Source organism: Balaenoptera acutorostrata, chromosome 11 (assembly GCF_949987535.1).
Source record: "Balaenoptera acutorostrata chromosome 11, mBalAcu1.1, whole genome shotgun sequence".
In the NCBI taxonomy this organism is placed as follows: Eukaryota; Metazoa; Chordata; class Mammalia; order Artiodactyla; family Balaenopteridae; genus Balaenoptera; species Balaenoptera acutorostrata.
Genome location: NC_080074.1, coordinates 60,227,234 through 60,450,044, shown reverse-complemented (window position 1 = coordinate 60,450,044; position 222,811 = coordinate 60,227,234). Strand labels below are relative to the sequence as shown.

Below are 222,811 nucleotides of genomic sequence, written 5' to 3'. Positions count from 1 at the left end.
AGTACTCCAGAAGTCACTGAGAAACCCACTGCCAGCCTGCCTGGTCTACCTGCTGGTGAGCCACAGCAAACTGGAAAGTGGAGAACTCCATGCCCTGGCCCTGGCCTATGTAACTCCTCTTGCTCATCTGGAAGGGACCAGAGATGCTAAGACCAGGGGTGGAGGACACATACATCCCTCCCACTGGCCCACAGCTCCCACCATCTATCCACAAAGGCAGCTCTGAGCCGAATCTGCAGCAAGTCACCCAAATTCCTGAGTTGCTGAGCCTAACTCATTGGCCTATTGCATCGTATTGAAAGCGGCTTAATGAGAAGATACACAGAGCAGGGCTGCCCCTTCTTTTGTTCATTCCGTAAAGTCCTAGCCATCCACCCTCCTTAACTACCTAATGTCGTCCTACTCAGGGAGAGGGGCTGCTGCTTACCTGAGAGACCAGCTAGGCTGCAGTCACCCATGGCAGTGCCAGGTAGAGGAGGACTGAGGCCAGGATGGCTGCTGTGTCTGGGCCAGAACATAGGATACCCGCTGGAAAAGGTCAAGCCATTGGGCCCAGAACAGTGCCAGAGGCAGGGCCGGATTTGTCTGGGCCCCACTGACCTCATCAAAAACCTGTGCCAGGCTCGCCACCACCAGCCCTCCAGGCAGGCGGTGAGGGACTGTGTCTGACACGGAGCTCCCACTGGGGGCATGATGCCCTAAGGACAAACCCCATAAAGATCAGGGTATCCAGGCCTTCAGCCAATATCTCTCTCCAAAACCACCGGCTCTGTAGGTCTTGGGGGAGAGGAAGGAGAAGGGAAGGCAGCAAGATCATGCTGTCTTCTCCCCACTGTTCTCCCACCCCTCTCCTCCTTAACCTCTCTCTGTCCCCATCCCCTTTAACAAACTCTCCCAACCAGGCCTCAGCCTCTTCATTCTGTACCTACTGACCCCCAAGCACCTGATGTGAAAGGAAGGAAGAAGGACTAAGAGACAGAATAAGGAAGTGATCAGAGAATAAGGCCCCCCTTGGTTGAACTGGGATTTATTTTATTTTACTATTTTTTAAAAATCTGAGGCAAAATATTTTTATTTTTATTTTTATTTTTTTTTATACTTTATTTATTTTATTTATTTATTTATTTATGACTGTGTTGGGTCTCTTAGTTTTCGTGTGTGGGCTTTCTCTAGTTGCGGCAAGTGGGGGCCACTCTTCATCGCGGTGCGGGGGCCGCTCTTCATCGCGGTGCGCGGGCCTTTTCACTATCGCGGCCCCTCCCGTTGCGGGGCACAGGCTCCAGACGCGCAGGCTCAGTAATTGTGGCTCACGGGCCCAGTTGCTCCGCGGCATGTGGGATCTTCCCAGACCAGGGCTCGAACCCGTGTCCCCTGCATTGGCAGGCAGATTCTCAGCCACTGCGCCACCAGGGAAGCCCGATATTTTTATTTTTATTTATTTTATTTCCTTTATTTTCTTGGCTGCATTGGGTCTTAGTTGCGGCATGTGGGATCTTCATTGCAGCATGCGGGATCTTTTGTTGTGGCACGCGGGCTTCTCTCTAGTTGTGGCATGCGGGCTCCAGGGTGCGTGGGCTCTGTAGTTTGCGGCACGTGGGCTCTCTCGCTGAGGCTTGCGAGCTCAGTAGTTGTGGTGCGGGCTTAGTTGCCCTGCAGCATGTGGGATCTTAGTTTCCCGACCAGGGATTGAACAAGCGTCCCCTGCGCTGGAAGGCGGATTCTTTACCACTGGACCACCAGGGAAGTCCCTGGACTGGAATTTAATGGCGGAGAAGAGGAAATGTCTTGGCTTCAATGGGAGAAGGATGGAGTCTATAGAAAAAGATGCTGGTTTCTCCTCTCTCCAGGAATCTGACCTCCCAGGTCACCATTTTGCCAGCCTGGTCTGGAGTCTCTGTTGGGTGTCCTGCTCCAGTTTGGAGACTGCTATTCTAGGTCTAGGTGGGTGGAGCTGGGAGATGAGGAGGAATTGTTTCAGGTGCTGGAGAAAGAGGCAGCCAGAGAGATGAGAGCTCCACTCCTGTGTCAGAGAACATCCCTCATCTCCTTCCTTCAGCCAATACAGAGGAGCCTCATCCCTCAACCTGCCACCCCTAACCCCAGTCCGTGCCCTTCCCAAGGCAGCCTTCGACATTTGTACTCACACATTCTCACACCTAGGCATCCACTCTCTCCAGCCTTGGCGCTTCTCTCTCCTACCAAGCTTTTCTTCCTCTTTAGCCCTTCGACCCCAGCTGCACTGAGTGAGGGGCAGGAGCTTATAATGGCTTCAGTCAACCAGAGGTACTCACAGTGAAAGGAGAGACTCATTCTTTCACTCCCTAATCATCTCTATGAACCTGGGTTTCAGGAGCCAGAGAGGTAAAGAGGAAAGCTAATGTGTGGATCTGGAAGACAATGAAAAGAATTCCGGGGAAGGGGAAGTAAGGCCATTCCCATCCCTCACCAGAAACAGAGTCAACCAGTGAGAAGGTACCAATGCTGCATGAGCACTTGGGCCACTGGAATGGGCAACGGAAAGCACCTGTGAGGAATTGCCTGGGAGTGCAGGGGATTCTTGGGGTCAGCACTTGGGAACACCCAGGACACACCTTAGTTCATCTTTGGCTTCTTTTCTGGCTAGTTTGTTCACTTTTTTGCTATCACTCTACTCTATTCATGTATTTGGGGCTCTTTTCAAGGATTGCCAACAAAGTTTACTTCTAGATTCTCCACCTTTCTCTCTTCTGGCCTTAAGTAAACATACAAACATTTTTGAAGTTTCTTCCACTAGGAACTGCAGAAATGGATAAAAGGGATTTGTAAAGTAAGAAACTTGGGGTAGTTACAGAGTTATTTTAAGTCTTACTGGCTTGTGGTAGTAATCATCCTGGAGTCTCATCTAGCTCTACAGTTGATTGAGTTATCTCTTGGTTACTAACCATGAGCCTTTCAACCTGTTTATATTCCTGTAGCTAGTGATCCTAAGTTTACTCCCCTCTTCAATAAAGAAGGCCCCATTTCTGTCCCATAGAGGTGCCATAGGAAGCATAATCCATACCGCTAGGGAGCAAGTGAGTCCATAAAGCTTAGGGACTCTTCAGGCAGAGCTATTGGCCTTCCTTCATTCCTCCACAGTGGGTCCCATGTGATTACTCACTACCGTTCTGAAGCTACTCCCTAGCCAGCCCGTATCACCAGGACCTAAAGAATAACCCAAGTTTGAGTTCCATAAAAATATCTACTTTGCTGACCATACAGGATTGTACGAGGATCAGATGAGATATGCCCAAGCAATATATACAAGTTGGCTGCCTTAAAGTAGAAATGAACTGATTCATGAATTAATCAGATATTAACATGCTTTATGATTATTTAGTATAGACCACCCTAACAATTACAATGTGGTTGAACAGCGATATGGTCCTGAGGGGCTGGGTGACCATCCATCTCTGCTTCCACCATGTGGAATCTCTATCCCAGCCCCATATTTAGAGTGCCAGGTCAGCATGTAACCCAGCTCCATTGTGTGGACAGTTTCAGTAGGACAAAGGCCCCAGCATAGCACAAGCTAGCCTAGCAGCCCCTTTGGCTAGCTCCTGATGGCCCCCCTTCTCTCTCTTTCTCTGGTTATGCTTTGCTGACTGCTGACTCCTGGCAAAGTCCAGAGCAATCACCAAGCTCTGAGTGCATCATCCCTCTCCCACTCATAGTTAAGGGCTCCAATTAGCACTTGGAAAAGACCAGGGCCCCCACATGTTAGAAATGGGGTAATCCAAGAAATAAAGAGTAAATACACTGGCCTATCCTGTCCTTTCCTCCTTCACTACTTTCTTTCCTGTGGAGTCAGATACAACTCCAAGCCAGGCAGACCAATGCTCACTATGGGTCAGGTCCTGTTCCAAGCACTTTATATGTGTTATCTCAGATACTGGTATTGCCTTGGATTGCACCTTCAGTTTATTCCCTAATTATTCTAGTTTACATTCTCCCCTTGGATGACTTCATCTAAGTCATCTCCTCCCTTGAAATTTATATCCATTTATCTACGGAACGGTTTACCTATTTGGGTGTCCCACTGACCACAAATTCAGCCTGTCCAAAACTGAACTAATCATTTTCCCCCATCCAAACATGTTTTTCCTTCTGTATCCCCTCATTAAGTCAGAAACCTATGAATCAATTTTCCTTCCCCCATCCTCTCACTCCCATCTAACAGTCACCAAAGTTCTATCAGTTCTACCTCTTGGATAGCTGAGCCCACACCATGTCCCACCTAACTCTAGTGGCCTTGGACCCTGCTTAACAGTTTCTAGTCTCATTCCCTCCAATTCATGTTGCTGTCAGCTTGACGTTGTAAAAGTACCGGTAATTTGTCATTTCCCTGTGTTCCCTTCAACAGCTCCTGAATGCCTGAAAGACATTCTTATCAGGGCATACATGACTCTTCATCATCCAGCCTCAACTTTTCTAACTGCTCTCCTTATCTCCCTAGCATGAAACTCTGGCAATACTGTGCTCCTTGTTGTTCCTCAAACACCCACTCTGCTTCATAACCCAGTGCTTTAGTCTAAGCTGTTCCCTGTACCTTGAATGTCTCTTCCTCTTTCTTCTGTCAAGTAAAATTCTAACACTTCCTAATTATTATGCATGGAAATGTTAAAGAGTTAATTACTTGTTCATTAGCAACGAGGCAGGTAAATCATCAGAATGAGGGTGAGTTTATCAAATGGATAATCAGTCTGTAAAAGTGAAATAATGCAAGCGATGACAGGTAAGACACTATATCCTGAGCAGGGAATAAAGTAATAGAGTTGTGTCTAAGTGACAGTGTGAGGAACGTGCAGTGATTGCTTCAGCTCTCAGGACCAAGTGGAACCGAGGGAGAAATCCTACAGAAGCACAGTCCTGTAACTCTTCTCTCATTACTACCAAAATGCAAAGTATTGACAGAGCAGGACTTTACTGAAGGAAATGTTACCTTCACGCCTTTCCTTCTAGGCTTGAAAGAACAGAAACCTCTCTTCTCACATACTAAGTAGGATGAAAAGGCTGGGCCAGGCTGACCCCTGGTGGAAGGAATGAGCTATTGCATGCAAGAATCAGCACAAAACTCCCTTTTTAAAATTTTTAAATTATTTTAAAAATATTTATTTATTTATTTACTTGGCTGCATTGGGTCTTAGCTGCGGCATGCAGGATCTTAGTTGCGGCCTGCGGGATCTTTCGTTGCGGCGCGTGGGCTCTCTAGTTGTGGCACACGGGCTTAGTTGCCCCATGGCATGTGGGATCTTAGTTCCTTGACCAAGGATTACTCCCGTGTCCCCTGCATTGGAAGGCGGATTCTTAACCACTGGACCACCAGGGAAGTCCCAAAACTGCCTTTTCACTCATTCATTTATTCATTCAAAAATAGTGAACACTTACTCTGTACTAAGGGGAATACTGACACCCTGGAGCACAGATTAACACGGGACTTAAACCCCATTCTTAAGATTTCACGGACTTCCCTGGTGGCGCAGTGGTTAAGAATACACTTGCCAATGCAGGGGACACGGGTTCGAGCCCTGGTCCGGGAAGATCCCACATGACCGTGTGCCACAACTACTGAAGCCTGCGCGCCTAAAGCCCGTGCTCCACAACAAGAGAAGTCACCGCAAAGAGAAGCCCGCGCTCCGCAACGAAGAGTAGCCCCCACTCACCACAACTAGAGAAAGCCCACGCGTCCAGCAACGAAGACCCAACGCAGCCAAAAATAAACAAATAATATAAATAAATTTATTAAAAAGGAAAAAAAAAATCACAACCTAATGGTAGGTAGCTACCTGTTTAAACGTTCCCTCAGCAGCACTGGAGAGAAGGTAAGGCCAGTTAGAAAGCCAGTGCAGCAGTCCAGGGGAAAAATAATGTAATAGGAATTTAATAACAATCAGATATGTGAAGTGAGGGAAACAAAGAAGTGAAGGACTTCCAAGTTTCTGGCCTGGGCAAAGGTCTGGTTGTGGGTTGCAGTTCACCAGTCTGTGTAGGAAAACGAAATTAGCTTTAGACATGTTAAATTTGAGGTGACTGGGGGACACTCAGGTAGAAATGTCCAACAGGCTGTTGGATATACAGATCTGGAACTCAGAAGAGAAATATGGAGTAGAGATTTTGAGAGTTCTCCAATAGGTGATAGTGGATTCTGCCTTCGCGGAAAAGGCATTAGCTGAAATCTTGAGCAAACTCGGGTTCCCCCACCTGAGAAAACCAAATATTGAGTTAAACCTTCCATTGCCAGTCCTGAAAACACAAAACCAACACTTATTTAATATTTATTAGAACAACTGCCACTTACCCAGTGATTGCTATTTGTCAAGATGTATCCTAGGTAATTCTCTCGTTTAATTTTTACTACGGTCTGACGGCTAGACATTTTTGTTTTACATATAAGAACATTAAGGCTCACAGAAGTTAAGTGCTTCGCCCAAAGACACACAGAGGAGCCGGGTTCGAATAATACAATTATTGTTTAATTCTGAAATCTATACCTTTAACCATCTTGTTACACCATCTTTCTAAACGTCCTATTTAGTTAAAATGTGAACAGCATTCCTCTCCACGGAAAAATTGAATAAACTGTTCCGGATACAACCAGAACAGAATTCACTAAAATGGCGGCTCCCTGCGGGGCGCTGGCTACCTTACGTCATCACACTGCGCTGCTGCCTCTCGCGCACAAAGCGCCAGGGGAGCAGGCGGGCAGATGGAGGGGGCCTCAGCCAGTGCGGAGCGGGGCGGGGCGGGGCGGGGCGGGGCGGGGCGGGGGGTGTGCCCTGTTCACCCGTGGCGCAAGATGGCGCTGCCCTTTGGTCGTTCGTTGTGCCTGTGCCGCTGGGGAGCCAAACGATTGGGGGTTGCCGCCGTAGATGCCCGCAGAGGTAGGATTATATCCTTTTACTTCCAAAATAGTTTCCGTCTGTTATTCCTGGAGCCCGCTCGGAGAAACAACTCCAGGCCCTTCGACTCATTCCCCCTCCCCCACCGCGTTGGTCTTGAGATTCCAAACCTGGGACACTCTCTGGTTTCTTTAAATTCCAGGGCTTCCCCAGTCCGAGTTTTTCGGCTCCTTGGGCTGCCCATACTAAAGCGCCCCGACTCTCTTACCCGCTTGACGTTCCGACTCTTCCGTGTTTCCTCATGATCTCTTGACTGCCTGTTTCAGATCGGAACGTGTACGTCACTGGTTCTAGAGTTCTAGCGCACGTCATTATCCACTCTCTTTGCTCTGCCCGCAGGCGTCAGTTTCAAACTGGAAGAAAAGACCGCTCACAGCAGCCTGGCACTCTTCAAAGGTGACACAGGTGTCAAATACGGCATGGTGGGATTGGAACCCACAAAATTGGCCCTGAATGTGGAGCGCTTCCGGGAGTGGGCAGTGGTGCTGGCAGACACAGCGATTACCAGTGGCAGGCACTACTGGGAGGTGACAGTGAAGCGCTCCCAGCAATTCCGGATAGGAGTGACAGACGTGGATATTTCCCGGGATAGCTGCATCGGTGTTGACGATCGTTCCTGGGTGTTCATCTATGCTCAGCGCAAGTGGCACACCATGTTGGCCAACGAGAAAGCCCCTATTGAGGGCATTGGGCAGCCAGAGAAGGTGGGGCTGCTGCTGGAGTATGAGGCCCAGAAGCTGAGTCTGGTGGATGTGAGCCGGGTTGCTGTGGTCCACACACTACAGACAGATTTCCGGGGTCCCGTGGTGCCTGCTTTTGCCCTCTGGGATGGAGAGCTGCTGACCCATTCGGGGCTTGAGGTGCCTGAAGGCCTCTAGTATGTCCGTCACTGGAGTCCCTAATCACGCTCTTGGCCAGCCTCCTGATCCAAGTGTCTGAAACCTTTTAACTGTGCCCCAAGCAACTGCTAGCTCCCACAATTCAGTGATGGGTCCTCTGTGCAATATCTGTCATCTTCCTCTCCCCTACCTTGTGAAAGCTAGGCATACAGCTACCCTCTCCCCTCCCCCAGACTATTGCCAATTTCCTAGGCTACCATGAATGTACTTTCTCTGACTTGCTTCCTTCAGTCTCTCTGCCTCCCTGTGCCCAGGACTTTCTCAGACTGTATTCAGTCCTAGGGTCTTACTTTTCAGCTTTGTTTGAGTTTATTCATCAGAATTTATTCATCACTGTGCTACTTCTCCTTCCCTTTGCCCACATGTAACCTGTTTGTTTTGGGGGCTCTACCGAATCTCTCCAGAGTAAATCCTTTCTACCTCTGGCTGGAGGAGTGGTGCAGTGAATGACTTTGCCCTTTCTGTACAGCACATACAGAGTCTGGGCTCTGGCTCCCTCAGGTAGTGCTTTACTGACTGTGTCAGAATGAGAACAGAGCCCTCCTTGCCTAATACCTCAGTGTTACGGACTCTCAGCCCCAGACAGCTGCAGCTCCCTGAGTCCATCTGCCTTAATTTGCACACCTCTGACACCTGGTCAATCTGTTGCAATCATTGGACCAGTTACAACCATGACCAAAGGAGAAGAGACATGTGGGGCATATTGAGGGGATTAGTACTAGAAACTTTATTCTTGAGAAGTTCCATCTTCATTTCTGCTACAGTTGTAACTTCCAGAGGGAGGAGGGAGGCCTGAAGTCTTGGCACAATCCATTTTGGGGCCTGTTCAGACCCAAGCACTTGTCCCCACTTGGAGCAGAATACAGTTAACCTAAAGCAGTATTTGGGATTGAAGATAACCTAGTGGGGTGAGTATGTATGTGAAATATGTATTCTTTGGGCTCTGTGTGACCCTGTGGTCCCATCTTACTCTACCTTTATGATGGTGATGCAGCTGGATGGCCCTAGGGGACAAAGAGAAGGACTGGGTCTAGCAAAAATAATAATTTGTGTAATTAAAGTTTATTTGAGCACAAAATACTTTCTCTGTCTATAAAATTGCTGTTAGCAGTAGCAGCACTTCCTGGCCAAGGGGGGGCAGATCTCTCCAGACTACTAAAGCCCGGTGCATAGCTCCTCTCTTTCTCTGTGGATATATACCTGTGCGTGGTGGCTAGAGCCCCTTACCAGAGTATCTCTCTCTCTCATAATGGCTTCTTCAGAGAGAGGAAGAGGGGACCTGCGTGAAGACCTGGGATGATTTGGAGCGGGCTAAGCCATTAGGCTGTCCCTTAAGCCCACAATCTTCATGGATAGCTCTACTGCAGGAGTCCACAAAGGCACTTCTCTATACTCTGTCTGCCAAGGGAATGGGGTATTTTGACTCTCACTGAAAGCACTGCCCCCCCCCCCCGCCTCACTGAAGCAGTGCGGCCCTCTGTAGCACGTCTGGTGGTTATATGTTAAGTGTGTGGCCAGCTCGTGCTTTTTCTTGTGCAGGGACTGTGCATGCCCCATGCTCACACCATGCTCTCTAAGTTCTCTTTGGACAGGGCCTCAGCTGCTGCTTCAGCCTGAGTCTCAGATGGTGTGTATGAGTCCTGGTAATCTTGGAGCAGTTTAACCACCTCCAGGTGGTTGAACTGCACAGCATCATCCAGGGGGATGTTGCCCCACCTGAGAGGAGGAACAAAGACCATGATCAGGCAAAGAAGACATCAAGAGTGCCCTGGTTATATACATAACTGTGGTGGCTGGAGGGCCGTGGTGGAGAAGCTGCTGCCCACCTCCCTTCCCCCCACTTCTTTCAGCTTAATCTTACTCACCTGTCCTTGACAAAAGGATTCACTTTGCAAGCCTCAATCAGGAATTTAACAACTTCAGTGTGTCCTAGGAATATGGGAAGAAGGAAAATGAGAGGGTATATAGATCCTGACCCTTTTGGTGTTAACATTAGTACAGACCCTTGGCAGCTGGAGTCTGAACTAAAAGGGGAAAGGGGAAAGGCCTCTTCCCATTTTCGCTCCCTGCAGCACCCAATAAGAGCCTGCAAACTGAAGTGCATCTGAACAAAACTAGTTGCTGCCCTTGTAACCTTGAGGGCACATACAATGGGGGGTACTCTTGGTAGAAAAGAAAGGTCTTAGGATCTGCTTCCTCTCTTAACCTTCAGATACCTTCAGCTGCAGCAACATGCAGGGCTGTGCGGGAGTCATAGTCTTTCTGTTCCATGTCCATGGCTGACAAGGCAAACCTAAGAGGAGCGGAAAGTAGCTGCAGTTACCCAGATCAGCCTAGAATTACTGGTATCTTTTCTGAAGTGGGGTCAGACTGGATGAGTTCCAGAAAAAGCAAAACAGAGCTTATGCCAAGATCTGTAGACCGTGTCCAGTCTGTGTTCTCTATCCAGATGAGACTGTTAGTCCCACGTCAGAGCGATGGGAGTGTGATGGTCCCAGAAACATCACTGCCTACCTGTAGTAGGTGCCCATTACATATTTGTTGATGTTGGTAACCCATTTGAGGCAGGGTCCTTACCAGCCTCCTAGGACTCTGCTTTTAACACCCAGGTTAATCATAACAGTGGCTACTATTAATTAAGTTCTTATCACATGGCAGTCACTGTACTTTTTAAAAAAAACTCATTTAAATGTAGTCTCTGACCATTCAGTCTGACTCTAAGGTTGAAGCACTTAACTATATTGCTGTGTTGACGGCTAATGAGATCTCTGACCAGGAGTATTTTATTGTGTTTATTTGGTCAGAGTAGAAGTACCTTCGAAGAGCTGAGACATCTCCACTATAGGCAGCAAATAACAGGTTCACCACAGTCTTGTTCTGGAAAACAAATCATACCCACCTGAAATTAACTGTGACTTTGAACCCACCCATGCCCAGCTCTACCCTGTCACCCTCCCCCATGGATGCTTAGCCAAGGGTTTTACTGAAGTGTTACGGAATGTTCTCTTCTGAAATAGTCTTACAAGGCACCTGGGGTTTTCCTTACCCGAACTTCTCCCCCTTCACGCCGTGGGTCTAATTTCCGAGCGCAGTGCCTCAGATTGTCATAGTTGTGGAAATTGAAAAGAGATACCAACTTCTAGAATTGTAAGGCAAAAAGATTGTTTACTTCCTCCCTGCACTTAGTAGGAGCTCAAAATTGCTTTATTTTCTCATTCAAAAATATTAAGTACTATATGCAAAGTAACTTACTTGGCAGAAGCTGACACCCCTATAGCTGTTGCCCAGCTTGTCCAGGGGAGGTGATAGACACATCATTCCCATGATATTGGGCACCACCAGGAGGATGGCTCCTGACACAGCTGACTTGGCTGGCAGGCCCACCTTGGGGACAAAGTTGGAACTGCGGATGAGCAAGAGGTGCCCCAAGCCTGTGTTAACAAGTTCGTCTATCTCAAATGACTTCATGGGCAGGGCCACACCCATCTCAACCTTTTGGCTTGTTAATTAGCTTTTCTTACTCCTGTCCTCCCCTGCCCCCTCTTAAATTTATGGCTTCAGTAAGGAAATATTTACTGAGTATCTACTCTGTGCCTGATGATGTGCTAGGACTAGGACAAGGTCTCTCAGTTAACTTACATTCTGGTGGTAGGAGATAGACAATAAATAGGTAAACAAACAAATAGACAAAAATAATCACAACTTATGATAACACGTTAGAAAAAAAGGAGGGTGCTGTGATAGAGAACGATGTGGGAGGGAGAGCCCAGTGGAGAGAGGGTAGTCAGAAAAGCCTCTCTTTGGAAGTGACATCCTGTATGAGACCTGGAAGAGAATCACCAGCCTGTGAGGGGCGGCAGAGGAGTGGTTCTGAAGTTGCACTGTCATGTGTTTATGTGTTTGAGGGGCTTACTGTGTCTGACAAACTCCCCTAAGGATTCTTGGCCTAATTGCCCGGCGGGAAGTTAGTGAGTGAGAGGCAGGAACAAGTGTCCACCTCTCCACCTTCAGAGACTCGGTGTCCCCTTTTCTTGGCTCTGGGCTCATGGCAAATGGATGGCAGGGCCAGAAGCACTCACATGGAAAGCAAACTGGCCCGAGAAGTCATACATGCCGCAGGAGTGCATGAGGCTGAGGGTGTTGCGCACTGCTTCAGCGCTCAGCACGCTCTCGCCTGTGATGGGGCAGATCCCGCCATTGGCCAGGGTGGCTGCCATGACACTGCCTGATTCACAGGTCACCTCCACGGAGCACAGCTGCGGAGACGAGGCAGAGGTGAGGGCCCGGTGTGGACCTGAATGCTGTGCTCTGAGGTGTAGAGCAATGTTCTTGACATCCTGATCCTTCAGTAAGTTCCCCTGGTGTTTCTGAAGGATGCCAGAACCACTGGAGGAGAGCATCCCTCTTGTGGGTCAGAGCAAGGAAGGCAGTGTGTCCCGTTCCCCTGGCGCTGGGCTGAATGGCGGCATCTGCTTACCTGGAAGTAGAGATCCAGGGCAGCCATCATGTCCACCCCTTTAGGAAAGCACTGCAAGGAAGAAGAGGGGAGAGCGTTTCTCTCAGGCCATCAGCGGTCCCTGTCACACTGCCAGGACCTCAGCCGAAGTCCCCAGCCCCCATTGCCCTTCCACCAGCCGCAGAATTCCCAGGGACTTTCTACCGGCCTCTCCCAGTTACCTTCTTTTCCTTTAGATAATAGCCGATGGCATAATTCCGATCCCCTGTTTCCTTCTCTGACTGGAATCTGAAGCAAACACCCAATTTAGTACTTGACATTTGAGGGATGGGTGTGAGGAGAAGGGGGAAAAAATACCTTCCCTGAGAGAGACAGAACTAGATCACACATGTCAAACTAAATCAGCCCCTCTATTAATTCTCACAGTAATACTGGAGAAAACTTCTGAACCTGAGAAAGCACTGGGTCCAGCTTTATTGTAAAGTGTGAAAAACAAAACCAAACCCAAAATGGTCTAGTCATCTAGTCTAGGAAAATGAGGTTTTTGGCTTTGAGAGGCTTGGCAAGAAAGGGCCCAGGTGCAAACTCTCACACTGTCTTTCTCATTAAGTACCAAATAGAAATGGAACAAATCCTTTTACAAAGCAAACAAATGTCGATGAAGGCGCTCAGAGGAAGCTGAAAGGCCAAGGTTCCCCTGGGATTTCTTCTTCCTAAGATTCTCTCTATCCTCCTCCTCCATTCCCCGCCCCCCACATACGTATGCACACACACACACACACACACACACACACACACTCAAACACACCCCCCCACACACATTCAGCCAATCCTGTGAACAGGGCCTTACGTGGCATTGCTGAAACCCATGTATTCATTCCCAGCCATTTTATTCAGATACTGCAAGACCTGGAAGAGAAAAAGGGGCATGGGAGGCACCCCATGTGTAAGGACCCCTACTAAACACACAGGCCGACTAACCCTTCTGCACTCCTCAGTCCTTATCCCAGCAGGGACTTCAGGAGGCTTTCGTCCCTCACGCCAGCAGATTCCTATACCTCTGGAAATAAGGCTTCTAGTATGGGCTGGTGCACCATCAAAGTGGGGTTAGAGCCAGGCACTGGGGCAGCTGGAATGGACAACATGCCATGGAGAAAAGCAGCCAGGGGCTGAGCAGTGAGGGAACTTACAAAATCAAACTTCTCTGCTTTGTTACAGTCCATCTGCAAGGAGACACAAAGAGATATCAGTATTCTAAGCCTAGGAGGATGACAGGGAGGGTCAGAAGGATGTAGTGGAGATAAAGTGTTAGATTGGTTTTGCTACTGGGTGTGTGTTGCATTTTACAATTTTTTTTTTTTTAACAACTGAGACTTTTTTATATCCATGCATACCTAGTGATCTTAAAAACCAAATCATTTAGATTTTATTATCAGGTAATGAGTACAGATAAGCTCACCCCAGCTATGAGTCTCACCCATCCCTGAGTCTCACTCATTTCCATTCTCAATGCCAACCCTCATCTCTGACTCCCACTTTCATTTTCCTGATTCCAATCCTGTTCCCAAGCCCCACCCCTATTCCTGGTCCCCATCCTCATTCCTTACACCCCAGGCTGGAGGCTTACTCTATCCTACCCCTGACTCCCATGGCCATTTCCAAGACTGGAGTGAGTGATGGGAATGGGAGGACGGTGTGTGTTGCATACATTATAATATTCAATTATATCAATTATATTGATAACTGAAATAAAGCTAAAGATTTTAGCTGAGAGTCAAGGCAGTAGGGCCTGTTTAGATGGGAATGGGATGAGGCAGGTCCCAGATAACAGGGCTGTAGATAGAGCTATCCCGGAGCAAGGGGAGAGCCTGAGCCTGGTCCATCCCCCCCACCAATTGCTTCCTGTATTCTTCAGCTATAGTGTCAACACCACAGGGACTCTGACACTTGAGTCCCTGGGGGGAGGGTTCCTAACACCACCTTCCCCAGGAAGGGCTGTGATTGGCTCTGGGTTGTTGCTGCCCACACTGCTCTCAGGTTCTTGCTCAAGCCCTGGGAGACCTACAGCTGACAGGCTGGCCAGACACCCTTGCTCAAGGCCAACTCACAGCTCCAGGTGACGTGAATAGCTGCCCTGTTCTGGCCATTCACCCTTCTTTCCATGTGTCCCTCACCCAGAAGTGGCCAATCAGTACCTAACAGAGCTGTCCTCCCCCTGTGTGTGGCATTTGGTCCTTGGTCCTAGGCTGGGGTCAGGACCTGCTCACTTCCCTCAGAGCCAGGAAGCCCTGGGCTCCAGACTCATGGGTAGGAGCCGGGATACAGTTCCTTTTACTAGCATCCTCAGCATAATTTGTGAGTCCCTGCTGTGTCTTCACTGCCCCCTGGGCACCCTCAAAGGAATCAAGTCCCCACCAATCTCCCTGGAGAGACAGGCAGATACGAGGGATATAGGAACAAGGGGGTTTAGAGAACAGTACCTTCCAGAAGGCTAGGGTGGCACTGACCTTGATCAGGGAGCTCACAACAATGGCACCAGCATTGACCATGGGGTTATGGGGGATTCCTGGGGAAATACAAACCACCCAGAGTCTTAGCAGCCACTGAGCAAAACCTTTACCTCCTGCCCACTCTGTAGGGTAAATGGGAAAGATCTCTTTGCTGGGGAGGATGGAGTGACAGAGCTGATCAGGAAGGGCAGAGAAACACACACCCTTGGGAGGAAGGTAGGGTAAGAAGGGGGCATCTATGAGTCTGGTCTGAGCCCAGGGAGTGCTCACCTTCCTCATTGAGGGAGAGCTTGTTGTAGCGCAGGCCACTGGGCTCCTTGCCCACGAACTTGTGCACGTAGTCAGTGCCTAGGGTGCTTATGGAGATGGCATAGGTGAGGGGCTTCACACAGGACTGCAGGCAGAAGGGGATCTTTGTGTGGCCCACGGAGTGCCTGGAGGCAAGCAGGTACCATGAAAGGGGTCAGACTATGCTCTGCCCATGTGCCCTGCCTCCCCTTCCTCACCCAGCATCTCACCGCTGACCATCCACAGTGCACAGGGAGACGCCCCACAGATCTGGATTTGACTTGGCCAGCTGAGGGATGTAGGCCGCCACCTGGGTATGAGTGGGTAGAGAAAACAGAGACAGGATGAAGACATGGATGTGGAGAGGGGGAACAGAGCTGAGGTTCAGGTCAGGAGAATCTTTTAGATAAAAGCTAAAATTCTGTCTTCTGCAAGACAACAGGGTTCCCTCCTGCTTGTTGTTCCTAGAGACACCCAAGCCTTAAGTCCTAGAAGGCCTTATATTTCTGCAGCCCCACTCCTATAGAGACGGCAGTAAAGCCCATGGAAGGTACAAAGAGAATTCTGGGGTCAGCTTCCCTTTCCTGTTCTTAGGCTTAATTACCCTGTAGGTCTCTTTCAAAGTTCTATTGAATCCTTATGTCAGCTGTGTCCATAAAAACTTCAGATTCCCTCACCTGCTCTAGAAATCACAGGTAAAATACATAAAGTCTTTGTCCCCATTTTTAGAGGTTCTGCTTCTCATCACTCATCCACCGGATTCCCAGCCCCAGGAAATCTCTGAGAAGCAAGGTATATCTGGTCCAGAGCCCTTGCCCATCCCTCAGCCCCCTGGCCCTCACTTTGCCTCCAGTGAGCTCCTTGGCATCCTCAAAGATGCGGTCCACATGGCTCGTGAACTCCTCAAAATCAGGAATGACGAACTTCTTTCGGAATGCCTGGGTCAGGAGCACAATGTTCCTGCTCACACACCTGCATCCCAGACACGATTGGGTTAGGGGGCTGGAGAGATGCAGCTGTGACTCACTCTGGAGCCATGGAAGTTGGGAACAAAGAAAGTGTGAGTGGTCATCGGGTTTGGGACCAACAGCTGTGTAACCTTTGGCATATCACTTGATCTTTCTGGGTCTTAAGTTTCTATGCCTCTAAAATGAGGGGTTGTAATGATATGGAAAGATATTCCAAGACACAGTGTCTTGGGATAGGAGAAAAAATAAATACCTGAATAATATGTATGGTAGGTCATCTTTATATTTTAAATCTTAAATTATACAAGTATGTTTACATATATTCCTATATATATATGTAAATGCTTAGGACATTATCGAAAAGATATCTACTAATCTGTTAACAACGTTTACTTCTGGGAAGAGGGACAGGGATAGGGGAGAGAGGGAAAGGAGAACATGTATTTCTCTGTTGCTTGAACTTTTATAATAAGTATAGGCATATATATGTGTTACTTGTGTAATAAGTAATAAAGTTGAGGGGTTGAATTATCCAATCCCCAGGATCCCTTCTTGCTGTTAAAGTCTGTGTCCAAAGAACTGCTTTGAGAGCAGTGCCCTTGTTTCTGGGCCCCTCACTTTCGGAAGAGATCTCGGTCCAAGAGGCCACCACTGCTTGTCTCTCGAACCATGCGGCGCATCTGGCTCATGCAGTCCCGGAGCCGGGGATCTGATGTCTGCAGTCCAGTGGCCTTCAGTGCCTTCAGGGGAAAGAAGCCTGGTAAGGTCAGCTACAAGGACAATAATCCAATCCTAATCATTTTTCCCAATGGATAAAAATTAACTGAACCCCAACTACTACAACAGGTGGAAGATATGGGTTTGCAGACCAAGAAAGGATGGAATATAACAGTTTTGAAGGCTAATAGGGGTTTCCTGCCCTTTTTCATCAAGGCAGCTGGTTTCTGAACCCCTTGGGTCAAAGTCCCGAACCAAAAAGATAGGCTGAGTCAGAGGGTTGAATCATCCCACCTGGGGCAGGGATGGGATTGCCTCATCAGCCTAGGCATCTGCTATCATCAGCTATTCTTCATCCTCATGAAGCAACCCATTAGCTGCCCTGTACTTGTCCTACCTTCCTTTCCCCAGTTTCCAGAGATCCTAAGGGATCAGTGTTCTGAGCAGGTAGAGAGGAACTTACAGTAGTGAACTTGTGGATAGGGATTCGTTCCTGACCCTCAGCAATAGTGTAGAAGAGCAGATCACCCAGACGGGACAGCATGCCACTCTCTGACGAATCACTGTTTGGGGGCAGAGACAGGGGAGGAGGACAGGAACCTGAGAACTCCTCCCTGCTCCTCCTCCTAGAACAAGGGCTTATCAGTAGGTAGGTGTCCTCAGTCTACACCTTCTCCCTGAACCATCTGATCTATCCCTATAATTCCAACCTTCACATCTGTCCTGAGAAGTCTTAAATCCTATTCTCTAACTTTCTTTTGTTCCTAAACTTCCGACATTTACTTCTAGTTGCCTTCTAAATACTTCCATTTCTAGATGTCCCATAGGGACTGCAGACTCAACATGTCCAAGCCTGAGATCATCTTGCCTCCCTCCCTCTGCTCCTCCTCTTGTGATTCCCATTTGGATTAATAGCGTTACCACTTACCCGGGGGCGGGGACCAAGCCGGAAATGTGGAATCATTTGGATAATTCCCATACCTTACGTTCATAACCAACATTGGATGAATCTACTTCCATAATGTCTCTCAAATCCACCCTCTTTTCTTCTCTTCCCCTGTGCAAGCATGGTGTTGTAGAAAGAACCAAAGTTTGCCTTTAATAGCTGTGATCTTAATATGGATAGTAAGTCAGGTTATTTAATAAAGCTGAACCTGTTTCCTCATCCCTAAAATGAGGGTTTAACATCTGCTTCACATGGGTGATGTGAGGTTTAATTTAAATGCCATTCCATGAAAAACCATCTTTCACAAAGTAGATGCTCAGTAGCTCCTTGTTGTCTGTTACCTATCTGCTACTACACTCTCTTGACTTGCAACCCATCTTCCACAATGTGCCAGTTATCTTTCTAAAACTCAAATATCATTTCTCTACTCAAAAACCTTTGATAGCTCCCCAGTGCCTACAAAATAAGTTCTTATTTCTTGGTATGGCATTCAAGGCTCTTTAAAACCTGCCAACATTCCTTTCCTATTCTCCACCATGCCCCCATACTCCAGTTATGCCAGGTAATAAATAGGTGGCTCCCCAAATGGCCTAGGCACTGTCAGGCTTCCTGGCCCTTGTTGTTTACACTGAAACTTCTGCATGGAAAGACCTTTTCCTCCTTCACCTGCACAGTCCTGCTCATCCTTCAAGGGCCAGATCAAATGTTACTAACTCTGTAAAGCCTTCCCCAAACTTCTTGATTTTGCTTATGCTGCTGGTATGACACAACATACCATCTTATTGACAGAAGACAATCTCCCTTGCTTCACTGTTATGTCTTCGTGTTTTATACATCTTTGTCTTCCTAGAATTGAGCAAAGTCCCTAGCACACTGTGGATCTTCAATAAAGAATCACCAAGTTACATTTCTAGGAATATCCCTGTTCCCTAAAGTATCTCTCTCACTGGCTTATAGCACCTAAAAATACAGGTACTGAAGATTTTTGATCTTCAAGATTTCTTCTATTAATATGTTAACAGATTTAGAGGAATTATTTTATCAGCTCATTCCAAATATGACAACTATTTGAGATTAGACCCTTCAAAACCCTTAGACCCAACAATTTGACTTCCAGGTATTTACCATATAAGTGTATTCTCGTACCTACAAGGTAACATATTCACAGTCATTCATTGCATTGTTAGTAATAGTAACACTGGAAACAACCTAAATGTGCATCAACAGGGAACTGGTTAGGTAAATTAGGGTATATTCATATGATGGAATATTATGCAATGTAGAAAAAAGAAATGAGGGCGTGCTTTAAGTATTGATATGGAATGATCTTTAAGATATAATATTAACTAAAAGAAGTAAGCTGTAGAACAGCGTTTATAGTATGGTACTATTTATGCTTAAAAGGGAACATATATATGTATGCTTTTTCAGGCACAAAATATTTCTGGAAGGATATATAAGAAGCTGGTAAGACTGATTTAGCTCCCTCTAGGGAGATGAAGCAGGTGCTGGGCAAAAGAAGCAAGAGGGATACTTCCCACTTATATATCTTTTTATATATTTTGAATTTTGAATCATACAAATATGTACATTTTACCTAATCGATATGATATATTGATATATGATTATGAATATATTATCTATTGAAACAGTGCATTAAAAAATAAAAAGCCCCTCAAGGAACTTGGCATAGACTAGGCATGTATGTGTTTTGGGCCAGGAGGAATAACAGGAGAGGGGGCATTTCTTCTGTTTCTGAAGAAATCCAGTTGTTATAATGAGGCTGGTGCCTATAGGGAGGAAAGGATCCATGTGGTGGCAGAGGAAGGGAGGAAAAAGCTATCTGAGGAATAACTCAAGAAGGAAAGTATGTAGGAATATTTTGAGGCCAGGTCTCCTTGCCTGGAAAATGAAGGAAGACAGGAAACAATGCCACACGGCTGAATGTATCACAAGCATTTAAAAAAAAATTGCATACCCTTTGACCAAGATATGGATTGATCTGCAATATAATGTTGGGGGTGGGGTAAGGTGCAGAATAATATGTATAGTATGATACCATTTGTATAAAGTGGAAATAATATCAACATATATTTGCTGATATATGCATAAAATATCTCTAGAAGGTTATACAAAATATCAATGACAGATGTCTCTGGGGAGCAAAATTTCCTAGGAATTTGAGAAATAATTGAACAAGTGCATAAGAATATGTAGTAACCAAATTGAAGATTGGTTAAATAAACTGTGATACCTCACACAATGGAATCTTAAAATGGCAAAATGGCAGCCATTAAAATGACATCATGCATGCCCACATTAAATCATATTAACAGCTGTTCATAAGTGGGAAATATAGGCTACCAAAGAATAGGAATACTATGATCCTATTTTTGTTCAATTTTATATATACATATAGAGTATATATATGGGTTTAAATCATGGATATATATTAAATATGGATATATGGTTCCCTATAAAATTGGGATCTTGATTTTCTTCTTGATACTCTATTTACCTGGTTTTTCTTTAATAATTAGAAATAAAGATAAATATTAAAGAAACAAAACAGTAACCTAAATAACAGGGCATTTTCTCTTTGCTGCCCTCCTTATCCACCAAGAACACTTCCCCTCATGGTGTCACACTCCCAGAACCCATCCCCCTCCATGCCCTCAACTCCTTCTGCCCAAAGGAGCATTGGTCCAAGGCCTTTACCAAGAAGTCCCTGGGAGCACAGGCAGCAATAGGCAGGAGGATTAAGGTTCCTAAAAACACTTCCAATTGTAAATCAACTATATGCCAATTAAAACAACAACAGCAACAACAAAACAAACCACTTCCATCACCTGACACCACAGAGTAAGGAAGGGTGTGCGTGGAGGAACCAGGGATGCTTCTTGCTCCCCATCCCACAGAAGGTGTGAGGGTGAGGGAGGTTAAGCCTTTTCGCTAACCCACCACCATTTCTCCCAAGGTGATTATTTGGGAAAAGTCAGGATGGAGAGTAGACCAGGAGAGAGAGGGTTTATTCTTTAAAGTTTAAACATTTTGTGTCTCCTTGAGAAGAGGCTGATAGAAAAGTACAGCATAATAACAATTCTCATTAATAATAAATAGATAATACCTGATTGGATGTTACCTGTCCAGGACAGGGACTCCAATGGTGGTGAGGTAGAGGACAGAGTAGTCTGTCTGGCTACTTTAATTATGGTGTGCATGTCTTTCTGAATGTCATCAGTAGATATCAATGACAAGGGAGATGGTCCATTTCCTGTTCCTGCTCTAAAAAAGCAGGGGCTACTTGGATAGTGTCTATGTTGGCTTCTGGGGAGGACAAAATTTCCTGCTCAGCTTCTCTGCATCTCGAAGAAGGTCAGCCACCAAGTGTTCCAGGGTGGTGGGGGAGAGAGGTGCAGCCTCTCGGGCAGAGTTAGAACCCAAGGGAAGAGAACCCCTTAAATCAGGGAGCCGCCTGAGCAGCACATAAAACGGCTCTGACTGGCTCTGGTTTGGGAGATCTGCGTCTTATGATTCTTCCCCCCATTATAAAGATTTTCCTCCTTCAAAAACCAATCGGAGAACCACCCTTATTCTACAGATTAGGGAGCCCTGATAACGCACACACCCAGCACATACGCAAGTATCTGCGCACCAGTAACACACGAGCATCACACACGCCGAAACACAGATAGACCACACACAGACCCAAGAACACTGGGACTCGAGGCAGGCTGTTCCATACCCACGCATCCCCTAATATACACACGAGGACAGGGGAGAGAAGGAGGGTTAGGATGGGCGGTGCGCACACGGCCCTGCACTCAGACACGCGCACCAAGCAACACTCCGCACCCACCTGCGTTCCCAATTAAGTACGCACCTTGGACAGGCACCATCCCGAGGACCGACCTGCCCAAACGCCCTGCCGGGCGGACGGCACGTTACCGCCCGAGCGCGGCGGGCCCAAAGCCCCAAATCTAAAGGAAAAGGCATCGCAGGCCAGTAAGCGAGAAGGGAGATGCGATGCTCTCCTTGGGGAAGGGGACTCGGAAGCTAGTGGGAACGACAGTGAGAGTGCCTGTCCTCTGCCCCTGTCCCGCGAGCCTTACTGATCCTGGTGCTGCGGCTGGTGGCTGTGTGGCGTCTCCCTGCCCTGCGCCGCGGCCTCACTGAGGTGGTGCCGGACGCCCCCGCCAAGGAGGGGGCTCCGGCTCAGGTGACCCCAGCCTCCCCGCCGGCAGTAACTGCCGGCCCGGCTCAGCGAATTCTGCAGAGCCTTGATGGAGCGCATCCCCCCAGCGCGCCGCCCGCTCGGCCAGAGCTCCCAGGGCTTCTGAGCGGTGGTTGGAGGGAGGGGCGGAGGAAACGCGGACCAGGTGGGGCGAGCTAAGCAACGGAGTGCGGGACCTGCGGGGTGGAGAGGAGAGGCCCGGTGGGTGGGGTTGGAGCAGGAGGAGGCGCCGGTCCCTACAAGGCTCGGTACACTGCCAGGTGCACCCAATCCCCGCCTAGACAAGGCATCGGTGTGTAGTGCACGAGATAGGGAACACAGAGCGCAGGGTGCCTAGTGGCTGGTGAGAAGTGGGCGGTTCCTGAGAGTTGGGATGGACAATGCCCAGGTCCAATCATTGAGAAAGTAAAAATCTTGGGGGCGGAGATAAGACGAGGCTACCCAATGAAAGCAAGGCGGTGGGCCGCCCACAAAATCCGGCGGATTCCTCCGCGTTCCGGCCCGCTGCGGTCCGCCGTGCGTGCAAGCGCTGAGGGCGGGAAAGCTGAGGTGGGGCAGTTGTGAAGGCGGAGGACGCGGTGGCGTCAGAACGATGGAAATCTCGGAAAGAGGGGAAAGCGGTACCTCTCTACACTCGGATAAGAGTGAGCCCTGCTCAAGAGGCCTCTTAGTGACCTCCGATATTCGAAGGCCAAAACCGGCCTTCAGTACCCGGCCTCGTAGCGCGGCGTGGAGGCCCAACGAATGCCTCGTTTCCAGCACGCGGTGTTGGTGAGTGAGGAGTCATATGGCAGGAAATTACCCCGACCAGAAACAGCGCCCGGGCACTTCAGTGAGATCATGAGGCGGGGGAAAGGTCATCCTGGGCTGCTAGGGTGCCTGGGTTCTCGTTTTACCTCTGCCAGTTATTTGGTGTTTGTTTAAGACTTAGGTGTCCTTAACTCTGAGCCCTTAAACATTTTATAAGCCGTTAGGTGCCCCCTAAATTTTAGCTAATTTAATTGCTTGCCTCTGTATTCCTCGCAGGCAGAAAAGATGTACAAAAAGAATTTTGGAAACTAAGCATATTCGGGAATTTTATCATTTGCAACTAGGAGAGCATTCACCTATATCTTCACAGCATCTGTATTTAGTAGGAGCTCATGGAAATAATAGCTATTATGGTTTGTCAACCACTTTGTATAGTCTGTCTCTCCCTCTTACCAGAGACCTAAAGAATAGTTATTACTAGTCCCATTTTGAAGATGAGGAAACTAAGACTCAGAAATTAACACTTTTTATTTATTTATTGGATGCATCAGGTCTTAGTTGCAGCATGTGGGATCTTTTGTTAAAGTGCGCGGGCTTCTCTCTAGTTGTGGCGCAGGGGCTCAGTTGTCCCCCGGCATGTGGGATCTTAGTTTCGCCACCAGGGATCCAACCAGCATCCTCTGCACTGCAAGATGGATTCTTAACCAGGGGACGACCAGGGAAGTCCCAAGACTTTTTTGAATAAGATAACCCATCTAATAAGTACCAGAGTCAGGAATCAGACCCAAGTCTCTGACTACAAGGCTCTCTCCATCATGCAGCTCATCCCAAAAGTAACCACTGAATTATTCCAGTTGTTCCTAAAGGAAGCATTTATGTCGAAGCAGTATAATACGGTACTGAGAATTGGCTAGAGGCCGGCTGTATCACAAAATGTCACTTGCTTTTCTTTTTGTTTTTGGGTTAAAATGAGCATCAAGGGTAACTGTGGGAAAAGAAATATCAAAACGATACTCTGGTGTGTTCTGTGGAAAGGCAGTTATCCTTTGGCTTGGTTAAGGTCAGAGGGTTTATTAGTTTGAAACCAGGTAGAGTGACCTTCCTTTTGTTTTTGTTTGTTTGTTTTTCCCTTCTGTAGTTATTCCTTATCTGCCCTATCCATTCTCCTATAGGTAGGACTCTAATTCGGGGACTCCAGCTTACCCTGGCTGCCTTATTAATGGCTTTGCCCATTACTTCTTTAAGAAAGTTCTGGGTCTTAATACTTAGTATAAATGCGAACCAGCATTAATTTTTCCAAATGTAGTAGGCTAATCTTATCCTTGTTTCATAAGAATGTTATATCTCTGAAGTTTTTTGAGCTGTCATGAGAAAGATAACGTGTTAGGGATTTCTAAACATTACCCAGAAGGTGTTTGCTTCCTTTTATTTCCTACCCCTGCTTTTTTGAATTAGCTTTAATTATAATCAGTAACAAGTTCCTCACTCTTTTTCTTCCCAGTTCTCTCTGATAGTAGGAACGGGTTGGGCAGTGAAGAAAGTCTGCCTGTAGAAGGGGAGGTTCTTTGCATAGAGATCTAGCACTTTGACCTTTGGACTGATTCTTCTTCCACTATAACATTGCTACTTTTGCATGAGGATGGAGGGTGAACCGGTGACTTGGGAGGCCCACAGCATTGTGTGAAGTATAAGATATTTAAGAACAAGTTTGTCATCCCAGGTGGTTAGAGTTTGGCAATGTCAAGTTCTTTTTTTATTTCTGATTTGAGAAGGTCCTATCCAGTTAAATCTTTGCAAAAGTACTAGCCAGCTGTGACATGGCCAGCTAGACCCAAAGCTTTTCATAAGCTTTCAGGTATCTCTAATAGTAGGTTTTTAGGCCAGTCCCTTGTTGTGCTAGAGTTTTGTGGTGTATGGGGAAGGATTTTTTTTTTTTTTTTTTTTTTTTTTTTTTTTTTTAAAGGATTTTCTTATTTATTTATTTATTTATTTATTTATTTATTTATTTATTTTTGGCTGTGTTGGGTCTTCGGTTCGTGCGAGGGCTTTCTCCAGTTGCGGCAAGCGGGGGCCACTCTTCATCGCGGTGCGGGGACCGCTCTTCATCGCGGTGCGCGGGCCTATCTCTATCGCGGCCCCTCCCGTCGCGGGGCACAGGCTCCAGACGCGCAGGCTCAGCAATTGTGGCTCACGGGCCCAGCTGCTCCGTGGCATGTGGGATCTTCCCAGACCAGGGCTCGAACCCGTGTCCCCTGCATTAGCAGGCAGATTCTCAACCACTGCGCCACCAGGGAAGCCCATGGGGAAGGATTTTGAATTTTTAAATCAGAAAAGCTATATCCTCTGTGGTACAAAATTGGAAACTTGATGCTTATGTTTGGAGGATGTATATTTGTTATGATTTACAGACTATCATTTGTTCTACTCTTTAGACTGTAGTTAGAATCTTAATTAGTCAGAGTGAAAGATTATTTCACCTAAGTTATTTTTTTCATTAGCGTTTGTTCTGCAAAAGTTACTATTGGTGCACATTCCTTCCTGCCTTAGTTTCTCCATTTGTAAAAGATAATCTTGTCTTTTACTGGGTAAAATATAAGTACTGGGAACTCTGACATAATCATCTTCAATTCATTCAATGAGTATTTATTCATTGGCCTATAGTGTGCCAGGCCCAGTGCTAGGAAATCCAGAAATTAAAAACAAAAAACCAGTTTCTGATTATTGGAAGAAATGAGAAAGCCAGTGTTTAAAATTCCTAATGAAAAAATGCTGAGGTGAAGAGATATGGAAAAGGAAGTAGAAAGAAGGGACATCTAACTAGGCTCGGGGTGAAGGGTAGCTAAGATAAAGGGGGAGGGACATCAAAGGGAGGTTGGGGGATTGGAGCCAACTCTTTCTTTTTCTTTTTCCCATTCATGGATGGGTTTTTTAAACCCCCTTTTTTTAAAATATTTATTTATTTATTTTTGGCTGCATTGGGTCTTCGTTGCTGCACGCGGGCTTTCTCTAGCTGCGGTGAGCGGGGTCTACTCTTCGTTGTGGTGCGCGGGCTTCTCATTGCGGTGGCTTCTCTTGTTGTGGAGCACGGGCTCTAGGCACGCAGGCTTCAGTAGTTGTGGCTCACAGGCTCTAGAGCGCAGGCTCAGTAGTTGTGGTGCACAGGCTTAGTTGCTCCGTGGCATGTAGTATCTTACCGCACCAGGGTTCGAACCCGTGTCCCCTGCATTGGCAGGTGGATTCTTAACCACTGCGCCACCAGGGAAGCCCTAAACCCATTGTTACTCATTAATTGTAAGTAGTACAGATATGCCAAAAATATAAACAGACACTTAATGGCGTCCTACATTTCAAGTGCTTTTTTTTTTTTAATTTTTATTTATTATTTATTTTTATTTTTGTCTGCCTTGGGTCTTTGTTGCTGTGCGTGGGCTTCTCACTGCAGTGGCTTCTCTTGTTGCGGAGCACGGGCTCTAGGCGCGCGAGCTTCAGTAGTTGTGGCACGCGGGCTCAGTAGTTGTGGCCCACGAGCTCTCGAGCGCAAGCTCAGTAGTTGTGGCGCACGGGCTTAGTTGCTCCACGGCATGTGGGATCTTCCCCAGGCCAGGGCTCAAACCCGTGCCCCTGCATTGGCAGGCGGATTCGTAACCGCTGCGCCACCAGGGAAGCCCCTGACGTTCTTGAATACAACAAGTTTATCAAACCATGAACCTGTAAGCAAGGTAGTCAGAACCCCACAGCCCAGTCACAGGGGGAAGCAGATCTCCCCCACCCTCCAAACGGTATCTTGAAGAGGGTTACGTGGCACAACATGGACCATGTAAAATCTGAGATACTACAAGCAAAGAAGCTCACGGGGCGCAAAGAGGAGGGTCTGCTCCAGGGGCAAGCCCCACAGCAGTAAAGGAATGGGGCAGGGGGCCAGACTCCTGCCTTCCCTCCCCTGCTTGAGTGCAAGTATTTACCAGTATTAAAATAAAAGGACGAAACTAAAACCCCATTTTACCAAAAAGGCGACTGAGGGACAGTAGTGGCAAGTAACCGACTGAAGACCTGAAGGGGAAAACAGGCTTATTTCCGCAGACATTTCACCTGTCTGGGACATGGGATAGAGGACAGCCTTACAGGGGAGGTTGCCTTACTGAATGAGGCCACGTGAACAGAGTAGGGGTAGCAAAATAGAACGGAATCCATTTCCCAGGGAATGACTGCCTTTAGACTTCCCATGCTTTTAGCACAGAGACGTTTCTGGGCCACTGTTAACAGAGGTGAATTTATAAAATGGTCAAACTCTTTGGGAGGCAGGAGGGAATTAAACAGAAGGTCCCAGGTTAACTGAAGGCAAATTTACTCAACCTCGCTACAGTAAGGGACCCATGAACCTACAGAGCGTCCCCTCTACAATGTGCAGAGTGGAAACTCTTACCTGACCCTTTGCAAACCGGTCCTGTGTCCAAAGCTCCCCCTATGAGAGGGACACGAACATCAGGCTTTTGATTTAGAAGCCCAATCAGAGAGACACACTGTGTCCCTGAAGAGGCACCTTAAAGAACTGAACCTGGCAGGTGGGCAGATTCCTGGCATGGCGTGAACTGGGGTCGACCGGGCCTGGTGGCCTATTGCTTCCCGAAGACCAGCCTCAAACGGGAAGGGCTGGTAGGAAACCCCGGAACAGATCCTGGGGTGAACTGGCTCCCTCTCAATCTTGCCCTCCTCCAAAACTGAGTCTGGCCTGATTCCTCTAAGGAGCAAGTCTTGCCCCTAACACACTGTGAAACCGGAGACCAGAAGGTGCATAATGACTCCAGGCTGGCTCTGGTCCACACCGATGGACCCTGCTTAGACTTATTTGGCTGAGCTGCCTCTCCAGGGAAGGGAGGAGAGGGTGAGCGGGGGTGTGGCATTTCCAGTGAGGAACTGCATGGGGGCAGGGCAGGGTTCTGGGGAGAACGAGGCCGATGGAGCCGGGCTTCATGCAGAAGCAGCGGGGACACTCCCACCAAGCCATCCTGGGCTCTAGTCACGAGTCCCTTGGAACACTTGGACAAGCCGGATAGGAAAGAGGGTGGCACCAGCTCTTCCTTCACCTGGAGGCAGGGAGACCCAAAGCAGGGCAGAAAGGGTCCTTGGAACTGGATCAGCTTAGAGCCTCTTATTGCTTATTTAGTCAGAAAAGCATAGCTGGACCCCATGGCAGATTTGGCCCAAGGGCTAACCCTTAGGATGGGGCTTGGGAGAGAGGCCCCTCCTGCAATATTAGGATAGAGGCCTAGGCCAGGGCCTTAGAATCAGAAGCTCCCATTTTCCTTCAGGAGGTGTCGTTCCTGGCCGGCCCTGGAGCCCTCTTCCCCTACCTGCATGAAGCAGGATCCCACAGGCACCAGGGAATGATGCCTGGGAAATGATCACATGGGCTTTGGGGACCCTGTTCTACTCATGTGACACCAAAGGGAAAGACAAAGCCTCACAACCTTGGGACAAGGAGGGGAGGTGGCATCACAATGCTAGAGAAGGATGCTAGGCGGTCAGAACGCCAAGCTGCTGCTCCACCACCTGGTCCCGGCTAGCTCCTCAGACTGGCCTAGTGTGTGGCCAGTCTGGAAAGGATAATGGGGGTAAGTCCTGAGTGGGCGGTGTTCTTGCACCTGAAGCAACTTACAAATGCTTTGTGACATCTGCCTCCAGGGAAAACAGAGAGGGGGGATAGGCCATGGTTAAGGCAGTGATGCTGAAGTGGGGCTCCCTCTGGGGAACCCCTTGTGTGGAGCCAACTCTTAAAGGTTGAGAGATGTTTTCAGGGACATAAGGAGAAAGGTGTTCCAGACAGAGGGCTCTGCAAGAACAGACATCATGAGAGGAACAGTTGAGGGACTCTAGATGAGTTTGGTTGGAGTGAGTTTGGTTGGGAGTGAGAATGTGTGGACCAGTGAAGCTGAGGATATACTGGGGACTGCATTATGAAAAGTTTTGAATACTATGGTAAGAATATTCAGCCACAGCCTACAGGCAACTCCATAGTAAACCTTCTTTTAAAGCTCCTCTTTCATTTAAACTTACCATCCCATTGCTTCATAAAGAAGCCCTCAATTTCCTACCATTACACTCATAACCAACATCTATCTCTTCAGATACTATTTAAGAGGAATCCTTCCTCCACTCTCAGGTTAATCTCTCTACTTACTTTGCTCTATTTTTCAACTTCTTCTGATGACTCCATCATTCAGCATTTAAATATGCTCAGGACTCTGCCATCTTAAGAAACAGCCACTATATTTTGCCTCTTTTTGTGTGTGATTAAATTAAAATATATTTCAGTTAAGTAGCTCTATGCAATTCAGATTTTCCATCAATATTGCTTTTTTTTCTTTTTTTAAAATTTGAGATATAATTGATATATTTTTACTCTTATCTGTATTCCTTCCATCACCAAGTTTTTTGAAAAAGTTGTTACACTTACCACTTCTTTATGCTCAGTTATTATTTATTATGGTGAAACTAAGCTGATGCTGCCATTGTGTTGCTTTGGGCTCATAGGCTTTAAGGGATTCATTGGAGTTGAAAGTTTAAATAATAATTCATCAAGGTCAGGAAATAGATTAATATGTTTAAAAACTCCTAAGACATCATTAGTTAAGCACGTGTATTGGAATCGGATTTTTTTTTTAATTAAAAAAATTTTTTTTTAATTAAAAAAAAATTTTTTTTAATTTGGCTGCACTGTGCGGCATGTGGGATCTTAGTTCTCCGGCCAGGAATCGAACCTGGGCCCCGGCAGTGAAAGCGCTGAGTCCTAACCACCGGACCGCTGAGAATTCCCCTTGAATAGGGTTTAGATTCTGACTAGAGCACTATGGTGCTGGTGCACATATTTTAACTTGATGTTAGACCTTCATGGAGTAAATGAAATTTCCTCTAAGTTCACATGTATCTATGATGTATTCCAGTATGCTTTCCTAATTCCTCTTTGGTTTAGCAGTTACACACAAATTTTATAGGACTGAAAAATATAAACATGAGCATGTCAAAAACAAGTCACAATATTATCATCACACTGGTGAGATTTATGATGCCCAATACATGTTTTCTTTATTTTGCCAAATAATGTCTCCTGTAATTTGGCTTCTCTGATGTCCATAAGAATAGATTATAGCAAGTCCATATTATTATAAGATGCTAAGAGAATGTTGATTTTGCTAAAGTCTCTAAAAAAGATTTTAAAAAGCTCTTCGTAGACTAAAGCTAATTTGAAAGAATTTGAACAGCAAAAAGAAAAATACTTAAGTGATTGGTAGCATTTTCATACCTTTCTTAAACTTTTTTTTAACCTAAAGAATATGAAAGATGTTTTCAGAATCTTATATTGCCATATAGTGACCAAAAACATTCTCTAAAAGACTAGGTAAAATTAATTTTTAACTACACTTATCTAGTTGAACACTCCATAAGCCGTAATTTCTCAAGATGTTATGTAATTTGAAATGTTTTACATCATCCACATTTACCTGTCAATTTGCTAAAAGCTGTTGTTACAGCTCTCTGATCTTTGGGAAATTTTTAGGTAAAAACATTTTAGATTATCAGGTAATTTATGTAGTAACTACTACTTAGGTAAGAGATTTTCAGAGCTAAGTATTTACTTACTGATTTGCATTTATTATTCCAGTCCAGTTCAATTAGGTGAAAAATTACAATAAAAAGTACAGAGGTGCCAAATAAATTTATGATATATGAAATGGTTACTAATATAATATAATTGCCATTTTGTGAGAATTATTAAATGCAGAAATGGAAAAAAGTAATAAGTACATATAAATTTTCTGTGATAGTTACTGGCAATACTGGTACTTGATTTCAAATTTTTATGAAATATTATCTTAGTTTTGATTTGCATAATTTTCATTCCTGTATTTATAACAGAGTTAAAATGATTTAAAAACTATTTAAGGAACTCTATAGGATTACAAGGTTTAACAGAATTTTTTTTCCTTTTTAAAAAATTTTTTTTTTAACTTTTAAATTTATATTGGAGTATAGCCGACTATCAATGTAGTGATAGTTTCAACAGAATTTTTATTATTCAGCATATAAGCCCAAACAGGGAAAAAATATAGGTCATAAAACTTATCAATTAGCCAACTCATTAATAGGACTATTTTCTTTTAAAATTTTAGTTATTCATCTGGTTCAAAATTCAAAAGGTACAAATGGGCATATGGTGAAGTCACCCTCCTGTTTCTGTTTCCTAGCTACCCACTTCCCCTTTCCAGTGGCAAACGTTGTTATCGGTTTTCTATATCTCCTTCCAGATATATTTTATTCATGTCTAAGCAATTATATTTTTTCCTGTTTTACACAAATGGTAACATAATATAAGCACTGTTTTATATTTTTCCTTAAATTTTTTTTTTTTTTACTATACGTCTTGGAGAACCTTCCAAATCAGTGTATAATGTGCTTCCTTTTATGGCATTTAGTATTCCATTGTCTGGATGTATCATTATTATTTTAAAAGTCCCCTATTGGTGAATATTTGTATTGTTTTCCATCTTTTGTTATTATTAGAATGACTTCATTTCCTGGTTTGTTTGGGACAGTCTCAGCTATGCCAATTGTCCCAGCTTAAATTTTTTTTTTTCTTTATTGGAGTATAATTGCTTTACAATGGTGTGTTAGTTTCTGCTTTGTAACATAGTGAATCAGCTATACATATACATATATCCCCATATCTCCTCCCTCTTGCGTCTCCCTCCCACCCTCCCTATCCCACCCCTCTAGGTGGTCACAAAGCACCGAGCTGATCTCCCTGTGTTATGCTGCTGCTTCCCACTAGCTATCTATTTTACATTTGGTAGTGTATATATGTCCAGCTTAAATATTAATAGTGTCCCCTTTCTCTTATAAAAGTGTCCCGATTTGGACAAAACAAAACAATATATTTTATGGTTACCTTAGCTAATACAGTGCTGCAGTGAATAAGATTATATATCCTTTTATTTTGCAAGTTTGCAAATATAACTAAGTTAAATCCTAGAAGTAGAATTGCTGAGTCAAAGAGCCCGCATGCAACAACGAAGACCCAACGCAGCCATAAATAAATAAATAAATAAATAAATAAATTTTAAAAAAAGAAAGGTATATACATTTGTAATTTTGATAGATGTTGCCATATTGCCTTCCATATTGTTCATACCATTTTCTAGTCTCACCAGCAATCAGAAGAGTACTTGCTTTTCCACCCTTACCTCAGTTCATTATCACTTTATTTTTTAATTTTTATTTATTTATATTTATTTTTGGCTGTGTTGGGTCTTCGCTTCTGTGCGAGGGCCTTCTCTAGTTGCGGCAAGCGGGGGCCACTCTTCATCGCGGTGCGCGGGCCTCTCACCATCGTGGCCTCTCTTGTTGCGGAGCACAAGCTCCAGACGCGCAGGCTCAGTAGTTGTGGCTCACGGGCCTAGTTGCTCTGCGGCATGTGGGATCTTCCCAGACCAGGGCTCGAACCCGTGTCCCCTGCATTGGCAGGCAGATTCTCAACCACTGCGCCACCAAGGAAGCCCTCACTTTATTTTTTAATGTTTGTTTTTCCAATAGGTATAAAATGGTATCAGTGTTTTTTTTAATTTTTCAATGTTGTTTTTATTTTACTTTTTAAAAATTACCAATGAGGTTGAGCATCTTTTTATATGTTTAAGAACCATTTGTGTTTCCGTTTTTATGAATTATTCATGTATTTTCCCATGTTTTTGTTGGATATTAACCTTTTTTGAAATGAGTTGCATACATTCCTCCTCCTCCCAGTTTATCATTTGACTTTTGGTTTTCCTTTTACAGTTTTGCCATGTAGGAATTTTTTATCTTTACGTAGTCAGATTTCTTCATCTGTATTTTCTATTCAATGAATATCAAAATCCATTATTCAGCTGGAATCATGTGTAATCTTTGATTTCCTTATCCTTCAGACCCTATAATAGGTCTCAGATCCATCTACTTCTCCCCATTCTTACTCTTCTAGTTAAGCTTCTTAATTTAGTTCTCCCTCCCATCAATTTCACTCACTTCTATTCTTAACAGCATAGCCACAAGTGATCTTTCAGAAATGAAAATCTGGTTATGTTGTGTTTTTATGGAACCCATCGATGATTTCCCAAATCTAACATAACTTAAAATATAGAGGAAAATGAATGGGGAAAAAAACAAATGAGAGATGAGGACACTTAGCAAATGTAGATTACTCTTTTTTTTTTTTTAAGATTTATTTATTTATTCATTTTATAATTTTTTATTTTTGCTGTGTTGGATCTTTGTTGCTGTGCGCGGGCTTTCTCTAGTTGTGGTGAGCGGGGGCTACTCTTCACTGCAGTGCGCGGGCCTCTCATTGCAGTGGCTTCTCTTGTTGTGGAGCACGGGCGCATGGGCTTTAGTAGTTGTGGCACACAGGCTCAGTAGTTGTGGCTTGTGGGCTCTAGAGTGCAGGCTCAGTAGTTGTGGTGCACGGGCTTAGTTGCTCCGCAGCATGTGGGATCTTCCCGGACCAGGGCTCGAACCCGTGTCCCCTGCATTGGCAGGTGGATTCTTAACCACTGTGCCACCAGGGAAGTCCAGATTTCTCTTGACTATGGGGAAAATTAAAAGACCAAGAATAGCTAGAGAAGAACCTATAGTTCAGGGAAGGGAATTTTGTTTGTTTTGCATGTTTGTTTTTGTTTTGTCTTTTTAAGAAAATCATCATCGGGCTTCCCTGATGGCGCAGTGGTTGAGAATCTGCCTGCTAATGCAGGGGACACGGGTTCGAGCCCTGGTCTGGGAAGATCCCACATGCCACGGAGCAGCTGGGCCCGTGAGCCACAACTACTGAGCCTGCGCGTCTGGAGCCTGTGCCCCGCAACGGGAGGGGCCGCGATAGTGAAAGGCCCGCGCACCGCGATGAAGAGCGGTGCCCGCACCGCGATGAAGAGTGGCCCCCACTTGCCGTAACCAGAGAAAGCCCTCGCACGAACCGAAGACCCAACACAGCCAAAAATAAATAAATAAATAAATAAAGTAGCTATAAAAAAAAAAAAAAAAAAAAAAAAAAAAAGAAAATCATCATCTCAGTATGCTGAGGAGGAAAGCCAGTAGAGATGAAAAGGTTGAAAATAGCAGGTGGATATTATATGCTAAGATTATAGGGAGAAAAAGTGAGGTAGAAAGCTTGAGAATGGTAAATATTTAGAATAGCTTTTGTAAAACTAAGAGAAGGCACTAACTAGAATCTTGTAGGAGTGTTGGGAAATATCTAAGAGCCTGTTTGAGATGAGAAGTTTGTAGTTTAAACATTTACGCAGAAAAAAAAATACAGATAGTTTTATGTGGGAGTGCTGTGAAACTTTCAATGGACAGATAATCCCAATCTTATGCACTTTGTTCCATGAAATAGAAAAAGAAGAAAAACTTTACAACTTGTTTTGTTAAATTACTGTATACTTTAAAACCAAAACCAGACAAGGACAATTTAGGAAAGATAATTATAAAGACATAGGTGCAAAAATCATAAAACATACATTTTATGATCAAGGAATTTTTATCTCAAGGTTGCTAGAATGGTTTAACATTAGAAAATGTGCATAATTACCAAATCAACAGACTGAGAGAAAATCTATTTGATCCTCCTGGTCATTGCAGAAGAAGTATTTGATAAAATTAAATACCTATTCGTCTTCAAAGTTCTTAGCAAACTAGACAAGGAAAGGAATATCCTGATAAACCTGACAAAGGGTTTATCAGGTAACAGGCCTGGTATCACAACTTCTGTTAAATATTTTATTGGAGGTCTTATTATTGTCCAGTAAGACAAGAAAAATAAATAAAAGGTATAAAGGTTACAAGAAAAGATACAAAATTGTATTATTCACAAGTGATATTTATGAGGAAAATCCAAGTGACAGGTAAATTGTTGGGGCTAATAAGAGAGTTAAACAAGGTTGCTAGATAAAAGATCAGTATCCAGAATACAATAGCATTCCTATATTGAAGTAATAATTATACCTATTTTTTATGGCATTACAAACTGAGAAGTGCACATGAATAAACCTATTATAGGATGCATAAGAATTTTAGGGAGAAATTAGTTAATGGAAAGGTATACCATATATTGCAAATTCTAAGCTGGCTCCCATGATCCCTGCCTCCTGATATTCATGCCTTGTGTAAACCCTTCCTCTTGAGTATGAATGGGAACTGTGATTTGCTTTTAAGAAATAAAATCTGGCAAAGGTTACTCTCCCTTGTTGGCATTCAAGAAGCAAGCTGCCATTTTGTGAGCTGTCCTAAGGAGAAGGCCACATGATAAGGAACTGAAGGCAGCCCCTAGCCAACACGCAGCAAGAAATTGAGGCCCGCATCCAGCAGCCTGCAAGGAACTGAATGCTGCCAAAAATCATGTGACAGAAGTGGGTCCTTCCCAACTTGAGCCTCAGATGAGAACTCAGCCCTGGCCAACACTGACTGTAGCCTAGCTAAGCCATGCCCAGACAACTGACCCATAGAAACTGTGAGATAATAAATATGTGTTGTTATATACTACTAAGTTTACAATAATATTTTATGCAGCAATAGACAACTAATATACTGTGTTAAATGGAGGGAAACAATCAAAAATATGGAGGCTCTCCCCAAAGTAACTTATAAACTTAACACAATTCCAATTAAAATCTCAACAGGGTTTTGCACAGAATTTTCATGAATCCTAGAATTTTATTGATAGCAGAAGACAAAACAGAAGCCAAGATAATTTTGTAAAAGAGTGAAGAAGCGTCTGGACTTCTCTACAGGATATCAAAACTTTATAAAGCTATGTGGTAAAGATGTGATTAACTTTTTAAGAAACTGCCAGTTTTCCAAAGTGGCTTACCATTTTACATTCCCACCAGCAATGTATGAGAGTTTTGGTTTCTCTACATCCTCATCAACACTTACTATTGTCTGCCTTTTTTATTATAGCCATTCTAATGGGCATATAGTAGTATCTCATTGTGGTTTTGATTTGCATTTCCCTAAAACCCAGTGATTCTGAACAGCTTTTTATGTGCTTATTAGTCATTTGGGTGTCTTTGGTGAAGTGTCTATTCAAGTCTTTTGCACATTTTTAAATTGGGTTATTGTCTTATTTTGAGTTATAAGAGTTCTTTGTATATTCTAGATACAAGTCTTTTATCAGGTATGTGATTTGCAATATTTTCTTCCAGCCAGTGGCTTGTTTTTTCATTTTATTAATGGTATCTCTTAAAAGTCAAAAGTTTTAAATTTTTTGAAGTCCAATTTATCATATTTTTCTTTTATGCCTCATGCTTTTGGTGTTGTCTCTTAAGAATTCTGCTAGCCCAGAGTCATGAAGATTTTCTCCTGTTTTCTTCTAGAAGACTATAGTTTTAAGCTTTTTCATTTAATTCTGTGATCCATTTTGAATTAATTTTTTTGTATGGTATGAGATAAGGGTCTAAGTTTTTCTTTTTTGCATGTGGATATCCAATTATTCCAGCACTATTTGTGGAAAAATTCTTTCCTCATTGAATTGTCTTGACACCTTTGTTGAAAATCAGTTGACCATTAATATAAGGGTTTCCTTCTGGTCTCTCAATTCTGTTCCATTGATCTACATTGCTATCTTTATAATAATACCACATTCTCTTGAGTACTTTAGCTTTCTCGTAAGCTTTGAAATCAATTACAGTTAGTGTAAATCTTTCAGTTGTTCTTTTTCAAAATTGTTTTGGTTCTCCTAGGTCTTTTGCGCTTTCATCAGCTTATCAACTTCTACAGAGAAGCCTACTAGGATTTTGAGAGGAATTGCATTGAAACTATATATCAGTTTGGGGGAAATTACCATCTTAACAATTACTTCTTTAATTTTTCTCAGCAATGTTTTATACTTTTTGGCGTATAAATTTTACATTTGTTTTGTTAAATTTATTCCTATTTAATTCCTTTTGATATTATTATGAATAGAATTGTTTTCTTAATTTCATTTCAGTCTGTTTACTGCCAGTGTATAGAAATATAGTTGATTTTTGTATATTGATCTTGTATCCTGTGACCTCCCTGGACTCATTTACTAATTCTAGTAGTTTTATTGTGGGTTCCTTAGGATTTTCTACATAGACAATCATGTTTTGAATAAGGACAGTTTTATTTCTTCCTTTCCAATCTGGATTCCTCGAAGCTATTTGGTTCTGTTTTTGTTGTTTGTTTGCTTTTTCTTAGGACATTGTCTAGAACTTCCAGCATAATGTTGAATAGAAATGGTGAGAGCAGACACCTTTGCCTTGTTCCTGATTTTACAGGGAGTGCATTCAGTCTTTTAGCATTAGGTATGAAGTTAGCTGTAGGGTTTTTATAACTTTTTTATCTATCAAAATGAGGAAATTTCCTCCTATTATTAGCTAGGAGATTTTATCATGAATGAGTATCAGATTTTGTCAAATGCTAGTTCTGCATTTAGTGAGACGATCATGGGGATTTTGCCTTTATTCTTTTAATATGACAAATTACATTACTTGATTATTGAACATTTAACCAGCCTTGGGTTCCTGGCACTGACTGCAGTTGGTCATGGTGTTTACACCTTTTTTATATGTTCCTGAATTCAGTTTGCTAATATTTTTTAAAATAAATTTATTTATTTAATCTATTTATTTTGGGCCCTATTGGGTCTTCATTGCTGCACGCAGGCTTTCTCTAGTTGCGGCGAGTGGGCTTATCATTGCTGTGGCTTCTCTTGTTGTAGAGCACGGGCTCTAGGCGCTCGGGCTTCAGTAGTTGTAGCATGTGGGCTCGGTAGTTGTGGCTTGTGGGCTCTAGAGCACAGTCTCAGTAGTTGAGGCACAAGGGCTTAGTTGTTCCGCGGCATGTGGGATCTTCCTGGACCAGGGCTCAAACCCGTGTCCCCTACATTGGCAGGCGGATTCTTAACCACTGCACCACCAGGGAAGCCCCCCTAATGATTTTTAATAACCTTTGATAATCATTGCCCATATGAACTGTTTCACTAGGGGTTGAAAAGTGGTGCTATTCTATCATTCCTTATTTATTATTTTAAATTCTTCTATAAATAAGGACTTTGCTTCTTCAACTATTTGGTCATTCAGGGATACAGTTCATATAGAAAAGGTAGGCTGTGTATTTGATTTGTTTCGCTTTACTTGCTAAGTTATAGAATAATAAGTTGGTTCTGTAATATCCTCCAAAGGTGATCAGAGTTTTAAAAATTATTATGATTTTGAACAACTATGATATGTTTACATTCTTTGCAGTTGTTATTCTTTTTGATGCTCAAATGTCCCATCTCTGGACAGTGGGAGTCCCCTCAAGTTGACTCTTGAATTCTTTGACACAACCCCAAATAGATTTGTTTTGGTTTTTTTGGTGGTTGACAGATCTTTTATTAACAGTCGGAAGACTTCACACTTGTTACAATAGGAGAATAAGTGTTTCTTTAATGAATAATTAAATGAAAACTACCTAGGACCTTATAGGATTTTTAATGTGTACTAGGTTTGATACATATCTTAGAAGATAGGACTAGCTTGCTGGAATCATGAGGGTATGACCGAAAATTAGAAACAGTAATTTATAAAACATTCACCTAGATCCACCAGAGGGCAGACAGCAGAAGCAAGAAGAACTACAGTCCTGCAGCCTGTGGATCAAAAACCACATTCACAGAAAGATAGACAAGATGAAAAGGCAGAGGGCTATGTACCAGATGAAGGAACAAGATAAACCCCCAGAAAAACAACTAAATGAAGTGGAGATAGGCAACCTTCCAGAAAAAGAATTCAGAATGATAGTGAAGATGATCCAGGACCTTGGAAAAAGGATGGAGGCAAAGATGGAGAAGATGCAAGAAATGTTTAACAAAGACCTAGAAGAATTAAAGAATGAACAATACAATAACTGAAACGAAAACTACACTAGAAGGAATCAATAGCAGAATAACTGAGGCAGAAGAACGGATAAGTGACCTGGAAGACAGAATGGTGGAATTCACTGCTGCGGAACAGACTAAAGAAAAAAGAATGAAAAGAAATGAAGACAGCCTAAGAGACCTCTGGGACAACATTTAATGCAACAACATTCGCATTATAGGGGTCCCAGAAGAGGAAGAGAGAGAGAAAGGACCCAAGAAAATATTTGAAGAGATTATAGTCAAAAACTTCCCTAACATGGGAAAGGAAATAGCCACCCAAGTCCAGGAAGCACAGCGAATCCCATACAGGATAAACCCAAGGAGAAACACGCCGAGACACATAGTAATCAAATTGGCAGAAATTAAAGACAAAGAAAAATTATTGAAAGCAGCAAGGGAAAAATGACAAATAACATACACGGGAACTCCCATAAGGTTAACAGCTGATTTCTCAGCAGAAGCTCTACAAGCCAGAAGGGAGTGGCATGATATACTTCAAGTGATGAAAGGGAAGAACCTACAACCAAGATTACTCTACCTGGCAAGGATCTCATTCAGATTCGATGGAGAAATCAAAAGCTTTACAGACAAGCAAAAGCTTAGAGAATTCAGCACCACCAAACCAGCTCTACAACAAATACTAAAAGAACTTCTCTAACTGGGAAACACAAGAGAAGAAAAGGACCTACAAAAACAAACCCAAAACAATTAAGAAAATGGTAATAGGAACATACATATCGATAATTACCTTAAACGTGAATGGATTAAATGCTCCAACCAAAAGACACAGGCTTGCTGAATGGATACAAAAACAAGACCCATATATATGCTGTCTACAGGAGATCCACTTCAGACCTAGGGACACATACAGACTGAAAGTGAGGAGATGGAAAAAGATATTCTATGCAAATGGAAATCAAAAGAAAGCTGGAGTAGCAATACTCATATCAGATAAAATGACTTTAAAGTAAAGAATGTTACAAGAGACAGGGAAGGACACTACATGATGATCAAGGGATCAATCTAAGAAGAAGATATAACAATTATAAATATATATGCACCCAACATAGGAGCACCTCGATACATAAGGCAACTACTAACAGCTATAAAAGAGGAAATCGACAGTAACACAATAATAGTGGGGGACTTTAACACCTCACTTACACCAATGAACAGATCATCCAAAATGAAAATAAATAAGGAAACAGAAGCTTTAAATGACACAATAGACCAGATAGATTTAATTGATATTTATAGGACATTCCATCCAAAAACAGCAGGTTACACTTTCTTCTCAAGTGCGCATGGAACATTCTCCAGGATAGATCACATCTTGGGTCACAAATCAAGCCTCAGTAAATTTAAGAAAATTGAAATCATATCAGGCATCTTTTCTGACCACAACGCTATGAGATTAGAAATAAGTTACAGGAGAAAAAACATAAAAAACACAAACACATGGAGTCTAAACAATACGTTACTAAATAACCAAGAGATCACTGAAGAAACCAAAGAGGAAATCAAAAAATACCTAGAGACAAATGACAATGAAAACACAATGATCCAAAACCTATGGGATGCAGCAAAAGCAGTTCTAAGAGGGAAGTTTATAGCTATACAAGCCTACCTCAAGAAACAAGAAAAATCTCAAATAAACAATCTAACCTTACACCTAAAGGAACTAGAGAAAGAAGAACAAACAAAACCCAAAGTTAGCAGAAAGAAAGAAATCATAAAGATCAGAGCAGAAATAAATGAAATAGAAACAAAACAATAGCAAAGATCAATAAAACTAAAAGCTGGTTCTTTGAGAAGATAAACAAAATTGATAAACCATTAGCCAGACTCATCAAGAAAAAGAGGGAGAGGACTCAAATCAATAAAATTAGAAATGAAAAAGGAGAAGTTACAACAGATACCTCAGAAATACAAAGCATCCTAAGAGACTACTACAAGCAACTCTATGCCAATAAAATGGACAACCTGGAAGAAATGGACAAATTCTTAGAAAGGTATAACCTTCCAAGACTGAACCAGGAAGAAATAGAAAATATGAACTGACCAATCACAAGTAATGAAATTGAAACTCTGATTAAAAATTTTCCAACAGGGGCTTCCCTAGTGGTGCAGTGGTTGAGAATCTGCCTGCCAGTGCAGGGGACATGGGTTTCGAGCCCTGGTCTGGGAAGATCCCCCATGCCGCGGAGCAGCTAGGCCCATGAGCCACAACTACTGAGCCTGCGCGTCTGGAGCCTGTGCTCCACAACAAGAGAGGCCGCGACAGTGAAAGGCCCGTGCACCACGATGAAGAGTAGCCCCCGCTTGCCACAACTAGAGAAAGCCCTCGCACAGAAACAAAGACCCAACACAGCCAAAAATAAATAAATAAATAAATAAAATAAATGTTAAAAAAAAAAATCTTCCAACAAACAAAAGTCCAGGACCAGATGGCTTCACAGGTGAATTCTATCAAACATTTAGAGAAGAGCTAACACCCATGCTTCTCAAACTCTTCCAAAAACTTGCAGAGGAAGGAACACTCCCAAACTCATTCTGTGAGGCCACCATCACCCTGATACCAAAACCAGACAAAGATACTACAAGAAAGAAAATTACAGACCAATATCACTGATGAATATAGATACAAAAATCCTCAACAAAATACTAGCAAACAGAATCCAACAACACATTAAAAAGATCATACACCATGATCAAGTGGGATTTATCCCAGGGATGCAAGGATTCTTCAATATACGCAAATCAATCAATGTGATACACCATATTAACAAGTTGAAGAATAAAAACCATATGATCACCTCAATAGATGCAGAAAAAGCTTTTGACAAAATTCAACACCCATTTATGATAAAAACTCTCCAGAAAGTGGGCATAGAGGGAACCTACCTCAACCCACAGCAAACATCATTCTCAATGGTGAAAAACTGAAAGCATCTCCTCTAAGATCAGGAACAAGACAAGGATGTCCACTCTCACCACTATTATTCAACATAGTTTTGGAAGTCCTAGCCACGGCAATCAGAGAAGAAAAAGATATAAGAAGAATACAAATTGGAAAAGAAGAAGTAAAACTGTCACTGTTTGCAGATGACATGATACTATACATAGAGAATCCTAAAAATGCCACCAGAAAACTACTAGAGCTAATCAATGGATTTGGTAAAGTTGCAGGATACAAAATTAATGCACAGAAATCTCTTGCATTCCTATACACTAATGATGAAAAATCTGAAAGAGAAATTAAGGAAACACTCCCATTTACCATTGCAACAAAAATAATAAAATACCTAGGAATAAACCTACCTAGGGAGACAAAAGACCTGTATGCAGAAAACTGTAAGACACTGATGAAAGAAATTAAAGATGATACCAACAGATGGAGAGATATACCATGTTCTTGGATTGGAAGAATCAATATTGTGAAAATGACTCTACTGCCCAAAGCAATCTACAGATTCAATGCAATCCCTATCAAATTACCAATGGCATTTTTTATGGAACTGGAACAAAAAATCTTAAAATTTGTATGGAGACACAAAAGACCCCGAATAGCCAAAGCAGTCTTGAGGGAAAAAAATGGAGCTGGAGGAATCAGACTCCCTGACTTCAGACTATACTACAAAGCTACAGTAATCAAGACAATATGGTACTGGCACAAAAACAGAAACATAGATCAATGGAACAAGGTAGAAAGCCCAGAGATAAACCCACGCACCTATGGTCAACTAATCTATGACAAAGGAGGCAAGGATATACAATGGAGAAAAGACAGTGTCTTCGATAAGTGGTGCTGGGAAAACTGGACAGCTACATGTAAAAGAATGAAATTAGAATACTCCCTAACACCATACACAAAAATAAACTCAAAATGGATTCGAGACCTAAATGTAAGACTGGACACTATAAAACTCTTAGAGGAAAACATAGGAAGAACACTCTTCGACATAAATCATAGCAAGATCTTTTTTGATCCACCTCCTAGAGTAATGGAAATAAAAACAAAAATAAACAAATGGGACCTAATGAAACTTCAGAGCTTTTGCACAGCAAAGGAAACCATAAACAAGACGAAAAGATAACCCTCAGAATGGGAGAAAATATTTGCAAACGAATCAACGGACAAAGGATTAATCTCCAAAATATACAAACAGCTCATGCAGCTCAATATTAAAGAAACAAACAACCCAATCCAAAAGTGGGCAGAAGAGCTAAATAGACATTTCTCCAAAGAAGACATACAGATGGCCAAGAAGCACTTGAAAAGCTGCTCAACAGCACTGATTATTAGAGAAATGCAAATCAAAACTACAATGAGGTATTACCTCACACCAGTTAGAATGGGCATCATCAGAAAATCTACAAACAACAAATGCTGGAGAGGGTGTGGAGAAAAGGGAACTCTCTTGCACTGTTGGTGAGAATGTAAATTGATACAGCCACTGTGGAGACCAGTATGGAGGTTCCTTAAAAAACTAAAAATAGAATTACCAATATGATCCAGCAATCCCACTACTGGGCATATACCCAGAGAAAATCTTAATTCAGAAAGGCACGTGCACCCCAGTGTTCATTGCAGCACTGTTTACAATAGCCAGGTCATGGAAGCAACCTAAATGCCCATCGACAGACGCATGGATAAAGAAGATGTGGTACATATATACAATGGAATATTACTCAGCCATAAAAAGGAACGAAATTGGGTCATTTGTTGAGACGTGGATGGATCTAGAGACTGTCCTACAGAGTGAAGTAAGTCAGAAAGAGAAAAACAAATATCGTATATTAACGCTTGTATGTGGAACCTAGAAAAATGGTACAGATGAACCGGTTTGCAGGGCAGAAGTTGAGACACAGATGTAGAGAACAAATGTATGGACACCAAAGGGGGAAAGCCGCAGGGGGGTGGGGATGGTGGTGTGATGAATCGGGCGATTGGAATTGACATGTATACACTGATGTGTATAAAATTGATGACTAATAAGAACCTGCTGTATAAAAAAATATAAATAAATAAATAAATAAACATTCACCTAATAGCTTTCCTAAACATTAGTTCCCCTGAAATTAAATCAGGAAGTAAAATTTCTGTTTAAACCCAGTTTTAGATATGATTCATAACAGATGTTAATTTTATGATTTTGATGCTACCTTTTTAAAGGTACTCAATAAAAATTCAAATCTCATTTTAAGAGTACAAATTTAAAGTGTGCAGTAAAACAACCCCAGTATTCTTTGATAGCTTCCTTGCTTACTGGTCTGAATATGCCTTGTACATATTGTTGTTTCTTATTTTTGCCATTGTATCTTTGGAATATATTCCTGGAAGTAGAACTGTTAGGTTGAAGGGTGCATATGTAATTTTGCTAAATAGTGCAAAAGGAGTTATGCTATTTTCTATTTCCACAAACAATATATGACAGCCTTTTTACCACAGTCTCTCCAACGTGGTTGACAACTCAGCTTGTTGTGAAGCTTTTGGATTTTTGCCAGTCTGGTAGGTGAGAAATGGTATCTCCAAGTAGTTTTTTTTTTTTAAAGGAATTCCTGTATTTTTATTATCATTATTTATTTATTTATTTTATTTTATTTTTGGCTGTGTTGAGTCTTCGTTTCTGTGCAAGGGCTTTCTCTAGTTGCGGCAAGCGGGGACCACTCTTCATCGCGGTGCGCGGGCCTCTCACGATTGCGGCCTCTCTTGTTGCGGAGCACAGGCTCCAGACGCGCAGGCTCAGTAGCTGTGGCTCACGGGCCTAGTTGCTCCGCGGCATGTGGGATCTTCCCAGACCGGGGCTCGAACCCGTGTCCCCTGCATTGGCAGGCAGATTCTCAACAACTGCGCCACCAGGGAAGCCAAGTCGTTTTAATTTTAACATATATTTTTATGTTCAACAACACATTTCAATAAGTTAATGATAGTGAGTCCACATTAACATATAAAGAAAGAAATTTGCCATTAGGCATCTAAAATTTTATGAGTTGGCTCTGATTCTCAAACTGAAGGTTATTTACTGAGATTTGCGGTAAGGAATAAGATGGATTTGTTTAGACAACTATTATGTTAATAAAATATTCAATTAAAAAAAAAGATGGATTTGTTATACTCGACATGGCGTAGTAAATATCAACTGTGGTCTCACACTTGGAAAATGCTTTGTAATCAATAAAGTACTTTTACAGTCATTATCTAATTTGACTGTCATGATTGTCCCTGAGAAATAGAACAGATACTATGCCCATTTTGTAGAAGGGGAAAATGATGTTTTAAAAAATTGAGATTTTCCAATTTAACACAGCAAATGATAGAGCTGGGTTTAAATTTCAAACTTCTGAGTTACCTATATACAAATTCTGTGCTTTCTCTTCCTGGTATTTGCTAAAGGGTGCATGACCTATATTATCCAGTTGGTGGCAGTGTTCTCTTAATGTTCATTGAGATTCACTTTCCCATTGGAGATACTTAAAAGAAATTGAAAATTGTATTCTTACAGCTAACATTCTTGAGCATAAATTATGTTTAGGTGTTAAAGATAAAAAGATGAATAAAGTTGCTGCCTGCTTCCTAGGAACTCACCGTCTGGGTACAAGAGGGAGGGCAGTAAGTAGAGTTAAAAGCCTGCAAAAATTTTGTACAAAATGCTATGGGAATACAAATTTATAATGGGCCTTTTGAGGTGGTATCTTTTTATGTGATGATGGGGGTATAGTTTTATCTAGTACACAGATGAGAGACACAAGTAAATTCAAGCTTTCTGACTACCTAATGACAAAAAAATAAGCCACAGAAGGAAAATAATATGTATTGTAAATATAAAGGAAAAAGCTCCTAGATGTCCTAATGTGCCATTCCATCACTGTCAACACTATTTTCAGTGTTTTTTTTTTTTAACATCTTTATTGGAGTATAATTGCTTTACAATGATGTGTTAGTTTCTGCTTTATATTAGTGTTTTTTAAGAAGTAATATCTTTTCAGATGTAAATTTAGTGTTCAAGATTATTCCACTCGTTCATTGACCAAATATTAAAAAAAAAATTGTGTTTGTGTGTGTATCCAAAATGTGTTTGTTGGAATGGTTTCCCATTCATCCTGATTCAGGGTGCTTTTAGTGCTGCTTCTGTCTGAAGGAGCATCTTTCTGTAAGCTTTGCTTTTTCTCCTGTAGGCTGCCAGAGGACAGTAGAGCAGCCAACACACAAACCTAGTATTCGTGCATGACTAAAGAGAGTGATGATTTTATAGCATCCTGGGCATTTCACATCCATGAAGTAGGAATTGGGTCTCTGCACTAGGCAGAGTTTCCTCTCTCCTCTTCTCTTCTTCTAGATAGGGATGAAGGAGATCCTTTTCAAGAAGCAAGTTCTCATGGGGAGGTTGTCACTGCTGACAAATATTTTTAAATTTTAAATTAGCCAGGTACTGTTAAATGCTAGGGATACAATGGGGTACACGAAATAGTCACAGTCCCCGTCCTCATCAAGCTTATGCTTCTGGTAAACCCTGCCAGTGACTAGTGACCTTATAAATAATGTATATTGATGTTTTAGAAACCACTTCTTATATTCAAATCTTATGTTTCATCTGAGAGTTTCAGAGTATGGTACAAATTATCCCCAGAAGGAAAGCAGAATTCAAGCAAATTACCTTCTAAATACATAATGAATTAAACCTCAGGTAGAATCTAGAATACTTAATTAGCAGCACTTCCCAACAACTGTAGTTTTCTACAAATCTTCTTCTTGTTTGCATTATAAGTTTATCCCTAGAAATAGTATCCATTGTGTAATTTAAGAATAGGCCAAAATATTAGGTATCACTGCTTTATCACTTGAGATAAAAAGCTGATTTGAGGAAAACAGTTGAACTTTCACCTCTGAAATCCTAGGATTATTTCTTTATTTTTTCTGACCCCAAAAGATATATATATATATATCAGAATTCTAAATTTTACAGTCAAATGAGATTGGTATGGGAACAATGTTGAATTGAGACAGAAAGTCTGGATTCTGGTGTCAGATATTTGACCCCTATGACCTTATGCAAGTGAGTTTACCTTTCTGGGTTTTTTTTTTTTTTCAATCTGAAAATGAGGGAGGACAAAGGAAAGGAACTATCCAGTTCATCAGTATTCTGACTCATTATCATCTCCACAGTCTCACACTTTTTGCAGTGTTAGATTTAACCATATGAAATTACCAGTATTTGACTATTTGAAAAGATTTATATTTAACCTACATAAGCAGCCATTTCATTTGGTTCTAATTGTTCAATTTAGTTGTGGACCCTTATGGGGATCATCTGAGCTATTTATTTTAGGGATAGCTGAAGCCAAACAAAATTAATGTCTCAAGTGTAAAGGAAACATACATTTGGAGACTATAATATTACCCATCAATACAGTCCATTCTGGGTATGCATAGAATCCAGTCTAGTCTTTTCTTTCTACATTATACTAACTTTCTGGTCCAGTGATTCTAGATGATTTGATTCCTGTATTTCTTTAGTGTCTGGCAAAGGAAAAGTCTACTTGAAAATTTTGTTAGGATAGTCTCTGTAGTAAGTTTTGGCCAGAAATATCTGTTGTTATAGAAGAGGAGAATATACTATTAGCACTGATATCCAGGGTATGAGATAAATAATTCTTCAGAGTTGCCTGTCTTTTCCCCTGTTTTCCAATGAGTTAAGTCAAGGAGTTGAGAGGCCAAACTTTCCCCATTTCTAGTTTTAGACCAATTTTGTCATTCCATCCTACATTCGAAGGGGACAGGGCTAAGCTTTTCTAGTTGTTTGATTCAGATCCTTAAATTTTCCTACTTAAGGAAGCTGATGTGTTAAACTTTTTTTTTTTTCACTTCTTCTTAAGGCATTACCTCATCTCTTTACCGTTAAATAAATTGAACTTTTTGGTCTTTTTTCATGACCTAGACTTTTGGGCACAAAAGTTAATCAGTGGGAGGAAAGATAATCCACAGAGAATACATATGTATGTATGTGTATATATATATATATATATATATATATATATATATATATATAGTACATATATTTATATTTATATAAATATAAATTTATATTTATATTATATATTTATTTTTAAAAATATATGTATATGTATTTTTTTGGCCGCGATCTTAGTTCCCTGACCAGGGATCAAACCCGCACGCCCTGCAGTGGAGGTACGGAGTCTTAACCACTGGACTGCCAGGGAAATCCCCACAGAAAATATGAATAGCTGGGGAAAAAAAAAACCCTTGGCCCTAATATACTTGTTCAGGTCTCTGAACCATATTCAGAGGTCCACTAACAAACTTGGCCCTGTCTCACTGCTGGCAGACACATGTGCTACATCAGCCTGGCTCTAGCCCTACAACTAGGGTCTGGCATATCTGCAGGTAATAAGTTCCTTGAGTTCTCCACCCTGATGTGGAGGGGCCAATAGTTGCATGCAGTCATCTTTCAACATACAAGTCAGGGTTGATCTGACCCCAACTGCTCTCTACCTGAGACACATACTTAAAAGTGTTGTTTTGTTACTGAGTCCAAGCTCGTGCTGCTTGCCGAAGGACAGGCCAGTAAACTGAGAGACAAGCTGTTGGGGCAAGGAATAGTGACTTTATTCAGAAAGCCAGCAGACCAAGAAGTGGTGGACTAGTGTCCTAAAGAACCATCTTACCCAAGTTAGAATTTAGGCTTCTTTTTTACTAAAAGGGGAGGGGGTGTGATTGGTTGCTGCAAACTTCTTCATGTCAGAATCCTTTGTTCTTGCATCTGTCCACGTAGGTCAGGTCATGTTGTTCCTGTAAACCTCCAACATGACAAATGTTATTCTCTGTTCTACAACTTTTTACCTCTGTACGAATGGAAAAGTTTTATATCTTTAAAGGTCAGAGCCTTGAGAATGGGCTATCCTGTATATTTCAGGCTATAGGCAACATTCTTAACTTATAGCAAAAGCAATAGAATACAAAGGTTAAAGTAAAAGAAACAGGTCCAATATGGAGTCAGATTTGTTCTTCCCTGTTACAGTTTTTCTGAAGAAATCACAAACCAGTCTATATTGAATCCGAGGTATAAATGTCTCCTTCCAAGAGATGTTCCAAATAACTTATTTTACTTTTTCCACTCAAAACAACTTTTGGGTGCTGGGCTCAAGAGAACCAAGAATTTGAGAGGCATTGACTAAATCTGGAATAATGTAAGCAATATAATGCGCAAAGCAGATGGGGGCGGTGATCAAAGTAAACACACTGGAAGAAATAGGATTCTTCCTCTTCTCATATACTTCCTGAATATAACCACAGAACTCCATTACCTTCTCTGTCACTTCCACAAGATTCCATAGCCTCCTTTAAAAATATACTTACCAGAGTAAAGGATGTAGTTTCCAGTCCTGTTGGTGCTCTTTGACATAATTGACCTTTGTCATCAGTTCACCAAATCTGGGTCATTTTACTTTTATGGCCCTAAACTTATAATCAGAGTATAAACATACAGGTTTTTGTATTAGTAAATACATATGGAATTTATATAGAATTTACAAAATAGAATTTATTTAATTGGATCCTTCTTTATCTCCCTTCTGATACTTTCTACTTTTAGAATGGCAAAATGGTGTTAAATTTCAGGATACATGAAGATCCTCCTTTTTTCTAGATCTATTTCAGTTTCTTAGAGTAGTAGGACTCTAGAGAAATGGGAGCTGGGATGTCTTGTCTAGTGTACTTTGATTCTGTACTGTTTTGTTTCCTTTTTTTCCTAGAGATGAGACGGTCCACCAATTTCCAAGAGATAGGGAGTTATGAAAAGAATTTCCAAATAATTGGATTATTTGCTTATAGAAGGCAGAGAAATGAAATTGGACTGGGTGATTCCTGAAATTTCTTATTCAGTATTTCCACTTATATAGTTTAGCCTGCCTAGTCCTAGTATGATCTTTTGAATGTAACTAAGATACTAGTTTTTGGAAATGTTCACTTCAGATCATAAAATCTGGGTTATACAATACCCAGAGGGATACACTGGGAGACAGTAGGGTAATTAATCAAAATGCAGCTAACATCTGTTGAGTGTGTACCAAGTGCCAGATACCTGCCTAAGGGCTTTATATACATTGCCTTATTTCATTTCACTACAATTTTAGGAAGCAGAGACTATTTATTTACTGTATTTTACAGATGAGAGAAGTAAGGTTCAGATGTGAGGGAATTCTCCCAGTGTCACTCAGCTTGTGAGTGACAGGACCGAACCAGAACTTAGATTTGATTCCAAAGGCTAATGAAGTAGGTATTATCTCCATTTTGGAAATGAGTAAATTAGAGATGTTAAGTAACTTGGCCTAAAGTTAAATAAACAGTAACTAACAGTGGTGTCAGGATTTGAACTCATGTCTGCTGCTCTCTAAAACTTACGGTTTTAACTATTTTAAGTTCTAAGATATCATTGAGCGTTAAGGAGTGCAGTAAGAGAACACAACACGTTGAGAATATGAGAAGTTTTAAAAAATTAAATTAGGTTGACTGCTATTATAAATCCCATTATAAATCAGGCCTTAAAGATTAAGGTTTTGTACCACATTGTTAGGCTAAGGGAGAAGACATCAACCAAGGACCTAAATGGCAATGATAACTTGGCATATCATGAATGAGAATCTCTGAGGGCAGAAAAGGGACTTTAAAAAAATATGGTATCACTGAGAGATGCCTTTATTGATTTATTGACTGCATTTGGCTGCTGTGCTTCCAATCTCAGTTGCAATTCCCACATTGAGGCTGTTCCCACCCTTCCTGTGTCCCTTGAGCTGAGCAGGAACTTCCTGTCCTATTGGAAATGAAAGTCAGAGATTGGGGGTATGGTATGTGTGTATTTACTCTGCAGACTGTTGGTACTGTCTGTCCCATTATTATAGCAAAAAGGTGACAGGAAAACTAGAATAGAGACTGGGACTTCATTTAAGGGACGGTTTCGTCTTAATGTTTTTTGTGGCAAAGCAGACAGGGTTAATTTATTACTTAGAATATCCACTATGGCTGTGAGGGGGCCTTAAGAAGTGATTTGAAGGCTTTCATTCTATATCCCTGTTCTACTTGGACTGGATTGGTAAATTACTGGGTATCATTCTTAAATTTTTGTTTTCCAACAAGTTTCTTTTATTGTTAAGTTGCCTTCTACAGGACATTCCTTTGAAAGTATTAGAGGTGAGTGTTTCAACTGTGTTCATTTCTTGACTCTAATGTTCTTCTTTCCTAAGAACTTTGTATTTTTCTTCTCTGTGAAGCATATGTTTTTAAAATATTTATTTATTTTTTTCTGCAGCTCACAGCTTGAAGCAGACATCCCAACTCTGAACTTCAGCTTGGGCATAAATTTCAGGTTGGGTGAGTAACTAATTGTTCAGCTTCATAGACCTTGAAGACTAGGAAATAGTGGGATAAAGATTCAAATAAGATAGCTTACAATTGAAGAAATCACTAGGCAATTATATCTCAATAAAGCTGGGGGAAAGAAAAAAGAAAGCACTAGGCACCAAGTTTCATGACATAGTCCAGTTTGAAAATTCCTTCTTAAGTGTTAAGGCATACCTGGGAGAATCTGAAAAAGATTAAGAGGCATCAGCCCATCAGCATAACCCAAGAGGAGTAAAACTATCCAAGGATCTGAAACTAGTTATTTCCCATCCTCTGTTTTGCTTGTCTCTGCTCTTTGGTGAGCTCTTCTGTTTGTTCTTTCTTTGTGTGTTAAGATCGCTATCAGTATAAAGTGGGGGGTAAGTCCTGAGCTCACCTCACATATTCTTTCTCAGTACTGTGATTTTCTTCACACGTTCTCCAAAGCAGTGTCCCAGTGGCCCCTTTAAAATCAAGATTGGAATCTTCTTATAGCTGAGATCTAAGGAGAAAATATCCTCATTTTTTCGTGGGAATCTGAACTTGTTCATATAGGAAAGGTGATGGAGTTGAAAGCGGTAGACCTAAGAACTTTTCTTTTGCTTTAACTGCTAAGCCTGTGGGGGAAAACAGAAAAACAAAAAACCAAAAAAACATCTTGGGCATTAGGACCCAGTGGAAGAGCCTCACTCAGACTCGGGGTTAAGTTCTATCAGTGACGTAAACAAGCAGCCCTAGCTCATTCTTTACTCCCCCCCTCCTTCTCTCCCCCTTTCTCCTCCCCCTCCTTTCTCCCTCTCCCTTCTCTTCCTCCCTCCCTCCTTCCCTCCCTCTCCCTCTCCCTCTCTCTCTTTCCTCTCCCTTTCCCTCTCCTTCTTCCCCTCTTCTGTCTCTTAGCTTCCTAACATTAAAGAGAAAATGCTGCTATCAGTGACTTCAAGGCCTGGGATTTCGACTTTTGGCTATAACAAGAACAACAAGAAGGTAGGGAAAAGTGCTTTTTTGGAATCCAGCTACTTCCTTTTCTGGGGATCGGGAGTGTCCTTGGCTTTAACATTCTCCTTAAGAGGGGAACGGGATTCCTCTACTCTCAGCGCCTCTCTTTTTCCATCACTTTTTTTGGCATCTTTTCTCACCTGGTTCTGAAGTTTCAGGAATTTATAGTCCCTTATGTGAGGCCTGAAGGCAGTGGAATTAAAAACAAATTAAGCTTTGCAAGTTTGTGTCTTTGTGAAACGAAGTTAGTTTGACTTCCTGCTGATGTATCCAATTTTCACAGGGAAAATATGTCACCTCAGACCCTGGCCCCCAGCCTACCACCTCCAAGGTTATTTTGTCATTTTGATTAACTGTTTGCATTCTCCCCCCAGCCCACCTTCCTTCCTACCATTCCTCCAGCATTATCAGGTAGCTGAATACAGTCAGTGAAATCACAACAGCTTCATCTGAGGACTGAGTCTACTCTTCTAGCTTAGATAGAGACCCTACCCCACCCAGCCTGTAGGGAAGGAGTTTTAAGAGAAGACATACCTTGGGAATTAAGGCAGAGAGTTCTGTGATTCTTTGGGGTCTGCTGCTGAGCTGGGCCTTCCTGCTCTGCAGATAGCCAGGCTCAGCAGAGATCTCTGGAGTCTATGCTTGGGCACAGGGGCAGTCTGGGGAGAGGTGTACAGTCATCTCCACAATTGCTAGGGAATATCTTGGGCAGTTTCTTGGCATTTCAGTGCACACCGTGCTGATTAGGAGGAACTGTATGCTGTAGCAGAAAGACCATTTACCCCGTCTCTTGATTTTATATAGCTGTTCTTTGAAGAAAAAAGGTGCCTTAGACATTTAAGGGTCTTTTGCTCATTTGATGGATTGTCGGGCAGTGGGTAAGAATTCCTGATGCTTTCTTATACACATAGGGAGACTGTTATAGGTGAACAAAGTATCTGATCAAGGTATTGGTAAATGTTTAGACCCAGAACACCTAGTGTTAGTTTATGTGGTATTCATTGTGTTACATCCTTAAGAAATATGGGTTCATATTTGTTATCAATTTTAAATGTGTATATATATATATATATACACACACACACACACACATAAATCAATATGATTTTGATAGAGAGATATCTAATCTGTCTTTATTCTTTTCATATCTTGTATAGTACTGTATGAAATCTCCTTCCTAATTTTTTCCCTCCAAGTCTCTCAGGTTACCCATTAAAATACAGTAAAATGAATTCCAGAAATTGGTTTTTTCCCTATTAGCGGCTTCATGTATTTGATGCTATCTAAAATATTCTCTTTTCTTAGCTCTCCACTCCCTTTCCCCCTTGTTGTATAGGAAACATTTAACCAGCTTCTAAATCTAGGATAGTGTAGGGGACAAGAGGTATGATTGCAGACTGGGATTCAAATCTCATATCTCTTTCTGGTAACTTGTAAGGTTTGGGAAACACATTAGGAAACCTGGGGTAGGGGTAGATACATACTTACTAGTGTATTTGTCAAGTATTTTTTGGGTTCTTACAGGTCACTGTTATGATGACATCACTTTGTGACTGTATCGATGACTCCTTGTGTGTATATATAGGTTTGTGGGTGTTGAGTATATTTAAACTAAATGATTACTACATTGCTGTCTTTTTGTTTATATGTATGGCTTAATGTGTTCATTTTTTGGGAAGAATGTTTTGAGTGAATCTGCTCATGTAATTTGTCCATTTTTATACTGAAGGTTAAATTTTTAAAATAACTTATTAGTTTTTAGTAATAAATGTAAGACATGTCTATTTTTAAAATTTAAGCATAAAGAGGTATATAAAATAAAAAGTCAAGTCTTCCCTTTATGTCCTGAGGTTCCTTACCTAAATCCCACTCCTTAAGGGAAATAACTAGTAGCAGTTTGCTCTATCTATTCTACCAGACTTTTTTCTATGACAAGTAAAGTTTTAATTTTGACATTGGCTTATTTGCTCAGTTTCTCAAATAGGACAAGTCTATGTAAAAAGGTTCTTGAACCTGTCTGAAACATTTAAAAAACTGAAATAAAGAACAAAATTCTAAACTTCTGAAAAAGTACATATAAATATGTGCTTTTATTGTCCATCATTTTGTTATACCAAAATCTGGAAATAATAGATTTGCAGAGATCTGCCTTCTTTAAGGAGCATTTTTACATCATAATTTACTGTAGTCATCACTTCTGGTTGGTGGAATAAAAATAATTTCCAGTGAGCTCAGTTTGAAAAGCTATTTGTACATTACTGTTCTGACTTCATTAGTTTTATTTACTTGTCTTTATTATTTATTTATTTATTTATTTATTTATTTATTTTTGTCTGCATTGGGTCTTTGTTGCGTGTGGGCTTTCTAGTTGAGGTGAGCGGGGGCTACTCTTCCTTGTGGTGCATGGGCTTCTCATTGCGGTGGCTTCTCTTGTTGTGGAGCATGGGCTGTAGGCCCGCGGGCTTAAATAGTTGTGGCACGTGGGCTCAGTAGTTGTGGCACACGGGTTTAGTTGCTCCGTGGCATGTGGGATCTTCCTGGACCAGGGCTTGAACCCGTGTCCCCTGCATTGACAGGCAGATTCTTAACCACTGCGCCACCAGGGAAGTCCTATTTGTCTTTAAAAAGTAAGATTGTCTGGGGACTTCCCTGGCAGTCCAGTGGTTAGGACTCGGCGCTTTCACTGCCATGGCCAGGGGTTCAATCCCTGGTCAGGGAACTAAGATCCTGCAAGCCCTGCGATGTGGCAAGAAAGAAAAGTAGGATTGTTTTATTTTGAAACATATTTGTATACTTTATCAGGGAAGTTGTTTCCTGAGGAGCCCAGGACAATTACAGTTTTCTTATTCTTTTTTGGCTGTTGTAAATATAGGCATACAATCAGCAAATATATAATGCCTGATAAAGGCACATTCTTTCTCAGGATGTAGTGTTGAATATCCTTTCCTTTCTTTGGAATTAAAATAGTCACAGAAGGGGGAAAATGTGGATTTCAAAGAGAGATTCTGCAAAATTATGGTACATTAAAAAAAAAACACATCTATTTTAATGGCCTTCAATTATTCTTCGTTCTTAAAAAAAAAAAAAGATCAGAGTTCTAGGGTCTCAACACTTCCTTCAACTTTTGAAAGAGTTGCCTCAGTAGAGAGATTTGAGTATAGGTGAGATTGAAAGAGGAAGTGTTTGGGACTAAAGGAATTCCAGACTTGTAAAGAACCTAACCACGCCTTCCCTGACATCATCTTCCTGGCATGTGTTATTATAAGTTAACTCCTCAGAGCATCAGCAGCCATTCCCTTTGGAAAAAAAGAAAAGGGACTGTGTTTAACTTGGGATAATGTGCCTTCCCCAACGTAATTTGCATAAATTTCTGTTTCTTCTTGAATTTAACATATTGAAGACCATATTGGGGCTGGGAGTTGGGGGGAGTGGAGGCAATGATGAGAGTAGAACTGACTGGTAGGCACTGCCAGACTTTCACTCTTTAAGAAGTTTGAGTTACCTGAGATTTTTGGAAGAGTTTACTCAGGAGAGAAGAAAGTAGGAAGCAATACTAGAATTGTTTATACTTCTAACAGGGAGAGAGAATTTTTCTGTGATTACTACATTTTCATCTAGTTTCCATCAAATCAAATTTAGTAGAACTTTTAAAGTCTAATGTCTCTTGACTGGGGGCAGCTAATAGTTCTGTTATCAGTAATAAAGTTAACTCACTTGGTTAAAGTTTAGTAGTAATGTCTTTCCATTGATTCCTCCTTTTTTTTTTTTTTTTTAGCTCTATTACACTAACTTATGCCCTCATTACCACAGCAATAAACATCCCGCATGATCTCCTTGTCTCCTATTTCTCCACTCCCTACCCCTTGACCCCAAGTAATTTTATACCTGCTACCAGAATAATCTTCCAACATTCCAGCAGTTTAGTGCTGAGCATTTCTTATATACAAACCTTTAATGGCTGTGTATTACCTGCTAAACAAAGTCCGAATCCTTAGCCCAACACCCACTATTTATCCAGCCTTTCCTTATCTTCCCCACCTCCCCTGCATGATTTCATCACATTGACTCTGCTCTAGCCAGTTGTGTTACCTGCAGTTCTCTGGATATAACCTTTGGTTGTTGGTTTACATTTCTCAACCCATAAGAAAATATGCTGTATAATAAAACAAAAATATAGAAAAGAAACAGGACAAAAGAAAATATAGATTAGAATAGGAAGTCAGGGACTTCCCTGGTGGTCCAGTGGTTAAGACTCTGTGCTTCCAATGCAGGGGACGTGGGTTCGATCCCTGATCGGGGAACTAAGATCCCACGTTCCACGCGGTGCGGCCAAAAAAAAAAAAGTCAGCTGGAATTAAAATGCAGATGTGCAAACCATAGAGTTAATCCTGGAAGATGAAGACTGATGAATAGTCATTGATTTTGTCAGTGTAGAGGTGGTTGGTGACTTTGACATGCAATTTCAGAGCGGGGGAGCAAAAGCAGGGTTGGAGTGGGTTGTTGAGTGAAAGAAGGTAAGGGAGTATAAATGGTATATATAGACTAATCTTTTAAGAACTTTGATTAAGATGAAGAGCAGAACCCAATTTAAAAAATGGGCAAAAGGTCTGAATAGATATTTCTCCAGAGGAGATCTACAAATAGCCATGAAAAGATGTTCAGCATCATTAGCCATCAAGGAATCAAAACCACAGTGAGATACCACTTCACACCCACAAGGATGACTGTAATCAAAAACACAGATAATAATGTGTGGTGTAATTGGACCCTTATACACTGCTGATGGGAATATAAAATGGTGCAGCTGCTTTGAAAAACAGTTTGGCAGTTCCTTAAAAGGTTAAACACACTCCTAGGTATATACCCAAGAGAAATTAAAACACGTCCACACAAAAACCTGTATATGATTGTTCATAGCAGCATTATACATAATAGCCCAAAGGTGGAAACAACCCAAATATCCATCAACTGATGAAAGGATAAATAAAATATTATATATACCCATACAATGGAATTTTGGAATTTTATTCAGTGATAAAGTAATAGAGGGACTTCCCTGGTGGCACAGTGGTTAAGAATCCGCCTGCCAATGCAGGGGACACAGGTTCGAGAAGATCCCACATGCTGCAGAGCAGCTAAGCCCGTGCGCCACAACTACTGAGCCTGCACTCTAGAGCCCGTGAGCCACAACTACTGAGCCCACGTGCCACAACTACTGAAGCCTGTGTGCCTAGAGCCCGTGCTGTGCAACAGGAGAAGCCACTGCAATGAGAAGCCTGTGCACAGCAACGAAGAGTAGCCCCTGCTTGCCACAACTAGAGAAAGCTCGCGCAGCAACGAAGACACAACACAGCCAAAAAAAAAAAAAAAAGTAATAGAGTACTGATACATTCTACAAAATGGATGAACCTTGAAAACATTATGTTAGTGAAAGAAGCCACTCACAAAAGAACGCATACATTTGACCCTTGAACAATGCGGGGCTTGGGAAAATCTATGTGTAAGCTATAGTTGATCGTCCATATATACGTGACTCCTCTATATCCATGGTTCTGCATCCTAGGATTCAACCAACAGCAGGTCGTGCTGTACTGTAGTATTTACTATTGAAGAAAATCCACATATAAGTGGGCCTGTGCAGTGCAAACCTGTGTTGGTCAAGGGTCAACTGTATCTGATGCTTCCATTTATATGAAATATCCAGAATAGGCAAATCCAGAGAGACAGAAAGCAGATTAGTAGTTGCCTAGGGATGGAGTAGGAGATGGTTGGAGGGGAAAAGAGGAGTGACTGATAATGGGTATTGGGTTTCTTTCTGGGGTAATGAAAATGTTCTAAAATTGACTGTGATCCAAATACCATTGAGATTATACTTTAAATGGGTTAATTACATGGTATATAAATTATATCTCATAACATTGTTATTTTAAAAGGATGGGGAGCAGAGAAATGAGATAAAGCCTGGAAGAGGATGGTGGTAGTGTTGAGAGAATTTTCTTAAAGATGGGAGATATAGGAGCGAAAATGTAAAAAGAATCATGATGAGTAATTTGATACTTACTTTCCAAATATATATGTTCCTATTCATATCCCTCCTACTTTCTGATTCTTTTGTCATTGTGCCTCATGTAGTATTCAGCCTCTGATCCTTTTGTTGTTGTTGTTGTTGCTTCCTTTTGGAATGGCCTTTCTGTTCATTTGTTCACTCTACCCACATTCGTTAAATAGCTCCAGAATGCTAGGACCTGGGGTTAAGGCATGATGGTGGCCATTCAAGAGCTCACAGTCAAAACTGTCTTTCAAAACCCTAACTACGCTTTAGAAGTTCAGCTGAAATATTACCTCTTCTATACAGCTTCTCCTGATCCCTCTACCTCCTAACCCCAAAGGGGACTTTTTTTCTTAGCCTCCATGATATTTTGTACTTCATATGTGGTATTTATATAATTTTGCATTGTATTGGAATCATTTAGGTGATTGGCTTATCTTCATTGCCGTAGTGTAAACTCTGTAAAGGTAAAGACAGTGTTGTTCAGTTTATTATCCTCTGAAACACCTGATACAGCATCTTAAGCCTATCTAGTAGATACTTAAAATATATATCCTAATAAATGTAATTAATTTTAGGCATTAAATTAAGATTAAGAAAAGGAAAGCAGCATTGTGTTCTATACAGATTGTGAAATTTCGAAGGGGGTGGGGGGGAGGGATAAATTGGAAGATTGGGATTGACATATATACACCACTGTATATAAAATAGATTACTAATAAGGACCTACTGTATAGCACAGGGAACTCTACTCGATACTGTGTAATGGCCTGTATGGGAAAAGAATCTAAAAAAGAGTGGATATATGTATATGTATAACTGATTCACTTTGCTGTACACCTGAAACTAACACAACATTGTAAATCAACTAGACTCCAATAAAAATTTTAAAATAAAATAAAGTTGTGAAATTTGGAGTTAGATCTGAATTTAAATATGGCTTTTGTCACTTGTTAGATGTGTGACCCAGTTCCAAGTTTCTTAGGCTCTCTGACCTTGAGTTCTTCATCTTAAAGTACTGATATACTTTATTGGGTTATTTTTGAGGATTGGTAATATTTGTTAATATTTATAATCATATATCAGTATGTAAATAGACTTATTTCTTTTATCAAAAAAACCCCCTTTTTCTTGATGCCATTTCTTCCTCCACCTGCTGCCCCATTTCTCTTCTTCCCTTTATATAAACTATCTGAAAGTGTTGTTTATTCAAGAGTTATATACTAGCTGTCTCCAGTTTATTTCCTTCCATCACTTTTTCTTTTATTATCTTTAATATATTATTTGATAATACAAAAGGTTACATGTAACTCTAAAGCATAATAATAAGAGGAACACCTGTAAGCCCATCTTCCAACTCAAGAACTAGAATCATTGCCTGTAAATTGCATATACTTATGAGTTTCTCCCCATCCCATCCCCTCCCTCCCTCCCTTCTAGAGGTAACCACTCTTTTAAATTTTATATTTATTATTCTATTGCTTTTTTAAAACATAGTTTAAAGTCATGTTTAATTTGCTTGTTTACATTGTTCTAAGTACTTTATGTGTAATTATATATATTATATCATTTAATCCTTATGACAATTTCATTATTATTTTCCCTGTTTCACAGATGAGAAAAAATGAACTACAGAGAGTTTAATAATCACGTTGCTAGTGAATGGCCCAGCTGGGATTTGAACCCAGATAGTTTGGCTCCTAGTCTATGCTCTCAGCCACTACTATATTGTCTTATTGCAATACAGTCTTCTGTTTGTTTCCATTCAGTGTTACATCTTCATGATTAATTCATGTTGTATATAGCTGTTTTATTCATTTTTTCATGTTGTATAATATTTCATTTTGTGAATAAACCATAATTTATCCATTCTCCTGCCAGTGAGCTTTTGGATTAATCCAGGCTTGTTTGTTTTTGCTATTCCTAACATTGATGCTCAGAATATTATCATTTATGTGGTACATTTGTGTAAGAATTTCTTTTGGGTTTATACCTAGGTGTGGGACTGTGCAGTATAGGTATGTGAATGTTCACCTTTAAGAGATAATGCTAGGGAATTCCCTGGCGGACCGGTGGTTAGGACTCTGCACTTCCACTTTAGGGGGCACGGGTTGGATCCCTGGTTGGGAACTGAGATCCTGCATGCTGCACAGCATGGCCAAAAAAATTAATTAATTAAAAAAGAGATAATGCTAAATTGCTTTCTAAGTATACCACATTTGTTTCCATCAACAGTGTAAAATTTACTGTAGACTCACATCCTCTCTACTTGTTGATAGTGTCACACCTCTCATTTTCTCCTAAGCCTAATCCAGTTAGGCTTTTACTCCCACCACTCCACCAAAACTGCTCTTAGGAAGGTCTGCAATGACTTTCATGTTCTTCAGTGGTCAGTTCGTAGCCCTCATCTTACTGTTAATCTATTGTCAACACTTGACACGTTTGATCACACAATTCCTTGGAATACTTTCTTCATTTGGTTTGCAGACCACCATACCCTCCTGTTCCTCTAGTATCTGTGGCCTTTCCTCTTCAGGCTCCTTTGCTGTTTCCTCCCAATTTTCCTGATCTCTAAACCTTGGAGATCCCCAGGACTCAGTCCTTGTTTCTTTTCTATCTACACTTCTTCCTTCATAATTTTATCTAGTCTTGTAGCTTTAAATATCACCCCTATCTAATGGAAAATAGAAACCCTGCTTGATCCCATGTCTCCTGCCAGTTACTGTCCCATTTTTCTGATCCCTTTTATAATCCACCTTCTTGAAAAAGTAGTTCCTACCTATAGAATCTCTACTTCATTACATCCTACTCTCTTTTCCTTAGTATTTGTTTTTTTTTTTAAAATAAATTTATTTATTTTATTTATTTATTTTTGGCTGCTTTGGGTCTTCGTTGCTGCGCGTGGGCTTCCTCTAGTTGCAGTGAGCGGGGGCTACTCTTCTTTGCGGTGCGCGGCCTTCTCATTGCGATGGCTTCTCTTGTTGCAGAGCACGGGCTCTAGGCACGCGGGCTTCAGTAGTTGCGGCATGCAGGCTCAGTAGTTGTGGCTCCCGGGCTCTAGAGCGCAGGCTCTGTAGTTGTGGTGCATGGGCTTAGTTGCTCTGCCTCATGTGGGATCTTCCCGGACCGGGGATTGAACCCATGTCCCCTGCATTGGCAGGCAGATTCTTAACCACTGCGCCACCAGGGAAGCCCGTTAGTATTTGTTTTTTATTTTTAATTGTAAAATATACGTAACATAAAATTTACCATCTTATCCATTTTTAAGTATACAGTGTAATAGTGTTAAGAACGTTTACATTGTGCAACCAATCTCTAGTAGAACTCTTTTCATCTTGTGAAACTGAAAATCTACAGCATTAAACAACTTCCCATTCTCCCCTCCCCACAGCTTTTGGCAACCACTATTCTATGTTCTGTTTTTATGAATTCTCTAAGTACCTCATATAAGTGTAATCATACAGTATTTGTCTTTTTGTGATTGGCTTATATCACTTAGCATAATGTCCTCAAGGTTCATCCATGTTGTAACGTATGTCAGAATTTCCTTGCTTTTTTCTTCTTTAATTATTATTTTATTTTTTTATTTTTGGCTACATTGGATCTTCGTTGCTGTGCATGGGCTTTCTCTAGTTGCGGCGAGCGGAGGCTACTCTTTCTTGTGGTGCAGGGGCTTCTCATTGCGGTGGCTTCTCTTGTTGTGGAGCATGGGCTCTAGGCTTGTGGGCTTCAGTAGTTGTGGCACATGGGCTCAGTAGTTGTGGCTTGCGGGCTCTAGAGCGCAGGCTCAGTTGTTGTGGCGCACAGGCTCTGCAGCATGTGGGATCTTCCCGGACCAGGGCTCAAACCCGTGTTCCCTGCATTGGCAGGCGGATTCTTAACCACTGCGCCACCAGGGAAGCCCCAGAATTTCCTTGGCTTTTTAAGGCTGAATAATATTACGCTGAATGTATTTACTTTTTTTTTTTTTTTTGGCCACACCGCATGTCTTATGGGATCTTAGTTCCCCAACCAGAGATTGAACCCGGGTCCACAGCAGTGAAAGCCCGAGTCTTAACCACTGGACTGCCAGGGAATTCCCACATTGAATGTATATACCACATTTTGTTTATCCATTCATCTGTGAGAGATACTTGAGTTGCTTCCATCTTTTGGCTGTTGTGAATAATGTTGCTATGAACATGGATGTATAAATATCTCTTCAGACTCTGCTTTCAGTTCTTTTGGGTATATTCCCAGAAGTGGAATTGCTGGATCATATGGTAATGCTATTTTTAATTTTTTGAGGAATTACCACATTGTTTTCCTTAACGGCTGTACCATTTTACATTCCCACCAACAGTGCACAAGTTCCGATTTCTCCAAATCCTTGCCAACACTTATTTTCTGTTTTTTTTTTTTGATGGTAGCCATCCTAATGGGTGTGAGAGGGTATTTCATTATGGTTTTGATTTGCATTTGTCTAATGATTAGTGATGTTGAGCGTCTTTTCATGTGCTTATTGGCCATTTGTATATTTTCTTTGGAAAAAATTTAAGTCCTTTGCCCATTTTTTAAAATGGGATTGTTTGTTTTTTGTTACTGAGTTGTAGAGTTCTTTATATATTTTGGCTATTAACTCCTTATCAGGTATACAATTTGCAAGTATTTCTTTTTTTTTCAAGGAATGAATTTTTTTTAATCTCTTTTAAAATTATTTATTTATTTATTTATTTATTTTTGGCTGCTTTGCGTCTTCGTTGCTGCGCGTGGGCTTTCTCTAGTTGTGGCGAGCGGAGGCTACTCTTGGTTGTGGTGTGCGGGCTTCTCATTGAGGTGGCTTGTCTTATTGCAGAGCACAGGCTCTAGGCACGCAGGCTTCAGTAGTTGTGTCACGTGAGCTCAGTAGTTGTGGCTCGCAGGCTCTAGAGTGCAGGCTCAGTTGTTGTGGTGCACGGGCTTAGTTGCTCTGCAGCATGTGGGATCTTCCTGGACCAGGGCTTGAACCCTGCATTGGCAGGCAGATTCTTAACTACTGTGCCACCAGGGAAGTCCCTAGGAATGAATTTTTATAAACAAGTTCTACAATGAAAAGGAAACAGCATCTGTTTTTTTAAATTAACTATTTAATTAATTTTTATATTTGGCTGCGTTGGATCTTCGTTGTTGCACGCCGGCTTCCTCTAGTTGCGGTGAGTGGGGGCTACTCTTCGTTGTGGTGCGCAGGCTTCTGATTGCAGTGGCTTCTCTTGTTGTGGAGCATGGGCTCTAGGCGTGTGGGCTTCAGTAGTTGTGGCACACGGGCTTAGTAGTTATGGCTCGCGGGCTGTAGAGCACAGGCTCAGTAGTTGTGGCAGACGGGCTTCGTTGCTCTGCGGCATGTGGGATCTTCCCAGACCAGGGCTCAAACCCGTGTTCCCTGCATTGGCAGGTGGATTCTTAATCACTGTCACACCAGGGAAGTCCCGGAAACAGTATCTTGATACATAAAAGTTTTGTTAAACAAGGTTTTAAAATTTTTAAATCAGAAAGTGTTTAAGACTAAATTCTCAAATGTTCAAATAAAAACAAAAAGCAACGTATACAATTTCAACAATAAAATGTGTCCTTGTGCACTTGTCTTGGGCACTTTGAAAATGTTAAAATTTTAGAAGTTTGAGTGATAGAGACAGCACTTAAAGGTTTTGTGAACCATTTTTTTCCCAAAAAAGTATACTTTCAGTAAAATATTTTACCATTTTATCTGACCATGCATTTACATTTTTTTCTTCCTGGATAAGGGGATTTACATTAACACTGTATTTTTACTGTAAAAAAAAAATTTAGAGATATTTAACTTCCTAAGTGGCGTCAGTCATACATCAAACATGATTTAATGAGCAAATTCTAAAATTTTATAATGAAATAGCACATGTAGATGTATACTTGTATGCTCAGTTATGGTAACATTCCAGATTATGTCACAGAACTTACACTTAAGTTCTCTAAGAAGTTAAATAATATGATTTATCCCGAAACTTTACCAAAAAGCTTTCTGAAATGTTAGTAAAATGAATCACTGAAGTTACATTTTCTCATTTATTAACAAAATACTGAGTCATTTAAGACTATCAACTTGAATGTTTTCTATTATATACACCAAAAATCTGATTCACTAACAAGAAACTTCTTGCAGTACAAAAAGATAACAGATAATTAAAATATTTGCTCCATAATACAACTAATCCATATAATACATCCCTTCCTCAACTGTCTAAAGTGATTAGGAATTGTGGCACCTTCGTTTGCATAAAACCCTTTCCTCCTCTTAAAACCCTGAGGTGAAAGGTTATTAATGTAATAAAACTAGAACCACAATTCTTCTCATTTCTGTATTGGACTGCTGTTAGGTTTTAAAAATTTTATAAAGAAATGTGGCGACTTGTAAAGCTGTTCTATACAGTTTTTTAAGAAAACAGTCCCAGACAAACGTAACAAAAAGGGCCTAGAGTGACCCTATGAAAACATCCTTTTATCACTTGTTAGTGTCGAGATGAGCACCATTTTCCTTCTCTACCACTCTTCTGTTATCATAGTCATGGCTCCAGCCATCGTGATTCCTGTCTTAATAGAAGAAATCATCTCTGTTTTCTCTGTAATGATGGTCAGACCCATGATCAGTGGTGTAACACTGTTTACGGCTATAATGTCTATCTGCCATGTAGGAATGAGAATTCTGTCTGACTTTTCTCAGTGATAATGGTGTATCTTGGCACCACTGGGAGCTTGAAGACTGGTTAAAAGTATGATTATGTGGGGGACTTCCCTGGTGGCACAGTGGTTAAGAATCAACCTGCCAGTACAGGGGACACGGGTTCGATCCCTGGTCCGGGAAGATCCCACATGCCACAGAGCAACTAAGCTCGTCTGCCACAACTACTGAGCCCTCGTGCCACAACTACTAAAGCCCGTGTGCCTAGAGCCTGTGCTCTGCAACAAGAGAAGCCACTGCAATGAGAAGCACGTGCACCACAAGGAAGAGTAGCCCCCACTCGCCACAACTAGAGAAAGCCCGCGCGTAGCAATGAAGACCCAACGCAGACAAAAATAAATTAAAAAATTTTTTAAAAAGTGTGATTATATGACTGAACTGATGGGGAAAATCCTGATTGATCCAGATATGGAGAACCAAATTTCCCTCCATGTGACATCTGCCTAAAAACACTGTTCATCACTGCTTGTCTCTGAAAATTATCTGAAGAAGAGAAAGATCTTTGAATTATCTGTGCTGATGGAGTCATTTTAGCTCCTTTTTTACCTATTAGGAGATGTGGAAGTAGGGCTTGAATTTCCAACACAATGCTGGGGATATGACAAACTGACTTCCTGTGAGGCATGGTTACTTCCTGATCTAATCTGAATTTTGATGGGCCTTCCAAAAAGCTTGATTCGTAAAGTAGATTCATGGCATAAGGAACAGATACTTTACGTTTGAAATTCACAAACGCAAACTGCTTTGGTTTACCATCCGTATCTTTTGGAATTTTCACTTTTATTACTGGCCCAGCCTGGTGAAAAAGCTCAAAAAGGAGCTCCTCTGTGACTTTTGTTTCAAGGTTACCCACAAAGAGAGTGTGATTTGCTTTGGCTTGCAAATATTTTCTTACATTCTGTAGGCTGCCTTTTTACTCTGTTGATTGTGTCCTTTGAAGCATGGAAGTTTTAAATATGGATATAGTCCAATTTATCCATTTTTTTCTTTTGTTACCTGTGCTTTTGGTGTCATATCCAAGAAATTGCCAAATCCAATCTCATGAAGCTTTTCTCCTATGTTTTCTTCCAAGATGTTTAGGTCTTTGATCCATTTTGAGTTAATTTTTGTATAAGGGTAATTTTTTACCCTTACAGTGTAAGATAAGGGTCCAATTTCATTCTTTTGCAGGTAGATACCCAGTTTTTCCAATACCATTTGTTGGAAAGACTGTTCTTTTCTCATTGAGTGGTCTTGGCACCCTTGTCAAATCATTTGACCATATGTGCAAGGGTTTATTTCTGGCTCTCTACTGTGTCCCATTGGTTAGTATGTCTGTCTTTATACCAGTACCACACTGTTTTGATTACTATAGCTTTGTAATAATTTTTGAAATGAGAAAGTTTGAGACTTCCAGCTTTGTTCTTCTTGTTCAAGATTTGGCTATTCAGGGTACATTGAGATTCCAAATGAGTTTTAGGATGGAACTTTTTATTTCTGTAAAAAAACCCACAACATTGTTTTTCATTTATTTGTGCCTCCTTCCATTTCTTTCAGCAGTGTTTTGTGGTTTTCAATGTACAGATCTATCACCTCCTTGTTTACTTTATTCCTAAGTATTTTATTATTTTTGATGCTATTTTAAATGGATTTTCTTTATTTCTCTTTCAGATAGTTTGTGTATAGAAATAAAACTGATTTCATTGTTGGTGTATAGAAATGGAACTGACTTTTGTATGTTCGATTTTGTATCCTGAAACTTTTTTAAAAAATTAATTAATTAATTTTTGGCTGCATTGGGTGTTCGTTGCTGCACGTGGGCTTTCTCTAGTGTGGCGAGCAGGGACTACTCTTCGTTGAGGTGCACAGGCTTCTCATTGCAGTGGCTTCTCTTGTTGCAGAGCACAGGCTCTAGGTGCACGGGCTTCAGTTGTTGTGGCTCATGGGCTCTAGAGCACAGGCTCAGTAGTTGTGGCACACGGGCTTAGTTGCTCTGTGGCATGTGCAATCTTTCTGGACCAGGGCTTGAACCTGTGTCCCCTGCATTGGCAGGCAGATTCTTAACCACTGTGCCACCAAGGAAGTCCCTGTATCCTGAAACTTTATGGAACTTGTTTATTAGGCCTCACACTTTTTTGATGGAGTCTTTAGAATTTTCTGTATACAAAATCATGTCATCAGCAAACAGACAGTTTTACTTCTTCCTTTCCAATTTGGATGCCTTTATTTCTTTTTCTTGCCTAATTGCTCTGGCTAGGACTTCTAGTATTATGTTGAATAGGAGTGGTCAGAATGTTCACCCTTTTCTTGTTCTTGATCTTAAAGGAAAAGCTTTCAGACTTTCACTGTTGAATATGATATAAGCTGTGGGCGTGTCATATATGGCCTTTATTATGTTGAGGTATGTTCCTTCTGTACCCAATTTATTGAGTATTTTTATCATGAAACAATGTTGAATTTTGTCAATTGTTTTTTCTGCATCTATTAGGATTATCATGATTTTTGTTGTTTTGTTAATGTGCTATATCACATTTATTGATTTGTGTATACTGAACCATCCTTGCATCTCAGGGATAAGTCTCACTTGATCATGGTGTATGATCCTTTTAATGTGCTGTTGAATTTGTTTTGCTAGTATTTTTTTGAGAATTTTTGCACTTATATTCGTCATGGATGTTGGTCTGTTGGTCTGTTGGTTTATTTTAATGTCATCATCTGGCTTTGGTACCAGGGTAATGCTGGTTTCATTAAATGAGTTTGGAAGTGTTCCCTCTTCTTCATTTTTTTGGAAGAGTTTGAGAAGAATTGATGTTAATTCTTCTTTAAATGTTTGGTAGAATTCACTTGTGAAGCCATCTAGTCCTGGAGATTTATCAATCTCCTTACTTACTAGTCTGTTCAGATTTTCTGTATTTTTATTATTAAGACTTGGTAGATTGTATGTTTCTAAGAATTTATTCATTTCTTTTTTTTTTTTTCCTTTTTTTTTTTCCTTTTTTTTCTTTTTTTTTCCTTTTTTTTTCTTTTTTTTTCTTTTCTTTTTTTTTTTTTTCATTTCTTCTAGGTTGTCCAATTTGATGGCATATGATTGTCCATAGCAGTGTCTTATGATCCTTTGTGTTTCTGTGGTATCAGTTGTAATGTCTCCTCTTTCATTTTTAGTGTTATTTCTTTGAGTCCTGTCTCTTTTTTTCTTGGTAAATCTAGCTAAAGGTTTGTCAATTTAATCTTTTAAAAAAAACTAACAGTTTTCCATTGTTTTTCTATTCCTGATCTCATTTATTTCTGCTCTGATCTTTGTTATCTCCTTCTTTCTGCTAACTTTGGGCTTAATTTGTCCTTTTTCCAGTTCCTTTGGGTTGTTTATGTGAGATCTTTTTTTTTTTTTCTTCTTCTTAATGTAGGCAGTTATCACTCTAAACTTCCCTCTGTGCTCTATTTTTGCTGCATCCCATAAGTTTTGGTATGTTGTGTGTCCATTTTTGTTTGTTTCAAGATATTTTTTGATTTTATCTTTGACCCATTGGTTGTTCAGGAATGTGTTGTTTAATTTCCACATATTCGTGAATTTTCCAGTTTTCCTTCTGTTATTGATTTCTGGTTTATACCATTTTGGTCAGAAAAGATACTTGGTATGATTACAGTATTTTTAAATTTACTGAGACTTGTTTTGTGACCTGATGTGCTCTATCCTGGAGAATGTTCCAGGTGCACTTGAGAAGAAGGTGTGTTATGTTGTTTTTAGATGGAAGGTTCTGTATATGTCTGTTAGGTCCATTTGATCTAAAGTATAGTTTGAGTCCATTGTTTCTGTATTGATTTTCTGTCTGGGTGATCCATTCATTATTATTATTATTATTTTTTTATATTTTTTCTTTTTGTCTGTCTTTGTTTTTATCTTTTCTTATTTTTACAAACCCTTGTGTCGAGGGCTGACTTTCAATCCATTCATTATTGAAAGTGGGGTATTGAAATCCTCTGCTATTACTGGATTGTCTGTTTCTCCCATCAGATCTGTTAATATTTGCTCAGTATTTTAGGTGCTCTGATGTTGTGTATATACACATTTACAACTGTTACATTCCCTTGATGCATTGACCCTTTCTTATCATTATGTAATGACTTTCTTTGTCTCTTGTTACAGTTTTTGACTTAAAGTTCTTTTTTCTGATATAAGTATAGTTATCCTTGCTTTCTTTTGGTTTCCATTTGTGTGGAATATCTTTATCCAACCCGTCACTTTGTTCTTATGTGTGTCCTTGTAGTAAATGAGTCTTCTGCAAACAGCATAAACGTTAGACCTTGTTTTTTATCCATTCAGCCACTCTGTGCCTTTTGATTGGAGAATTTAATCCATTTACATTTAAAGTAAATATAACTAGGTAAGGAATTATTATTACCCTCTTGTTAATTGTTTTGTGGCTGTCTTGTAGTTCCTCTCTTCCTTTCTTCCTCTCTTACTGTCTTGCTTTATGAATTGATGATTTCTGATAGTAGTATACTTTGATTCCCTTCTCTTTATCTTATGTATATCTGTTATAGGTTTTTGTTTTGTGGTTACCCTCAGACTTACTTGAAACATCTTATAGATGTAACAGTCTATTTTAAGCTGATAACAGCTTAACTTTGATTGCATACGAAATCTACCCTTTTATCCCACCCCCATTTTATGTTTTTCATGTCACAATTTACATTTTATATTGTGTATCCATTAACAAATTATTGTAGCTATAGCTATTTTAATACTTTTGTTCTTTAACCTTTATACTAGAGTTAAGTGGTTAATACCACCACATTACAGTACCAGACTATTCTGAATCTGACTGTATGTTTACCTTTACCAGTGTGTTGTATATTTTCATATGTTTTCGTGTTACTAGTTAACATCCTTTCTTTTCAGATTGAAGAACTCTTCAGCATTTCTTGTTAAGGCAGGTCAAGTGGTGGTGAACTCTCTCAGCTTTTGTTAGGGAAAGTCTTTATCTTACCTTCACTTCTGAAGGACAACTTTGCTGGGTAAAGTATTCTTGTTTTGCTTTTTTTTTTCTTTCAGCATTTTGAATATATCATCCCATTCTCTGCTGGCCTGCAGGATTTCTGCTGAGAAATCTGCTCATAGCCTTATGGAGGCTCTGTTGTATGAGAGACATTTTTTTTTTTTCTAACTGACTTTTTAAAAAATTTTATTTATTTACTTATTTATTTATGGCTGTGTTGGGTCTTCGTTTCTGTGCAAGGGCTTTCTCTAGTTGCGGCAAGTGGGGGCCACTCTTCATCGCGGTGCGCGGGCCTCTCACTATCGCGGCCTCTCTTGTTGCGGAGCACAGGCTCCAGACGCGCAGGCTCAGCAATTGTGGCTCACGGGCCTAGTCGCTCCGCGGCATGTGGGACCTTCCCAGACCAGGGCTCGAACCCGTGTCCCCTGCATTGGCAGGCAGATTCTCAACCACTGTGCCACCAGGGAAGCCCCTCCAACTGACTTTTAAATTCTCTCTTTGTCTTTGATTTTAGATGGTTTTACTATAATGCATCTTGGAGAAGGTCATTTTGGATTGAAACTTTGGAGTGAGCTATTAGCTTAATGAACTTGGATGTCCACATCTCTCCCCACATTTGGGAAGTTTTCAGCCGTTATTTCTTTGAATAAGCTTTCTACCCCTTTCTCTCTCTCTTCTTCTGCAACTCCAGTAGTATGTAGATTGTTTCTGTTGTTATGCCCCATAAGTCCCATAGGCTTTCTTCATTGCCTTTCATTCTGGTTTTTGTTTGTTTGTTTGTTTTCCTTCTGGCTGGATAAATTCAAATGATCTCTCTTCAGGCTCCCTGATTCTTTCTTCTGCTTGGTCTAGTCCATAGTACTTTTAAGTTGCCTAATCCAACTAGTGTTTTGTTTGTTTGTTTTGTAGTTTTTATCTTACATAACCTCTTAGTGGCATTGCTGGAGTTGACTATTTCCCATTTCTTTTTTTTGCCCCCATTTCTTGAAACTGTCTTTTGTTGCCTCAGGTAACACAACCTTCTTGGGTCTTGCCCTTTTGCCCTCCTCTTTTGACCTCCTTGTCAGTTACTCTACTCAATTTCTGAGTGTTTATATTTCTTCAGGCTTTCTTGCCTTCTTTCTAAATATACTTTATTCCTAGATTTCACTTATTACTATGCTAACAGATTTACAGATAATTGCTAGACCAGACTTCTCCTCTGTGTATCCAACTGCTTAATTGATATTTTTTTCCTAGAAATCTCACAGGTTATTAAAATTAACATATTCAAAATGTAATGATTGCTTTGCAGTCCTCAAATTGGCTCTCCCCTCCATCTCTACAGCATTAGTGAATGATACCATCATCCATCCAGTTAACTCAAGCTAGACACTATACTTTCCTGCATCTAATTTATAAACAAGTCCTTTGATTCTACCTATAAACTACACCTCAGATCTTTCCATTTCTCTCCATCTTTACAGCCATCTCTCCAATTATAGACTATATTGTCTCTTGTTTGGACTATTACAGTGGCCTCCTAATTGAGCTTGCCATTTCACCCCCTGCCTCGCTCTTATTTATTCTTCCCATAGTAGCCAGAATCATATTTTCAAAACATAGATCAGATCTTATAACTTCTCTCTTGCATAAAATTATTCACTGACTGTCTATTGTGTTGAATGAAAGCCAAGTACTTTAACACAGCCTGGAAGGTTCTGCCTACCCCTTCATCCTTCATTACACTCCAGCTTCACTGGCCTTCTGTTTCTTTCAGATTCAGTTGAAAATCTCACTTTGTGTCTTTTGCCCATTTCTCTTTCTGGAATGATCTTTTATTTCATTCCCTGAATGGCTAGTTTCTGCTCATCCTTGAAGTCTCACTTACATGTCACCTTTCTGACTATACTAACTAAAGTAGGTCACAGCCTTCTGTTCTTTTTTTTTTCCTAGCCCATTTATCACACTGGGTAATTATACAATTACTTTGTGATTATTTGATTAATGGCTATATCTCTACTAAACACTGAATTCTGTTAGGACCAAGACCATTTCTAGTCTTTGTCTTAGACCATCTTTAGCTTGGCATTTTGTCCTTGCTATCAGACATAGTGCCTGGTACTCTAAATCGGGCATTAAGTATTTATTGATTGAATGGATGCGAGCTCCTTTTATATTTCAGGCACTATAAGAGCTTTATATGTATTTATTTTAATCCCCACACTAATCCTATTACATAGATGCTGTTACCGTCTGCATTTTGCAGGTAAGGTTAAGCAACTTACGCAAAGTCACAGGCTAGTACGTGGCACCACTAGAATTAAACTATAGTCTTTGATTTTTGAGCCCTTGTGTTTTGACCCCTTTCTGCTAGTTAATGGGATCTATAGTCAAGAAATATACTTTTGAAAAAACATTTAGTAAACATTGATTCATTGCCTACTCAGTTGCTAAATGAATAGTGAATAACTGAGTGCTTATATCAAAACTGAATCTGATTTTTCCTCATTTGTGAAATAAAGGTCTTACATTATAAATGAAAATGATTTTCTTTGTTGTCCCAAGTTGAATTATTACTAAATCATTATTTTACAATTATACAATTTGTAAACTGGTAGGGCCAGGCACACTAACATTTTACCCTGGCCTCCATTTCAACTACCAAAGGAAATACTTGCCTAGCCCTTAAAGACTGCTGGGGTTTGTGGGTTTCAGTTTGAAGCACCCTTCTTCCTCCACTCCAGTTGAGAAATAAGAAGAAAGTTTGACAAATGGAAATAAAAACAACAATTTTATTACTGATAACACTAATATTCAAGAAGGTAGCTTGTATCTGTGGGCCAGTGGATTTTCTAATACTGCCAGAATTAGACAGATTTCCCCACCTAGGTACAAGCAGTGATCAAAACCAAACCAAACAGAAACTACAGACTTCCCCTGTGGGGCAACCCCTGTGAAACCTCACCAGTGTGTAAGGTAGCAAAGCTGAGTGTGTGCTCCCTTCAGGCAGCTGAACCCCCAGAGCGAAAGAGGACAGAGCTGTGCTGCTGCTTCTAGAGCTGCCTGCACAGCAGGAGCGATATGCTGATGTCTGTCCCTCTACACTGAAGGGAGCAGTGGAGTGGGCAGTGTTTTCCCCAGGGAAAATGATGAACAGATTCCTCAGTTTAGTTCCATTTTCGCATATCAGACCAGTGCTTAAATCTAGTAGATTTTTTGATGACTGAGGTAAAATGATAAGCTGAGTTTCTTTACCTGTTTTTTTTTTTTCTTCTTTACACACTGAGTGTCCTGTGGGATCTTAGTTCCCTGACCAGGGATGGAACTCACGCCCCCTGCAGTGGAAGCGCAGAATCTTAACCACTGGACCACCAGGGAAGTCCCTCTTTACCTGTTTTCTGGTGTCATTTTAGACTGTTGATTTGAACACGTTTTAGAAATTGATCTCTTAAAAAAATAATTGGAGCTAATTGTTGACCTTGCTTATAGTTCGTGAAAGCCATTGCTGTTCCTGTGTTTAGAGAAACAGCAATGGAAAGAATGCGGACTTGGGAACCAGATGATCCTCAGTCAAAAATAAGATTCTACTACTTATTAATTATATAAACTTGGGAAAGAAAGAACTCCTCTGAACCTTAGTTTCCATATCAATAAAAATGAAAATGGAGGGAATTCCCTGGCGGTCAGTCCAGTGGTTAGGACTCAGTGGCACTTTCACTGCCATTGGCCTGAGTTTGATCCCTGGTCGGGGAACCAAGATCCCGCAAGCCGGGCAGCATGGACAAAAAAAAAGAGAAAAGAAAATAAAATGGAAATTATACCTATCTTATTATCTTTTTTTTTTTTAAACCTCCACCTTCCTACTTTCTAAATTTCTCTTCTACTGTCTCTTTTATTTATTTATTTATTTATTTTAATTTTTTTATTTTTGGCTGCATTGGGTCTTCGTTGCTGCGTGCGGGCTTTCTCTAGTTGCGGCAAGTGGGGGCTACTCTTCGTTGTGGTGCGTGGGCTTCTCATTGCGGTGGCTGCCCTTGTTGTGGAGCACGGGCTCTAGGCGCGTGGGCTCAGTAGTTGTGACTCACCGGCTCTAGAGTGCAGGCTCAGTAGTTGTGGCACACGGGCTCAGTTGCTCCGCGGCATGTGGGATCTTCCCGGACCAGGGCTTGAACCCATGTCCCCTGCATTGGCAGGTGGATTCTTAACCACTGTGCCACCAGGGAAGCCCTCATTATCTTCTTTGTAAATATTATATTAGATAACAAAATCCTATGGGGCCTGGACTATGGTAAGTAGCCAACATTTGTTATTTTCCCTTCCCTTTGCCTGAGAAAAAGATAATAAAATAAAAGGTCAATTGACTATTGAGATTAACATCAGTAGTCACTAGAGAAGCTACATTGTTACTAGGAAGTTTTGTTTTGATTTTATGTTTTTATGTCATTGTTCTGTTTTTGCATTCCATCTTGTGCCTTTTGAAGGCCAGCCTTTTCTCCCATTTTGCATTTCTTCATAGCGTCTCCACACGCTACATATTAGATACAATAAATAATTGTTCAGTTATAGATTCTTTTTTCTATTCTCCAAATAGTACCTACTTAATAAATTTTTTTTCAAAAACAAACAACTTTTTATTGACATATAGTTGACTTGTAATGTTGTGTTAGTTTCAGGTATACAGCACAGTGATTCAGTTATACATATATATGTATTCTTTTTCAGATTCTTTTCCATTATAGGTTATTACATGATACTGAATATAGTTCCCTGTGCTATACAGTAGGTCCTTGTTGTATTATTTTATATATAGTAGTGTGATTTATTTTATATATAGTAGCATGTATCTGTTAATCACAGACTCCTAATTTATCCCTCCCCCACCCCCTTTCCCCTTTGATAACCATAGGTTTGTTTTCTATGTCTCTGAGTCCATTTCTGATTTGTAAATAAGTTCATTTGTATCATTTTTTAGATTCCACATATCAGTGATATCATATGATATTAGTCTTTCTATGTCTGGCTTACTTCACTTAGTATGATAATCTCCAGGTCCATCCAGATGGTTGCAAATGGCATTGTTTCATTCTGTTTTATGGCTGAATAATATTCCATTGTACGTATATATACTGAATCTTCTTTATCCATTCATGTGTTGATGGACATTTAGGTTGCTTCCATGTCTTGGCTATTGTAAATACTGCTGCTGTGAACATTGGGGTGCATATATCTTTTTTTTTTTGGCCACGCTGCGTCGCATGCATGATCTTAGTTCCCCAACCAGTGATCAAACCTGTGCCCCTTGCATTGGGAGCATGGAGTCTGAACCACTGGACTGCCAGGGAAGCCCCCTATATCTTTTTTTTAAAATAAAATTTGCCATCTAAACCATTGTTTAAAAATTTTATTTATTTATTTTTGGCTGTGTTGGGTTTTCGTTGCTGCGTGCGGGCTTTCTCTAGTTGCAGTGAGTGGGGGCTACTCTTCATTGCAGTGCATGGGCTTCTCATTGTGGTGGCTTCTTTTGTTGAGGAGCACAGGCTCTAGGAGTGCGGGCTTCAGTAGTTGTGGTGCATGGGCTTAGTTGCTCTGCGGCATGTGGGATCTTCCTGGACCGGGGCTCGAACCCGTGTCCCCTGCATTGGCAGGCAGATTCTTAACCAGTGTGCCACCAGGGAAGCCCCCCCACCCCATATCGTTTTGAATTAGTTTTCTCTGGATATATGCCCAGGAGTGGGATTGCTGGATCATATGGTAACTCTAATTAAATGGTTTTTGAATGGGTTAATTTTTATGCTGGTACAAACATAAGAATTTCCCTGACAAATAAATTGCAAGAAATAGGGGACTTCCCTCGTGGTCCAGTGGTTAAGACTCCGCGCTCCCAATGCAGGGGGCCTGGGTTCAATCCCTGGTTGGGGAACTGAGATCCCACATACCACAACTAAGCCCGTGCACCGCAACTACTGAGCCCATGAGCTCTAGAGCCCGCGCGCCATAGCTAGAGAGCCTGCGCGCCGCAAGGAAGACCCAGGACAGCCTAAATAAATAAATAAATTTAAAAAATTCTTTAAAAAAAACTGCAAGAAATAGGAATGCATAGGGAACCTGTCGATTAAAAGATGTGTCAGACATAGCAACCAGTGACAGTATATGGACCTTACTTGGATCCTATTTCAAACAAATAAACTGGCGAATTCCCTGGAGGTCCAGTGGTTAGCACTCCATGCTTTCACTGCCAAGGGCCTGGGTTCAATCCCTGGTCAGGGAACTAAGATCCCACAAGCCGCATGGTGTGGCCAAAAAAAAAAAAATCAAATAAACCGTAAAACAAAACAAAACAATTCTGACATACATAAGACAATTGGAAATTTTAACTCTATTTTATAAAATTAAGGAATTATTAATTTTTAGATGATATAGAGTTGTTTGGGTTTATATTTTTTTTTTTTTAAGTTTTTACTTGATTTTATTTATTTATTTATTTATTTATTTATTTTTGGCTGTGTTGGGTCTTCGGTTCGTGCGAGGGCTTTCTCCAGTTGCGGCAAGCGGGGGCCACTCTTCATCGCGGTGCGGGGACCGCTCTTCATCGCGGTGCGCAGGCCTTTCTCTATCGCGGCCCCTCCCGTCGCGGGGCACAGGCTCCAGACGCGCAGGCTCAGCAATTGTGGCTCACGGGCCCAGCTGCTCCGTGGCATGTGGGATCTTCCCAGACCAGGGCTCGAACCCGTGTCCCCTGCATTAGCAGGCAGATTCTCAACCACTGCGCCACCAGGGAAGCCCGGGTTTATATTTTTTTAAAAGAGATTTTTCAGAGCTACATGCTGAAATATTTTGTAATGAAATTATATATTTGGTATTTGCTTTGAAATAATATGGGAGGTAAGGAAATAGGTGGAGTTACAAATGAAGCAAGTTTGTCCATGAATAATTGTTAAAGCTAAGTGATAAATGTGTAGGGATTCATTATACTTTTCTTTTGCCTTTGTATGTTTTCCATAATTAAAAGTAAAAAAAGTTATTCTTATTAAACTTTGCTTCCCATCCTCTGAACCAGGACTCTCTTTTTTTTTTTTTAATAGGTTAAGATATGAGCAACGTTAATACCACAGCCAGGCTAATTATTACTTAAGGATATCATTGAATGCAACTGTCAGGAGTAAGCCTAAGCAAAGATAGAGAAGAAGGAAAAAAATGGAGGAAGAATGGAAAAGAGTAAGAGAGAGGATGGAGACTAGAGAAAGGGAAAGAAGTGAGGGGTATTAGAGGGTTGCCTCTAAGCTATAAGTCTCTTATTCTCATTCTAAATTTTCTTCCAATTTCACCTCCAAAGGATACCAGAGGTAAGTAGGAACCTGAGATTCTGCTCTGTAAGTTCTGTCAAAACTGTTTTGTAATAAGGAGAAAGAAAAATCGCTGTTTTGTTTTAATATATCAGCCTAAAAGAACAGGGATTTCCCCCTTTTCTATATTCTTTATGGATTAAATATACTGTAGCTATTATGTAAATAGTATATCTTTATGTGGCTATGGGTACTGGACCTTGCGAAAATTCTTACATAACCTTCCACATTACTATCCAGGAATTAGATAGAACTTATAAAACTTTCTCTTCCTCTTTTGGAGACCTTATCACTTTGTTTATAGTTTGGTATTCAGTTCTTACTTTGGCAGTCAATCCTCACCTCCACCCCTTACCTCTGACTTCTGCCCCATTCCCAATTGTAGTTTAAGACCATGAGTTTGATAAACTAGGTTAACACTTTCCCAAGGACTAGTTCTGTTCAAATCACTGTCTTTTTTGAGATTCAGAGTATGTTAGGAACTATGAGAGCATGGGTCCAGGAGTCAGGCTGTATGGACTCAAGTGTTTTAACATTCTATCCTAGTTTTAAAAAATTAGTATGTCAGACCTTGAAACTTTTTCTTTTGTTTTTAAATAGATAATAGATGTATGGACTTGGTATAAAATATAAAAGGTTCAAAAAGTCTGTTTTCACCCCGTATTTCATATACCTAGTTCGTCTTTTTAGCGGCCAACATTATTAACCGTTTCTTGTGAATCTTTCTAGACGTATTTCTATGTATATTATATCAGACTTTGAAAAATTATATCCGCAGTTCTTTGTGACTTGTAAAAAGCAGACTAGAGGGACTTCCCTGGCGGTCCAGTGGTTAAAACTCCACGCTTCCAATGGAGGGGATGCGGGTTCAATCCCTGCTTGGGGAACTAAGATCCCACATGCCCTGTGGCGTGGCCAAAAAAAAGGCAGGCTAGAATAAGGATTACACTTTACATACCTAACGTAATGCTAGGTGGTTGCATATATACATTTTATTTTGATCTGAAAATAGACTAGGCATGTATACCTTCCATATTCTTTGGTTAGGTTACTTTCTTCAGGTGTGTAGTATTGCCAGTGTTTATTGTTTGGTGAATCAAAAATATTTCTATAATGATCACAGGAGCAGAATCTTTTCATTACTTTGAGATTTTAGGCCTTGATAAAACCAGATCCCTAATCTACCAATCTGGGAATTCTTTGTATAGGTAGTATAAGGGTGAGGAAGAGGAGTGCTGGTGTTTCCTGACTTCCTATGGGTTTGTGATCTCTGTATTTCCGACCACAATACAATTGTGTCAGATAATGAAAATAGGGTAAATGACAAGATAGGGTAAAATAAACTATAGGCAGGCATTATCTTTTCCTATATATTTTCTCTGAGGCAACTTTATTGTGGAAGAGAGGCACATACACTTCTCTGCAAGCTCTGAAGCTCCAATGATGCCGTTATTCTTTTTCACTTTGCAACTCCTTCTCAGGCCATACGATGATCCACCAGTTAGGCTGAGTAGTGGAGGGGTTGTGTAATGCAGAGTAGCACTCCATGGGCGCTCAGTTGTATCCTACCCATGTTCTCCCCAAGCAGTTGGTTGTCATGTTCAGACTTAAGCTACTTAACCTTCAAAGATCCTTTTTATGTCCTGAGAATTAAACTTTTTGCTCTATGGTTCCTGGTACATATGAGATATTGCCACACTGACATGTACCCACAAACTGGTGGCATAGTTGGTTATTCCTTGGGATAGAGGCATGGGCTTGTGCTGCCTAAAAACACTGTGCCTAAAAGGGCTATGCCCTCCAATAGAATTGCCCATATATTTCAATTGAGGGCTCTTGCTCTAGTAAGTCTATGTAAGCACCAGTCTTATGTAGATTTTCCTCTAATTTATTTGGTTCACAATTCAAATGCCTTTGTTCCTTAAATGTTCTACTTTGACTAGACCTTACCTATTGCCAGGGAACTTAGAACTGTTTTCTTTCCAGAAGGGAGAGAAGGATGTAGGGTCATGTAAAGGACTGCTTTACATGTTTACTCAGCTGGTTGCCTTGGTTTGGATACTGTCAGTATTAGGGTTTCCATTACTTGGTTCTGCTTAACAAAAAGTGAAGCGACATAACAGAGGGAATGTTGAAATAAAACTGAACCTCAGTTTCTAAGTTTTAGAAGGGAAATAACACATCACCTGCTCTACTTCACAAAGTTGTCTGGAAGATGAGATGAAATCATAAAGTTAAATCAACAGTTTAACTTAAGATACTGTTAAATTGTTAGACGAAAAGAATTCTGCATCAAACTGTGCCTTGAGGATTTTTGCCCAGTGAGGATGTTCTTTATCCAATCTTAAAGAAAGCAGAGTTTCTCAAGAGTTTCTGGTACATATCCTCTTGCACCTGAATCTTTAAGGTAGAATGGTTTGTTCATCGTTTAGGGTCTTAAAAGGAAACAGATGGCATACCCAAACGGAGTAATTTGAGAAAGATGTAATAAAGGGACTATTTACAAAGGGACTTAGGGAAACCAGTGAGAGGGAGTAGAGTACCCTATGGCCAGCAATTACAGAGCCTACGTACTCTATACCTAAAAGGGCAAAGACCTGAGAGAGATTACCAGAATCTAAGAGCAGCCGTATGGAGGGAACTATGGGCTTCAGTAGAGGTATTCAGCCAAATCACGGTATTCTGGCAGGGAAAGGAGCTAGGAAAAGAAATACTCTGGTCTCATTCTCCTCCTGCCCTTTGATAACCTACTGGTATATATCTGGTTAGCCAAACCCAACTGGAAGCCAGAGGGCAAGGGAGCCTCTTCATACGCTCTATATGGTCAGCTTCCAAGGCATAAAGCAAGGTGGACAAGAGTGGCAAGTGGATCTGGAAGGGTGAATGGATTCCTGAGCAATGTGTTTGGCTGTATGCTTAACTGAGGATTCTTTACTTATTTTGACTTAGGGTTTAAAAACGTCAATTTTATACTTGAGAACTAGTTTGAGTATCACCTGGTATGAATGTAAGAACTCCCTCTGGTATTAAAGGGATGTAGAAAACAGATTGCTACTGTAGTGGTAAGAGCCATGAAAGAGAAGCGGGGAGGAGATGAGGAGCTGGAGATGGTGTCAAGTTTACTTGAGCTAAGAGGAAGTAGTAGAAGTGCTGAGAGTCAGCTTTTAAAACCAGGTATGGGGGCTTCCCTGGTGGTCCAGGGGTTAAGACCCTGAGCTCCCACTGCAGGGGGCCCCCGTTCGATCCTGGTCAGGGAACTAAGATCCTGCATACCACACCGTGTGGCCTAAATAAATAATAAATAAATAAATAAAATAAAACCAGGTGTGGTGGGCAGATCCGTGGTGTGGGTTCCCTGGCTCAGGCGCTGCGTGTTCCAGAGATACCTTTCTGTTTTTGTTTTGTTTTTAATGTTTTTTTTTTCATGGAGGGGGATTACAGAAAATATTCCTTTCTTGCTCTGATATGATTTAATGTCTAATTCATATTTCCACTTGAATTTCAATAAAATATATTAATCTTAGGAATTTTCTATCTGGAAATGAAGTAGGGTGATGCCAACCTAGGCTGAATCCTGTGCTAGGTCATACTAGCCTGTGATAGCCTAACATCTCAAGAAGTTTTCAATGGTTGGAATGTCCTCTTCTCTCTACCCATCTCTATCAAATTTTTATAACAGCTTTATGGAGATATAATTCACATACTGTACAATTCACCCATTTAAAGTGTACAGTTCAGTGGCTTTTGTATATTCACAGAGTCCTGCATCCATTACCATACTTTTAGGACATTTTCGTTACCCAACCCCCAAAGAAACTCCGCCCACTTAGCCATCACTTCCTAGTTCTTTCATTATCCCCCTCTCCCAGCCATAGGTAATCACTAATCTACTTCCTGTTTCTAAAGACTTGCCTATTATACACATTTCATATAAATGGAATCATGTAATCGGTGATCCTTTGTAATTGCCTTCTTTCACTTAGCATATTTTCAAGGTTCATATTATAGCATGTATCTGTACTTCTTTCCTTCTTATGACTGAATAATAGGCTCATGTATGGATATACCACATTTTATGTATCCACTTATCAGTCAATAGACATTTATGTTGTTTCCACTTTGGGCTATTATAATGCTGCTGTGAAATTCGTGCACAGGTTTTGTGCGGACGTATGTTTTCAGTTCTCTTGGGTACATACCTAGGGGTGGAATTGCTGAGTCATGTGATAACTCTGTGTTTAACCATTTTAGGAACTGCCAAACTGTCTTCCAAAGCAGCTGCATCATTTTACATTCCCACCAGTAGTGTACAAGGGTTCCAATTTCTTCACAGCCTCACCAGCACTTGTTATTTTTTATTATAGCCATCAAAGTTACTTTTTTTTTTTTAAATGTTTTTGATAAAGTCAGTATTTTATTTATTTATTTATTTATTTATTTATGGCTGTGTTGGGTCTTCGTTTCTGTGCGAGGGCTTTCTCTAGTTGTGGCAAGCGGGGGCCACTCTTCATTGCGGTGCGCGGGCCTCTCACTATCGCAGCCTCTCTTGTTGCGGAGCACAGGCTCCAGACGCGCAGGCTCAGTAGTTGTGGCTCACGGGCCTAGTCGCTCCGCGGCATGTGGGATCTTCCCAGACCAGGGCTCGAACCCGTGTCCCCTGCATTGGCAGGCAGATTCTCAACCACTGCGCCACCAGGGAAGCCCCAAAGTTACTTTTGATTAAAGTCATAATCTTTTTATTACAGCCATCCTAGTGGATATGAAGTATCTCATTATGATTTTTTAAAATTTATTTATTTTATTTATTTATTTTTGGCTACATTGGGTCTTCCTTGCTGTGCACGGGCTTTCTCTAGTTGCAGTGAGCGGGGGCTACTCTTCCTTGAGGTGCGCATGCTTCTCATTGCGGTGGCTTCTCTTTGTTGAGGAGCATGGGCTCTGGTCTTGTGGGCTTCAGTAGTTGTGGCACGCAGACTCAGTAGTTGTGGCTCGCCGGCTCTAGAGTGCAGGCTCAGTAGTTATGGCGCACGGGCTTAGTTGCTCCGCAGCATATGGGATCTTCACGGACCAGGGATCGAATCCGTGTCCCCTGCATTGGCAGACGGATTCTTAACCACTGCACAACTAGGGAAGTCCCTCTCCTTATGATTTTGATTTGCATTTACCTATGGCTCCCTATTAAAGGTTTAATATCCTACTCATTCTTCAAGGTACAACCCAAACATCTTATTTGAGAAACTTTTCCCTCAGGAATTGTTTCTTCTTTCATGTTCTTATACCATTTCGCTTGGATCCCCATTAGCACACGTATTTTGTTCTGCTAGTTATCTAGATTGTACGCTCTGGTTTGTGAATTACTTAATGGCTTCTTGTGAGTGTGTGTTTAAATTTATTATGACATATTTCACTTATACTCTTACTCATCTGTGAGTCCCCACTGCATCAAGCAGGGCTTGGACATATTTGCATTCAGATATTTATTGAATGATTCAAATAATGCAAAGGGTCTCATGAGTGACTATTAGGAGGTCTGTTACTTTGCAGGGAAAGTGGACTTTCTCTTATTAGGAGACATTATGACAGAACTCAGAAAATAATGTATTTTTAGACAAAAATGTTCAGAGGTGTTATATGTCCCAGAGACCACTGGCTTTAGGAACTTGTCTTGTGGATCATCAATATCCAGGTTGTAATAGGAATTTTGATGTCAGGCCACTGGATTGTGTATCTGTGAGACTTTCTTAGGCGTTTATTAAGATGATACACAATTAGCAAATCCCCTAAGTTTATTTTACTCCTTTTAGCAAATATCCATGCTTATACTCTATGCCAGGAACTTCACTGGGCACTAGACATGGGATGAAGTTTTCTCCTGCTCTGGTGACAATAAGAGTTAAGGGCTCAGGATGGGGATAACTTTGATAGCAAATGAATGGATACAGCGTTTGTGAATTTTATTAAACCAGGCAAAATGAACACTTGATCAGAGAACCTTATTTTCAGAATAAAGACAGTGTTTCAGTTACATTAGTTTTTAATTAGCAAGTAGCTCATCTGACTGGATCATTCTTTTAAAGATCTGATGAAAACTTAGTGATTGGGAAGTAGGCCTTGTATCACTTCTACCATTATGATCTCTTGCAAGAGAGCAAAAGGAAGAACGCTCTCTTGTCTCCTAGTTTCCTGTAACTCAGCAAGACAGGAAACATAAAGTTCCTTGCTACAGGAAGAGGGGAGTTTGATTTTTCTTTTTCTGGATGAAGATGAAGGAGTTATATATTTCTCTATCCCCATACTATAAGCCCTTCCCCAGATTATTATCCCAGAGATTCTTATGGGATATTTTATAGCACAGTTCTCTAACCATCCTTCAAATACCACCCCACCAATCTTTAGGAAATTAAAATCTCTTCAATATTTTATCTTAAAGGCCTCAGCCCTAGACAGTAAAAGAACAAAACATAAGGAATTGTTTTATAATCTAGACATAAGTAACTTTCTGAGGAGGTCAGAGAGAGGTAGTTCTGAAGATGGTCAGGGCCTGCTTACTGAGTAGTTATCTCACTGCCTGCCTCATAGGCTCAAATCTCTTCATGTGCTTTCCATAAAAACATCTCTCCAAAGTTTTCCTGGATTCTTAAGAACTGCTGGGGGTGGGGGGGACTTCCCTGGTGGCGCAGTGGTTAAGAACCCGCCTGCCAGTGTAGGGAACACGGGTTTGAGCCCTGGTCCGGGAAGATCCCGCATGCTGTGGAGCAGCTAAGCCCGTGTGCCGCAATTACTGAGCCTGCGCTCTAGAGCCTGCAAGCCGCAACTACTGAGCCCACATGCCACAGCTACTGAAGCCCACACACCTAGAGCCCATGCTCTGCAACAAGAGAAGCCACCACAATGAGAAGCCTGCACCGCAATGAAGAGTAGCCCCCGCTCGCTGCAACTAGAGAAAGCCCACATGCAGCAACGAAGACCCAATGCAGCCAATAAATAAATAAATAAATATTAAAAAAAAAAAAAAAAAAAGAACTGCTGGGGAAGCATCAAGTCTCTGCAGACAAATAACAGCTCAACTTGGGTGAGTTATCCATATTCTGCAAAGGAAGGAGAATTTTGTCCTTTAATTACAGAAGAACTCCATTTTTTAAAAGACTCCAAATTTTAAAATAATAACTGTTACTGACAGCTTATACTTGCTGTATGCCAAACACCATGTTAAGTACTTTATGTCCATTAACTCATTTGTCCTACCTTTCTTTGCCTTCTTTCAGCTTTTATGTATGCCTGTTTACTATGCAAGGGGAGTGGCCCTTCTAGGAAACAGCCAAGTCCTCCCCATGCTGGTGTTCTCACACACCTTTTACTGATAGATTCTAGTCTCCAACCAACCTCAAATTTGGTGTTCCCTAGCGTTTGCATTCAATCAATTCGTCTTTGCAATCCAGTGTTCCCTGTTCTGCCTTGGTAACGCATTGCCCATAGGCATCTGGGTTTCACTGGAAGATCCAAAGCCAAAAAGTCCTCGCCCTGAGATTGCTTCCCACCTTCAGGGATCATAACTGAATTTACTCCATTTCCCAAAGAATTAGTGCAATACTAGAACTTTCTAAAAGCATTAATACCTCCTTTATAAGCCTATATTTCTAAGGTGGTGTGTTAACTTTTAGCTAAGAAATCAAACTTCCAGGCTCTTCCACACTAACTACCAGGCTTTTCACGCCTTCCCTGCATAGTATTTTAAAGGTATTTAAGTGTTTACTAAATGAATAAATTAACCAGTATTTATTGTAAAAGCATTCAGCATATATCCATCAAGCAGATAACTTCAAATTCTGCAAGTCTGAATTTAACTTCTATACTTTTTCCTGACCTCCCTTCATGTCTGATATCTCCTAACTAGTCTTACCACCTCTGGTCTCCTACCCCTCTGAACCAGCTGGGATAATGCACCTAGTGTTAGCTTTCTCAAGTATATGTTATCATGTCATTTCTCAGCTTATAAACCTGTTAATGTTTCCCAGTCACTTCCAGAATTAAATCTTCATGAGAAGACTCATACCTAGGGACTTCCCTAGTGGTCCAGTGGTTAAGAATCCACCTTCCAATGCAGGGGACGCAGGTTTGATCCCAGTCAGGGAGCTAAGATCCCACATGCCGCGGGGCAGCTAAGCCCCCATGCTGCAACTGCTGAGCCCTTGAGCTCTGGAACCCGCCCACCTAACTAGAGAGAAGCCCACGCACCACTATTAGAGAAGCCCGAGTGCCGCAAGGAAGAGCCTGCGTGCTGTAACTAAGACCCGACGCAGCCAAATAAATAAATAAATATTAAAAAAAAAAGAAGACTCATACCTACCTTTTCTACTGGATAACTTTACATATTTCTTTGCTACATGATAATATACTACCATCCTTTATTTCTAAAGGCAAATTTAATACCATCCCAGGTGTCTAAGATTCTAGGCCAAATATGAGGGCCTTGTTTTAAGGAGTTCAAATCTTGCTCTTCATTTTCTAGCTTAGGCTCTGACAGAGAACCAGTGGCCTCAGAGAACCATTACAGACCAATAGGAGTCAAGAGAGACAATACTGCCCCACCCTTCTCTCGCCCAGTAAGAATATCTCAATCCTCTGGACTCTCGTATATACTACCCTTTTCTCTTTTACATACATAGGTAAACAAGGATCATTAGTTTACATTAGTTATTATTGTCTCTCCAAATAGTTTCTTTCAGGAAGCCAGATAAGCTTTACTTAGAGGCTTTCTTGACCTTTTTTCTTGAATTCTCTTGAAAAGAGAATATTTTTCTATTTTTTCTCTTTGGAGACTATATAGTAGTTTCAGAAGCTGTTTGGGAATAGCAAAACAAAAGTTTTGGGGTTTTTTTTTTCTGAACTATATCTTCTAGGAATTTTTCTGGCCCTGCAGCAAGTTTATCATTGACTAAGTCATATTTTTAGATTATAGTTAAGACATTAGTGTTTAAAACCAAGGTTATAACCATGGTAGTAAACCAAAAGCTTCTTTTCCATTTCTTTCTTTCCTCAATAACCCGTGTGTTCTTATTTGGACAGTCGTAGCATCATTGATACTTCCTCTTAGGAATATTCTCTCACACTGGGATAGATGAACTCTAGCTGAGGCAGGTGATCTCATCTGCCAGTGCTTGGCACATGATATGATGCTGCTAGAGTTGCTTCTGCTATCATTGTTACTGGTGGCATCATCATCACCCCCAGGCCTAGGATCTCTTATTTATTTATTTATTCATTTATTTAGGGGCGGGTGAGGGTGTGGCACACCATGCGGCTCGCAGTATCTTAGTTCCCAAAACCAGGGATTGAACCCAGGCCCCAGCAGTGGAAGTGCCGAGTCCTAACCACTGGACCACCAGGGAATTCCCTAGACTCTCATATTAGAAGAAGCTTGGCTTTCTCAGCTAAGGATCAATAATGGCAATTCCTTAGAGATGAGGAAAGGCATGTTTTAGTGAATGATCTCCAGTAGTGATCTTCTTATTCTGCACTCAGGAACAGCCATGATTAGAATATAGTTGATAATCTTCTTGGCCTCTACTTTATTATTATTTTTTAAAATATTTATTTATTTATTTGGCTGCTCCCAGTCTTAGTTGTGGCATGTGGGATCTTTGTTGCTGCACGCGGGATCTTCGTTGCGGCGTGTGGGATCTTTTTAGTTGCAGCATGCGGGATCTTTAGTTGTGACGTGTGAACTCTTAGTTGTGGGATGTGGGATCTAGTTCCCTGACCGGGGATTGAACCCGGGCCCCCTGCATTGGGAGCGCAGAGTCCTAACCACTGGACCACAAGGGAAGTCCCTTCTTGCCTCCACTTTAAATCAGATGATGCACTTAAAACAGTAGTGATAATGGAGGGGGCCTAGACCACTAGTATTTGATTATTACATATCTACTAATTCAGTGGAGATTTCAACATCATTCTTAAAGTATGTACTGCCATTTCTAGCACTGGATGTATGACTTTTAGATTTATTTGCCCTGTTTTTGTCTTGTTGTCTGAAAGTTGCTGAAAAACATGCATGTGCCCTGCCCTGCACTTGTCGACTATCACTACCACTACAGAGGAATAATTCATATTCTTCTGGTACATGGATTGTTCTATATGGAAGATCCTAGTATAAGTGCTGGCAAAGAGAGGGGGACCTGGATAGGAAATATAAAGGGTGTATCAAGAGCTACAGTAGGTCATGAGGCTTTGGGCCATTCCAGAATGTGGTATTGGGTTTCTTCTTTGCTGCAGTATAGAGCTGAGGAATGAACTGTGTATTTGCAAGTGGGTACACATTTGTGATTGTGTATAGTGACAAAAATAGGTAAAGACTTTCTTCAACATATTTAGCTTGAGCAAAGATTTTTATTTTAAAGTTTGCTGAAGGTCAGAGGCATGAAATATAAGAGGCACATTTCACATTAAGATTCTTTGGGGGGAAGATTTCCCCTCTTTGATATTCATGTTTCCCTTTTTCTTCTGTTACCACTCTAATCCCTTACCACTACCACCAAAGAAGAGAGAGAGGGGGAAAACCTGGAGATGCAGCTAGTATTTTATAGGGAAGTAATTCCAAATAGATTTATACTATACAGTGCTTTAAGCCAAGGGAGAACTGGAATATGAGTATGATATAGTAAAATGCACTATATTATAGGTAATTATGCAAATTTAGAGGATTTTGAACCATATATATATATATATATATACACATACACACACACACACTAGAAGCCTGATTAGCGCATAAGGGTATAAAATATGTCATGAAAGAATTGGATACATGTTCCAGTCAACCTGGTAATTTTTCTCTAACAGAAGTACCCCCCCAAAATGTAGCAGAGTCTGGTTGCCTGTCCTGGTATCAGTAGTGAAAAATTAGAGATGTTTCACCCCAAATGCTGGATTTCCTTAACCATGCTTTACCTTTATTCATTCATATTTAAACTTCTAAAAACTTGTAAATAACTTACGACTAAACCCCTATCAGCATAGTAACAAATTTCATTTTTTACTACCTGGCATGGTAATTAGTATTTCATTTTGTTTGTCTAATCTTATAATAATTTTCAAGCTCCTGCAGGTATTTTGCAGTCTCGTATTCCACAGTTTTATGAATAATCTGTGTTCAACTTTTCTATACCTTCATCATTTAATAAATTTTTATTAGTTCCTCTGTGATTTTTGAATGGAACCTAGATTTTATTAGTCTTGTCTCATTAAACAGTTTACTTAAGAGGCATACATTAATTGTGTCTCCAGCATCTGTATGATAAAAACATTCCTCTATAACAAAGTACCTTTTTTCAAAACCTTTAACAAGCTTATTTTGGCCTCTCATTTTCCCTGAAAGTTAGGTAGGACAGTTAAATATTTTCTTATTTTATGGCAGAGAGGAGTTCCTTTAGGTTTCTTTTTTAACTGTCTCTTAAAAAAATAATCGATTAATTAATTAATCGATCGATTAATTAAGGGCTGCATTGGGTCTTGGTTGCTGCGCGCGGGCTTTTCTCTAGTTGCAGTGAGCGGGGGCTACTCTTCATTGCAGTGCGCAGCCTTCTCATTGCGGTGGCTTCGCTTGTTGCAGAGCACGGGCTATAGGCGCATGGGCTTCGGTAGTTGTGGCACGCGGGCTCAGTAGTTGTGGCTCGCGGGCTCCAGAGCTCAGGCTCAGTAGTTGTGGTGCACAGGCTTAGTTGCTCCTCAGCATGTGGGATCTTCCCAGACCAGGGCTCGAACCTGTGTCTCCTACATTGGCAGGCGGATTCTTAACCACTGCGCCACCAGGGAAGCCCTTTTAACTCTTTTGATGACTTCATTGCTGTTAAAGTTTGGAATCATTCTTTCCAAGGGGCCAAGATCTTCCTCACTTTTCAGCATCTAAAGGTATAATTCTTCTGACCTTTTGTTCTTCGTGTCTCCCTGCAGACATATGTGTCATTGTCTCAGCCCATGGCACCACCTAGTCCAAGCAACAGTACCCCTAACAGCAGCAGTGGGAGCACTGTAAGTGACCAGCTGAGTAAAACCAACCTCTACATCCGGGGATTGCAGCCAAGCACTACCGACCAGGACCTAGTCAAGTTGTGTCAGTCGTAAGTTGGGGTACATAGGGGTAGGTTTCTAGGGACAGTACAGATTTGGTGATACTGGCTTCTTACCAGATGCTCTTATCCTGAAATGCAATATTATCAATATTTTGCTTCTACCCCTATAGTTGCAAGGTTTCTCAGCAGCCCCTCTTAGAGAAATTCTACCTACTACCAATATATAAAACTTTTATGTGTTTCTCTGAGGAAAGCTGGATAGGGCTGACCTTTGAAGCCTAGTTAGTATATGACTTTGTTTCCAGCATGTACCCAGAACTGATGGTCTTAGTGGAAAGATTCCTATCCTTACACCTTGAATAGAAATGCTCAGTATCTCTAAAGATATTGATTAGAAGATAGTGAGAACCAGCAGTAGGGATAGAAGAAAGTGGGACTAGCCAATTGAATTATACACTTAGGAGAGTTTCTGCTGCTAGAGTTATTCTCAGTGACCCAGAGGAGCCCACAAATTAGTGGATAAAGAAGAAGATGGAGAAAGAGTTGTCACTTGGCATCTACCCCCTAAAGATCTTTGGGGTTTCTTCAGCATAGATTTGAGTCATGAGGTGGAGACAACTACCGTGGAATTAGCCCAATTAGGAAAGCTGGAAAAATTGCAGGAATGCAGAGATGCCAGCTCAGTTCCATTTGGCAGAAATATATGTGTTTCAAATCATTTATATGGGGGACTGATTAGAGGCAGAAGTCCGGTGGGATGGGAGTATTAATGGGGAAGGGGAAATTGAGTTTAGAAAGAAATAAAAATAGGAACCTTGGTCTGTGTAAATTTACCATCTTTTAAAACTTAATTGAAGTATAACAAGCATACAGAAAAGTGCACAAATCAGAAGTGTTTATAGAACAGTGAATTTTCACAAGGTGAACACATCCTTGTAACCAGATCAAGAAATAGAACATTACCAGCTCTTCAGAAGCCCACCTCCCAGTGACAGTCTCTCCTCCACCCCCAAAGGTATCTACTGTTTGGCTTCTAAACGATTGATGTGGCTTGTTTGAACTTCATATAAATATAATGATATCGCACATACCGTTTTACGTCTGGTTTCTTTTGTTCAATGTTGTTTGTGAGATTCATCAACATCGTTGCATATAGCAAAAATTTGTTCATTCTTATTGCTTTATAGAATTCCATCATAGGAATATACCACAGTTTATTTACCTGTTCTACTGTTGCTGGACATTTGAGTTGTTTCCAGTATGTGACTATTATGGGTACGGATAGTGCTGCTGTGAACTTGTACATGTCTTTTGGTGCATGTGTATAAGTATATACATTTATGTTGGGTACATACCTAGGAGTAAAATTGCTAAATCATAGGATATACATTTGTTCAGCTTTTGTAGATACTAGTAAACAGTTTTCTAAAGTGGTCAAACTAACTCAGACTCCCATAACAGTATAAGTATGTGGCAGCTGTTCCAAATCCTGAAGAGGCAAATGTTCTCCCCTCAAAATGTCATTGTATGAGGCTCAGAGGTACTCTATAAATCCCTTACTCTACTGAGGTAGTGGTTTTTGGAAGTTTGCTAGCACCAGGCTGCACAAAATCACTTTCTAAAGGCTAGATGTGTGTATAAAACCTGAATCTGTTACCTCGGCTTACCTTGCTAGAAGGGTATTTAAATGGAACTTAGGGAACTTAGTCTAGGACTAGTAATTTTTTTGAGGGAATGGGAAATGGCAAAAATGTTGGTTTATGAGGGAAAAGAGTATCATATCAATCTAGTTCCTTGATTTCTGCACCCTGTATTTCTTGTACTAAATATAATGTGCTGCAAAAATCAATCCTCTCACTCCACAAGACAGAGAAAAAACTCAATTCTACTTCACTATACTTTTAGACTTTCATTTTGCCCTTCCCAATAGTTGCCTTACCTTCTGCTGTGTCTGAAGGGATGAGAATAGTCACGGTCAGCATGTACAGTAAGATGGAAGTAAGGAGCCCAGTAGGGGACCATAGAGAAGTGGGAATGAGGAAGGGAAAGAATAGGTGCTAGATGAGTTATGATGAAAGGGAAGCTGTGAAGAGCTGGTGGGTGGAATCCTCATGGGTGTGTGAGCTGGGAGGGACACCTTTCTGTGAAGGGTGTTTCCCATGCATAGGACTTCCTGCCTTTGTCCCAGTTATCTCTCTAGGTTGTACGGGAAGTAAATGTTGTTGGATCCTAAGCCCTGGTGGACAGGAAGGAGAGGCGTGGAGTCTGGAACTGAAACTCCGGGTTCTCTTGGAGGGGCTCCTTCGGAGGAGGAAGCTGCACGATCCAGCTGTTGCCAGCTGAAGTGGAAATTCTGAGCTCAAAGTCTCAGGCTGCTCAGACCACAGCAGGCTCCACCCTGGGGCCTCGATAGGGATAGCAGCGTGTGTGTCCTCAGGCTTACAGTCTCTTGCATCCCTTCCCTTCCTAAATTTGGGAAAGAATCCAAGTATGTAGCCCTGAAGGGTTAGGTTCACCACATCCATTCTAGCCTCCAGGGCATCGCTTGGCTTATTCTGTCTAATCCAGTGGGTCACAGAGCTCCACTAAAACAGTCGGTGAGAGGCTGCCAAGGAGCAAAACAAATACATCAATCATCGTATGTTCTTTAGGGATGGGATGAGAGGAAAAGTAGAAAAAAATGCTTGTTTCAGGTATTCATCTCAAATTCAGTCCCTGCCAACTGTTTTCAGTTAAATTTTATACTTCTGACTTTGTTAGTGATTTCTGTTCTGTCTCTCTAATATTCTCACCCTCCTCGAGTAGAATGTAGAGACTTCTTTCTAGTAGAACACTTCTAACATAATCCCTGACCTGTGATAGATACTCCACTGCTCAAGCTTGGGGAACTCCACATGACTCTGCTGCCAAAGTATAATTTTCAGAAAGTTGAAAAACATAACTCTCTACAGATATAGGTGAACGCATGCCAAATATTTATTTTACTCATTAGTGAGGGAACTAGCAGGATGGTAAAATGGGTTCAAAGAGCATTTGAGGGACTGAGTATTGATAGGTATTGAAGAAAGAATGTTGGAATAAGATTACTAGGTTATAGAGAAAACTGGTTCATACCCTATAGGACAGTAAAACAGTAACCTTTGGGATCATCTTTTCTAATGGACATAAGTTATTTGTATTTCTACTAGATAAAAATCTACAAATTAATATGTATCTTCACAAAATCTGGGCGCACATCAGTAATAAATAGTAACTGAAACAAAAAAAATCCCCCTAGATAACAGAATGTACCTTGAATGGGCCTTGTAGACAGTGTTCCAGAATGACATTGAAAGAATGCGCAATCCTCATTTTGCCTTATCGTCAAGTTTTGGATAATTTTCTTAACACAGCTGTTGCATTTGCTTTTATGCCCACTCCCCTCCCTAATACACTGAAATCTTGACAATAAGAAATAGAAGTCAGGGAATTCCTTGGCAGTCCAGTGGTCAGGACTCGGTGCTCTCACTGCTGGGGCCCTGGGTTTGATCCCTGGTTGGGGAACTAAAATCTCATAAGCTGTGAGGTGCAGCCAAAAAACAAAAGAAAAAGAAATAGAAGTCTTAGAGATTAAAGCAGGAAAGAGCCATTTGGTTAAATGTTGAGGTCCCATGAATATAATAATAATATAATATAATATATAATAATAATAACAGTTAAGAGTGTTCAGGTGTTTACCATTTGATAGACATTAGTGCTTTATATTCATGAACTCATTTCATATTTCCAACAATCCTATCTCCATTTTACAGATGGTGAGACTGAGGCACAGAAAGGTTAAATGACTTGTCCAAGATCACACGTAGCTATAAAGTGGCAGAACCAGGATTTGAACAAAAGCAGTTTGGCTCAAGTTGACCTTCAGTCAGGGGGCCAGTAGAAGGGTGAAGAGTGGGGTGTCAGAGAAGAGAAACAGTTTTTCATAGGAGGAATGGTGTTTGTTCAAAGGAAGATAAATAACATCAAGGATTATTTTTAGTCCTCAAGGAATTCTAGCCAGAGCTCTGGCCTTACACACTGCTATGTGGACGCCACCAAGCTTCTTTCCCAAAAAAAGACAGTAGTCTTTTTCTAACTAGTATCTGAGTCTTATTTGGGGAGGAAGAGAGAAATGTGTTGATAGTGTAGGGACTGCAGTTACCTTATTTCTTGTAGGTACCTTTGGGGAATAGGTTTATATGATAAGTGTGACGTTTTAAATTCATTTCTTCTTTATTCTAAGGTTTGAGTAGGGACAGTTTTCCTAGTGGGAGTGAAGACGGCATGGATTCATCTAGATGTCTCAATCTCTGTCCTAGTCTAAATCCCTGTCCCCAGATTATCACTTTACATTTTCTTCTCCCTTAGATATGGCAAGATTGTCTCCACTAAGGCCATACTGGACAAGACCACAAACAAATGCAAAGGTAAGGGAACAGCTGTTCTTGGTGGTGGAGAACAGCTGTTCTTGGTGGTGGAGAACAGCTGTAAGTGAGGCCATCCCTTGCCTTTGCCCTTTATTGCTGCAAGTCCCTGGTTTCTAGTGTCAGGAAGGAGTCTTCAGGGTTTTCAGGCTTAAAAGACTAGTAGGTATTTAGATTCTTTGTGACCAGATAGCTAGAGCTGAAAATGCTGTTTTGAGGACCCAAAGCTAGAAGCCTGCACAGAGTGCCTTTGAGTCCCCTGGGCCTACTTTGGGTGTCATGTTTCCCTGGATTGGATGGTAGATATTCGTAGGTGAGTTTATTTCTGCTTAGCAAAGCATTGTAAATGCCTTTTGTTTGTGGAGGTGGGTTGGGTTTGTTGGGGTTTTGAGCAATTCTAGGTGGGGATGGAAGAGTGGAAGGAGGGGAAAGGGCTGTACATTGGGGTGAGGAGGGGCTTCTTCCAGTAGGTGGCTGATTATCTGCTGTGGAGAGGCTGTATTTCCTACATGCCTAGCATTTCTGGGGGTGTGCCTAGAAAAGAGAAGGGGGTTCTTTTGGAAATAGAGGGGGGCTGTGAATTATTAGAGGAGCCTAATTCTTGAAACCTAGGATTTCTTAGGGGAGAGGGAGGAAGGCAAGGATACCATAAAGACCTCGTTGCCCTTGGCATTCTCAGCTATAAAGTAGACCAAATCTCACAGGGTTTGAGGAGCACGTGGATAACCACCTGAAACCTCTTCATTTCTCTTCCTCCCTACCACTTCTGTTGCGTGGATCGTAACTCCTCCTCTGTTTCCTGAAAAGCCTGGGCCTCCTACCTCCCTCACACCCCCCACCTCCCAGTGATGCTGTTTCCCTGTTCCAGGCTATGGCTTTGTGGACTTTGACAGTCCTTCAGCAGCACAGAAAGCTGTAACAGCACTGAAAGCCAGTGGTGTGCAAGCACAGATGGCAAAGGTAAGGGTACTACCCCGTGTCTATTCCTCTGAGGGGTTGTAGTTAGCACCAAAGGCTTCCAGAGGTTTAAGAGCCATGCGGTTGATGGGCAAGGGCTATCTGCAGTGCTTTTTTTTGTTTTGTTTTGTTTTATTTATTTATTTATTTATGGCTGCGTTGGGTCTTCATTGCTGCGCGGGCTTTCTCTAGTTGTGTTGAGCGGGGGCTACTGTTTGTTGCGGTGCATGAGCTACTCATTTCAGTGGCTTCTCTTGTTGCGGAGCACGGGCTCTAGGCGCGCGGGCTTCAGTAGTTGTGGCTTGCGGGCCCTAGAGCACAGGTTCAGTAGTTGTGGCACATGGGCTTAGTTGCTCTGTGGCATGTGGGATCTTCCCGCACCAGGGCTGGAACCCGTGTCCCCTGCATTGGCAGGTGGATTCTTAACCACTGCGCCACCAGGGAGGCCCTCTCCCACCTCTTCTTTCTAGAGAAAAGCCCTCTGACATTAGAGTGACTTTAGACTTCCTATGAGACTAGAACTTTCAGGGCTCCATGGTGACCCAGTGAGCTATACATCTGGCTCTTAGTGCAACCCCCAGCACACTGGCTTCCCTTTTCCCTTCTCTCCTCCTGCTTTCCCTCCATCAGGGAGTGTACAGGCATTCCTACTAAGAGGAGTCTGCTGTGGCTGGAAGAGCGGAGTGGGGGGATTACCCAGAACAATCCAGCCCGGGAAGCAAAGGCAGTCCAAGAGAATCCAGCCTCTGGGACAGGCTGTTGGGCTGTTGGATAGGAGAGAAGAGCGCTGCTCTGCCTAGTTCTTAAAGAGACAGCCAAAAACTTCATTGATGGCTTGTATTGTGGGCTTGTACAGTACTAGAAATATTAAATCTGTGGGGTTTTTTGGCCCGGACTCAATATATAACCCATGACCCATGATAGTGGGACTAGGTGTTACAAATCGTTAAGATTCGCTTTGTTTATGTGCATGCCTTCCTGCTCTCTCTTTTCTGAGATGTCATTTTGTGGCTGCCCACTGAGGGTGGGAGAGGGTTAAGAGATATGAAATACATTTTTTCACTTTTATTTCCATAGCAACAGGAGCAGGACCCCACAAATTTATACATCTCAAACCTCCCACTGTCAATGGATGAGCAAGAACTGGAGGGAATGCTGAAGCCCTTTGGCCAGGTTATTTCCACTAGAATCCTTCGAGACACCAGTGGGACCAGCAGAGGGGTTGGCTTTGCAAGGTGAGGAATGCCAAGAATGGGAAATGATGAGGTTAATAAGGAATGTCGCTTAGAAGATCACCAAAAAGTCTGTGCCCTGCTCCCCCCAGGACCAAACTATCAGTCGAAAGTACTTGCAGTAAATCAAAAGTTCATTTAATTTTAGGTCACAGTACTCACAAACCTATTTTCTCCCAAATCTTTATCCTTTCCCCATTACTTTCTGCTATTCTAGCCTTTGTTCCTTTGATTCAGACCTAACCAGAATAAAATAATTCCATATCTTCTTATAGTTTACTGAGTATTTCTCATCCTATTATCTCTTAATCTGTGAAATAAATATTAATTCTCCATTTTATAGAAAAGGAAACCAAAATTCCCAATATGAACTGATTTGCCCAAGGTCTCACAGGAGCAGAGCCCTTATCCTTCTGGCTTCAGGATCAGCAGGATGAAATGGAAGATGTGGTCTACCTTTTCAGATCTGTTGAGAGTCTTAGATTCTAGAACCAGCTCTGCGACTAACTGCCCATGTGATATCAGATCTTTATGAGCCTTGGTTTACTCTGAACTAGAGATTTAGATGAGTGATTTTCTTAAGGTGTTCCCTAGAGCTGCAGAGTTTTTCAGGGTACCTTCTTCTGAGCTTAGGGTCACTATTGTAGGGCTTCAGCCTCTTCTAGCCCACTTAGGAAATGGTTCTGCTTTTATTTAAGATTTTGCTTGAAAGGACATTCTGTTGCCTTTCTAAAAAGTTTGAAAAGTATTGGAGTAAGTGATCTAAAAGTCCCTTTTTCTTTTATAATATCTTCTCTGGTCCAAGAACATTCCTTTACTCTATAGAGTGTTTTAGACCTTGAGAACAAGGAATAGGACCTTTTCCCTAGCCAACTCAGTCTTGGTGGCACCACCTGCTGGCAATCCCAAGTATAACTAAAGGGGAGTTTCTAAGGTTTGTGATCGTCAAACTTTTTTGCTCCATACTCTCTTAAAGCAAAAGCTCCAGTTCATGGCACCTTAGTTGTCGCGATAATTTTTTAGCCCTAGACAAAAGAAATACTTAACAATTCAATTTATTAAGTAATTAAATGGTCTAGACAATTCAAAAAGTGTTTAATAAATATCTTAACAACTTTGTAGTTATTTGAAAAATACATTGAAAGAGAAAATATTTTTATTTCATTCTTAAATAACTATACTTTCTAGTGAATGTGTGCCTGTTGGACACTACACAACTTCTCAAACCTTGGAATCAGATTGGACAGTTACACCCTCATTTCCTGTTACACATTAGTTTTCTTATGGTACTTGCTTTTGTCATAGCAACCACTGAAAAACCAGCTTTGCAAAAATATGTTATCTAAAGGATTGTAGGATGATCTAATGTTGAAATGATGAACTGTTTAGAGTTAGTCATCTTTACAGTAGATATCCAATAGGTATTGCTGTATTTTCTTCAGAAAGTTAAAATATCCCTTGTTGTGCCTCTGTGAGCTCATCACAATGGCCCAGGGTGCTTCAAAGCCCAGTTTGGGAAATATGGCTTTGAAAACTTAAAAAACTATGAAATCTCTTGCGTGTTTCTACATTAATACCTACAGATTTTCTTCATACATTTAGATTCTTGCAAAGTATAATTTCCAGCAATTTATAAATACTGACATTTTAAATAAAACTATCATATCATTTAAAAATGTATCTAAATGAGATCTAAATGTCATAGCAATTTGATACACAAAATCATTTTAAAAATACCTAGGGCATTTTTTTTAAAGTCATAACTCTTACATCATTCTTATAGTGTTCTTTTTTTCTTCTTGATCTTGTATTTCCATTGTATTTCCCTACAGAATTGTATTCTAGTGTAAAATACTTTTATAGTTGAAAGTCTTTGTATGGATCATTCTGTTTTACTTCTCTGCAATGAAAATATGTATATAAATTTTTTTTCCTGTGACCCTGAGTCTATATGCATTAATCCATAAGAAAATTATCTTTATAATTAGTTCACAGTTGCCCCAAACAACATAAATATATTAAAATGTTGATACAAAATTATTTCATATAAAGTAAATTTTATTGGAAATGCTCCTTTTAGATTTATATAATTAGATCATGTAGCCATCAGTGAATATTGTTTATTGCTGTAACAAGACAGGGTTTAGTACCAGTTCTGTTCCTGTGTTTTGTTTGCATGGTGAGGAACCTTGTTCACATAAATAAGTAAATGGGAATGGAAAGAGTTTTGCTAAAATAGGAATTCTTTGAATTCCTTCTGAATTATATGCCAAGACCAGGGTGATCTATCATCCAAAATGACTTTTTTAGGTGTCAGTTGACAACTTGTTGAGTCCTCTAGCTTGTGGGAAGGAAGAATTGGAAACATCTGACTTAACAAAAAGATATGTAACTTAGTCCTCCATGCCTTGTGTTGAGCTTTGGGATGAGTTCGAAGTGTATTGAGAAGAGTGGTTGTAAGAGGGGACTTTAGCCTTGATCATTAGTGATCACAAGCTCTCCCTCAGGCACATCAGTTTTAGGAAAGAGTTTATGAGGAAGTTGAGGTCCTGAAAGTGATTCTCTTAAAACCCTCCATGCCTGCTCACCCTTTTGAAAGACTAAGGAGTAGGAGTAACCCAACTCAACACTTCTTGCTCTAGGACACCTAAGGTTCTTTTCTCTAAAAGTTTCCATTTGCAGCCTTTTTTTAGTAACTGCCTTCATAGGAATGGTTCATATCTTTAGTGGTTATTGGCATAGAAAATATACTGAGACTTACTTTAAATATGGAAAGAGGGGAAGATACTGTACCCTGTGTTATATAGATCTTTATCATTTTAGAACACATTTATATGCATTATCTCATTTGATCTATACAGCCCTGTGTAATAAGGTAGATGGAGATTTGAAGCAGAAATGAGGAATGAGTCCGAAGGGTTTTCGTGCATTTTCTAACTCACAGAGCCTTTGAGCGGTGAACGGGTGCCGGAATCTAGATTTTCTGATTTCTTACTCAGTCCTCTTTCCCCCAAAAGACACTTTAACTCAGTAGTTCCTAACATTGTTTTTTCTATCACTCTGGACCATAAACCCTGTCTTAATACTCTTTCCTTCCACAGACTCATGAAATCTTTTTTTTCTCCCATTTTTAAAAAAAAATTGAAGTATAGCTGAATTACAATATTGTGTTAGTTTCTGGTATACAGCAAAGTGATTTATATATATATCCTTTTTCATATATATGTATACATATGTGTTTATATGTATATATAGATAATATATGTATACGTATACATATATATTTATTCTTTTTCATATTCTTTTCCATTATGATTTATTACAGGATATTGAATATAGTTCCCTGTGCTATACAGTAGGACATTGTTGTTTATCTGTATTATATATATTAGTTTGTATCTGCTTACCCCAAACTCCTAATTTATCCCTCCCCGCCCCGACTCATGAAATCTTAATGATGATATCAGTAGCTATTTAGACCTTGATAATTATAACCAGAAGCAAAAAATAAATATTGACAAATTCTTAGCTTGCACAGTTTTATCAAAGTGAGGGAAGAGGGGAACCCCTGGTGGTCCAGTGGTTAGGACTCGGCACTTTCACTGCTGTGGTCTGGGTTCAGTCCCTGGTTGGGGAAGTAAGATTCCACAAGCTGCACAGCGTGGCAAAAAAAAAAAAAAAAAAAAAGTGAGGGAACAATTTCCATTAGGAATTTTGTAATAAAAAATAATGGTAACAGCCATTGTATTCTTATTTAGGGACCCAGACACAATATTAGGCCCATCTATCAGTGTCTTCTTTGGAATATTCATGGTTTGAAGACCTCCATTATTCCTTTCAGGACCCCTACAGGAGCCAGTTGAGAAAACCTTCATTAGAAGCTGGGGTTGCCTCTTTAAGATACCTTGACTTTGTGTGGAGGAAACTCTGTATTTCTGTAGTGACAACTTTTGGAGCATTTGTGGGGCTGGGAACTTAGAGCTTTCTCTTCGAATATAAGGAGAGTACAGATCCTGGAGAAGGTAGACCCTAACTCCTCTTGTGCTCCTTAGGATGGAGTCCACAGAGAAGTGTGAAGCCATCATCACCCACTTTAATGGAAAATATATTAAGACACCCCCTGGAGTACCAGGTGAGGCATCTGGGAATCAGGCTGAGAGGGCCACAGGTTATGACTTCCTGTGAAGATTCTGGAGGATTTTTGCATGTGTGAGTGGACTAAGTGAGGTGGGACTCAGCTGCCTGTCTGCTTTCTCTCTTGGCAGCCCCATCTGATCCCTTGCTTTGCAAGTTTGCTGATGGGGGTCCAAAGAAACGACAGAACCAAGGAAAATTTGTGCAAAATGGACGGGCCTGGCCAAGGAATGGAGACATGGTAAGAGGCCCTCTAGGAGACAGGAATACTAAGGACATTAAAATGTAATGGATAGGGCTTCCCTGGTGGTCCAGTGGTTGGGACTCCATGCTTCCACTGCAGGGGGCACGGGTTCTATCCCTGGTTGGGGAACTAAGATCCTGCATGCCGAGCAAAGCGGCCAAAAAAAAAAAAAGTGGAATGGAAATTTCCATGGCCTGATTTCTGTGGTAAACTTGAGAGCTACAGTATGTAACAGAGATGCTGGCTGCTTAACATGCTCTTCAGTGTGGATCTTGAATGGAATTTTGCATCCTGCACAACCAGAAAAACCCTGGAACAGTTGTAGTGGGATTAGTTCAGACTTCGTTTTTAATCAGTTGAACCAAATAGATCCTCAGCCTTGAAATTCTGAGCTTGTTCCTGTTCTCACCTAAGGGCTCACAATGTGCATGCTGTGTTCTTTCTTTATAGGGTGGTATGGCCTTGACCTATGACCCCACCACAGCTCTTCAGAATGGGTAAGGGTGTTTTCTATAAACAGGCCACCTGAAAATGACAACGGCCTGTGTCCAGGCACTCGGATGTTTCATCTTGATATTTAAAGAGTAGTCAGTGGTGGGACTTCCCTGGTGGCGCAGTGGTTAAGAATCCGCCTGCCAATTCAGGGGACACAGGTTCGATCCCTGGTCCGGGAAGACCCCATATGCTGCGGAGCAACTAAGCCCATGCGCCACAACTACTGAGCCTGCGCTCTACAGCCCGCGAGCCACAACTGCTGAGTCTGCGTGCCACAACTACTGAAGCGCACACGACCAGACCCATGCTCCACAACAAAGAGAAGCCACCGCAATGAGAAGCCCATGCACCACAACAAAGAGTAGCCCCTGCTCGCAGCAACTAGAGCCCGCACGCAGCAGCGAAGACCCAACGCAGCCAAAAATTAAATAAATAAATTTATTTTTTAAAAAAAAGAGTAGTTAGTGGGAAGTGGCTGTGTCTATCAGTGGGGGCCCTTGCCTTGTAGTTTCCTGTGACTCCTTACTGATGATGTCCCTTCCTACAGGTTTTACCCAGCTCCTTATAACATCACCCCCAACAGGATGCTTGCTCAGTCTGCACTGTCCCCGTATCTTCCATCTCCTGTGTCTTCATATCAGGTATGTTGTCTTCATATCAGGTATGTTCATGCCCAGAAAAGGGTGTGGTGTTTTTCCCTACCATTGTGTTTTAGGCTGGGAACTACTTGTTGTTCTTTTGTTTTTTCCTTTATACATACTATACACAAATAGTGTTACATAAAAGCATAACACGTGATCGCACTACATGTATATAGACTGTTGTAGAAGCATCCTTTTACTCTCTGTCCACCACTCCCACAAGCAAACCCATGTTAATTTCCTACTAGTTTCCATATTTTTTGTTATCTGCATATACACATAAGTATAGGGTTTTGGAAGTCATTGTTTATGTTACAAAAATTTGCCATATTAAATATATTTTTTACACTTTACTCTTCTCATTTAAACCAGTGATTCTCAAAGTGTGGTCCCTGGACCAGCAGTATCAGCACTACCTGGGGATTTTTAGAAACAAGTTCTTGGACTCCACCCTAGATTCGCGGGAACTCTGGGGATGGGTCCTACCAATCTGAGTTTTAACAAGCCCTCCAGGTAGTTCTTATGCAGCTCTGTTCTAATTATTTCCTTTTTAATAGTAACATATTTTATGCTGCACATATACCAGAATTCTTCCACTATACCCCAGTGAAAGGCATTCTTTGGATTTCAGTTTTTATTTGGTGCAAATAATGTTCTAGTAAACATCCTTTTGCCTATATCCTCACATATGAGTGCTTTTGTTTCTGGGGGCTAGAGTCTGAGGGGTGAGGTTGTTAGGTTGAGTAATACACGGACTTTCAGTTTTATAGATGTTTCCAGATTGCTTTCCACAAAGACTGTGCCAATTCACATTCCACTGGCAACATATGAGAGTACCCATTTCCCTCCAGCCAGAGGTGACATTGCTCTTTTAAAATTTTTTCTATCTTGATAGATGTAAAGTACATTGTTACTTTAATTTGCACTTCCCTGACTGCAGTTGAGTTTAAGCATTTTTTTGGTCATGTTTTTATTTGCTCTTCATCTGCTTGGCCCATTTTCCTGTTTGATTATTTGTTCTTTTCCCATCAACTTATAAAAACTATCAATATTATTGGGACTTCCCTGGTGGTCCAGTGGTTAAGATGCTGCGCTCCCAAAGCAGGGGGCATGGGTTTGTTCCCGGGTAGGGGAACTAAGATCCCACATGCCACATGGGGCAGCCAAAAAAAAACAAAAAACAAAAAACCTGTCAATATTACGAGTACTAATCTTCTGAATGTTATCTTTGTTACAAGTTTTTTTTTTCCAAATTTAATTGTTTTCCGTTGACTTTATGGTCCTCAAACTTCAGCTGTGCATCAGAATCACTTATTAAACCTAGGTTACTGGGCACCACAGCAAGAATTTCTGATTCAGCAAGTCTAGGGTGAGAGGCAAGAACGTGTGTTTCTAACAAGTTCCCAGATGCTGCTCCTGCTGCTGCTGCTGATGCAGGGACCGCACACTGGGAATCGCTAGTTTTTGCCATACAGAAGTTTAAAATTTGTGTATAGTTAAATATGTCTGCTTTTTTACACAGCTTTTGAATTTCTTGTCTTAATTTAAAAGGTCTTCCCAGTCCCTATATTGTACATATGGTCCCCAAGATGTATTTCATTGTTTTACATTTAAATGTATAATAACCAGGAATTTATTTTTGTATATGACATAAGATAGGGGTTCTATTGTATTTCTTTCAAAATGTTCACCAGTTATCCTAGCACCAAATTATTAAATAATCCATCCTTTTCCCACTAAATTGAAATGCCACCTTTGTCATATAGTAAACACTGGAATCTTTTTCTGTATCCTTTATTCTCTTCCAGTGATCATTGTGTCTGTTCCTATTTCAATAATGTATTGATTTGATTACAGTGGCTTTCATAGTATGTTCTAATATTTGATAAGACAAAACCTTCTCCACTCTCATACTTTTCTTTGCTGTGTTTTGGCATTTATTCTTCTGTATAAGTTTATGATCATTTTATCTAATTTTTAAAAATCTGTGAGGGAGGATTTTAATTGGAATTACATTAGATCTATATATTAAAGAGAATTGACTTCTTAAAAAGTACTAAGTCTTTTCACCTAAAATATGGTATTTCTTTTCATGTTCTCAAATTTTTTTTTTTTTAATTTATTTATTTTATTTTTGGCTGTGTTGGGTCTTCGTTTCTGTGCGAGGGCCTTCTCGAGTTGCGGCGAGCGGGGGCCACTCTTCATCGCAGTGCGCGGGCCTCTCACTATTGCGGCCTCTCTTGTTGCGGAGCACAGGCTGCAGACGCGCAGGCTCAGTAGTTGTGGCTCACGGGCCCAGTTGCTCCGTGGCATGTGGGATCTTCCCAGACCAGGGCTCGAACCCGTGTCCCCTGCATTGGCAGGCAGATTCTCAACCGCTGCACCACCAGGGAAGCCCATTCTCAAATTTTTATATCCTTCAATAAGATCTTAGTTTTATTTATGTAGGTCTTATGTTTTTCTTGTTAAATATACTTCTAAGTGTTCTGTAATTTTTATAAGCATTTCTAGATGCTTACTGATACACTGAGAAGTTACTGATTTATGTTTGTCTATCTTGTATACCGCTCACTTACCAAATCCTCTTATTACTACTAGTTTTTTTTTTTTTTACTTAAATCTCTTAGGTTTTCTAGGTATACAGTTATATCATTGATGCAAAATAATAGTTCTCTCCTCCTTTTCAATTTTATGCCAACTGTGTTCTTATCTAATTGTATTTATTTGACCCCACTACCTAATTAATAGGTTACTATAATTGCAATGGTTTTAATATGTCTCTGTTTGGGTTAAGGTTTGCAGATAGTTTTTGGTAATAGCCTTTAATATATGTAAGTAGTTTCTTTCTAGTCTCTATTTTACTTTGTGGTATTTTTAAAAATTTATTTTCTGGTCACACCTCAGGGCTTGTGTGATCTTAGCTCCCCGATCAGGGATTGAACCCGGGCCGCGGCAGTGAAAGCGCTGAGTCATAACCACTGGACCACCAGGGAATTCCCTATTTTGTAATTTTTTTAAAAAGTAAATGGCTGCTGAATTTTCTAAAATGTCTTTTCAGCATCTAATATTACACTATGGCTTTCTTTCTTCAATTTTGACTTATGTTTGTAGAGCTTCTGATCTTGAACAATCCTTATATTTGTGGAATAAACCTACTTGTTTATCAAGATGCATTTCTAGCTTCTTGTTGCTTTTTTTAATTTTAAAATTCAGATATAATTTACAGACGATAAAATTCATCCTCTTAAAGTGTACAAGTCAGTATTTTTTAGTATATTTATAGAATTATGCAACTGTCCCCACTATCTAATTCCAGAACACTTTCATCACCTCAGAAAGAAACTGTGTACCCATTAGTAGTTATTCCCCATTTGCCCTTACCCCTAGACCGTGGCAATGACCAATATACTTTCTACGTCTATAGATTTGCCTATTCTGAACATTGCATATAAATGGAAGCATACAGTATATGTCTTTTGTGTCTGCCTTCTTTCACTTAGCATGTTTTCAAAGTTTATTCATGTGTAGCATGTATCAGTACTTCATTCTTTTTTATGACTGAATCACATTCCATTGTATGGATATGCCACATTTTGTTATCCAGTTATCAGTTGATGGCCATTTGAGTTGTTTCCACCTTTTGGCTATTATGAATAATGCTGCTCTGAACTATTGTGCACAATTTTTGTGTGGACATGTGTTTTCATTTCTCTAGGGTATATACCTAGGAGTGAAATTGCTGAGTGACATAGTAACTCTGTGTTTAACTTTTTGAGGAACTACTAAACTGTTTTCCAAAGCCCCTGTACCATTTTACATCCCCACCTGCAGTGTATAACATTTGTTATTGTGTCCTTTTTTAATTATAGCCATGCTGGTGGGTATGAAGTGGTATCTCACTGTGGCTTTGATTTGCATTTCCCTAGTGACTAATGTTGTTGAACCTGTTTCATGTGCATGTTGGCCATTTGTGTACCTTCTTAGAGAAATATCTATTCAAATTTGTAGCCCAGTTTAAAATTGGATTACTTGAAGTGTAAGAGTTGTTAATATTTTTTAAACAGTTTATTCTTAATATTTACAGTTTCTGAGGGGGGGCACACTCCAACCTTATGTGGGTTTTGCTGAACATTATCAGATCATTGGACAAAATAATAGTCTCTAGGCAATTAACATTGTTGTTTGTTTATTTTCACTTGCATTAGAGAGTAACTCAGACATCTCCTCTACAAGTACCTAACCTGTCTTGGATGCACCACCAGTCATACCTCATGCAGCCTTCAGTGAGTGTTCAGAAGTGGGCAAAAGCCAAAGAGGCAATTTGATGTAAAGAAAAACAGTGGGATTTGATGAAAGGAGATAAGGGTGTGAGTTCTGGCTCAGTCTCTTGTGTAACCCAGGTGTTTGACCTTAAATTCTGTGAGTTTGCTATTCTTAGACAAGGATCCCTCCAGACTGATGGGCAGAGTGCCTGTTCCTGCTGCATAGCTGGGTCGTTGCTCACCTATCATTTCCCAGGATTTTTAAATGTCTGTCTTCAGTGGTTCTGGTAGCCATGAATCACCGCTTCAGGCAGCCTCACAGGATGCTGCCAGCTAACCCTGTCCTTTGTTGCTGCTCCTAGGGTTCAGTTCTGACACCAGGAATGGATCATCCTATTTCTCTCCAGCCTGCCTCCATGATGGGACCTCTTACCCAGCAACTGGGCCACCTCTCGCTCAGCAGCACGGGCACAGTAAAGCAGGATATTTTTTTATTATAAACTCCTACCAAGCAAAGAATACCTATGTAATACTCTTAGGTTTAAATACTCTTGAATAAGGATGGGAATCACTTCAGCGTCATCGAGGGCACACTCAGAAAAGGCGATAAACTAAAAAGATAATAATCCGTGAGCTAGGAATACAGCCATTCTGCTCTTTAGCTCATTCATTTTAACTGATTCCTACTCATGCAACTAAATAAATGGTGTTTTTACCTACGTATTAGTTTATCTAGTTCATACACTTTCCTAGAAGTCTTTATCAAAGTAGTAACAGGAAGAATGGGTGAAGCTCATTAGTCTTCTTGTAGGTCGGATGCATTCTGATTTGTTCAGGAGGGCTTAAAGCAGAGAAGGCAGTGCGTTGAGAAAAAGCAGAAGACAGGAAAGAGGAGGAAAAGGTAGTCATGTACTTAGAAACCTCTCTAAGCCAGTGTACTTTAGAGTCACCTGAAGTGCTTTTAAAAAGCACAATTAAATTAGGACAATTAAATTAGAATCTCTGGGGACGGAACAATAGGCACTTGTATTTTTTACAGCTCCCCAGGTGCTTTAAATGTAGCCAAGAATCACTGCTCTAAGCCTATTGATGTATCTCATTCCAGTATATGCCAACAGCTGCAGCTATGCAAGGAGCGTACATCTCCCAGTACACCCCTGTGCCTTCTTCCAGTGTTTCAGTTGAGGTAAGAGCTTTATAATCTCTTTGGATTGAAGATTGGAAAATGAACAGAGGCACATTCTCCCCTGATCAAAATCTTCCTCTCACAGTGATGCTGATTCTGTGTTCACAAATAGCTGGTAGGGATGTGAAGAATGTAGGAAGGAAAGACTTAGTTTGTATCTTTGAATGAGGCCCTTCCTCTCATTTGGCAGATGGTAGTTAATCCCAGGATGCTGGCTTGTATTGACTAGTGTGTCCTGGGAAGAGGATGGGTTGCTCTAAACGTTGGGGAAGTGATGCTCTGAGTGTGCGTGTGTGTTTGTGTGTGTATGTGCACTCACACAGGTGTGTGGGAATGGGTTGGTTGGGGAGGACACGCAACTTAGCTAGGCTGCTTCAGTGGGAGGTGAGGAAAGGATGCACAAGGTGACTCTCCTGCCTTGGCTGTGGTACAGGATGGCGGCAGCCAGCAAAATCAAGTGACAGTGGATGCTCCCTCAGACCATGGGGTCTATTCTTTCCAGTTCAACAAGTAACAGTGGTAAGAATCACATACTGAGGGGCGGGGTGGGCTGAGCAGCCTGAAATCAGACTCTCATGTTTGTCATTCCCCCTCCCTACCCTCTCTGGCTTATGCCTCCTTTAGGATTTCCCTCCCCATCTTTGTTGAGTATAAATGAATTCTTGGAGATGCTGATGCTCCAGACTCCAGAGGGCTGACCAGGAATACAGCCCCTCTGTGGGCCCAGCTGAGGACTAACACTTGGTCATCGGTTTTCACAGGCCTGGGCCTGGAAAAAGAAGTCTCTGCACTCCTGCCCTGTGCTCTTCCTCCACTCCTGGTGGAGCCTGGAGGAACTGTCACTTTGTGTGTGTGCTACAGTCAAGGAGACCAAAAAGACTTCTTTTCTTTTGTGAAGAAAGTTTTATGTTTTGTTTTAAGCTGCAGTATACTCTTTCCCTACCCCAAAGAGACACGGTGCCTGGAGCTTGTTCTCGTCTTTATGAAAAACAGTTTTTGATGTGTTGGACTTATTTGGGAAGGCTTTTTAAACAAATTATTTTCTTAAAAGAAAAAGGTGTGGTGCTAGAACACTGATGGAGTCCTACTGTGGGCCCTACTTACTGAGTTTAGTTATGGACTTTTTGGCGGGGGGTGTAAGAAAATATGCAGACTTTTAAAGTTTTGTTTTATAAAGCTCTTAGATCACACATCCCATCTCTTCTTCACATACATTTTATGCCTTCTTTCTCTCATCCAGAGTGTTCTTTTTCTCTTTTCTATACAGCAGAACCTGCCTACTTTGCCTCTTTACAGTTTTTAATTTTGTGAATTTCTTTTTTGAATGAAATTTCATACGGAATTTTGGGGGGCTGGGCAAGGAACAAGGTAGAACACTAAGCAGGCAGTGGAAGTGGCTTTTCCTCCCTCTGCCCTGCCACATCCTAGGAGGAAAGACTAGACTTTGCCCTCCAGAAGCAGAGATGTGACCTAGGCTCACTAAGGAGACAATCCCACAGCCTTAGGAAGCCATCCTCGATCCAAATTTGGATGAAGACTAGGTTTTCCCTGGCAAGTTCCAGAGGAATGGACCTACTGACTTCTGACTAACTCTTCTCACTGCCGAGGCCAACACCACATCCTCTGAGAAAATGTCTTCCCTTGCTACAGCTTTTCAGGAATACCTGCTTTTCTGCTTCCTAGAGGATCTTTTCTGCCCTGGGTCTCAAGGCCTCTCTCTTCCTTATCTCACATCGTTGCTGTGCTCAGAGCCTTTGCTTTTGTGACCTTGCTGAATCCATTTAGGTTCCTTCCCCACCACGGACAATCAGCTGCTTTACCTCTAGACCAACGATTCTCAAAGAGGTGGTTTTGTCGCCTAGAGGCCACTTGGCAATCTCTGGAGACATTTTTGGTTGTTGTGCCTGGGGGTGGGGCTGTGTGCTACTGGCAGCTAGTGGCTGGAGACCAGGGATTCTGCTAAACACCCTGCAGGGCACAGCAGAGCCCCAACTCCCCCAGCAGAGAATTGTCTGGCTCAAAATGTCAGTAGTACCAAGGTTAGGAAACCTTGATGTAGACAGTGTCATCCCTGCCTCCTGTACCAGAGGACTTGGTAAATTCCCATCCCAACCCTGGACACACAGTGCCTTTTGACACTCAGGCAGCTAGTTGAGAGAGACAGAACTGAGGTTCTTGAATTTTCCCCAGGCTTTGACCTTTGGCACATCTGTGTACAGCAAGAGCTGTCCTTGAAAGGCTTGTGCCATGTGCACACACACGTTCAGAGGGATAGAGGTGGGACTGTTCTGTGTGTGTGCTGTGCAGGGGCGGGAAAGGACAAAGCTCTTTGTAACTGTCCAGAGCAACCTGCCCTAGTGTGTTTGGGCCCCTTTTCCAGGGAACCAGGACATCAAAAATAATCTTCCTGCTTGTGGAAGGACAGCAGGGAGCTGGGATAGAAAAGGGCCATAAACCCCATCTCACTATTTACAAGGTCAGGAGTCCTTCAAAAAAAAGCTATAATTTGCTCTTCAACTCCATCACCTTCTGCAAGACCTGACACACGGAGACAGATAGGAGGAAGCCTTTGTCCATCTTCTAGGAAATAAGATCCTGCACCTGTCTCTTCCCAGTCACTCCTTCTGCACTGAAAGGAGAGTTCTGCTCCCCTTCACTTCAAGGTCAGGTGCCTTTCCACCAGACAATCAGACAGAAAGCCAAATGATGGAGAATGGAGAAACAGGTGTTCAGTTTCTGTAGGGGAGAAGGAGATGCTACTGGGCGGGAAGAAGCTGTATTATCAGTTGTTGTACATAGAGCTTGGGCCTAGCTCCCCTCCACCCATCCCAGAGTTGAGAGTCCTAACGCTCCCTACCCTTAGAGTGTCCTTTTGTACATCCTGGGGTTAAGGGAGTAGGGGTGGGGGACAATAGGTAGGATGTAAAGTATAAAGGATAAAATCGCCACTATTAATTTTCTCATGGGTACTTCCAACCTCAGGAAGGGTTTATCTAATGTAAAACAGCCCCAAACCCAGTAACTTTATAGAAGGTTTTGGCTGGGCAGGTATCTCTTGCTTCTGAGTCTCTACTCCTTAGTCAAGGAAAATACACCATATATTTCTTGTCAGTGGCCTTGAAGAAAAGGAGAAAAATCTAGAATCCTGTTCATTTAATTAATAGTAGTTTGGGGGAGCCTTGCTTTGCTAGGAGGCTTAGTGAAATGAGGGCCTTTCACGTGTAGAAACTGTTGTTGATGTCACTGCTGCCGCTCCTCTGCCTCCCAGAATTCCTGGTTCTGTCTGCTTTCTCTGTCTGTATTTAAATGTTTAAATGGCTGTAATTTTGCTTTGTTTTGTTTTAAAATTCTGAAGTTACCTTTTGTGTGTTCTCATGTGAATCTGCTTAATGGATTTTATTAATGGGTGTTTCTGGTTTGGGCAGGTTTGGGCATGGGAAGTGACGGAGAGCCTGAAGTTATTTTTGTAATGGTTAATGGCATCGTGGAATTTTGTTTGGGCCTTTTTGGGTTACACTCATGATACTTTTTGCCTAATGGTTAGTTCATTTCTAACAGTTCATAACATGGGTGAGTGATTGGAAAAAGGAGACAAGGAAGGAGGGATACTTTTTCTCCCATGAAATAGCGCCATTGGTGGCAGTGGTGGCAGAGGAATTGTAGGGGGAGACTTCAAGCTCACAGCCTAGGGCTGGGCTCTTTAAACACTATGCTCATGTTTTCTGAATCCTGTCTTCATGGAGCCCAGGTCATAACTCTCTCTGTACTTCATACCCCCGCTCATTACAGATGCTCATAACATTCTTAAAATATTTTAGTACTTTGTATTTTTCTCTTTTCAGTCAAATGGAACATACTAGATCCCTTTCTCAGATGATACAATCCTTTACTAGCCCCAGAGCCTGCCCATCCCATCTCATGCCGGTGTTATTACTGCTCCTCTCTCGCTCTGAGATGATACTCAGCCCCAAGGCTGATTAGACCTTTTGGAGGAGGGTGTGGGTCGAGGTTAGGGAAGATGTGGGAATGATGATGGGGAGAGATGTTATTTTTAAAGTGTGTTTTTAACCAAAGGATTTGAAGAGTTGCCTAGGCTAGGAAGCCTGGTGACTCTGAAGAGGTAATAAATAGCCCTTGTCAGTAAGAGATGGGGGTAGTAGGGGGACATTACTTGCACTGAGTGTGAGGACTGTGCTGCTCTACTGACCATCCCTGGATTGGGCCACCTCAGCCCAGTTCCATTCTTCCTTTCCTAACTTACTGATCAGGGAGCTCATTCAGCCCCTTGGTGCCTGCCTGCATTGCTTATTCCCTGCTGCTTCAGTGTCTACCGTTTGGGGACCTACATGTGGGTTGTTACTTTGCTCCACAAAGGTGAGGTGAGAGGCCTTGCTGGAATGGAATGTTGCAGGGATCCCCATAGAATCATCTTCTAGGGAAAAAAAAAAAAAAATCGTTGCTGTTCTCTTATGCACGTGCCCACAGCCCTCCCCCCCCCCCCCCCCCCCCCCCCCCCCCCGCTTCTTGGGAGAGCAGCAGCATTGTACCTATGAGGGGGTTACCTTGAACTTCTTGGCCTAGGGCAATAAACTTGGGTCAGTGATCAGATCTAAACTTGTCCTCAGGCTCTGCTAGACCAGCTTCAGAGAAGAGGGTGGGTGTTATGAAAGCCAGTCTGTAAGGGCTAGGTCTTAATCCTTGTGCCTTGTCACACTGATCCTTCCTGATTCCCTCTTAAACCAACTACTCCATTTCTATGCTACCTGCATTTTAGGTCCTTCCAAGCATTAGCAGATCCCTCGTTTGCTCAGCTTTTACTCCTTCCTTTCGTAGGAGGGTCTTCCTTCAACAGCTGAGATGGGCCTGAGAGCTCTATCACCCTTTTCATCTTTGCTGAATTCTGCTGCACCTCCCTAGGGGTGGTCCCCACATGACTGTAGTAATGAGAAAGCTAGGTGCCCTCTCACCACAGTTACCACTGCTCCTTCTCCCTGGCATGTCCACGTCTGTTTTGAATGAACCATTCTCCAGGTGTATCCCAGAACTTTCTTGTCTTTGTTAAAGACCTACCTCACAGCTTCACAATTGAACATGGGCACAAGCACCTGGTTTACTTCTTTCCTTCCTTTACTCTGTCCTTCCTTTCATGAGGGTTAGGAAGATGGGGGCTACAAAGGGCTCACAATCAAATGCAAAAACTCTTTTGGTTATTTCTGTTTCTGGAATGTCTTCTTTGAGATTTTTACCTCATTTATCACCCTAGAATAGTGTGAACTCTTCAGTTAGGTCTTGCTGTGGTATGCCAGGGGGATAGGCTGAGTAATGACTGCTTAGAATATTAACTAATGCTTGGGAGCCACCCCCAGGAACACCAACATGGGAGCAGAGCTCAGAACTTGAGAGGATAAGAGCTTGCCAGTGGCTGCCATTAGCTGAGAAGGTAAACATGCACCAAAGAGGGCATCTGGGATTTTTATAGGGCTGAAAGCAGAGATGTTCCTTCTCCACCTATTCCAGTTAGTTTAGAGGGTCACCAAAACAAAACTTCCAGCCTGGAGTGTGATAAGCTTTCCTAGCCTGAGTAAAGAAAAGTTCTCGCCCCATTACTGGTGTCCACATCCCCCAACACACACATTTTTTTCGGGTGGCAAGTGCTCTCTAGCATGCACTTATCACCTTGGACAGGAAATAAGTTTAATTTATACTCAAAACACATTTTGTACACTTTTTCTTTACCCAGAGGTTTCCAGTTTTATACTCTTGCCACGTCTGTGCCAATGCTACCCATTCTTCTTTTTCTGACTCTTGGTATTCACTTGTTCCTTCCCTACAATTGGGGAGAACTTTGTCTTATTTTCAACTTCTGAAATAAAACACAAAAGTCTACCTCGTGGTGTCTTATCCATGATTGGAAGCTGGGAAGGTGGTGGTGAGCACATGTATTTGCTATAGTGGGAACACAGGTGGCAGCTTAGGAAGCCAAGGCCATGTCTCACAAGGCAGGAACTAGGGACACTTGAATCCTTTGTTGTAGCACCTCAGCCAAGGAGCACCTGTTCCACCCACATAAGCACAAATTCTGCCTTGGATGCCTCTTGCACAGGAAGGGCCAAGCTTGGAGGTTCAGAGATAAACCTTGAAGTTTAGGGGCATAGTTCTCCCTGGCCTGTGGTCTCCTACATCAAACCAGTCGTACTCACCCTAACAAACACCCAGCCTTCACCTTTAGGCAAGTATGAGAACCTATGTTGAAGGAAGATAAATACAGACTCTTTTGAATCTCTATCAAATGTGGTTTTTATTCAACTGACAAGCACTTTTCTACAGCTGCACTTGTGGAACATCACATGGCAAAAACAGGAGTTTTTTTCTCTAGACTTTTTTTTCCTTTTTTTACCTTATTAAAAATGAGATTGGTCCTAAAAATATAGAAAGAAATAAATTTAAATTCACAAAAAACTGTACATTATCAAAAAGTCACTAAAACACCACATTTGGTTATATAAAAAGTCAAGTCCCTTTTGTTGTAAAAGGAACATGGAAATTTGTTGGTGTTGATGGTGTGGTTTCTTCCTGTTACCAGACTGATAGGGGAGAGGAAACAAAGGGGTAGGGGTGGGTTTTATTTACTTTTTTAACTTGCCTTCCCTATCAAATACTCTTGTCAAGAAGAGAAAATCCACCTAGCTCAAGGGGCAGTGAAGATGAGGAAAGAAAAGTGAGAAACGGCCCCTTTGGTCATGCCCTCCCCCCGCCCCCCATCAACCCTCACTTCAAATTGAGGCTAGCACTCCACCCCACCTTAAGAGTGCCTGGTCCCTAGGGAAAGAGATGGAGCTGGGAGAGGAACACAGAACAGGAACAATCAAGATTTCACTCCCCCGTCCACCTAACCTCCAACAGTAGAATTAATCTAGAACATTTTATACCAGGGTAAGACTGCCGTGGGGAAAAGAAGAGCCCCCAACTACAACAGTTCCAAATGTCTAACACAAAGTTTGTTACAGCGCAGTTATTTAGATAAAATATAAATATTTATGCATAATATAAAGTCAATTCAAATATTCTTCAATCCACCTCTTATTTAAAAGCAAAAAAAAAAAAAATCTCAAATAAAATTAAAAGTTCTGAGGTTTATCTGACAGAAAAGGCGACTTTAGAAATAGGCTATGGGGGAGAAGGGGCATAAAGGAATAAGAAAGGGGCTGCCCCGGGACCTGTACTGCCCCCTCACCCCCTTCAGTGGCTATTCAGTGCTGCCAGAAGCACAAGGAATGCTCCCCCTCACCTGGCACCCCCTCTCCCACCAATGGAACACTTCTTGGATGCCTCAGCTCTCTGCTTGGGCCAGCCAGCAGCCACCTCCCCAGTGCAAGTACCCGTAATCTCTGATGGGAGGGGCTCTGCTGAGCAGGAAAGCAGGGGCCAGGGGCCCATGGCTATAGCTGGGAGTTAGCAGCTTTCCTCTCACAGGTCGGGGCTTAACTTGGGCACAGTCAAATGTAGGGCAGTGGTGGACCCAGAACCCCTCCTCCCTACTCTCCTGTGTTCTGTGGTCTCTGCTACTGGGTAAGGGGTCCCAGGATATGAAGTAGATAAGGTAAGGAAAGCACTACTAAACCCACAGAAGCTCATGGGATTAGGAAGAGATCCAGTTCTACCCCTCTCCCTGCAAAAGCTTAAGACTCAGAGCTACTGAAAGGAGAGGGAGTTCCTGCTGAAAGATTGCACAGTTTGAAGAGGCTGGAACAGAAATGACTGGGAGAGAGGGGAGAGAGACAGCCTTGTACCCAGAAAAACTGTTCCTGTGGTTTCCCAAAGACAAAGTGATGGTGTGAAACAATGGGAAAGGTGTTTCAATGGTTGGAAACAATGGGAAACAGATACTTGGGAGAAAAACTGAATGGATGCCACCAGACAAAACAGGGGCACAATCACAGCATCCTCTCACTCACTCACTCTCTCTCTCACACACACACACCTCTCTCTCTCTCAGGCCAGTTGATTGCTACCTGGCCTCCATCTTGGGGGTGTGCCCAAACTCAGCAGTAGTTGTCCCTGAGGAGTTCCCAAGAAGGAGGTTTGGGTAAGAGGTGGGGAAGGAGGCTGGAAGGCCCAGGGTTCAGGGTGCCTCCCTGCCCTCTCCCCAGTTTGCTAAGTTTCAGAAAAGGCTAGAAACTCAGCATTTGAGGAGTATCCAACATTATAGAGGGACTAGCTATTGGCAGGAAGATGAGGACAGAGAGAAAGACAGGGACCTCTGAACTTCTTTTTCCTTTGAAGGGAAAAAAGATTTGGGGGAAAAGGATGGAGGAACCCGTACACAACAGTTTTACATTATTGGATGAGAGAAAATCTGAAAAGGGGGCGGGGGGGGGATTGAGAGAGAGAAAGTGAAAAGCGGGGGAGGGACTGAACATGGAAGCAGCATGTTCAGGGCCCGGTGTCCGGCTCGACACACTTGGGAGTTAAGTCCACTTTACTGGCCGTCACTGCGGGTCCACACACAGTACAGAGTGTTTCTTGGTTTCACACATTCACTAGAACTATTGCTATTGTTAAATAGCCCCAGAATGCTGGGGCATGTACAGGGAAGGTGAGAAAGCTGGGAGGAGGAAGTAGGAGCTTCTTTCATCCTCCTCCTCTTTTTTAATTAGGAAATAAAACAGAAAGGAAAAATTCTTTTTCTTTTTTTTTTTTTTTTTTTGGCTTTCAGTCCAGAAGGACCTCATCTCTGCCCCTCTTATGTGAGGAACAAGAGGAGGAAAGGAAGAAAGGGGTGTAGGGATAAGAAGATGTAGGGCGCTGCCAAAGGTAGGGTCAAAAATCAGGGTTCTACCTCGGACTCGAGTCTGGACCCAGGGCAGCATCAGCAGGTGAGAATGGCAGGGTCTGTTTGTTTGGGGGGCAGGGAGCAATGCCACAAGGTGACTCCCCACCTCCCCTGCCTCACAGATTGGCCTGTTTTCCCTGATAAAACTCCTCCCAGCGGCTCTCGAAGAAGCGACGCATGATGTGCCCAGCCTTGCCCACTTCAGAGTCATCCTCATTGAATGTCTGGCAGTTGTCAAAGACCAGAAGTGCATCAGCCGCAAACTCCTCTGAGCTGGTGTACCTGGGCAGGGGTGGAGACAGACCTGTGAGCTGGGTACAAGTTACGGCAGTAACAGAAGAGCCGGGACAGTTATTGATGTCTACTTACCCTCCCCGGAGCAGCCGCTCCCGCATGGTGGAAAAATCCATAGGGTTTTTGATGATGCGCCGGTACCCACTCACCAATCGTGGGTTCACAGGCTCCAGGAAAGGCCAGGCTGCATCATGGGACTCCATCTCCATCAAGATAATCCTATTACGAAAGACAGTGATGACTGCACTCCCAGGAAGCAAACACACTGACCCCTCCCAGCCCTTTACTCCGGCAAAGGTAGAGCCAGTTGTCCCCAGAATTCACTCAACTCACTCGCAAAACGTGAGATCACTGTGGTGGTTCCGCATGGAGAGCCGCCGCCGCTTTGAGGGGGACTGCCCTCCTTCTGAGCACCGAGGCACTGCTGGGCTTTCTCGGCCCCTCGACAGTAGCCGGCGCCGGCAGCTATCACCCTCTGGGAAGTTCAGCACATAACTACTTTTCCGCTTTTGGCCTCGTTTTGGGAAACCTGGCCTCTGAGTCAGTTCTCCCTCTACCTGCTGAAGATAAGAAAAAGTAAGATCAGCAACAGCTGGAGATGTTCTCTGCTTGCCCTTCACTTTATTACAATCCCTACTTGTATAAGTGTGACTGAGGCTTCAAAATACTTTCATGCATAAGCCAGCATGTGAATTTATTCACATAACCCAATAAGGTAGGTGAAAGGGAAAGTATAATCATTCCCATTTTATAAGGAAAGTAAAAGCAAGTAAGGTTATAGAATTTAAGTGACTTGTCCAAAGAAGGATCAGAACTCAGGTCTCCTAGCACATCATCTGGAGCCCCTTCCCAGGAGAGACTGAGGCATGGTAAGAATGATATTTGTAGGACTGGTGGTAAATGGGATGAGAAAGAAAATCTCTGACTTTTGCTTGGGAGTGGAATGAGAGGGAGCAGAAGACTTACCTGGGCCAAACAGACGGCACAGAACCAGTCTCCTTCTGGGACAGCCTCCATCTTGGGCCGAAGGCAGTAAATATGGCAGCCACGGTCACACCCATCACAAAGTAGAAGAAACTCATCGTTGTCACCCTTCCGGCAGACTAGACAGGTCTGGACCAAGGTTGTGAGGAGGCAGGGTGAGCCCTCAAGCCTCTGCCTGCCACTGACCCCACCCACGCCAGCTGGCCATCTTGTCAGCCCCCCCAGGCTCTCCAGGCCTCTTACCACTTTGTTGACAGACTTCTCCCAGGCAATGGACCTCTCCAGCTGGCCCAGGCACAAGCAGACCTGGGCCGCGCTCCAGCACCGCTCTAGCGTTTGGCGCCAGGCTCGAATGCGAGGGGTGATCTCATATGATCTGGTGGGAGAAAGTGGTGATTTGGGGATGAGGAGCAGGATCCATTAAATTTATTCCTTCTCCCCCAAGACCAAGAAGCGGGGAGCCACTCACATCTCTGTAGTGGTACACTGTGGGGCACTACTGGGCGTGCTGAGCAGGGCCTTCTCCAGCACGACCTCGTGAGCTGGCCATAGGGGCTCCCGCAGGTACCGCCGCTCCACATTCTGCTCCAGGGCAGCGAGTCGCATCACTGCCAGGTCCAGGGGGTTGGTAGTTTTACGCTGGGGTGCCAGTCCTTCCTTGCCTCGACCCCGCCAGGTGATATCCTCCTGGGAGTCAGGTAGATGCTCACAGTAGGCCAAGTCTTCACGAGTAGAGTCTGGGCTGGGACGTGTCCAGCCCTGCAGGTGGGAGAGAGGAATAAAACTCATTATAAAGAAAGAACATTAAGCATAGAAAAAGATGTGACCCATTTAGGGTCATGGGAGGTCACTTGTGAAGTGGGAACCCCAGGTTTTCCCTAACGGTACAGGAGATTAACACCCTCTCGTCAACAACCCCCTACCCAGTGCCAGCCCAAGTGTACCCGAATCTGCAGATCAGACAGGATAACCCGCTGTTCCAGCTCCTCTACCCACTGAAGCACAGCCAAGTCTGTCTCATATGTCTTCTCTTTGGGGGACCAGCTCAAGATCCCTTCTTGAAAGGCAAGTAGCTGACTAGGCTCAAAGATAGGGTCTGAGGAGACAGAAGGCAGAGGGAAAAGCCCATCAGGCTATTTCGTTGTCCACAGCAGCAGCTCAACGTTTACCTGGGCTCTGCAGCTCAGGGTGGTTAAGCATCTACCTTACCAGTTGAGGGCCGTAGGCAGACTTCCTGTAAGAAGTCCCTGTGCTTGTTTAGATGTTTGTGAAGTGCCTTCTCTCGGATGCCTCGGGGGTGCAGGGCCTTGAGCATGGCATCCAATGTCTCAGGATCTCGGATCCACCACCAGCCCGAGCGCATCTCTGTGAAGATGGTTTATGTGTGTGGGGTGGGGAGTGGGAACCAGCTATGAATCACATGGTCCACATCTGATGCCACTCCTACCTATATCTCACCCCATTCCACCCCAAAGTCACTCACCAGGGGGGACGGGCTGGGCTGTCAGCTGGGTTAGGTAACGCTGCTCCATCTGTCTGAAGAACTTACTGGGAGGTCTCCCTCTCCGTTTTGGCTGTCCCATCCCTGTGGGGCTCTGTGGTGTTTCTCTAGGGTCTCCTGCTCGCCTTTTAGGAGCCACGCCCAGCAAGGGGGTGGAAGAGAGCTGCCCTGGAGAATACGGGTTGGCAGCACTGGGTCTATTCACCTGTGAATGAGATGAAACATAAGGTGATGAGGGTGTGTTTTCATGTTGACAGGATCCCAGTGGCCCCATCCCTTCCCCCCAGCTTCAGCAACAGCCCACAGCCAGGCAACAGAGCCTGTGGCAAGATGAAGATAAGTGCATACCACTAATTCTGGCTACTTACTGGCTTGGAGGAGGCAGGTAGCTGAGGGGAAGGAGTAGGCTGGTCCTCAGAAACTGCAGGGGGTGGTGTAGGGGCAGCACTGCAGGGCATCTGGGCTGAGAAGTTAAACCAGGGAGCTTGAGAATCGGGGCTGGCTTCTGTCTCGTCAGGTTCTGGCACCTCTGGGGGCCGTGATGGCATTGGGTCCAGTTTTCCGGGGCTGCTATCAGGTGTGAGGACTGAGCTACTGAGCAGGGAGCCATGGCTCTGAGTCTGGCTCAGCCAAGACAGGAAGGCTGACTGGCTGAGGTCGTGCTGGCTCTGACCCAGAGACAAAGGGGAGCCCTCTGGCTCTAGGAACCCATTATGGGAGTGAGGATGGGACTGAAGCTGGGGCTGGGGCTGGGCATGAGCCTGAAGCTGAGGATGGGGCTGAGTCTCGGGCTGAAGCTGGACCTGCAGCTGTTCTGAACCTTGACTCTTGACAGGAGATTTCAAGTGCCTAGGTTGCACAGACCCAGGCTTAGTTTTCCGAGGTCGGCCTCGGGCCCGGGCAGGAGAACTGGCAGAGGTGCTGCAGCCAGCTAACTCCCTCTTCAGAGAGAAGGAGGCTGGGCTGGGTGTTGAATGGGTTGCCACTTTTAAGGAGTCAGTTTCCTGCTTTATCACATCCTCAGGAACTGTAAAGAAAAGTGAAGAGCATAACACATACACAGATATAAGGGGGAAAGAAAGAGGGTGTACAAACACAGGACATATACTTTCTTTTTCTCTTGGACTTCATATCCCCTTTTGGAGACTGCACCAGGAAAAGCTTATATGCCAGTGAGCACAGTATCTGGAAAAGAAACACTATGCTCCCAAGTAATCATCATCAGCATAATCATAACCTAACATTTATTGAGAACCAGCTATAAGTTAAGCATTATTCTAAGAGCATTAACTCATTTTAATCCTCTCAATAGCCCTATGACGTATACATTCTATCATTAACTCCATTTTACAAATGAAAAAACTGAAGCATACAGCTGGTAGATGGCAGAGCAGGTAGGTAGGCAGTCCTACTCCAGAGGCTGTGCTCTTAACCACACTGTGCTATACTGATTCTCATACAATGAAAGAAGCCCAAGACAACTAGGCAGAGGAAAAGGAATCGTTTAACTTTTGTTAGGACTCAATTCAGGGTCCTACGACACACCTACCTAAGCTCCCCTCTGTTCCTTCCACAAAGATACCAGTCAAATAGGGCAACACCCAGTAGTTGCGTCTGTAGCGGTCCTGACCCAAGGAGACTGCCCGAAGCATCTGGGATGAGTGAAGCAGCTTTTTGCGAAAGAAGAGCTGACGCTGGGTAGGCAGTGGAAAAGGAAGATGAATGAAAAACACACTTCCAGGGTGACAGTGGTGACTTCGTCCGGTATATGGGAGAAGGGCAATGGCTCTCAGCTTCCCTATAAAATTGATACCATCTGGGCCCAGCTCATAAGGTAATCAATTCTCACCCAGCCCCTATCTCCAGCTCCTGGGAGGTTAGAAGCACAATACCTTGCTGAGTTTTTCTATCTGGCGCTCTAGCTCTGGGATGCTAGATGCTATGACATCAACCTGGAGAAGAAACAAGTAGACACCAAGAGAAAGGGAATCATCAGATTCAAGAAAAAAATAATCTGTTTTCCAACTCCCACTTTCCTTGGTCTGGGCTAGTACCTCTCCATCTCTTCGACCCCTACGGCCATGGACAGCAGCTGTGGTCTCCTCCTCTTCCTCCTCTTCCATGCCACTGGTCTCCTCCATGATCCGAGAACTGCGCCTCCGCCCCAGGCCTTCCTCCGGCCCCTGCAGCTCTACCTCAGGTCGCCCAGTTCGCTTGGCCAAAGCAGTTTTCAATCTTGACATAGACAGATTAAAGGAAACCGTGGTGAGGAACATGATACCACCACAAAAGGAACACAGTGAATCTAAACAATCCCAGGCCCTGGGGTAAGGTCCCAACCCCAGGGGAGGGGCTAAGGACACTGAGTTCCAAGCAAAAGTCCTGGCTATGCTTCACTCTTTCCCCCTTCTCTCCTCTGTCCTGTCCCTACCTCCGGAGCCGGCCTTCAACAATCCACTTGTTTTTCCTGTAGCTGGACATACTCTCCAGAGTCTTGTCAATCTCACTGCAGGGGAACAGGGAATGGGATTCTGAGGGAGAAGTGGCAGCACATACACAGAAGAAGGGAGGCTCAAGGGTAAAGGGAGTTTCATCCTAGAGCCTAGATTGGATGAACAGCAGAGGAAGGCTTGGATTCTCCCAGAGAAGAAAATTAGATTCAGTCCTAAGTCACACCAGCATGTCCAGAGCATGGCAGCGGACACACATCGCCGAGGATTTCTAAATGGCTAACCCCCTCCCCCATCCCATTCTGACCAAGGCACACAATAACCAGCCCCACCCCTGCCCCTCACTTGATGATGAGGGTGGAGCCATTGAGCTCATGCACAAGGAAGGCCAGGACAGCAGCCTTCTGCTGGGGCGGCTGGGCTTGAAAAGGCTGGGTGCGCAGGCTGTCGCAGAGGGCTGGCTCCACTCCATACGCCATGAGGAAGCAGCGCAGGATCTCAGACACATTGTCTCTTGTTAGTGGGATCTCGGTCACCTTCTCCCCCAAGATCTTTAAGGACTGTTTGGAGGAGAGCATGATAGGAGTTAAGAGAGAAAGAGGAACAACTCAAGTTGGGTGAATCCGGAGCAGGAAAATACAATAGAACTACGGGGTTAAGATAGGAAAAGAAGAAAAGAATGAAAGTTGATAGGACAGATGACAGAAGGAAAAGGACAGGTGCAAAAGAAAAGGAGTAAATTAAAGGAAAATGAACAAAGTAAGCAGAAGGAGGTCAGAAAGAAAAAGAAATAGAAGAGAAAAAAATATATGGAAAACAGAAACAGGAAGAAACTACAGATCTTCCTCCACTTGTCCCTGGAGAGAATGACGAGAGTCAGGACCTAAAACCTTAAAGCAGTGAGTAGAAGTAACCTAGGAGAAGACGCAATAAATTACCAGAAGGGCTAGCATGCAGTATATAGATCTTCCTCAACTTATGATGAGGTCATGTCCCAATAAACCTATCATAAATTGAAAATATTCTAAGTTGAAAATGCATTTAATACACCTAATCTACAGAACATGATAGCTTAGCCAACCCTACCTTAAACATGCTCAGAACATTTACATTAGCCTAGAGTTGGGCAAAATCATCTAACGCAAAGCCATTTTATAATAAAATGTTGACTATCTTGTGTAATCTACTGAATACTGTACTGAAAGTGAGAAACAGAATGGCTGCATGGGTACAAAATGGCTGTAAGTGTATCAGTGAACACGTGGCTGACTGGGAGGTGTGCCTTGCTGCCGCTGCCCAGCATCATTAGAGAGTATCGTACTGCGTTTCTCTAGCCCAGGAAAAGATCAAAATCAAAATGTGAAGTACAGTTTCCACTGAATGCGTATCACTTTTGAACCACTGTAAAGTCGAAAAATCATAAGCCAAACCACTGTAAACTGGGGACCATTTGTGTATCTCCCTTCACTTGTCCTGATCACTTTGGGAAGGGGCTTTCATGTGTTTAACTTAAAGAGGAAGCAAAACTGAGAAAAGCACGGATTCCAGGCCCTCTGAACCCGCCCAGGAAAGGACCTCACCTGACAGTAGGAAGGCAAGCCAGGATCATAGAGCGCAGCTTTCAGGAGCCGCACCAGCAGATCTTGCACCTCGCCCAAGCTGTCGCCTTGACACAGGAGTCCCTCCTGCAGGACCCCCAGGCTAGGTACATCTTTGGCAGGGTCAAAGCCCAGCACCTTGCCGAAGCTGTGCAGGAACTCCACAATGGTCAAGCAGTCTGAGAAGGCCCCACTAGGCAGGATCAGACCAGGGATGCATGAGAAGTCAGGCAGGGGCTGTAGAGACAAAAAGAGGTAGGGTGTTCTGTCAAACATATGGGAAGGCAACAGTCTGGATATCTAGGAGGCTCTTCCTTTCACAGAAGTGTCTTCATGGATGGCCCCTCCAGGACCTGTTACTCTCCCCTCACTACCTGGTGGTCAGTCAGACACATGTCCTCTGTAGGCTTCTTCATCTCCTCCAAGATCATCTGCTGCCTCTGCCGCTCCTCCAAGCGCCTCTGTGTGGCCAGCGCTTTATCTGCTTTACAGGCTGGCTTGGCTTTGGCCACCTCCTCCTTTTCCTTCATTTTTACCTTCTCCTTTTTCTCCCTCTTGACTTTTTCCTTCAGTTTTTCCTGCTTTGTTTTTACTTTCTCCTTCTCAGCCTAGCCACCCAAGGGAGAGAGGAATCAAGAGTGCCATAAAGATTCAAGTCACCACCCTTTCCAGGTCCCCGTCCTCCCCACCTTACACCCAGAAACATGACTATAAAACGAGACCAACTCACACGTCTTGCAAAATCAGTTTGGTGACTTCAAAGTTATGCTTGTGTGTACATGCACCTACCTTCGATTTCTTCTTGGCCTCCTTCTGCTTTAAGCTCTTGGTCTCTTGTTTTCTCTTGTTCTTGGCCTGTAAACCATAAGGGAAGTCATTTCTCCTCAAACTCTGAAAGCATCACTGCTACGACTAGCATTCAAAAACAGACAAGGGTACTGGGGAGGAGAGGTGAGACATGGGATGAGAGGTTGGCAATGGATCAATTCTCTCACCCTGGAGATGGCTCACATTATTCCTGAATAAGCCCAATTCTCTAAATGGCGAGTGGCAGACGTGGGAGAAGGAAGAGAAGACAGAGCAGCTGTAGGAAAAGTTAACCTACTGTGTAATCTCTCTGATGTCCCTCACCTGCCCTTGGTTAGTAGCCTGATACTCTCCCCGTTGTACCTTCTGCTTCATCTTCTTCTTGATTTTACTCATCTTTGCTTTATCTTCCTCATTCAGTGTTTCTGTGAGGGCAGAAAGAAAAATGAAGAGTGAGGCAGGCTGGCCAATCTCCAGCATCCAGAGCAGCACATGCCTGTCACAAAGCTGGCCTCCAAAGCAGCTCCCTGAAGAATCCAAAAGTTTGTGTTTTTTTGGTTTTTTTTGTTTTAAGTATACATAAAATGTTGGAGAAAAAATGTAGGAGAGGCATCTGCTATACAGGTAGCACAAAGAACTCAAATGGTATCTCCTGCCCAGAAGCACCAGCCCCTTGAACACTAGACTGCTTTAGAAGGGGTCCTAGGGGCCAAAACAGCAAAGTAGCCTTATAGCCTGTCTCTCCCCCAGGCTATCTGACAGATTGATTTTAGAACAAAGAAAGGAAACAGAAAAACTGCCAGGGAAAGCAGGTGGTCTTGAGTGGGAAGCACCAATTAAGCAAGAATGTGCCAGAAAGAAAGGGCCCAGATAATGGACACTTTAGCAGAATCATATCAAACTGACATAGCTATTGCTTATGCTCAGCTCCTATGTCTTGCTCTACTAAAAGGTCGGAATTTCTTCCCTTTTGGAAGACAATATTGAAGTGTGATTCTGCAAACAATAGTGTTTCAGAATTGGTGTTTTTGATATGACAGCACCTATCCTATTCTGGCACAGAAACACTACCACCACCACATCTGTACAGCAACCCTCTAAGTTAGACAGGTATTACCTGCAGATGAACCACTATAGGCTTTTATTAAAATATAAGTGACTTGCTCCAGGTCATACAGTCAGAATATGGCAGAGCTGGAACTCTGAATAGGAGACTGATGACTCCAAATTTTTTCAAATTTATACTATATCAGGGCAAGTGCAATATTTACTGAAAAATTAGACATTTCCAATCTGTCCATCCCACTAAAACAGTGCCAATTATCTTTTGGATTCAGATGTGAATTCTGAACCTCCATGATGGTGGCAATGAGTAAGGTAAGAGTGTATGTATGAGACAGCCAAAACCAGTAAGATAAGTGAGAAGCTGAAAGATGGAAAGAAAGGACATGAAAGCCCTCTCCTCTCATAACTATCTTTGGGGACCGCCCAGGCTCCACTAGTAAGAGAGTAACTCAGTAAAGAAACTGGTTGTAAAAGAAGTACCACAAAAGTGCTGGGACCCTGAGGCTGCTTTCCAGAGAGGGGAAGGTGATTCAGATTCATTTCTTCCAGATGTCAGTCACATTCCTGGGAAACCCAGGCATTAGCAATTCATCAACATTTCAGATACCTCAGAGAGTGAGCAGAATCCCCCAGTCATACCTTGGGCCTCCAGTTTCTTTAGGAGGCGGTTGTCTGTCTTATTCAACAGCTCAGTGATTTTGACCTTGGGTGGCCGACCTCGGCCCCGTTTCACCTTGGGGACGTCCTTGGTCTTGGCCTTCTCAGTGTTTCGAGGTCGGCCCCGTTTCCCAGTAATTGCCTGAATCCTGGATGGGATCTCCTCTGCTGAGAGCTGTACCCACTGCAAGCCCTGAGGTAATAAGGAAGACTCTTGTTACAATGGGAGGGAGTCTGTGCAAGCCACCAGGCCCTCTGAACCATTCAATGCCCAAGACTCTCCAAACCCCATGAGAGGAAGCTGCAGCTTGTCCATCAACCCTTTCTCAGACATAAAAGCACATTTAACCCTTGGGTGTGCACCTCTGGTGTGTCTCTCTCTTCAAAGAAATCACCAACAGGCATACGGGGACTGAAGCTGAAGTGCTCGCGGCGGACGTTGTGTACCACATTGCGGCTCAGGTACTATGAGGAGGAGGTAGAGTGGCATCAGTGAAGTTACAGCCCTACCACACCTATTGGCCAGCAATAGCCCAAGCAGAACAAGTCCCAGAGCAGACTACGCCAGCTTGTTGCCACTGGGCCCAAAAAAAGGAGTCTGTGCTTTCCTAAAAAAGTCCACGAAAGCTACATTACCTTGATCACTTCCGGGAACTGTTTCATCCTCTTCCCACAGGGGCCGTAATACCAGGTCTCCCCCTGCCATCGGTGGCTGCCCTTCTTGATGCGCACCTCTCTCCGCCACCTGCCAGAGAAGCACACGGGCCCTGCCGCCAGGTCACAGCCCTACCCACTCTCAAGCCACCCAGAAGCCAAGCCCACTGAGCAGATGGCCCGCCCCGCACCTGTCTCACTAGAACTGCATGTAGGTGCAGAGGGTCCTGAGATACAAGCTTGGCCAGAAGGCAGGCCTGGGCCACAAGCCCCTCAGCACCACAGGGGAAAGCAACACACCAGACTGCACAAGCCCAGAAAGACCTCCACCCCTCCCTTCACAAAGTCAGTGAGATGAGCAGCCAGAAACCCCCTCCCTAATGCCATTCAGGGCAAATTACTGGGTTTCCACTAAAGAGGATAAAAGACCTAAGAGAATAAAGGCAGAAGAGACAGAGGGTGGGGAGGCAAGCAGAAGAGTAAACTCACTGCTGACTCCATGAAATGACTCCGTAGAGGCCAGGGTTTAGTAAGGAACTCTGTGTTCTGAGCAACAGATTATTCTAAGACTAAGCCTTATCTTTCTCTCAAAACTTAAAGCAGAACTCAGACTTGGTGACCACAAGTAGCCTATGGGGGCGGGGGTGGGGAAGGTCAGGAAGGCAGTTATTCCTATAAAGCCCTTGGTGTGCTGGCTTGTCCATTCTGGTCTCATACTGTTCCTGACCTTAAAGTGTATTAAAAACAAAAAAAATCCCAATTCATGGGGACTAAGCCACTCCCCATTCACTGCTATTCCTTCTCTAAGCATACAGGACAAGGTAACTCATTTGGACATCTGAACCCTAGACCCACCAGCTGAATTTGGAAAAGATAACAGCAGTAGCCCCTTGAGGAAAAAACTGAGTGGTCACAAAATGAGGAAAGAATGGGTGAGAGGAGGAAGACCGTGACAGAGGAAGAAAGGAAGCCTAAGAATCTCATGCCCAGAAACATTATCACTGCAGGTAACTATCCTTTAACCCATTCTTGTCTAGCCCATTCCTCCCCATCTCAGATGAGAGAAGCTCCCTTCCCTTTTTCCTAGAGTCATTCATTAAATGTGTCAAAGGTCGATGCATGCACCAAACTAGAGCATTTACCCATGTTGGAGGGGAAGACGAACTTCTTCTGGGGTAGCAATACGTCTCCTCAGGACATCACCTTGGGGAGGAAGATAGGGGATACCCAAGTTAAGAGTTCAAGCAAAATACTGAGATGACAGGCCAGTGAGGAAGGGCTAAATGCCTCATGAGACAGAAACTTTTCCTGGAACCAGCTAGGGGTGGAACAGAATCTAGACACTCACCACTACCAGAGGGAGTGACTCCTTCTCCAGTGATCTCTTCCAGGTCAGCAGTCGTCTCAAGGAAGCTGCTGACATTCTTACTTGCTGGGGAGGCTGCTGGGAAGACAGCTGCTGGGGAAGGTGCGGGGGAGGCTTTTGGGGAGGTCACTGGGGAGGCTGTCAAGGAGACTTCAGAGGAGACGGGTGGGAGGGCTGCTGAGGAAGTTGGAGAGACTGTTGGGAAGGCTGCCGGGGAGATGGCTGGGGAAATTTCTGGGGAGGCTGCTGGAGAGACTTCTGGAGAGATTTCCGGTGAGGCTGCTGGAGAAACCGCCAGGGAGACTGCTGGCGAGGCTGTTGGTGAGACTGCTGGCGAGGCTGCTGTACGGAGCTGAAGAGTGGATGACTGGTCAGGGGCTGGCTGGGTCAGAGATGGTGGGAAGTCTGAAGCCTGAGTCTCCATGTCTTCCTGTTCTGCATCACTGCCATTATTCAGGTCAAAGCTAGTATCTAGAATCCAAAGGGACAGGATGGCTAAAGGAAGAATGATCATATAAAACAAGAGAATCTACTCAGACAAACCTGGATGAAGCTAAACAAGGTTACTTCAAGGGCTTTCCCCTAGGGTTGGAAAAAGAGAAGTAGCCTCTGGCTCTCTTCCCCTACCGTTCATGAAGGTTAAAGGGCAAAACTGCTGCTGCTGTCACTGTGTGAAGAAATACCTTTCACCTGGAGCCAGTAAAGGCCTCTGGCCTCCTTTCTCCCACAAACTCCAAGTCTCACCCCACAAGTTCTTTTGGGCACGGGGCAGAAGTCAGAGAGCTGTTTTTAGTCCCACCACACACTATTCCATGGCCTCCTCAGCTCCCAGGAAGGCGCTCTCACAGAATCCCCACCCCTAAGGCCTGCTCTCTCACCTCTGCCCAGGCCAAGGACTTCCTCTGCCCTAGCTCTCCTCACTTACCTTGCAGAACAGACTCCCCAAGGACAGGTGGAGAGGTGGGGCTGGCAAAGATAGAGGCTGAAGTTTGACTGTCATCTGCCAGGAGACTGAAGGCAGTGGCATTATTGAGGGAAGGACAATCGAGGGCAGAGATCACAGGGCTGTCCTCAAGAGGCAGCTTGTCCTCTGCACCCATCAGCTCTGTGTCATCTATACCGTAGAGTCCTCCAGTCACTGGCTCTTCAGGGGTGGAAAAATCAGAAAGCAAGAGTTAAGAAATACTAGTCTGAATATATCCAGTTCTAGTTCCTATAGTGTGAAGCTTCTTTCTAATATTAGGGAAAGGCAAGGCAATGGTTTCTACCCATAGACCAACACAAAATTCTAGCATCTATCATAAAATAGGCCTTTCTTATATTTCAGTGGGGTAAAAGGTAATCGTTCAATGGCAAGTTAGTGAGAACCCAAATAGCCCATCTGTGTGGTAATAAGTCCCTATCCAGGGCTCCTGGCCAAAAGGAACACTGGGAGAGAACCTGGGAAATGAACCAATTCAGCTCAGAGTGCAGTTGGCCCAGTCAGGCCTGTGGCATGAAACTGTGGTCTGCCACAGGATCATCTGGAGACCCCAGTGCCCCAGATTCCCAAATACTTTCCCTGGCTTACTAACTCTTCCAGGTGGTATAAGCTGACTACCCTCTACATAGATACGTTGAAGGGAGCCAATCTCCAAGCCTACCCGGTGCCAAAGTGTTGAAGGGCTCCAGAGAGACTTCACTGAGGATTGGAGTGTCTTCCAGTTGATCAGGAAGATGTGAAGGATCATCTAAGCAGCTCACTGTGGGATCAGGGACCAAGACTGAGACCTCTTGGTGTAATGATTCCACAGAAGGGACAGAGCCGTTGTAACCACACATCTTTAGTTCTAGGAAATCCCAGGAGAGGGCAAAAGTCAAAATCAGTGCCGTCAATGGGTTCAGTTAGCTATTAGTAGGCAATCTTTGCTAGAGGGATGGATGTTCATTCTTTCAACATTTATGGGTCCCAGTTCTATGTTGGGTACCGATCATACCGAGAACTTTTGAGTACACAAAGATGTGCGAGGAAGATCCTGCAGCAGGTAAAGAGGGGAAAGAAGAGTGGGGTCTGAGACAAGAACCCCATCATGTTCTCAGCTGTTTCCCCCATCCAGTTAAACAGAGAAAACATCCTGTGATTTTACAGGGTAGTCACCCTTGTACTTGGAATCAATAGCAGACTAAGCATTTATCTATTCTGAGGGGAAAGATGAGAGGGACTGCACATGTACCTATGCTAACAACAACAAAAAAGAAAGGAAACTGTGAGTAGACAAGCAATGGTGTGCTCTGCCTGTTCCTTCCCTCCTGCATGTGCCAATCACTACTTAGGGCTCAGCCCACTTTAGCAGCCAGTCTGGCCCTGCCGTAGTCAAATCAAATTGGCCTCTTTGCCTCCTGCTGATGCCCCAACCCCTTCCTATAACTTAGAAGAAGGCTTTCTTGATGCAGGGTGTCTGTTGGGGCTGTTTCGGGCTCGCCCACCTGCCCTCTCCAGGCCAGCAGCTCTGCATGAGCTTGAAATAATTTGCACTCCCACTCTCGAGCTGGTGCTGCTGCCACAAAAACACCAGCCACTTGGCTCTGCTAATCACCAACATGCAAATCAGCCTCCACTGCAGAGAGCTGGAAAGACAAGTTTTCCTCACCTCAAAAAGCCACTGCGCCCCCCAGAGCCCCATTTTCCCTCTCCCAACCCAGCTCACAGACCCACAGTTATACCTGGCTGCTCCTCTTCCAGCTCGAGGCTGCCTACCAAGCCAGTGCCATTCTCCGCCACAACTGAAGTCAGCTCCTTTTCTGCTGCCTCATCAGGATGGATACCACTGCCTACCTCCTGGGAGGGTGCAAAGGTCTGGATGCTGGATCCCAACATAGGAGAAGTCTGTGGGGAGGTGAAAAAACTAGGGGGTCCATTGGGCATCACCTCAAAATTCTGGTCAGGAAAGGAATCATATAGTTCCTGTGAATCGAAGTTAAGCCCCATGGGACTCTGGGTACCGTTGGCCCAGAACTCTTGGCTCCCAGCCCGAAGGTTAGTGTTGTGACTTGGGGATGAAGGTTGCCGGCTGCCCCCAAGGATGCCGTTGAGTGGGTATTGTCCCCCCGAGAACTGGGAGAGAAGGGGTGGGTCCTTGAGGTTGCTGCCAGGATTGGCAGATGGGTACTGTGAGTAGTTCCAGAGACAGTCATAGGCCACGTTGGGGTGATGGAGGTGTGAGGTGCTGGAGGAGTGGGAAGCAGAGTTCAAAATCCCTGAAGTAGTAGTGTGAGATACAGTAGATAAGCCATTAACATTCACATCCCCATTCAAACCTGGCAGAGAAGGAGGGAAAAGGGTCAGTTACAGCTATGTATGCAAGTAACACTATAAATTCTACTAAAGGAACAGCACTGACTAGAAAAAGGGAAGGTGAAGGGGTGGGGGATTCCCCCTCTACTGTATTTATAGTTTTTTGGTCTCCAGGGAACACCAAACCCAGATGCTCCTGGGTGGAAGCTTAGCAATCGCTGCTGAGGCTGCTGAGTAGGGGACTGGGGAACTCTCCCAGCCTACCACAAGTGACCAGCAGAGAGCTGGCTGCTCTTGATGCTCAGGGCTTTTTAAATTTTTTTTTTTTAATGAAACTGTTCGCAGATGCCCTACAGTGACTTGCATTCTTCCCCACCCTCATTCCCTGGAGGAATTCTTCCCTTGGAGTGGCATGACTGAACTCTCTGCCCCCCACCCCCTGCCGCCTTCCCCAGTGCCTGTTTGCCCCACAGTGGCACCAGAAGGGACAGCCTCCACCTCACTGGCACATGCAGATCCAGCACTTTGTGCTGGGCTAAGAATAGAATTTGCAGTCACCACAGCAGAAAGATCCCAGCTCGGAAGGCTGGGCTTGGCCCCTCACCATAGGCACTGGAGGGTAATACGCAGGGGGGGAAATCTCTGCATGAGCAGTACTGCAGACTTCAGTTCTCAACACCAATGGCAGCCTCTGGACCGGAGGGCAATCAAATAAAAGGAACCAAGATACTAAGGAAGCTTCGGGGGACGTGGTGGGAACAGTCCTCCAGCGAAATAAGGGAGTTTCTATCTATCTGCAACCCCCTTGTGAAGGACAGGAGGGAGTGGTGAAGTATAAGCCTGTGGCAGTATTTTTCTGCTGCAAGGAAGGAGGCAAACATTTGTGCCTCCCTCTGCTTCCAAGCATAAAGTACCTGAAACCAAGGCAAGATTAGAGAGGTACTTGGCAGGGCCATGGTACAGAGCAACTGATAAGCCAAATCCAGGAAAAGACCTGATCCTGGCAGCAACACTTCCGTCTGGAATTATAGATGTTTCTCTCTGGGGAACTAGGTAAGAATTAAAACTCTCCCTGTCCCTATCTTCTATCCACAAGGACAGGAGGTGGCACAAGCACTTCAAGCATCTGCTCTCTTCTCTGCTGCACAAACTAAAAGGCAAACACACCCCAACCTTCACCCAACCCCTCCACCCCCAGTCCTAGGGGAGGGCTACTCCAGCCTCTAAAAGCAGCTTCTTAGAGGGCTGGCCCTTTATCTCTTTCTCACGGGTCCAACCTGGTTATCAGAAGCAGCAGCCGGGGAACAGGGCTAGGGAACAGCAGCAGCCACCTCACCACTCTGGCAGTAGCCAGGGAACAGGGCTGACAGAAGAGCAAGCTAAGATGAAAAGGCCAGTACGTTTTTCTAATCCCTTCCAGCCTTAAAATGAAAAGTGTTGCTTCCATAAACCCCTAGAACTTGTTCTTAGAAGTTTGACTTCTCTCCAGCAGCTGGAGTTCTGAGGATTCACTTCCTCCCTTCCCACCTGGCATAAAAGAGAGCTGTTGTGAAGTAGCCGGTCCAGAGCCAAACCTTACCCCATCAACCTGCTCTAAAGGAGCGGTGCCCACTCCCTCCCAGGCCATGTGGCCCTCGCACTCACTTTTCCCTTGCTGGGGGAAGTTCATGGGAGACCCGTTAGTGTAGAGCCCCTCCCCTGAGGAGGGAGAGGGTTTCAGTCCTGAGGCAGCAGGTGCAGGGGGAAGGCCAGTAAAGTTAAAATGGTCGTTTGCCTCCATTTCTGTAGGAGGGGAGAGAGAAGGGAAGAAAAATACTGGCGGTTAAACAAGGTTATGTCACCTGGAATCTTCTAGAGGGAATGCCCCCTCCCCTCCATCTACTTTACTTACCCTTCTCCTACCCAGGTACTGGATTGGGAGGGAGGGGGGTTGCAGGGGGGAGTGGGGAAGGAGAGAAGAGAAGAGGAAGTGGAAATATACTCCTAACCTGGGCAATGACCTCATAGAAACAGTGTTTTAAAAAGTCAGAATTGTGGAGATAAAAAGAGTTAGGGAGAAAACCAAGATACACACCTAGAGGAGTCTTCCCCCTGTATAAGCCCCACCCTCTTAACTCCCAGCCCAGGTTACCCCTCTATGTTAGATATTAGCCCTCAATTGCAACATTTAACATTCTCCATCCTTCCCCCCAACCCCCGCCAAGGTAAGGCCAGAGTCCCACTCTCAGGGTATACAGAAGGTTCTCAAAGCCATCTTTTTGACAGGAAAGCATGGACGTGTTGGCAGAAAAAGCATGTTTAATACATATACTGTTTTATTATTATAGTTGAGTTAAGAAATTTCCACGTTACCCTATCCATAGCCCTAGACATCTGAAGAAGATAGTATAGTTAACTGAGTAAAGGAATTTGAAAAGAATACATTTCAGGAAAGGTGACCATAATAGCAAAAGTCAAATCATCCAGTAACACGTCTACTCCTTTTTCATGGGAAATACCATTCTCTCTAAGAATATAGCTCACAAAAGTGTCAGAGCTGGAAAACTGATTAAATAAGAGAGTGTCCCAAGGAACAGTATTCTATTATGTCTACTGTGATTACTTCCCCATGTTTTGGTTTCGTGGCTTAAATGTAAATGGTCACTGAGAGTATAGCTAGGTACTTAAAGTTGTAAAGTGCAGTGGCTCATTGGGGAGTAGTATGGTTAAAAAGCTCTTCACCCTCTCCTGAATACGATGAGGTGATATACTACTAGCAATGATGATGAGAATAAATTTACCTTCGATAGAGCAAAGAGAAGAAGGAAGAAGACAGAAAGCAGAAGCTAGAATTACTGGCAAAGTCTGACACATCAATCAGATACTTATGATGTACTAGCGCATACTAATTTGTTATGTGAGAGACATGATCTGTCTTGATACAGAAAAAGCAACTCCTTTGGTTACCACAGAAGAGTAAAGGACAGAAGAGTTCAGGTATAAAGATTTCTTTATCAAGCTCCCAAGATGAGATAATAAGCAAACCTAGGTGATGTTTTAAATAACCTCTTAAAAAAAAAACAAACTATAAGTAAAGCTTTTAAAAGAATGAATAAATCAGTTAAGAACACATAAGACCACTGCCCAAGGTTTGCAAGAATCATATTCTTGAGCATGCTAGATAATGCAAATTAGCCACCATTAGGTGAATCTAACATAATTCTGAGCATGAAATATAAACCCTGTACAGTATGTATATGGCATGACAGCTATAAGATTTTCCATGCTTGGGACTTCCCTGGTGGCAGTGGTTAAGAATCCACCTGCCAGTGCAGGGGACACAGGTTTGATACCTGGTCCGGGAAGATCCCACATGCCGCGGAGCAACTAAGCCTGTGCGCTCTAGAGCCCGTGCTCAAGAGAAGCCACCGCAATGAGAAGCCCGCGCACTGCAACGAAGAGTACCCCCCCGCACCGCCTGCAACTACAGAAAGCCCATGTGCAGCAACAAAGACCCAACGCAGTCAAAAATAAATAAATTCAATAAATTAAAAAAAAAAAGATGTTCCATGCTTAATACCATAATTGTCTCTACCTTTATCAATTTTAACTGGAATTTAAAAAATAAAAGCAGGGGCTTCCCTGGTGGCCCAGTGGTTAAGACTCTGCCTGCCAGTGCAGGGGACACGGGTTCGAGCCCTGGTCCAGGAAGATCCCACATGCTGTGGAGCAACTAAGCCCGTGCACCACAACTACTGAGCCTGCGCTCTAGAGCCCGCGAGCCACAACTACTGAGCCTGCGTGCCGCAGCTACTGAAGCCTGCGCAGCTAGAGCCCGTGCTCCACAACAAGAGAAGCCATTGCAATGAGAAGGACGTGTGCCGCAAGGAAGAGTAGCCCCTGCTTGCCACAACCAGAGAAAGCCCAAGCGCAGCAAAGAAGACCCAACGCAGCCAAAAATAAATAAATAAAGTAAATAAATTAAAATAAATAAGTAAATAAAAAATAAAAGCAATTTGTATTTTGTCAATTTAAGGGGGGAAAAAATTTTAGGATAAACTCATTTCCCATACAGGATTTCCCATCTTCACTCTAAAATAAGCAGCAGACCCAAACGTGCTTTGCATCAATGAAGAAACTCGGTCTCTACAGAAGACCTCAGGGGCCCCCAGCATTTCCTCTAAAGACCATCCTCAGCACTAAGGGATCTGAAAAATAAGCATCATGAGATTAGTGACCCTTCCGAAATGAAAGACACCAAGGAGGAAAGTTCATTCCCTATACTCTAGGTTAGGTTCCTTCCAAAGCTTACATCACAGGGAGGACTTCCTGGAGGTCCAGTGGTTAAGATTTCGCCTTCCAATGCATGAGATGCGGGTTTGATCCCTGTTGGGGGAGCTAAGATCCCACTTGCCTCTCGGCCAAAAAACCAAAACATAAAACAGGAGCAGTATTGTAACAAACTCAATAAAGACTTTAAAAATGGTCCACATCAAAAAAAAAAAAAAATCTTTAAAAAACAAAACAAAACAAAACAAAGCTTACATCACAGGGAATTCCCTGGCAGGCCAGTGGTTAGGACTTGGTGCTTTCACTGCCAGGGCCCAGGTTCGATCCCTGGTGGGGAAACTACACGCCGCCAAAAAAAAAAAAAAAAAAAAAAAAAGAGGACATTCAAGGATTCATTTCGCAAGTCTAGAAATGCTATGCCTGGAGAGCCAATCTCATCTGATCCCCACATCTCCTCTCCCCCAGTTTTATGCACAGCCACACCTCTGCTGTGCGCTGGACTATATTCTCCCACTCAATGATAGGCCACAGTTCGTTTTTCCTTTTTCTGTTTGAATCCACGAGGAAACTAGTGACCTTCTCATCTCTGCTACTCTGGGACAGCATAGCATTTCCTGTCTCACAAATTACATACTAATAAGCATAAATGGATGGCTTACAGAAATCAGATAAGTAAAAGGAATGGGAAGTTATCTAGTGCCTGAGGTCTGTTTCCCCAGGAGCCTCTACTGAGGGGTCATCAGGACCACAATCACTTCATTTATAAGAAGCTTCCTAGAAACATAAAATACTCTGTGCTGTGCAGTGAGATCAGCGCAACAACAGTGAGCTCTAGGTGCAAATCCCAGCTCTACTACCACTAGCTGTGTGACCCTGATCAAGTTACTTAATGTTGCTGAGCCTCTACTTCATCATTAGTAAAAATTTTAGTGCTTACCTCCAGGGCTTGTGAGGATTAAATGAGAAAATCTATATAACGGACCTGGCACAGCATCTGTCACCCAGCAAGCACTCAATAAATTTTAGCTATTATTATTAGACAAAAAAGAGTAAAAACTATTTTTTGTTTTTAGTTTTTAAAAAGATAGTCATGTCCAAAGGGTCAAAATATAATTTAAAACCATTACTATTTTTACTAGTATGGGAGATACTACAAAATCAGGGATGATCCTCCCAGCCAGACTTCCTTGTATGCAACTAGACTCTTGATTTCAAGAGAAGTTTTGTATGTGGGATCTTAGTTCCCTGATGAGGGATCGAACCCAAGCCCCCTGCATTGGCAGAGAGGAGTCTTAACCACTGGATGGTTAGGGAAGTCCCTACACTCTTGATTTCAGATGTCACTTAAATATAGGATCACATTATAGGAATGCAAAGAAAATGCGGGCAGCTCCTCTCAGCAATAAAACCAGGGTTACTTTATTTTAACCTTCCTACCCAAGATGCTTTACACAATAAAGCCTGAAGGTAAATTATGTCCTCCCATCTAGAGCTAATAAGAAGAACAGTAAAGCAAAGGAGAGTGCCTCCCTTTGAACTAATGGGATTTTGGCCAAATGAAAAAAGAAATCAGTCAGTGCCCAACCCCCAGAATAGTAGACAGCTCTCCTGACCAGGAAGTACAATCAGGCCAGCACCCAGCCCAGTCCCAGTAGTATGTAAATGGATCTCTTAAGGGCCTCTAAGCTTCATTTATAAGAGTTAAGGGACATTGCCCCTTAAGCTTGAGGCAGTAAAGCTCTTGCCACATGGCCAAATAGGCTGCTCTTTCTCTCAGTTGCTACTGAAGAGTTACTACTCTGTGGACCTGTGACATGGTTTTGACAGAAAAGGGCTGACAATGCACAATGTTGAAATAAATGTTACAAATTTCAACACTGTTGCAGGTGCCCTGACCAACCCTAACACTCAGACCTCTGAGGTTACCCCCAGAAAGACAAGACACAGTAACACCATCTAGCTGGACACCTGAGCAGTCCCTGCAGCTCCTTGGTTCATTCTTCCCACATAGAATACTAAAATTCCACAAATAGAGAGGTTTCTAATTTTGGGGGGTGGGGAGAGATTTCAAATGTCTATCTTTACTAAACAGTGAATGTAAATCTTGCAGTATAGTAAATAAATCATACTATACTACATTTTAGATTGGTAACTACATTTTAGATTTGTAATTGTGAATGTTATGAAGGATACTTCTGAACTCTACACATCTCTGGAATCATCCACCATACTCTAATACAGTGGTTTCCAACCAGGGTGATTTTGCCCCCAAGGCACATTTAGTTATGTAGAAAGGTACATGCTACTGGCATTTAGGAAGTCAAAGCTGGGGATGCTCCTAATGATCTTGTAATACACAAGACAGCCCACTACAACAAAGGATTATTTGGTTCTTGCTCAATCAAGAGCAAGGTTGAAAAACCCTGCTCTACCACAAAAGCTGCCTCATTTCCCATTTTTACCCTATACCCTGGGGAAGATCCCAAAGTTTTCACTACTCCCAATTCCTGATGCTGCAAACAAGCATGCCTTCACTTTCAAATCTAAAAACTCCTTCCTGGCTAAGCTGTCTTCCTCCACCAAAAGAGTTCCAAGTGCCAAGCCACAAAATCAACATGCCTTCTTCCCCAGTAAGGATAGCCCATTCAGACAGCCCTGGTAACAATCTTCCCTTGGAACCCAGACTCAGACTACAGCCATACTGACTGAGACTCATTCTCTCAAAATGTCCTTTCCTTAACCCCCTTTTCCTAGTCAGGACAGTGAGGCAGAAGGAAGATGATGAAAGAGGGAAGATTATTATCCTAAGGGAGGCTACTCAAAGACAACTGCCATGTCCAGGCTGCACAGAAGAACACAAAGATGATTGTTCTCTGTCCTTCTTTCTTCTATACTATGTAGGTTCTACAGCATCAACCAGAAATTAAGTTCTACCATTATATCTCCAGCACTTTAGTGCTAAGTACATTAAAAAAATGAAAGGAAATACTTGTTGAACTCATAGATTGAGCAAATGAATGAGTAAATCTGTCTTTTCTGTCACTACCAACTTATTCATCCAATAAAGTTTGTGATTTTTGCTCCCACCATTCTCAAGAGAACCAAAAAATTCCTAGAGGGAAGAAAGGCCCCAAATCTTGACATATTTTAGACAGATGTCTCATGCAGAAAATAAGGCCTGGAAACAGGGAAGCATGATTTAACTGAACACTCAAGGTATATAGCAGGTTTTAAAGTATTTGGCAACTGAATAAAGGAACCATATACTAACAATCTAGGCTAGGTTTTCTGCCACAGCTCTGGTCACTTCACTGTCAGAGGACTGGAAATGCCTTTAAATTGCAGGACACTAAAAACCACACTCCAGAGGTTGTAACAAGGTTATTTCCCTTTCAAGCTCTGATTGTTTCTCAGAATTTCAGCTCTAACAGTTAATGACTTCACCCCTTCCTTCAAAAATCTATCCCCCTCCCCCCTAAAAAAAAAACTGAGCTGAGAAGGCAGGTTATACAGTGCCCAAGCCCAAGAGACCAAAAGTAGCAGTACCACTTGTCTCTTAAGAACCCTCACGGTTTTTGTTTTTTTCTGGCCGCACCTCGCAGCTTGTGGGATTTTAGTTCCCCGACCAGGGATCGAACCCAGGCCCTTGGCAGTGAGAACGTGGAGTCCTAACCACTGGACCACCTGGGAATTCCCAAGAACCCTCATGCTTTAGTTTTTAATGAATATTTGCTAAACTGTTTGGTAATATTTTCATTATGTAAAATGCCCCTTTAATTATTCTCTTTAACTAGGAGAAGGACAGAACACCACGTAACAATAACACAATGCTACTTCTACTGCCAGTGACCCAATCCAAGAACAGTCTCCAGAACTCTTCAAAGAAGACAGGTTTTTTGTTTTGCACAATTTTATAAATCTCAAAATTATGAAGACCAAAAAGTTGGTAAAAAATGGTCCCTCTGACCCATGTGCAGCAATGCCGATAAAGTATTAACCTTAGACTATGAGGTATATGAGGACATCCATATCCTAAGAAACAAATCAGGAAGATTATCTGCCCCAGGAAATCCTCAAGAGTTTTATACTTCACTCTATGTCCTAGGAAATAAAAACTTTGGCATTACTGCCTCACTGTACACATCTCATACAAGGTCAAACATCATACCGGTTATTGGACTAACTTCCACACTATTTTAACTGTATTTTATTCTTTTAGTAAAAGAATATAGCAGACCTCTTCAGAGGTGATAAGAAAGGTCAACATCAGCAAGACACAGTAACCCTCACAAGCTTTGCTTCTCTCTTGGCAACACCTGATTCCAGAACCACAAGACTGCAAGATGAGCCTCTCAGGGCATTCTAGATTTCCGACTGGCTCTGAGGTCGGCCCACATAGGTCTCTCTACACCTCAAATTTTCTCCTTTACGGAGAGGCTTTAAAAAAAAAAAAAAAAAAAAAAAAAAGTCAATATTAAGAAATCCACTTCTCTGAGAGAAAAATGCATCCATTTTACAAAAAGGCCATGAAAGGTTTACTTCATTCAGCTTTCTGATCAGTCGTGTATCAAATGAAGCCATAGCTATCTACTTTCTCAAAATCAACTTTTATTTCTCTTAAAGAGTCCAAAGAAATAAGAGTAGTCTTTCTCCTTCCTTCATTCTTTTAACTTCCACCAGGGAAAATCAATTTACTATTCTGTCAGGCCCCAATCTAGGTAAACAAAGGTTGAAGAATGGGGAACTTAAAATCACTGTCAAGAAAGCAACTCAAAGGAACCAATCAGTCAAGCAGAAGGGCAAGAAAAAGGACAGTGACACTGAACTCGTTTTTACTGTTTCCAGACTATCAACCCCAACAGCCCCAGTAAAAGGAGCAATGATGCTATCTTAACAGTGCCACATAATCATATATGTCTATCTGGTCCTATCCTGGACCTTTAATCTAAGAATCTACAATTCAGGTGGAAAATACTGAAAAGATTATTTAAATGTTAGGCTTAAGCAGTTTTCAGGATAGTCCAAATGATCTCGATACCTCACCTCTCAAAACAGAAAATCCTGTGGCCAACTCACCTCAAACCAAACCCAGGGTCTAACCAAATGCCTGGGGGCACAGTATACACAGTCCATCACTATATGCTATAGTAGAAATGTCCTGGAGTTAGCAGGTGGGAAAAAGAGAAAATCTGGACACATGACTTCGCACAGAACAAGGGAAAAGCTTAGCCCTCTCCACGAATGGTAAAAATAGAGAAGATGTCTTTTATGGACTGAAGCATAAGTCATATGATAACTAATTCTCCTAATTACTTGGTACTGCAGAAGGTAAACCCTCCCCTATGTCAACTAACAGGCTTCCCACAGGGACTTATCCTTAGGCTAGAATCACCAGTGAGGAACAAGCCCACCACACTCACTCTACAAATCAGTCCCTACCCCCCACCACAAACCCCACTCAGTTTAATATTCTCCATTCCCCCCTCTTCTTCCACCTCTCAGAATCAACTTCATCACGTCACAAGCTCACTTACTCAAGTGCTCTGCAATACAGAAACTGTCATACTTAAAAATATATTTAATATTCGTATGTATATAAGAATATATATTAAGCAGGATCCCAAAAAGCCACTCTCATGACACAAAAGATCCCAAGTCTTCCTGACAGCTCTCTACACCGAGGGAATTTGCATCACTTGTGTAGCCCTGCTGGTGGATGAGTGAGTTTGATTTTTCTATGACCTCTAGCTCAGGGGAAAAAAATCCAGACAGGGAGACAGAGATGCTTTGGAGGGGGGGATTGGGATCAGGGAGTCAACTGCAGTGACTACTTCCAGTTGACAAATTAAGTTTCCAAAAAAAAAAAAAAAGTCGAACGAAGGACTCTCAGACCACATGGTTGGCAGGATCCAAGCTTGCCCGAAGGCCTCAGAAAATGAAACCAAATCTGATTAAAATGGACATTTCAAAACAACAAGAGACGCAGCAGCAAACGCACAGCTGCCATTTCCCGGCCACTTCCTGCGGGAGGCTTGGGGGAGGGGCTGTTTGTGTACAGATGGAGGTGGAAGCTATCCCCCCGCATCGCCCCCCGAAGGATGCAAATCTCCCACTCCAATAAATCCTACAAAGGATGACTGCTGTTGGCATTGCCTTCCCCTGAAAATTGGGAACACCAGGAAAGAAAGGGATGATGCGGGATCATCTTTTCTGCCACGGAAATGGGGATCCCCTTAGTGAGGGATCCCCCTTGGAAAGGGCTCCCTCTTCATTCTTCCCTCCGGCCCCTAAGGCCGGCTCAAATCCGTACGCCTCAGCACCGGCCCTATCAACCCCCATCCCTGGAGTGGCGGATTCTCCCGGGACTCGGGGGCCCCAGGCCAAGCACAGCTCTACTCCAGCAAGGCCCTCTCCTGCTCGCCAAGCTCAAGAGAACGTGCACCCCACCCCTCACCCCGCCGAGCGGACACGAGACCCCTGGAAACCCCTCTGACCTCCACTCACCGTTGCCAAAACGCCCCACTCCCCACAAACGGAGTGTTTAACCCGTCCAGGGAACCCCCTCACCTACCCTTCGCACTCGGGCAATCCCCACCCCATCTGAAGAGGTGGAGCCCCTCCCGGGGATTCCACCCCGAGTCCCCCACAGGAGTCATCTCCACCAGCCAGGCGGCTTCTCCGCCTCCTCCTCGCAGCCGCCGCCGTCGCCGGGAACCTCCACAGCTCCTCCCGCTCCCGCCCCCGCCGCCCCGTCCCGATCTTCTGCAGGCAGACCAGCCCCCTTCTCCTCCCACCCCCCAGTGCAGGAAGACCCCCGCCCAGGGCTGGGTTCTAACTGGAAATAAGCTCGAGTCGGCGTCTCCTCCCCCCACCCCCCGGCAAGGCTCTAGGCGGCTCCAGAGCTTCGGTTCCCTGAGGGAAGCCTCGGATGAAAGCGGGGCTCCCTCCCCTCAGGCCCCCAGCCACAGACCCAACAGACCTGAGGCGGCGGCGTCCAGCCAGGCTCGGGGCTTGTCTCTCCCCGGGGGACGGGCAGTTCACATGGCCTCGCTCCGGGCGCCAGGAGGGGAGGGGAACGCGGGGGAGGGGGTCTGGGGTCCGGGAGGGGGGAGGGGGACGCGGCTCAACCGCGGGGCCCGAGCGGAGCCAACATGGCCGGCGGGGGAGGAGTGAGCCGGAGCCGGAGGGGGCGGGGAAGCTGCGGCCGAGAGAGAGCCGCCCTCCGCGGCCTCCGCCGCCGGGTCCTAGCGCCGGCCATCCCGGCTCCCCGACCCGGATCTGGGTCCTAGCGCCGCGGTGTCTCCCTAGCCTACCGGGAAGCTCCCTCTGCACTGTGTCTCATTGTGGGCGGTAGTCCTGCATCACACTGAGCAAACTGAAAGGCGTGCCCTGATCCCAAGGTTAACCTAAAAGACTAAACCAAATTTCTAGGACCGAGGCATGTGCCACTCCCCTAAGATCATTTCGGGGGCAGTTATTTCCCAGGATGGGTAGTGGAAAAGTGGTAGTGTAGAAGCAGAAAGGTTAGTCAGGAAAATTCAGTCCTGGTAAAGGGGTGGAAAAAGGCAAGCTCCTGCTCCATCTGCTGCCCACTCACCTCTGTCCCGTGGGTGGCAGCCTGGTCCTGCCTGGATCACCACTTTCCCGGCGACATCTGCAGGGCTCTGGGGGTCGGGAAGATTCCTGTGGGTAGGAAAAGGAAGCTTGGCTCAGAGACCAGACAGGGAAGGCCTGAGTCTAGCCTAAACCTGGTCAGAGGGACAGGGGAGAAGCAGGAAAACTGACCAGCAAATAAGGTGCCCCAAATGTCCACCTATTCTATAGTTCCAGTATACTTTTTCTGATAGGGCTATATAACTAAGTGAAACCTTCTGAGAAGAGGAAAGAAAAATCTAGCAGAGGACTAGAGTTCAGCTATCACCTAAAACGTCTATTGCAGGGACCCAGAATGAAGAACAGTGTCATACATGAGGTTAGAATTTAGAGAATTTCTAGTTCAACATTCTGTTTGGTAGATGAAGAAATTATGGCCTGAAGAGGTTAACCGACTTGTTCAAGGTCAAACAGTGGATAAAATGTGACTAGAAACCAGGTTTCTTTTCCTTGCAACTCAACAGACTTTGCAGGCTTCAAGATAATTCCCATTCAATTCATTGCAATGCAGTTGTACAAACAGTTGCCTAACTGTGCAAAACTCAAGCTGAATATTCTGGAAGAGGAACAGACAGAGTGGGGATGATGAAACTCTGGCAGGTTGGGGGGTCAACAAATACTTTTTCCTTTGGGAGTCTGGGGAGGAAGGAGATCTGAAAACTGGGTGGGGCCAGAGTAAGGCAGGACCAAACACATTAGTCTAGATTGGATTTCCTTACTCCACAGGGGAGTGAGTTCTTCCTAACTTTGGGGGACAGACTTCACTCCCCACTACAAATGGCTCAGAGAAGCTAAGAAGGAAGTGAGCTTCACCAAAGCCTCAAAAGTGTGTGGGCCAGAGATAGAGGGGCTAAGAGGGTTAGGAGGGTTTCTGTCCCTCTCCTGAAAAAAGTAGATTGTCAGTGGGAAGGAGTAGACAGAAATCAAAATCCTTTTCTCCCCCATGACTCAGTAACAGATTTATAGGGTCACCTTGTATAAAAAATAAGGACCCCCAACAGCCTACTGACCTCAAGTCCCTGGGTAAATAGAGGCCACACTCAGGGTAGAGGGGGTCCTTCTTTCTGGAGAAAGCAGGGATCCAGCAAACTTCTGCTAAGGAATGCTTCCCCCATTCCCAAAATAAAGACAGGTGAAGAAGAGAGCTCAGGGCATGGAACTGGCTTCCTAAAGGACCGAGGAAGAGAGCTAGGTATGTTTTTTTTTTTTCCTTTTCCTCTTTCCTTTTCCAGGGCAGATGAGGGAGAATCTTCCTACCTCCCGCCCCCAATCATAGGGCTGGCCAGTCGGAGGCGGGCGGCAGGGGAGGAGCCTGCGCCAGTCAGACGGGTGTAGCCACGCCCCTCCCCCCCCCCCCACCACACACCCACACACACCCACCCGCTGGCTCCACTCCGCTCCGGAAGAGCCGGTTACTCCTGTGCCCCACTGACTGCTCCCACCCCTTCCGAGCCCCAGGCCTAGTCTCCAGGGCAACCCCTAGGACTATCCCGGCCAGGAGCGATTGGGAAGAGGGGTGTTGGATAGGAGAGGGCCACCTGGGATTAGAAAAGAAAGTGGGGCAGGATCCATTCTTTCCCATCTGGTGCAGAAAGACTACAATCACCTTCCTCCTTGAATGAGACCCCTCCTCATCCCATCTAATCAGAGGTCTTCCTTGCTCTTTGAGGAAGGATGAGGGTGGGGTGTCAATATGCCAACAGCTGGGTGTTTACTTCTTGCCAGAAGCCACCCCAAGCAGCAGCTGTGCTTCTCCCCCCATCCAGATGACAGAAGGCAGACTGACCCTTTCTGTCCCCAAACATTCCTCAATCCCATCAGATGTGGCCAATCACCCACCCACCCCATCTCCCTTTAGGAAGCTACTAGAAAGAGGAAGGGGCAAATGGTCTTTTTTTCAGCAACTTGTGAGAAGGGTACCTAGGGAATACTCTGAACCTCTCACAAGCCAGGCCAGTGGGCGGGTAATAAAGAGAATGGGGAGGGAGAAATTAGCACCTGCTCCCCCTTTCTCACCCTCCCTGTGTTCCTGCTGCACCACCCTGACTGGGGTCAGCTGCCACAGTGCGTGGCTCCACGCAGGAGCCAGATGGCTGGGGCTGGGAGGGGGAAGAGACAGAAAGGGAGAGAGAGGGGGTTCGTTTGCATCCCTCTACCTCTCTCCCTCTCCCTGTCCAGGTACTCCTGGAATTCAACCCCAAACACCACTGCTGACCACCCTCTCCTCCCGCCAGCTCCCTTCCAGCCTGTGAAACATGACTCAGAAGAGTCTGAAGCAAATCCAGACACCCTGTCCCCTCATTCTGGAGTGTGTTGTGTTGGGGGTAGCAGGGAATGAGAGCGCAAGAAGGGAAGGGGCAGGGCTAGGGTCGCAGGGGATTTGCAGGGAGGGGGAATTCCCCAATGGAGGTGGGGTAATTATTAAAGACCTCCCTTGTGCTCACTGGCTGAAGGGTTCACAGTGTTAATAGGGTCTAGTAGGGAGATGGCCCTCAACCTTGTAACCATTCCAACTTGTCCCCCTTCCCTGTCCAGGTTAATGGAAAACAGTCTTCTCCCCCTCCGTATTTTGGGGAGGCCAGATTCTCCTATAACACATCAAAAGGACCACAACTCATCCTTCTTCTCTCCAAATTGGTATGTGTCCCCTCAGATTCAGCACAGTCTTTTTTTAAACTCCCCAACGAGCTTCTCCATGCTGGTCTCAGAAGAGGATGGAGAAAGACCTAATTTCCTTAGGACTCCCTTTGCATCTGAATAGAGAAGGCTGGGCTTCCCAGGCTTTCCCCACCACCCCACCGCCCTTAGAGACTTAGTCCTAGAACCTCATCCACTGTCCCCCAACAGCCCCTTAAGCCCAGAATCACAAGATTCTGGATGCGCCCTCCCCCATTCCCTGACTCTGGGGTAGGAGCGTTCTTAGGCTGGACCGGCCCACCCCAAGTCCAAGAGGGTCATTCCCACCTGGGCTGGTGCTGAGGTCGCACCCCCAAAGTCCGGGAGAGATGGAGTGGGGTGAGGGCTACAGAAAAGCTTTAGATGGGAGTTAGTTGAACTTGAAGGGCTAAACGGAGCAGGGCCTGAAAGTGACTCTAGTCTATGATAGCCCCCAACCCCCCTTACTACGGGGAAGGAGAGTAGTTGGGGTGGCGGTTATTCCCCCTCCCACTGGAGGTTAGGATGGCGTGGGAAAGCGATGGTTCCAGAGGGGAGGAGGCGAAACCCGGACCGCGGGAGATTTTTCTGGCGAGCAAGGAGCGGGGGAGGGGGAGATCCTGGGTCCAGAATAGGAGGGGTACCCGGGAGAGGTTGGCCGAGAGGCGTGAGAAGCCTCCGGATTCCGGTCGCAGAGGACAGGGGAGAAATGGACGAGTAGATAGTGCGGGGGAGAGAGGAAGGGCAGCTCCCGCAGGGGGAGGGTCAGATCCTGAGTCCAGGGCAGCGGGGATCCCGGGGCAGGGGACCGCAGGGGCGGCCCGCCTGGGGACTCTGGGACCAGACGTGGGTGCCGGGCCTCACCTGGAGCAGGGCCGGGCGACGGCGGCGGCGGCGCAGGTGGCCGAGCCGGGCGGCGGCGGCGCCTCCTCCCCCAGCCCTGGGCCGGCGGCGGCGGTGGCGGGGTGGGGGGGCGGGGGGGGAGGTAGCACTTAAAGGGACAGGAGCTACTGGGGTAGGGACGAGCGCTCGGGTAGGACTGTCGCGAAGAATCCGCTGAGGGAGGGGGAAGCGGGTGGCGTCTCCTAGGGGCCTGAACCAGGAAGGATCCCAGATGGAGGAAGAGAACAGATCCCAGGAAGAAGAGACAGAAACTTCTGCGGTGAAGTGGGGGATGGTGGTGGGTCCGAACTGGAGGACCTGGGAGAGCTCCACCCGCTCTCCGGAGGCACCGGCAAAGATCTCTTCACAAAGGAGGGCCAGGAAGGCAATGAGAGTCACAAGGACTCCGGAGGAATGGAGGTGTCGGAGAGGGAACTCAAGGCCGAGTGTGCTGGGGGTAACACACAGCGGCCCTACTAGATGAACAGGTTCCCTGTGTTTCAGCTCCTCAGGGGCTCAAGCCCTACAGCCGTGGAGAGACGCAGCCTCCTTCCCCCAGCACGACCCAAGTTTAAAAACTTCTGCAATCAGGAAGCCAGGAGGGCAAAGACCTCCTAGGCCTTTCAACCTCAGTCCTGCCTCTCTCTGTCTTCTTAGTGACTGAAGCATGGGGGTCGCCAGTAGCAGCCCTAGTGAGGCTGGTGTGGGGCCGTGAGAATCAGCTTTCTTCTAGTTCAGCTCTCCCCCAGCCGCCACCACCCTTGTGGCAACCTCTGGGGCAACAGGAAGCAGCTGCTCAGTGCAGCCCCCCCACCTGGTGGTGGGTCAGGGTCAAGGAGGGAAGAGGGCAGGGACTTGAAAGGCCGGGGAGAAAACAAACAGGGGGAGAAGCACCTTAAAAATCATCCAGTGTGACCGAAAGTGGGCTTTACTTTTGTGGGGGTAAGGCCAGCAGTGAGTGCTGTGAAATATTTCTTGAATCTCAGCAGCTTAAGTGGGAGGCGCAAGGGGCTGGGGCGGGGGTGGTGAGGTGGGGAAAGCTCCAACCTAAGGTGCACTCTTAGGCTCTTCCCCAGAGCTGGAGCTTGCCAATGTTCATGACCCCTTGGTCGGCAGCCTCACCAGCTGAGCCCCTGTGCCCCTATAGTCTGGTTTCCCCTCCTTCACCCCCCAAAAGAGCAAAGGTTAGGCCCCACCCCTGCTGAGTCAGCCAGGGAGGGAGGTAGGCATCCCTCAGGCCTTCCCGGGGGCTGGTCCTCATACTTACCCATGTCGGGCTGGCAGGGCTCCAGGGCTGGGACCACCCAGCTCCTCACTGTCCTTGGTTCCCCCTTCACGTGCAGGCTGGTGTTAGATCCTCCCAAACTGTGAGGTGGGAACTAGCACGAATCAAAAAGCCAATGTATGCTTCCTGCGAACCACAGCCTGAACTGCTGTAGGGTGATGTCCCTGTGTGACAGACTAGGGTGGGGAGGGAGGAGGGAAGGGCGTGGCTTTCTCTGGGTGGAGAGGGAGGAGGCGGTGAGGACAGGGCAGAACCAGGAGAAATATGGAGGAAGGTTAGATCTGTGTTGACACCCCAGTGGCGTGGTACAAGAAGAGAGCGGTGAAGGGGGAAGGAAATAAATAGTTGCAGCTAGTGAGAGGGAGAAGGTTCTCGATGAATGCTAAGAGACATAAATGTGTGGGGGGAAGGGTGGAGGTATGATAGAAACAACCTTAGGTTCACAGTTCCTAGGTCTGCATCTGGATAACATGGGAAAACAGAGCGGAAAGGGCGGACCCATACCCTGGGGGCTTCTGCACCAGCTTCTTACCCACTCCAGAGTAAGGACCTAGAGGATGTGCCCCCAACCCCCATAACTCAGCATTTCCCCAAATCCAGGCTTTTCTAGGAGCAAACTACTGGACACAGGCGGCTCAGGGGCTCCACCTAACGTCCAGATCATGACACAGGAGAGACTGGTGCCAAGGACGTCAGAGGCAGATGGGGGGAAACTCAGAGGCCCCTACTCCACCCCTGGCACCTCTCCCAAGGCTCCTCCCCAGCCTTCAGCCCCCAGGGGCCTCTGAATTGGGATGTTTGTCCTGCCCTGCTTCTACCCCACTTGAATGCCTCGGGGTGGAGCTTATAGATTCAGGCTCCTCCTTAGGACAAAAGCCCCAGCTGGTTTGTAAACAATCATTAGCAAAGAACCACATCCCAGCAAATGGCCTTCATGGATTTCAAAATGGTGAGATCAGAGTTCTTGCAGAGCCTCCAGTCCTACCACCACCAGAGGGCAGTAGGAGATGGGTCTGGGCCCAGAAAAGAACATTTAAGGGGCATCAAATCCAACCCTGCACTTGTTTGAAAAGGTGGGTATACTTTTGAGTAATCCTTGCAATCCTGCGTGCTTTAGTGGGCTAAGATGAAGGGAAAATTGTCTAATTACATTACTTAGTTCAGAAGCCCAAGCCCAACAACACTGAAAATTATCTCCTATAACAGATTCTTTCCCCAATTTTTTTTTTCTTTCCCCAATTTTAAGGGATTTTAGCAGACCTCAGAATAGGTTCCATGGTACTTTATATTCTGCATTGCCTCAAGGAATCAAACGTACTAGTCTTGCCCAAAATATAAGTTAGGAGGCAGTAGTTAGGAACACCTTCTGAAAAAAATGAAGGTAGAAGATAGAAGAGAGGGCTGTTTTGACTCAATTTTAATCCTTCAGAACATGTTATCATTTCCAAAAAATTTAATTCACTGATTAACCCCTGCCTTCTCTTAGAATAGCAGTTATTTCTAAACCCAACCCATTTTTCCCAAAATGCTCTTCTAAAAAGTCCTTTGGCTTTTTAAAAAGCAGAAATACACTACATACAAGAGGCAAAAAAATCAACTTGCTTTGAACAATGACATAAAAGGGCAAAAGATGAGACCCTACTATTAAGATCACATCATCCCCAGGAAACCCCTTCACAAGACTCACAGCTGTTCCATCAATCCAAGACAATGGCTTTTCTTTTTTGATGACCCCATTTCAAATATATATGGCCTACTTTGTGCTGTTTCTTGTGTGTGGCTATTCTAAAATTACTATTAAAAACGTCAGTGTTGGCTGTGTTGTCAAGACCAAGAAAAACAGACAGATGCTGAGGGATGTACTTTTTATTGGAAACCTTAAATACTCTTCAGACAGAACACAATGTCTTCAATCAAGGCTCTCAGGAATGTGGCCTACAGAGAAAACTGCAATTTCTGGATTAGGAGCAAGGAGAGGGACAGCACGGAGGATGAGTGCTTAGTTTGCCAAAAAGACCCTCTCACGAGTGTTCTTCAGCCAGCTTATCAGCTTTTGCCACAGCTTCTTCAATGGGTCCCACCATATAGAAGGCCTGTTCTGGGAGATGGTCATATTCACCTACATGGAAAAAAATCCAACTGGTGAGAAGTGAAGGATATTATCAACTTTCTGCAGTGGGTACATACCTCACCACTTGAGGACACCAGTCAGAATGTGATGAAATTGTGTCACCTTAGGTATCTTTTCTTAAACTTCCCTCACAAATCCAATTTACAAGACATGATGCTACAGTACAGCTTAAGAACAAATGGTCCATAGTCATATAACTCGGGTTCAAATTCTTGCTACTTTGGCTGTATGATATTGGGACTCGTTATTTTAAACTTGCCATGCTTCAAGTTTCCTAATTTGTAAAACAGGGTAATAATGCCTTCCTTATAAGGATGTTGTAATTCACTTAGAAGAGTAGCTAGCATGAAAGCACTCAGTAAGTCTAAGTCTTACTCTCAGACATTGAGTATTTCCAAAGAAAACTGATGGGAAATAACTTACTTTTATATAAAAATTATGCAATTAGGCACAATATATTTATATATTGCTTGATGGTTCCTGGAATGGGAACACAGCACAGCAAGCATTCAAGGGATTTCAGTTTCTTTGCCATTTTATGTTCAGCCTTATACTTGAAATCTCACCTGCCAAAATCTGCTGGAATCCTTTGATGGTCTCCTTCAGGGGTACCAGCTTCCCCATATGACCAGTAAAGACCTCAGCCACCTGGAATGGCTGAGACAAGAAACGCTGTATTTTCCGTGCACGGGACACAGTTAATTTGTCTTCCTCAGAAAGTTCATCCATACCCAGGATGGCAATGATGTCCTGGAGGGATTTGTAGTCCTATGAGAAAACAAGATTAAGAGAGGCCTAGTAAACATTTACATTCCTCTAATTTGGACAAAAACCTAAGGATTAACACAACTTTATATTCACAATGAGCTCTGTATACAGCGTTTTAGCACTTTACTGCACTTCTTAACTGAAACAAATTAGTTACTTGGGGGTCATGAGGGCCCTCAGCTAAGATCAGTGTCTTGTTTCCCCTACTCCGAGTCTAGTAGGTGGTGTTAGAAAATATTGGATTCCAAACATGGAGTACCTGGAAACTCAAGAGACCGCATTAACACTCACTAGGAACTGCTGGTCTCATCTTTCCTTGCTCTAAAGCAAATCACAAATCACCAGGAGAGATACGGTCCTAATACAGTCCCCAAATTCCCTCTACGACTTTATGGCCACTGATCTCACCTGCAGTACTCACCTGTAGGATCTTTTGTACCCCACGGGCAACATCATAATGCTCATTGCCAACAATGTTGGGATCCATGATGCGAGAGGTAGAGTCCAGAGGATCCACAGCTGGATAGATGCCCAGCTCAGCAATAGCACGGGACAGCACAGTGGTAGCATCCAAATGGGCAAAGGTAGTGGCAGGGGCAGGGTCAGTCAAGTCATCAGCAGGCACGTAGATAGCCTAAAGTCAAGAACCCATGAAGAGCAGCAGGAAGCCAAGTAATTCTACTTAAGCCATCCCCTTTTCTGACCTCTCCTCATTATGTCACTCTTATCTTCTCAGCATTCAAGAGTCCACCTCAAAAAATGTGGACTCTTACCACCCCTAATAGTGGCTGAGTAAGCTTATAGATTATCTAGTCCCTCCGAGACGTGATGAAAGAATTTTCATTGTTATTCCTTTTGTTCTTCATCCTACTTTTTAACTTTATTGTAGTGATACCCACTTTAACAGTAAAAAACAAAAACAAAAACCCTTGCACTATTATACTAGTTCATCAGGAAAATGAACCATGAAAGTTAATAAAATTTAGACAAATTTTTAGATAATTTTTACTATATACCATCTACATACATTTGAACATTTGAAAATTTGTAGTAGTTAGTGTAGTCCACATTTAACGCACAGTTTCCATACAGCTTCAAACTCCCCTTCAGGATGGAAACCACTACTTTGTGATCTACATTTACATGTTCACCTTCAATTAGTTTAGATGAGTGGTTTCTTAATCTTTTAGGGTCTTTAACATGCACATGCAGAATTTTACACATTATTTCAGGGAGCTCAGGTACCTACTTAAAAGCCTTTTGAGATATAAGTAACTAGATTTTGTACCTTTCTGTACATACCTTTATACAAATTAGACCTTCATCCATTTAACTGTTCTCACCTGTACAGAGGTGATAGATCCCTTTTTGGTGGTAGTGATTCTTTCCTGCATGGTACCCATGTCAGTGGCCAGGGTAGGCTGATAACCCACAGCAGAAGGGATTCTGCCCAATAAAGCAGACACCTTAAAAAAAAAAAAAAATCTTTAGCCTTATCTGCATCATTCCATAGAAAGGTCAAATGAACCAGGTTCTCTCAAGCCTTCTCTCTTACCTCTGAGCCAGCCTGGGTGAAGCGAAAGATGTTATCAATAAACAGTAATACATCTTGACCTTCTTGGTCTCTGAAGTATTCAGCTACAGTCAGTCCAGTCAGAGCTACCCGGGCCCGAGCACCAGGCGGTTCATTCATTTGACCGTACACCAGCGCTACCTGCAGTAATTATACAAATTCAGAAATTGTGGCAGAGGAGTGGGAAAGCCATATACCCAAGGTCCCCAAATCAGAGAAACTACCAAAAAACCCTCCTCAGATGTCTATGTTTTTGTTCACAATTTTCCCTTTTGGAGATGTAGTTCAAAACAACATGAAAGGTAATTTCTTATAATTACTGAGGCAATATTCTTATGGTAGGAAGGAAATAAATTGTAAATAAGTGAAAGGCACAAAATAGGGTAATCTGAGATATAAGAACCACCTTCAACTTCCCCCAAAGTTAGCTTTCAAATGATGGGTCTATGTACCAAAAACAAAGACTAGAAATATCAAAGAAGAAAACAAAATGTATATTAGTGTATTAGAAGCTGGGGGAAAAACACTGACAAATTTTGTTTGTAGGTCCTGGGACAATAAAATGAAAATATAGAACATGGCTTCACCTAGCAATGCAGTCAACTGCAACAGTGTCCTGGCACTACTTTGTGGACATCTACCAGCTCAGTGCTCACCTTGGAGGTGGCATCTTTCAGGTTGATAACACCAGACTCAATCATTTCATGGTATAAGTCATTGCCCTCACGAGTCCTCTCACCAACACCAGCAAACACAGAGTAACCACCATGGGCTTTGGCAACGTTGTTGATTAACTCCATGATCAGTACTGTCTTGCCAACTCCAGCACCACCAAAGAGCCCTAGGAGAGGTTGAGAAAAAAAGAATAAGAGTTTTGTTTCCAAATAAGCAAACTTCAAAAAAAATTTTTGTTTCTTTCCATCTTGTCCCTTCTCAGAAATGGCATCTGGCATCAGCAAACTCAGAAGAACGAAAGTCAGAAGCTACTCATCAGTGAGGGATAGGTCTCAGTACCCACTCATAACACGGTAGGATTTTTTTCCACACATTAGGTTTGGAAAACATCTACCCACCACTAACATACCAATTTTGCCACCCTTGGCATAGGGAGCCAGCAGATCCACAACCTTGATACCGGTAACCAGAATTTCCTGCTCAACACTCATCTCCACGAATTCAGGAGCCTCAGCATGAATAGCAGCAAATCTGTAAAGGTAGAAGATCAGTGTCTACTCATTAAACAGTTCCTCTCAATTCTCAAGCCTAACCTTTTACTCATAATCTCATCTCTTATGTAACATTCTAGACAAAACTGTCACCCACCATCGAGCCCAAATATTCTGCAATAAAGGGGATTTCATCACCTCAGGAAGCAATAATCCCATTCCCTGACAACTTTAACTGTCATAAGGTTTTCCTTTTACAGAGCTCTAACTTAACAGCACTTCTTCACATACCAACATGAAATACAAAGGCCACTGGTATTAAAATGAACTGAAATAATCAACTTGGGCCCTAAGTAGCAGTTTGATTTTTTTCTCTTTTTTTTACGATCAGAACTTCTGCATCATTAATTTTCTTCAGAAAAAGCTGCATTGTGTGGTTTTAATAAATGAATATATCGGCATTTTAAGTATTCTCTGCAAGAAAATTCTGCTATAGTAGAGGCTGTCACCTTAATGTATAAAACTGCTAGGAAAAACAGTTCCTTTCTGTGTAGATGCAACAAGAGGGGGACACTTACTGTTTGGTTTTTATGGGACCTCTCTCATCAATAGGTTCTCCAATGACGTTCATGATTCTACCCAAGGTCTCAGGGCCAACAGGAATTCTGATTGGTGCACCAGAATCCAGGACTTTCTGGCCTCTAACCAAGCCTTCTGTACCATCCATGGCAATGGTCCTTACTGTGCTCTCACCTGTCAAATAAGGCATTGCAGGGTTATACAGGACAAATTGGCTTCATGATATTTAATGAAGCGTAACCGGCATTGAACACCTAAGTCAACCAAGACTCCTTCTCAGTACGTAAATGTGGCTTCAGCAAACTCAGAAGAACGAAAGTCATTTTGATAAAATCATCATAGAAGGAAGACAGCTTAGTTTTGGGGGATATTTCGGTCAAACAAGATCTTTACTATTCCTAACAAATTCTACTTACCCAAATGCTGGGCCACCTCCAAAACCAGCCTGGTCTCCCTGCCTTGCACTTCCAGGGCATTTAGGATGGGTGGCAGTCCCTCATCAAATTGGACGTCCACCACTGCACCAATGACCGCCACGATGCGCCCAGTGGCGGCACCTGCCTTTGGCGACGGAGATGTTTGAGCGGCATAGTCTCTGGCTAACAGACAAAAAAAAAATGGAAGAAGCTGGGGTTAGGACAGTTAAAGGTCATCGGAAACCCCGACTTAACTCACAAGTACTGGTGAATACAGCCCAGGCCCGACCTCCTTCCGCTTGCACGGAAGGCGGGTCCAGAGGGAGGGCCGCACTGGAAGCGGAGAAAGAGCCTGCACCATCTTCCCATCCTCCTGCATAAAACCCCATTATTCGAGAGCTCGGTGCCCCCATTCCACGGGAAGGTCAATGCACCTGCCCGCACTTTTCCGTCACACAGCGCCCCTCTTCCAAAGTGAGACGGAATTAGATCGTTCCTGTTCTTGTTTTCCCGCCGTTAGAGGGCAGGGCGCTGGACCTGGCGTCCTTCTAGCACCACAGATCCCTTAGGCCCAAGCGACTATCGGCCCCAGGCTCAAGGTCATGGGACGGCAGAAACGAACCCAGCCCCTAGAGCAAGGCACTTACCAGGCTGCAGCGCTGCCGGAGCGGCCCGCAGTAAGAGCTGGACTTGAGGTAGCGGCGCTGAAGGGCTGAGTCCCCGCAAGGCCCCAGAGGCCGTGGCAGCGGCCACACGACCCACGAGTCCCAACATGGCGGAGCCCAGGTGGCGACTGAGCGCTGCAGCAGTCTGGCCTCCAACGCCCCACAGTTGGGGGGCGAGGCCCACTCCGCAGTAGGCATGGCCATTGGATGATCTTGTTGCTCATCACTCTCAGCGCTGCTCCTATAGGCTAATAACCTCTCATCTTCTCAACCATTGGCCAAAATTGGTGCTAATCTGAATTGCTTTTTTGTATTGGACAGTGTCTGGTTAGGTGCAACCCTCAGAGCCTCGAAACATAATTGGACAACAGGGATGTCAATTGGAGAGAGTACTTGGCGGAACTGCGTTTAGGAAAGGGACTGAGTTCCTGTGGGGAAGCACTTAGGCTGTATCTGGCTGTCCTTGAGCTCTCTCCTTAGATAGGACCTTGAGCTAGGTGACAGTCTCAAGGGTGGGGTTAGGGAAGTGGTAGCGTCGTGAAGCACCACTGACTGACCTTGGCTAAGTCAGGATCCTTCTCTAGAGTCAAACGGTTTTTATTTCTCAGTAGTGAGATTGGAAGCTTTCAGATAACTCAGGAGGTCAGGAATCCGGACAGAATTAAAGCTACAAAGAAACTCATGTAACCAGTCGTTTAACAAATGTGTGCTAGGCATTGAGGAGGCAAAGATAAATAAGACTTAGGACCTCACTTTTAAGGAAAGACAGATGAGTAAAAAATGCAATCAAGTGTGACGGGTCCTGGTTAGTATAGGGTAAAATGTATGGAGGAAGAAGGAGGGGATAAATTTGGGTCATCTAGAAATGTAGGAGGAATTGTCTCTAAGTGGAGGAGGCTGATAGACTGGTCGCAAAACATCAGTAGAATTCCTAGGGTAAAGTAGGAAGGAAGAATATTCCAAGCACACATTTGCATTAAACAGCATGTTCCTTTTGTGGAACTGCAGGTGAGGAAGGTTAGAGGTGAGGAAGGGAAAAAAAAGAGAGGATAGTAAGGAGATGAGTATAGAGAGAAGCCGGAACCAGTTCTCAGGGTCTTGGATGGGAGCGGAGGCTGGGCAGTGATAGGTGTGTGGTCCTTGAGCATGAAAAATGGTAAAATAAACGGGACATCCTTTTCTGTAGTATTGACTTTATTCAAGGTATTTGGTGGCAGGGTGGGATAGACCCTTAATCTATTAGAACAAACATGGCTAAATGGAGTAGTTCAGCATGAAGCTAGTTCCCCAGACTTTCTCCGACCAGCACACATTAGTTCTCATTTTTCTGCGTGATAGTGAAAGTTTCCTATTTGGTAGCAAGAACTATCAAATAATTTAAAGGAGAAAGCAGGAATAGAAGAGAATGTTAAATTTGAAGTGTCTTTGGTAATCTTGCCTAGTAAGAGGGAAAGAACCCAAGAAAACAACAACATGTATGGGGCAGGTAGAAAAAAATACACTATGTAAAGAAGCAGCAGCAGAATAAGGAAAAGACCAAAGAACATAGTGTAAGAATCAAAAATAGAGAATGTTAAAGAGAAAGTGGTCAATAGTATAAATCACATAACCATTCTATAAAATAAGGGCTGTAAAGAACTAACTGGGTTTGGCAACTAGGAATTCATTCCACAGTGATGTGGGGTCAAAGGTAATTTCAATGGATGCAGGATATACATTTTTGTTTTGCAATTTGTGCTCCTTCCATTATGCTGGGCAGCATCCCAGTTAATAGGGACCTATATATTTCACTTGCCTCCCTCAACTATTAGAGGTGAAGTTTCTATAGATAGGATAAGATACTTAAGAGTATTGCTAAAAAAAAAAAAAAAAAAAAAAAAAAAAAAAAAGAGTATTGCTACTGGAGCCATATTGTGTTTATTTTTTTAATTTTTAAAAATATTTATTTGGGGCTTCCCTGTTGGCGCAGTGGTTAAGAATCTGCCTGCCAATGCAGTGAACGCGGGTTCAAGCCCTGGTCCGGGAAGATCCCACATGCCATGGAGCAACTAAGCCCATGCGCCACAACTACTGAGCCTGCACTCTAGATCCTGCAAGCCACAACTACGGAGCCTGCGAGCCACAACTACTGAAGCCCGCGCGCCTAGAGCCCGTGCTCCGCAACAAGAGAAGCCACCACAATGAGAAGCCTGCGCACCACAATGAAGAGTGGCCCCTGCTCGCTGCAACCAGAGAAAGCCCGCGCGCAGCAACGAAGACCCAACGCAGCCAAAAATAAATAAATAAATACATTAAAAAAAATTTATTTGGCTGTGCTGGGCCTTAGTTGCAGCACGCAGGAGTTTTTTGGATGCAGAATGCGGGATTTACAGCATGTGAACTCTTAGTTGTGTCATGGGGGATCTAGTTCCCTGACTAGGGCTCAAACCCAGGCCCCCTGCATTGGGATCACAAAGCCTTAGCCACTGGACCACCAGGGAAGTCCCAGACTGGGTTTAAAATCTTGTTTTTGCCACTTACTAGATTGTAACTGAGCAAGTTTAAAATCTCTGTATATCACCTTCCTCATTATGAGATAATTTCATAGGGGGCGTCTCAAAAATTAAGTAGATTAAAATGTGAAAAGAAGCATTTAGAACAATGTCTGGCGCCTGGCACATAGTTAGCAGTGTATTTGTGTTGGCTAGTATTTTTACTTACTATTGACATAGTGTTAAGATCCTTTGGTTTTGTATCACCAATTTTGGTCGTGGCCAAAATTTTATTAACCGTCAAACATTTAAACTGACACTTAATCGAAGTTTCAAGGTGAAGATTTCGACCTAAATTTCCAGGTAACTGAGGCTCATCACGTTTTGAAATGTATTTACACATTTCTTTTTAGCAGATTATCAGGAAATTTAACTGTTCTTTGGGCAGCTGGGTTATCATTAAACAAATCTTTGTACCAAAATGCAATGCTAAATGCTTTCAATGTTACCGAGGCATATTTCTCCACTATGCTCAACTTTGTAAATTTTTGATTTTTCTAACTCCTTTGCTGTCAATGTTTGGCCCCAGCAACCTCAAGTCCTCTTCTGAAATCAGATAACCTGCTAAATTTATAAGTAATACTGTCTAAAATAAAAGTAAATAAACTTGATTAGCTTGGGTTGAGGTAGGCCTTAACAACAGTATTTCTGAATAAATAATGTCATCTATTTTAGAGTTCTGACATGTTTTGGTCCTACTTCATATTTCTTGATTCCCAGATAGTAGTTCATGTAAAATACAAGTTACTTTCCATGGGACAACAGAGACCACAAAGACCTAATCTGGTTTCTTACCTGAAGTTAATTCCAAATGACTGACCCCACAATTCATGACTGAAAACCTTATGAATTTTATCTTAAGGTGAAGATTGCATTTTCCAACAACTCTTTTCTTTTGGCTGTGCCACATGGCTTGCGGGATCTTAGTTCCCCGACCAGGGATTGAACCCTCGGCAGTCAAAGCAGAGTCCTAACCACTGGACCGCCAGGGAATTCCCTACCAACTCTTTATTTTACTGCCATCCATAACGGTCATGTCCCACATTCTTTCAGTACTCTGGGAAATAGTAAAATGTCTTTGTCTCTACCGTATTTCTTGACAATCATCTTGGGTGATTTCAAATTCCAGGAAAATAATCCGATCAATAACCTAGCTTCAGAGTTCTTTAATCTCTTCAATTCCAACTAGTTTAGCACTGACATTTCACGTAAGTATCCTACTCAAGTTCTACCTCAAAATTTCAATATTCTCTTGTCAAACCACAATTTTGGTTTTTTTAAAATACAGTAATACATGAACAAATTCTAAATATACAGGATTAGAATAAATCCTTTCACCACAACCCAAATCTCATTCCCAGAAATAACCACTAAAAACGTTTTGCATATATCCATTACTTTCTATCCATTCTATGTACATAAAACATATGCATTCCCTATTTTTAAAAACTTCAGTGGAGGGCTTCCCTGGTGGCGCAGTGGTTGAGAATCTGCCTGCCAATGCAGAGAACGCGGGTTCGAGCCCTGGTCTGGGAAGATCCCACATGCCGCGGAGCAACTCGGCCCGTGAGCCACAATTACTGAGCCTGCGCGTCTGGAGCCTGTGCGCGGCAACGAGAGGCCGCGATAGTGAGAGGCCCGCGCACCGCGATGAAGAGTGGCCCCCGCTTGCCACAACTAGAGAAAGCCCTCGCACAGAAACGAAGACCCAACACAGCCATACATACATACATACATACATACATACATACATACATAAAAAAAAAAAAGAATGTAAGCAGACAAGAATATCATTAAAAAAAAAAAAAAAAAAACCTTCAGTGGAAGCACACTACAGAAAACTTAAGTTTTCTGATCTTTATGTTTTGGAGAACTTTCTGTGTCAGTACATTTATTGACTGCAGCTACACCTTATGCCATAAAAATATGTAATAACTTACTCCATTAATGGTTATTTGGATTGTTTCAAATAGCTATTACATGCAGTACTGAATGAAAAAAAGGATATCTTGTAAACGTTTGAGTACACCATCTACTACTACCTTTAGATTCCTAGAAATAAAATGTTGGCTTAAAATCATGTTCGTTTGTTATTTATTTTTGGGCCGTGCCACAAGTCTTGTGGGATGTGGGATTTAGTTCCCCAACCAGGGATCTAACCCGGGCCTTATGCAGTGAGTTCAGAATCCTAACCATGGGACTGCCAGGGAATTTCCTAAAATTATGTTCATTTAAATGACATTCTGCCAAATGCCTTCTAAAACATTTTGCTAATTTACCAGGTTCCCAGAATCCTTGCCAAAACTTTTTTTAAAAACGTGCCTAATACTAAATGTATGAAATTACTTCACTGACTGAAGTTGCATTTCCCTAATTTCTAAGACAGAATACTTTATTGGTCATTTTTATTTCTTCAGTGAATTACCTATCTCTACCTTTTGCCCATTCTTTTCTATTGGCTTGTCATAATGATTAGTGCTATTCAAATGCTTTGTTAAATGTTGTAAATATTTTATTCAAGTATATCACTTATCTTTTAACCTAAGTTACCTTTTGATCTATGTAATTTTTTTTGGGGGGGGCCACACCACCCGGCTTGTGGGATCTTAGTTCCCCGACCAGGGATTGAACCTGGGCCCTAAGCAGTGAGCATGCGGAGTCCTAACCACTTGGACGACCAAACTCCTAACCCATGTTACTTTTTTTTTTTTTTTTTTAAACTCATCAAGCAGACTCAGGTTTTGTTTTTTTTTTTTTTTTAAGAAGACTTTTTATAGCTACTTTATTTATTTATTTATTTATTTTTGGCTGTGTTGGGTCTTCGGTTCGTGCGAGGGCTTTCTCAGGTTACGGCAAGTGGGGGCCACTCTTCATCGCGGTGCGCGGGCCTTTCACTATCGCGGCCCCTCCCGTTGCGGGGCACAGGCTCCAGACGCGCAGGCTCAGTAGTTGTGGCTCACGGGCCCAGCTGCTCCGTGGCATGTGGGATCTTCCCAGACCAGGGCTCGAACCCGTGTCCCCTGCATTAGCAGGCAGATTCTCAACCACTGCGCCACCAGGGAAGCCCACCCATGTTACTTTTAATGTTAGATTTTTTAAAAAAAACTTTCCTTTGTAGCTTTTACATTCTGTATCATTCTTGGGAGGATTTCCCCATATCATTAATAAGAACTTGAATTTTTTTTTCAGTGAGTGGGCCAGGAACCACCAGCATCAGAATCACCTAGCTCTGCTTTACCTATGGTAATCACTAGCTATACTGGATTAAATTTAGTATAAAATTAAATATTCAGTTTTCAGTCACACTAGCCACATTCCAGATCCCTAACAGCTCTATGCGGCTGGCAGCTACTTTATCAGACAATGGAGAGATACAGAACATCGTATCACAAAAAGTCACACTGGATGGAGCTGATACCTCAGCAGGACTAATTCAGAACCTGCCTTTTAGATCTAAAAGAGAAGATGTCGAACTTCAGCACACATCAGAATCACCTAGAGGGCTTAAGGCAGATCACTGGACTCTACTGTCTCATTTCTGATTTAGTAGGTCTGTGCGGGTGCCCGAAATTTATATATCTAACAAGTTCCTAGGGGATACTCATGCTGGTAGCCGGGATCACACTTCAATCGTTGTCAAGTATCAGTTAAATTGCAAATTCCTGGGCCCCACATCACCTACTACAGAAAGCCTATCTGAGGGTTGGGACTGATGAATCCACATAGCCCCATGATTTTGATTGTCCGAGAACCACCAAGGTCTAGTTCTATGGAAAAAACTAGAGCTATGAGGCTAATTAGTTGTGAGAACAACAACAACAAAAAAAAACCAATGGTTGAGGGAGGGAGGTATACTCCTCATGGAGGGTGTTAATTGTATTGGAAGCAGCTTTACAGCTATCACCCCTAAACTTGTGATGAGATACAGCCACAGGAATAGGGTGCTAAGGAGAGTATGGAAGTCAAGGTCACTGGATTTGACGCTAAGAAATTTAAGCTAGAGTTCTGGATAGGTTCTTCACATAAACAATGAAGTTATCCAGGCTGACACTATAACTTGTAAGCAAATATTTGGTTTTCAGTTTAGAAAAAATTAAGTGTTCAGAGCAAAGCATGACAGGCAGTATATATACAAGTTATCACCAAATCCTATTTGACATTATCTCTGGAATCGCTCTCCAGTTCTCAATGCCAGCGCCTAAATTTACCCTTTTAAATTTTACCGTTTGAATTACTGCACTAACTTGTTTCCTTACATCCAGGCCCACCTGCAAAACATTACCCATGCAAAATGTAGTAACAAGTATGTACTGAGTGTTCAACATACCAGGTGCTGTCATCAGGCTGGAGATTTAGTGATAACATACATCTTTCACTCTCCTAGTAGAGCAAACTACCAACTAATAATCAAGTGTGGTTAATGTTTCAGTTAAGTCCACAGGCCTTAAAAGCCTATCAGGATAAAATAAATAATTTAGGAGTTAGAGTAGACCTTAGACAAGGTACCTGCCTCCCCCCTCCTTCCCAGCCTTTATGTTCTCGAGGTTGGTATAACGCTGGGTGAGCCATGCAGAAGAGCATTTAATGTTAGCATACAAGTGAAGTTCATTATCACTCATTTCTTGTCAAAAGAATTCTTGCTAAATAGAAAAAACGAAAACTTGCACAAAACTGAATGGGTAAATAAAACCTTCATGCTACTTGTAACAACTAATCACCTTCCCCTCTTCCTTGGAGGTAATTTAACAGTTCAGGAAGTTGAATATAGCATCTTTATCACCACATGTCAAAACAGACAAACTGTAAGAACAGATGCTCTCTCTCTCACTCAAACTTGAAAACTCACCAAATCATCCTCTCCCCAGTGACTCTCTTTAAAGCAAAAGTAATTACAGTTTAGATTTTCAATACAAGGCCAAATAAATAGTTCTCCTTCAGTTTTGGCCTGTCAATTCACCTTTTGGCATGAAGTACTTTAACTTAGAGGGACCAGATACCATTCACAAGACTTTGTACCTGACAGCAATAAGGGTTAATGAAATCCCATTCAAGTGTCTGAGCACAAAACAGGTTTTAAAAATTTTAAGAATCTTAAGAAACAGGATGAAATCAGAAAGCCATCATGATATACTTTCTTAATGCTACAGCCTAATGGCTGGCATTAAGCCAATCCTTAATGAATCTTTTAACTTCCAGAACTGACATACAAAAATAGTTCTTTGAGAGAATAAAACTAAAAATAGAAGGGTTTTTTAAAGTTCTTCCCTGAAGCTAAGCAGTACACTATCAGGCATACTGATACCTTTGGTATGCTCCAGAGAAAGGAGACCAAGTTTAAAGTAATTTTTTAGAAGTACGTAAGTCCAAACATACCTCCGAATGTGGAAAAACCTAAGGCTCTGAGGAAACTGCATTTCCTTAACAGGACCAGAACCCAAGTTATACTTCTGTAACATAACAAAACAGAGTTGACTGCCAAGTGTTATTATGCCCACAGTCCCCAAAAAGTTAAGATCTTCTAGTTGTGGCATTTCAAGAAAATGGTCTTGAATATTATTTGGAACACTCATATACTTAACAAGGGAAGAAAAAAGGTTGTGTTTTCCCTTCTAAATCTAAATACTCTATCCGTATCTATTACTACACTTCCCATCTCCCAAGTTTTTGTTCACTATTTGTCCTGAGGCCTAGCCTATGATGTGAGCTCCCTGAGTACACAATTACCTTAAGGATTAATCTTTGTATCCCCCCAGCACTTTAACACTGCCTGTAACACAAGTCCTGAATGACTGACATAAGGAAGTACTGAAATATGAAGCAGTTCTATGCTATGACAAATACGCAGAAGCTGGAAGGAATAAGTGCCAAAATGCGGAAGCTCAAAGATTTAGAGGAGGACAACACATTTAGTTTTATTTCAATCAAATCACAACACTTTCTTTTCCAACTGTTGCAAAGTGCATCTACAATTTTCTATTACAGATCCACTTTTAAAAGGTTTTCTGTGACATTACAGCAAGCCTCTTTTTTTTTCCCCAAACAGAGGAATATTCCCAAATTCTTCCTCAAGCAAAAATAAAAACTCAATTCCAGTAAATGGCAATACATGAAATTACAGTAAACCAGACACTTGAAAGGATAGCCAAGAAGTCTTCCAACAGTTTATTAGAAAGAATGTAGACATTAAAAAAACTCCCCACTGTCATGAACATAAATTGAGGTTTTCAGCCCAGGTACAAGCTGAATCAAAAAAAATAATAATAAAATAAAAAATCCAATAGTGTATTAACATTTTTTTAACTCATTTGCCATACTGACAGTGCAAATACAAATTTGGTCTAAATGTACAGACTCTCAAGCGACAATGTACAGCCTTTCTTCGTCCTCCATGCTAAGAGATGTAAAAGTTTAAGGGTCAAACAATACCAAATGTACAGGCTTCAAAACCATCTAAGTTAGGGCATTCACTAGTTTTAGCTAAGATACATCTGGAACACTGACAAGTGATCACTTATGTACAATAATGTGAAGTAAATTTTTTGAAAAATAAAACTTCAGTGGAACAATCCTGAAGGATATACCAGAGGAACAACATGTTACCAGTTTAAAGTATCAACCAATTTGTTTCAGCCACTTTGAGTCCATGTTCTAAAATCTAAAATTTACTTTCCCTAAGCCAAAAGCTTCCGATCATGTCAGTATCTATGTTATGAAGTAAAGGAGACTTAGGTAAAATGTTTTTTATTTATCACAACTGCTTTATCAATTGCCTAGGACCTCAACAGCATCATGGAAATCTGGGAAATGTTCATGCATAAGGTTATTGCCTTAGCTGACTTAAAATTGCCCCATACAATGGTACATATCAACCCTTAGTGAAGCCTTTAAAAAAACAAACAGGTTGAAAAATGGGTTAAAGGAGGCAAATACAGAATCTGCCTTTAGAGCTATCAACTTAGGAATTCTCTCAATTATGAAATCTTGCAGAAGTTATTTTTCTTTCTCAAAATCCAGCGATGTCAACATTCCTTACTCCAGATCTGGCATTTCTGAAAGGATTTTTAAAAGATTAGTATAAATTACAAGGGAATAACCTAACAACTTCAAAGTTTTACAATAGGAAAAAGCAGCCACCAAGAGTTAGTTTCCTAGAGAATTGTCTTTTTTTAAAAATTTGAATCTCAAATCATTCAAATTTCTGCTTTAGCTATTTTTTAGAGGCCATAAAGAAATAATCATGTATCTTCCAAAAATTTTAAACAGGTTAACTTCTCTATTTTGAGAGTTTGGTCTCTGATGTGAAATATCACTGTGTAAACATACTTTTTACAAAGATACTTACTTTCATCATCACTGTCTTGTGAATCCTGCAGAAAGGAAAATTTAAGAAGTTACCAAGTTGATCAAACATTTCTCTGCTAACTGAACAGTTTGCGCCTTAAAAAGCTGAAGCACTGTACTTTTGACTAAGGTAGCAAAGATATATCAATCTTTGGTTAGATATAATCTTTGGTTTGGTGGTTTTATCAATCTTTGAACTTATCAATGGACTTAAGAACAAGTTTACTTAAGACAAACAGACATACAGCTGAGGATCTATCTTCCTATAAGATATATGCCTTTTCGTGGGAATTGAGCCCACCCTTTAAATCCCTTCCTATCAACCAGACTGAATCCTGGTATAAAATGGTTTCTCTTCTCTCTTGGCATTCAATGGAAGAGGAAAATGGCTCAATATGAAGACCACTGGAATGACAGAAGACAATGAACTCTAATCCTAGCTGTTGAATTGTCTAAGTATCTTCCAAACTACATTGAACAACTTTCTTAAAAGATGTTAACAGGATGCCAGGTGGGGAAAAGTTGAGAAGAGTGGTCTAGTATATCCTTACAGATTCACAACATCCATCTGTTCACTATACGTCTCTCTGACCAACCCTGCTGTTAAAACCTGTTCAATTTTCTTTGTCAAAATAATCCCTAAACTAACTGTTATAACCGAGTAAGGCATATGTCTCTATACAATAGTAATTTTGAATTATAAATCTGGTGCCTTGAAGAATGATCCAGGGGACACCTGTTTCCTAGTAGGTATCCATCCCTCAAAAATGGGCACATTTAAAAAACTGGTTTTGCCTGTAATATTTTTTAGACCATTAAGTGGCAAAAAAAAAAAAAAGAGCAATCTTGAATCTACATAAAACAACCTGAAAATACATTGTTTCTTAGTATTTAAGTAAACATGGAAAAGAACTTATAGACTTACATCATCTGCTCCATCTACTTCTGGTAAATCTACATCCTCATCACCACCCATGTTGTTCATCATCTATTTGAAGTGTAAAAATTAGTTTTAGAAATGATGTTAAATTAAGCCCTAAGTATTAGGTTGTACGATGCAGAATAAACCTTAAGTCTGTCATAGATTTCTACCAATTTAAAAAAAGAAAAAGAAAAAAAACCCCATCAAACTATATATTAGGTACCTTCCTTTCTGGAAAAGGTAGATTATAGGTAATTACATAAAATCCTGAAACCTTGTAGGAAGTTAAGAGTAAGTTCTCATTGAAGAAAAATTATTAAAATTCATCCAACAAGATATATATGTATAATGTAGAAATTAAACACCACAATCCTGAATAGCAGTCACCTCTGGTGGCTAAAAATGAGATTTGTACTGAATAGTTGTAAAGTTTTATATCTTCAACTAAGTGGCATGTGTATTATGGTATTCTCATTGTAGTTTTAAAATATTGTGAAGAACCAATAAATAACTTAAAATAAAGTCCTCTGGGCTGATTAGCTTGCATAAAAGGCCTGAATACTGAATCAAAGGCTGAACACCAGTAACTAAGTTACAAACAGAAAATAAACATAAACATTGAAAGAAAAGATACACACTGTGGAAAACACCCTTGTATACGTACAATGAACTGGGACCAGAAGAGCATACTTATACATAAAGTACTAATTTCCCATATTTAGTTCTTTCTGATCATAAAGCAAGCAGTATATTATTTAAAGAGGAACAAATAAGCAGACTATATAATTAATATGAGATGGGGACTTCAAAAATACATGCTTACCTGGACTTCAGAGTTAGAAGGGGCCTTAAAATGATACCTACTCAAATCTCTCAGTATAAAAATTCTGGGCATCAACTCTCGAATAATATGAGCAAGTAGTAAAGAGTTTTTCTATATCTGAAAACACTAAATCCTGGTTAAGTTTCTTTGAGCAGGAAAAATGCTCAAAAGGTGCCAAGCACAACGCTAGGTACCGAGAGGCAATGGCAACAGACACAGAACTGAATACATTTGAGAGCTACTTAGGAGATAAAAACAAAATACAGACAGCGAAGACAGCAGTTAATGTTATACTGGATAGAGAGAATCAGTGAAAGAGAACATTGTTAAGAAGTTATGACTTGCACAGCTGGGTAAATGGTGGCATCAATTACTACAGGTAAGGAGTAGCATAGTTTAGGAGAATCACATGAATACCATTATCTCCCTTCTCTGTTTTGAAATCAAGGTGCCAGAGCCATGTGAGGAGAGATGTTAAATAAGCAGTTGCATACATGAAGCTGGGCACTTACTCCTTTTAACTCTTTGTTGTCAAAGAAGAAACATAAAAATATAGTCAAGATTTCAAATCACAATGAGAGTATCTTCAACTTACAATCTAACGTTTTCTTTTCTGATCAGCTTTACTGCAACACATTTAATAAGGTCTAGTCTACCTAAGAGAATCTCAATGATTTTTTCCCTTTGGCCATGGCAATATGTATTTCAGTGACATCCTGGAAAAACAGGCTTACTTAAAATCCTTTCCCTGATTTTGCAATTAAAATATCCCTACACACCACTCATTGTACGTATCTCATCATGTGTGTTTAAAGGTTTATATTCATATTACATGGCTCCAAAATGCAAGCCAATTACCACATTCATGCTCCTTCAAAAACAAAAATCTGTTCCAATGATGGAATAAAAACTAACTGTGCTGCACTGATTGTACGGTTTATTTTTTGTCGTTATACATCAACTTTAGAACTTAACACTAATTTTTAAAAATTCATAAAAGGTTAAATGACCATTGTTAAAATCTTATTTGGTTTTCTGCAGAACAGTCTTGAAAGTAAAATAATGCATGTCCTAAATATCACTATGTCTTTAAAACCAAATTAAATTGACTACACAGAAATACACTGGGAGGGAGGTGGAAGAATGCATTTAAAAGAACTTACCTCAGAGAAACGATCAAAATTAGACATGTCTTCATCTGAATCATCTTCCCAGTCTTTCCAATTATTGAAGTCCACACTAAGCCAATTAAGCTATAGATCAATACAAATATCACCCTATGATTAGGTTATCTTGTACTCTTTTAGTGTGTACCTAAAGACTACATTTTTTGAGCTGTGGGTTCATACTCACTAGTGAGGCATGGAATCAGCACACACACACACACACAAAAACCAGAAAAATGTAATAATGGTAAATATAGTTTCATGAAGCTGCTTTCACAGTTGTCAGAAACAAACCTACTTTTGGGACTTCCCTGGTGGCGCAGTGGTTAAGATTAAGAATCTGCCTGCCACTGTAGGGGACACGGGTTCGAGCCCTGGCCCGGGAAGATCCCATATGCCGCAGAGAAACTAAGCCCATGTGCCACAACTACTGAAGCCTGCAAGCTCCAGGGCCCGTGAGCCACAACTACTGAAGCCGGCGGGCCTAGAGCCCGTGTTCCCCGACAAGAGAAGCCACCGCAACGAGATGCCCGCACACTGCAATGAAGACCCAATGCAGCCAAAAAAGTAAAACAAAAAAACAAAAAGAAAAAAAAAAAACCACCTATTTTTTAAAACAAAAATTCACTGGTAGGAACTATTCAAATTCAGATACTTAATTAACTTATTATTTTTTAAATGTCACCATGATATGCTCTGATGCAGCATCTGAGTAATGTATACTTCTAAGCAAAGTCTGCCTCTTGAATGAAGATGAAGAAGAGTCTGTATCTATTAGTGACTATCTTATTCTGACCACACTTGGTATTAAGTTAAAGCTATAAACCTCAAAGTAGAGAAAAATATATAGACCACAAGGCCTTAATATTAACAGTACCTAGCTATGAAACAAAAACTATATTCCTCGTACCAATTTTTTAAAAAAATGTAAGTTTCAGGTGTATAACACTGTAACTCAACATCTGTATACAACTACAAAGTGATCACCCTCCAAGTCCACTTATCGTCTATCACTATACAATTGACTCCTGGTACCCCTTTCACCCACCCCTCCAACCCTTTCCCTACTGGTAACCATCAATCTGTTCTCTGTATCTGTGAGTTTTCGTTTTGTTACGCTTTTTAAAATTAGGTTTGTCTTTTTCCTTCTGGCTCATTTCACTTAGCTTATTACCCTCAAGGTCCATCCATGTTGCTGCAAATGGCAAGATTTCATTCTTTTTTAATGGCTGAGTAGTAATCCACTGAATACACACACACCACAGTTTATGGCATCATCCATCAATGGATACTTTGGCTGCTTCCACGTTTTGGTTACTGTAAATAATGCTGCAATGAACACAGGGGTGGCATACATCCTTTCCAATTAGTGTTTTCATATTCTTCAAATAAATACCCAGAAGTGGAATAGCTGGATCATATGGTAGTTATACCCTTAATTTTTTGAGAAATCTCCATACTGTTTTCCATAGTGGCTGCACCAATTTATAATCCCAACAATAGTGTACAAGAGCTCCCTTTTCTCTGTATCTTCTTCAGCATTTGTTATTTCTATTTTTCATATTAGCCATTCTAACAGTTAGGACATGATTATCTCATTGTGGTTGTTTTTTTTTTAATAAATTTATTTATTTATTTTTGGCTGCATGGGATCTTCGTTGCTGCATGCGGGCTTTCTCTAGTTGTGGCGAGCGGGGCCTATTCTTTGTTGTGGTGCATGGGCTTCTCATCGCAGTGGCTTCTCTTGTTGTAGAGTACAGGCTCTAGGCGTGTGGGCTTCAGTAGCTGTGGCACGTGGGCTCAGTAGTTGTGGCTCACGGGCTCTAGAGCACAGGCTCAGTAGTTGTGGTGCATGGGTTTAGTTGCTCCGAGGCATGTGGGATCTTCCTGGACCAGGGCTCAAACCCATGTCTCCTGAATTGGCAGGCAGATTCTTAACCACTGAGCCACCAGGGAAGTCCCTCACTGTGGTTTTGATTGGCATTTCTCTGATAATTAGTGATGAACTTGGGCCATGGCAGTGAAAGCCTGGAATCCTAACCACTAGGCCACCAGACAACTGCTCTGCCCGTTTTTTAATCAGGTTTTTGTTGCTGAGTTGTGTGAGTTCTTCATATATTTTGGATATTAACCTCTTATCAGATCCATGACTTACAAATATATTTTCCCATTAAGTAGGCTGTCTTTTCATTTTGTTGATGGTTTCCTTTGCTGGGCAAATACTTTTTAGTCTGATGTCAATGCATCTTTTATTACTTAAAAATACCAAACTTTGAAAAAAAGAAAAAGGAACCTACCTTTGCCCTTTCTTTTGTTAACCTTGGCCATGACTGGCCAGATTCTCCTTTTCGTAAACAACATAAAATTGATCTGTCCGTTCTTTTATGCTTGGAATCCTAAAAACAAAAATAAGCGCTATCACACCGTTTATCTCTCTGGTATTACTACAGGACACAAAGTAGCTGGTTATTTGTCATTTCTCCTAATTTCTTTCTAAACCCTGAAACAACCCCTAGACTACTGAAGATTTCATAAGCTATCCAATTGCAAAAAACATTTTTCCTTCCCTGCACAAGGTGAATAGAATAAAACCTTAAAAAGTTAACTAAATATGGTACAATCATAGAACATACTTAGATGTATCTATGCTTAAATAAGACAAGCCTTAAGAGTACAGCCCTTACATCAACTACATAATTTAATTTTAAAAAGATAAAAAATAAAAATTAAAAAAAAGTATTGCCCTGAGTCCAAACAAGAACAAGAACAAAAAAGAATATCCAGAAAAGTAGTTACAAGAGGGAAAATAATGTAAAATATATACTTATTAGCCTCTCAACTGTTAAGAATTAGTGCTTATCTCTAAAATGAGTACTTAAAGTATGTCTATTTCCTTACAATTTAAATTGGGATTAAAGTATCAAGACTACTTACATTTGGATCAATACAGTGAAAAAGATCAATTTCATTTAAATGTTTAAAATTATCACTTCCTCCAAGACAACTGTACCAAAAAAGAAAAAGGGAAAACAATGAGTCTCTTCAAAGAGGTAAAGATTAGTAGTTATCTTCAATGAAAACATGAAACAATCAAGCCAAAGTTATTCAAGCTGCCTGAAACAAGCCTTTTACCCAATGATGTAAAATGGTAACTTACCTGAATGTAAGTTTGGATTTTTCAAAATTTACATTAACATCTTTACTGTCTTCAACACAAAATTCAATGAAGACATAGTCCCTTCGATCGTACCACTTTGCAGAAGCAGGCTGCCTACAAAAAGATAAAATTAAACAAAGTTAAGCTGAAATTCACTAACTGAGTATTTACATAACCTCCAAAGCTTAGCATGTAAGTAACATACTTCTGTTCTCCATCAGAGCATTGATTATTTTGAGGCAGTTTATTGCAATTTCAAACGTGAACTACATCTTTTTCCCTAACAGCTGCAGTACAAGTTAAAACGCAATGATAGGGACTCTCCTGGTGGCACAGTGGTTAAGAATCCACCTGCCAATGCAGGGGACACCAGTTCGATCCCTAGTCCGGGAAGATCCCACATGCCATGGAGCAACTAAGCCCGTGCTCCACAACTACTGAGCCTGCGCTCTAGAGCCCACGAGCCATAACTACTGAGCCTGGGTGCCACAGCTACCGAAGCCCGCGCACCTAGAGCCCACGCTCTGCAAGAAGAGAAGGTACCGCAATGAGGAGCCTGCGCACCAACGAAGACCCAGCACAGCCAAAAATAAAATAAACAAACAAAAAAAACGCAATGATACAAATTTCATCATAGAAAGGGTTTAAAAAATGAAACAAAATGCTCACTGGAGTTAACCATTTAGGTAGCCCTGTCAAAATTTGTGCTACTCCTTTACAGCCCTGCTCTTAATAATTCAACTTCACAGAATTTTAAAAACCAGAACTAGGGGACTTCCCTGGTGGCACAGTGGTCAAGACTCCGTGCTCCCAGTGCAGGGGCCCCGGGTTCCATCCCTGGTCAGGGAACTAGATCCCACATGCATGCCACAACTAAGGAGCCTGCCTGCCACAATTAAGACCCAGTGCAACTAAAATAAACACACATGTATTTTTAAAAAATAAAAATAAAAATCTGAACTAATCCATTGTCAACTCAAATACAGTATTCAACATTTCTACTTACTATGTTAGGAACTGTGAACGGAATTTTTTTAAAGTATGAGAAATGACAGTATTTGTCCTCAAAAAAGTTCTCATTTGGACTGTCCTGGCAGTCCAGTGGTTAAGACTCCAAGCTTCCACTGCAAGGGGCAGGGGTTCAATCCCTAACTGGGGAACTAAGATCCCGCATGCTGTGTGGCACAGCCAAATAAAAAAAGAATGTTCTCATTTGCAGCTGACTATATAAAGCAAAGCAACTGTTTGTTTGTTTTTTTCTGGGCAAAAAAATCTTCCTTACAAACCCTTATGATTCTAAATAATGACATTAGATAAAAAATTAAACTTTATAGTCCCATCTGTTAATCTGTATCTGTATCCAATATATACTTATACTAGAAACAACTTGGAATATTTGCTTTTTCCTTATTATTCACCAGCTCCTGTCCCTTGCAATAGACTCCTGTCTTCTTCCATGTTATTAGCTGCCTAAAGCTCTACTCATCCATTAAAATTATGTTTTAGAATATAGCTAAAAATCTAGTAAAAGCAAATACAGTCAAATGTAATTAACAGGCAATGAAGATTATATGCGGTAAATACTTTGAAAAATTTCCTTTGTCATCTTTAAAACAAGTTACTTAGATAAGTATTTACATATGCATAAAAATTCCAAGAAGAATTCACACGCACACAAATGAACAGCATTTGCCTCTAAAGAATGAACCAGAAAGATGAGACAAAGTAGAGCCACCTCATTCTCAACTGTTGCAACTATTTTTAAAAAAATAAGCATGTGCTGCTTTGATAATCTAAAAATCAAAGTTACAGGAATTCTTTGTATTTTTTGAAACTTTTCTGTAAACCTAAAACTTCAAAATAAAATTTAAAACCAATTAGTTATTATATGTTCAAACACTACTCATAAATCAACTCAACTTAAAGGAATTGTTTTGCTTCCAAACTCTGAATTTCCCAACCCTGAGGAGTAGCAGTTTAAAGTTCTAAAGTTACAGCCAACTGCTCATCAACATTTTCACACAACTGTTAAACTTGACTAGTCATACTCTACTCCAAAACACTGATATCAGATCTGAAATTAAAAATTACAGATGGCAATTTCCAAAGTCTAAATACCAACAAATCAACAAGGGTAAAAGCTATTTTTTCAGGCATCTATTGGCAGATTAAAAGGGGGGTGGGGAGGCACGCATTTTTAAATGCCTGTGAAAAAGACATCTAACCAAACTTCCGTGTTAATAGAGCTAATAAACAATTTAGGAGTTTTATGATTAGGTCCCAATAGGCCATACATTATTTCTAGCTTATTTTCTTGCCAAAACAGTATTCTCAATATGTGGTAACACGTTTGGGTCTTTTCCCCGCAGCTTGTGGGAGTTTAGTTCCCCAACCAAGGAACGAACCCGGGCCCTCAGCAATGAAAGCGCAGAGTCCTAACCACTGGACCGCCAGGGAATTCCCCCATGTTTGGTCTTCAACTGAAAATATTTGTTACCTTAATAGATACTTAAAACTTTAAATGACCAAGTTCACAGATTTTCAACTTGAAGTAACCAGACAGTCCTATCTTTAAAAAGCACTAATAACAATCTGGGGCAATGAACACCCCCAGTGTCAAAATACTACTTATTTCCAACAAAAAGAAATAAGTTCCTATAGAGAAATGGTAGACCCCAGCTCCGAGGTGGGAAATATAAATGAGCTTGGGACATCTCATAGTGCAAATCAAGCTATTAAAAACAATGAGATCAGGGACTTCCCTGGTGGTCCAGTGGTTAAGACTCCACACCTCCAATGCAGGGGGCCCGGGTCTGACCCCTGGTTGGGGAACTAAGATCCCACAGGCTGCGCGGTGTGGCCAAAAAATAAAAAAATAATAAAAATAAAAACAATTATGTTGGGATTTCCCTGGTGGCACAATGGTTAAGAATCCTCCTGCCAATGCAGGGGACATGGGTTCGATCCCTGGTCCAGGAAGATCCCACATGCCACAGAACAACTAAGCACGTGTGCCACAACTACTGAGCCTGCACGGTCTAGGGCCCGCGTGCCACTGCTACTGAGCCCACACGCCTAGAGCCCGTGCTCCGCAACAAGAGAAGCCACCGCAATGAGAAGCCCATGCACCACAACGAAGAGTAGCCCCCGCTCACCGCAACTACAGAAAGCTGGCGCAGCAACAAAGACCCAACACAGCCAAAAAGCAAAAAAACGAGATCAGTCAAAACAGGAGGAAACAATGAGTCTCTCTCCTTGGCCAACGACAATTTGAAAGGATGACTGCAAACTGATCCAAATACACAAAATATAAATACTCCAGTTTATATTGATTAAAGAAATACAAAACAAACTACCCACAATTCTAGATCACCAGAAGATGCTACAGATCCAATTCTTTACAAAAAGGCAATTAAAGAGAAAGAATAGGCATTTACCCTTCTTTCCCTTTATGAATCTTTATTCATGATACCCGAATACGGCCAGTTCAGGAAGGAAACTTCTTTACAGAATTCCAGCTTTGTGTGGAATAAAACGTGAGGAGGAAAAAAAAAAAAAAAAATCACCATTTTGCAACCTTTAAGCTGATTTGGCAGTGTTCATCAATGAATGGGACCACTAACAATGATTAGATGAACAGCAGATAGAGAACTTATGATCTTAGCATCACAAAAAGTGGGACAACCAAACATTCACCTCCTGATTTGATCAACATGATATATTCCACAGTAAACTTAATTCCAGTCTATAGGAAATATGAGGAAAAGAAACAAGTTAAATGGTATCACAAGAAGTGAAAAATTCAGAATACTGTTTCTTAAATCAATGGCAGAAAAGAGGGGGAACTGCTCTAGATTAAAAGAGACCTAAGAGTTATCAAACAAGTGCAATTTGTAAATCTGGTACGCATCTTGATTAAAACAAACTAAACATAAAAAAGATTACTGAAACCGTGGAGACCTAGATATGGACAGAGTATTAGATAATGTGAAAACCGTTAGTTTTGTTAGGTGTGAAAGGCACTGTTTTATGGAAAACAAATGTCCATTCAAGATTAAAAGGTAAGTACATGGGGTCTGCTTTAAAATAACTAAGGAAAAAGGGAGAAATAAAGCAGTGTGGCAAAGGCCTGCTAAATGCTGAATCTGGTGGATGGGTAAATGGGGATTTATTACATTCATAATACTTAAAAAAAATGATATTAAATGGTTTTGGCATGGAATGCTTTCTTCCTTTAGAGCAACCCAGTATAACTGTGAAATTGTGTTATTTAAAAATTTAAAAAGAGGGACTTCCCCGGTGGTCCAGGGGTTAAGACTCCATGCTCCCAATGCAGGGAGCCCGGGTTCGATCCCTGGTCAGGGAACTAGATCCCACATGCCGCAACTAAAGATCTGGTGCAGCCAAATAAATAAATATTTTTTTAAAAATCCATTGGGCAGAAGAGGAGGGGAGTAGATAAAATAAGAATGACCCTGTACTGATAATGGTTGTGACTGAATAATGGGTACATGAAGAATTCATTGTAGTATTCTACCTTTCCTGTTTGAACAAAAAAGGTAATAAAGCTGAAAACAATTACCCTGATTTTTTTCAAATTAATTTTTATTGGAGTACAGTTGACTTACAATGTTGAATTAACCTGATTATAGTGAGCAGATTCTTCTCTCAGTATGTTTACAAATGGCTATTTCAATAAACTGATAAAAATGCTTTTCTAGCCGAATTTAACAACATAATCTGAAAATACTTAATAGTACTGTTTACCGTGTTAAAGTCAAGTTACACATTAAGAAACTATAGTAGGGCTTCCCTGGTGCGCAGTGGTTAAGAATCCGCCTGCCAATGCAGGGGACAAGGTTCGAGCCCTGGTCCTGGAGGATCCCACACGCTGCGGAGCAACTAAACCCGCGCACCACAACTACTGAGCCTGCACTCTAGAGCCCGTGAGTCACAACTACTGAGCCCACATGCCACAACTACTGAAGTCCACGTGCCTAGAGCCCGTGCTCCGCAACCAGAGAGACCACCACAATGAGAAGCCCGCGCACCACAACAAAGAGTAGCCCCTGCTCAACGCAACCAGAGAAAAGCTCACGCGCAACAACGAAGACCCAATGCAGCCAAAACTAAAATAAATAAAATAAATAAATTTAAAAAAAAAGAACCTATAGTAATGGAGAAGGAGCACATTAATGGCGATCTGGTATATAAGCTCTTTAGTTTCTGTTCGTATCAAGGATATTGGAACCAGGGGAGAATCTTTCCTTTCCTTGAATTCACATTAAGTAATCTAGATTTATATCATTGTTACGGCCTGAAATCACATCCTAAATTTATATGTTGAAGTCCTAAACCGCCAATACCTCAGGATGTGACTGTATTTGTAAAGAGGATCTTTAAAAAAGTAAGGTAAACTGAGGTCTTAGGGTGGGCTATAATCCAATATGACTGGTGTCCTCATAAGAGATTAGAACAGTTACACGGACACGGAAGCAACCTAAATGTCCATTGACTTTCTGCCCCTGGACGCTGCCAAGTAATAAGCATCATTGACATCTCCTCCCTCCACTGCAGTCAAGTCTAAGTCAGAGTTACCCAAAGAGCCCCAACAGCTGCAGAAGCTCTTCACTGGAGGTTTGAGCTTTGAAACAACCAATGAGTCTGAGGAGCCATTTTGAGCAGTGGGGAACGCTCACAGATTGTGTGGTAATGAGGGATCCAAATACCAAGCGCTCCAGAGGCTTCAGGTTTGTCACATAGGCCGCTGTGGAGGAGGTGGATGCAGCCATGAATGCAAGGCCACACAAGGTGGATGGAAGAGTGGTGGAACCAAAGAGGGCCATCTCAAGAGAAGATTCTCAAAGACCTGGTGCCCACTTAACTGTGAAAAAGATTTTTGTTGCTGGCATTAAATAAGACACTGAAGAATATCACCTAAGAGATTATTTTGAACAGTATGGGAAAATGGAAGTGATTGAAATCATGACTGACTGAGGCAGTGGCAAAGAGAGGCTTTGTTTTCATAACCTCCGATGACCATGACTCCGTAGACAAGACTGTCATTCAGAAATACCACACTGTGAATGGCCACAACCGTGAAGTAAGGAAAGCCCTATCTAGGCAAGAGATGGCTAGTGCTTCATCCAGCCAAAGAGGTCGAAGTGGTTCTAGAAACTTTGGTGGTGGTCATGGTGGTGATTTTGGTGGGAATGACAACTTTGTTCGTGGAGGAAACTTCAGTGCTCGAGGTGGCTTTGGTGGCAGCCGTGGTAGCGGTGGATATGGTGGCAGTGGGGATGGCTATAATGGATTTGGTAATGATGGAAGCAATTCTGGAGGTGGTGGAAGCTACAATGATTTTGGAAATTACAACAATCAATCTTCAAAATTTGGGCCCATGAAAGGAGGAAACTTTGGAGGCAGAAGTTCTGGTCCCTATGGTGGTGGAGGCTAATACTTTGCCAAACCACGAAAGCAAGGTGGCTATGGTGGTTCCAGCAGCAGCAGTAGCTGGCAGTGGCAGAAGGTTTTAATTACTGCCAGGAAACAAAGCTCAGCAGGAGAGGAGAGCCAGAGAAGTGACAGGGAAGCTACAGGTTACAACAAATTTGTGAACTCAGCCAAGCACAGTGGTGGCAGGGCCTAGCTGCTACAAAGAAGACATGTTTTAGACAATACTCAGTGTATGGGCAAAAAAACTCGAGGACTGTATTTGTGACTACCTGTTTAACAAGTTATTTCAGTTTCTGTTCTGTGGAAAGTGTAAAGCATTCCAACAAAGGGTTTTAATGTAGATTTTTTTTTTTTTTGCACCCATGCTGTTGATTGCTAAATGTAATAGTCTGATCATGACGCTGAATAAATAAATAAATTTTTTTAAATGTGCTGTGTAAAGTTAGTCTACTCTGAAGCCATTTTGGTAAACTACCCCAACAGTGTGAAGTTAGTATTCCTTCAGGGTGATGCCAGGTTCCATTCAAAATTTATTTACAACCTGCTTTGGTGGAGAAGCTATTGCCTTCCGAAACCTTGGTGTAGCTGAACTGACAGTTACTGCGTTGTGACCTGGAGTTCACCGTGAAAAGGGTCACCCAAGCAAAGTCATGGAGTTTTTTGGTCATTAATATGATTGTTGGCACATCCTATGCAATATATCTAAATTGGATTATGGTACCAGATAAAGTTATAGATGAGAACGAAGCTTCTGTATCATCCATTATCATGTGTATTCAATAAACGATTTAATACCCTCTTGGGGAAAAAAAAATGTCCATCGACAGAAATGGATAAAGATATGGTACATATATACAATGAAATATTACTCAGCCATAAAAAGGAACGAAATGCTGCTATTTGCAGAGATGTGGATGGACCTACAGACTGTCATACAGAGTGAAGTAAGTCAAAAAGAGAAAAATATCATACAATATCGCTTTTATGTGGAATCTCGAAAAACAGTACAGATAAACTTATTTGCAAGGCGGAAAGAGAGTCACAGATGTAGTGAACAAACTTATGGTTATCCAGAGGGGAAGAGGAGATGGGATAAATTGGGAGACTGGGATTGACATATATACACTACTACGTATAAAATAGATAACAAATGAGAACCTACTGTGTAGCCCACGGAACTCTACTCAATGTTCCGTGGTGACCTAAATAGGAAAGAAAACTAATAGAGTGGATATACTGTATATGTATAACTGATTCAATCTGCTATATAACTGATTCAATCTGCTACAGAGCAGAAACTAACACGCTGTACAGCAACTATACTCCAATAAAAATTTAAAAAATAAATTAATTAAAAAGAGAGATTAGGACAGTTACAGAGGGAAGACCCTGTGAAGAAGACAGAAGCCAGCCATCTGCAAGCCAAGCAGAGAGGCCTCAGAAGAAACCAACCCTTCTGACACCTCGATCTTGGACTAACACCCTCCAGAATTGTGAGGAAATAAATTTCTACTGTTTAAATCACCCAGTCTCTGGTACTTTGCTATGGTAGCCCTAGCCAACTAATAAAATCATTTACCAGACAATAAAAACAAAATTAAATGATCCTAACCTGGAGCCAAAAATGGTTTTAATATTTTTAAAGTTGTAAAAACAAAAATGTGAAACAGGTATTTGTGTCCTGTGAAGCCTAATATTTACCAAGTGCCCCTGATCTAAACTGTCTGAAAATACAAGGGGGGGAAATCCTACACTTAACCTAAACAGTAATAAACACATATATTCACTCATTTGAAAGGAAAACTAAGTGTTTATGAAATCACAACACTCTTTTCTCCTATTAACCCAGAGAAAGGGTGATTTTAAACTCTAGCTCCTAAACTATGTTGGATTCGTCTAGTCTCGTACAAACACTGGCAAAATCCCAAACTACTGTTCAAGTCTGTTAATTCACTTTAATAGTAACATACCTATAAATGCAAAAACTTTTTCACCTCTGCATACATTATGTGAATAAGCCACTACTTATAACAAAACACCCAAAATCTCCGAAGTGGGACATTCCAAGTTCTTCTGACAAGTTCTTCCAAGCTCAATGTTAGGGCTATGTCAATTCAACCAACTAAAATTTGCATAAACTAAAATTCTCATCTGTAGTTTTGACTAAAATTTCTTAGTTTGTCTTAAAATGACAGAGTGGAAACCACATTTGTTCCCAAATACCATTTTTAATATACTAGAATCTCATGCATTTTAATTCTAATTTGTAGAAAATTACAAGCACCTCTCCCTTAAAAAAAAAAGGATGCACCATGGACTTCCCTGTTGGTCCAGCAGTTAAGACTCCGTACTTCCACTGCAGGTGGCACGGTTTGATCCCTGGTCGAGGGAAGTTCCACATGCTGTGAGGCATGCGCCGCCCCCCCACCCCCCACCAAGAAAGGATGCACCACTGCAATGGCCTTAATGCATGCCCTCCAAATTCATACATTGAAATCCTAATGCTCTACGGGATGATATTCAAAGATGGGACCTCTGAGAGGTGCTTACTACTAGGTCATGAGGATAGAACCCTCATAAATCAAAGTCATGCCTTATGGGCTTCCCTGGTGGCGCAATGGTTAAGAATCCGCCTGCCAATGCAGGGGACACGGGCCCGAGCCCTGGTCCAAAAAGATCCCATATGCCGTGGAACTAAGCCCGTGCGCCACAACCACTGAGCCCAAGTGCCACAACTACTAAAGCCTGCGTGCCTAGAGCCCGTGCTCTGCAAGAGAAGCCACCGCACGGCAACAAAGAGTAGCCCCCGCTCGCTGCAACTAGAAAAAGCCCGCGTGCAACAACGAAGATGCAACGCAGCCAAAATAAATAAATAAATTTATATTAAAAAAATAATAAAGTCATGCCTTAGATATAAAGAGGCTCCAAAGAGGCCCCTAGCCCTTTCACTGCTCCAGAGGAGCCCCTCGCCCCTTCCACTACTATAAGGACACAGCAAGAAACTATGAACCAGAAAGCGGGCCCCTTCACCAGGTGACCATATTGGTGCCTACATCTTGAACTTCCAGACTGCAGAATAGTGGACAAGGCCTTCCCTGGTGGCGCAGTGGCTGAGAGTCTGCCTGCCAATGCAGGGGACACGGGTTCGAGCGCTGGTCTGGGAAGATCCCACATGCCGCGGAGCACCTGGGCCTGTGAGCCACAACGACTGAGCCTGCGCGTCTGGAGCCTGTGCTCTGCAACGAGAGGCCACGATAGTGAGAGGCCCGCGCACAGCAATGAAGAGTGGCCCCCGCTTGCTGCAACTAGAGAAAGCCCTCACACAGAAACGAAGACCCAACACAGCCATAAATAAATAAATTAATTTAAAAAAAAAAAGAATAGTGGACAATAAGTTTCTGCTGTTGATGAACTACCCAGTCTGTGGTATTCTGTTACAGCAGCCCAGACTAAAACAACCAGCAAAGCTACATGGAAAAAATTTGCTAAAGAACATTTCCAGGTTATTGCAATTCTTCTGATAGTTTACTATGTGCAGGGCAGATTAAATTATTAAAAGACAATTAGGACACATCAAGCCTTTTATGAACTGGTAGGACAAACATATCATACATAACTCCAAGTAAGTTCATAAAGCTTAAGATTGAAAACCAAGGTCACAGACGTCCCTGGAGACCATGGAGAAGAGTTTATTCTGTATCCGGGTAGTTTAAAAAAAAACATTAATTACAGCTATCATCCCTTTAGAAATTTGAATATCTTGAGAGAGAAAAAATTCTGTTATCTAATAGAATTCTACAGCATATAACTTGTCTCTATAACCAATACTACCGTCAAAGCTCCAACAACTTTATTTTGTCTCTCAGAATTTCCAATGTTCAGAAGTTTTTGTAAGGGGAATTCCCCTGGTGGTCCAGTGGTTAAGACTCTGCGCTTCCACTGCGGGGGGCGAGAGTCGGATCCCTGCTCAGGGAACTAAGATCCCCACATGCTGCAGAGCGCAGCCAATCAATCAATAAATGTTTTTGTAAGCAGGTACTCTGGACCATTATACAGCAAACATGAAAAATTGTGAGGTCTGCGTGCCAGAACTACTGAAGCCTGCATGCCACAACTACTGAAGCCCGTGTGCCTAGAGCCCGTGCTCCGCAACAAGAGAAGCCACCGCAATGAGAAGCCCCCGCACTGCAGTGAAGAGTAGCCCCTGCTTGCCGCAAGTAGAGAAAGCCCATGGGCAGCAACAAAGACCCAATGCAGCCAAAAATAAATTAATTAATTTATATTAAAACTTAAAAAAAAATTGTGAGCTCTATGTGAGAATTTAGTGAAAAAACTTTTATTCAAGTAAGAGGCCTACAAATCTAAGTTAATACCATAATAATTCAAATTTGGCTTCCTGAAATGTACAATTTAGCTCAACCTCATGGGATACATATATATTACCTGCTCATCCCATAGACTCACACAGGATTCCACATCATTTTGGTGTTTTCCCCCCCAGAAGTCATTAAGAACTGTCATGGGACTGTTCAATCAGATTGGTTTTTTTATAAAAAAGTTTTTAACATACACAAATGAGACATATGATCAATATCTGAATTCTTATTCTGAATCATTGAGAAAAAAATTAGAATACTATTATTTGGTCACTAAACATTAGGCTCTTCAACATATACAGACAGGGAATTCCCTGGTGGCTCAGTGGTTAATAATCTGCCAGCCAATGCAGCGGACGGGTTCGATCCCTGGTCCGGGAGGATCCCACATGCCGTGGAGAAACTAAGCCTGTGTGCCGCAACTACTGAGCCTGCGAGCCACAACTACTGAAGCCCGCATGCCTAAAGCCCGTGCTCCGCAACAAGATAAGCCACTGCAATGAGAAGCCGCCCGCGCACTGCAACGAAGAGTAACCCCCACTTGCCGCAATTAGAGAAAGCCCGTGCATAGCACCGAAGACCCAACGCAGCCAAAAATAAATAAATTTTTTTAAAAAACCCCAAAAACAGACAAATATACTGGAGAAAATAGCAATAACGACCTTTTAATAAAAATGCTCTACTTTTGGGACTTCCCTGGTGGTCCAGTGGTTAAGACTCCACACTCCCAATGCAGGGGACACGGGTTCGATCCCTGGTCGGGGAACTAAGGTTCTGCATGCCGCACAGCGCAGCCAAAAAACTAAACACAAAAAATGCTCTTAAAAAAAAAAAAAAAAGCTCTACTTTTGTAAAAATATTTAAGACTGCAAAATGTGATACAAGGATGTACTAAATGACAATCTTTATAAAACAAACATTTTTAAATCTATTAAGTTTTATCTTCAACTAATGGCCTCATACAGAAATTAATCAAGCAGAAAAAGTGTATTAGTTTTTGATTGGAAGACCAGTATCTTCAGATTTTAAAAAAATTGGAGGGGGAAGAGAAAAAAGGGTATAATCTCTTAAAGGAGAATTTATGGTAATCATCCAGTTAATTAAGAGAAAAAAATCAGTCTGACCAAACCATAACTAATAAGCTAAATATTCCCAAAATAAACATTCTCAAAATAAAGGGCTCACAAACAAGTCAAATGTACTTTGAGGGTATATACTGATTTGGTGGTCCTTCTTTTCCAGATTTCCCCAAATATAGCAAAGCCTCAATTAATAGAATCTAAAGTTATAAACGACTCTCACCTTTATCTTTCACCTACTGACCACCAAACTACTCGCCCAACCTGCATGATAGGGACTTTCCTTGTGGTCCAGTGGTTAAGACTCCGCGCTTCCAATGCAGGAGACATGGGTTTGATTGGTGGTTGGGGAAGTAAGATCCCACATGGTGTGGAGTGCGGCCAAAAAAAAAAAGAAGCCTATCTATACTGAGATATAGCTGAATTTGACTGAAGATGCAATACAGCAGAATAAAGGACCAACTGTAAAAGATCCCAGGTAGTTCCAAACACCACTGTCAAGCACCTCATATAGCCAAGTCTTATAGCTGAAAGAGATTTAGAGTCTAAGTATTATTCAATAAACAAATATTGATTAAACATGATACCGGGAATTGTTCCGGAGATACAGCTGTCAGCAAAGGAGATAAAAATCTCTGCCCTTAAGAAGCTCACATCCAAGTTCGATGAAATTTAGCCCAAAATTATTCTTCTAAGAAACATGGGGGTAGAGGGATCAGATCCATTACTAGCTATGGTTTACCTTTCTTAAAGTATAAATAAGTGATACACTATAAGACGTTTTTTGTTTGTACTCTGAAAAGTAACTCATCTCTATATTTAATTATATTTGTAAGATACATTACATCACAATCTATAACCTCACATACTTTATTCAGAAGTAATTAATGATAATCCCCATATAAATTTATTTTTAATGGAACATGATGTTTGTCTGAATTAAAACATCACTTTGATTTCTAAGCTAAAACAATAGTAATCAGAAGACTAGCTTTTTACTAGAACTTGATAATGGAGAAAATATCCTCTATGTTTATCCTCTATAAACTAAACATTTCTGGTAAGTGGAAAGCTTCTTAAAAACTAGATTCACTCATCTTCCATGTATCCCGGAGTATTTTTAAACATCAAGAAGGGTTACAGGGGGGCTTCCCTGGTGGCGCAGTGGTTGAGAATCTGCCTGCCAATGCAGGGGACACGGGTTCGAGCCCTGGTCTGGGAAGATCCCACATGCCGCGGAGCAGCTAGGCCCGTGAGCCACAATTACTGAGCCTGCGCGTCTGGAGCCTGTGCTCTGCAACAAGAGAGGCCGCGATAGTGAGAGGCCCGCGCATCGCGATGAAGAGTGGCCCCCACTTGCCGCACCTGGAGAAAGCCCTCGCACAGAAATGAAGACCCAACACAGCCATAAATAAATAAACAAATAAATTAAAATTTAAAAAAAAATAGCTTTAAAAAAAAAAAAAAAAAAAAGAAGGGTTACAGGGACTTCCCTGGTGGCACAGTGGTTGGGAGTCCACCTGCCAGTGCAGGGGACAGGGGTTCGATCCCCAGTCCAGGAGGATCCCACATGCCGCGGAGCAGCTGGGCCCGCACACCACAACTACTGAGCCTGCGCACTGCAACTACTGAAGCCCGAGCGTTCTAAGGCCTGCGTGCCACAACTAGTGAGCCCATGTGCTGCAACTACTGAAGCCCACGTGCCTAGAGCCCGTGCTCCACAAGAGAAGCCCATGCACCGCAACGAAGAGTAGCCCCTGCTCACTGCAACTAGAGAAAGCCTGCACACAGCAATGAAGACCCAATGCAGCCAAAAAAAAAAAGGGGTGTTATGGAAGAAAACAAACTCATTATAGCCAAGGGAGAAAAAAAAAAGTTTAAAAGGTGTTACAAAGTTCAGAATAACTGATATTTTAAATTTAAAACCAAGTCTATCAACTGGTCTATCATTTGCAAAAGAGAATGGAGAAACTGGTAAATCTATTTCAGTTTGTACTAAGTGAGGAATGATATGGAAACATGAAAATTCTGCTAAAAAAAAAAAAAAGCAATTCCAGTTTCACAGACTGAGCAGTTTTTCCTTGTTAAGTATTATCAAAAGCCCTGCCTGTAAACATCTAAAACTAAACTCTCTCACACATATTCTTTGCTCAGAGAAACCCCGATATACTTCTCATATTTTCAGATATTCTGTATGCCAGTTGTACTACTATGCAAAACTTCCTGGAAAGTTAATCTGAATATGCATGCAAGTCCAATGATCCCCAAATTACATGCCAAGGTGCATCAAGGCACTATGAAAGAATTTACAGGGCTGCCACAGGATATTTCAAATTTAAGAGAAATTCAGTGATATTCAACTTCAGTCAACACACTAAGTGGTTCAGTTTCAACAGCAGACTGCACTGTATCCCTCTCCACTAAGTTTCATCTTTGCAAAGCTGGATTTTTGGTGGTTATGATTTAAAAAAGGAAAAGACCCACAAAAAAATCAACAGGGAACAGGAATTGAGATGGAAGATGGAAGTATCCAATCCGATTTCAAGGTATAACAAGTTATAACAAGTTAACAAGTTCCCAAAAGGCATACACCTTTCATTAGTAACTGTGGTTATACAAGAAACTACGTTTTTCTTTCAATTTATGTGTGTTAGCTTTCCGAAAAGCTAACAGGCTATAAGGAGGAAATACTTAAGTAGTTTGGACCCAACTATCTAATAAACAGAACTTCTAGGTTACTCCTTTTGGCCTAGCAGCACCATTAAAAAACCAACCAACCAACAAATAAAAAAATACAAAATAGTTTCAACAAAAATACTACTAAGACACCAAGGGGTGAACCAAGAAAGTTTGTGAACCTTTGTGCTACTTCCTTTCTTTGGTAATTCCCACTCTAAAATATAAAGGTGTGGGACTTCCCTGGTGGTCCAGTAAAGACTCCACACTCCCAATGCAGGGGGCCCGGGTTCCATTCCTGGCCCAGGAACTAGATCCCACATGGATGCCGCAACTAAGGTTGCATGCCACAACTAAGGAGCCCTCGAGCCACAACTAAGGAGCCCGCCTGCCGCAACTAAGACTGAACGCAACCAAATAAATAAATATTTCAGGGGAAAAAAGAAAAACTTAACTACAGGCATGGTTATTTATTGGAAATAAAAGGACCACCTGGAAAATTATTCTCCCTTTTTGTAAAGTGGAAAAAATAAGTCTTTATGAGAAATTCTGGGTTCCAATCCTATTTGGGACAGTTGTTTATACTAACCAGCAGTGCTGTGAATTGATACCTGAAGAACTAAATCCTGTAATGTAATAAAATTGAAAGTTAAAAAAACACCTCTGTGGCTTAGATCCTTTCAGTACACAAAGATAATTAAGCATGCTGAGTTGGAAAGAGCCCCGATATAAACACTTTTCAGCAATAAAGTACGGCTACACAAGAAGATCAACTACGGCATACAAAATCCACAACAGCACATTTTATTTGGTTTTGGAGTACAACATAGCTGAGGGCATACTACTCAAGGTAAGATTTAAAGTAATTGGCACCTTCCTGGAAAACCAAAAGTTCTAAGGTGTCCTGTGGAAGTCAGCCTCAATTTAAAATCTATCCCTAACCTACACAGTAAATAATAAACTTTACTAAAACACACTTTGTATTTCTGTAGTAAAATACACTAGATGCAGCAATTCTTAATTTAATAACTCAGATAAAATATGATTATTGTTTCAGAGCTCGATTGATTCTAAACAGTTTATTACGAAGGTATTTTTTCCTGAAAAGCAATCATCACTAACCACCTATGACTCTAAAATGATACAGCTTCTAGAATATCTTAAAACTGAGAAAATACAATTAAACAGGAGAATCTTAACAACACATACTGGTCTGCCTCAAGTGATTTGTCACTTCGTTTCTACTGCCTTCCAGTTAAAGTCTAACTAAGCATAGAAAAAAAGAAAATCCAGTTGCTCGGTTACAGTGGTTAGGAAATCAACACTAAACAAAAGCCATCATCAGTTACTCTTCCTTAACTTATAGAAATTAACCATATGCTGTATGGTCACTATTACCATTTGTTTTGGAGGTTAAATACAGATGATTTTATTTGGGGGACTCAATCCTACAAAGCTGAATGATGGCAAAGTTAAGATTTTAACCAAGGCTAGCAATGGTCACAGTATGTTTCTGGACAATTTATTAATTTAACTACAAGACACTGGAAAGAACGATTTCAAACCGCTCAAAACTAAATAAAACGTTTTACTTCGTATCTATTGTTAATACGTCCAACTTATAACCTAAAACCAACTACAATAACTTAAAAAAAAAAAAAAAAGTAAAGTAGCACCCCCTGCAAGGGATTTGTGCAGGTCTTAAATGGAGGAGAGAGAGGTTCTAAAACTCCCAGCCTCCTCCAAGGTAGGTGAGAGATTGAGAGCTTTTATGCAAACTACTAGACAAAACATAAAAAACTTGATTAGAAGAAATTTATCTAGGAAATGACGACTGAAGAGCAATCAAATGATAAAAAAACAGACCTTAAAACCCGAGATGTCCAGCGTAAATGTCTCTCTCTACAGCTAAAAATAATGTCTACAGCACACATCAACAAAATGAACGCTCATCAGCCAGATTCTTCCTAGGACTCATTAAAAGTCTTTTCCAACTCAAATAACTGACTCATAATATTCATCTTATAAATTCAGTCATTAATAAGATCCCCTAAAGAAGTTGCAAGATGGCATATACTGAATACCTTAAAGACAATGAAATTTACCTGGTCCCTTCAAAACACTCATTTTGAAAATAGCATTCTTCTGACAGACTGCTTTTTGGAATACTGCTACACTTTTCATCCGAGTTTTTAACCTATTTACATAACTTAATATTTCTTATCTGTTTAACTATTTCATGTGACCTCCGAAAACGTTTCTATCTCAAACCATATTAAACATACTATTTCTTCACGAAAAAATTTGCTTGGCTACATTAATCTATTAAAAGTTGGTAATGCCTTATCTGAGGATTAATTTTCTCCTAACAGATGTTTTAAGACTGACAATCCTGCTACATTATTTGGAATAGATGTCAAAGAGAAAAAGCACAAGCTATTTTTCACAGATTAAAATCTTCTATTACATACCACTTTTGGGGGTGGGGGAATCCTTCCAAAATTCTAATATGTCACTTTACAATAATACATGCATTCTTCTCAAGGCTTCTTTTCCATCAAGTGACTGTAGTGTTTTCTTATCTATTTAGACGTCTAACTGAATACACTCACCACAAAGGTCATTATTTTATTAAGTAAACCCTTGCAAGTGCATTACTTTTTACAGGAATAAAAATTGTTCCCCTCAATTGCTCTCTATATATAACTTTTAGGGAGCAATTAGAACCAAAAAGGTACTAAACCGGCAGTTCTCGTATCTGAAAAGGTAAAGCTTTCCCTGAGAAAAATCTAAAGGCTCAAAGTGGCGATGCCAAGAATTCTCATTCGGTTAAAATCACCAAGGTTTTCCTGTATCATAAAGCTTCTAAACAATCTGTAGTCACTTCACGTAAAGAAAATTAAGCTAAGGCAACAAAAAGGTAACGACATACCTGTTTCATCCTTAAACTAAGATAGGATAATGAAACCTCGCCTAAAGTTTAATATAGAACACTGAAAATGTCCACAAATATCTTTCGACTCCAACACGTGCAGAACGCCCTGCTCAATGGTAATTCCTCGCTGCCAGGGACACAGCTGAGTTTTGGCAACTTTCACTCCCTCAGCGAGACTGGAGTTAGGAGGAAGCCTGGAAAGACCATACTCAAGCAATCACGACACCCGAGAGGGAAGTTAAGTTGCGGCGACGGTATGGCCTCCCTCCAGTCGCCTAGCAGTACCTGTCGCTCGCGGCGCACGGCCGCGTGGTGCTCTACGAGCACCAGCAGCCTTGTGATAGCACCCACCGCAGGTGCACTTGGCCCCGGGCCTGGTCGCAGCATCACAGAGCGACAGGAGCAGACCGCCCCAGGAGCAGAGCGGTAGCCCACGAGGGTCCACGCCTCCAGGGCGCCCGGACGGCGAAAAGCTCACGGGAGACTAAGGCCTACGGCTAAGTTACGGAGAGTTAGGAGCAGCCGGCACTGCCTAAGGGGGAAGGTGGGATTTCCGGCACAGGGAAGCCGAGGGCCGGTTTAGAGGTGGGGGAAGCGGACATCGGAGGAAATATGTCCTCCACCCGCCAATGGTAATCACAACAAGGATACTGAACCTCCCACCCCCAGGCAAAAACGATTTCCACCGAGGGGGAAAAGCCGAGGGAGCCTAAAGCGGGGGAGGGGAAGGGACGGCTTCCCGGCAGCCCCCCGCGCGGCCTCGGCCTCCCTCACGGGCGACCTTCCCTCGGCGGGGTGTCGCACTCACATCGTGAACGGGGCAGGGGAACGGGCGAACGGGTGGCGGGCGTCTCCGGCGGCAGCTCCTGGGCAGGCGACTCCTCTCCGGTGGCGACTCCGGCGTCTTCTCCCCGGCAGCGGCCTCTTCTCGCTTCCCTCAAGCGACGGCGGCGGCGGGCTCGACCTGGGTCCCCAGAATGCACCGCGCGGGGAGAGCGACTCCTCCGGTCGGGAAGAAGAGGAAAGTGTAGGAAAAGGGGCGCGAGGACGGAGAACGAACGTGCGTGCGTGCGAGCGAGGGGTGGTAAGGCCGGGCGGCGGCTGGTGACGCAGCAAAATGCCCGGGCCTAGCCGCCGCGCGTGCGCACTCTTTGTTTTCGGGCTCCTGCCGGGCTTTCTAGAGATATCTACGGAAAGGGCGGGGCCTCCCAGCTCCTTCGCGATCCTTCCTAGCGCTGGCTCCGCCCTACGTCCGCTGCCTCGGGCCCGCCGCTCCTCCCGCGCTCCCCCCTTGTGGTGGAAAACCGTTGGCCGCCTAACCTCCCGGCCACCCGCCTCGGGTGATCTCCCCGAGAAAGGGCCGCGTTGACTCCGGGAGGAAGGCCGAGGTGGAGGGGCGCAGAGTCCGGAGGCTTGAAAAGTGAAATGAGGGTTCGGTTACTTTTAAGAGCGTAAAGCGGCCCACTGAGGAAACATTCCACCGCAGAAGGAGGGGAAAAGCCTCTGCTGGTGATATACTATTTGCGGAGAAGGGCTAACTTCCGAATGCAGGGTCTTGGTCCACCTCGCCATTTTTATGAGAGTCGGAGACCCTGTACAGGGGCAGCGGAAATTTGAGGTCTTTGGCTGAGGAGGAACGTTTACCCTTGGGGGCCAGCGTTTGCACCTGCTTTGAGATATTAGTGCTGTAGGTGAGACAGGAAGGCTGTTAGGGTCTAAGTTTGTGGGAATGGAGAGACTAGGACTTTCGTGTCTCCAGACACATCAATTGGGGGTGGAGGTCCCCCATCTTTTTTCAGCGGTCGAACTGCCGCTTTGTGCAAGGCACTGGGTTAGGCTCTTGGGGGTTGGTAACCAAGAAAATCAAAACAGTACTTGTCTACTGTAGAAGGTCACTTAACCGTGCAGTAAGGGAGAAATACACCAGTGCGCCGCTCGTTAGAAGACAGGTTTAAGGAAGTGCGGTAAGACATTTTGGGAAGTGTTTGGGGGCTTCATATTAAGCATTGAGGACTTGGTATCTATACTGTGCAAGGCAGATGTTGGGAACTACGGACATTGCACCCAATGCTCAAATCCCTTTGAAAGGAGAGGTTAAACCCCAGCTCTCAATACCGTGATTCTAAGGAGCTTAGTGCTTGTTGGGGAAAACAAAGCACACAGATCCAGATATTTGAGTCCTATAATGGAAATACAAAAAATAACGGGAGCATAAAAGGAGAGGTCGATATTGACTGGAAGGATTAAGAGAGGCCTTGTTAAGAAAAATTACCCAAAACATGGAAATAAGGCAAGGAGTGGAGGGGTGACCTTTCATTTCACGCTGGGACATGGTTTAACCTGTCTGCCCAAGGATGGTTCTCTAGGAGAAGGTACCTGTGTTTGACTTGCTATTTGTTATATGATTAGAGCTCAAACATTGTGAAGTTACTTGAGTTGCAGATTGCTGACTGATAGAAAAGCTAACTCGAAAGTTTATGGTTTTATTGCTGTGTAGGACGCTAACCAGTTTTGTTTAACCTGCAACCTTATTCTAATTCTTATTTTTATGCCTGTAAATAGCTAGTTCCTTAAATGCTCCTGGAACCAGCTTTACCGTCTTACTGGTTCCCTCGGTGAGTTAAATAAATGAATGCTTGGCTCACGTTAATTTTATATTGGTGGGAGAATCATGTTTTGAAATTTTTTGAAAATTTTACTTTGATAGCCTCAGAGGTGACAGCAGGAATGAGTGGGAATAGTACATTCCAGGCAAGGATCTTGATAGGTGAAGAGATAGGAACAAGTATATCTAGGTGGAGTTGGCAAACTTTCTGTAAATGGTCAGATAAGGCCACAAGGTCTCTACTGCAGCTTTTGAACTCTGCTATTGTAGCATGAAATCAACCATAGATAATGTGTAAGCAAATGAGAGTGTGTTCAAAAAAAAAAAACTAAGAATGCTGAAATTTGAATTTTTTATGTCCACGTGTCATGATTTTCTTTTCCAACCTTTAAAAATGTAAAAATCATTCTTACCGGAGCTTCCCTGGCGGCGCAGTGGTTGAGAATCTGCCTGCCAATGCAGGGGACACGGGTTCGAGCCCTGGTCTGGGAAGATCCCACATGCCGCGGAGCAACTAGGCCCGTGAGCCACAATTACTGAGCCTGCGCGTCTGGAGCTTGTGCTCCACAACGAGAGAGGCCGCGATAATGAGAGGCCCGCGCACCGCGATGAAGAGTGGCCCCCACTTGCCGCAACTAGAGAAAGCCCTTGCACAGAAACCAAGACCCAACACAGCCATAAATAAATTAATTAATTTAAAAAGTTGTTATCACGAGAAAAAATGTGTAATTATGTATAGTCATGGATGTTAACTAGACTTATTGTGATAATTTCACAATATCTATAAATATTGAATCATTATGTTAAAAAAAAAATCATTATTACCTTGAAGGCCATACAAAAAATTAGCAGCCTGCAGGCTGTAGTTTGTCAATCCCTGGCCTAGGAAGTCCAGAGTGTAGGGAGAAAGTAGGTCACACTGAGTATCAGGCTAATTGTTTTCAACTTATTTCTCTTGACAGTGGGAAGCTATTACGTTTTTTTGAAGGAGAGTAACACTCTTATGTTCTAGAAAGATTAATTTGGCAACAACATATAAGATGAACTGAAAATGGAGGAACTGAATTGAAGATAGCATTTAGAAGTCTGCAACCCGAAATAACTGGCATTTTCCCTTATCAAAAGAAGTGCTGTGGGAAAAACCATCACACAAGAAATTTTTGAAAATTCAAATCCATTGCATTGTAATTTATAGTTTATTTACTACCCCCATTGGACATATTTCAAGGGCTTTCATGTTAGTGTAGCTCTGGAAATGGCGTCTCACCCAGAAGTTTCACAAATAGCTTATAATCAGGTTTATCCATGCCTTTACGTTTTGTCTCATCCATTAGCTGATGGGGACCCAAGTTGTACCAGATCTCTTTTTCAAATTCACTGAAAAGTTCTGTATCTAGTAGGGGGCAAAATCCAGATTCAAGGATGTGTAGTTAATAGTGTCAGGGGTTTGGGGAGAGAAATATGCAACCCGAATTGGCAAAAACTAGAAAATACTTGGTATTAGATGCCATTTCACAAGTTTGATCCTAACAGTCTCCTAAGAGAAAAGAAATTCCCAGGCCAATGTAAAACACTAGTAAAAAGGAACACAGAATTTGTCAGTTTTAATTGTAGCATCCACCTTCTCCCTGATATTTTACTGAGGACTGAATTTAAATGTGTCCACAGTCACTAATAGCAAAAGAGAACTTTACAGGCTGATACGAGAAATTTTAAAAATTAAAAAAAAAATTATAACAGGTGAGAAAAGTCCAGTTTTATGAGGGGGTTTTCTAAAACGATAAGAACTTAGAGGTTGTTACTTTTGTATTTGTAAGGTAAATAAAAGGAAAGGGGGCAAAGTAGTAACCTGTTCTAGGTACAGGAAATAAGAAATTGGTCATAACGTTTAAGGGAGACATCATGACCTAGCTAAATGTAAACATCACATATACCAACTTAAATTACTTTATGTTCTCTGATACCATCATTATCTTCCTACAATTTAGAAGCATACCTTACCAGTCTGGTTTGGCAGTAATAGAAAGGGTTAAGAAATGACTGTGTCTTGTGTTGAGCTTTTTCATATTCTGAGTTTTGCTGCTAGTCTCTCACTGTAGGATGACAAAAGAATGAACAGCTCTCAGTGTAGGAAGCAGCTTTAAAAAGCTAATTCATTTTTAAATAAAATACATTGAAATGTTCTAAAAATGGTATTCTACCCCAAATATCACCTTACAGCAGTTCATGTTGAAGAAAATAAGACAATAAATAGAGTGATATATGCTTATTTCTATGTAAATTAGCAGTACTCTCTGGGATCAGAAAAAATCAGATAATAGTTTTTAATTTCATGGTTTTCATGAGAGAGAATGTATTACAGTTCTCGGGTAACTCTGTTTGCCATAAGTAAATACTTCATTGCGCTCTTTCCACTGTGTAAGGTAGGAAGTGACCAGAAAAAGGTTACATATACATTTAGACATTAGATTTTTGTGGAATGTTAACATCATTTTGTTCAGCACCTTGCAGGATAACTGAGTATATAATGGGATGATGGAGAAATAGGATTACTTTCAAAGTTAAGGGAGCCTTCTTTTTTTCTGATTTTTTAGTTGTTCACCTGAAATTTTTTTAATGCTCCCTTTTCTAGGAAATAAGGGCTAGGTAATTCCATTTGGGGGAAAATAAGAGAAGACCAAGTGCTAAGAGATTTCATTTAAAAAATATTTGGACCGGGCTTCCCTGGTGGTGCAGTGGTTGAGAATCTGCCTGCCAATGCAGGGGACACGGGTTCGAGCCCTGGTCTGGGAAGATCCCACGTGCCTTGGAGCAACTGGGCCCGTGAGCCACAACTACTGAGCCTGCGCGTCTGGAGCCTGTGCTCCGCAACAAGAGAGGCCGCGATAGTGAGAGGCGTGGCGCGTGCACCGCGATGAAGAGTGGCCCCCGCTTGCCACAACTAGAGAAAGCTCTCGCACAGAAACGAAGACCCAACACAGCCATAAATAAATAAATAAATAAATTAAAAAAAAAAAAATTTGGAGGGAATTCCCTGGGAGTCCAGTGGTTAGGACTCCATGCTTTCACTGCTGTGGGCCAGGGTTCAATCCCTGGTCAGGGAACTAAGATCCCACAAGCCACCCAGTGTGGCAAAAAAAATTTTTTTTTAATTTTTTAAAAATTTGGAATTTAGAGCCTACCATATGCCTGATACAGCAAAGCAATATTGTTCCTGACCTCCAGGAATTTTAGAAAAGGTAAATAAGTAAATAGATAAATTATAATGCATGTGACAAGTACTATATTAGAGCTGTAAACAGAGTACTGTGGGAACAGCAACCCAAAGAACTAAGTAGGGGCATCTGGGAAAGCATCAAAGAGGGTAATGATCAAAGCTGAGTTTCAAAGGCTGAATGAATTTCTCCCAGGCCAATGGTGAGAGGCAGAAGAGGGTATTCCGGGCAGAGAATATAGCATATGTAAAGCAGAGGCAATGGAATTTTCAGGGATCTGTGCAAGGTTCAATGTGGCCAGAGCCTAAGAGAGACTATAGGTAAAGGAGAGTGATGAGAGATAAGGCAGGAAGTTCAGTCGGTTCAGGCCAGATGGTAAAGGGCCCTATATGTCTGCTTAAAAGTTTGTACTTAATTCTATTGGCAACAGAAGTTTTTAATAGGAATGATGCTATAGCGTGAGTGGACAAGCTTCTTGCGTATAGGTACTGGTGTCATATTTGTTTGTTACCAGTGCCAGACACATAATAGATGCTCAGAAGTTTGTGGAATATAATTTGCTGTAAAAAGACTGCAGACAGGCCAGCTATGGTAGTTTAGGCAAGAGAGTAGAGCCAGAACTAAAGCAGTTGCTGAAGGGCTGAAGAGAAATGCTCACCCAGAATTTTGATAAATTTCTGCCCTTGAAGACCAGTTAGAAAAGGGGGAAGAGGTAAAGAGGCTTCTAGTTTGGGAGAGGGGGTAAAATGTGACACCATTAGCTGAGACTGAAAGGGACAGATGGAGGAGTAAAAAGAGATAGTTTAATATTGTATATATTTAGTACTTGAGGGAAGGATTTTTATTTTTGTGGCTTGTTTAGGAATGAGGAGTGGTTTTTGTTTGTTTTTATCATGTTTGAAGAGTAAGAGAAGAAGCTAGTAGAAGGGGAGGGGTTGAAGACAGGATGACTGAGAGAACAAGGTCTGGTATGAGGCAGGAGAGGATAAAACACAGAGGAAAGAGGGAAGGAGATGAAAGTCTAAGGGCTTTTAAACTAGTATGTAAACAGGTTCTAAACTCCTTCACATACAAAAACTCAAGGCTTGGCTTGTAAGGAGGATCTCTTATGTAGTGTATATAGATAGAACTATTTTGGTACTCTAATCCTGGAATGTTAAAATTTTGTCTTTGTGTGATAGACTGAATGCTTGTGTCCCCTGCAGAATTCAGTGGTTGAAATCCTAACCTCCAGTGTGATGGTATTAGGAGGTGGGGACTTTGAGAAGTAATTAGGTCATGAGGGTGAACCATCATAAATGGGATTAGTGCCCTTTTAGAAGGGACCCCAGAGACCTGTCTCTTCCCGTCTTTCATGTGAGGATACAATGAAGGATACATGTGAGGATACAATGAAAAGTCACAGTCTGCAACTGGGAAGAGAGCTTTCAGCAGAACCCAACCATGCTAGTACCCTGATCTCAAACTTCTAGCCTCCAAAACTGTGAGAAATAAAGTTCAATTGTTTATAAGCTACCTAGTATATGGTACTTTGTTAGAGCAGCTTAACCTAAGACAATTTGCCAAAGATGATCAAGCATATATCAAAGTGATGATTTCATACAGATCCGATCACCTCTGTATAAACATTAATGATAACCAATAACAGGAATGGGGTATTCCTGATAGAGTCCAGACACAGACACAAGAATATTTTGTACTGGACTTCCCTGGTGGTCCAGTGGTTGAGAATCTGCCTTCCAATGCAGGGGACGTGCATTCGATTCCTGGTCTGGGAACTAAAATCCCACATGCCACCGGGCAACTAAGCCTACATGCTGCAACTACTGAGCCCACACTCTCTGGAGCCCACACACCACAACTAGAGAGCCGACTTGCCACAACTAAGACCCGACACAGCCAAATAAATATTAAAAAAAAAAAAAATAGTGTGGTACTGGCTTAAAGGCAGACATGTAGACCAATGGAATAGAACAGAGAGCCCAGGGCTTCCCTGGTGGCGCAGTGGTTGAGAATCCGCCTGCCAATGCAGGGGACACGGGTTCGAGCCCTGGTCTGGGAAGATCCCACATGCCGCGGAGCGGCTGGGCCCGTGAGCCACAATTGCTGAGCCTGCGCGTCTGGAGCCTGTGCTCCGCAACAAGAGAGGCCGCGATAGCGAGAGGCCCGCGCACCGCGATGAAGAGTGGCCCCTGCTTGCCACAACTGGAGAAAGCCCTCGCACAGAAACGAAGACCCAACACAGCCATAAATAAAAAATAAATTAAAAAAAAAAAAAAAAAAAAAAAAAAAAAAAAAAAAGAACAGAGAGCCCAGAAACAAACCTTTGCATAATGGCTGAATAATCTTAAAAAAAGACTTTGTACTGAAACTAATATAACGTTATGTGTCAGTTATATCTCAATAAAAAATTAAGGGCTTCCCTGGTGGCTCAGTGGTTGAGAGTCTGCCTGCCAATGCAGGGGACATGGGTTCGAGCCCTGGTCTGGGAAGATCCCACATGCCGTGGAGCAACTGGGCCCGTGAGCCACAACTACTGAGCCTGCACGTCTGGAGCCTGTGCTCCGCAACAAGAAAAAAAGAAGGCCGCGATAGTGAGAGGCCCGCGCACCGCAATGAAGAGTGGCCCCCATTTGCCGCAACTAGAGAAAGCCCTCGCACAGAAACGAAGACCCAACACAGCAAAAATAAATAAATAAATAAATAAAAAGCCCCCCCCCAAAAAAATTAAAAAGGTACTTTGTTATCTAAATAGTGAAGTTTTACCACTTTAATATTTTTATTTTCACTATAAAATTGTAGTTTCCTTGGGACTTCCCTGGTGGTGCAGTGGATAAGACTCCATACTCCCAATGGAGGGGGCCCGGGTTTGATCCCCGGTCAGGGAGCTATATCCCACATGCATGCCACAACTAAGGAGCCCGCGAGCCACAACTAAGACCCAGCACAACCAAATAAATATTTTTAAAAATTGTAGTTTCCATAAAGTCAGAGATTTTGTTTTGTTTGTTGTATTCCTAGGGCCTGATATGTAATAGGCATTTCCTCCATTTATTCAACTCATATTTATTGAGCACCTACTATGGCCCAGTTGTTGTTGTAGATGCTGAATATATAACAGTGAACAAAAGTCCTTACACTCATACAGCTTACATTTTAATGAGATAGACAATAAAGAAGCAAGAAATATGCTGAGATGCATTATTCAATGTCTTTTACAAAAAGATTTAAGAAATTACAATCACTTCCAAATTATCTAATATATATTAAAATTACACATTCTCAAGTAAGTGGCCAAAGAAGGTTGCAAGGAAATGAATTGGTGTTGACAAGGTTGCAGTTATTGGTGATACAGTTATTTGGTGATGACAAGGTCATATGATCATTGAAATGGTGGCTCAGGTATGGTGAAGGAGAATATCTTTGGAGGAGAAGAGGTCAAGGAACTTGAAACGCCAAACTATTGAAGGGATATTGATATCACCAAGAATTCTGATGGCTGTCCCTGGAGAGGGTGATAGAGAGCCAGGATCTAAAACCTTAAAGGAATGAGTAGAAGTAACCCAGGGAAAGAGGCAATAAATTTCAAGAAGAGCTAGTGTGTAGTATACAGATCTTCCTCAACTTATGATGGGGTTATGTCAAACCCATCGTAAGTTGAAAATACAGTAAGTCAGGACTTCCCTGGTGGCACAGTGGTTGAGAATCCGCCTGCCAATGCAGGGGACACATGGTTGAGCCCTGGGCCGGGAAGATCCCACATGCCGTGGAGCAACTAAGCCCATGCACCACAACTGCTGAGCCTGTGCTCTGGAGCCCGCAAGCCACAACTACTGCAGCCCGCAGGCCTAGAGCCCGTGCTCTGCAAGAAGAGAAGCCGCCGCAATGAAAGGCCAGCGCACCGCAACAAAGAGTAGCCGCCACTCGCCACAACTAGAGAAAGCCCACACGCAGCAACAAAGACCCAATGCAGCCAAAAAAAAAAAACCAAAAAAAACAGTATGGAGGTTCCTCAGAAAACTAAAAATAGAACTACCATATGACCTAGCAATCCCACTCCTGGGCATATACCCAGACAAAACTATAATTCAAAAAGATACATGCACCCCTATGTTCATAGCAGTACTATATTCATAGCAGTACTATTCACAATAGCCAAGACATGGAAACAACCTAAATGTCCATCGATAGATGAATGGATAAAGAAGATGTGGGACATAATATACAGTGGAATACTACTCAGCCATAAAAAAAGAACAAAATAATGCCATTTGCAGCAACATGGATGTAACTAGAGATTATCATACTAAGTGAAGTAAGTCAGAAAAAAAGAAAAAATACCATATGGTATCATTTATATGTGGAATCTAAAATATGGCACAAATGGACCTATCTACAAAACAGAAACAGACTCACAGATGTAGAGAACAGACTTGTGGTTGCCAAGGGGGAGGGAGAGGGATGGACTGTGAGTTTAGGATTAGTAGATGTAAACTATTACATTTAGAATGGATAAATAACAAGGTCTTACTGTATAGCACAGGGAACTATATCCAATCTCCCGGGATAAACCATAATGGAAAAAATATTTTAAAAAGAATGTAAAAATAAGTGAATAAATAAGGGAGTTCCCTGGTGGTCCAGTGATTAGGACTCAGTGCTTTCACTGCCGTGGCCCCGGGTTCAATCTCTGGATCTCTGGTCGGGGAATTAAGATCCCAGAAGCCACATGGCATGGCCAAAAAACAAACAAAGCAAACCTTTAAATAAATAAATATAGTAAAGTGTTGAACATCTCATGTAACTTACTGAATACAGGCATGCCTTGGAGATATTACAGGTTTGGTTCCAGACAACCACAATAAAGCAAATGTCAAAATAAAGTGAGTCACACAAATTTTTTGGTTTCCCAGTGCATATAAAAGTTATGGTTATATTATACTATAGCCTAAGTGTGCAATAGCATTATGTCTAAAAAAACAATGTACATACCTTAATTAAAAAATACTTTATTGGTAATTCCCTGGCAGTCCAGTGGTTAGGACTCTGTGCTTCCACTGCAGGGGGCACAGGTTCGATCCCTGGTTGGGGATATAAGACCCTGCATGCTGCATGGCATGGCCAAAAAATACCAAACCAAACCAAAACAACAACAACAACAAAACTTTATTGCTAAAAAATGCTAACCATCATCTGAGCCTTCAGTGAATCATAATCTTTTTGCAGTAGTAGCATTAAAAAGCACTGATCACAGATCACTATAACATATATGATAATAATGAAAAAGTTTGAAATATTGTAAGAATTACCAAAATGTGACACCGAAACAAAGTGCTGTTGGAAAAAATGGCACCAATAGACATGCTAGATGCAGGGTTGCTACAAACCTTTAATTTGTAAAAAATGTAAAGTGAAGCACAATAAAACAAGGTACGCCTGTACTGTACTAAAAGTGAAAAACAGAATAGTTGTATGGGTACAGAATTGTCAGTGTATGGCTTGTTTACCCTTGTTATCGAGTGGCTGACTGGGAGCTGTGGGTCACTGCACTGCCCCGCATCACAAGAGAGTATTGTACCACATATTGCTAGCCCAGGAAAAGATCAAAATTCAAAATTTGAAAGTATGGTTTCTACTATATGCATATCACTTTTGCACCATTGTAAAGTGAAAAAATGGTGAAAAATCACCATGTCAAACAATTCTAAGCTGGGGGCTGTCTGTAGTCTGATAACTTATGATTTAAAGAGGACACTAACCCCACCTCTAGGCCCAATAGTACCAAAGAGTGTAGGAGAATAGCTACATTCAAGAGGGCTGCAGGGAAACATTGCCATCAAAGGAGAGCCAGGTTACACTTAGAGCAAGAAGGTGAAGGAAATGTTCAGAGAAGAGATTGAGGATATAAGGGATTTTGCAGATATTTGATCTTGAGTTCAGTTGTGAAAGGATTTCAAAATGTGGGAAGGCGTGTAAAATGGAGTTAGAAGCAATGATATACAGACTGTAGGAATTTTAGAGTCCAGGGTATAAGGCATGGCTGGGGACTCCTGGATTCTAATGATAACTGACTGAACAGGGATCAAGGGCATAATGATCTCAAGGAAGATGGTAGAGAGGCTGTGAATATTGAGTACAGTGGGGAATCTTTTTTTAAAGATTAATTAATTAATTAATTAAGGCTGTGCCGGGTCTTAGTTGCAGCATGCAGGATCTTTTATTTGTGGCATGCGGCATTTGGGCTCTTAGTTGTGGCATGAATGCAGGATCTAGTTCCCCGACCAGGGATAGAACCCAGGCCCCCTGCATTGGGAGCATGGAGTCTTACCCACTGGACCACCAGGGAAGTCCCACAGTGGGGAATCTTGCCAGGACATGAAGAGTTCTGGGGTTCCCACTTGACCTCTGCTGATAGAGGTCAGTAGGGAGACATGCAGAAGGGCTGTTCTCACCCTGAGGATAATGACTCCCTCACTTTTTTAAAAATAAGAATTTGGGAATTCCCTGGTGACCTAGTGGTTAGGCTTCCGGGCTTTCACTGCTGTGGCCCTGGTTCAGTCCCTGGTCGGGGAACTGACATCCTGCAAGCCACACCGCACGGCCAAAAAAAAAAAAAAATTGTATTAAAGTGTACAAATCTGAGTCCCCGTTGACTTCTCAGGAACCTCCACTCCAGGCTTATAGAGGGACATTCTTAATTCCTAGCCCATGGGTCACTCTCTTTTATTTTTAATTTTTAAAAATTTATTTAAATTTTTAAGATCCCAGCATGAGGGATCTTAGATCCCTGACAAGGGATCGAACCCATGCCCCCTGTATGGAAGCGGGGAGTCTTAACCACTGCACCGCCAGGGAAGTCCCCATGGGTTACTCTGTTGACCCCTGCAGATGCCAACAGCAGTCTTTACAGGACTGGTTTCATTTCTAGTAGCTTTTTTTTTTTTCTTTTCTTTTTTTTTTGCCACACCGAGCAGCAAGCGGGATCTTAGTTCCCCAATCAGGGATTGAATCCATGCTGCCTGCAATGGAAGCGCGGAGTCCTAACCACTGGACCACCAGGGAAGTCCCTCTTTCTAGCAGCTTTATCTTGATTCCTGCTCAATAAATAATTTGTTGAAGGAGTGCATCAGGTGCCAGATCTGTGATAGAAATCATTTTTTACCTCAGAGGACCTCAGATCACTTGAGTTCTGTGTTTCCAGATTTGCAACATGGAAATAAAACTAATATCTAACTCCCACACAATATCTAAGATATATTTCTATATGGGTAACTTTAAGGGCTTTGAAATCCTCAGGAAAATGCCAAAGAAGCCCTTATGTTTTTTGATCCTCTGTTCAGCATGTATGGCTTATTGCTTGATGCTCATGAATAGAACACTGATTAAGTACCAACAGATATTTATAGCATTCATCAATATGGGGAAAGAGTAGGGATAGATATGATAATTGCTAAATTATTTCTATATCTAGATTGATTTTCTATCATAACTTCTTATCAGCTATATTCCCATCCAAGTTTCATATGTTTAATTCCCCACATTAGAGAAATGATCCTGAAGTGATATTTAATTTCAACTATTTCAGTTTTTAAACACCATATCTTAAGAAGAGCATACTAATATTGCGCCAATCTTTATTTTTCTAGGGCAACCCAAGGTTTATGAAATGTGAGGGTGAAAAAAGAAATATTTGAATGCAAGAATAGTGCAGGGCTATCTTCATCTTCACTGAAACTGAGGACAACCCTAAGTGCCATTTAAAAATTGTGAAGTACACACACACAGGGTTCTGGAAATGGTATGGAGAGTCTGAGATATCATCAGGAATCCAGATTCTTTAAGTTTTCCACTCCTTGATCCCTAGGGCCCTTGTCCTTATGGTCTAAGATATCTGTTGGATTTCCAGCCATCACATTCATGTTCCAGGCAGTAGGATGGAGGACTGGAGAAAAAGAGAAAGAAGACATCCCAGCAATCTTTTATTTTTATTTATTTATTTATTGGCTGCGTTGGGTCTTCATTGCTGCGTAGTTGTTGAAGTGCTGCGTAGTTGTTGAAGTGCTCGGGCTTCTTATAGCGGTGGCTTCTTTTGTTGCGAAGCACGGCTTCTAGGCACGCGGGCTTCAGTAGTTGCAGCACGTGGGCTCAGTAGTTGTGGCACAGGGGCTTAGTTGCTCCGCGGCTTGTGGGATCTTCCCTGACCAGGGATCGAACCCGTGTCCCCTGCATTGGCAGGTGGATTCTTAACCACTGTGCCACCAGGGAAGTTCCCCAGCAATCTTTTATTATTTTTTTAATTTATTTTTTACATTCTTTTTTTTTTTTTGGCTGTGTTGGGTCTTCGTTGCTGCGTGCAGGCTTTCTCTAGTTGCGGCGAGCGGGGGTTACTCTTCGTTGCGGTGTCCGGGCTTCTCATTGCCCAGCAATCTTTTAAATCAATCTGCCAAAAGCTGGCACAGAACCTTTCTATTTGCAACTCACTGGCAAGAACTTACGTGGCTACATCTACTTGCAAGGGAGACTGGGAGAATGGGATTGTTTACCCAGGTGATTATGTGCCAAGCTAATATCAGAGATTGTATGATTTAGGAAGATAAAGAGATGTTGGAAAAGGTGTTTAACAGTTTCTGTTTCAGATATTTCACATATTCTTTTTTATTTATTTATTTTTATTACTAAAAAAAAAATTTTTTTTTTGGCCACGCCGCTCAGCTTGTGGGTTCTTAGTTCCCCGACCAGGGATCGAACCTGGGCCCTCAGCAGTGAGAGCGCAGAGTCCTAACCATTGGACTGCCAGGGAATTCCCTATACTGTTTTTTAAAAGGTGGAGGAAAAGTGCAGTTCTCAGAAACTTAAGAATTTGGTGACCAGGGGTGGTTGGAAAAGGGATAAAAAGAGGAGAATGGGAAGGGGTAGTACAGATGAGGATAAGGTTAACACTTCTTTGAGAATACCTTTTTGTATAGCACCATGGTAATGCTTCACATGCCCTTCATATTCCCCCAAAATAAATAAATCAAATAAATGAGGGCTTCCCTGGTGGTGCAGTGGTTAAGAATCCGCCTGCCAATGCAGGGGACATGGGTTCGAGCCCTGGTCTGGGAATATCCCACATGCCGCGGAGCAACTAAGCCAGTGCGCCACAACTACTGAGCCTGTGCTCTAGAGCCCGCGAGCCACAACTACTGAGCCCGTGTGCCACAACTACTGAAGCCCGCACGCCTAGAGTCTGTGCTCTGCAACAAGGGAAGCCACCGCAATGAGAAGCCTGCGCACTGTGACAAAGAGTAGCCCCCGCTCTCCACAACTAGAGAAAGCCTGCATGCAGCAACGAAGACCCAACGCAGCCAAAAATAAATAAATAAATTTATTAAAAAAAAAAAAAAAAAAGAGAATGTGGAATGAACCCAAAATGGTGTACAAACAGTAACATATGGATCTAACTGTATTTTAAATAAAAAAACACAGTCACACTGAAAGAGTGATGAAGAAAAGAACTACCCTGAAATAACTTTGGGAAACAGTATCTTGTCTGGATACTGCAAGGTTAAAGACAAAAATAACTGTACATAAATTCTGTAATAGAATTAGGAATATGGGCTAGCAATTCTGACACTACTTTATGGGCATGCTAGAGCTGAATAATTAAGTAAAAACACTATTAAAAAATAAACAAAAATTGTGGGCTTCCCTGGTGGCGCAGTGGTCAGGAATCCGCCTGCCAATGCAGGGGACACGGGTTCGATCCCTCGTCTGGGAAGATCCCACGTGCTGCGGAGCAACTAAGCCTGTGCGCCACAACTACTGAGCCTGAGCTCTAGAGCCCACAAGCCACAACTACTGAGCCCGTGCGCCACAACTACTGAAGCCCGTGTGCCTAGAGCCCGTGCTCCGCAGCAAGAGAAGCCACCACAATGAGAAGCTGGCGCACCACATCAAAGAGTAGCCCCAGCTCACCACAACTAGAGAAAGCCCACATGCAGCAATGAAGACCCAATGCAGCCAAAATAAATAAATAAATAATATACACAACATAAAAAAAATTTTTTTTAAAAAGCACTGAAAAAAAAAGAACCCCCACCAAAAATATATATATGGAAAAATTCTTATACATAAAGAAATCAAGAAAGTAATCTCATCCATTTTCCTATGCTTACTTTAACTCCCTCAAAGAAGTGATAATCCATTCCTCAAAAAGAACTCTACCTACTTCAATTGTCACTTCTCCCCTTCACATTCTGTATTTGGAAGCAAAACTGATGACTCTCCTTTGTATTTGAAGATCACCTTTAGGTTTTTCCTTCAGCCTCCTGTCCTCTACTTCATGAGAAACAACTCTCAATTCCTTACATCCCTTCTCTCTGCATAATTGGGGGCAGGGAAGAGGAAGAGAGATATTTTGTGCCTTGATTTTGCCACATTCCAAATTATGAGATAACTGGTAATGTTGGAGCTGTCTACTAAATGCTTCAAATTTATTGTTGAAACAAAGTTTAACTTTAAAATGGTTTCTTCTAGGGAACTCCCTGGTGGTCCTGTGGTTAGGACTCGGCGCTTTCACTATGCAGTGTGGCCAAAAATAAATAAAATAAAATAAAATGATTTCTTCTAATACTTTAGGGCTTCCTTTCCCTGTTGGGTTTGGGGGGTGGAATGAGATGTCATATTTTTTTGGCCGCTCCTCGCAGCTTGTGGGATTTTAGTTCCCTCACCAGGGATTGAACCTGGGCCCTCGGCAGTGGGAGTGCAGGTTCCTAACCACTGGACTGCCAGGAAATTCCTGAGATGTCATTTTAATAACATGTCATGGGTAAAATATAATGAGAAAAGTGAAACTCAGTATATTCTGAAAAAGAAAAACAAAACAAGAATAAAAATGTTTTTCCTTGGGTAAGTTTTAAATTATATTTTACTGGCTTTAACTTCCATTACATGGACAATTGGAAATTGACTTCAATTTCAAGTGCAACTCCTAAGAAGCTTGATATTTTGATATATTCTCCATCCAGTAAGTGTAGGTTTCTTACTCTAGGAGAGGGAAGCAGCCTCTTTGCACCTTAAAGCCAAATTCAAGGAGTAAGATGTTTAAGTCTGAGAACCTGTTCTCTTGTTTGGCTCAGCTCCAACAGATGGAGTATTGGACAAAATGAGATACATTCATGTTTTCTTATATGTGGTCAGAAAAAAAAGAAAGATCTTTGTATCTGGTTTTCTTTATGCTAGTTTTTGGTGGAAAATCTATAATTAGATAAGACAAACTCAAATCAGCCACATATTTTACTTTATTGCCTCAAGCTTTTTTTTTTTTTTCCGGGCTGTGCAGCTTGTGTGATCTTAGTTCCCCAACGAGGGATTGAACCCAGGCAGTGAAAGCACAGAGTCCTAACCACTGGACCGCCAGGGAATTCCCTCAAGCTCTTCTGTAGACATCTCAAGAACAGTCATCTCTTTATCTGAGGACAACTCCCAAGGATGTGCCCATTCTATCTAAATGTATCTGGCCCATCACAATTCAGTCAGCCATTTCTGCATAACAACCACCACAAAATCTAGTAGCTTAAAGCAAAAACTTATCTCTTACTATTTTGTGGGTTGGATGGGCACAGCTGGTTTTTCTGCTCCATGTCATATCAGCTGGGGTCAGTCATGTGACAGTCTTCTGGAGGCTTGGCTGAGTCTGCGTGATCCAAGATGGCCTAATACATTGGTTAGTTGGTGCCTGCTGTTGGCCAGAGCTTTTCTCTTCACATAAACTCTCAAGCAGGATAGCTGGACTCCAAGGCTCCAAGAGAGTGAAAAGTGGAAGTTGCCAAGTCTCTTGCGTCCTAAGCCTCAAATTGTCACAGCTTTATTTCCAACACATTCTCATGGTTAAAGCAAGTAGCAAGGCCAGTCCAGATTCAAGGTGTGGGGAAATAGATGCCACCTCTTGAAGAGAAGAGCAGCATGTATATATAGAAATGAGAGGAACTATTGGTAGCCACCTTTGCAGACAGTTTACCACACATGGGGAAGGAGAAGACTAAAAAGAGGGGAAAAGCTTTTAGTTCAGAAAAGAGGAGAAACATGAGACGAGACAGGGAGTAAAACAATAGAGGTACGCTTCTACAATGTTTTGTGAGTTAGCGTTCTAGAATTCCCCCAGGAAAACTAGCTGAAGGTTTATGTATGTTTGTTTTAATAAGGGAAGGCAACGTCATTCATTTCATCTGCCCCCTTATTCTTAAGTCCAGGATGTCAGGAAAAATTTATATATAGACATATATATTTATATATTAAGTGTTGTGTTTAGAACATGGGTTCTCAAGAAAAACTGCTTGAGTTCAACTCCTGCAACCACCACCTAGGCAGTTACCTAATTTCTCTAAGCCTTAGTTTCCTCATTTTAAAATGAGCTTAGAAGCTATACCTACTTTATTGGATTACTGTGGGGATTAAATAAGATAATATACTTATTACACTATTTAGCAGATAGTAAAAACTGGATGAATGTTAGTTGTTATTATTAAATCTATTGTCTGTCCTCATTTGGTAGAGAATCTTCCACTGGAATAGCATAGGGGAGGGCTACATCCTGGTGCCAGTCTAAGTTAATTATTTTGGCCTTCTGGGTTAAGGATCCATAACTTACTCATTTTGCTTTTTCCCCTGTCTCTGTAGACAAAGAGTATCAAAACTGTAATATTTACAATAGGTGAGCATTAGAGGTCACCTGCCCTTCCATGTAATGGACAAATCCTCAAAGGGTCTCAATATAACCTAACCTCTATTAGAGATATTATTATCCAATAATAATGCCAAATATTTGTAGACTGTTTTACAGTTTGTAATGCCTTTTCATATTCATTATTTAATTCTCACCATTCTGTGAGATATTAACCTCATTTTACACTTAAGGAAACTGAATCTCAAGGGGATCAAATTACATTCATGTCCAATATTACATAGATTTTTAAGTGGCAGAATTAGTATTTGAATCCAGTGTTACAATATCTATAATTCAGTTTAAAATATTTCAACATAAACAGTGAAATATGGGTATGTTAGCTTAAAATTATACTCTAGGTGTGGCTAGCATTCTAATTGGGAATTCACACTCCATAGGGATTACCAGAAGCACTTCAGTTGTCTTAACTCTGATCAACATTAGACATTTTGCATATTAAACTAATGAAATGTCAGAAATTAACTTATATTGGAGACATTAATGGATTATTAATTGGAATAATGGATGTTAGAAATGAGCTCTGATTGTTTAAAATAGTGGTACTGTGGATTGGCTAAAATACTTAAAACACTCCCCATGCTTACATGAATTGGTAATGGTACACGAAATGATAAAACAAAAAAATTTCAGTTAAAATCAAGCAAGGCCTATACCCTGTGTCCTTAGGGATGGAACCTAACACTCAGTATCTAAAAGGTTCAATGTCTTGCCACTGCAGTGGGGGATTTGTAGTTGCCTGATAACTCTAAGGGTAATAAAATCCTGATTTTGTAGTATTACTGCAACTATCTTTTTTTTTAAGTATTTACTTATTTATCTATTTTTGGCTGTGTTGGGTCTTAGTTGCAGCACACAGAATCTTTCATTGCAGTGCGCAGGCTTCTCTCTAGTTGTGGCCGGCCAGCTCAGTTTCCCCGCAGCATGTGGGATCTTAGTTCCCAGACCAGGGATTGAACCCGCGTCCCCTGCATTGGAAGGTGGATTTTTAACCACTGGACCGCCAGGGAAGTCCCTATTGCATGTATCTTGATTCAAGCTTCATGCCAAATGTGGTGGGAACATAGAACACGGTGCTTAGGGTTTTTATTTTTATTTTTTGGCTGTGTTGGGTCTTGTTGCTGTGCGCGGGCTTTCTCTTGATGCGGTGAGCGGGGGCTACTCTTCATTGTGGCGCGTGGGCTTCTCATTGCGGTGGCTTCTCTTGTTGCGGAGCACAGGCTCTAGGCACGCAGACTTCAGTAGTTGTGGTGTGAGGGCTCAGTAGTTGTGGCTTGCAGGCTCTAGAGCTCAGGCTCAGTAGCTGTGGCCCACGGGTTTAGCTGCTCTGCGCCATGTGGGATTTTCCCCAACCAGGGATCGAACCCGTGTCCCCTGCATTGGCAGGTGGATTCTTAACCACTGCGCCACCAGGGAAGTCCCTTGATTTTTTTTAAATTGTTTTATTTTGGCTTGCTAGTAAATATTTATTTAACACTGTTGGCCTAAAACAAAAGTTATTTCACCAGCCAAAGGGAATTTATTCAGAAGCAGCACAGAATTGTAACTTGGCACATGCAACTATGTGAACCACAAACAAGTCTGAGTGAAAGCAAAGGAGAAGAAAGTTTTATAGAAGAGAAGTAGAAGTTGGAAGGAACCTTACAAACAAAATGTCCATTGGAGGAAACTAGGAGTTCAAAGTATAGTGGCTTTTCATTGGCTAAGTTGTCACAGTCTTACTGGCTGAGCTGTTGCCAGGCGAGAAGAACATTTTTCTTCCTCCTCCTGCCTTAGTAAAATAGTGTTAGTTCCTTCTGGAGATGCAAAGTAGGTCTCTTCCTGTTGGGATTTGTATTGATGTCCAGTGGCACCTGCCTGAGAGCTCCCCATTGTGGCCTTGCCACTCAATTTTAGTGAGGTTTCCCTTTATTTTCACAATACTAAATGTCATTTTCTGACTTATAAACTTATGTTCTTTTTATTACATGGCAGCTATTCCAGTTTCTCTACTATCCTCCTGTAGTTTTTTGTTTTTTGTTTTCTTTCTGCTTGTTTAGGCGGTGGCAGCCGCCCAGGGGCATTTGAGCTGGCTGACCTGCACCCACAGGCCACTTCAGATCCAGGACTGCCCGTGGGGCCTTGGTAGCCATGGAGGGCAGTGTCTGTGAGCACCCAGACCCAACTCCAGAGGAGCAGATGGAGCTGGAGAATGTCTCACTTTTGAAGCAGAAGCTGCTGCTGGAGATCCACTACCTGCAGGAGGAGCTCAGCGAAGTCATGAGCGAGATGGCCTGGAGGCCAGTGAGGGCAGTGAATCCTTGCAATAGGATTGGAACATGGCAATGGTTAGGAAGAACTCCAACAAGGACCCCAAGAAGGGGGATCTAGTTCTTGGTGGAGAACAAACTTCTCCAGTACACACCCAAGGTGTTCACTTCCTGTTTCCTGTTCAAGGGCAAGGGCCTGAACAACACAGCCGCAGGGACTACCTAGGGGAGAGGGAAAAGCTGAACCTAGCAATGCTCCATACCTTCATGGATCTGCGTGACTGGTGCAGGCCCTCAGGCAATTTCTATGGAGCTTCCTGCCTCCCCAGAGAGGCCCAGAAGATTGACCAGATGATGGAAGCCTTTGCCCAGCAATACTGCTGGTGCAACCTTGGGGTTTTCGAGTCCACACATGTGTGCTATGTGCTGTCCTTTGCCCAGGATAATGCTGAACACCAGCCTTCACAATCCCAACATCTGGGAACAAGCCAGGCCCAGAGCATTTTGTGACCATGAACCAGCACAGCAAGTAGGGTGGGACCTGCCTGAGGAGCTGATCAGGAACCTCTAGGACCACACCCAAAATGAGCCCTTCAAGATTCCAGAGGATGATGGGGATGATCTGACTTTCTTTAGCCAGCACCTGCAGGGCTGGCTTCTTAAGCTGGGAGGGAAAGGGGGCCAGGTGAAGAGTGGAAGCAGCGCTGGTTAATCCTCATAGACAACTGCCTCTACTATTTTGAGTAGACGACAGACAGGGAGCCCAGAGGAATCATCCCCCTGAAGAATCTGAGCATCAGAGAGGTGGATGACACCCAGAAACCTAACTGCTTTGAGCTTTATATCCCTAATAACAAGGAGCAGCTCATCAAAGCCTGCAAAATGGAGGCAGATGGTTGGATGGTTGAGGGAAACCATGTGGTGTACCTGATCTTGGCCCCCATGCAGGAGGAGAAGGACCAGTGGATCAAGTCCATCCAGGCAGCTGTGAGCACGGGCCCCTTCTAGAGTTGCTGGCAGCAAGGAAGAAGTGGATTTCTGTTAAGAAGAAGTAGGAACAGCCCTGCCCCTTTGCCCCCACTCCATTATTTATTATAGAACTGCCTGCCCCAGTGGCTGGCTGGGTCCTGCAGCTGTGGATCCTGGTGCCCTATTTGGAAAATTCATCACCTCTAGCACCTCTCTTTTATTTGTAGTCAACACGCTGTTGGTAATCATTAATTATTTAAACACCAAATAAATAAATAAATAAATAAAAGTGGGAGATTTCCTACTTGGTGGGGTGGTTATTCTAAATAAAACATTAGCAAAGAGAATCCATCAGTGTGCAAAAGAATAATACTCACAACTAAGTAAACATTATTTTTGGAATGTGGGGGTGGTTTAATATTGAGAAAACCAATCACTATAACGTATTATGATCATATTAGGATTATTATTAATAAATGCTGAAAAACTTTTCACAAAAGTCAGTGTTTATGCATAACAATATAAATAAGTAACAATAAGTCTAAGTAAATAAGAATTCAAGGAAACAACTTAAATATAATAAAAGCTATATATCCAAACAAATTACAAATATTATCCTAAATGGTAAAACACTACAGCATTTCATTTAAAATCATAAACTAGTAAGGATGTCCCAATACCATTTACTATTTTGTATTTAAATTTTAAATTTTTATCAAAATTACACAAGCACATGGTTTAAAAGAGTCATTCAACTCTATAATATATGTTATGAAAAAATAACCAGCCCCAACAGTCTCACTCCCCATTTCCACTCAGAGACAATCTCTTATTAAGGAAAAGATACAGAAATCAATACCTTTTCTCTGTTTTGGCAATAGGCACCTGGAAAACCAGGGTAGGTTGCTGATGAAGAAAGAGCTATGCAGGAAAAATGCCAGAACTACTGCTCTGGCCAAGATAGAGTAACAGGGATCTGATCTAATCAAACTAGACAATATATGAAACAATTGTTTTCAAGACATTGAATGTCAGGTAATAAGGACAGTGATTACTTAAGAATGACAAATGAGGGACTTACCTGGTGGCGCAGTGGTTAAGACTCTGCGCTCCCCATGCAGGGGGCCCGGTTTCAATCCCTGGTCAGGGAACTAGATCCCACATGCATGCCGCAACTAAGAGTTCGCATACCACAACAAAGGAGCCCACAAGCCACAACTAAGGAGCCCGCCTGCCACAACTAAGACCCAGCACAACCAAATAAAAATACATAAAAATTAAAAAAAAAAAAGGAATGATAAATGAGGTGAACCCTATGATTGTTTCAGCTTACTGCCCAGAGACAATTTCCAGGTCATGGCACAAGGAGGAAGAACCTAGGAGGAGACTGGCCGTTACCCTGAGTTAAGGAGATGGAGGCCAAGGTAGCTAGGGAGTACAGGGCAAAGTATCAGAAAGGAGAGAGCTATACACTGAGAGATTTCTAGAGATCTTTAGAGGTTCCCCTTAGGTGTTTTCCTGAGTATTGTTTAGTGCATATACGTGAGGAAACCACTTAGAGTGGGGAAAGAACCGCCTGAAACAACTAAAGAAAGCAATCTCTGAATCTCACATAAGACCAGGAATAGTGCCTACTCCCAGCAGCCAGGGTAGAAAATCTTGTAAATGACTGGGTAGAGTACTTAGAAGCCTAAGTAGTGGGAAAAAATTAGCCCTAGACCAAACTCTGCTCTGGCCCCATCTAACAAAGCTTAAAAGCAAGACCTGAAAGAATCAAACTATTACCAAGTAATTTAACTGCACCTCAGAACAAATCTCAAGAATATTTATAGAAATACAAAAATATCCAGAACCCAACAAAGTAATATTCATGTCTGGGCACTCAATCAAAAATTAACATGAATGGAAAGAAGTAGGAAAATAGGACCCATTATGAGAAGAAAATTCAATCAATTGAAACTAATTCAGAAAGTATTCAGGTGTTAGGCAGTGCCCTCTATGGTCGGGGGGCAGGGTAGGATCTGTCTCTTGCTTCAACTCTGTTTGAATGGAACAGACCCAGGGATGCCCCTTCCTCCAGCCTCCAACTACCCTCCAACATTTTTTTCCAGTCCCAACCTTCAGAACCAACCACTCAGCTATCCTCAGCCTCCAGGACCAGCCAACACAATTTTTTGAGCTTAGCTCCTTATTGCTGATCAATCATGAGCTCCCAGATTTGTCAGAATTATTCCACTGAGATGGAGGCCGACATTCACAGCCTAGTCAAATGCATCGGTGGGCCTCCTACACCTACCTCTCCCTGGGCTTCTATTTCGATCAAGAGGATGTAGCTCTGGAGGGTGCTAGCCTGGGAGAAGCACTGCGAGGGCGCAAAAATGCAAAACCAGCCCTGCGGCTGCATCCTCTTGCAGGATGCGCAGAAACCATCTCAAAAACCCAGGATGCTATGGAAGCTGACATTCTCATGGAGAAGAATATGAACCAGGCCCTTTTGGATCTGCATACCCTGGGTTCTGTCCACACAGACCCCCACCTCTGTGACTTCCTGGAGAGCCACAGCCTAGATGAGCAGATGAAACTCATCAAGAAGATGGGTGACACCTGACCACCTGATTAACCTCCACAAGTGAGCTGGTCCCCAGGCTGGCTGGGTGATTATCTCTTTGAAAGACTCACCATCAAGCATGACTATGAGCCTCTGGAGCCCAGTGGCCTTTGAGGAGCCCCTCTGGTATCAGGGCTTCTGCCTGAAGCCTCTCTCTGCAGCCACTAGGCAGCTTTTTAACCATCCTGGAGCTCTCTCCCAAGCCTTGGACCAAATGGAAACAATAAAGCTTTTTGCAGAAAAAAAAAAGTATATAGACGTTAGAATTAGTAGACAAGGATATTAAAACACTTATAACTTTATTCCATATGTTCAAGAAGCTAGAGAGAATTCTGGGAAGATGGTGGAGTAGGAAGGAACAGAGATCTGTCTCTCCTCCTAGACAACAATTGCATTGGCAGCATCTGTCTGATGTAACTATTTTGGAATTCTGGAGTCTACTGAAGGCTTAGAGAGTAAATTGTAGTTAATTTTGATCATTTTAGCTCTTAACACAGTAGCAGCTACCCATCTTCCACTCCCAGTCCTATGGCAGGCAGCTGTGCACACGTTCAAGGAGCAGCTTGCAGGCAGCTTGTGGGATCCAGAGTGGGCAAAAAGGGCCCCCTCCCCCAAATGTTGGTGATCTGTGCTCTGATCTCTGATTGCTGTTTCTGATCACAGAGGTGCAGACAAAGACGTGGGTGACCATTGTTTTTGCACCTCCCTTCATTTTTCTCTTTTCCCTTTTTGGAAACCAAGTAAAGACAAGAACATTCAAAGGGAACTGCATATATGGGGAAAACTAAAAAGTGACTGCACATGCTCAGAGAAAGGTACAGGCCCAGAAAAGTCTTGAGAAAACCTTAAGTTTACACCTAGGCTGATCTTGCCACAGAGAATGAATTTGGACTTCTATACATCAAAGACTTATCGTGTAAGAGCTAACACTATAAAGCCCTTAGAAGAAAACATAGGTGTAAATCTTGGTGACATTGGATTAGGCAATGGTTTTTTGGATTTGACACCAAATGCATAAGCAACCAAAGAAAAAGAGTAGATAATTAGACTTCAGTAAAATTTAAAAATCTTGTGCTTCAAAGGATACTATCCAGAAAGTAAGACAGAATGGGAGAAAATATTTGCAAATCATATATCTGATAAGGGTCTAGCAACCAGAATATATAGAGAAATACTACAAGTCAACATTCAAAACACAAATAATTTAATTAAAAAATGGGCACCAAAAATAAAATTTAAAAAAATTAAAAAAAAAAGGGCACCAGAGAGATATTTATCCAAAGAAAATATACAAATCGCCAGTTAAGCACATGAAAAGATGCTCAACATCAATCTTTAGGGAGCTGCAAAACTACAATGAGATACAAATTCACATCCCTTAGGATGGCTAAAATAAAGAGAAACAATAACAAATTTTGGTGAGAATGTGGAGAAATTGGAAACCTCATACATTGCTGATAGGACTATAAAATAGTGGAGCCACTTTGGAAAACACTTCCTTGAAATGTTAAACATTGAGTTACCATATGACCCACCAGTTCCACTCCTAGGTGTATACTGAAGAGAAGTGAAATGAAGAGAAATGAAAACACAAAAATCTGTACATGAATGTCATAGCACCATTATTCATAATAGTCAAAAAAGTGGAAACAACCCAAAAGTTCATCAACTAATGAATGGATAAACAAAATGTGGTATACTCACATAATTGTATACTATTTGGCCTTAGACAAAAATGACATACTGATACACACTGCTACATAGATGAAACCTGAAAACAATCTATTGAGTGAAAACAGCCAGACACAAGAGGTCACATATTGTGTGATTCTATTCACATTAAGTGTCCAGGATAGGTACATTTATAGAGACAGAAAATATTCATGGATGCCTATTATTGGAGTGGGGACTGAAATGGGGAGTAACTGCTAATGAGTGTGAGGTTTCTTTTTGGGCTGATGAAAACATTCTATAATTGATTGAAGTGGGAATTCCCTGGCAGTCCAGTGGTTAAGACTCCTCGCTTCCACTCCAGGGGGTGCAGGTTTGATCCCTGGTCAGGGACGTTCCGCGTGCCACGCACACGACCAAAAAAAAAAAAAAACCTAAATAAATAAATAAATACATTGACTGTGGTGATGGTTGCACAGTTCTTATTAAACACCATTGAACTGTATACATAAATGGGTAAATTGTATGATATGTAAATTATATCTCAACAAAACTGTTTAAAAAAGGTCAGTGGGGTGGTTACATGAATCTATACATGTGAGAAAAATTTCATAGAATACTACACACACACATCTCACAAATGAGTACATGTAAAAACTGGTGAAATCTGAAAAATGACTATTGAATGCACAAATGTCAATTTCCTTGTTTTTTTTTTTAAATTTATTTTTGGCTGTATTGGGTCTTCGTTTCTGTGCGAGGGCTTTCTCCAGTTGTGGCGAGTGGGGGCCACTCTTCATCGCGGTGCGCGGGCCTCTCACTGTCGCGGCCTCTCCCGTTGCGGAGCACAGGCTCCAGACGCGCAGGCTCAGTAATTGTGGCTCACGGGCCCAGTTGCTCCGCGGCATGTGGGATCCTCCCGGACCGGGGCACGAACCCGTGTCACCTGCATTGGCAGGCAGATTCCCAACCACTGCGCCACCAGGGAAGCCCTCCTTGTTTTTATATCATACTATAGTAAAGTAAAATGTTGTCATTGGGAGAAGCTAGATAAAGGGTACATGTGACCTCTCTGTACTACTTTTGCAAATTTCTGTGAGTTTATAATTAGTCAAAAAGCCTAAATGAATGGGGGAAATGTATATAATGCTAGAAGTAATCAAAATACAGCTTGAGTGGCTATATTAATATCAGACAAAGTAGATTTCAGAGCAAAAATGATTACCAGGGTAGAGTCACTTAATAATGATAAAAAGAGGAATTCAGCAAGAAGACATAATAATCCTAAACATTTATACTCCTAATAACAGAGCTTCAAAATACATTAAACAAAAATTGATAGAATGTAATGAGAAATAGATAAACCTACAATTAAAATAGGAGGTTTTAACGCCCTTCTCTCAATAATTGATAGAATAAGTAGACAACAAACTAGTATAGATAAAGAAGACTTGGGACTTCCCTGGTGGCCCAGCGGTTAAGAATCCGCCTGCCAATGCAGGGGACACGGGTTCAATCCCTGGTCCAGGAAGATCCCACATGCCGCAGAGCAACTAAGCCCGTGTGCTACAACTACTGAGCCTGCACCCCTAGAGCCCGTGCTCCGCAACAAGAGAAGCCACCGCAATGAGAAGCCCACGCACTGCAGCGAACCCCTGCTCACAACTAGAGAAAGCGCGTGTGCAGCAACGAAGACCCAACGCAGCCAAAAATTAATAAATAAATAAATTTATTAAAAAGAAAAAGTACAAATAAATGCTGGCGAGGGTGTGGAGAAAAGGGAACCCTCCTACACTGTTGGTGGGAATGTAAATTGGTGCAGCCACTATGGAAAACAGTATGGAGGTTCCTTAAAAAACTAAAAATAGAGTTACCATATGATCTGGCAATCCTACTCCTGGGCACATATCCAGAAAAGATGAAAACTATAATTCAAAAAGATACATGCACCCCAGTGTTCATAGCAGCACTATTTGCAATAGCTAAGACATGGAAGCAACCTAAATGTCCGTTGACAATGAATGGATAAAGATGATGTGGTGTATATACACACACACACACACACACACACACACACACACACACAATGGAATATTACTCAGCCACAAAAAAGAATGAAATATTGCCATTTGCAGCAACGTGGATGGACTTGGAGATTATCATACTGAGTGAAGTAAGCCAGACAGAAAAAGACAAATATTATATGTTGTCACTTACATGTGGAATCTAAAAAATGGTACAAATTAATTTATTTACAAAACAGAAACAGACTCACAGACATAGAAAACAAACTTACGGTTACCAACAGAGAAGAGGGGGAGGGATAAATTAGGAGTATGGGATTAAGAGATACACACCACTATATATAAGAATAAACAACAAGGATTTACTAGCACAGGGAACTATATTCAATATCTTATAATAACCTATAATGGAAGAATCTGAAAAAAATATGTATAACTAAATCACTTTGCTGTATACCTGAAATTACCACAATATTGTAAATTAACTATACTTCAATTTTAAAAATATAGTTTCTTAAAACAACAAAAATAACAAAAAGTTCCTGCTTTATTCAATAGTGCTTTAAGTGGGAGAAGATTTTAGAACGAACCCACTTTCTGGAGGCAAGTGTGGAGGGATTTGGTGGGGAGGATAGAAGAACAGTCAGGAGTCTCAATAAGGCTATTATATATTGAGACCCAGGTGGTTTTTTTTTTTTTTTTAATACTTATTTATTTATTTTGGCTGCTCCGGGTCTTAGTTGTGGCATGCATGCGGGATCTAGTTTCCTGATCAGGGATCGAACCCGGGCCCCCTGCATTGGGAGCATGGAGTCTTACCCACTAGACCATCAGGGAAGTCCTGAGACCCAGGTAGTTTTCAATTAAGGCAATGGCATTGGGAATGAAGGGAGGGGGATAAACTGAAAATATTTATAAAGTAAAACTATTGGGGAATGGCTTTGAAGAAGGGAAACTGACAGGATTAGGATGATATTAAGATTTCTTTCTTAAAAAAAATACACTTAACATAAAATTTACCATCTTAACCATTTTTTAAATGTACAGTTCAGTGGGATTATATTCCTGTCATTGTGCAACCATCACCACCATCCATCTCCAGAACTTTTTCATATTCTTCAGCTAAAATTCTGTACCCATTAAACACTAATTCTCCCTCCCTTTCTCCCCCAACCTTTGGCAACCACTGTTTTATTTTCTGTTTTTATGAATTTGACTAATCTAGGTACCTCATATAAGTGAAATCATACATATTTGTCTTTTTGTGACTGGCTTATTTCACTTAGCTTAATGTCCTCAAGGTTTACTCATATAGCATGTGCCAGACTTTCCTTCCTTTTAAGGCTGAATGATAGTCCATTATATGTATATACCACATTTTGTTTATTCATTCATCTCCGAGGGACACTTTGGTTGTTTGTACATGTTGACTATTGGGCATAATGCTGCATGGATGTACAGATGTCTCTGAGGTCCTGATTTCGACTGGAGTATATACCCAGAGTGGAATTGCTAGATCACATAGTAATTCCATTTTTGATTTTTTTGAGAATTGTCATACCATTTTCTATAGCAGCTGCACTACTTTATATTCCCGTCAACAGAGCACAGGGGTTCCAATTTCCTCGCACCCTCACCAACACTCGTTTTTTATTTTATTTTATTTTTTCGATAGTAGACATTCTAATGCTTGTGAGGCGGTCTCTCACAGTAGTTTTGATTTGCATTTCCTTAATGATTAGTGATGTTGAGCATCTTTTCATGTGCTATTGGCTATTTGAATAACCTCTTTGGAGAAATGTCCATTCAAGTCCTTTGTTCATTGAGTTGAAGTTACTGTATTTATATATTCTGGATATTAACCCATTATTAACCCAAAAATTGTCATTTGCAAATACTTTTTCCCAATTTGTGAGTTGCCTTTTTACTCTGTTGATTTGTGTCCTTTGATGCAGAGACATTTTAAATTTTGGTGAAATCTAATTTATCTATTTCTTTTGTTGCCTGTGCTTTTGTTGTTATATAAATCATTGTCAAATCCAAGGACATGAAGATTTCCCCCTATGTTTTCTTATGAGAGTTTTATGATTTTAGGTCTTACATTTAGGTCTTTGATCCATTTGTAGTTTTTTATTTATTTAGGTTTTGGCTGCACCGCGAGGCTTGTGGGAACTTAGTTCCCCGACCAGGGATCGAACCTAGGCCCACAGCAGTGAAAGCACCGAGTCTTAACCACTGGACCGCCAGGGAATTCTCTGTAGTTACTTTTGTACAGTAAGTCCCCTACATACGAATGAGTTCTGTTCTGAGAGTGAGTTCATAAGTCCAACAAAGTTATTCTAGGTACACAACTAACACAATCCGCTATATAGTTCTGTACTGTAATAGATTTACAATACTTTTCACACACATAATACATAAAAAACAAACAAACACAAAAACTAAAGAAAACATTTTAAATCTTACAGTACATTACCTTGGACAACAGCTGGCATACAGGGGCTGGCATCAAGTGAACAGGAAAGAAGGGTTACTGACTGGAGGAGGGAGAGGAGGTGGGAAATGGTAGAGCTGAGGGATTGTCAGCAATAGGAGACGGAGGGCAAGCTACAATTTCACTCACAGCTGACGCTGATGGAACGCATGTTTGCCTCTTTGAAAGTCTGTACGTAGGGGACTTACTGTATATGGTGTAAGATAAGGGTCCAACTTCATTCTTTTGCATGTGGATATTTAGTTTTCCCAACACAATTTGTTGCAAAGACCAAGTTCCTTTCTTTAAAAAAAATTTTAAAATATTTTATTTATATATATTTATTTATAATTTTTAAAAATATTTATTTATTTATTTGGCTGTGCTGGGTCTTAGTTGTGGCCTATGGGATCCAGTTCCCTGACCAGGGATCAAACCCGGGCCCCCAGCATTGGGAGCGCGGACTCTTAACCACTGGACCACCAGGGAAATCCCTATTTATTTATTTTTGGCTGTACCACGTGGCTTGCAGGATGTTAGTTCCCCAGCCAGGGATTGAACCCAGGCTCTCGGCAGTGAGGGTGCAGAGTCCTAACCACTGGACCCAGGGAATTCCTTTTTTTTTTTTTTTTTTAATGTGACTGAATGGATAGCTGTGTCGTTCATTAGCTGTGTTAGCAGGAAATACATATGGGAAATTTTTGACAGGATAGATAATGGAACTAATTTTGGGTATCTTGAAACTGAAGATGAACTTGCTAAGTCAGAAAACTAATTTGAAGAAAGACAAGTGCGGCCATGCATGAAGAGTATCCACTGGAATTAGCAACTAGGTGAACTGGACAAGAAACATTTGCTGGAGAGGTAGAGTTAAACAGCAGACTACAGGGACTTCCCTGGTGGCACAGTGGTTAAAAATCCACCTGCCAATGCAGGGGAAATGCGTTCGAGCCCTGGTCTGGGAAGATCCCACATGCTGCGGAGCAACTAAGTCCATGCACCACAACTACTGAGCCTGCGATCTAGAGCCTGCGAGCCACAACAACTGAGCCCATATGCCACAATTACTGAAGCCCGTGTGCCTAGAGCCTGTGCTCCACAACAAGAGAAGCCACTGCAATGAGAAGCCTGCACATGGCAATGAAGAGTAGCCCCTGCTCACTGCAACTAGAGATAGCCCATATGCAGCAACAAAGACCCAACACAGCCAAATAAATAAAAATAAATAAAACCCTTAAAAAAAAAAAAGAAAAATAGGGAATATTAAAAAAAAAAAAAAAAGGCAGACTACAATGGACCAGGAAGAGAATGAATAGAACTACATCTATCATCATAGATAAATCTTGGAAAGTAAGTTGAAATGAAAGGCAATAATTTGCATGAAGATATGTAATGCACAATATAATTTTATTTAAAGTTTTAAAACTTGCAGAACACAAACTTTTTTGGGTATATTATAAATATGTATTAAGAGTAGGAACTCATGTACAGGAATTATAAAACATCAGTTTTTATAAAATTAATTAATTAATTAATTGGCTGTGTTGGGTCTTCGTTGCCGCGCGTGGGCTTTTCTCTAGTTGCGGCGAGTGGGGGCTTCTCTTCGTTGTGGTGCGTGGGCTTCTTGTTGCGGTGGCTTCTCTTGTTGTGGAGCACGGACTCTAGGCGCGTGCGCTTCAGTAGTTGTGGCATTCAGGCTCAGTGGTTGTGGTGCACGGGCTTAGTTGCTCTGCGGCATGTGGGATCTTCCTGGACCAGGGCTCGAACCCGTGTCCCCTGCATTGGCAGGCGGATTCCCAACCACTGCACCACCAGGGAAGCCCAAAACATCAGTTCTTGATAGTGTTTACCTTTAAGGGAGGGAAATAGGACTGAGGAAGAATATACAGGGGTCCCCAACTGTATCTGTAATGTTTCTTAAAAAGGAAACAGCTGTGTAGTAGGTACACATAACCTTTCATCTGCATGTTTTAAGTATTTCCCAATTAAAAAAAATCAATTTTCGGGACTTCCCTGGCAGTCCAGTGGTTAATACTCTGAGCTCCCAATGCAAGGGGCATGGGTTCCGTCCCTGTTTGGGGAACTAAGATCCCGTGTGCCTAAAAAAAAACAAACCAAAAAAACCCCAAAACCAAAACCAACCAAAAAAACTCCCAATAATCAATAATCACTTTTTAAGCAAATGGTAGAAACATGTGAAAGTTTAGCTAAGTAACTAAACTGGCCCATTAGGAGGCTTATTTTTTTTTCTTTTAAATCAGAAGGGTCATTTAGCAAATAACCTGTGCCCATTTCTAATTCTTATCAAATGCTTCTAACCATCCTATATGTGTTTTGGGCGTATTAGGTCTACTGTTACAGATGGAGACAGAGATTACTTGAGATATTTTTACGTGGCCTATTGAGTATTTGAACACACGTATTTAATCAGTTTGAGAACTAGGAAGGAGTAATTCCTCTTTAAAAGGTTTATTCAAGCTATGCATTCCCTAATTTGAGAACTAAAAATTTAATCTTTCTGTGGCAGAGGAAGTTAGTTGTACATTTTAAGTGTGGTGGATAAAAAATGGTTGAAAGGAATTATAGGCATACTTCATTTTATTGCTCTTTGCAGACACTGTGTTATTTTACAAATTGAAGGTTTGTGGCAACCCTGTGTCGAGTAAGTCTATCAGTGCCATTTTTCCAACAGCATTTGCTCCCTTCATGTCTGTGTCACATTTTGGTAATTCTCACAATATTTCAAACTTTTAAATTATTATTGTATTTGTTATGGTGGTCTGTGATCTCTGATGTTACTATTGTAGTTGTTTCAGGGCACCATGAACCATGCCCATATAAGACGGCGAACTTAATTGATAAATGTGTGTTGACTGCTTTACCAACCAGCCATCTCTCTTTTTCGTTCTCTCTCTCCCCCCTCAGGGCTCCCTATTTCCTGAGGCACAACAATACTAAAATTAGGGCTAATAAATAACCAAACAATGGCCTCTAAATGTTCAAGTGAAAGGAAGAGTCCCACATCTCTCATTTTATTTATTTATTTTTTAAAATTTAATTTAATTTTTGGCTGCGTTGGGTCTTCGTTGCTGTGCGCGGGCTTTCTCTAGTTGCGGTGAGCAGGGGCTACTCTTTGTCGCCGTGCACGGGCTTCTTGTTGCGGTGGCTTCTCTTGTTGTGGAGCACGGGCTCTAGGCGTGTGGGCTTTAGTAGTTGTGGCGCACGGGCTCAGTTGCTCCGCGGCTTGTGGGATCTCCCCGGACCAGGGCTCGAACCCGTGTCCCCTGCACTGGCAGGCGGATTCTTAACCACTGTGCCACCAGGGAAGCCCACATCTCTCATTTTAAATCAAGAGCTAGAAATGACTAAACTTAGTGAGGAAGCCATGTCAAAAGCAGAGATAGCTCGAAAGCTAGGCCTAAATTACACCAAACAGTTGGCCAAGTTGTGAATGCAATGAAAAAGTTCTTAAAGTAAATTAGTACTGCTCCAGTAACACACAAAAGAAAGCGAAACTGTCGTATTGCTGATATGGAGAATTTTTAGTGGTTTGGACAGAAGATCAAACCAGCCACAACATTCCCTTAAACCAAAGCCTAATCCAGAGCAAGGCCCCAACTCTCTTAGATTTGATGAAGGTGCAGAGGTGAGGAAGCTGCAGAAGAAAAATGTGACGTTGGTGGAGGTTGGTTCATGAGGTTTAAGGAAGTAAGCCATCTCCATGACATAAAAGGGCAAGGTGAAGCAGCATGTGCTGATGAAGAAGCTGCAGAAGGTTATCCAGAAGATCTAGCTCAGGTAATTAATGAAGGTGGCTATACTAAACAGATTTTCAGTGTAGACAAAACAGCTTTATATTGGAAGAAGATACCATGCAGGACTTTCATAGGTAGAGAGAAGTCAATGCCTGGCTTCAAAGTTGCAAAGGACAGGCTGACTCTCTTGTTAGGGGACAATGCAGCTGGTGACTTTTAAGTTGAAGCCAATGCTCATTTATCATCCATTCCAGAAATCCTAGGGCTCTTAAAAATTATGCTAAGTCTACTCTGCCTGTGCTCTGTAACTGGGACAACAGAGCCTGGATAACAGCACATCTGTTTACAACATGGTTTACTGAATATTTTAAGCCCACTGTTGAGACTTACTGCCAGAAAAAAAGATTCCTTTCAAAATGCTACTGCTCATTGACAATGCACCTGGTCACCCAAGAGCTCTGACAGATGTACAGTGAAGTTAATGTTGTTTTCACACCTGACACATCCATTCTGCAGTCCAGGAATCAAGGAGTAATTTCAAGTCTTATGACTTAAGAAATACATTTTGTAAGGCTTATAGCTGCCATAGTGATTCCTCTGGTGGATCTGGGCAAAGTAAATTGAAAACCTTCTGGAAAAGATTCACCATTCCAGATGCCATGAAGAACATTAGTGATTCATGAGAAGAGGTCAAAACATCAATATTAACAAGAGTTTGGAAGTTCATTCCAACACTCATGAATGACTTTAAGGGGTTCAAGATTTCAGTGGA

General features: G+C 42.3%; 7 protein-coding genes, 2 non-coding genes and 3 pseudogenes across 26 annotated transcripts; 4 read left to right on the top strand and 8 right to left on the bottom strand.

The window, feature by feature from the left end:
• The first annotated feature begins 6,782 nt into the window (after positions 1-6,782).
• On the top strand, positions 6,783-8,896 carry SPRYD4 (SPRY domain containing 4). The gene is made up of 2 exons (XM_007179608.2): positions 6,783-6,899; positions 7,257-8,896. Exons 1-2 carry the CDS (start codon positions 6,815-6,817, stop codon positions 7,793-7,795), a joined length of 624 nt encoding a protein of 207 aa, XP_007179670.1. The 5' UTR covers positions 6,783-6,814; the 3' UTR covers positions 7,796-8,896.
• GLS2 (glutaminase 2) lies at positions 8,520-22,180 on the bottom strand. Of its 9 annotated transcripts, none has more exons than XM_057556844.1 (19): positions 21,814-21,874; positions 21,561-21,681; positions 17,219-17,318; positions 16,657-16,778; positions 15,913-16,042; positions 15,301-15,380; positions 15,053-15,216; positions 14,780-14,838; positions 13,331-13,495; positions 13,123-13,181; positions 12,494-12,560; positions 12,294-12,344; positions 11,896-12,072; positions 11,069-11,200; positions 10,863-10,955; positions 10,632-10,693; positions 10,033-10,109; positions 9,682-9,745; positions 8,520-9,532 (listed from the first exon to the last, which is right to left on the bottom strand). In XM_057556844.1, exons 3-19 carry the CDS (start codon positions 17,297-17,299, stop codon positions 9,376-9,378), a joined length of 1,740 nt encoding a protein of 579 aa, XP_057412827.1. In that variant the 5' UTR covers positions 17,300-17,318; positions 21,561-21,681; positions 21,814-21,874; the 3' UTR covers positions 8,520-9,375. The 9 variants fall into 9 exon arrangements, with proteins under 9 accessions (XP_057412827.1, XP_028021571.1, XP_007179672.1 ...); XM_028165770.2 differs by having other exon boundaries at positions 21,585-21,681; XM_007179610.3 differs by lacking the exon at positions 21,561-21,681 and having other exon boundaries at positions 21,814-22,154.
• A 292-nt stretch (positions 22,181-22,472) lies between these two features.
• On the top strand, positions 22,473-110,118 carry RBMS2 (RNA binding motif single stranded interacting protein 2). 5 transcript variants are annotated; one of them, XM_007179617.3, is made up of 16 exons: positions 22,473-22,706; positions 50,952-51,013; positions 51,920-52,006; positions 89,048-89,214; positions 93,553-93,611; positions 94,477-94,568; positions 95,643-95,800; positions 99,850-99,929; positions 100,063-100,172; positions 100,626-100,672; positions 101,218-101,311; positions 105,517-105,594; positions 105,936-106,046; positions 106,679-106,759; positions 107,193-107,278; positions 107,384-110,118. In XM_007179617.3, the coding sequence occupies exons 3-15, from the start codon at positions 51,941-51,943 to the stop codon at positions 107,271-107,273; spliced, it is 1,224 nt and encodes a 407-aa protein (XP_007179679.1). In that variant the 5' UTR covers positions 22,473-22,706; positions 50,952-51,013; positions 51,920-51,940; the 3' UTR covers positions 107,274-107,278; positions 107,384-110,118. The 5 variants fall into 5 exon arrangements, with proteins under 5 accessions (XP_007179679.1, XP_057413209.1, XP_007179678.1 ...); XM_007179616.2 differs by lacking the exon at positions 22,473-22,706 and adding an exon at positions 50,504-50,833; XM_057557226.1 differs by lacking the exon at positions 51,920-52,006.
• Positions 45,746-46,886, bottom strand: LOC103014757 (40S ribosomal protein S27-like; annotated as a pseudogene).
• On the bottom strand, positions 64,568-73,931 carry LOC103004801 (RNA-binding protein 7-like; annotated as a pseudogene).
• A 2,919-nt stretch (positions 110,119-113,037) lies between the features above and the next one.
• Positions 113,038-147,147, bottom strand: BAZ2A (bromodomain adjacent to zinc finger domain 2A). 6 transcript variants are annotated; one of them, XM_007179622.2, is made up of 30 exons: positions 146,969-147,147; positions 142,109-142,194; positions 131,887-132,024; positions 129,672-130,265; positions 128,612-128,797; positions 127,894-128,112; positions 126,951-127,439; positions 126,745-126,805; positions 125,585-125,693; positions 125,312-125,413; positions 124,931-125,141; positions 123,551-123,651; positions 123,209-123,274; positions 122,794-123,027; positions 122,402-122,656; positions 121,167-121,381; positions 120,803-120,877; positions 120,426-120,606; positions 120,264-120,323; positions 119,921-120,065; positions 118,740-119,398; positions 118,354-118,576; positions 118,080-118,235; positions 117,815-117,966; positions 117,340-117,629; positions 117,114-117,246; positions 116,853-116,999; positions 116,220-116,446; positions 115,962-116,105; positions 113,038-115,874 (listed from the first exon to the last, which is right to left on the bottom strand). In XM_007179622.2, the coding sequence occupies exons 3-30, from the start codon at positions 132,020-132,022 to the stop codon at positions 115,709-115,711; spliced, it is 5,736 nt and encodes a 1,911-aa protein (XP_007179684.2). In that variant the 5' UTR covers positions 132,023-132,024; positions 142,109-142,194; positions 146,969-147,147; the 3' UTR covers positions 113,038-115,708. The 6 variants fall into 6 exon arrangements, with proteins under 6 accessions (XP_007179684.2, XP_057413207.1, XP_007179685.2 ...); XM_057557224.1 differs by having other exon boundaries at positions 123,590-123,651; XM_007179623.2 differs by having other exon boundaries at positions 128,612-128,710.
• Positions 147,148-148,837: 1,690 nt separating this feature from the next.
• ATP5F1B (ATP synthase F1 subunit beta) lies at positions 148,838-154,428 on the bottom strand. Its single transcript, XM_007179625.3, has 10 exons — positions 154,267-154,428; positions 153,620-153,802; positions 153,203-153,377; positions 152,543-152,664; positions 152,115-152,299; positions 151,441-151,599; positions 151,229-151,351; positions 150,307-150,519; positions 149,684-149,885; positions 148,838-149,105 (listed from the first exon to the last, which is right to left on the bottom strand). The coding sequence occupies exons 1-10, from the start codon at positions 154,391-154,393 to the stop codon at positions 149,008-149,010; spliced, it is 1,587 nt and encodes a 528-aa protein (XP_007179687.2). The 5' UTR covers positions 154,394-154,428; the 3' UTR covers positions 148,838-149,007.
• On the bottom strand, positions 152,387-152,457 carry LOC114237643 (small nucleolar RNA SNORD59). Its single transcript, XR_003623182.1, has one exon. It is a non-coding gene; the product is annotated as a small nucleolar RNA SNORD59 (small nucleolar RNA).
• On the bottom strand, positions 153,475-153,549 carry LOC114237642 (small nucleolar RNA SNORD59). Its single transcript, XR_003623181.1, has one exon. It is a non-coding gene; the product is annotated as a small nucleolar RNA SNORD59 (small nucleolar RNA).
• An 8,528-nt stretch (positions 154,429-162,956) lies between the features above and the next one.
• On the bottom strand, positions 162,957-188,912 carry PTGES3 (prostaglandin E synthase 3). Its single transcript, XM_007179626.3, has 8 exons — positions 188,555-188,912; positions 170,225-170,338; positions 170,002-170,071; positions 169,365-169,463; positions 167,065-167,154; positions 165,082-165,144; positions 164,158-164,182; positions 162,957-163,864 (listed from the first exon to the last, which is right to left on the bottom strand). Coding segments are annotated over exons 1-8 (483 nt in total). The 5' UTR covers positions 188,557-188,912; the 3' UTR covers positions 162,957-163,844.
• Positions 188,913-208,420: 19,508 nt separating this feature from the next.
• LOC103015025 (cytohesin-2-like) lies at positions 208,421-209,735 on the top strand (annotated as a pseudogene).
• Positions 209,736-211,777: 2,042 nt separating this feature from the next.
• Positions 211,778-212,116, top strand: LOC103015307 (ferritin light chain-like). Its single transcript, XM_057557533.1, has one exon. It carries the CDS (start codon positions 211,778-211,780, stop codon positions 212,114-212,116), a length of 339 nt encoding a protein of 112 aa, XP_057413516.1.
• Positions 212,117-222,811: the final 10,695 nt, after the last annotated feature.

Bases quoted from the DNA above. Each gene is read 5' to 3' on its own strand.
- SPRYD4 (XM_007179608.2), top strand. From the start codon at position 6,815: ATGGCGCTGCCCTTTGGTCGTTCGTTGTGCCTGTGCCGCTGGGGAGCC. The intron at 6,900-7,256 runs GTAGGATTATAT...CTCTGCCCGCAG, and splicing joins CGCCGTAGATGCCCGCAGAG to GCGTCAGTTTCAAACTGGAA.
- PTGES3 (XM_007179626.3), bottom strand. The intron at 165,145-167,064 runs GTAAGTTCTTTT...CACTTCAAATAG, and splicing joins ATTTTGATCGTTTCTCTGAG to ATGATGAACAACATGGGTGG. The intron at 164,183-165,081 runs GTAAGTCTATAA...TCCTTTCTGCAG, and splicing joins AAGTAGATGGAGCAGATGAT to GATTCACAAGACAGTGATGA.
- RBMS2 (XM_007179617.3), top strand. From the start codon at position 51,941: ATGCTGCTATCAGTGACTTCAAGGCCTGGGATTTCGACTTTTGGCTAT. The intron at 89,215-93,552 runs GTAAGTTGGGGT...CTTCTCCCTTAG, and splicing joins CTAGTCAAGTTGTGTCAGTC to ATATGGCAAGATTGTCTCCA. The intron at 93,612-94,476 runs GTAAGGGAACAG...TCCCTGTTCCAG, and splicing joins GACCACAAACAAATGCAAAG to GCTATGGCTTTGTGGACTTT.
- GLS2 (XM_007179610.3), bottom strand. From the start codon at position 21,995: ATGCGCTCCATCAAGGCTCTGCAGAATTCGCTGAGCCGGGCCGGCAGT. The intron at 12,345-12,493 runs GTAACTGGGAGA...TCTTCCTTGCAG, and splicing joins ATTATCTAAAGGAAAAGAAG to TGCTTTCCTAAAGGGGTGGA. The intron at 9,746-10,032 runs GTATCTGAAGGT...CCATATTCCTAG, and splicing joins GCATGTTGCTGCAGCTGAAG to GACACACTGAAGTTGTTAAA.
- BAZ2A (XM_007179622.2), bottom strand. From the start codon at position 132,022: ATGGAGGCAAACGACCATTTTAACTTTACTGGCCTTCCCCCTGCACCT. The intron at 120,878-121,166 runs GTGAGGGGCAGG...GTTCCCCTGCAG, and splicing joins GGCTCCACCCTCATCATCAA to TGAGATTGACAAGACTCTGG. The intron at 116,106-116,219 runs GTGAGTTGAGTG...CTTTCGTAATAG, and splicing joins AGTGATCTCACGTTTTGCGA to GATTATCTTGATGGAGATGG.
- LOC103015307 (XM_057557533.1), top strand. From the start codon at position 211,778: ATGCATCGGTGGGCCTCCTACACCTACCTCTCCCTGGGCTTCTATTTC.
- ATP5F1B (XM_007179625.3), bottom strand. From the start codon at position 154,393: ATGTTGGGACTCGTGGGTCGTGTGGCCGCTGCCACGGCCTCTGGGGCC. The intron at 152,300-152,542 runs GTATGTTAGTGG...AACCTCTCCTAG, and splicing joins TGCCAAGGGTGGCAAAATTG to GGCTCTTTGGTGGTGCTGGA. The intron at 151,600-152,114 runs GTGAGCACTGAG...TAATTACTGCAG, and splicing joins TGAAAGATGCCACCTCCAAG to GTAGCGCTGGTGTACGGTCA.